We start from the raw sequence: 288,358 nt of genomic DNA, 5'->3' as shown, positions 1-288,358 counted from the left end.
CTATGCTAAGCTATGCTAAAAGTGGTACCGCCAGACCCGGAGATCGGCTGAATGGATTCGAAAACGGTAAAACTCAACTGTGTAACTCTAGGGGAGTTGGAAAATGAGCCTATTTTCAGAAAAAGTGGAGTGTTCCTTTAAGGACTACAACAAACGGCTGGTAGGGACTACAACGAGCTTCTTCCCAGGCTAGTGACATCACAAACCCAAAAATGTACATAAACCCTGTCCCCGAGAACACGCAACAAAGGGGGCGAAGCCATGTTGGGCTGCTTTAAAGAGGAAGAGTTGTTGTAGTAGAGTGTTGTTACCATGCCGTCATTTTACGACTGCTTCACAAACGAGGGTCAATTCAATACTGGATTCACACAAAAGATTAACATGACGGCACATGCTAGTCGATGAGTTGAATCAACTCCACAGTAAATACATAAATTTATCCACTTACAATTCAGAAACATCCAGATGCATTCTAAATGTTGTAACTTCTTCCTGAGTCTCTCCATCAGTGCCCGACTCTGGGTTTGAACAGTGTAAGGCTGAACACCGTTACTGACAATCGTTATTTTGGCTGCCTGGGATTATTCAGCTTTGTTGTTGTGGAGCAACTGAAGCACAAGCTGTTAAAGCTCCGCCCTCTTCTGGAAAGGGGGCCAGGAGCAGCCACTCATTTGTATTTAAAGGGGCACACAAATAGGGGCAAATTTGACAAGTTATAATAAATGATCTGTGGGGTATTTTGATCAGAAACTTCACAGACACATTCTGGGGACACCAGAGACTTGACTATAATTATTTTCTTAGAAGATGTCAATAGTTCAGCCACTGTTTACCCAACAGCACACAATATTTCACCAATTAAATCCCAGTTAAAAACTCCTCAAAGTGTTCTTAAAACATATCTCCATCAATACGTATAGCGTTGAATCACCTCAAGGTTTGACGTGAAAAAATTCATTTCTGTCTGTGTCTAATCCTTTGACTAAACTCACTGTATTATATGACGGCAGGGAGGATTTTGTCTCAAAATCCCACCCGGATTAATTAAGTCAGCAGCTTCTTTTAGAGCAGAAAAACTCTGAAGACATTTATACAGAGCAGTATTTGTGCTGAGTTGGCTAGTTTCCCATGCTGCTCCACAGACAGAGCTGCCAGCGAGCTTTAAATACACCAGCGGTTTGTTGGGTACAAGTCACACTTCTGCACAAATCCTGGACCAATTTCCCATGTGATTGTCTTAACCTTGGCAGTTACAGGAGAGAATATTAAGCAGCCCCAAATAGCAAGTAAAAAGGAAGAAGCTTGATAAAACTGCAGCTCTGGTTGTCAGTAAGCAGTGAGGGTGACACAAGCGTGAGAAGGGCAGCTTCTGTAAACCTAAAATGGACAGGGACATAGAGCTTCATTGTTTAAAATATGTTAAGCTTCACAAATGCAGACTTGTGAATGCACTTGGGTCATGTGAATATTAACACATCTTACAGCATTTACACTGCAAGTCGTAATGCTCAGATCCGATCTTTTGACCATATCCGATTTTTTTGGACGACGTGCTTACATTTCTTTTAAAAGTGACCTATATCGGATGTCTCCTTTTTACACTGCACTTGGCGAAACGTACCAAAAATAGCCTATATGACGTCACAGATCAATTTCAATGGTACATTGAGCTTAATTTATTGACATGAATTCATATAGAAACCCTTTTAATGCAATAGTTACATCCCTACATAAAAATAATACAAATTCTTCACGACAGTATACGTAGCCTACGCAGCTCCGCTGGAAGCGTGTGAGTTGAATAATACTCGGGTACGGGTAGATATTCACAGCTTCATGGGCTCGAATCCGCCATCCTATACAATTGTTTTTTGTTTTGTTTTTTGTCATTAAAACAAATGCATTCATCAGTGATTGTATATCAAGGGCAGTTGCAAGTTTGTGTGCTTTTTATTTTGTGGTTTCAATGGAACGAATAGGGACTGAAGCGCGCGTCTGTGCACGAGCCGTCGTCACTGACAACAGCGGCAACGAGCACAGTGTGATTTCAAGAGCAACACATTTCAACGTCGGATCGCCTTTTATTTAACACAAACAAATTAAATTAATAATCTGCCAGTCAACTAGAGATGTTCCGTTTGTTATAGCTATGTCTGTACCGCAAAATGTTAAAAAACCCTCACTTTTCAATGACGCAGGAGTCGCATTTACAGGGGAACATCCGATCTGTCCGCTTACACTGCAGGCGCAAACGCACGTATCCGATTCATATCTGATTTATAACCACATATGAATGAGGCCTGAAACCGATCTGTGAAAATCGGAATCCATGCGCTTTTTTCCTGCTTACACGGTCGTGACTCATATCCGATCTGTGCCACATGGGAGGAAAAAATCGGAATTGGGTCACTTGAACCGTGCAGTGTAAATGGGGCCTTGTGAAATGTGGTCTGTGTGGCCTTCTGTAAAATGAACAAAAAGATCCAATGACAAGGGATTGACTGAGAGCAGAGAAAGAGAGAAGCTTTTCAAGCTATCCTTAACCCAGGATTAACGTCTTTTGTAACTCTGGGTTAAGGTCATTTTTAACCCTGGGTAATGAAATGTTTCACACTTATCCAGATCAGAGCAAACCCAATGTCCGCTGTTCTGAATGTGCATAATGATTGACAGACAGAGAGTGTTTCTGATTGGCAGGTCCACACTTGTTTGTGGACACAGAAACAACAGATGTGATTTCTCAGAGCACCATATGTTTGTGAAATATATCAGACAGATAGGATCAGGGGCGTTTCCTCTGTGGAGGAAAAGGAGGCAGTGCCTCCTAAAAAAATGATTGGACATGATTGTTTTGTGCGATAAATCCTGCCTCTTGTTTTTGTGCGTGTTCTGCACTCGTGATAGTGCTGTCAAATGATTAATCACATTCAAAATAAAAGTGTGTGTTTACATAATATAAGTGTATATATATATATATATATATATATATTATTTTTTTTTTTTATATATATTTTATATTAAATACAGTACAGTCCAAAAGTTTGGAACCACTAAGATTTTTAATGTTTTTAAAAGAAGTTTCGTCTGCTCACCAAGGCTACATTTATTTAATTAAAAATACAGTAAAAAACAGTAATATTGTGAAATATTATTACAATTTAAAATAACTGTGTACTATTTAAATATATTTGACAAAGTAATTTATTCCTGTGATGGCAAAGATGAATTTTCAGCATCATTACTCCAGTCTTCAGTGTCACATGATCCTTCAGAAATCATTCTAATATGCTGATCTGCTGCTCAATAAACATTTAATGATGTATTTTCAATTGTTGAAAACATTTGTGTACAATATTTTTTTTCAGGATTCCTTGATGAATAGAAAGTTCAAAAGAACAGCATTTATCTGAAATACAAATCTTTTGTAAGCATTATAAATGTCTTTACTGCCACTTTTGATTGATTTAATGCATCCTTGCTGAATAAAAGTATTCATTTTTTATTTCTTTTCAAAAAAAATAAAAATAAAAATTCTTACTGACCCCAAACTTTTGAACGGTAGTGTATAATGTTACAAAAGATTAGATTTCAGATAAATACTGTTCTTTTGAACTTTCTATTCATCAAATAATCCTGAAAAAAATATTGTACACAAATATTTTCAACAATTGAAAATAATCATAAATGTTTCTTGAGCAGCAGATCAGCATATTAGAATGATTTCTGAAGGATCATGTGACACTGAAGACTGGAGTAATGATGCTGAAAATTCAGCTTTGCATCACAGGAATAAATTACTTTGTCAAATATATTCAAATAGAAAACAGTTATTTTAAATTGTAATAATTTTCACAATTATTACTGTTTTTTACTGTATTTTTAATTAAATAAATGTAGCCTTGGTGAGCAGACGAAACTTCTTTTAAAAACATTAAAAAATCTTAGTGGTTCCTAAACTTTTGGACTGTACTGTACATTACATGCACGTGTGTATTTATATAAATAAATATAACTACTCGTTAAATATAAATATGAAATATATATATATATATATATATATATATATATATATATATATATATATATATATATATATATATATAAATATAAATATATATAAATCTAATTATAAAATAATTAATTGCGATTAATCATTTGACAGTACTACTCGTGAATCAGTCTGAATGAACAAAATGGTTGCGTTTAATGGGAAGACTAATTAAAAAGTAAGTATACAGCTCTCCCACTTAGATATCTCTGCTTTATGTCAAGTCAAAATCAAACTCGAAATGTCCTGAAAACATGCTGACTGTGGGGGTTTTAGTGAGCAATCAGCTTGCTGAAATTAAAGATACATCTTCGTGTCCGTGTCTGTGACCAATGTTTACCAAGCTTGATGACTGATGATCCGAAAATAAGTTGACTACTAAAAAGAACAGCATTAGTTCACAAATAAAATATATTGTTTTAAATTGTTACTGCCTTTAGTTATTATTTTGGAATAAATGTAAAAATGCTTAAGTCCCCCTGTGGTGGAAATCAAGTTTTTAATGTTGTTTATATGTCTATGTGGTGTTTTTAATATGCTTTAAGTCAACAAGATTGCTGAGTATTTTCTCCTTAAAACTGACAGTTTCAGAAACACAGTTTGAAATCGCTGGTGTTTGTGACGTCACAAACTACCTCGTAACCAATCACGTCAACGTGCCGGCAGGCTTTAGCATATCATTAACCATGACCGCTCTGAAGCAGGGGAGTCTCAAGAGAATATATCCCAGTATATTTTTATGTTGATATGAAAAAAACGGGTGGATATAGCAATATAGTGGGTTTATGATGTATATTATGATGTTATGATGAACTATATCCCTTTCTCCACTGACGTTCTGAGTTGTTCAAAGCATTTCTAAGGATACAGATTGCAGCTGTCTGACTCTGATGGCGAACGGGAACATGGTTTGTAACATTAGCAACACATTATTAGCAGCTGTTTGATAATGTAGGCCTAGTCAAGCAAAAGGCTAATCATATTAATTACTGTCATGTGTCCGACGTTGTAAAAAGCGATACCATTGAGCAGTGTTTACCTCAGTAAGTTGACCGAGTGGATCTCTGAGCTCGTGCGAGCGAGTGGAGGCGGGGCTTATTAGCATATTTATAGATCCGAGTATATGAAATAAAGCAAGGGGTGTAGAGTTACATTCAGGCTATATTTTAAGAATGAAGCATGAAGATTTTTTTTTTTTTTTTTTTTTCACAGAAAAAAAAAATGTCACTTTGGTGATCATAGAGGGGGACTTTAAAAACACTAATTTGATGAGATTTATACTTGGTTTTCAATAAATTAAAGAACATTAAAAGGGATAGTTCACCCAAAAATGAAAAATCTGATATTTACTCACCCTTATATTGTTCCAAACCTGTATGAGTTTCCTTCTTGTTGAACACAAAAGAAGTTATTTTGAAGAATGTTGGTAACCAGGCAGTTGACTAGATCAGTTGACTGATTCTTCAAAATATCTTCTTTTGTGTTCAACAGAAACTCAAACAGGTTTGGAACAACATAAGGGTGAGTAAATAATGACAGATTTTTCATTTTTGTGTTACATTAAAGGATTAGTTCACTTTCAAATAAACTTTTCCTGATAATTTACTCACCCCCATGTCATCCAAGATTCTTTCTTCAGTCGAAAAGAAATTAAGGTTCTTATAGTGGACTTCAATGGCCTTCAAACAGTTGAAGGTCAAAATAACAGTTTCAGTGCAGCTTCAAAGGGCTTTAAACGATACCAGACGAGGAAAAAGGGTCTTATCTAGAGAAACGATCGGTCATTTTCGGGAAAAAAAAATACAACTGTATATGCTTTATAAACATAAATGATCACCTTACGAGTGCTTCCACCAAAACCACACTTTCGTATTCTTCAAAAAGCTTACGCTGTATGTCCTACGCCTTCCGTATTCTACTTACGGAACGAACACAGCGCCAGTTACAGCTTTCTGAAGAATACAAAAGTGCAGTTTTGGAGGAAGCACTTGTGAGGCGATCATTTGGTTATATAAAGCATATACAGTTGTATTTTTTTTTTTTTTTTTTATGACCGATCGTGTCGCTGGATAAGACCCTTATTCCTCGTCTGGTATCGTTTAAAGCCCTTTGAAGCTGCACTGAAACTGTTATTTTGACCTTCAACCGTTTGGAGGCCATTGAAGTCCACTATAAGGAGAATAATCCTGAAATGTTTTCATCAAAAACCTAAGATGAAAGAAAGACATGAACATCTTGAATGACATGGGGCTGAGTAAATTATCAGGAAAATTTTATTTGAAAGTGAACTAATCCTTTAAGACATTAAAAAACTGTGAGGACTTGACCTCCTCATTTCAGAACACAACTGAAATATAATTGTGCTGTAATACTGAATATTTTACCGAGATAACATATTTCCTTCAGTAGCCCTTCCTGCGCTGCTCAGCTATTTCCTGAAGACCAGCAATATTCCAGAAAAGGAGGAAGAACGGAGTCTACTAACTGCCACCTCCTATAATGTGCCTAAAAACCTGACCTCCAGCATACTTGTGTTGTGTAAGAAGTTACTTTCGGGCACTGTCACTAACAGCTGGAAATAATGAGGGATGAAATTTACCAACAACCACCAGCAGAGTCCATATGAGATAGATGCCACTGTTGAAATGTGTGGCGTACTGACGAAACAGACACATGAGGATTGGAGGCAAGACGAAAAACAGCACGTTGCTGATCTGAAAAGAGACAGAAACATGTTTGAAAATCTTATTTGATGTGAGCAGAGCACAGGCAAAGCAGTCCTAAAGTTTATAGACTTCACACATGCATATGTGCATGACACAATATGGCACAAAACAAAGAGAGTGCCGACCGACGTACCGTGTTGTAAAATTCCGCTATTCCAGGATAAATGAGATAATTTCCTTCACACCAATCCACCTCCGAGCTGCCAGCCTGGAGATGATCCCACAGATGCGCGTCCATCTCTGCGCGTGAACTATATGCGACTGAATGTCTTTACACAAAGCGCTGTCGACAGCTGTAACGTACAAATGCGGCGACAGTTTGTTTTAATCAGTGACTCGAGTGTAGTCTTCTTATCTGAGCATGTCATCCTGCCATCCAGTCCGAGTCTAATCCAGCTCGCCTGTGTGCGCGTGTGCCGCTTTCTGCCCTTCACTGACTGTACGGCACTGGCAATAACAACAGAGCAACATGTGATTCGCGCATGCGCAGAGCGGTCTGCACTCCTGCGCTCAAGAGTCACAGCTCCTTTTAGCAAGGAGTCAGGACAGTTTAATATATACAATATATCTCCGTCACATTTTGACCAGTTGCTCAGGTAAATTTGTGGTCTACAAGGGTATTCACTATATTATGGAAACCAAAAATAAATTGAATAAATCTATAAACTAAATAGGCATACATTTATTTGATAGATAAATAAATAAATGTAAATAAATCAATGTATACATTGATGAAAAATAAATGTCCTGAAGGACCCATAAAACAAAATCGGCTCATAGAGAGCAACAGTGCCTGCCCAATTTTTCAGCTGTTCTGGAAGTATTTTTTTCCATTCGTTTTTACCATAGAAATTTTAAACAGTCTTTGTTAAAGCGTTATATGCCACGAACCAAGCCAGTCAGCAACGAGGTGAATCACAACACAACAAACTTTGATTTGAAGCAAAGAAGTACTATTTGAAAATCTGGCAAAAATACAAAGATGAAAGACTGTGTACTTAACGGCTTGAAAGAACTACAATCCCATGAAGCATTGCGAAAAGCAGAACTGAATTAAAAACAATAGAGAAATATAAAACTGCTCATTTAAAAATTTTAATTATATTAAGTTTATTACAAAATATGCACATTTACAAATATTTAAGTCGATTACGTCATTTGCATTGCTTCATCGCTCTCTGATTGGTGGAATTTTCTGTACAGCATCATGAGTAATGTAGTTTTTCACCACAAATGCATCTGTTAAAAAAGATTATTTTACGAATAAATTAAAATAATGCTGGTTGATGGCTTCAGCAGAGGCAAATACCATCAGTTAACAACCTCATAGCTCATGGTAGGTCTGTCTTTAAAGGTTATCATTAAAAATCAATTTCCCTATGAAGAAAATTAATTAAGTTTGACTTTCAGAACCTGGCTGTTGCAATCTATTGCAAGCTATGTAACATTCAATAAGTTAGTTGACTTGTCCGGTATTTTGCCATATCCTCAGACATACTGACATTTTTATTTTTATGGGAATATCTCATATGTCAAAACATAATATTACATACTAATTATTTCACAAATATGACATAGGCTATGCTATAGGCCTATTTTATCTCAAGAACCACTAGGGGTCCATGGGCACGAGGTTGAAAAACAGAACTGAGAGTGGGGAATGTAAGCAGTAAATTACCGTAATTACGAGATTCCAACTTGTAAAAAGCATTCACGTCCTTGTAGAACTATTAATTACAACTTGTAAACTGGGAATATTCTGAGAGCTCTGACCTGTACACTGTACCACCTGACTGCTGCAGATTAATTTAGGCGTTGATAGTGTTACCATAGAAACGTATAATTCCAAGGAACAGCTCCGAGTTGAACGTCACGTGTTGTCATCTTGAAATTACGGTTACGACCATGGCCCTGTCCCAAATGGCACACTTCATAGCTCTTTCTGTCTTTTGGACTTACAATGGCTGCTATGTGTCCGTTAAGTCCATGAGACCGTAGGGTGTCTCATTTGTCAATTTTAGGTCTCAGAAGGGTGCTCTCGAGCGCCCCCTTTGCGGTCGATATGTGTCCTTGATGCGCACTAGTGCAGGCTCCGCAGCAGAAGTCTTCCTGACAGTCAAAACGGCATTATGTCACAAAAGTGCAGACTTGTAGTAAGGCCGTGAGTGTTTAGGTTGCCATTTGGGACAGGGCCCAAGTTATAGGCTGTTACCCTATTAGATGGCATAAACCCCGCCTTCTCCATATAATCGAATCTGACCTGAGACAAACAAAACAATCATATTACACTTCAAATAAATTTTTTCCAAAATTTGGAAAATCCGTTTTTTTAAATAAGTTTGAGTTTAGTTAGTTGATGCTATAAAAACGAGGGTTTGACATCATGATTGACTGCTGAGATCGACAGCTTCTCTGAGCAAAAGACTTTTTTCGGGAGGAGATTGGAGCTTCAACTTTATTTTCTACATTTCCATAACTGTTTATTTCGCACCGACTTATTGCAGTAAACTGTACTAACCAATTCTGCAGGAGTGTGGGCGGGGCCTTGATATCACGGCTCCACTTCATACTCACTACTGCGCAGACTCGGGCTCCAAGATGTCAGCGCCATACTTTCACTTTTCTACATTGGTAGAGAGTGAAGGTGCATCATATATCTTTTTTACAGTCTATATATGGTTACAACATGGCGTTAGCGCAGCAAAAGACTTACCAAAGAAAGAATGCAAAACAAAGTGAGACATTGTCATGATTGAATTTGAGGGTAAAATACCAAAATATCAAAATTATGCTTGATTATGCTTCTGTCCGGTCAAGAAATAGCTGGGGCACGTATCCATGACCTGAAATGAGAGAAAGTGGAGAAAGCTTAAACATATTGAAAAAAAGTGTAAATATGTGCAAAAACGAATAAAATTGGTTTTGAATGGAGTCTATACTGAATATAGTCTACTGCATTGATGAGATCTATGATTATGGACGTATGATATATGGAGCTGCAGTCAAATCAAGAGAAATTAGATGGCATGCAACACACACCGCAGAAGCTGTAATGACACTGCATGTTTTTACAGTGGGTGGAGGAAGTTAAACCAGTCAGAGTGGTGATTTATTCCTATTCAGCAGCTGCATTAATACAAGTAAAACAACATCCCAGCAAACACTCCCCTAACGTTAGTATTTGGTTCTTGTTTGGTTTAATTTTTTTTGTTAACCAAATACTAACTTTAGGTGAACATTCTTTTTAGGTTTTAATTTTTTTGTAACCATAAAATAACGTTCCCAGAACATTGCAATAACTTATACAGAATGTTAGAGAAATTAGATGGAATGCAACACACACCGCAGAAGTTGCAATGCCACTGCATGGTTTTTACAGTGGGTGGAAGAATTTAAACCAGTCAGAGTGGTGATTTATTCCTATTCAGCAGCTGCATTAAAAACAACATGATGTTTTAATAGAAACATACACGTTACTTCTGAATTTAGAAAAAAAATGATTGAATGTTAAATTCTGCTGGATACCAGATCATAGGAATTCAAGGAAATTAAAAAATGTAGGCTAAATTAGTTAATAATCTATCAATGAAAAGTAGGCTACTTCTACTACACTTATCTTAGTTAATAATAATCTAATCTCACATTTTTTTCTGAACCTGTTAAAATTAGTTAAAGGGTTAGTTCACCCAAAAAATAATTAAAATAATGTCATTTATTACTCACCCTCATGTCGTTCCACACCCATAAGTTGATCTTCGGAAAACAAATTAAGATATTTTTGTTGAAATCCGATGGCTCAGTGAGGCCATCAGCAATGACATTTCCTCTCTCAAGCTCCATTAATGTACTAAAAACATATTTAAATCAGTTCATGTGAGTACAGTGGTTCAATATTAATATTATAAAGCACCGAGAATATTTTTGGTGCGCCAAAAAACCCAAAATAACGACTTATATAGTGATGGCCGATTTCAAGACACTGCTTCATTAAGCTTCGGAGCGTTATGAATCAGCTTGTCGAATCATGATTCGCATCGCGTGTCAAACCGCCAAACTGCTCAAATCATGTGACTTTGGTGCTCCAAACCGCTGATTTGACACGCTGATTCATAATTCTCCAAAGCTTCCTGAAGCAGTGTTTTGAAATTGGCCATCACTAAATAAGTGTTTTTTTTTTTTTTTTGGCACACCAAAAATATTCTCGTCGCTTTATAATATTAATATTGAACCACTGTACTCACATGAACTGATTTAAATATGTTTTTAGTAGTACATTAATCGATCTTGAGAGAGGAAATGTCATTGCTGGCTATGCAGGGCTCACTGAACCATCGGATTTCAACAAAAATATCTTAATTTGTGTTCCGAAGATTAACAAAGGTCTTATGGGTGTGGAATGACATGAGGGTGAGTAATAAATGACAGAATTTTAATTTTTGGGTGAAATAACCCTTTAACATTAACATTAAGAAAGGTTAATAAATGTAGTAAAAACAGGCTATTGTTAGTTCATGATGTATAGAGAGAAAGAAAAGAACTTAAATAATGTATTAACATAACTGAAAGGAAATGGGATATTAATGATGTACAAGAAATAATCAGTAGGGAATTGTAAGGGCATTAGTCAAATTTTTCCATGTCTTATTAGGAGAAAATAAGCAGAGATCAATGAAGCCTTGATTTTACACACTCCAGTATCGTAGGTGGCAGTGTGCAGCTTTTAGGATGGTCTGCAAAACCGCCAAAAATGAACAAAAGAAGAATATCGCGGGAAAATATAAATGTGGATTTTTGCGCGCTACAGGATTTGCCTGCAATAGTTCTATCGTTGAGTTTGATCTTAAACTGAAGAAAATGCCCAACGCCGCTGAGCAAATGACAAATGGCCATTGTACTGAAGTAGAAAACAAGACAGAAGGTGCAGGCGGAGGAAAAAAAGACTTTTCTCTGTTTTGTGACGAGCGCGGTTACTTGAACCTAGTCGAGTACATTCTGCAGCACGGAGCGAGCAAAGGCGACAGGACAGGGACCGGAGTGATCTCTGTGTTCGGGACACAGGCCAGATACAGTCTCAGAGGTGAGACAAATATGCAGACAACAGTTTCTTCAACGGTTCATGGCAATTAACTTCATGACAAATGATTAGAAATGCAAGTTTACCAGGAAAACAGAGAACAATGTGAAAATAAATGACTTCTGTTTTGTGTTAGAGAGCCTAGGTATAAAACCATCAACAAATGCCATGAGTTTCTTAAGTTATGATTATCTGACTGAGATGGTGAACAAATACACTTCTGTGAACAGACTTTGTGTTACAACAGGGTAAAGAACCAAGCCTAAACATAACATTTCGGAGCCTAAATATAATATGAAATAAAATATATTTAAAAAAAAAAAAATAATAATAATAAAATGGAACCGTTATTGATCATTTAGACCAAACATATTTAAAATAATCTTTCTAAAAAGTTTGCTTATGTGTTTTTTGAGTATCATATTGATACATCAGTCTTTTATGGCTCATATAGTATGATATTATGAGAATATGGAGCTCATACTCAAGGAAAAAAAACACCTCAATTTTATACAGAAACCCAAACTGAGCAAAAATATGCTTTTTTTTTTTGTGTGTGCAGTTGCTGATATTTATATGATCAAAAATATGTGACCCAGGACCACAAAACCAGTCATAAGGGTCAATTTTTTTTAAAATTGATACATCATCTGAAAAGTTGAATAAATTAGCTTTCCATTGATGTATGGTTTGGATAGGACAATATGTGGCCGAGATACAACTATTTGAATATCTGGAATCTGAAAATATTAAGAAAGTTGTCCAAATGAAGTTCTTAGCAATGCATATCCACTCACAAAAATAAATTTTTGATATATTTACAGTAGGAAATTTACAAAATTCATCTTCATGGAACATGATCTTTACTTTATCCTAATGATTTTTGGCATAAAAGAAAAAAACTTAAATTTTTACCCATACAATGCATTGTTGGCTATTGTTACAAAATATACCCTTGTGACTTTGAATTATGACTTTGTGGTCCAGGGTCACAAATATGAGATTCTGATAAATCGATGAGATTTGTAATGGTATAGCAGACTGCTCATATAAATATCAGTTGTCACTGTATATCTCCCAACAATATGTCTCAGTATGATATTTAAATGCATAGTTTTATGATTAAAGCTAAAACATACAATGCGATAATAAAGAGATGAACAAATAAACGCTCCTCAAAAACCTGATCATATATGATACATTTTAACAGGCTTTTTACAAAAAATGTTGATCAAATAAACCTTCCTTAGTTGCTTCAGTCCAATAAGTGTTCATCTTGAAATATTAACAATATATAATTTTTTTCTTATGTTTGCTTTCTAAAAATCAGTAAAGATTTCACAAAAAGACCTGTATCATCTTTATCTGGATTAACGGATCAACTACTGTTGAAATGTTACTAAAATAAAATTAAAAAATCGGTTTCATCCTGCACCTCGCAGATCAGTTTCCTTTGCTGACGACCAAAAGGTTTTCTGGAAAGGCATATTGCAGGAGCTGCTATGGTTTATCAAGGTACAGTAGAAAAATATCCCAAACTTCTGTATCTTATTTCTGTATATATCTTTTTTATTTTGCATTTTGCATTTTTAATGAATTAGATTTTTAATCTTACAATTTAGGGTTCAACAAATGCTAAAGAGCTGTCAGAAAAGGGTGTGAGAATCTGGGATGCTAATGGCTCCAGGGATTTTCTGGATAAAAATGGCTTTACTGATCGTGAGGAAGGAGACCTGGGCCCAGTGTATGGCTTTCAGTGGAGGCATTTTGGAGCTGAATACAAAGACATGCACACTGGTAACTGCCAATCTTTTTATATATGCAGTTGACATACCATAGCAGCGATGTATACTGTATTCCCAGCGTCTTCTCAACATGTCAACAACACAAACCAAACTCTTCCAGGCCTCAGCTAGAACTACAGTGTTTGAGGGTGGGTCAAATAGATGTTGTTCGCGGGCAGCCGGTGAAGACCGTAGGTGCGCATTATGCAAATTTGTTACAAACCTACGTAGGTTCACACAGGAAGTAAGCCTGGAATTACTGATGACTTGTTTCAGGCAGTTTAGGATCGTTTTTTTCTTTGGGGAGACAGTAACTCCATTTATCTGCACTTTGACCTTTTACATTCACAAACCACTATATTTCACATTGCATGAAAGGTCATATCTGAAAAAGCATAATAGGGGTACTTTAAAATTGTTATAATTGTCATCAGGGCAGGTCAAGCCATTAGGTTACATAGTGTAGGTGACTGTAGGCACTGATTATTATTCATGCAGTATTTAAGACCTCATTAGTAGAGAGAGAGAATACTTGGGATATTTGTGAAATTGAAAAAGCTTTTTAAAACACTTTTCTTTTAATGTGTATATATTAGTAAGAATTTGTTTCTAAGCTAGACTATTTCATCTCTTCATGAAGATTACTCTGGGCAAGGTGTTGACCAGTTACAGAAGGTGATTGACACTATCAAGTCAAATCCAGAAGACAGGAGGATCATCATGTGTGCTTGGAATCCCAAAGGTCTCAATCAACTTTATCACCATCCACCAGTGTTTTTTAGTATCATTTATATACTACTGTGGTATCTTAATATTTTGAATGAGCTTTTATTTATATATTTTCAGTTTTCATTTAACTTGGGTTTTAATTTTGTGTGCTTTTATCATTTTATTAGTTTTTGGGTTTTTTTCTATTTAGCTTTCATTTTTTTTAAAAGTTTGTTTTATTTACGTTTTAGTAATTTTAGTACTTTTTCAGTTAGTTGCAAATGTGACATTTCTAACTTTTGTTTTTTCAAAAGTTAGAAATAATGAAATGATAATAAATGATTTGCAATAGTTTGTTTTAAAGGTGCCATCGAATTGAAAATTGAATTTACCTCAGCATAGTTGAATAACAAGAGTTCAGTACATGGAAATGACATACAGTGAGTCTCAAACTCCATTGTTTCCTCCTTCTTATATAAATCTCATTTGTTTAAAAGACCTCCGAAGAACAGGTGAATCTCAACATAACACCGACAGTTACGTAACAGTCGGGATCGTTAATATGTACGCCCCCAATATTTGCATATGCCAGCCCATGTTCAAGGCATTACACAAGGGCAGGCAGTATTAACGTCTGGATCTGTGCACAGCTGAATCATCAGACTAGGTAAGCAAGCAAGGACAATAGTGAAAAATGGCAGATGGAGCAATAATAACTGACATGATCCATGATAACATGATATTTTTAGTGATATTTGTAAATTGTCTTTCTAAATGTTTCGTTAGCATGTTGCTAATGTACTGTTAAATGTGGTTAAAGTTACCATCATTTCTTACTGTATTCACGGAGACAAGATTGTCGTTATTTTCATTTTTTTAAACACTTGCAGTCTGTATAATTCATAAACACAACTTCATTCTTTATAAATCTTTCCAACAGTGTAGCATTAGCCATTGGCCACGGAGCATAGCCTCAAACTCATTCAAAATCAATGTAAACATCAAAATAAACACTGTACTTACGCGATTAGACATGCTGCATGACGAACACTTTGAAAAGATCCATTTTGAGGGTTATATTAGCTGTGTGAACTTTGTTTATGCAATGATAGAGTCGAGAGCTCGGGAGGGGGCGCAGAGCGCGCGATTTAAAGGGGCCGGAGCCTGAATCGGTGCATTTCTAATGATGCCTCAAAATAGGCAGTTAAAAAAATTAATTAAAAAAAATCTATGGGGTATTTTGCAACTTCACAGACACATTCAGGGGACACCTTAGACTTATATTACATCTTGTAAAAAAACGTTCGATGGCACCTTTAATTTTTCAATATCAATAAACTTGTTTTTTTTTTTTTTTTTTTTTTTAAAGCAATTATAGTACTTAAACTTATTTCAGTTAGTTGCCTTTTGAGTTTAAGTTGGTCAAATATTCAAGTTTAAGGTTTTTTTTTGTTTAAATGTTACTTTTTTAATGTAAGTTTTTCATCTAATATTGTTTTATTTGACATGTATGCATGATGACAAAACAATCCATTTTATTGATAGATCTTCCTATGATGGCATTGCCCCCCTGCCATGCGTTATGCCAGTTTTACGTGTCAGATGGTGAGTTGTCGTGCCAGCTGTACCAGCGCTCTGGTGATATTCGGTCTGGGTGTGCCCTTCAACATTGCCAGCTATGCACTTCTCACCTACATGATTGCCCACATCACTGGACTCAAGGTGAACATATCTCAAAATCTGATGATCTGTGAAAGTACATCTTCCTGCATAATGTAAATATAAGGGATAATGTACAGTCATCTGGTGATCACAATCCATGATTATGCATGATCTGATGCAGCATAAAACTATTTACATAGCTATTCTTGTCAGTTAAGCAAATGGAAATTTAAAAGGTTATTTCACCCAAAAATGAAAATTGTCATCATTTTCTTACCCTCATGTCTTTCCAAACCCCTAAGACTTTAGTTCATCTTCGGATCACAAATGAATTCATTTTAATGAAATCTGAGAGATTCCCTCCATTGACAGTCCACGCAACTACCACTTTGACGCTTCAAAAATTCATAAAGAGATCGTAAAACTAATCCATATGAATTGAGCGGTTTAGTCCAAATTTTCTGAAAAGACTCGATCGCTTTATATGATGAACAGATTGAATTTAGGCTTTTATTCACATATACTATGATTTTAATTAAATTAAAAGTTTAAATGCAATTTAAATGCAGTTAGCTGAACTTTAGCATGACAAGCAGTTATTTGTAATTATACATTTGCAATGAAGTTGCAATTTAGTAAAAGAATTAAAAAAAAGAAGAAAAAAAAAGAACTGTATTTGAAGTTCACTACAAATGCACATCCACTTCACAAAGGAAGTAAAAATTGTATTTAACATGTGTGCCTTAGGGTTTCATACATGTATCAAAGCTTGTGAAATCTGCATCCATGCTATTTTATGGACATACTAACCAAACTTGAACTCGCTGAATATATTTTGCACTCATTATTCTTCTTATTTTTTCCTAGCCTGGAGATTTTGTGCATACAATAGGTGATGCCCACATCTATACCAATCACATTGAGCCTTTGAAAGAGCAGGTATGTTGCATAAATTCCATAAAACTAGTTTATCTTCTTTAATCTACAGTGATGTGTGAAAGACAAAGTGCACCATAAAAAAGTGTATTGTGTGTTTTCTTCTTTCATTTCTCAAAATATTGCATATAGATATGGAAAAGGAGAAAAATTCCATATGTTAAACTGATGATAAAATAGTCTGTAGGAAGTTATTTCTGGGGATGAAGGTGAAGGTGATCTAATTTAATCAAACAATGTAAGTTTTATTCAAAAATACCAACGGAAATTCAAATGTCTATAAAGTGTGAAATTTGATTTCTGTTGGTATTTTTGAATAAAACTTTCATTGTTTGATTAAATTGATCACCTTCACCCATCAATAACTAAAAAAATACAGTATAAATTTCTAAATTTTGTACGGTGCGCAGGAAAGAGGAGAGGCGAGGATTGTTTGCAACAATGTTTTTAAACAAACAAATAAAACAAACAGGCATGATGACAACAAAAATCCAAACAGGGAAGATGGTGATGATATCCAAATAGGGAACAGAAACGCAACAGCTATATAAACATATATGTAAAGACAATGGCCAACAAAAGACAACTGAGACACAGGGATATATATATAAAATATATATATATATATATATATATATATATATATATATATATATATATATATATATATATATATATATATATATATATATATATATATATATATATATATATACACACACACACACACACAGTTGTGCTCAAAAGTTTACATACCCCTTGCAGAATCTGCAAAATGTTAATTATTTTAACAAAATAAGAGGATAATGCAAAATAAGTGTTCTTTTTTTATTTAGTACTGTCCTGAATAAGATATTTTGCATAAAAGATGTTTACATATTAGGGCTGACCGATATATCTCATGCGATTGTCACGCGCATTTCGTCAGTAAAGCCGGTTCCTTGATTACCGTGAAATCGGCATCACCTGCTTTCAAATGGAGCGGCATTTAATAGACAGAACCATAGTTCACTGACAAGCCACGCAATATCGCGTTCATTATCGAAGGCGATTCACATGCGCGTGACAATCGCATGCGATATAGCGGTCAGCCCTATTACATATACTCAAAAAGTAGCTGAATTTATAAAAATGACCCATTCAAAAATTTACATACCCTTGATTCTTAATACTGTGTGTGATTACCTGGATGATCCACGACTGTTTTTATGTTTTGTGATGGTTGTTCATGAGTCTCTTGTTTGTTCTGAACAGTTAAACTGCCCAATATTCTTTAGAAAAATCCTTCAGGTCCTTCAGGTCACACTAAGGATGACTGAGGGACTCAAACACAACTATTCAAAAAGGTTCAAACATTCATTGATGCTCCAGAAGGAAACACGATGCATTAAGAGCCGCCCTCAGTCGTCCTCGGTGTGAAAAGATGGATCTCAAAATCACACAGTCACTGATGGAAAGGGTTCAAATATGCAGAAGATGCTGGAAAACTGAAGAATTTTCAGGATCTGAAGGATTTTTCTGAAGAATGTTGGGCAGTTTAACTGTTCAGGACAAACAAGAGACTCATGAACAACCACCACAAAAATCAAAACATAAAAACAGTCGTGGATCATCCAGGTAATCGCACACAGTATTAAGAATCAAGGGTATGTAAATTTTTGAACGGGTCATCTTTTATGCAAAATATCTTATTCAGCACAGTGCTAAATAAAAAAGAACACACATTTTGCATGATTCCTCTTATTTTGTTAAAATAATTACCCCTTGCAGAATCTGCAAATTATGTAAACTTTTGAGCACAACTGTCTGTATGTATGTAAATTATAATATATGTAAATTATAATATAATATATAATATATGTATTATAATATAATACAATATAATATACTGGGTAACAATAGACTAACAAGGAACATGTGTGGGTAAAAAATTTCCATGGAAACAAAACAAACAAGGGTAACTATAGAAACAAAGGCAAACAGGAACAAACAACAGGAAAGTGAACAAAGGGAAACAATGGAAAGAGAAAATACACTTCAAAATAAAAGTTCGTAGAACACAAGATGGGAAATCATGACATACAGGTGCTGGTCATATAATTAGAATATCGTGAAAAAGTTTCATATATTCTAGATTCCCTACATGTAAAGTAAAACATTTCAAGTTTTTTTTTTTTTTTTTTGAAATTGTGATGATTAGATCATACAGCTCATGAAAGTCCAAAATCCAGTATCTCAAAATATTAGAATATTTACATTTGAGTTTCATTAAATGACCATCCCTACAGTATAAATTTCGGGTATCTCTTGTTCTTTGAAACCACACTAATGGGGAAGACTGCTGACTTGGCAATGGTCCAGGAGACAATCATTGACACCCTCCACAAAGAGAGTAAGTCACAGATGGTCATTACTGAATGTGGTGGCTGTTTACAGAATGATGTATCAAAGCATATTAAATGCAAAGTTGACTAGAAGGAAGAAATTGGGTAGGCAAAGGTGCACAAGCAACAGGGATGACCACAAGCTTGAGAATACCGTCAAGTAAAGCAGATTCAAACACTTGGGAGAGCTTCACAATGAGTCAAATGAAGCCGGAGTCAGCGCATCAAGAGTCACCACACTCGGACATCTTCAGGAAAAGGACTACCAAGCCACTTCTGAAACAGAAACAATGTCAGAACCATCTTACCTGGGCTAAGGAGAAAAAGAACTGGACAGTGAACAGCAGTCGAAAGTCCTCTTTTCAGATAAAAGTAAATTTTGCATTTCATGTTGAATTCATGGTCCCAGAGTCTGAAGGAAGACTTGGGAGGAAGAATCCAACTGCTTGAGTCTAGTGGGAAGTTTCTGAAGTTAGTAATGATTTGGGGGGCCGTGACGTCTGCTGGTGTTGGTCCATTGTGTTTTATCAAGTGCAAAGTCAATGCAGCCATCTTCCAGGAGATTTTGGAGCACTTTATGCTTCCATCTGCTGACAAGCTTTATGGAGATGCTGTTTTCCTTTTCCAGCAGGACTTTAGCACCTGCCCACAGTGCAAAAACCACTTCCAAGTGGTTTGCTGACCATGATATTACTGTGCTTTATTGGCCAGCCAACATGCCTGACCCCTGAATGTGCTTTATTGGCCAGCCAACATGCCTGACCCCTGAATCTATGGGATATTTTCAAGAGAAAGATGAGAAACAGTCGATCCAACAATATACAGATGATCTGAAGGCTCAATAGTGCCTCAGCAGTGCCACAGGCTGATCACTTTCATGCCACACTTCACTGATGCTGTAATTTGTGCTAGGAGCAAGTCATTTGCTGTAATATGTGCTGCCGACCAAGTATTGAGTGTACAAATGAACATACTTTAAAGAACTTGAACTTTACTGTTTTGAAAATCCATTTTTTGATTGATCTTAGGAAATATTCTAATATTTTGAGATACTGGATTTCGGACTTTCATGAGTTGTACGCTCTAATCATCAAAATTAAAAAAAAAAAAAAAACTTTTGAAATGTTTTACTTTACATGTAGGGAATCTAGAATATATGAAAGTTTCATTTTTAAAAATAATTTACAATAAAAAAATGAACTTTTTCACGATATTCTAATTATATGACCAGCACCTGTAAGGGTGTATGCTTATCTACAGTGTTCAAAGTGTGTTTCTAACATGTCCTGTACCCACAGATTCAGCGAGAGCCACGTCCATTCCCCAAACTCAAGATCAAACGCAAAGTTGAACAAATTGATGATTTCTCTGCAGAGGATTTTGAGATCTATGACTATGACCCCCATCCTGCAATCAAAATGCAAATGGCTGTTTAGACCTTTAAACATTTTTTTAAAAAAAGATGGTTATAGAGTTTAAATAAAAGAATTTGTTATTTTTCCTTTTTTGGAATGTTCCAATACAAGGTGAAAATTTCTGTTTTAAAATGCATGATAAAATTTAAATTTAAAATGCATGTACTTGAGTTTGAGATTTCATGTGTAATATGTGTAAATGTTCCCGCCATACATGCAGATTGGAATTTAATTGCAATATAACATTTTTAACACAAATAAAGTGGTTATATTGTAAATGTAAATTTAACATATACAATTTAATTTTTTATTTTTTTTTATTTTTTATAATATTTAAACATTTTGTCCCCCCAAATTTTTGTCTGTGGTGTTATAACGGATGTTAATTTGGACTATTTTCTTTGTAAAGGTTATTATATTGGTTGTAGTTAATTTTTTATTAATTTTTTTCAAACATTTTGCTAAATTTTCCAATTTAAAAACCATTTAATGTGTCACGCATAAGTTTTTTGCCTAAGTTTATTGCCTAAAATGATTTAAAAACAAACTTACTGAATATAGAATTTTAAACAAAAATATTGCTTTGCAATGGCACTGACGGATAACAAAGAACAAAACGGAGTTCAATTACAGTTGCGTCATAATGTGACAAAATTAGAAATGTGTTTTCAAAGCCTGGTTTCAATAAAAGCTGTTTTTAGACTAACAAGGAAGTTTTGTGTTCTGAAACTTAAAAGATGTTATGATAGTACAACAACCACTTACATGAAACTCTGCAAGCTTGGTTACTCAAGAAACTGCTTCATTAAAATCCCATCATTGGACAGATCAGAGGTCTTGTAAACCCCCGGCCAAATGCAGCCATGTTATTAAGGTGCAATGTTTTGATCAATATTGCCGGGCAATTTTGCTGAGTGATGTTGCTTGGGCACGTTGCCATTAAGAATGGGCAACAAATTTCTATCTAAAGTATCCAGATAGAAATTTGTTGCCCATTCTCAATGGGAAAGTGCCCAAGCAACATCACTCTGCAAAATTGCCTGGTAACATTGCTCAAAAAGTTTCCCCAAGTATCACCTTTAGGACCAAATTAATGTTTTAATTGAAGTGAAATCCAATGTGTTTGAAAAATCTACATTTTCACATTTGACTTATTAGTCAATACCATTTGACTCAGAAACACCAAGGTGTTGCATCTACAAATGTCATTTTGCAAATCAGCCTCGACTTTCACTTTCAATCTAGTTCATCCTTGGGCAAGAGCTTCAGAGCAGAGGCAAAACATGCTTAGCAAATGATCTTGGTTAATGTCTGAGTATCATTATAATAGAACCAAACACATACCAGCCAAAAGCACAGTCAGTTGTTTTCTGTGTTCACACTCACTTTTCACTCTTTATGCTCTTAGACAGTATTTGGGCTGTTTTGGTTTAAAATATATGTTAAGCAATCATTAAAAGAGTTCTAAATTTTTTTTTTATCAATGTACTTTTGCAAGGGGACAATATAAATTTACTGAACACTGTATTATTAGCATTGTTTTAACTATTATGATTTTTTTTATTCTACTTTGCTGCCCCCTTTTGGCCATTACCAATATATTTAAAAGAGAAATTATGCATTATTTGAATGTAATATCTTTCATATACTGTCCACAAAAGTAAACATAATGCTAAACTTTCAACACATTTAAATGCTCATCTACAACACTGATTACAGATACTTCAGTACTTTCAAGACATTGAAATGAATGAACTTACTGATAGATTGGCCCAGAAAAAGGAGTCAGTACCAAAATACTGGCTGACAAGATTATTCCCAGACTCCATTGCACAAAAAAGAACTTTTCCATTGCACAAAATGTCCTTTATAGTGGAAAAGCGTTCTTCAGATTATTAAAATGTTCTTCACACTAAGAAAAAAATGTTTCTTTTAAGAACTGTTTACTTAAAGGTTCTTTTGGTAACCCAAAATGGCACCTTTAAGTGTGTATGGCACCTTTAAGAGTATTATGTACTATGTATTAAGTATATGTCATGACTTTCAATTAACTTTTCAGTTAAACAGGTAGGTGACCAAAATCTGAAATCCTGTTGTTTATCATTTAACAGTGATAGTGGTCATTTAGCTTGTCAGTACACCAAATTGTTATTGTACAAAAGTGTTATTGTAACCTTACAGATTTCATAATCCTCCATATCACAACATATACATATTAATAACCCCAACTTGCAACTACAAGTATATTGAGTTTCATCTGCATACAGTACACTCAAATAATCACACAAAATAAATACTATACAGCAAAGTAAACTGCTTGATTGTTTATATCGTCATCAAATATAAACTATCACCCAGCTCTAAACCACTAAATGTTCACACTAGGTTTAAGGTTAATTAATCTCTGCACAACTGATTTTTTTTAATATATATATATATATATATATATATATATATATATATACATACATATGCTGGTCATATAATTAGAATATCATCAAAAAGTTGATTTATTTCACTAATTTCATTCAAAAAGTGAAACTTGTATATTATATTCATTCATTACACACAGACTGATATATTTCAAATGTTTATTCCTTTTAATTTTGATGATTATAACTGACAACTAAGGAAAATCCCAAATTCAGTATCTCAGAAAATTAGAATATTACTTAAGACCAATAAAAAGAAAGGATTTTTAGAAATCTTGGCCAATTGAAAAGTATGAACATGAAAAGTATGAGCATGTACAGCACTCAATACTTAGTTGGGGCTCCTTTTGCCTGAATTACTGCAGCAATGCGGCGTGGCATGGAGTCGATCAGTCTGTGGCACTGCTCAGGTGTTATGAGAGCCCAGGTTGCTCTGATAGTGGCCTTCAGCTCTTCTGCATTGTTGGGTCTGGCATATCGCATCTTCCTCTTCACAATACCCCATAGATTTTCTGTGGGGTTAAGGTCAGGCGAGTTTGCTGGCCAATTAAGTACAGGGATACCATGGTCCTTAAACCAGGTACTGGTAGCTTTGGCACTGTGTGCTGGTGCCAAGTCCTGTTGGAAAATGAAATCTGCATCTCCATAAAGTTGGTCAGCAGCAGGAAGCATGAAGTGCTCTAAAACTTCCTGGTATACGGCTGCGTTGACCTTGGACCTCAGAAAACACAGTGGACCAACACCAGCAGATGACATGGCACCCCAAACCATCACTGACTGTGGAAACTTTACATGGACCTCAAGCAACGTGGATTGTGTGCCTCTCCTCTCTTCCTCCAGACTCTGGGACCCTGATTTCCAAAGGAAATGCAAAATTTACTTTCATCAGAGAACGTAACTTTGGACCACTCAGCAGCAGTCCAGTCCTTTTTGTCTTTAGCCCAGGCAAGACGCTTCTGACGCTGTCTGTTGTTCAAGAGTGGCTTGACACAAGGAATGCGACAGCTGAAACCCATGTTTTGTCTGTGCGTAGTGGTTCTTGAAGCACTGACTCCAGCTGCAGTCCACTCTGTGAATCTCCCCCACATTTTTGAATGGGTTTTGTTTCACAATCCTCTCCAGGGTGCGGTTATCCCTATTGCTTGTACACTTTTTTTCTACCACCTCTTTTCCTTCCCTTCGCCTCTCTATTAATGTGCTTGGACACAGAGCTCTGTGAACAGCCAGCCTCTTTTTCAATGACCTTTTGTGTCTTGCCCTCCTTGTGCAAGGTGTCAGTGGTCGTCTTTTGGACAACTGTCAAGTCAGCAGTCTTCCCCATGATTGTGTAGCCTACAGAACTAGACTGGGAGACCATTTAAAGGTCTTTGCAGGTGTTTTGAGTTAATTAGCTGATTAGAGTGTGGCACCAGGTGTCTTCAATATTGAACCTTTTCACAATATTCTACTTTTCTGAGATAGTGAATTTGGGATTTTCCTTAGTTGTCAGTTATAATCATCAAAATTAAAAGAAATAAACATTTGAAATATATCAGTGTGTAATGAATGAATATAATATACAAGTTTCACTTTTTGAATGGAATTAGTGAAATAAATCAACTTTTTGATGATATTCTAATTATATGACCAGCACCTGTATATATGGGCCATTCTACAGAATTTGTGCAAAGTCAGAATTGGAAACGTCTTTTTCCACAAATTTTGTATGTATGCAAATTGTATAATATCCAAGGTACATATTTCTAGTAATTGTACAGTTAATTCTCATATTGTATTTTCAGAAAATTTTGGAATATTTTTCCTCTCCCCAAATTTGTCACTACCTATACTAATAATAAATAATTTATTAAGAAGGGCTACATTGACCTATTAAGATTTTGTTTATGTCTACCTTGTAAATATATTTTTTGTTATTTTTTGGAAAAGTTTCACAGGTAAATCAATAACAATTACAACTTTAGCAATATTTCAAATGTAATTTATGAGATTTGTTGTATTTTGAATCCAATCTTTCTTTGTAAAAGGCATAAAGTTCATCATACTGATTTCAGAGTTAAGGATTCATTAGTTTGATTATACATTGAACCAAACACTATAATAACATCTTAGTTGATAATTCAATATACTTTATTTTTAACAAAACATCCCATGTTTCGGTCGTGACTGCACATTTTCGGCAGTGATAGTAATGTGTTGGTAGTGACCACATCGCATTACAGAATTTTAACTAACATACTAAAACTAATGATTTGCATAATAAAACATAATAAAATTCGAATGATTAGCATAACAGTACTAAAATTGTTTATTTCCCCCAAATAAGCAATTATATGTTCCCTTTTGTCACTACCAAAACAATGATGTCACTACCGAAACAGTCACGACCGAAACGTGGTGAAGTTTACTTTTTTTAATACTTTTTTTAAAATACTTTTGAGCCTAGTTCAAAGATGATGATCAGCACATGGTTAGCTAACACAGTTCTGAACAGTTGTACACACACACAAAAAAAAAAAAAATTTACTGAATAACCCCCAAAAAACAATGATGTTGTTTCGGTTGTGACAATTTTAGATGCTTTTGAGCTAGCTCAAAGATGCTAATCAGCACATGGTTAGAAAAAGAGAGTTTAATGGTTTATTGAGCATGTAAAATCCAAATATCCTTTTAATTTGAACAATGATATTACCCCACTATTTGCTTAAACAAGTTGCACTCAGGTTGAGTACGTTATGCACACTTCCTCAAGGATAAAATAAATGTCAAATTTACCTCATAAAGAACAGACACAAGCATATTTTACTAATTAAGGCAAACAGAGACATATGTTCAAATGAGTCATAAAAGCAAACAGGTTATTGCACAGGACAAAACTGAATAGGTTATGACTGACTCTACTTGACACAGTATACCAATCAACTCTAATTAAATATAAATTAGTGTGTGTGTTTAGAGCTGACTTTAGAGGTTTATTGAGCATAAACATAATTCTTTTAGGGGATTTCTCTGCAGTTTCCAGAATCTACTGTACCTTTGCCAGACATTTGATTTCCCTTTCCCCTTTTCTATAGACCTGACATTCTTACAAAGATATTAAAACCACAATTACTTTTAACAATATGCAACTATTGCATATCGACATGAAACATCACTCAAAAACGACAACGCTTATTATAGCTGCATATTATTTATAGCTGAGTATGCTTTGACACGCTATCACAGTACATGATTAGGACCATCTGACAATTCTAGTTGTCCAAGTTTTAATTAAAATGACTTTTAAAGGGGTCATGAATTTAGAAATCAAATTTTCCTTGATCTTGTGACATGTAAGAGGTGGTTGTACTATCATAACATCCTTTAGGTTAGTTCACCCAAGAATGAAATTTCTGTCATTATGTATTCACCTTCATGTCGTCCCAAACCCGTAAGACATTTGTTTGTCTTCGGAACACAAATTTTGTCCGAAGATGTTTTTGATGAAATCTGAGGGTTTCTGATCCACACATAGGCAGCAACGAGCACCTTTTGAGGTCCAGAAAGGTATTAAAGACATAAAATAGTCCATGTGACTACAGTGGTTCAACCTTAATGTTATGAAGCAACGGGAATACTTTTTGCGCACAAAAACAATGACTTTATTCAAAGTCGTTATTTTTACGTTGCAGAGCTTCAGTGTTTATGACTGAATGGCAGCTCAGTATTGGCATTCAGCTCACATTCAGACATAAAAGCTGAAGCTCTATGAAAATAGCATAGCAGTCGGCTCCAGGATTTCTTTCTTGGGGATGCTAAGCTTCAAAGGGCTTTAAACGATACCAGATGAGGAATAAGGGTCTTATCTAGAGAAACGATCAGTCATTTTCTAAAAAAAATACAACTGTATGTGCATTATAAACACTAATGATCGCCTTGCATGTGCTTCTGCTTTCCGTATTCTTCAAAAAGCTTACGCTGTTTGTCCTACGCCTTCCCTATTCTACTTACGGAAAAAAACAGAACTGGGGCCGTGTTCGTTCCGTAAGTAGAAAAGGGAAGGTGTAGGACATACAGCGTAAGCTTTTTGAAGAATACGGAAAGCAGAAGCATGTGCAAGGCAAGGCATCCTTGGGGGATGCTGGTGCTAAGCACATTTCAGGTTGGGCTATAGCCCCAGCAAACCCCGGCCTAGCGCCGCCATGGGGACAGACAAATTTGTTGAATAACTAATTGTTATATACTATTGAACTAGCATATTGCATATAAAAATTAGTTCAAACTTTGACCTGTGGAGGGCAGTAATACACTTAGCAGCGTCTACACTGCTGGAATTCAAATAGAGGAGAAGAAGAAGAGAACTAGTTCAAGATGAGCATTTCTGGTTAAAACTTATATAATTTTCAATTTTTTTCAGAAAATGATTGATGGTTTCACTAGATAAAACCCTTATTTCTCATCTGGGATCGTGTTGAACAATTTGAAGCTGCAGTGAAACGAATTATGACCTTCAACTGTTTGGTGCCCATTGAAGTCTACTATAAGGAGAAAAATCCTGGAATGTTTTCATCAAAAACTTTAATTTCTTTTCGACTGAAGAAAGAAAGGCATGGACATCTTGGATGACATGGGGGTGAGTAAATTATCAGGAAAAGTTTATTTAAAAGTGAACTAATCCTTTAATCATGCATCAAAAGTGTGTCTCTCCTCTGGGTTCATGAAAATGGGAGGGAAACATAAGTCTGTCTTATTGATCTCACCAGCTCTGGCCTCGAATCTGAAGTGACGGTGTTTCAGCTCTTTCTAAAAAAAAAAGAAAGAAAAAAGAAGTTCAAAATAAACCTAAATATGTCAGAATGCTTACCCGCAACTGCCTACGACTGCAATTTCCAAAAGCCTTGTTAGCTTTAAGTCACCATGCACTGTCAGAAAAAAAGGTACGCCACTGTCACTGGGGCAGGACCCTAAGGTACAAAAGTGAAAAGGTACATCTTTGTACCTCACTTACCCCTAAATGGTACATATTAGTACCTTAAAGGTGCCCTAGATTCAAAAATTGAATTTACCTCGGCATAGTTAAATAACAAGAGTTCAGTACATGGAAATGACATACAGTGAGTCTCAAACTCCATTGTTTCCTCCTTCTTATATAAATCTCATTTGTTTAAAAGACCTCCGAAGAACAGGCGAATCTCAACATAACACCGACTGTTACGTAACAGTCGGGGTGTACGCCCCCAATATTTGAATATGCCAGCCCATGTTCCCAACATTATGAAAGGCATTAGACAAGGGCAGAACGTCTGGATCTGTGCAGAGCTGAATCAACAGACTAGGTAAGCAAGCAAGGACAATAGCAAAAAATGGCAGATGGAGTAATAATAACTGACATGATCCATGATAGCATGATATTTTTAGTGATATTTGTAAATTGTCTTTCTAAATGTTTCGTTAGCATGTTGCTAATGTACTGTTAAATGTGGTTAAAGTTACCATCGTTTCTTACTGTATTCACGGAGACAAGAGCCGGTTGCTATTTTCATTTTTAAACACTTGCAGTCTGTATAATTGCATAAACACAACTTCATTCTTTATAAATCTCTCCAACAGTGTAGCATTAGCCAGTTAGCCACGGAGCATAGCCTCAAACTCATTCAGAATCAATGTAAACATCAAAATAAACACTGTACTTACGGCGATTAGACATGCTGCATGACGAACACTTTGTAAAGATCCATTTTGAGGGTTATATTAGCTGTTTGAACTTTTTTTATGTTGTTTAAGGCAAGCGCGAGCTCTTGGGGCGTGGAGCACTGGATTTAAAGGGCCACACACCCTGAATCGGCTCATTTCTAATTATGCCCCAAAATAGGCAGTTAAAAAAAATGAATTAAAAAAAATCTATGGGGTATTTTGAGCTGAAACTTCACAGACACATTCAGGGGACACCTTAGACTTATATTACATCTTTTAAAAAAAAGTTCTAGGGCACCTTTAAAGGTACACATTAGTACTTAAAGGCCCGGTTTCACAGACAGGGCTTAGACTAAGCCAGGATTAGGCCTTAGTACAATTAGAGCATTTAAGTAGCTTTTATAAACATGCCCTAGGAAAAAACATTACTGGTGTGCATCTTCAGACAAAACAATGGCACTGACATATTTTAAGATATGTAAGAGTAAGTTGCTTTCAGTTAAAACAGCTATAATATGCATTTTAGTCTGGGACTAGCTTAAGCTTTGTCTGTGAAACCAGGTGTAAAAGTGCATATTAGTACCTTAAAGGTACATAAACATATATAGTACTTTAAAAGTACATATTAGTACCTTTTCCCTTTCGTATCTTACGGTACTGCCCCAGTGACAAGCACCGTACCTTTTTTTTCTGACAGTGTGAAATAACTTAAGAAGTACATTTCATTACGATGTAGCCTACTTCGAACCCTACTTCTTAAATTAAAATGCTTTTGGGAAACAGCCTGTAATTCTAAGATGATTCTACGATCTAAAGTCGGCATGAAACAGAAGTTGCGATAGTCTTTTCTTCCCTATTGTGATGTACATCAAAAACGGCTTCACAAACAAGAAAAAATGTAGGATGGGATTTGATGTTGTCTATGGGGAACTGATTGGATGGTTGTGGTTTGCTATTGGTCGATCTCATGTGAGTGACAAGTTGTCCCACCCTTGTGCTAGTAAAGAGAAGAGATGTCACTGCAAGAGCTAGACAGACCTTCTTCTCAAATATTATAAACAGAAACTTAAACAACACCCGCACTCTTTTTGCTACAGTAGAGAGACTAACAAACCCCCCAAGTCAGATTCCCAGTGAAATGCTCTCAGACAGCAAATGTTGTGAGTTTGCTTCCTTCTTCTCTGAGAAAATTAATAATATCAGAAAGGCGATCAGCACATCCTTGAGCTGCACTGGGGTAAAACAGATCAGATCACAACCTCAGAAAGTAGCTATTATGTCTGATTTCGAAGCAATTGATGGTAAATTTTTGGAAGAAACAGTACAGCACCTTAAAACATCAACCTGCACCCTTGACACACTTCCCACATCTTTTTTCAAAAGTGTGTTTAACTGTTTAGAAGCAGATCTCCTAGAAGTGGTAAATGCCTCACTTCTCTCTGGGACTTTTCCAAAATCCCTGAAAACTGCAGTTGTTAAGCCCCTCCTGAAAAAGAGTAATCTGGATAACACCATATTGAGCAACTACAGGCCAATCTCAAATCTTCCTTTCATAGGCAAGATCATTGAAAAAGTTGTTTTCAATCAGCTGAACAAGTTCTTAAGCTTGAATGGATACTTTGATAACTTTCAATCTGGTTTCCAACAGCATCACAGCATAGAGACAGCACTCATAAAGATAATAAATGATATTCGCCTAAACACAGATTCAGGTAAATTATCAGTGCTGGTTCTACTTGACCTCAGTGCTGCGTTTGACACTGTCGATCACAACATTCTTCTTGACAGGCTCGAAAATTGGGTTGGGCTTTCTGGGATGGTCCTTAAATGGTTCAGGTCATACTTAGAAGGGAGAGGTTATTATGTGAGTATCGGTGACCATAAGTCTGAGTGGACATCCATGACATGCGGAGTCCCTCAAGGTTCAATACTTGCACCCCTCCTGTTCAACCTATATATGCTGCCACTGAGCCAAATAATGAGAAAGAACCAAATTGCATATCACAGCTATGCAGATGACACCCAGATTTACCTAGCCCTCTCACCTAACGACTACAGCCCCATTGACTCCCTGTGCCAATGCATTGATGAAATTAAAAATTGGATGTGCCTAAACTTCCTTCAGTTAAACAAAGACAAAACTGAAGTCATTGCGTTTGGAAACAAAGATGAAGTTCTCAAAGTGAACATGTACCTTCACTCTAGGGGTCAAACAACTAAAAATCAAGTCAGGAATCTTGGTGTAATTTTGGAGTCAGACCTGAGTTTCAGTAGCCATGTAAAGACAATAACTAAATCAGCATATTATCATCTCAAAAATATTGCAAGAATTAGATGCTTTGTCTCCAGTCAAGACTTAGAGAAACTTGTTCATGCTTTCATCACCAGCAGGGTGGATTATTGTAATGGGCTCCTCACTGGTCTTCCCAAAAAGACCATAAGACAGCTGCAGCTCGTACAGAATGCTGCTGCCAGGATTCTGAGCAGAACCCGAAAACATGAACACATCACACCAGTCCTCAGGTCCTTGCACTGGCTTCCAGTTGCATTTAGAATTGATTTTAAAGTTCTGTTACTTGTTTATAAATCACTCAATGGCCTAGGACCTCAATACATTGCAGATATGCTCATAGAATATAAACCTAACAGATCACTCAGATCATCAGGATCAACTCACTTAGAAATACCAAGGGTTCACTCAAAGCAGGGAGAGTCTGCTTTTAGCTGTTATGCCAGCCGCAGCTGGAACCAGCTTCCAGAAGAGATCAGGTGTGCTCCTACAGTAGCCACATTCAAATCCAGACTCAAAACACATCTTTTTACCTATGCATTTGTTGATTGAGCACTGTGCTACGTCCGAACTGTTTGCATCCTATTTTATACATATTATCTTTTTATTCTTTAATTTTTTTTTCCTGTTTTTATTTCATTTTTAATGTATTTTATATCTTTTATGTATCATCACTGTTATTTGTATTCATGTTCTATTTTTATTCTTCTTCTTTATGTAAAGCACTTTGAATTACCATTGTGTATGAAATGTGCTATACAAATAAAATTGCCTTGCCTTGCCTTGCCTTGCCAAGAGGAAAGGGAAGTTATTTTGATTAAAAATAATTACTTTTTCATGGTTTCATGGTGACTTTAAATCATGTATATGATTTTTAACACCTTTTGAATGATACATTTAATGTGCACTGAAATGGAAAATTTAGTTGAAATTAAAACTAAATGGAATTAAAAATAAACCATAAATGTTTGAAGATTATAAAATTACTGCAATTTTTTGAAGAAATTATTTTTAAGCACTATGTCGCATTAAAATGCTAATAAAAAAAGCTAAAACTACAACCTAACCTATTTACTATTTACAATCAAGAAAATAGGCTACTTATTTAATATATTTTTATAATTTCATAAAATATTAGGCACTATATGTATAGATCACTGTACTTTCCCTTCCTCCATATATGGAGGAAGGAAAAGTACAGTGATCTTTCCATCTCTCCCTAGTAAGGGAGGATGACGTCGACGAGATCTCTAAAGTGGGGAGTGAAAAAGGTCCAGAAGGAAGGGCTGGAGGAATAAAACTCGCGATAATATAATGAGAGATGAAGACAAATGATAACTCGTTTCATATCCGTTCGACTGTCATTATACGGGGATCTGAGGGGGAAAAATAGGATCTACGCTGTGCTCATAAGGATAACAAAGTGACGCGTAGAAAAGTTTAAAGAGCAGCCTTGGAGAGAGTCTTAGAGCGAGCGTGAGATTTTCATCTCATTCTTGTGGTTGCAGCCTCCACTGGATCAGCAGCCGTAGGTATGTGGACCACTTCTGGAAGGAACGGGAATTTGTGGGAATCGGTATTAGTTGTGAAATAATTCAGTTTGAGATAAAAGTGTCTTGACCATAATTTTTGCAAATTAGTCAGACAGTTATAGTGTCATCTCTGATACTGTAACAAATTATAACAGTTTAGAGCATCAAAGACTGAAAGTTTTAAAGACCTCTCTGTGTGCGGTTAGACATGATGGTTCCAATGTCTCCTACTAATTTATGTCTTTATTCTACAGAATGATGACGAGCAGCAAAACGACTCTTGCCTTCCTCATCTACGGGCTCCTGGTACAATGCAACGTGTGTTCGCCTCTGAGCCATCCGAACATCAGGTACGGAAACCGCACATCCATCTCACCGAACTCGCGGAGTGGATTTCGATTTTGCGCAGTGTAGTTGGACGGCGAAACAAGATTTGGTCATTAAGACTGTTGGATCAATAAAAAATGTACGACGATTTAATGACAAGTGTCTCAAATTTTCAACAGACCTTGTTTTGTTGGCTGTAACTCTCTTAAAAATAAAGGTTCTTTATTGGACATTGTTGGTTCCATGAAGAACTTTTAACATCAATGGAACCCCTTCAAAGCACAAAAGGTTCTTTATAGTCGAAAAAGGGTCTTCAGATTATTAAAATGTTCTTCATAACAAGGAAAATATGAAATGAAAAGAAAGGCTCTTTGGGGAACCCAAAGGCATCACTGTGGAAACGCGATTTGGAACCATTATTTTTAAGAGTGTACCAAATATGAAATTATTACGAACACATTTAAATAATACGCTTCTACGAGTTTCATTATTTACACGTGCATTCTTTTTTTTTCGCGTAGAATCGAGTTGAAAGAAAAGGCACAAGTGTGAACGCGCTTTGAATGTATTAGGCTACGCTATTTTTTTCTTTTAGTGATTTAATTTTTATGATTGTAAATAATTCTACAAGACTATATTCCTTTGATTTTCTTTTCTGACATAAATAAAATGTAATAGGCCTATAAAATATTTTTGACGGTTTTTGCAAAAACAAGAAAAAAGCCTAGTAATATTAGCTTTTTAAGCAATTTTACAGAAATATCCCCTATAGGCTATTTTGTTATTATAGGTTATATTAATATATTATGCATTTTATATACTTAAATATTTAGAGCACTTATATGAATCAGGCTAAGTGTTGCCCTTACTTCAGAATGGGAATGAAATGACTTCATGTGTTGTTTCAGAATGGAGACTGCAGGATTCGACGAGGAGGGCAAGGCATTAACGGATCTAACCTTTGACAGCGACCAGATCACCATTCGAAGCTCTCCATCAGATCCTGAAGACGCATACACGTTATATAGTCCTCCCTCGAAAAGGTGATAACAGTTTTTCCCTCACCCGGTCTCCAATTCTTTTTCTAAACATTCCCAAAATGGCACAGGCTAGTCTATATTTGTTTATTACTGTGATTGTTCTGGTTACATTCTGTGTTGTTTAAGACATTTCGAGGCATGTGCTTGTTTGAGTTGAGTTTTGCGATATAGCGAGTGTTTCTGGACCGGTCTGAAGATGTTATAAGAGGCTATTACAATAATTAGGGAACATTGCGTAGCTAAGACTGACCTCTTTTGTAGACATCCACTGATACATCGTTGTACAATCTGTTTGGCATTTTGTCACGCAGATTGGAAAGGCATGCTGACGGGATGTTTAATAAAGCCTACAGGAAAGCGCTTGGTCAGTTATCAGCGCGGAAATACCTGCATACACTGATGGCAAAACGCGTGGGGTAAGAACAGTATCCCTTTCTCTCCACCTCTATCTTGCTCTCTCGAAAAATAAATATCGCCAATTTCACTTCCAACTGTTTGTCCGAGCTTCTCAACATTCATTAGCCTATCTGAGGAAGAATAAGGGCGTGTTCACACAGGACACCGCTCTATGGAGCGCGCTGCGTTTTTTTTAATGTGAAACTAACGTTCTGGAAAAGGTTCTCTGTTATGAACAAACGTTCTTCTAGTAACGTTAATAGAACGTTTGTTCGAAGTTTTAATAATGTTCTCAAAACATTAGCACTAAAACATTATTCATACACATGAAATATTTTAGCTGGATATTCGTGTAAAAGTTTTTTAAATGTTAGTACTAAATGTTTCAGAATGTTCAGAGAACATTCAAAAGTACTACATGTTTGCAGAATGATCAAATTTAAAGACTGCATAGCCACAGAAGAAAAAAAAAAAGATTTTACAACATTTAAAAATCGAAAATAGAAATAACGTTTTCATAACTTAATGGTAACATTATCAAAACATTCTTAGAACATTTTTGTTAGCTGGGATAATGCACCCTGTGTGAACAACCCATTGTCACTTTTTACAAAACTTACTCTAATTTATAGGCCTATATGCCATAAGGGTCTTTTTTTCTTTTTTTTTTTTTTTTGAATTTGGGATTTATACATCATCTGAAAGTTTAATAATTAGCTTTCCATTGATGTATGGTTTGTTAGGATAGGACAGATTTGGCCGAGATACAGCTATTTGAAAATCTGGAATCTGAGGGTGCAAAAAAATCTAAATATTGAGAAAATCACCTTTAAAGCTGTCCAAATGAAGTCCTTAGCAACGCAAATCCACTCACAAAAATATAATTTTTATATATTTACGGTAGGAAATATACAAAATATCTTCATGGAACATGACCTTTACTTAATATCCTAATGATTTTTGGCATAAAGGAAAAATCAATCATTTTGACCCATACAATGTATAGTTGGCTATTGCTACAAACATACCAGTGCTACTTATGACTGGTTTTGTGGTCCAGGGTCACATATCATAAAATGTATTTATATACAACTAGGCCAACATAGTAGCTTATACAACATAACTTATTTACTAAATGAAACTAAGAGCTAAAACTTTTTGTGACAAATAGATTATGATTTAATATTTGCACTCCTAAGTTCAAACAAATGTAAGTTTTTTTTCTCTAAGTTCTATGTTCCTGGGTTCTAGAATGCTTTGTTCTTTTTCTCCAATACAGAGGAAACACAATAGATGACGACAATGAGCCGCTCTCAAAGCGTCACTCGGACGGGGTTTTCACGGACAGCTACAGCCGCTACCGGAAGCAAATGGCCGTAAAGAAGTATCTGGCCACGGTCCTGGGCAAAAGGTATAGACAGAGATATAGAAGCAAAGGACGGCGGCTCGCCAATTTGTAGCCTTTTTCAAATTAGTCTCTATAATTATCATGTACATGTACAGCTCTTGTAGCAAGTTAGTCACTACTAAGACTATGATGATCATTTGATCGCACCTGTGTCCTTTATAAACATGTATTTATGTATGAAGTAAAGACATTAAAACGAATATTTTGATAATAATATTGTTTTTCTTTTGTACTGAAGCACCTGATAATGCAACGATATGCCTTGTGGTCGAACAAAATAACAATTTGTTTGTTTGTTTATTAATTCATGCTTGCTTGAATACTTTGTCTATTAGTCTGAATATGAGTAAATAAATAGTCTCAAAGACAATCATTACATTGAATGATACCTTCCTTCTTTCACTCATGAAATTAAGAACAAAGTTTTTTTATTTACAACAGCCCTGACGACTTAGATTTGCACCAATTTCTACAAGACATAGACTTTGGTGTGCTCCCGGATGGGGATGATATTGAGGCATTTTTGTTGGATTGGCTGAGACAGTTTCCTCCTGAATTCCCGGTGAGTTTCAACGGCTCGGCGCAATAGTGCTTTTCTGAGGGATGTCTCTCGTCCCTTCCACGCTCTTTTACTCACGTCAAGTTCTTCCCACTGTCATCTATGGCTAAAATCTCACAAGCGTTCAACACGTTTTCCTTTCTTGCACATACCTTAACTTCTATATACTGTATGTATTTGAAAAAAATTAGCCCTTTCCTGTGCATATGAACTTAAATTAAATCTACATCTTCAAACGCTCTTTTTGAAACACTGTCCAGTCCTTCCTGCTTTTCACTGAGCATGCATTTGTTCTCTTCTGAAATCTCACAAAAGAAATTGAAGTCCCTGTCTATGAATGATTGTGATTACAGTGGTTCAGACCTTCAAAAGTCTGCGGTCGGTAAGATTTGTTAATGCCTATTATGCTCACAAAGGCTGCATTTATTTGATCAAAAATACAGAAAAAACGGTAATATTGTGAAATATTATTACAATTTAATATTACTGTTTTATAAGTGTATATATTTTAAAATGTAATTTATTCCTGTGATGCAAATCTGTATTTTTAGCATCATTACTCCACTCTTCAGTGTCACATGAGCCTTCAGAAATCATTCTAATATGCTGATTTGCTGCTTAAGAAACATCTCTTATTATTATCCATGTTGAAATCAATGGTGTTGCTGCATATTTTTGAGGAATCCTCTTTGATAGATAGCATTTATTTGAAATAGAACTCTTTTGTGACATTATAAATGTCTTTACTATTACTTTTGATCAATTGAATGGGTCCTTGCTGTATAAAAGTATTAATTTCTTTAAAAAAAAAAAAAACCTACTGACCCCAAACCTTTGAACGGTATTGTATATGGTATTTAAATAATTCATCGAATTTCACTTTTTCCTTTGTTCTGTTTTCTCAGTTTTCTATCATTCTCATATTGCACTTTTCTCATATCAATGTCAAATGTCTGTTATTTGTCCACAAAGCTGTTAATCAATGAAGACGTGTCTCTGCATCTTGAAGTTCAGAGTTACCATTTTTATCTATGTGGTTATAAATATCAGTAATTTCACAGCTGTATAGGAGCTTGTTGGGTATGACATATATGTAATGATCCATCTATGCATGCAAGACAAAGAATATTCCCAAAGGTCAAATGAAAGGTAATACGTTTTGAGGTAATGTTTTTGACAACGTTATATATGCTTAAACTTGTCAGTGATATGTACATGTTTGTTTGCATATGCCTATGTTAGTATGTGCAAACATGTGAAATCAATCTGTTTAATTCTGCATTCTCCTGCAGGCTTTGTGACACAGGAGACAGCTAAGCGGCTTGGGTGCCTTTGCTTCATCTTTATTATGGCCACCAATTTCAGATGGCACATTAGTGGCCCTCCAAATGCTGCAATCACCTGCTCACACACCTCCAATTTCTCACATAACATAATTTGTTAAAATGCCACCTGGCCCTGCCTTTCCGGTTATTCGATTGAACTTCTTTATGCATAGTGTGTTGTAGCTATCTGTACAGCATTCATTAAACATTCTCAACCTTGAAATGCATTTTCTGTGCAGAGACTGATAGTGCCCAAAGCCTTACTTGAACGTTAAGATAAATCTCTGTCTTGTGTTGATCATTAGTGCAGTATAACACATGGGAGCCACACAAGGTCACCATTATATATGTAAGAAACAAAACAAAACAAAACCAAAAAAAAAAAAAAACTGTGTTGTAAGATTTGTATGAATAAATTTTTGTAAACAATACAATTTTGTCTAATCTTTGAAACTCTTCCTAAGTTATGGGGAATGCAATGTCCTCAATAAACACCCTTCAAACCTTGGAGTGGAACATAATGTACAGTAAATATAACACACTTGCAAGATCTCACATCTTCACAATCAAAATGTAATAGGTCATCAACAAAAGTCCAGAAAATATGATGTGTCAGATAATAAAAAAAGCATAAATATTATAAGATTAGCAAAAATAAAGTTAAAAGTGACACTAACCATATAAGCAGGAATGTTTCTACATTTATTTCTATATTTCTTTTGATGAAAAATCTAAATGAGGGTTTCTAATAAAAGAAATATTTAATTGTTTACCAACCTTAGAAGAAAAGGTTCTATATTGAACCTTAAAGGACTGTTTTTATGGGATCATTTTATCAATTTAGTTTTAATTAATTAATTTTGTTTTAATGTTAACAGTTTTAGTTCACCCAGAAATGAAAATTTCTGTCATTAATTACTCACCCTCATGTCATTCCAAACCCTCAAGACCTTCGTTCATCTTTGGAACACAAATGAAGATATTTTTATGGAAATCTGAGAGCTTTCTGCCCCTCCATTGACAGCCTACGCAACTACCACTTTCAACCCCCAGAACGATAGTAAAGACATCATTAAAGTAATCCATGTGATTCCAGTTGTTTAACCTCAATATTATGAAGTGACTTGAGTGGTTTCTTTCCGCAATAAAACATAATTTACCACTTTATTTACAAAATATCATCACGCTTGCATCGTAGTGCTCTTGTGAACACGCATGCATGTGTGTTGTGTTGACGTGACGTGCAAGTCTGCTCTCGTGAATGTTCATAAAAAACCAGACTTCATTGTTTTGGAGCACACTAGCTTATAGATAGCAGTAAAGCTAACATATTTATACTAAAATCCCAAAAACTTTGGAACGACATGAGGGTGAGTAAATGATGACAGAATTTTCATTTTTGGGTGAACTAACCTTTTAATTATATTTTATGAATTAAACAGCTCGTAAACATTCTTCATCAATAGAAAAATTTTTAAATAACCCATTAAAGTGTCATTTAAGACATTTCTCCTAATATAGAACCTTTTTGGCATAAAGGGTTCTTTAATATCAAGAACCCTATATAGAAACCCACTGAACCTTTTTTTCTAAGAGTGGGAGCCGAAAGTATAGCTGACAAAGAAAGGCGAAGGAGAAAGTACACTTTTCTACTGTATGTGTATTTGTGTGTATTCTCAGGCTGTGACTGGTGTTATACAGTGCAGAGACACCAGGATAAGGAGAACCTTTTAGTTCCCGTCAGAACAGATCAGAGCTAATAATCTCACATTGGACCCCTACATGGTTGTAGCACAGCAGGCAAAAACACTGACCTTTACAATCTCTATTACATGTCCGTTTAGCTATTGACTGATCGCATGTAAACATACATTGCACACAATGTCAGAATTTTGTAATGTGGGTTAAACAGGATGATTAGTATTAAAAAAATTACCACCGGTTTCACAGACAAGGCTTAAGATTAGTCCCAGACTACAATTCATTTTTGAATACAATCCGAATTCCAGAAATGTTTTTTAAATTTGATTAAAATGAAAACGAAAAGACTTTCAAATCACTTGAGCCAATATTTTATTCACAATAGAGCATAGATAACATAACATATGTTTAAACTGAGAAATTTTACAATTTTATGCACAAAATGAGCTCATTTCAAATTTGATGCCTGCTACAGGGGGCATGTTAACTATGGTGTAGCATCTCCTTTTCAAAACAGTGTGAAGACGTCTGGGCATCGAGGTTATGAGTTTCTGGAGTTTTGGAGTTGAAATTTTGTCCCATTCTTGCCTGATATAGGTTTCCAGCTGCTGAAGAGTTTGTGGTCGTCTTTGACTTATTTTTCTCTATAGGTGAAAGATGTGGACTGCAGACAGGCCAATTCAGCACCCGGACTCTTCTACGACGAAGCCATGCTGTTGTATTAGCTGCAGTATGTGGTTTTGCATTGTCCTGCTGAAATACACAAGGCATTCCCTGAAATAGACGTCGTCTGGAGGGGAGCATGTTGCTCTAAAACCTTTATACACCTTTCAGCTTTCAGTGCCTTCCAAAACATGCAAGCTGCCCATACCGTATGCACTTATGCATCCCCATACCATCAGAGATGCTGGCTTTTGAATTTAATGCTGATGATACGCTGGAAGGTCTCCCTCCTATTTACCCTGGAGGACACGGCGTCCATGATTTCCAACAAGAATGTCAAATTTGGACTTGTCTGACCATAGAACACTTTTTCACTTTGAAGCAGTCCATTTTAAATGAGCCTTGGCCCACAGGACACAGTGGCGCTTCTGGACCATGTCCATATATGGCTTCCTTTTTGCATGATATAGCTTTAGTTGGCATCTGCAGATGGCACGGCGGATTGTGTTTACCGACAGTGGTTTCTGGAAGTATTCAAGGGCCCATTTTGTAATGTCATTGACACAATCATGCCGATGAATGATGCAGTGTCGTCTGAGGGCCCGAAGGCCACGGGCATCCAATAAAGGTCTTTGGCCTTGTCCCTTACACACAGAGATTTCTCCGGTTTCTCTGAATCTTTTGTTGATGTTATGCACTGTAGATGATGCGATTTGCAAAGCCTTTGCAATTTGATGTTGAGGAACATTGTTTTTTAAGGATTCCACAATATTTTGCGCATCTTTCACAGCTCTGCCCATCTTTACTTCTGAGAGACTCTGCCTCTCTAAGACATCCCTTTTATAGCTAATCATGTTACATGACTGATATCAATTAACTTACTTAGTTGCTAGATGTTCTCCCAGCTGAATCTTTTCAAAATTTCTTGCTTTTTCAGCCATTTGTTGCCCCCATGCCAACTTTTTTGATACCTGTAGCAGGCATCAAATTTGAAATGAGCTCATTTAATGGATAAAAGTGGAACATTTCTCAGTTTAAACATTTATGTTATCTATGTTCTATTGTGAGTAAAATATTGGCTCATGTGATTTAAAAAGTCTTTTAGTTTTCATTTTATTCAAATTTAAAAAACGTCCCAACATTTCTGGAATTCGGGTTGCATATCAGTGCCATTGTTTTGTCTCAAGATGCACATCATTCATGAGTTCACATTTACATAAAATTAGATAGAATAAAGATTATGCATATTTGGCGGGTTGTTCAGGGCGAAGGCTCCGAGCTTGGAATTTTGGTCCGAACTCAGAGTACTCCCCCCATTTGTGGGAAGAGATGGGGTGGTGGAGGGATGCTAATAAACTGTCAAACGAACAGAGGTAAGTCTGCTGTATATATACCTCTTGTCGTTAATTGAGTTGATTAACTGAATGCTCTCCACTTGTGTTACTTAGGTTAATTATCTGAACATGCTCCTCCCGAACTTTGTTAATAAAACATCATGTAATGTTTTTATTTTCTAAGGCACATTTATAAAAGGTACTTAAATGCCCTAATTGAACTTAGGCATAATCCTGGCTTAAGCCCTGTCTGTGAAACCAGGCTAATATTTGTAAGTCTGTAATTTTTTTAAAAGGTTCATAATCACAGCTAGGTTCTATTTTTATGTTGTTTTTTTTTTGTGAGGCCAACTTAAAATGTTGGATTTTCTTGTATTTGGCTAAGCAATTGTTTGGGTGGCTCGCCAGTGTGATTGAAGTCTTCTAAACACTCTTCTAAACGTATTTACGATAATTCTGAGAGCACATGGAGGCAGCATTATTGCATTCCATTTAAACCTGTAGTGGGCACGAGTGCAACGTAAGCATAACGAGATGGAGGGAATTTAGCAAGTGAAGGGCATAAAAATTTGGAGTGGAGCGCTAGTAATGCTTCATATCTTGGCTGCCACGTCATCAAGCACCGCCGAAGGCTAAGGATCCATAGAAGGCTGCCTTTGTTTCGCGTTTTTCATTCAGCTCATTTTGACGTATGCATCAAGTGTGTCCTTTGGGGCCTTTAATCACCCACAATCCTTTACACAAATTCCAATTTTCACACACACACACACACACAAAAAAACAAAAAACATGAAAAATGAGTCAGGGAGACCACAGAGGGTTCACTGAAGTTTTAATAGTATTATCATGCCATGACTGTGTCGGGAACATGTGTGACGTAGCAATGCACACTTACTAGACCGTCTCATAGTGTTTAATGCTGAGGAGTACTCAGAAGCCTCCGAAGGACTGGTCTAGGAAGGACACAACCTCATTAGGATGCAGCCTTCCATTTGAGAATCACCCATTAACATTTTATTACGTTGGTTTTTGTACGTTTCACTGCAGTTCAGAAATTAAATGTCTGTGTGACGCTAAGTTAATGCTTTATCACGTTTGAAAATAACATACTACTGTGACGAGCAGGGCGGGCGAGAGACGTGAGGGAACGGCGCGAGGCCGGTGACGCAAGTGATAACGAGCATCACCTGTGAGGCACACCAGCCTTGAGTCTCTCACGGAGGAGCTCCGGGAGCATAAAAGGAGGAGTGACGACAGTGAAGGACGAGAGAGGACCAGGCCTGGACTTTATTTTATGTTTTTTATGTTTGTGTGACGTCCGTGAGGGTCTGCCGGCATTACTTTCGTTTTGTATTTATTTATTTTGAATTAAAGTTTTGTTGAATGTTCACCGGTTCTCGCCTACTTCTTCCCATATTTACGAACTGTGTTACAACTACCTTAAACTAAAACTTAATGATAGTGTTTATAAAAGCAAATGTGAGATAAAAACACATTAACCATGCCATTTTAGCTTGCTTTTACAATTCTTTGAACTCTCTTATAGTGACTTCACGTGTTTCACGGGACTCGTAGGCCTACTTGAGCGCTCTGCCACCCAAGTGTAATGCTGTACCTAAAATTCATATAGAGCTGGTTATGTGATGCAAACATCAATATATATATATATATTGATGCTCCGAGCCCTCCCCTCGGACATCACGCCAAATACACATACATTTTATTCTATGATTATTAAGTGTGAACTCATGAAGTCTTTATTAATCAATAATGTGCCCCTGTAATCATTTGTTTGAAAATGAATAAAAGTTGGTGTTTTACTGCTACTAGTGTTCGTCAGCTGGAAACTGCAATAAATTGAAGTATGTTTTTTTTAGTTTTGCAGAAATGTAGCCAGAGTCACATAGATGTGTGTGTATGCTAGAATTATGTATCTTCCCTGAAAAGTGGTTGATTATAAAGTGAAGCAGAGTACTATAGTGGTTACTAAAAAAAAATTGGTCCAGGCACCATTTCCAAATCTTAAATAATAAATAAAGATGGTTCCACAAAAATTAGGCTCTTTCTGAAAACAAAAGTGCATGTGATTGACTTAAAGTGTCCTAAGGGAAAACAAGCTCTTTCTACTGCCTTTCTCCTTCCTTCTTCCCCTCTTCAAACACTGGCTGTTCAAGTAAATAAACCAGCCTACCGGAACAAATATATGTATTTATTGGGATATATGGGTGGGATATATTAGGCAGCAAGTGAACATTTTGTCCTCAAAGTTGATGTGTTAGAAGCAGAAAAAATGGGCAAGCATAAGGATTTGAGTGAGTTTGACAAGGGTTAAATTGTGATGGCTAGACGAGTCAGAGCATCTCCAAAACTGCAGCTCTTGTGGGTTGTTCCCAGTCTGCAGTGGTCAGTATCTATCAAAAGTGGTCCAAAGAAGGAGCAGTGGTGAACCGGCGACAGGGTCATGGGCGTGCACCAAGGCTCATTGATGCACGTGGGGAGCGAAGGCTGGCCTGTGTGGTCCGATCCAACAGACAAGCTTCTGTAGCTCAAATTGCTCAAGAAGTTAATGCTGGTTCGGATAGAAAGGTGTCAGAATACACAGTGCATCGCAGTTTGTTGCGAATGGGGCTGCATAGCCGCAGACCAGTCAGGGTGCCCATGCTGACCCCTGTCCACCACCAAAAGAGCCAACAGTGGGTACATGAGCATCAGAACTGGACCACGGAGCAATGGAAGAAGGTGGCCTGGTCTGATGAAACATTTTTTTTTTACATCACGTGGATGGCCGGGTGCGTGTGGATCGCTCACCTGGGGAACACATGGTACCAGGATGCACTATGGGAAGAAGGCAAGCCGGAGGAGGCAGTGTGATGCTTTGGACAATGTTCTGTTGGGAAACCTTGGGTCCTGCCATCCATGTGGATGTTACTTTGACACGTAGGCTACCACCTACCTAAACATTGTTGTAGACCATGTACACCCTTTCATGGAAACAGTATTCCCTGGTTGCTGTGGCCTCTTTCAGCAGGACAATGCACCCTGCCACAAAGTAAAAATGGTTCAGGAATGGTTTGAGGAGCACAACAACGAGTTTGAGGTGTTGACTTGGCCTCCAAATTCCCCAGATCTCAATCAGTTGAGCATCTATGGGATGTGTTGAACAAACAAGTCAGATCCATGGAGGCCCCACCTCACAACTTACAGGACTTAAAGGATCTGCTGCTAACATCTTGGTGCAGATACCACAGCACACCTTCAGAGGTCAAATGGAGTCCATGCCTTGACGGGTCAGGGCTGTTCTGGCAGCAAAAAGGGGACCAACACAATATTAGGAAGGTGGTCACAATGTTATGCCTGATTGGTGTATATCTGAGTGAAACAGCTTCTTGAACAAAAAAAAATGTAGGGCAGGACGTGATTTTGTCCATGGGAATTGATTTGATGGTTGTGGTTTGCTATTGGTCGATCTCATGAAAGTGAAAGGTTGTCCCACCCTCGCGCCAGTACACACGTCATTATAGAGATGTCGCAGCAAGAGGGAGGGGAAATTATTTTGATTAAAAATTACAAGGCACATACATTTTTTGTCCCTGTCCACAGATTAATAATTTATTATAAATACAGCAATATTCCATTACAAACAAGAATCGCCAAATTTGATTTCATGGTGACTTTAATATGGCACAAAAGAGCTCACCTCACAACCACAGCAACCCAGCTGAAATGCTACTATGGACAATGTAAACATTATAAATGGAAAGACATTTAGAGATAGTTTTAATTTTGAAGACCAGGAGACTAAAGTATATCGTCAGCAGGATTCTTTATTTAGAAACACATTATGGTTTCACTATAGAGTACCTCAGAGATGATGTGTTTTTGTAGGCCAACCCGGAAGTTAGCTGTGCACGGGTTCCCTCGATCAAAAGCCTATGCATTTTTCCCATAGACTTTTGGAAAATTGCAAAAAATTAGCTAAGGGTTATGACACTTATACGTTTTATCTATCAAGATAATCTTTACAATTTAACACAACATTTATACATTTTGAAGCCTAAATAAAGTCGTCAGATATAAAAAGCTAACAGTAGGCTATAAACGGACTACAGCACACCATGGTCGCGGATCAACGTCGTCACCACCACCAAGCTTCCTCAAACATTATTTACAAAACAACTTTATTTAAAAACATGCTCTCTGATTATGATCTGTGCTGTTATGAATACTTATCCACTTTTTCATGAGAAATACTGTCCAAATGTCCCGTTTGTCATGATGACGTCAAAAGTCCCGCCAAAGGAAGTAGTCCCTTTTAGCAACTTGTTAGCAACCGCCGTTTTTAAGACACAATAAAGGTTTAAAAAATCACAAGCGGGTTATAACAGGTGTGTTTTATGTCATAGATCAAATCGTGAAAATATTTAGAGGCTTTGTTTACCACAGACTTTATTTCAGGCGATTTAGCAAAAACCCATTTAAAAAACCCATAGACTTTAGGGCGATGGAACCGGAAGTCATAAAATTCTAACTCGCTTCCGGGTTTTGCGAAAACACGTCATCTCTGAGGTACTCTATATCACTACCAGCCTATCTGAGAGGTTACCTTATAAAATGTTTTTCATTTCCTTGTCCCAGTTACTGTACAAACATTTTGCTGAGACACCTGACAGTTTTATCAGAACCCTCACATTATAGGGTTTTTTTGTTTTGTTTTGTTTTGTTTTTTAGATAAAGACGGACAGCATCCCTTTTCTTTTTTCCTCTCTTCCTTTGTCTCTTTCTTATCCTCCACTTCTTCTTTTCCTGCTCTCCCATTCCATTATCTCTACTCTTTTAAATCACCAGCATAATGAGCATTTTAATTATTAATATCCACAGACAGTGTGTGTGTGTGTTTGTGGGCTGTGCAAATGCAGCTAAGTGGGTGGATTTGAGTTGGGCTCAGTGCTATAATATTGATCAGTGGGGTAAATGCATGAGGTGTCACTGTCAAACTCTTCAATTTTTATTTACAAGAGTTGGCACATCCTTATGAAATATTCATATGAGGGCATCCTCTCTACACTCATCTCATTTAATATCTCTCTTGCTTTAGAGCTACCTGTGGCTCTTCAATGTGATCTCACTTTTCACTGCACTTGTCCAGCAGGACCAATTAGCTACAGTTATTTCCAGCTGAAATGAACACTAGTGGCAGTAAAACACCAATAACACATTTTGATTACAAGGGCAGATGATCGATTAATTAAGACTCTTTCTGCATAGCTCTTTGCATAATAATTGATAATGACCTCAAAACATTTTGAACTAATACAGTTTGACGTTTGGATGACATTACCAGCTCTATATGTATGGCATTTCTGATGTAGTAAAGCTCATCAGGAACAGCATTGCTCCAAGGACATGTTATGAGTGTACAAGCCAATTACATGAAGTCAAAAATTAAAAAAAAAAACATTGCAAAATGTGAGTCAAATATTTGAGTTTCCTGGGAGAGACCACCCGCTAAAAGAGTTAAATGATGTCGTTAGACCTTCGTTCATCTTCGGAACACAAATTAAGATATTTTTGATAAAATCCAAAGGCTCAGTGAAGCCTGCATTGCCAGCAATTAACACTTTCAATGCCCAGAAAGCTACTAAAGACGTATTTAAAACAGGTCATGTGACTACGGTGTTTCAACCTTAATGTTATAAAGTGATGAGAATACTTATTGTGCACCAAAAAAACAAAATAACGACTTTATTCAACAATACCTAGTGATTGGCGATTCCAAAACACTGCTTCATGAAGCTTCGAAGCTTTACGAATCTTTTGTTTCGAATCAGTGGTTTGGAGTGCGTATCAATTTGCCAAAGTGACGTGATTTCAGTCAAAGAGGCTTCGTTACGTCATAAGTGTTTCGAAATATCAATGGTTCACCACTGGGGGGCGTGACATTGGCAGTTTGATACACACTCCGAACCACTGATTCGAAACAAAAGATTCGTAAAGCTTCGAAGTTTCATGAAGCAGTGTTTTGAAATCACCCATCGCTAGATATTAAAGTCGTTATTTTGTTTTTTTGGCACACAAAAAGTATTCTCATCACTTCATAACATTAAGGTTGAAACACTGTAGTCACAATAACTGTTTAAAATACGTCTTTAATAGCTTTCTGGGCAATGAAAGTGTTAATTGTCTTGCTGGCAATGCGGCAATGCAGGCCTCACTGAGCCATCTGATTTTATCAAAAGTCTTTAGTCTTTAGTAGCTTTCTGTGCATTAAAAGTGTTTATTGATTTGCTGGCAATGCAGGCCTCACTGAGCTATTGGGTTTTATCAAAAATATCTTAATTTGTGTTCAGAAGATGAATGAAGGTCTTACGGGTGTGAAACGATATGAGGGTGAGTAATTAATGACAGAATTTTCATTTTTGGGTGAACTAACCCTTTAACCCAGTAAACTGCATTTCAGGTAAAATTGTTGTTTAGCCTATTTGAATCTAAGCGAAATATTTTCTAATGCTTCCGTATTTTCTGATAAATTTGCTCTCACTGGTTTGCTTCAGGAATAAATATGCATACACAGCTGATGGACTTTGTCTATAGAAACAAGATTCTGTAAAGACAATTCAACTTATCTCATCTAATTAGCTAGACCTGTATCTCTTTCTGTATATCTATCTCTCTTTGTTTCTGTTTCTCTTATACACTCACATCTCTGTTAAAATATCTGCTTGATTTCAGATATAAAAACAAGACCCCTGTGTGTGAGAATGAGTGTGTGAATCTCATATTAAAAATAACAGAGTATTTTAATCTACTGACGTAGTTCCGCATCACATCAGTTGGTCATGCCGCTTGTGTGTAAAAGTGTGTGGGTGTGCATTAACCTTCATGCGTATAGAGATTTCTAATTCTATTATAGAAAGGTTGTGATTGACGCAAGATTCTAAAAGATTACTTCACCAAAGGCTATTACGATTAACATGGGCAGCATTTAACAATAAAACCATAATTGTGGGTCAGGACTGAAGGAGCTTTGTTTGGTATTTACATTTACAATACAGTATTACAATACTGCAATACTAAGTTTTCAATAAACACTTTATAGCATCTGTGATTGGCTATACATATTTACTCAGCAAAGTTACATTAAATCTAGTGTACACACAACTACAAAACCATTTTTGAATATATCTAAATGTAATATCCTGTTACGGTAGAGACAATATTTTTATGGCCACAGAAAGTCCACTTCAATAAATCTTTGCAGTGATACAATAAAACGACTCCCAATGAAAAGCAAACAAACTTATATCAGTGTGCATAAACAAAGAAAAAAAAAACTCTTTGAAAAGTTTATACTTTTCAGTATCAGTGTTTACATGGTGATATGAGAAGCAATATGCTTCTCAGTTGATTTTTTATATAACCTATCAGACAGTAATTTGCTTTTAGACTTAAATAACTTTAAAGGTTTGCTGTCAGCAAAGCTTTGTTATAAAAAGATAGCTGATTCAGGACAGTAAAGGGGGAGGATTTGAGATTTAACAGGATAATTAACCTTTAGGAGGTCATTATAGAGGAGTAAAAGACTCATTTTGCTGGAAATGTCAATGGTATAACATTTGCAGGAGAGAAACAAGCCCTAATGACCGAGACCTTATCCAAAGAGAAGTGATCTTTCTTCTGTAACACTTTCACTCCGTCTAATTGTCAGCCCCTTAACTTCTTTTTTCCTTCTGATTTTTCACCATGATTTACTTTTTCTCACTGAGGTTTTGTTTTAGCATACGGCCGCATCTCAGGTTCTTCTTTTTGATTCTTTTCCTCTCCTTGTGTCAGTGACTTTGACATGAAATGTAATGGGCTGGCCTACTTGATGTCCAATGTAAAAGCCAGTTGAGAACAACTATTTTATTTTATGGAATAATAAAATGAAACTGAAAATATGTGGTTTCTTAGGACCACATCAATGCTTATTCTTTCAAATGAACAGTCACCGCATAGCACCATGCAATAATTATGCACCATTTATTTCTATATGGAATACAATATTAGAAATATTATATTTCTTCCCTGTTGTGATATATCCCTGAGCAGTGTTGGGAAAAGTTACTTTTAAACGAAATGCATTACAATATTGCGTTACTCCTCTAAAAAAGTAACTAATTGCATTACTTAGTTACTTTTTATAGAAAGTAATGTGTTACATTACTTTTGTGTTACTTTTTCTCATCTGAGCTGGGCTGTTTGTTTGTTTGTTTTTATAAAAAAACATCTATTTTTATAAAAAATCTATTTTTGGCAAATGTTAAGGCCCTTTCACACCAAAAGTGAAATGAATAAGCCTCAGGCTGAAGGAAATGCATATTTACACCTCTACAGTAGAGGGCGCAGCTCAAACAAACCTTTCAGCTGTGCTGCCTATTCTGGAATACGAATAGGTCGCAGAAAGTAAAATGAGTAAATGCTCATTTAGTCTAGAGCTACAATAGAGTACCTCAGAGATGACGTGTTTTTGCAAAACCCGGAAGCAAGTTAGCATTTTAGGGCTTCCGGTTCCATCGCCCTAAAGTCTATGGGTTTTTTTAATGGGGTTTTTGCTAAATCGCCTGAAATAAAGTCTGTGGTTAACAAAGCCTCTAAATATTTTCACGTTTTGATCATAAAACACACCAGTTATAACCCGCTTGTGATTTTTTAAACCTTTATTGTGTCTTAAAAACGGCGGTTGCTAACAAGTTGCTAAAAGGGACTACTTCCTTTGGCGGGGACTTTAGACGTCATCATGACAAACAGGACGTTTGGACAGCATTTCTCATGAAAAAGTGGATAAGTATTCATTCACAGCGCAGATCATAATCAGAGAGCATGTTTTTAAATAAAGTTGATTTTTAAATAAAGTTTGAGGAAGCTTGGTGGTGACGACGTTGATCCGCGACCATGGTGTGCTGTAGCCTTTTTATATCTGACGACTTTATTTAGGCTTCAAAATGTATAAATGTTGTGTTAACTTGTAAAGATTATCTTGATAGACAAATTGTGTAAGAGTCATAACCCTTAGTTAAACACAGAGATTATTTTTTGCGATTTTCCAAAAGTCTATGGGAAAAATGCATAGGCTTTCGATCGAGGGAACCCGTGCGCCGCTAACTTCTGGGTTGGCCTACAAAAACACGTCATCTCTGAGGTACTCTATAACCATCATGTTTCCACAACGCCTCCCGATTTCTCTCAAGATGGAGAGGTGAGGTGTCAGTCAATGAATGGGAAAATAAAGTAACTTGTGTTACTTATTTGAAAAAGTTACTCAGATATTTTGTAAATTTAAAAGTAATGCGTTACGTTAGTAACTTGAAAAAAGTAATCTGATTACATAAATTGTGATACTTGTAATGCATGTTCACGAACAAGAAAAAATAGGAAAGGGGTTGATTTTGTCCATGGGGAATTTATTGGATGGTTGGAAGATTGTGGTTTCCTATTGGTGGATCTCATGTGATTGACAGGTTGCTCCGCCCTCGCACCAGTAAACACATCATCAAAGAAGAGAAGAGATGTTGCTGCAAGAGGGAGGGGAATTATATTGATTAAAGATAACATGAATTTTAAAAAATGCACGCATGTATCACGTATAAGAAATACTGCAATATTCAATTAAAAATAAGAATTGTCTATATTTTTTTTCATGGCGAGTTTAAACCCTCATACTGTGTTTGTGTGACAGTTCAGCCTATAGGAGGCTAATTGGCTAATGGCATTTAACACACTGTTCAGAATGAGCTGATGAATTCACTGTGGGATACTGGAACACAAAAATAGGATCAGCAGTTGCATGCTGGGAGTAACACTTATTGGTCTGCCTTACACACTACCACCATCAGGACATCTTCATGTTATACCAATTAACCAGGTATACGTAATAGTTCCCTTGTAACTTTCCTTTTTTGAGAGATGTTCTTACTGTATATAACTTATTTTTAAAACATATTATTATAAATTATGGATAAAGTATAAATAAGAAAGACTTTCTGCAGAATGACAGCTGCACCATTCATTTAGTGCTGCAGGGATGATGCATTTCTGTAGGCCAAAAGCCAGAAACGAGTTAGCATTTTAGCACTTCCGGTTTCATCGTCCTGGGTTTTCTGAATGGTTTTTGATTTTATATGCTTGAGGTTTGTGGTGAACACAAGCTCAATATATTTTCATGTTTTATTCTACAACATAAAATACATCAGTAATACCCCCTTGTGATTTTTTAAATCTTTTATGTGTATTGTAAAAGGCATTTACGTATCAAGATTCATAAAAGTTGTGTTCATTTGTGAAGATTAACATAATGAACAAAACATGTAAGAATCATAAACCTATTGCTGTTAAATCCCTCCATCATCTTGTCATCTTGTGTCATCTTGTAGGAAGAACTGGAACATATTCATAATTTACTCAAAAGGCATGGTTGGCACTAAAACAAAGACACTTCCTCTTTTACAGGATCCTAGAGGTGTTGTGATGGCTTGCATAGAGGGCTTTTCACATGGAAGTATATGTAAGTAAGTTACATGTAGTTCAGTTTTATAAGATGCCTATCCTTTCTTATTCATGCATTGAGCAACACTTGAGCACAAGAACAAGTCCTACTTGTCAGGCTCCCAATTATTCTTAAGCTGCAGTTGAACCTTACATGTACATGAACCTTCTTTGCACAAGCTGCCCTGGTGAAAAAAAAAGTGTGCTTGTATTGTATTTCATGTGAAACTTGCAAAAGTGAACTTGCAGATAATATAATATTTATGAAATAAACTAATACTTAAAGAGCACACATTTATGACTTAACCCCTGGTTTCAAAGGTGAGAACATTCATCGACACACATCAGTTATGGTAAACGGAAGCTCAAGCATGTTTGCTTGACGCATTTTCTTGTGTTACGCAACACGTTTGAGATTCTGCAAGGGGTTTGTTCTTCGCGCATCACAAGCAGGTTCAGCTGAGCTTCTGTTTATGTTCGCTGATCAAGGTTTATATGTGCATAAAAGCCTAAATTCAATCTCTTCAACATATAAAGTGATCGAGTCTCTACAGAAAATTTGGACTAAATCGCTTGATTCATATGGATTAGTTTTATGATCTCTTCATGAACTTTTTGAAGCTTTAAAGTGTCAGTTGCGTAGCTGTCAATGGAGGGACCAGAAAGCTCAAATTTCATCAAAAAGATCTTAATTTGTGTTCCAAAGATAAACGAAAGTCTTACAGGTTTGGAACGACATGAGGGTGAGTAATTTAATGACAGAATTTTTGAGTGAACTAATCCTTTAAATCCTACTTAAAGGTGCCCTAGAACCAGTTTTTACAAGATGTAAAATAAATCTAAGGTGTCCCCTGAATGTGTCTGTGAAGTTTCAGTTCAAAATACCCCATAGATTTTTTTTAATAGATTTTTTTAACTGCCTATTTTGGGGCATCATTAACTATGCACCAGATTCAGCGTGCGGCCCCTTTAAATCGTGCGCTCTTCCTTTTTATTCTAGGGCACCTTTAAGCGGGTCCAAAAAAGAATTTTAATTTCATTGCTATTTAACACAATTAAGTCTGAAAACATTACATTCAGTTTTCACTTGTGTATATTCTTTTAAAGAATATAATTTCTTTAAGTACTCTTTTTTTGTGCTAAAGTTTGTTGCTTTTTCACCATGGTGTGCGTGTACATCAGTGGAAGTGAATGGATTGTGAAGTCTAGTGTGACCATGATATAGAAAGGGATATAGTTCACCAAAATCAAAAGTTCTGTCATCATTGACAGACCCCCATTTTTTTTTTTCCAAATTCATAACTTTAATTCATCTTTGGAATGAAAATAAAGATATTTTTAATATTCTCCCATTATTTTTGTCCATCCTATTTAAAAGAGTCCATACAACTCAAATTTTCAGGCTTCAAAAAGTGCAAAAAGCCATTGTAAAATTAATCCACATGAATTGAGTGGTTTAGTGTTCTAAAGAGATACAATGGTTTTATATGATACACAGATTTAAAGGTGCAATATGTAATATTTTCTGTCCACTAGAGGCTCCCTAGAGGCCTTATTCAAAACAAAGGCGTAGCTTGATGACGGCAAGTTTGAGCACAGAATCTTGGGACATGTGGTCTTCACATCACAATCGGTGGAAATAATCGGGATAGGACTCAGGAAGAAATCATGTTCATGGATGTGATTATTAACGTTACTGTAGTATGAAGCAGAGCAGGAGCGAGTGTTGAGGGAGCTGAACGAGGAGCTGGAGCGATTGTGCAACACACGCCTCACGAGCAGAGGAACTTTTATTATGACACAGTCACCGGCGCCGCTTCCGCTTTTCCGGTCATGAGTATGAGGTAACACAAGCTCTGTTTATCATATTAGATACATTTGAGAGTGTTGAAAATGATGTTCTAACGTTACTCTATGCGTTCGCTCGGACGGCTGCTGTGAGACACTTGTTTGTTTCACACTGCAGTAAGCTAGATTGGTATTAGAATATCATAATAATAAATGCTGGAATGGCTTGTGTTGATAAATGGCATGCAATTAATTTTAAAACGTATTGTATGACGGAGAAAATTCTGTATTACTGTTACTAAAAATAAAGCTGCTTAGTTACAATAAGACTAAACGTGTTGAGCTATATAACAATAATTCGGTTTCTGTCTATAAATATATCAAAACAGTTGTTCCCTTGTCTATTAAAACATGTAATATATTAAAGCGTCTTTTGTGTTTCCATGGTTTCTACAAAATAAAACCGGAAACCGAGGGTAACGCGGGTATGACGCAATTGACAGGCGACTCCTCGCGTGTCCCAGAGCCTTGGTTAAAAATAAGCAATTTTCCCACGATTTACAAAATTGTATTTATTTACATTTATACACTGATCCACAGACATACAAAGAGCACATCAAATATGGTAAACACTCCTTAGAAACTCCTTTTGCTCTTCACAGACATCATTTTTTTGTATCCAATCACGCTCTTGCACATAAATGACCTATAGACAAATATCCGCAAAACTGGTTATACCAGGAATACAACTACTGTATAGAAAATAATATGACTTTCAAAGCTTGCTTTGAAATGATGTGTATTGTGAACAGACTTGATTCTATGTGCATTTATATGTACTTGAGCATGAACTTTCTCTGTATTTCTTTCATAATATGTCTTTCCGCAATATGTGAATTAAAACAGGCAAGAAACATTAAACATTAAGAACAAATCCTGGCATATATTTATGCATCTACGCAAATCTTTTGGCATACAGATGCAGATAAAATATTGACTGCTTTCCTCACTCTGAGGCGTCCGGGACTCCAGTGGGAAGCACACGTCCTGATCAACACGCATAACCACAAGATTTGCTGTGTTTTGTCACTGAATTATTGAATTGGAGTTGGAACGTAATATCAAAGCACATTTTTTTCTTCTCTGTGTGTGCTTGAAATTGTATTTGATGTGAGTTTTATGAGTCATTTTTATTAGGACTTTATGGTTTTGAACGATATTAACAAGCTGCCAACAACTTTTACATTATGATCTGGACTACAACATGTATGGCCAGAAAGGATATTGGTTGAAAATGTTCTTTATATTTGTGTTCTTTTACTCTGTTTGAACACATTTCATTTACACATTATTTTGTGTATTGTTTTATTTTATTTGAAATATTCAAGGCTATTTTTAAAAAGATACTAAACTTGTTATTAAGAGACAACCTTGTGAAAAAGAGGTGCGCTTAACTGTATTAAATGTGCACTTGTAGTGTACTTCCAGTCTTAAATTATTTTTTTAAACTGTACTTTGCAGATAATATAATATAAAACTTACAGGTACACTTTTCATGACTGTTTAACACTTAATTGCACTTTGTAATAATGTCAAATTAAAAATTTTAAATGTTTTAATCTTTTGTTGTGCATTCAATAAGTACACTTATTGTGTTGACTAACATACTAAAATGATTAACATTCTTAAAAGACTGAATATTACATTTGTTAAAGTTAATATATCTTAAATAAATACATTAAAGCATATTTTAGTTTGCCATAAATGTTTGTCAGTACATTTGGCAGTGCACTTTAACCATATTTCACCATAGAAGAATAGATCTAGAAATAAATCTGAAATTACATATAGACCCCCCCCCCCAAAAAAAAAACAAAAAACAAAAAAAACAACAACAACATGCAATTAAGGGATAGTCCACCCAAAAATGAAAATTATCCCATGATTTACTCACCATCAAACCATCCTAGGTGTATATGACTATCTTCTTTCAGATTAACACAATTAGAGATATATTTAAAAAATAGTGAAGTGGGGCCAGATTTTGAAACCCCAAAAAAATGTATCCATCCATCAAAAAAATAGTCCATACGGCTCCAGGGGGTTAATAAAGACCTTTTAAAGCGAAGCAATGCATTTTTGTAATAAAAATATCCATATTTAAAACTTTATAAATTCAAATAACTAGCTTCCGGCGGATTACCGTACTTGTGGAGTAGTAAATCATGGGATAATTTTCATTTTGGGGTGAACCGTCCCTTTAAGGGTGCGTTCACACTTGTAGTTCGGTTTGTTTGGTTCATTTGGTCCGGATCAAAGAAGAAAAAAAAAACATTCAGTCCTGGTCTGATTAGCGTTCAGATTGGCAATTTTATCACCGAACCAAAAGATACCGAACCTTAAGGCATAGTGATACATTCACAACATGATTGGTCGAATTTTATGACGTATTGCCTATTTTGAGACGGAACTTACCGAACGTAAATATAAGTTTATGAGATTTGTAAATTATTGCATTCCTTTTTTATTCACAGTTTGTACAGTGTCCCAACTTTTTTGGAATCGGGTTTGTAAATTCTCCCATGATTTACTCACCCTCAAACCATCCTAGGTGTATATGACTATCTTCTTTCAGATGACTTGAATTAGAGATATATTTAAAAAATAGTGAAGTGGGGACAGATTTTGAAACCCCAAAAAATGTATCCATCCATCAAAAAATAGTCCATACGGCTTCAGAGGGTTAATAAAGACCTTTTAAAGCGAAGCGATGCATTTTTGTAAGAAAAATATCTATATCTATATAATATATTTAAAACTTTATAAATTCAAATAACTAGCTTCCGGTGGATTACCGTATGTAAATTATGGGATAATTTTCATTTTTGGGTGAACCATCCCTTTAAGTGTCCGAAAACATTACATTCAGTTTTCACTGAAATATATTCTAGTATATTATTTCTATAATAAGTACTCTTTTTAAAAGTATAAAGTGCACTTCTTTTCACAAGGGACCACTAAAGTTTGTTTATCTTTTCAATAGGGCTGGGACAATACATTGATGCATCGCGAATTGAGAAATTATTTTGTATCGTAATTCTCTCTTGAATCGATTCTGGGCTTGGTTTTCAACAGCAGATGATACTGCGTGCTTTAGAAACAGCTGTACTCTGCTTCCTTCCAATTCCTTACACACATCACTTGAAACCTCTATAAAATAATCATTCATAAAGTTTGAAAAAGAATTGAATTACAAAGGTGTTTGCAGTGGGCTGTTTACATTAATCTCGTGTCATAAAAGCAAATACATTCTCAGACTCAGCCAAATGCACGAGCTCTCTTCTTCGTGAGCATTTGAGCATGCGGTTAAAAAATGGCCTAAAGCGCCATCTGCTGTTAAAAACTAAGCTCAGAATCAATTTGCGATGCATTTGGAAAATATCAGAATCGATCCATGAATTGCGGTGCATCAATATATTGTCCCAGTCCTACTTTTCAACCTGTTTTTGTAATGTAAATCAATATTGTGTAACTGATATTATTTCTCTCTAGCGATTATTTCTCTCAAACGATTACTTTTTTTTTTAAACTTTGTGTGTCATGTATTCTCGTCATGTGCTCACTGCAAGTGTTTTGCTTCAAAGTGACTGAGCATTCTGAGAGAAAATGTATCCTTGACCTCCATAGGGGCACGTCAAATTGTGTTTGGAACCAAGAGGCGTCTGATGTGTTGGATTTTGTCAGCAGAAAGAGCTCCATGGGGTTGGAGGTCAACAGGAGTGACAAGCCTGTCTCGCTGAGAGGCATTCTGGGACATTTGCCCTTCTGCACAGTGAGAAAGAACCCCTGTTGCCGCTGTGGGTAGATACACACTCACAAGTCACACACATCTCAGTCACAACACAAATTTAATAAAGGTCCTTGTCATTCTTCATTTCTCCCAAAACTGCACATATATAGATGATGTACACATCATTTCTGTGACACTCCACCCAATGCGGTATTTGGTCTGAAAGGGATTTAAAACATTTACAGTTTACACCCTCTAGAATCTGCAAAATATTAATAATTTAAAAGAAGAGGGAACATAAAAATGTAATATTGTTTTTTATTTAGTACTTCCCTGAACAGTTTAACATATAGTCCACAAGACCAAGAATAACTGAATGCACAAAAATGTAAAAATGTTTTAATCTGGACTACCTATGTGAGAAAAACCTATATGGTTCATATATAGCAACCATATATCTTTCTTACTCAAATCAGACAGAATTACCTTCTGTGTTTCATTTAAGTTCAATACATGTTATTTACAAAATCAGACTGATTATGGCCACTTTCATACTAAAAAGCTCATACAACTTGTATGGGATTTTTAGGTCATATATGAATATTGTAAAAGTATTATATGAGTTTTACATGACAACAGTATGCAATTGTGTATGGTTTTAGTAAAAAATAAATGATATTCATATACAAATCATTTAAAGTTCTTAGATTGAATCATATGCTAGTCATATAGGATTTGTTTAATTTTTGCATCATTTGTTTATATGAATTTAATACAGATTTTATATGTTTTTAATGTGGAAATTGTGTGCCTGTTCTTTAAGCTTTATGTTTCCACCTAATTCCTCATATTACAACTATAATATTATTATATCTCTACATATAATTATCATACATGATATCAGTCAATATTACTGCATATACAAATCATATATGATTTTAGTCAATGACTTGCACAAATTTGCATTCAGAAATACTTTTTTTCCATGCAAGCCGACTTCGAAATCATTGATGCATGACTGACATCGATTGCTTGACACTTCCACCTAAAATAACCCTGATTAATGAGAACAGGCTTTTTTGTATTCTGCTGCCCTTTTTCATTAAAATAATTGAACTTTTTTTTTACATTTTAGTGTCAGTTAAAGTTGTAAGATAAGCAACAATATTAAAAAAAAAGATATGGAAAGTCACGACTATTCCTTGTAGTTATGTAGTTAGCTTTCTCTTTATATTTGTTATTTTCCAGCTGGCTTGCATGCATGACATTTGCAATCTAATATGTATATTTTAATTGCAATTAACTGTTCTGATAATTGGTATGCTGGTGGACAGAAGGTATAAATACTTGAATAAGTTTACTTGATTACTATATTATTTTAAAGCAATAAGCCCCAAGAAGCCGTGGTTTACAGTGAATTTAAGGGGCGTTGTTAGGCACAATGTGGAGAAGAGTGCCTAAAACTCCCTTAGCTGTTATAAATTCACTGTAAACCACGGCTTCACGGGCCTTATTACTTTTATAAAACGGTAACCACACAATACAAATACTAAAGCCAAAAAAATATGTATCAATGCAACTTTCATGAAGTAAAATAACTAAAAGCCTTCCTTCCGCTGGAAAAAGTAGTCCCTGACCGTGAACAGCAACAGAGATTACATTTATTACGCCATTAGATGGCGGCAAAGACACTCAGTCTCAAAGACTTTTATATTGAAACTTGATGTGAACAAGGAACGGTCAAGACTCAAATGACAAATGCTTTGACCAGCGCTGTCAGTGTCAGCAGGGCACGGGAAAACCCATTAAATGTTAAAAGGACAAGATCGCAGCGGACATTCAATCTGATTTTTTATTATGAACATTGAACTGACCTGAAGGAAAATGCTAAATCTGAATGCAGGTAATACACTCGGTCACTCGATATCTCTCTCACAATACTCTTCTACATAACACAGTAAGCTTTAATGAACAAAATAAATTGAGAACAAACATATGTTTATGTTGCTAAGTGTGTTTGCTAAGACAGAAACAGCAACATACACTCTCAGTGGTAGTTATGTAATGCGGTCAGTATAGTGAACAATATACAATATTGTTCACTATACAATAGGATAGTTGTGTTCTTTTGCTCATTAGTCATTTTGTTTACATATTTATATTGTATATTGTTTTATTGTATTTAAATGTTCAAGGTTGTTTGAAAAAAGTTTTAAAACTTGTTATTAAGAGACAACCCCTGTGAAAGACACCCTGAAAAACTCACTTGCCCATGGATTGCTGTAGTGTGGGCCAATGATATGCCTATAAGTGATAGAAAAACAAGACCAGCGATCATAGAGTGAAGACGTACAAATCCACTATTATGAAACGGATAGTTCCGGCCCTGATTCTGATTGGTTGAGCCGCGTTCAAAGCCGTTGTAAAATTCCTGAAAACATACAGCTGACCGCATTACATAAGTATCGCTGCGCCACTGAGAGCGTATGTTGCTGTGTCTGTCTTAGCAAACACACTTAGCAACGTAAACATATGTTTGTTCTCAATTTATTTTGTTCATTAAAGCTTACTGTGTTATGTAGAAGAGTATTGTGAGAGAGATATCGAGTGACCGAGTGTATTACCTGCATTCAGATTTAGCATTTTCCTTCAGGTCAGTTCAATGTTCATAATAAAAAATCAGATTGAATGTCCGCTGCGATCTTGTCCTTTTAACATTTAATGGGTTTTCCCGTGCCCTGCTGACACTGACAGCACTAGTCAAAGCATTTATCATTTGAGTCTTGACCATAGACTGTAAAAAAATATGGACGTAGTGTCCGTGACGTCACCCATAGAGTTCTGAATAGCAGTTTTGACGCGTAAATGAGGCCGCGGCCATCTTAGCTGCACGTGACCGCACGTCACTCACGGATAACTGAAAATGGGCAAAGAGGCGGGACGAAGTTGGAGCCCATGCGACTTGTTGCTGAAACCACGCCCGCCCTAGCTATCTATCTTAGATACTATCTAAAATATTAATAAAGATAGCAATATCATTAGAAAGTACTAAAGGATTACTGTCAATCTACGGCGATTTTTTACGATAACGTTATAGATGCTCCAACACCAATAGGCTAATTATTTGTGTGGGGTGTGCAAATAACACAAATCAAATGGGATTTCATACCTTTATAATGAAATAGAGATCGCGAGATGAATCCAATCCGTGGCACTTGGGTAAAAAATATATATATGTACCAGATGTATATCTCTCAAATGTTCTCTCAAACTAATGAGCACGTATCCAAAGTATAATTTTTCAAAATAGTGCAGCAGTTTTAGTTATATCCAAGCAGTGCTGTCGGAGTTGTATATCCTCCTGGTATTGTCATTGTAGTAAATCTCAGGAACAAAACTTTTAGCCAATGCCACGACGATCCAACAACGTGTGTTCCGCATGCGAGCACATGTACACAGACTGACATCTGTCTCGAGTATGCAGCAAGCCATATATTGTATAAAATAATACAGAAAAAAGCACAAATACGACAGAGATGCCAAATTCAGCGGCTGAAATGCGCTGCTGAGGTAACATACGGCTCACAGACAGCAGCGGCATACCTGTCACTCAAGTGACCACGCCCTTAATTATGCAGAACTTTAAGGCTTAATATAATTTAAACAGATGAGCTATAAAAAAAATTCACCCCCCTCAGAGTTGTCACGAAGGGCAAAATTCGCAGTATAGACCAAAATCACAATATGAACCAGACTGTAAACATGTTTTTTTCTGCTGTAAACTTGGCTAATTTAACATGATGGTCAATGAGATTCTGCTCACTTCTGCAGCCTGTCCCTAGCGGCCAGTCGATGAATTGCAGTTTAATTCACTTCCGTATTGGCTTCACGAGAAACAGGGGGAGGTTGCCGCTTGGTCTTGACCTATGGTCTTGACCGTTCCTTGTTCACAACACATTTCAATATAAAAGTCTTTGTGACTGAGTGACTCGCTTTGCCGTTTTGCCGCCATCTAATGGCGTAATAAATGTAATCTCTGTTGCTGTTCACGGTCAGGGACTACTTTTTCCAGCGGAAGGAAGGCTTTTAGTTATTTTACTTCATGAAAGTTGCATTGATACATATTTTTTTGGCTTTAATATTTGTATTGTGTGGTAACCGTTTTATAAAAGTAATAAGGCCCGTGAAGCCGTGGTTTACAGTGAATTTATAACAGCTAAGGGAGTTTTAGGCACTCTTCTCCACATTGTGCCTAACAACGCCCCTTAAATTCACTGTAAACCACGGCTTCTTGGGGCTTATTGCTTTAAAATAATATAGTAATCAAGTAAACTTATTCAAGTATTTATACCTTCTGTCCACCAGCATACCAATTATCAAAACAGTTAATTGCAATTAAAATATACATATTAGATTGCAAATGTCATGCATGCAAGCCAGCTGGAAAATAACAAATATAAAGGGAAAGCTAACTACATTTAGTCTTAACAATTCAAAAGAAGCCTAAAGTTATGCTTATTAGAGTATGTTTCACTGAAAGGAATAGTCATGACTTTCCATATCTTTTTTTTTTTAATATTGTTGCTTATCTTACAACCCTAAATGACGCTAAAATGTAAAAAAAAAAAAGTTCAATTATTTTAATGAAAATGGGCAGCAGAATACAAAAAAAGCCTGTTCTCATTAATCAGGGTTATTTTTGGTGGAAGTGTCAAGCAATGGATGTCAGTCATGCATCAATGATTGTGAAGTCGGCTTGTATTTTCCTCTTCTGTCGATCATGTCGACAGCATATTTATTTATTTTGTTTATTTGAATTAAACTTGCAATTCCATGTCCACCGGTCTCCACATCATTTGACAGAATGTCAGGTCCCATACAAACACAAACATTTACCTTTCACTTGCGATCGTTTTGTTTATTGTTTTTGAGAATAAGGGAATAATGGCATTTGCCAACTTATAGTATCCTGCCCTAAAACAAAAATTCCACACTACTGGATCTATTTAGAATCATTGAAATGAGGAAATGTATAATGACTAGATAAAATTAAGTTAAGAATAAGTTGTTAAGAGTCATGAATTTCTGAAGATAATTTAATAAGATTTTAACAATGGAAGAAATGTTTGTTAAATATCGTCATGCACTGCTCACAGGAATGTGGATGAATTTTATTATTGTGCTATGGTCACAAATAAAAAAATAATTCAAAAATGCCCAAAAACAAAATAGGAAAGAATAGGATGACAAACTTGTAACTTACTAAAAAAAAAAAAAAAAAAATCAAGAAACGTCATCATTTTATAATATGAAATAAACTGTATGGATTTTGCACATTTAAAAAACATGACAACAGAAAAAAAAAACTTGTATCCTTCATTATGTATTATTTCTATGATATTTTCAGTTGTACGGTTCTTTAATTGTTTTATTTTCTGGAGATAATAAGGACTGAGCTTTCATACAAGGATACGGAAGAGGATTAGGGCCAAGCAATAATAAAAAAATAAAACCATCTCGAGATTAAAGTTGTTAAATTTCGAGAAAAAAGTCGAGATAAAATGTTGAGAATAAAGTCATTAAATTACGAGAAAAAAGTCGCTAAATTATGAGAACAAATTCGTAAAATTATGAATTTGTTCTCATAATTTAACGACTTTGTTCTCGTAATTTAATGACTTTATTCTCATAATTTAACAAGTTTATTCTCAACATTTTATCTCGACTTTTTTCTTGAAATTGAACTAGTTTTTTCTCATAATTTAATGACTTTATTCTCAACATTTTATCTTGACTTTTTTTCTCGAAATTTAACGATTTTTTTTCTCATAATTTAACAAATTTGTTCTCATAATCTAACGACCTTTTTCTCGTAATTTAATGAGTTTATTCTCAACATTTTATCTCGACTTTTTTCTTGAAATTTAACTACTTTTTTCTCGTAATTTAACGAGTTTATTCTCAACATTTTATCTCGACTTTTTTCTTGAAATTTAACTACTTTTTTCTCGTAATTTAATGAGTTTATTCTCAACATTTTATCTCGACTTTTTTCTCGAAATTTAACAACTTTAATCTCGAGATGGTTTTATTTTTTTTTATTATTGCTTGGCCCTAATCCTCTTCCGTACTAGGAAAAGGCCTTTCATATTTTCTGCTCCTTTTTTGGAACACTTCAATAAAAATTTTGACTTGTGTTAGTGTATGTGTACTTAGTAAATTTACCCAGATTATTTCATTCTCAAGTTCAGGTTGCTCTTTTTACATTTGGCCATTTGTTTTATGCCTATTTTTGAAATATTTAATGTAATTTATTTAGGCTATGTTAAAAAATATAATCTCAATTAATGTTGTCAAAAAAATCGATATGTATCAGCTCTGAAGCGGTTTCAATAGGCTACTCCTTTTCTGCAGTATCAATACACTGCTAGCAGCTGCGTGTTCTCGCTCTCTTCTCTCTGACGGTGAATTGACACACACCTGCCTCCTCTCACTCACTCGTCTCATTTGCTCACGGTTGAATAGTTTTTGTATTGCACATAATTTTAGTCATTCTCGCAGGTTTCACGATCACACCAAAAGCGCACGCACAAAGCTGCCTCTCAAACAGCTTGTGAGTGCCAAATTTACCTTTTTAGTGCACTTAAACGGTCAAATAAAAAGTTGTCAAAATGCCCATCTTGCCCAGTATTCAGGCAAATACAGTCAGTTTTGGAACAAAAAGTTGAGAGAAAAAGCATGTTGTGCAACAGTATACTGGATCTGTGCATAAACTCTTAAAGTGACAGCAGCCTAATATTCCTGCTGCTGTCTGTCCTGTTAATCAAGGAAGAAAAGACAGAGAAAATCACTTGCTGCTTTAGACTGAATAACTTTCTTTAATTGTAAGCATTAATCTGTATTTCATTTTTACAATGAAGTGTTATTTTACATTTGATTACTTTAATTTCTGTAATATTTCTTACCCATGTTTATTTCATTTTTCTGTTTATTCTATTGTGTTATCTCATTTGCAATTTGTTTATTTGTTCTTATTTTATTACTGTTTACTTACTTTTTTGTTGTTGTTGTAAATTTAGATCAACGATTCAAATAAAACCTCCCTGTGCCATGTGTAAGCTATTGCAACAAAATCCTCCAATTTAAAAAAAAAAAAAAAATCTGGATGGCGGTATACAGTATATGACAGTTTTCCCCATGGTATCAAAAATGGTATGGAATATCGAAGTTGGAAATTTCAGTATCACGACACCACTAATCTCAAGGAATCTGGTAAAATAAAATTATATTAATATATCAAAAATATTTATACTTCAATCAAAGTTAAGGCATCCTTTCTGCATACCGTAAAATGTACCATAAACTGTTTATGAGCCTTAACCAAGACTGGTGTAATGACACATTTTAAGTATACAATCAGAATGATAAAACACAAAATTAATAGAACTAAATAGTGGAAACTATATTAAAGAAACTACAGCATAATACAGCTATTAAGATCTTTAAAGTTTAATGGCAAATTTCATTATATATCCCATGTAAAAGAGACTGTACAGTTAACATTTTGATGCATCATTTCTGCAACCAACACGAGACAATGGAAGTCAAACAGTTAGTGCCCAAAGTGCAGATCCATTGGTTATAAACTCAAAAATGTGGTGAAAACACAATTTTTATTTAATAAAAATAACATTTCTGACACACATACTAAAAAATATTTCTAAAACCAGACAAATTTTCGGAATGCCAAGTACAAATCCCAATTGATAGTATTCTTTGCATACATTTTTTAATACAAAAATATTGTTGTTTCTGTTTGGTTTAAAATACACTATTCAGATGAAAAAAACAAAATTGTGAAGCATTTTACATGCAGTCAACTGAAAGCTGATATCCATGTATATAATACAAACTCAAAACTTACACTAGAAATTGTTGGGCTTCCACTTGTAAAAAAGTCCAGGAGCTACTGTGTAAGCGCAGTCTCTGATGTTCTGGCCGGATCCTCGGCCCTCTCTCTGGTAAAATAGCTGCTGTGCTGGAACTTGATGACTTCGTTTCCCCAGCTGGTCCAGTCACACTGAAGACTTCGGGCAAACAACTCTAAACACTTGGGCTTGTGACTTATGTAAGGCTTTAGCACAGCTGTAGTACAAAAGAGAAAGAATTAGCATAAAAGCCATAAATCAGGGACTCTCCAAGTTTTTTTTACACAGCAGATCCTTCAACATCAGCAGGACAAAACAGACAACTCCACTGATAACAACAATAACAAAACATCTGGGTGTTTTCCATGCAGAAGATACGCTTGTGAAAAAAGCGTGCAGTTAATGATATTGAATGTGCAATGGTACTTCAAATCTCAAAAGAATATTGTTAAATGACTGTACTTGCAGATAATATAATATTAATGAAATAAAATGCCACTTGTGTATTTTAGGAGTAAAGTGTGTTATTCAATGTTACAGTTAAAGTTAATATATTTTCAATGTCCTCAAATGCACGTTCATTGCAAATGTGTAATTACAAATATATTTAAAAACATGACATGTATTTGTACATTCAGCAGTATATATTTCAATAATAGAAGTAATTATAAAATTACATGTAAAAATGTCCTACTTAAGTTGGTCAAAAAGCATTCCGAGGTTCAGATAATTGCATTTAATATAAATTTAAAATGTAATTAATTACCATTAACATGCAGATTAAGTTAATTGAGTGTCTGAAAACATTAATAAGCATATTCTTTTAAAACATATTATTGTTGTAATATGTACTCTTTTTTTTTTTTAAAGTATGACCTTTTCTGATATATGAACCACAAATGATCAAATAAAAAAGTAGCTGCTTATACTGCAGAAGCACAGATCTGTATTAAGCGTGTGCACCTGACAACAAAGGCTTATGAGAGTGCAGTACTGAGGGGACGCTGATCAGAAGCCGTTGCTCTGGAAGCTCATCCACTGCTGAAGACCTGTAACACACAATGAGCTTTGGAGTTTACAATATAAAAAGAAGGAAGAAAAGAAGACACCAATGCGAAACATATACACACTACCTGACTGCGTGATCAATGCTAGAGCGATACTTGCCAAGCACCAGCACTTCATAGGGCTTCTTGTGTTGCGAATCCAGAGGAAACACAAACTCCCCTGTTCGGGTCACCTGGAGATTCAGACAAACTGTGAGCACAAGCTAAGCAGTGTTGGTGACTTTTACTTTCAAAAGTAACGTTACATTATTGCAGTCCTCCTTAAAGGCCCGTTCACACCAAAAACGATAACTATAATGACGATAACTATATTTGCGTCCACACCAACTAACGATAACAGTCTGTTTATTCTAAGCATGCGCTGCGGTTTCAAAGTGTGTACAACATGTTTTTGCTATTCGTTGCCTTTGCATGGCTTTAACCAGCAGGTGTCCTCAGCATGCTGTGTTTCGAGTGAATAGCTAGTGTAATCGATCTAATCTAACAGTGAATTTAGCTGACAAAGTCAATATAGTGGAATAAAAACAATGCCTAGTCTTTTTCACTGCAACTTCAAAGGAAGCAAGACAACATGTTGTCGAAACTAGCACTGGATACCTGAGGTAATTTTATGTTACGCTGTTTACCACCCTGGAATGATGATCTCATCGTTAATACTTCTCACCATTTATATGGAGGGTATGACAGATTGTTTTCCATATATCCATTTTCTTTAAAATGTTCTTGAAAAGGGGGTTTGACTTGTCAAACAGTGTTGGCTTTTTCTGGAGCTTCTCCGCAATGTCGTCTGCCATTTTAAATGCGCGAGCCCTTAAATTAGAATGGATTCTGATTGGCTGTCAGAGTTTTATCGTTAAACAGTTGGAAAAAAAATTGTACTGAAAGTGATCCCAAATATATAGTTTCTCTATATCGTTATTGTTATAGCTGTGCTATTCTTTTATATTTAGAACAATTTTTAGAACTATATTTTTATCGTTATCTTTATAGTTATCATACTTGGTGTGAATGGGTCTTTAAAAAAGTAATTAAGTTTTATTACTTTATGAAAACCCATGAGTTATTCCAAAAGACTCAGATTAAACCGCTCAATCACTTTATGAACTTTCTGACGAGTCAATGTTTTGAATGAACTTTCAATCGAAGGATAGAAATCTCTCAGGCTTCAATAAAAATATCCTGATTTGTGTTTTGAAGATGAACGAATGTCATACAGGTTTAAAGGTGCCCTAGAACTTTTTTTTAAAAGATGTAATATAAGTCTAAGGTGTCCCCTGAATGTGTCTGTGAAGTTTCAGCTCAAAATACCCCATAGATTTTTTTAATTCATTTTTTTAACTGCCTATTTTGGGGCATAATTAGAAATGAGCCGATTCAGGGTGTGTGGCCCTTTAAATCTCGTGCTCCACGCCCCAAGAGCTCGCGCTTGCCTTAAACAACATAAAAAAAGTTCAAACAGCTAATATAACCCTCAAAATGGATCTTTACAAAGTGTTCGTCATGCAGCATGTCTAATCGTGCAAGTACAGTGTTTATTTTGATGTTTACATTGATTCTGAATGAGTTTGAGGCTATGCTCCGTGGCTAACGGCTAATGCTACACTGTTGGAGAGATTTATAAAGAATGAAGTTGTGTTTAATAATGAAAATAACGACGGCTCTTGTCTCCGTGAATACAGTAAGAAACGATGGTAACTTTAACCACATTTAACAGTACATTAGCAACATGCTAACAAAACATTTAGATAGACAATTTACAAATATCACTAAAAATATCATGCTATCATGGATCATGTCAGTTATTATTGCTCCATCTGCCATTTTTTGCTATTGTCCTTGCTTGCTTACCTAGTCTGTTGATTCAGCTGTGCACATCCAGATGTTCTGCCTCTAATGCCTTTCATAATGTTGGGAACATGGGCTGGCATATTCAAATATTGGGGGCGTACACCCCGACTGTTACGTAACAGTCGGTGTTATGTTGAGATTCGCCTGTTCTTCGGAGGTCTTTTAAACAAATGAGATTTTTTTATAAGAAGGAGGAAACAATGGAGTTTGAGACTCACTGTATGTCATTTTCATGTACTGAACTCTTGTTATTCAACTATGCCAAAGTAAATTCGATTTTTTAATCTAGGGCACTTTTAAAACAACATGAGGACATGTAAATGATGACAGTATTTTAATTTTTGTGTAAACTATGCCTTTAACCCTCTGGTGGTCTTCGGTCATGTTAGACCAAAAAATTTTTTTTGGTTTATTTTAAATTTTTTTACTTCATCAGAATTGTTTGAAACTTGGTGACTTACTATATTGCTATATAAAATACAGAGCAATTTTTGGGGTACAATCTACAAATTATTAATGATGAAGTAGTCTTACAATTAAAGTCTAAATATATATCCAAATGTAAAACCTAATAAAAAAGTAATTATGTCTGAAAATACTCTTACAAGCAACTAGGGAATACACAGCCCTATATTCTGGTATGTGCATAGGCTGTCAATAGAGGGACAAAGAGCTCTCAGATTTTATTAAAAAGATCTTCATTTGTGTTCCGAAGATAATTTCCAGAATTTTCATTTTTGGGTGAACTATCCCTTTAAACACTGAACTAATTGAAAATACTGCAAAACAAATAAACGTATTTATAGAAATAAATGGTGCATCATTTAGGGGTGAATATTGTCTAGTTAGTACAACAAAATCACCTCATAACACAAAATAATTAAAGAATAAATATTAATAAAACATTCATTTAATTAAAAAAAATATATATATATACTTATTGTCATCAGTCTATTCTGACCTCAGCATATTATAAAGCTCAAAGTATAATTCACTTTTTACGTGTACGTGATGGTCAGCGTTCAGTGTGTGTGACATGAATTTCGCCATCTGAAGAGTACGCGCGTACCGCCGGATTTTTGTAACCGCGTGTACTTTATACACACAGGTCAGATATGCGTATTGAATTTTTTTTTTGCATTAATCAAGTTTTTCCACAAAGTGCCAACTGTGCCCTGGGGCCGTCGATTCACAAGGTAATTGAAGAAAAACTGCGTAAACAGACTGGAACGCACGCAATAGACGATAGATTGTGTGAAGATGCTTTTTTTGTGTGTGGTTATAATGAACCGTTCTGTTTTTGCTGTAAATCTTGAAATTAAACCATTAAAAAACAACTGCTCATGCAACGTGCGTAGCATCTTTGTTTGGACTGTGATTAAAAAGCAGTGGTTCCCTCTAATTTGAAATGGCTATGTATTTTTGTTTATTATAATAATATTAATAATAAATATTGCAACCAGTATCAGAATCGGCCAATTTGCTTGTAAAAATAAATAAATAAATCAGAATCTACATTGTCCACGAAAAAAATCTAAATAGGCCTACAATCTGGGCTTTCTTTTTCTATCAAGTAGATCTTGTCTTTCAAAAAGGTCGAGGTCAGGGATCTTGGGCTTAAAAAGGTTGGTGACCACTGGTCTAAAGCGTGTGTACGCGTTTGAGTCAAATCAAGTATTATTTGCAAGGCTGCGCGTTCGACTTAAGTGTGACCCCTAAGTAAGCAATACCAGAGGGTTAATGGTGTTTTTTCCTCCTAATTAATGTTTTAGGGTACTTTTCCTCTTCTTGTGCAGTTGTGCTCTGTGTTTACCTTGACCCAGAGCCACTCAGCTACGACTTCAACTGCCCAGTATGGGTAGAGCTCTTCTTTGACGAAACGCAGGTGCTTTGCCCGGTTAGTTACCCAAGTAACCACCAAACATTCTGGAGCAGCCAGAGCTGGCACAGGAAGCTGCTTGAGCTGAGAGGATGGCAGAGAACTGTATCTGTCAATCATACCATGATATGACTTCAGTCCAGAGCAGTTGCTTTGAAAATGAATAATTTCATAGCCACATGAACACGTATGCATGCATGTCTACGTGGAGTCACTTTACCTGTTGCTTCTTTTGACAGATTTGTTTTCCCATGGCGGATCAAGGACTATAAGGTCGAATTTGTCTCCACCTGTAGTCAAAACGTTGCAATATGCAAAACTCACAGATCAACAGTCACACAGAGGAAAATTAAGCTGTGCTGCTGAGAAATCTGACCCATAAGGAGCATATAAATTAAAATATTCACAATGTCGAAAAGAACTCTAGAAAAAAAAATGATTAAGATAAACAAATTCTTTTATTGACCCCATTAGGATTATTTCCAAATTATGACATTATTATGAAATTCCAGTAAGAATCCTGTTTCTTTACATTTTGTTGTCTTGGGTTATTGTATGAAATATTTAAAGCATAAAACAAAGTTTTAATTGATCTGATTTGAATTAAATAAAAATTGATCTGTTTTAGCATGGATTATTACTGTATATAAAATATAATGAACCTGTATGGTCAATAAACAAAATAATGCAAAATTGGAAGCATCTAAAGTAGCATAACAAAATGACTAAAACCTAAACTAAAATCGGTAACACTTTGCAATAAGTTCTCAATAGTTAACTTTGGTTAATGCATTAACTAAAATTTGTTACAGTATTTATTAATCTTAGTTTATAAAAATACAACTGTTTGTTAGTTCATGTTAGCTCAGATCTATTAAATAATATTAACATCTACTAATTTAATATTACCTATGATTAATAAATGCTTCTGAAGTATTTTTCATTGTTAGCTCACGATAAGTAATGTTAACAAATAGAACCTTATCGTTACCCTAAAATTATTCAAATTAAACCTGCAAATATAAAAATAAAAGCCAATTCAAAATATTAATAAATAGTATATAAATAATACTAAAATAGCACTGCTCTTGAAAGCTTTAAGCCATTTAGCTCAGCATAAAACAAAATACTCTAATATGCAATAGAATAGTAAATTAAAACTCACTGTTGACAAGTGGATGCATACGTGTGATGTCAGACAACAGGAATCGGCTGCGGGGGGGCAACAGATACTTCTCCCTCATCAGCGTGACCTCACAAGCAGAGTCAAATGGGTTTTCAGTGACGTATGAGAATATATCAAGCGGTGGATCCAGACCATCTCCGTTCAGCGTTTGCACTGGTGCCACCTCAGACTCGTCCGTTAATGGGAGCTGTTTGGCCATGTCACATAAGGCAGCTAACTGGCACTCATGTGTTGTCAGGGATTCAGAGGGTGGTGTGGTCAGAGCTTTGGTCAAGTATCCACACTGACGGGCAGCTTCCAGAAGAGCCTGAGAGCCCTCCAGAACCACTGACCTGATCTGAGGAAATAAATCAAAACAAGGCATGCACAGAAAGAGAGTGTGTGAGAGGAAATTTGTATGCTAGAATAGCAAGTAGAAACCAAATCCTGATGGAATTCTATTGGAATTTCTATCATAATTTTGAATCATTCCATTTTAGTATGCACAGAGCACAAGAAAGATCTACAACATTTAATAAATAATGATTTATTTTTATATATCCTTATGACTGAGGAAGGAACTGAAAACAAGCAATATGACGAAGGATAAAAAAATGAGGACCTGATGAGGTGGTTAATATGGGCTTCAAAAATGAGCAAGGAAACAAATGTCACTCAAATATTTGTTTCAAAAATTCTAATTTTCAGACCATTAATGCAGTTGGTTATGAAAGTGAGGTAGAAGGAAATTTAAGTCACATCGCTGAATAATCTTTAATTAGAAAGAGAAGTGGTCCGAGTACCGAACCTTGAAGAACACCTATAGGAATGGAAATGTTTTTTTTTTTTTTGATGCACATTTGTTACAAACGTTGGTTCCGTGTTTACATCCGTATGCCGGCTCAGTATTGGCCGAAGCTATTCTTATTCCAGAAAGCTAGGTTAACTTACCGTCACATATCCTGAACTCTCAGTTGATTAACCCAAAACTTGCTTACTCAAGGAGGTACGCAGGTCCAAAACCACAGTCTGGTGTAAGTTCAGTCAAACCGGAGTATGAAACTCAGAGTTAATGGTGACCACACAAAAACATTGTAAACTGAGCGCTGAATCCAGGAGTCATCTTAGTCAAAAAAATGAAGGCTAAGAAGAAGTGCACCATACTTATTTTCTTTTGTTTATGGCGATTTACATTCTTATTGCATATCACCAACTACCGGGCAGTAAAAGCATTATTTTTTAAATCTTATCTTTTAATCTATAATCAGTTATTATCAGTATAATCAGTAATTTTTTATTACTGTGAACAATAATTATAAGGCTATATTGTTTGATGCAAATTATTTAAAAAGTTAAGTAAAATTAAAAAAGAAAGATTAAGTAAAAAAACAGTCTGTGCTTGCAAAGATAACATGAGTTTATTTTTTGTATTTTATATTGTTTTATTTTTGCTTCCACACTTCTTGTAAAGTGAGATGTATTACATATGTATTTCTATTAAAGAAATACATTATATAATTATAATATATCATTGCTTTATGTTATAATCGGAGCAGGTTATGTTAAGTATAAGTTGCTATGGCTACTTACCCTAAAAGTACTCTCAGGTTTTGGAACAAAATGTTGAGGTTATCCGCTTACTCTGGGTAAACTTAAAGGGTTAGTTCACCCAAAAATGAAAATTCTGTCATTAATTACTCACCTTCATGTTGTTCCAAACCCATAAGACCTTTGATCATCTTCACAAATTAAGATATTTTTGATAAAATTTGATAAAAACCTTTTTCAATGCACAGAAAGCTACGAAGACATATTTAAAACAGTTCATGTGACTACAGTGGTTCAACCTTAAAGTTATGAAGCAACGAGAATACTGTGCGCCAAAAAAACAAAATAGCAACTTTATTCCACAATATCTAGTGAAGAGCGATTTCAAAACACTGCTTCATGAAGCTTCGAAGATTTACGAATCATTTGTTTTGAATCAGTGGATCGGAGCGCCAAAATCACATGATTTCAGTAGACGAAGCTTCGTTACGTCATAAGTGTTTTGAAACTTCAATAGTTCACACGACTTTTGCAGTTTGATACGCGCTCCGAACTACTGATTCGAAACAAAAGATTCGTAAAGCTTCGAAGCTTCATGAAGCAGTGTTTTGAAATCGCCCATCACTAGATATTGTTGAATAAAGTTGCTTTTTTGTTATTTTTGGTGCACAAAAAGTATTCTCGTCACTTTATAATATTATGGTTGAACCACTGTAGTCACATGAACTGTTTTAAATATAACTTTAGTAGATTTCTGGGCATTGAAAAAGGGAGTGTTATTGCTGGCGATGCAGCCTTACTGAACCATCGAATTTAATCAAAAGTATCTTAATTCGTGTTCTGAAGATGAACGAAGGTCTTACGGGTGTAGAACGACATGAGGGTGAGTAATTAAGATTAATTTTTGGGTGTACTAACCCTTTAAACCTAGCCTGGTAATACCAGACTCTGCTACTTCACTTTGTTTCGTAGACAGAGTCTGGAATGGCATAATAGAGAAGTGTTTTCTCTCTCGCTAGGGGGCGCTTGTCTGAAGTTTAAAATCATTGGTTACCCGTAAGCCAATCAGATACGTTTAGTTATGACGTATGTTATGCGCCTGTACAGCCGCATCGAAGCACAGACATCATGCATCGAACTCAAATCTGTTTAAAGATTTAAAGACTTAAAATGTTTATCAAACACTCTTCTTGTTCTGGCTTCAGTTTGAAAAAGAGTTGAATGTTCTCCATAACAGAGCGAATTGCATCCCGTGTCTCGTTTCCCATTTCCGCGGTCGTTTCGGTTTTCGATTTCTCTAACCTACAATGTAAAACTCGGCGCTTAGCATCTACGTCACGGCTCTCAGCCCGCCCTCTGTTCGTTGATTGGCCCGGCTGTTTCCAGACCGGTGGCAAACAGAAAGCTCTGACGCTGTATCAGACTGAGTACAGAAGCGAAATGAAATTGAGCGGAAGTAGGAAGTCTGACGTAGTCAGGCTACTTTAAACCAGGTAAGTCACATAACCTGCTTTCTGCAATATCCCCCAGTAAGGCTCTGACAAACATTAGACAATATCCAAAAGAACTCTTGAAAAAAAAAAAAAAATTAAAAAATTAAAATAAAATGATAATAATAAATCAATATTGCCAAATTGGATCATTGTTCCGGTTAGGATTATTCCAAATGATGACACTGTTATGAAATTCCAATAGAATTCAATCTGTACAGATTAATTTACGTTTTGTTTAATTTTAGAAATGAATAAAGCATTGTCACCTTGCCATGATAAATATGGGCATCTAACTCCCCTGTATTGAGATCACGCTGCTTTCTCTTTCGTTTCTGCAAATAAAAACACACTGTAAAGTATCATGTAGCAATCTCCAGAGACCTTAATAAAGCACAGTATATCAATTATAATAATAACAGCAACAATAAATATGTGGCTGTCTTGCTCTGTGTCGCTTTGCATACCTTTCGTGTTTGAAGATCAGTCTTTGCATGTTCACCATTGCTATGTTTTGCCGTGTAGCTGGTCAAGATATCTGTGTTTTGTTGAATTTGACCGTGGGGCTTCAAAGTATTAAAATATTCCCTCTTGAAACAGTATTTGAAGTATGTCGGCTTTTCAAGCCCAGCACTTTGACAAACACAGCGCTGCAAACCCTCATCTATGTGAGTGCAGGAGTCCAACAGCCAGCCCCAAGAGTTTCCACACACAATAGACATTTACAATACCAGTAAAATGGCCGTCGAAATTATTCTGTTTCATCCATAAACTGAAAGAAAGAAAAAGGTTTCATCATCTCATCATAAATATAAAATGCTGCTGCTGCTGCAGTAGTAGTGCTGCTTCTTCTGTAAATGTTTAATTTCGGTTGGCAAGTTTGCTTTTGGCGCATTACCGCCACCGACTGGACTAGTGTGGAGCATCAACGTCGAGCCCATTTCCGCCGCATAGGGAGAAATCACGCTTTGGTAAATCTTAACAAACATTAGTTAATTAAACATATAACTCACATTGCTAGAAATAAGAGATGACGTGCTTGTTAATCATTAGGCTATGTAATGATTAACAGATCATTATTTGTAAATTGCGTTTTTTTTAAAAAAATCTGCAAATGATTTTAACAGAAATTAGACAATGATTACAAGTTTATCATTATTACTAACTAACTTATTTTCACAATGTTAGCGCTGGACAGTAAATACTGATTATAAATTAATCAAACATGTGTGTGTGTGTATATATATATATATATATATATATATATATATATATATATATATATATATATACAGGGCTGGAAATGGCTGAGATTCACTGGGGGGACTATATGGGAAGGATTTTTTTTTTTTTTTTTTTTAACTTTCAATGACTTTTCAGATATATTTAAATATAAAATATTATACAATTATATAATATGCTAACATTAAACAGGCCTATTTCATGTTTCCTCCAAACAATATTTTCTTAATTATCAAGCAAGCACATTGAAAGGTCAACGAACAACATTTATGAATTGTGTGTGGCACAAACATGTTAATTCAACAGAATCTTTGCTTGGAGAAAATAACCTGTTTGATTTTGGCCAAATTAAAGATACATTGTCTAGGAATTTGCATATGTGGTGCAGACTGAATTGAACAGGTCACAAACATTTTAAATACATTTGTCCTCAGGTTAAAAACTGAATGTTTTGGATGGCTACCGCTCAGTTTAGTATACTTTGAAAATCAACAATTACACATTTAAAAGGGAATCCAGTTTTAATGCAAAAGGAAGCTGATGTGCATTCTAAAAAGCAAAATAATTTGGATAATAATGTAAATATACTAATATTCACTCATCCCTTTTCTTAAACATGGTTAAAAGGGTTTAAATTTTATGTTTATCATTTTATAAAACTTTTTGAGGATGTTACCATAGACAAAAAAAAAACATTGCTACCTGAACATGCAGTTTTATTCTAATATTCGCTGAAATAATTTCAACTGCTGATTTTTACTCAATAAGCTGCAAGATTCTGGAAATTGAGAATCATTTCCATTTTTTTTAAAAATAGTGTTCACAATTCTCCCATGATTCCGAATTTAAAAAAAAAATAAATAAAAAATAAATGTAATTTACTGATCAATTTACTGATTCTGACATCATGTTAGTTGCTGCAGTCTATTTACAAAAAAACATTACTTATTTTGAATGAATTATCTTATAAAAATCGGTTTGAATAAATGATTCAATGACTCAATTATAAAGATGTCACTTGTTTCATAGATGAATCAACGTTTTTGAACAATTCTTTGTAATGAATGATTCAATGACGAATACATTTTTAACAATCATTTGTCGCCACCTACTGGTGTAATGATGTAATTGATGCAATCTTTATTTGAAGTATCAAGTTACTTTCAAAGGGTAATTTACTCTATTTTGTTCACTTCCTATTGGGATGGGGGACTGGTTGTCTTCCTTGGTTGCAAGGAGTTTGGGTTTGCTCCCTCGTGAGGTTTATTTATTTGTTTGTTGCTTTATTTTTGCAAAATGGCCCACACATGCAAAGTTGGTTGATAACACAACTGCAATAAAGTAACAGCCTATAGTTAACAATTATGTTTACAAAGTACCATGGGAAGTCAAACTATCTACTTAAAAAGTTCTTATACCAAACTTGTTGATTCTTGGAATACAGCCAGGTTTTTCCTAATGGGCATATCTGTCATATTAGCAGAACACATTTTTACACATGAGGAAAACTAAAGTTTAGTCAATAATTCAAGAAGATCCATGATTCTAACTTGTACTTGGCCTTATGAAAAAGTAGTTCTTGTAATTGTTACAATAAGGATATAATTACAGCTAGACCATTGATGGCTCCTCATTGCATGCTTAGGGCAATGTTAACTTTTTTCTCTTTTTTAAATCTATTGCCTTAATAGATTATATATTTTAAATTCTTCAAGCAAGTTAGTTAAAATGTACCACAATAAATACAATAGAACGTGATAAATTCTAGTAAAGGTGGTCATAAGAAGTTTAAAAAGCTTGCAAGATCATCATCATGTTTTCCCCTCTTTTTACTGGCTGTTTTTAGATCATGATGACTTTTCCATAAAGTTTTACTACATTCTGAATAGAATTCAAATGAAACCCATTTGAATTCTATTGAGAACGTTCTATTTTATCATAGGAACGGCTCGCGCAAATCTTATCACACTTTTGGAGCGCGCTGGTGAACGCGCCTGCGGTGATTCGTGTGCGGTGCGCCGCTCATGCTTATAAAAGCTCCGAACGCACGATATATACAATTAATTAAGAGCCTGATTCTATGTTTCTGTGTGGTGGTTAGATCGAGTACCGGCAACATGTGAGAAGTGCCGGTATGCAAGACAAAGCGTGGGTACGCTACAGATTAAAGTGCCGGTGCGTACCGGCCCACTTCGAGCACTGAGTAAGATCGCGTGGGTGTTTGAATTCAGATTGCGATCTTTTTTATGAATAATCATGCAATTTTATTGCGCTATGTTTTTGCGCTGAATCGGTTTCGTTTTCGTAGGCTATTGAGTGAATAAATACAGAAATCCCTTCATTTCTATAAAAAAAAAGAAACGAACCAATTTGAACTGGAACGCCGTCCCCCCTTGAAATTCACTCCGGGGACGCCGTCCCCCCGCGTTACCCCCCATTTCCACCCCTGTATATATATATATATATATATATATATATATATATATATATATATATGTTTTTTTTTTTTTTTTTTTTTTGAAGAGTTTGGTTCTAAAACGCTATAAATCCATTTTGATTAATTTGAGTAAAAATGTGTTTTCTTTACCAAGATTCACATAGCATCTTTTGGTTATAAAAACATTAAACATTCAAATCTAGATTTTGATTTTCAAAGGTTTATTATAAAAACGACCCCCCCCCCCCCCCCCCCAAAAAAAAAAAATTAAAACAAAAAAATTGCAGTAAATCCATGACAAGTTTTTTTTTTTTCAAAATGCAATTAATCAATTAATCAATATTAATATAAATGTTATTTTTTTATATTGGAAATTCACAACAAAGAAAGTTGATTCACATATATGACAGCCTCTGAACTTTGTCAATACTAATCTTATATACAGGCACTGGACTAAAAATACATTCAGTCGTCGCGCCCAAAATGAGTTCAACGAGTCATCTTATAAATTAATTATGTCTCCGTTTGTCATTACCGATTAAAGAGTATCTGGCGCCACAGCACGGTTAAAATAAACACATTAACAGAGTACATTGATATTAAAAACGGCTTTTAAAATCTGTTTTGGGGACCGTGACAGAAGTTTGATGCTGTCGTGGAACAAGCAACAGCTTGACCGAGTGCCTCATCTTCTTAATCTCCTCACGTAAATTACTACATTTCGATCACTTACGTTTCTTCCCCACCGCAGAAACCACCACAGGTTCATCAATGCTGTCAAAATTATTCATTTTTCTGTTTTTGCTGAGCACAAAGTACAAAGTAGATAAGGAAAACTAGGATGCCGGGTGTATTCAGAGCGCCGCCATTACTGTTTACAGTGCGTGGAATGGTGCGCTGTGATTGGTTGAGCGGATGTGTCGCGTTCTGCAGAGAAGAGAGACTGGCGTTTGTCGCGTTTTAGAAAGAAAACATGACAGAGTAACACGACGCATTTTGCGCTAAATTAATAAATGACTTTTCAATACTGACCAGATACAACGATTTTGGCGGAAACTCCTTTTTTTTTTTCTTTTTTTTTTTTCAAAAGGCGTTTAGGAACCAAACTCATATATATGTTTTAGCTAATGTATGTGATATTTATTTATTTTTTATGAATGTTGTAACTGGGTACTTAGACTGCTGTGTTTTCACAAGATAGATCAGCCTAATGTTGTCCATCTCAAAACTTTCCCATGACAGTGTTGTGAAACAAGGTCAGACTATCTCTGTGCTAGTCACATGAAGTCAGAAGGACCACAGACAATGCAAGATTTTTTGAGTAATGAATAAAGTCATTTCTCTGATGAAAGAGAGTTTAATGAGACCTAATTAAAGTGAACTGGACCTGAACCTGGACCGAGGATTGGCATAGCAGACTTGGATCTCTCACACTGTGGAATGGGGAGATATAAAAAAGGCACAAAAGTTGCAAGATCAAATCTATGGGAAAAGGTAGGCGGGACCGATTCTATAATAAACAAGCTGCAGAAAGCTGATATTTTGAATAGAAACACTGAATATTCCTCAGAAATATGGTCCCAGCTTGCCATAGATTTGTTTAATAATGACACACTAAAAAACCGTCATTGGGTTTGGACCATATGGACCAGCAACCGCAGAGGCCTGAGAGAAAGACTGGCTGCAGAAGCAGGTGTGGAATGTGGACACCATCAAAGTGGGACAGAAGAAAAGAAGCCAGGAGGTGAAGGTAAAAGATTTAAATCATAATTCTAAAAGAAATAAAAAGTTTTTACAGTGGGCTTAGTAGTTATTTATTGAAATATTTTGTATTATTTGTTTAAGATAAAACAGCTAAATGTTCAAATTACAAATTTAATATTTAAAGGGATAGTTCCCTTTAAAGGGATAGTTTAAAGGGATAGTTTAATATTTAAAGGGAAAATTCTGTCATCATTTACTCCCCCTATTTGAAACCTTTAATTTGTTCTGCTGGACGCATTTTTGGCGTGCTGGTCTGAAAACGAGATGTTCAGGTGCATTGTTGACGTGTTGCTATTTTGAGGCAACTGAAATAGACTGCGTCACTGACCAACTGAAACCTGGATTAGTCAATGGCACAATATTTTTTTTGTTGTTGTTATTTAAAGAGCATTAGTAATATGTGCCTATATGCGGGTGCACAACACGCATTCACTCTGCTTATTGCACACACAGCAGCACACAAACATGCCAAATATTACAAATAAAATTATTACAATGTAAAAGATTATTATTGTGTGCATTAAGATAAAAATGCTTTGGTGGAATCCGGCTTGTCTCGTAGATGGTCTGCTTGCATGCTTTAACCTTGCGCACGAGCGGATCCATTTCCTCACTAGAGAAGCTTTCAGTTTTTCAGCTTGCAAATTCCACCATCTAAATAGCGAATCCACCATGGCGTGAATGCAACTGGCTTTTAAAGGGAATGGGAGAAGAGACTGATTAGTTTATAGCACGTTATGCCCAAAACACACCCATGGCTCATTAAGAGAATAGGGACAACCCTTTTAGACCATGCGCCGGGCGCACTGACCATTTTTCCCGTCATTAAACTAAGGCTGAATCTTTCTGACTTGTGCTGAATTTATTTGCAAATTCATAAGTGTTACAGAGTTTACAAAAAGCCTTTTCACATTTTGATCAGTGAGAGCATATCTGCGGTAAGCTTATTTTTTGGACAAAAACATTAAATAAATAAATTTAAAACACAATTTCTATTCTGTTTTAACCTTTTCCTGATGTATCTCTGGCATGATATTGGCAATTTATCATTAAAAATTCATAAAATATAATTTATGGCTTATTGAGAGTATTTTCTTTATTTTACTATGAAGGCCTATTTTTGATCATTTTCAGGCTAAAATATATTTATATAATGATGATAATATAAGTATTTGAAAATAATAGGCTAGTTATGCTCAGTTGTTTTCATACATTGTTTTCAAATGCAATCTGGAACTAGAGCTTGAATGGTGTGAGAGTTATTTTTGTTTTTGTTAGGAAAAAATTCCAAGCAGTCATGATAATCAGCAGGTTCTCATGGTTTCTGTGGGAACTCAATTCAGAGAGCTCAGCAATTAAATATACAAATAAAATATATAAAAATAAAAAGGTTATGTTTGGTCCTAATATTTTTAATATTTTTCTCTAGTTCATGTTGGCCACAATTATTGGCACCCAATTATTGCAATGTCCTTTTCCCAAGATAACAGCTCAGAGTCTTCTTCTATAATGCCTGATGAGTTTGGAGAACACCTGAGGAGAGATCAGAGACCATTCCTTCATGCAGAATCTCTCCTGATCCTTCAGATTCCCAGCTCCATGTTGGTGCTTCTTCTCTTCAGTTCACTCCACTCACGATCCAACGATCCAACCACAGCCCATTATTGGATTTCTAGCAGAAGCAGTCAGGTTTTGATTTTTTTATCTGTTAGTATTTGATAGAATCCATGATGCCATGTATCTGAACAAGATGTCCAGGACCTCCAGCAGAAAAATAGGCCCACAACATTAAAGATCCAGCAGTATATTTAACCGTGGGCATGGGGTACTTTTTATCCATGTGTTCACCAAACCCATCTGGTGGGTTTGCTGCCAAAAAGCTCTTTTTTTAGTTTCATCTGACCACAGAAGCCGGTCCAGTTTGAAGTTCCAGTCTTGTCTGACAACTGAATATGCTGGAGATTGTTTTTGGATGAGCAAAGAAGGATTTTTCTTGAAACCCTCCTGAACAACTTGTGGGGATGTAGGTGCTGTTTGGTCATTTATTTTAGACTTTCTGAGACTCAAGACTCAACTAATTTCGATTTAGACACAAGTCCTCTTCCAGGCAGATTTGTAACATCTTTAGTTGATTATTTCCCTGATGGGGGAAATGGGGATTTTCAATGTTAGCTTTTTTCTTATACCCATTTTCTATTTTGTGAAGCTCACCGATCTTTTGCTGCACATCAGAACTATATTCTTTGGTTTTTCTCATTGTGATGAATGATAACGGGAATTTGGCCTTTGTGTTTCCTCATGTTTATTCTCCTGTGGAACAGGAAGTCATGGCTGGACAATTTCATGTTCATGATCACCCTGGTGTGCTAAAAAATGTAAATGTGAATGGGAATATACTTCAGAGATATTTTACTCAGAAGAATTTCTAGGGATACCAATAATAGTGGCAAACATGTATTGGAGAAAGACATTTATTTCATAATGAGTTTTTTCCACCCATTTTCAATTCTTTTCCTTCAATGAAAGGTTAGAATTTTGTGAATTTTTTGAATGAAAGATCAAAAAGATAAACAATGCAGATTTATTTTCACAGCTGCCTTTGCTCATATTTACTAAGGGTGCCAATAATTGTGGAGAATAGATGCCACGTATCTGAACAAGATGTCCAGGACCTCCAGCAGAAAAATAGGCTGACAGCATTAAAGATCCAGCAGCATATTTAACTGTGGGCATGGGGTACTTTTTATCATGCGTGCACCAAGCTAATATATATATATTCTAATATATATATATTAGAAAAGGAAAACATATTTTTCAGTCCATTTATTAAAATGTGGGGTCGATATGACACCACACACTGAAATGATTGGTAAAATTTGTACATAACAGGAGGGTGAATGTAAATGTTTTGGAAAATGTATTAATTGATTACCTGATCTACCACAGCTACACAAATGGCAGACAAGGAAACCCAGTATGAGATTTTGGAAAGAGAGACAGACTTCGACTCACTTCCTATATACCAGGAGCCAGACACCGACTCAGAGGGTCTAAGAAGTACAGCTGAGGCCATGAGGGTACAGGAGGCAGAGCCTGGAGTAAATGTTTGGAGACAACATCCAGAGGTGAAAAAAACATTTTTTTTTTTATCTCTATGGTAAGAAAATTGTGGGATAGGATGAGGCTATAAAAAGGGTCCTCAAAATTAAAGGGTTAATTCACCCAAAAATGAAATTTCTGTCATTAATTACTCACCCTCATGTCGTTCCAAACCCGTAAGACCGTTCATCTTCAAATTAAGATTTTTTGATATTTTTAATCCTCCACTGAAAGCAATGAAATTACCACATTCAGTGTCCAGAAAAGTAGTGAAAACATGGTTAAAATAGTGCAGGTGACAGTGGTTCAACCTTAATGTTATAAAGCGGCGAGAATACGTTTTGTGCGCAAAAACAAAACAAAATTAACTTTATTCAACAAATTTGTTCAAGAAGGGCAGCAAAGAAGCCACTTCTCTCTAAGAAAAGCATCAAGGACAGACTGAAGGAAGTAGAAGGATTGGCTAGAAGACTGGCACAAAGTTATTTTCTCTGATGAAGCTCCTTACTGACTGTTTGGTTCATCTGAAAAATCGCTTGTCTGGAGAAGAAAATGTGAACGCTACCATGTGAGAAATATTCTTTCTTATGTGTATTCAATCAATGTTGTTGCTTATACATGATTCATTTTGTTAATCTTACATGAGTTATAGATTTCCTTACATGATAACCTTTAAATCATGAGAAAAAATGTAATTTATAGTTGACATAGCATATGTAACCATTGCATGTATTGAAATCTTTTCCATCCTTTTCCATCTTTCTTTGACATTGCAATGCTAAGTTTCTGTGAGAAGCAACTTGAGAATAATGATTCTTTCTGCCGTCAAGGTCAGTTAGCTGGGAAGAAATTTAGGGAGTTAGATAAGATAAAAATTATTTATGTCAGGTGGACACAACTGTTATGGAATATTGGTGATTATTATGGGATGTCGATGAACCGGAACATGTACTTATAAGATAAAGGGATGTAAGATGGCCTTAAAATGCTGTTCTAACTAAAAGAGGTGTTTACGATGATTTTTTAAAAACATGGAATTCAAAGTCTTCTGAAGAATAAACTTAAGAAAAAAGATTCTTGAGAATCTTAAGAAGAGTCTTAAGAAATTAATTTTACAAAATATTATTATTAAAGTTATTATAAAATTTAATTAATTATGATTAAATTATTATATTAAAGTAAGTTCACCCAAAATTGAAATTTCTGATGGCTACTCATTTCATTCCAAACCTGTAAGACCTTTGTTCATCTTGGGACACAAATTAAGATATATTTGATGAAATCCAAGTTTTTTCATTCATAACATTAAAGGTGCCATCGAACGTTTTAGATGTAATATAAGTCTAAGGTGTCCCCTGAATGTGTCTGTGAAGTTTCAGCTCAAAATACCCCATAGATTTTTTTAAATTAATTTTTTTAACTGCCTATTTTGGGGCATCACTAACTATGCACCGATTCAGGGCTGCTGGCCCTTTAAATCTCGTGCTCCACGCCCATCGAACTCACGACTCTATAATACAGTGCATTTACAAAGTTCACACAGCTAATATAACCCTCAAATGGATCTTTACAAGATGTTCATCATGTATGCTGCATGCATGCTTCGGGTCATGTGAGTATAGTATTTATTTGGGTGTTTACATTTGATTCTGAATGAGTTTGAGGCTGTGCTTCGTGGCTAAAGTTAACATTACACACTGTTGGAGAGATTTATAAAGAATGAAGTTGTGTTTATGAATTATACAGACTGCAAGTGTTTAAAAATGAAAATAGCGACGGCTCTTGTCTCCGTGAATACAGTAAGAAACAATGGTAACTTTAACCAACAGTAGCCTACATTAGCAACATGCTAACGAAACATTTAGAAAGACAATTTACAAATATCACTAAAAATATCATGATATCATGGATCATGTCAGTTATTATTGCTCCATCTGCCATTTTTCGCTGTTGTTATTGCTTGCTTATCTAGTCTGATGATTCAGCTGTGCACAGATCCAGACGTTACTGACTGCCCTTGTCAAATGCCTTTCATAATGTTGGGAATATGGGCTGGCATATGCAAATATTGGGGGCGTACACCCCGACTGTTATGTAACAGTCGGTGTTATGTTGAGATTCGCCTGTTCTTCGGAGGTCTTTTAAACAAATGAGATTTATATAAGAAGGAGGAAACAATGGAGTTTGAGACTCACTGTATGTCATTTCCATGTACTGAACTCTTGTTATTTAACTATGCCAAGATAAATTCAATTTTTAATTCTAGGGCACCTTTAAGGTTGAACCACTGTAGTCACGTTGACTATTTTAACGATGCCTTTGTAATTACGTTGCTTTCTATTGGGGGATAAAAAAAACCTCTTGGATTTCACCAAAAATATCTTAATTTCTATTCTGAAAGATGAACGAGGGTCTTACGGGTTTGGAAGATTTTCTGTCCACTAGAGGTCACTAGAGGTCTATTCAAAACAAAGGCATAACTTGATGATGCCAAGTTTGAGCGTGGAATCTTCACATCACAGCCAGTGGAAAATAATCGGACTCGGGAAGAAATCATGTTCATGGAATGTTACTGTAGCATGAGGCAGAGCAGGTTGAGTGTTGTGGGAGCTGAACGAGGCCGCTGGAGCGATTGTGCAACACACACCTCACGAGCAGCTGAACTTTTATTAGTCGCCGGCGCCGCTTCCGCTTTTCCGGTCATGAGTATGAGGTAACACAGCTCTGTTTATCATATTAGATACATTTGAGAGTGCTGAGCTTTTTGCTAACCGCCATAAAATGTTAAAGAAGAAGTAACGAATTTATTTGCAAATTCATAAATGTGTTACAGAGTTTACAAAAAGCCTTTTCACATTTTGACCAGTGATAGCATATCTGCAGTGATAGCATATTAATTTATTTATTTAATGACAAAAACATTCAATGAATAAATTAAAACAGAATTTTATGTTCTGTTTTAACCTTTTCCTGATGAATCTCTGGCACAATGTTGGCAATTTATCATTAAAAATAATAAAATATAATTTATGGCTTATTGGCCAAAGAGTATTTTCTTTATTTTTTGATAAATTTAAGGCTTTCATATATCTATGGTTCATGTAAATGTATTTACAAGCACAATACACACATTTTTACAATCATGGACAAATATAAAATGGCTAGCAATGAAATATATTTATATATTGATGATAATATAAGTATTTGAAAATAATAGGCTAGTTATGCTCAGTTATTTTCATACATTGTTTTCAAATGCCTTCTGGAACTATTGCTTGAATGGTGTGAGAGTTATTTTTGTTTTTGTTAGGAAAAAATTCCAAGCAGTCATGATAATCAGCATGTTTCTCATGGTTTCTGTCGGAACTCAATTTAGAGAGCTCAGCAATTAAATATACAAATAAAATATATAAAAATAAAAAGGGTATGTTTGGTCCTAATATTTTATTTATTTATAATAAATAAATAATAAAATAAAAATTGCAATTTTCTAACTATTTAAAAATGGAAACATTTGCGATATTGTAAGTAGGCTACTCAAGTGAACAAAATATATAACACTGGCCTAGTGGTTTTTGGATATTTTACTGCAAAATTCTTACATATTGCACCTTTAAATTCTTCTTCTCTTCACTCCATCCCGGTAGGAGGCAGTAGTGCATCATAAACTTGTTGCTAATAAAATGTTAAAGAAGAAGTAACGATGCTGCGGTGAGAAGGGAATTTTGGCTGATGTTCCTGGCGCGAAATCTTTAAATGTTCACTCTCCATGAAAATAACAAGTTACACATGATTATTAGACTAAATATATTAGCCTGGTGAACGACAGAGCAAATCTAAATTTCAAGATAAACATGTCAGCGGTGGAAGCGGTGAGTTCGGATATGTTTTAATGAGTATCTATCACAGGTCGCTGGCTACGCAGTAATGTGCGACGAAACGAACATGACCGAGGCCGGAGCGGAGAGAGACCGGTCGAAAAAGCCATCGAAATCGGTGTGTGTGTATGACTGCCGACCGGACAGCAGCGATGCGCTGGCGCGGACACTAGACATCGCGAACGTCGATTACTGTGGCTTTCTACAGGCTCTGAAACAGGTAACACGGCTGCTCTGTTACCGCACCCAGAAGCATAACATATCCTGTCAGAAACCTTGTTAATAACAGTTAAATCCAGCAGTGACAGGGGGTTCTTTTCATTTTAGTTGTTTTCACTGTCGACAAACGAGACTTTCGTTATAAGCACGACGGACCGAAGAGAGATTGACGAAGAACTTTACAGTAAGTACTCTAAAAGCTATTACATATTATATTAAATTACTTACCTGATTTCATTTTATTGGTTGAAGTTTTTAAATATAATTTTTTTTATTGTATTTCAAAACTAAAAAAGTAAATGGAATATTTGAAGTGTATTTACATATGTAAAAAGAGCGCTCAGTTTTTTTAAAGAAATAATTATTTTTTACTTATTTTCATTTTCATATAATTACTTCATTTCAAAACATTGTTGTCTACAGTTTTATATATGAAAATGTAAAAATAGTTGGCTTTAAGAATTTTAGGTTTTCACCTTTTTTACATTAAACTAATATATATATGTGTGTATATATATATATATATACACACACACACACACACACACACACACACACACACACACACACACACTACCCTCCAAAAGTTTGGAAACACCCCTGGCAAAGTGTGATTTTGGACGATATCAGCATAAATCCTTATCTTTTTTTGGTGCAAATACATTAAAGTAACTTGACATTATCTTTGAAGACCAGCAATAATAATTTAAATTTTGATTACATAATAATGGCAATATATATATATATATATATATATATATATGTCAAAATCAGACATGCCTCTTTGCCAGCTGTGATGCCTGGTTACTGGTTTAAACTTGGCCCAGGTTTGTAAAAATGTTTTGGGTCAGCACACCTTAATAGCTTCAACAATTGATTGCCAATTAAGTTTAGAATACAGTGAACCAATCAGAACCCAGTTTAGGTCAGATAGCTGCTAATAGTGGATATTTTGAGGAATCAAAAATTTAATTTTTTTCTATGTATAAACTGTTTATGTAATAAAATATGTTTTTGTAGTTTGTGTTGTCCCTTATCAGTGCACAATTGTCACAAATTAAAAAGGATTCATGCAAATATTGTCCAAAATCCCACTTTTCTAGGGCAGTGTATATATATTGTTTACAGTTTTTATTTTATCTAAAAACTGTAAAATTACCAAATAAGGACAATCAGCTGAAATGGAGAGTAGAGCTCCAAGAGAGTTATTGCACAGAATATTACAGATATGGGGTGGTTTCTTTGTAATGTTTGTAAGATTTGTATTGTCTGTGTATTTTTTTTTTTTGTTGTATACCTGTAATATTCTTTTCCACATATGTTAACTGCCATACTGTCTTGGAACTCTGCTCTTCTTGATAATTGAATTCAGCTGATTGTCCCTATATTGGTAATCTACAACAAAATTGGTAATCTACATTATTTTTATTGTAATAGGAGCACTGAAGAAAGCAATGTGCTGAAACTTCTGCTCATGCCTGTCTAGCTTGTAATTCACATGCACGTTTTGCACCAGGCAGTTTATATTTTTTGGCTAGACTTTTTTAGTCTGGATTGAACTCAGTGTGCGGTTAGAAATATTCGTGCTTGTTTGTAATCACTCTTTTGGCTTTTACGCACCTGAAGCAAAATGATTTTTTTTATCATTTGGAGCGCAACATTTTTTTTAGTTTAGAATTTCGAAAATGTATTGCTAAACTGAAACTTACATTTTATTTCAAAATGTAAACTTTAAAAAGTAAATAATTATTTAAAAAAATATTATTGACGTTCATTTAGTTTTACAAAAATTTAAAAATAATCTGTTTTTAAAAATGACTTTCATATACTGATATGGATTTGTATGTGTTTTGATGAAACAGAGGAGCTGGTCGATGGGAAAACCTTGCACCTTTTGAAGTCTGTCAATCAGGAGCTGTCTGTGGCGACTCAAGAGCGGATTGAGTATTTGCCGCACTACCATACTCTAGTGCAATGTGGCATGTATGAGTACTACGCTAGTGAAGGACAGAAGGCATTGCGTAAGTGTGCACACTCACCTCTGTCACGCTGGCATACATGTACACACATGCATGTACAATTGGGCAATATTCCTCATTGTCAAATCGTTTTATTGTCGGTGTGTGAAATCGCCGATACACAATATTATCTTGGGGGGGCTGGGAGTGGGAAGCAATGTGCATACTCTGTGTGAGAGTTATGGCGGTAAAGATTTCTCACACCACAGTCAATTATTCATTACCGAAAGTGAAAGTAAAAAAATGTTTGGCATCTGACACAGCGCATATTCTCTTAAAGACAGCAAGAGATGAATCTACTTAAAGTCCCCCTTTAGTCAATAATTTTATCCCTTAAAACTCTTCTTTGATCACTAAGTTTATATATTTAAACATTTTTTCCTGTGAAAAAAAATTCCTTATGCCTTAAAATAGCTTGAATGTAACTCTACACCCTTTACTCATTTAATATACGCAGTAGGGCTGGGCGATATGGCAAAAAATAAAATCTTGATTTTCTCAGAACGATTGACCAATTGACAGATTGACCGATTCACAATTTAATTTGTCAGCTTAATAACTTAACTACAATATGATTTAAGTAACATTCTCTTTATTAACAATCTAGTTAAAAAAAAGTTCCATTCCAAGTGCACCACACATGAAGTGATCAACATGGTGTAAATGTAAAACAATTTGTTAAATATCTTTGCAGAAATATGCCTGAAATATGAAGGCAAATGTTGTACAACTTATCTTAAACACATCCTATATACTCAGGAATAGGGCTGTTCAACGATAATAGTGATTATCATGTACAAAATAAGAGTCTGTGTTTACGTAATATATGTGTTTGTTTTGTGTATAATTATTATGTAAATATAATTATACATTCATGTATATATTTAAGAAAAATATCTTGTTTCTACAAAAAAAATGTACATTTATATGTAATATATAAAAAAATAAATATATAAATATATTTATACATGCATATATTTCTTAAATATATACATGTATGTTTATATATATATATATATATATATATAATTCTTATACACAGAACAAATGCATATTACGTAAACACAGACTCTTATTTTGTACATGATAATCACAATTATCGTTGAACAGCCCTACTCAGAAATAACATAAAATAAGAAAATGCTAAATATTTCTTAGCCAAAAAGTAATAGCATTAAATAACACCAATAATAGGCTATTATTAACAGCAAATGCTTTGTAAAAACAGAAAACAACAGCAGCTTTCAGCCTGTCACCATCATGCAAACATGAATATCAAACAGGTTTACAGGTTTTTGCATTCCATTGTGCTATTTGTCCTATTGTTCTTATGTTTATGCACTTGTCACACATCTTTTGTAGCATCTCACCCATGAAACGGCATTCTAAAATCACGGCGGTCAAGTTAAAAATAACTTTCATTTAATAATTTTGCCTTTTTTTCCTCATTCCACTGCCTGCGTCTCATTTTTATAACGCAATAACGCATTTCTGAATGAGCAGCCGCTTAAGACTAGTGATGTGTTCTACGTTTATAGAACGTCACATGAGAGCAGTTAATCGGGTGCGCCGGTACCATCATGAGGTCAGATCATTTTCTTCTCCTATTGTGGTTTTCATTGCTGTATTGTCAACGTCTAATTGTAACGCTTGCTAACGTTTTTATTCAAAATCGCGATTTCTCGATTTAAAAAAAAAATAAAATCGAGGCAAAAGGATTAGAATTAATCGAAAAAATCCAGCCCTAATACGTGGAACAATGAATTTGCAAATTAGCCCCGCCTCCACTCGCTCATGCCAGCTCAGAGATCCACTTGGTCAACTTACTGAGGTAAACACTGCACAGTGGTATCGCTCTTTGCAACATTGGACACATAACGGAAATTAATATGATTAGCCTTGACTTGACTGTTATCAAACAGCTAAAAATGTGTTGCTGATGTTACACAAACCATGTTCCCGTTCACCATGTCAGAGCCAGACAGCTGCCTTCTAACAATCAGTATCCTTAGAAACGCTTTGAACAACTCAGAACATCAGTGGAGAAAGGCATATAGTTCATCATAACATCGTAACATACATCATACACCCGCCATATTGCTAAATCTACACGATTTTTCATATCAACAGAAAAATATACCGTTTCTCTTGAGACTCCCCTGCTGGTTCACTGTTAATGATATGCTAAAGCCCGCCGGCACATTGACGTGATTGGTTACAAGGTAGTTTGTGACGTCACAGACACCAGTGATTTGAAACCGCAGGTTCGAGACTTTTTTTCACTGCAGTTTTAAATAGAAAATACTCAGCAATGGTGTTGACATATGAATTTGTACATAGTTTGTTTTAAAGCATATTAAAAACACCACATAGTCATTTAAAGTAGGGCTGCACGATATATCGCATGAGATTGTCACGCGCATTTCGTCAGTAAAGCCGGTTCCCTGATTACCGCTAAATCGCCATCACCTGCTTTCAAATGGAGCGGCATTTAATAGACAGAGCCGTAGATCACTGAAAAGCCACGCAATATCGCGTTCATTATCGAAGGTGATTCATCTGCGATATGAACGCGATATTGCGTGGCTTTTCAGTGATCTACGGTTCTGTCTATTAAATGCCGCTCCATTTGATAGCAGGTGATGGCGATTTAGCGGTAATCAGGGAACCGGCTTTACTGACGAAATGCGCGTGACAAGTCTCATGCGATATATCGTGCAGCCCTAATTTAAACAACATTAAAACCTTGATTTTCACCACAGGGGGTCTTTAAACTTATGCTAATAACAGTATATGACAGTCTTAATATATTTTGTTAATATTTCTTTTGTGGCCCATACATTGCAGGGACCTATTTTTTATATAATTAATTGTATAATCGTATAGAAAACCCAAGACCAAACTTTCAAACGATCTCTCCAAGAGGCAACATATATATGCTAAACAGAATGGGCCCTAACACAGACCCCTGTGGGACACCCTGCTGTACCAATGTTGGTTCAGGTGTATTTTTCCCCAAACATACATCCTGGAAACGATTAGTGAGATAGGATTTAAACCAAACAAACACAACACCAGAGATGCCTAACCAACCACCCACACATCCTTTCAAGTAGGATGGAATGACATACAGTGTCAAAAACAGTGCTAATGTCTAACAAAACAAAAATGCTAAATCTAAATCCAGACTGAAATGGTTCTGATAGATTATTTGTGGACAGATATTTCTGTAACTGACCAACAACAACCTAGTTGAGGACCTTAGCTAGAAAAGGTAGATTCGTTATATGCACATAGTTGGATAAGTCTTCAGCATCCCACCCAGGCTTTTAGGAACTGGTGTGATAGCTACTGTCTTAAGGGCCAATGGATCCTGCCCAGTCATTAGAGAATTATTGATAATTGCAGTAATAGAAGGGCCAAAAATAGAAAATAGAAATGTTTTTATTATCCTTGCAGAGTGTAAGTTATGCAGTGATGTGCTATGAAATCATGACGGGGCAAAATGAATTTAAATATTAATTTAATAATAGTAACAGTAGCCTGATGATAATAATTTAATACATTAACTGGAAATGCCAAATCCTCTTGATATTGTTGATAGCTAATGCATTTGATGCTATCTCTAGCTATTGTTGACACACAATATCATTGTCTATCGACACAACCCTAATGTACACAGTGCCAGTTTGATGTGTATTGTTTTTCTCTTTTTGTTGTGTTGCAGCCTATGCTTTTGCTGAGCTTATTGATAATGCGCTGTCAGCCACAGCAAAAAACACTGGAATCAGGAGAATTGAAATCAGATTGGTGAGAAGTTCAACACTGACCCTCTGTCTTTATTACAAACCCATAGTGAATAGTCTCAGTGGCATACGTTCTAAAGGTGTGACCAGAAGTAATTAATTTTCAGTAGCTACTTTTACATGGACACTTTTTGTTTCAATCTGAACATAGTGTTTACATGAATGCTAAATAAAGTGATTGGGTTGATGTGCACGTTTATGTCACAAGCTTACAATTGGATTTGATTTTTTTGACATGCGCACACTGCATGATTATACAGAGTTTCCTGCTGTTAAAAAAAAATATTAGATATTACACATTTTATCTGAGGAAAATAGCATGCAGTGATTTATGGTTAAACAGTACTTTTTGTGAGACTTGTTGCACATTGACCTACTATTAGTCTTCATGATCCAGATGTTTTGTTCTTTCTATGTGTTTTTCAGCTGTTCGATGAGTCTCAGGGAGGACCTGCTGTTGTGGTGATGGATAATGGATGTGGAATGACTTCTAAACAGCTGAACAACTGGGCCGTTTACCGTCTGTCGAAGTTTATAAGAGAAAATGACATGTTTCATAGGTGTGCTTTTCATAAAACATGCACTTTTTCTTATTTTATTATGATAAGTGAGCTACTCCAAAATGCCCTCTTCATAATATTTGAAATAATATCCTGCTGAGCTATGCTCATTGTATGATGCCTGTTAGTTCGTCAAAATAATATCTTTTAAAAGCGACTTATATTCAATATCCATTTACACCATACACTTGGCGAAACAACCCAATGTAGATGTACTGACCTGGAAAAGCTTAGGCCGAAAAAGGAAGTAAAAATGGTGCGATTTGCAATGGACGCAGATGAAATGATAATGCAAGCTTTTGCTTTCCGCACCATCTTTAAAGGTCGGCAAAACATTGGTCATTGGTCATTGGTAATTTTCATTTTTTGAACTAACCAGTTCACCCAAAAATGAAAATTACCCCATGATTTACTCAACTTCAAGCCATCCTAGGTGTATATGAATTTCCTCTTTCAGACGAATACAGTCGGAGTTATATTAAACAGTCCCTCCAGGATTTCGCAATATTTTTTTGTGATTTTTGCGATCAAAATGACTGATTTTGTGGTGGTAATTTCCAGAAATTTGCGAAAAATTTGCGATGTTTTTTTTATTAGAAAACAACATTTACCATGTATTATGTTAGATGCACAGTAGTCATACATGGCAATAGAACAAATAAAATGGACAAATCTTGTTTATTGTTGTGTCTTGCCAAAAAAGGCTAGTCCAGTGCTGTACTATCTGGCTTTAATAACATGATCACTTGCGGTGGGAAATGTGACCCAAATCTTACAGGTAAGCCACAGCAATAAGCAAATGCCTAATTACTGAATAGTTCTCAAGTAATGCAAGAATCAAGTAAACAGTCAGCAATAAAATAAGAATAAACAAATTACAATAGGACAAATAAATACAATATAAAGATACAGATACAAACAGTGCTTTAAGTTTAAGTACTGTTTGTTTTTCCCCTGTTGTTGTCGTTAATATTAATTAATAAAACAACAACAAAGACAGGAACGGGTATATATTAGGTTGCTTTCACTTTAAGACCTACTGTAATGAGCGGATCCAACACTGACACACGCCCCAAATATGTTCACTCAAGACATAACTGTGTAATTGACCGTTCAAGGCCAATAAGCCTAGAAATATAACACATTTCGGTATGCACGCACGAGTGCTGACAGGCGGCATACACATGCACAGAATCCGCAGGCAGTCGGTCAGTGTGTCAGAGCCGAATTGAGTTTGTGTAGCCTATACAGCGCTTTTATCAACACTTTTTTTTTTTTTTTTTTTTTTTTTTTTTTTTTTTTTTAGTGCTATCAGGCATATCATACTTTTTATTTTTCCATTCATCCACGTCGCATAATCGCTTCACCCGTTCCTGGCACGGATGCGAGACGACAGAGAAATATTTGCTTTCGCTTTCACAGATTATGCACAGACCACATGGCCTACTGTGCATGCACATTGCATGACAGTCTGTAGGCTATCCTTGTGAAAATAATGCATTGCAGCTTTTAATGATTAGGAATTAGGGATAATTCAATTAGATAATATTATTTATTTTTGTGAATAAAATGATTTTTTGTGATTTATTTTGCGGTGAAATGACGAATTAAGCAGGATCGCAAAAAATTGCGACATTGTGTTGATTTTGCGTTGTATTCGGCGATCGCGGAATCGCGTGAAAAACTGGAGGGACTGATTAAATAATGTTCTGGCTCGTCCAAGCTTTATAATGGCAGTGAATGGAGGATAAGATTTTTGAAGCCCAAAAAAGTGTATCTGTCCATCATAAAATATATCCACACAGCTCAGGGGGCAATGATTGCTGCTCTAACTGCTGGGGTTTGAGTCCGTCTGAGCTGACATCGTTCATCTTACATGCCAGACGTAAATGCATGTATCCGATCCATATCAGATTTATTTCCACATATGAATGAGGACTGAAACCATGTGCTTTTTTTCCTGCTTGCATGTTCATGGGTCATATCCGATCTGTGCCACATGGGAGGAAAAAATCAGAATTGGGTCACTTGAACCATGTAATGTAAATGCATCACTGATTATCTTGATAACCATCAGCTTTTTTTCTTCTTCTTTGTTGTGGATGTAGCGAAAAACCCGGTTATGAGAGACCAAGTCCAGTTCCACGCAGTCTGAACAGTGACATCTCATATTTTGGAGTCGGAGGCAAACAGGCTGTGTTTTACATCGGCCAGTCTGTCAGAGTATGTTTGCATGCATTTGTTCACATTTATTCAACAAGTATCATACTTGCAGATTAATACAGTAGATTTGTTACATCACTTTTCAATAAAGCAGAAAAGATATGTCCATTGAGAAATGGCAATTTATAGATTTTAAAAACTGTCCCTAAACCAGGTTGGTTTAAGCAGTGTGATCCACAGGTTTCATGTTTCACTTCTCTTCTTTGTGCTAAAAATGAGCTGAATAAATGAGCTGAATAGATATCCTTTGCATGTTTTGTTCAGCTCGAGCTCACTGACTGTCCATGCATGAGTTTTACATTATTGTTAATGCTTCAGTTAAAATCAACCAGGCAAAGTTAGTGTAAATCAGAGTTTTATTTTGTAGTGTAGATGCAAAGCTTTATAAATTGTTTTTGAGATTCAGTCAGTAAACTCACGCTGAACTTGAACAAACCATGGGTGTGTAAAACAGGATCTAGTGATCTTACAAATGATTGGTTAATTTTTTTTTTTTTTTTTTTTTTTACATTGTGTATTTAAAGAATAGTTGACCTCATTATTTACTCGCCCTCATGTTTGTCTTATGCTTTTTTCTGAAAGAATTTCTATGCATCTCTTTACATACAATAATAGTTCAAAGTGCCTCCTATGGCTTTCAACCTTCAAAAAGAGGATAAACACCAAAAAAGGGCACAATAAAAGTTGCATAGTAGTTTTAAGTAGATTCCTACTTTGATTTCTAGGTCTCCTGAAACCATACAATGGCTTAGTGGCAGAGATGAAGATTTTGAGTTAATAACTTTGGTTACATGTTAAAATAATAATTTTCGGTGAACTATTCTTGTATTGTGATGTGTGTTTCAGATGATCAGCAAACCTGCAGGCTCTCCAGATGTTCATGAATTTGTCATGTCTAAAGAAGACTTTGAGCGCAAGGAGTTAAACAGGGAAGACATTTACTCTGGCTTCATTAGAAACAGGAAGGTGAGGGAAATACAAGTCGTCTCATGCAATTGTTGGCCCCTGGATTTTGTTTTTTATTTTGTGTTTTATTTTGCAGCCTGGGGATTTCTCGCATGTGAATGTCATTGAGGAGCAGTTTTTGCGGTCTATTGTGATTGAAGAAGATGGAAAGGAGAGTTTCACTGCAGTTGTAATCACTGGAATCCAGCCAGAACACGTCGTCTACCTCAAACAGTATTTCTCTCTGTGGACCAGAGAATTGGCGTACGTCCCAAAAACACATACACAAACTCCTCCCGTTTTCAACACCATTTTCAACTTAAAACTGGGAACTTTTTATCCATTCTGGGCGTTCATTTACACAACAGTGATATTTTGGGGGCCTGAAAATGCACACTTTTGAGGACGGGTTTCAAAGTGCAAAAGTTGAAAATGACTCCATTATCGTCTCTGTTCAAACTATAAAAATATGAATTTGTGGAAATGGTGACTACATACATATTGTGTGATCATTCTCCATGCGTGTAGCGTTTCTTTACAAAGTGATGTTGCCAACTACTGGCCTGGCAGCATAATACTGCGTTTTAGTCATTTTCGACCATTACATGTTAATGGGGATCGTTTTGACAATGTTGTCATCTGTTCGCGATCCACACCCAGATCCTAACCCTATAGTAAGTACATGTAGTTAATTAATATTACTCAGTACTTAAATGTATAATTAAACTGTAACATGGACACCTTAAAATAAAGTGTAACAGAAATCTAACTTTTTAGACGTTTTATCTTATTCAGGGTATCCACGGGGCATTAAAAAGCATTAAAAGTCATTAAATTGATTTTGTGAAAATTAAGGCCTTGAATGGCATTAAAAAGCATTACATTTAATTTCTACAGGCATTAAATTTTTTTAGATAGTTTTGAAGAAAAATAATAATACCAGTTTATTTTGAATAAAGCCTAAATAATTAATAACTTTGATTTGCTGTCGCAAAATGTACTTTGGTGTGATACCCACACGGAACCAGTTTGATAATTGCCTCCGGCCAGTGCAAAATTGCCATAACGCCGTTTTGGACAGCGGCGCACTGGGACCTGGAGACGGAAGGCTGCATCAATGTTACCAACTTGGCGCCTTTTCAGGCCCCCTTTGCGATTTTTTTTTTTTTTTTTTTTTTTTTTTTTTTTTTTTTTTTTTTTTTTTTTTTTTTTTTTTCCCTAAGAGAGTGCGTTGTGACAAATATAGCGACTTGTCAACCTGATTCCGAGACCCCCTGGTACTGCAGCACGAGCGCGAGATCTTGCTTTCCTGACGCAGGAGCACCTCTCTGGTTCAGCAGCGGATTCAGTTTAAGCTGTGCGCTGTCAGAGAACAAATAAAATAGATACTATTGCTTCTAACCTGAGTGATCATTTTACGTGTACATACAGTATAGCCAAAATCACACCAAATGTCTTTATCTTATGTGTATGGTGATTTTTGTCATACAACATCTCGAATATAAATCAGGATTTTATTGCTGGTTTAACATGTCAGGGCTCGAACTTTACTTTCCTGACCGGACAAGGACCTGATTTAAAATGTCAATACCAAAAAAAAACAAAACAAACAAACAAAAAAAACCTCCAACTTGGGAATCGCCAAAACGCAAGTATGACTGATTTTATTACATTTAGTGTAAGTGGCGATCGATAGTGGATGATAATAGGCTGTATAATGTACTGACGATAACAAGGTTGCACTGTTGAGGCTCGCGCACCAGCTCGAGGAGAAATGGAAACATGAGCGAAGCGCACACAAAAAGAAACTCAGTTAAACATACTGTGGTAAAAATTCAAAATGTGGAGTTTTTATAACTTGATACAGTTAAGCAAAATCACATGACCAAGAATGCTGTTTTCCTAAACAGGCTACCATCACGATTAAAAACGTGACACTGATTTCATATAACAGTTCAATTAAAAAGTAGTTAATATCAAGCCACTTAAATTTAATAAGGAACATTGACTGTTTTTGTTGTATTTTAGCAGCAAAAATAGTTTCAAATAAAGATCACAGCAGAATCAAAGCGCAACACTCAGCCTTGTTTTTATTACTGAATCATTCAGCGTTTTGAACATAATCTGTTGAGTCAAAGATTAAATGACCTATTCATAAACAACTGCTTCATTCTTGAATGAATCAGCCATTGGAATGTATCGTTTGAATGAATGAATCAATGACCCACTCATTAAGACGGTTACTTGCCACCACCTACTGGTGGTTTAGTTTCATTTTTAAAAGTATCATTTCCTCCCAACATATATATATATATATATATATATATATATATATATATATATATATATATATATATAAAAAAAAAAAATCAGGGTTTCTACAGGTTTCATCAAATCTAATTTAATGCTTTTTAATGCCTTTTTAATGCCATATATATGTCGCTAAATGTCAATAGATGTCATATATATATTGACGCTTCGTTCAAAGCCACAGATTCGTTCACAAAACAGCTTGTGTGCTGCAGTTCTGCTGTGGCTTTTGTTGAAAAATAGAGCAAAAATACTGACAATACTGTTTAAAATGTTTGTTGAACTGTTGTATAAAATAAATATTCGGGAAATTATTATATTATATTCGGGCAATTGCTGGTATAATATGATCAACATTAAAAACAGTAACTCGCAGAAGGGTATGTTTTTTTTTTTTGTATCAAAGAGAGATTTAATCTTAAATCTACATTTTACCTCCTAGAAATACATGTTCAGTTTTAATGTTATTTTAAGGTGTAGTAGAATAAAATGAACGGCACTTTTCACGTAACATAACATCAGTTTGAGAAACACTGCTGGATATCAGCCTGCACTTTGGTCCCAGATTTGGTCATAAACGAGCCGCGCAATATAGACACTTTAATTTAAGTAGAAAATCTCAAATGAAGAGCGATGAACTCCAGCTTCCTTGTCTGTTTTCAGATCATCCGCGCTTCTTCCTCCGTGTAGAGAGGGCTCGTGGTTGCCAGATAGCAAAGATTAAGTAAAACGTGTTCTTTTAACAGAGAAGCTCTGATAGGGGGGTTTAAATTTCTGGAAATCTGGCAACCGTAAGCGTGACCGCTCGTAATAAGATTCGACAAAAACAAAAAGTGATTTCAAAAGTGATTTGGTCTTTTAGCCACATTTCAGTCTTCGTCTTTTTTTCGTCAAAGATATTGCACGTGTAGTCACGTTATCGTTAAATGAAATTGGTGTCGTCTCTCATCGTCTCGTCTTAGTCATGGAAAAAAAGGTCGTCAACGAACATTTTTCGTCATAGTTTTCGTTAACGAAATTAACACTGGTACACAGTCATCTGCAAATGGCAATGCAACAATAAACAGCTGTTTATTGTTAGTTCATGTTTATTAGTTCATGTTAGCACAGATTTAATATACTGTCACACATCTGTTTTATTTCTCAACTGTTTACATTCACTTAAGGCATAACCAACTATGTTTACAAGGATACTTGCAAATGCATGCATTTTGACATTATTTTGTGTGAATATGACTGTTCAAGTGCAACAAGACTCGAAAGAACTTGCGTCTTCTTGCGCTTGGAAAAACACGTGCAAATGATAAACTTTCGTGACGGTGCAGCACTGGCCCGATTGGACAAGTGACCGTTCTGTCTACTGTTCTGAGTCTTGTTTATGCTGGCCACGGGACATCAGGCAGTCATTATTGTCGAGCCCTGATAAAAGCTACAATTTATTACTTGAAGGCAAGCCATGGGACATTTAATGCTGTTTGTTTTATTTCAGGCATACTTACCATTATTATATACATGGAATTGATGGAAACGACAAGAGAAAAATGAGAAAAACTGACCATTTCTCCAACATTGACATTCAGGTATAGATGCATATGTAGTTGTGGCTTTTATGCATCAGAATGACCCTGTTTTTTTTCTGAAGATCTCTCTCTGTTTTCTCAGATCAGTTTGTTTGAACGTTCCCCTCGAATCCCCTCTGTGGTGAATCTGAGGGATGTGGATAATGACATGCAGACTCTGTATATCAGCTCCAGTGCTTCTACTTTTGAATTTAAAGCCACCGGCGCTAGAGATTCCTTAGTGGAAGGATTGATCCGTTATCACCCGTTCCTCTACGATCGAGAAACATATCCAGTGGATCCATATGCTGCCTCAGCAGGTATTGTGAATCAGTGACATGAATTACATTTAAAAAGGACCTTTTATTTTTAAATCTTAATTTTTCTTTAGTGTGTAACGTTGCTGTTTGAGCATGAAGAAAGGTCTGCAAATTTACAAAGCACAAAGTACACTCCCTGAAACACCTCGATTGTAGTCTTGAGTTTTCTTCCGGGAACATACACGTCACGGTATTCCTCATTTAAATAATTCCCATCCAAGGCATGCACCAAAAAAGTGGCAGCACCTGGTTGAGGTTCCGTTAGTAGTGTGTTGAAACTCATGGTTACGGTAAGGGGTGTGACATTTTCTAAATGCACTCGAAGAGGTTGACCAATCACAACACACTGGTCCAGCCGACTGATCAGAGCAAACTGTGCTTTTCGAAGGAGAGGCTTCATAGAGACAGGAACGACATTCCGGCCACTTTCCGTGTGACATAATTTTCGACATCATCAGGAGGGTCCACGGACGTCCGTATGCAGCACAGTTTTTGTGTCCGGATTGTGTGCATACAACAGCACATGCACAAGGTGAATGTTGAGACAGAAGAGTCCACCAGGTGGCAATACACATTTGTGATTTATTGTGTAGTAGTCAAAGTGTGCGAAAAGAGCGATACAAAAACAACACGCTGTTCCAAGAACAGTAAACAAAACAAAGCGATTTGCCATTGTTTTTGGTTTTGGTTCTGGTTCTTGTTCTAAACTTTGCATGCAGTGGCAGATCCGCTACTTTTTTCTTCTGTCCTTCTGAGCGAATGTTGTAGAGCATAGAAAAGCAATTTTACTGTGCATGTGTGAAACTCATTCATACTTTAAAAAGCTGCATGGACACAAATGTGTGCAAGATGGAGCGGGAAAATAAAGTATATCTGGGTCTAAACAGAGCATTACTGACAGACTGGGAAGAGAGGTGCTGCAACAAAGTATGTGAAATATTATTATTATTTTTTTTTTTATAAATGTTCAAGCATGAAAACCTGTTCTAATAGATCCCAAAAACAAAATCAAGACTTTATAAAAGAGCATAATATGGCCTCTGTAAGTGTTTTCTGGTTATTTGGGATAGTTTGTTTTCATTTACACTTAAATCTGCTGTCGCTTTTATGCTGTGGCATAAAAGTTTTGTCTTTGTTTTTTCATCCATTTCATCATCTTCGGGTGTAAATTGTAATTCCTGTTGTTTCAAAAAGCATTAGCACACCGCTTCAATAAACATTTTGCTGGTGTTCATATATAGACTTACTTGGTAATGCTTGCCATAGAAAAATTCCAATAATAATAATGCAGTAATGAATAATAAATTGTCCATTCTGCACTAATGGCAGTGATGAAAGAGCTGATATAATAGTAGCTGATTGCAGTTTGACTGCTGAGATGGTGTGAATGCCAAGATATTTTTTTCCAAATAGGTCTGTGTGGTTGTATTTTAGGTCCTTTAGAGGATGAAGATGAAGATTGTGTAGTTTTGAATTCTGAAGGCCGTGGCAAACAACCGATATTTGAGTGCTTCTGGAATGGGCGGCTCATTCCCTATACCTCTGTCTCAGAGTAAGTTTTTTTTCTTTTTTTTTTCTTCTTCTCATTCTTAAGTAAATGGTCACATTTTAACTGTTAAATCCTCCTTGTGGGTGTTTCATAATTTTTGTGTCAGTTTAATCTCTCTCTTGTTTTTGTTCCCATTTTACTTGTAGAAAAAACCTAATGATTATGCACATGTGAATATAGGGCATTTTTCACCTCTGTTTGGAATTGGTAAAATGTGCATTGAAAAAATAAAATAAAATCTAAGGATCATGTAATGCTGAAGACTGGGGTAATGACGTGGAAAATTTAGCTTTGCATGACAGGAATAAATTTCATTTTAAAATATATTAAAATAGAAGTCATTTTAAATCGTAATAATATTTCACAATGTTAGTGTTTTTACTGTGGTTTTGATCACATAAATGCAGCTTTGGTGAGCGGGTGAGCGGAAAAGACTCTTTATTTATTTATTTATTTATTTATTTATTTTTCCCCTTTCCCCTCTATTTTTACTCAAAAAACTGGATATAACTTCACACAGAAAAGGTTACCAAAGGGATGTATCACACTTAAATAATGTTAACACGCATATTATTTATGCATTGTGGTTATACTATTGAAACAGCTCCAGTCACTTCCAAATTCTTTATACATAGAGACCAATAATTTTTTTAATTTAAAAATAGTGCTGAAGGCAAACAAGAACACATTCTTTGCAGAAATATCTATGATATCGAAATGCTTAAAAAAAAAAAAAAAAAAAAAAGAGAATGCAGTGTTTTGAAAAATTATCCTTTTTTTTTTTTATGTTCACTTTCATTTAATATGAATGATAAATTGTATGTGTGTTAGGTTTGAGTGGTGTAAAAGGCCTAAGAAACCAGGTGCTGTGCCGTCTGAGTGCTATAACCGGATTTCAGGAGTTCTCTTTGCCAATGACCGGTTCCAAGTCAGCACCAACAAACTCACCTTTATGGACCTGGAACTTCAGCTCCGTGACAAAGAGACCATTTTTACCAGAGTGCACAATGGCCAGGTATAGAAACACACTCCTGAACTCTGAGAGACACATGTTCTAACACTGCTTACATGCACCTGATTAAAGCCCAGTATACACATTCTGTTCTGTTTTATCCAGGAGCAGCGAGTGAAGATTGAGAGGGAGTTTACTAACTGGTTAAAAGATTGTCATGAGCGATTTGATAAGCAGGTATGTGTCTGCTAGTGTGAGGCCAAGTATGCAAAGAAAAACGTAACTGCTTGATCAGTGCGTTATGTCTGGTTCCTATGAACATGCTTAACATGTGCTTTTGCATTACTGTTACACGTATAAATATTTGTTGAGAAAATCCCCCAAATCAAAGGCATTATATTTATTGTGATAGATGAAAGCATTAAATACTAGACATTTAAAAAAAAAAAAAAAAAGTAACTTTAGAAGTCATGTAATATTGTTCTTTGTTATTGTATCATATTGAACATAAGCATATGTTCTCAGTAAATACAAATACAAAAATGGTGAAATTTCCATAGTTGTAACAAAAATGAATTATATTCACTTACTCCTTTAAAGGATTAGTTCACTTTAAAATGAAAATTACCCCAAGCTTTACTCATCCTCAAGCCATCCTTGGTGTAAATGACTTTCTTCTTTCCGATGAACACAATCGGAGAAATATTAATAAATATCCTGACGCATCCAAGCTTCTAACGCAATATCCTGACGCATCCAATGGCAGTGAACGCGACCCACAAGTATGAAGCTTGAGAAAGTGCATCCATCCATCATAAACGTGTACTCCACATGGCTCCAGAGGGTTGATAAAGGCCTTCTGAAGCGAAGCGATGCATTTGTGTAAAAAAAAAAAAAAATCCATATTTAACAAGTTATGAAGTAAAATATCTAGCTTCCGCCAGACTGCCTTCTCTATTCAACTTACGGAAAAAGCTTAACTGACACAACGCCAGTGCCATTTTTTTCGTATTTTGAATACAGAAGGCGGTCTGGCGGAAGCTAGATATTTTTCTTCAAAACTTGTTAAATAAGGATATTTTTTTCGCACAAACACATCGCTTCACTTCAGAAGCACTTTATTAACCCCCCCAGAGCCGTGTGGAGCACACGTTTATGATGGATGTATGAGGATGGAGGCACTTTCTTCAGCTCATACTCGTTGGTCCCGCTCACTGCCCATATAAAGCTTGGATGCGTCAGGATATTTATTAATTTAACTCTGATTGTGTTCATCAGAAAGAAGAAAGTCATATACATCTAGGATTTCTTGAGGGTGAGTAAAGCTTGGGGTAATTTTCATTTGAAAGTGAACTAATCCTTTAATATATATCAACAAATATTTATACAAAATATCAAATTTTAGTACAAATACAACTAATACAGTTTGTGTTGCTACTATATAATATAGTTTTAAACTAGTTTAATTGCTCAGACGTTCTGGATTTTTAACAGTCCCATGACTCCCAAGAGTGTTTTGAATGGAAGAGGATTAGGGCCAAGCAATAATAAAAAAAAATAAAAAAACATCTCGAGATTAAAGTCATTAAAATGCAAGATTAAATTTACTTGTTAAATTTTGAGAAGAAAAATGTCAAAATACAATGTTGAGAATAAAATCATTAAATTTCGAGAATAAAGTCATGTTTCAAGAAAAAATCTTGGAAAAAAAAGTTGAAATAAAATGTTGAGAATAAACTCATTGCTTTTTTGCTTTTTTTTTTCTCGAAGAATAACGACTTTATTCTCAATTTAATGTTTATTCTGAACATTTTTTTTAATACTTTTTTTTTCTCAACATTGTATTTCGACTTTTTTTCTCAATGTAATCTTTTCTCAAGTTTAATCTTGCATTATAATGACATTAATCTCAATGGTTTTATTTTTTTATTATTGCTAGGCCCTAATCCTTCTCCGTAGTTTCGGTCTTAAAGGTTTAGTTCACCCAAAAATGAAAATTCTGTCATTAATTACTCATGTTGTTCCACACCCGTAAGACCTTCGTTCATCTTCGGAACACAAATTAAGACATTTTTGATGAAATCAGAGGGTTTCTGATCCACACAGGCAGCAATGTCATTGCACCTTTTGACGTCCAGAAATGTAGTTGAAAACATAGTTAAAACAGTCTACGTGACCTACAGTGGTTCAACCTTAATGTTATGAAGCGACGAGAATACTTTTTGTCTGCAAAAACAAAACAAGAATAAAAACTTTATTCAAGCGACTTAAACCATTGTTGTACGTAGTGAACTCAGTGCAGGCTTCCTTCGTTTACGTCTGAATGCAGACTCAGTATTGGCCGAAGCTGAACACGTGACAGCACAACACATGCATGTGATGCTGACACAGGATCTGGCCAATAATGAGCTGGCATTCGGACGTAAACAAGGAAGCCTGCTATTTTTGTTTTGTTTTTGCACACAAAAAGTATTCTCGTCGCTTCATAACAAGGTTGAACCACTATAGTCACATTGACTATTTTAACCATGTTTTTAACTACCTTTCTGGACGTCAAATGGTGCAATGGACATTGCTGCCAGTGTGTGGAGCAGATATCCTCGGATTTCATCAAAGAAATATTAATTTGTGTTCCGAAGATGAACGAAGGTCTTACGGGTGTGAAACGACATGAGGGTGAGTAATTAGTGACAGAAATTTATTTTTTGGGTGAACTAACACTTTAAGAGATAGTTTGCAAAAAAAAAAAAAAAATTGTCACTGTATTGTTTTATCGTCACATTTAGATGGCAACAATTGATTGTCTCTGTGTGTGTGTTTGTTTGTAGGTGATGTTTCAGGGATTTCAGGGTGTGATGACACGTGAAGATGTGCCCAAACGGCTTCAATCACCCTGGGCTAAATTCCAAGCCATTAAGTGGGACGGCAAGACTTACAAGAAAGGACAATTTGTGAGATCTAGTAGTTTTCACATTTTCACACAGTCATAGACGACACCAGTGTAGGGAAGTGTTACTTTTAAAAAGTAATATGTTACACTCTTACATTACTCCTTAAAAATGATGATACGTTATGTTACTTTTAGGGGTGAAAATAATTGATTTCACCCCTAAGTAAAAAAAAAAAAAAATCCATATTATTTAAAACTTTATTATCTATAATAACTAGCTTCCGGCAGACGGCCGTAATATGCATCGATATGTGGCGGAAGCGCAACCTCTGACCCAATGCATGACATAATGACGAATGTGGAAGTGCAGAGGATAGAGCAAAACAACACTGGTCACAAATTAGAAGTCAAAAATTAGAAAAGAGAAATGTCAGAGGATTTCGATATTGAGAAGTGGAGCTTGAGTTTGTTGCACAGCCCTGTTTGTTTAAACTGCAAGAGGCGTCTAAGCTTACGATACTCCTACATCCTACTATGGTTGGGTACCGTTCACATTTTAACCGGTACTGGTACTGGTATCGGTACCTGAAATTCGGTGCTGGTACCCAACGGTACCTTTTTTCGGTACTTTACTCTCTGTGTAATAACAAAAAACATTTCCAAACCTCTCAATTTCTTCAGTTTTTAAATTTATTTAGAAATTTTACACACTAAACAAAATAAACTGTTGTGTGTGTGCTGTAGTATGCATGAGATCGCATTACAGTGCAAAATACAAATGTCACAAAAAGACTGTTACGTTTCTCGTTTCTTCTGAGTGTATGTTTCCTTAGCACAGTAGCACAAAAGTGTTTTCATTTTCCCCCACAATGCTGTCAGAGCTGGAGTTTGACTAACAACACATGGAAAATACGACTTTGACGATATTTAGAATGTAACACATGTGGAGCATGCATGAGAGCGATTTCTGCGTGTAACGCAGCGATGAGATTAAAGGTGCAATATGTAAAATTTCTGTCCACTAGAGGTCGCTAGAGGCCTATTCAAAACAAAGGCGAGCTTGGCCAAGTTTAGCGTGGAATCTTGGAAAACAAAGCGGTGGAATAATCGGGATAGGTCGGGAAGCTTCATGGATGCGATTATTAACGTTACTGTAGTATGAAGCAGAGCAGGACTGAGTGTTGTTGAAGCTGAATGAGGCCGCTGGAGCGATTGCGCAACACACGCCTCACGAGCAGAGGAACTTTTATTATGCCACAGTCGCCGGCGCCGGCTTTTCCGGTATGAGTATGAGGTAACGCAGCTCTGTTTATCATATTAGATACATATGAGTGTGTTGAAAATGATGTTGTAACGTTACTCTGTGCGTTCACTCGGCGGCTGCTGTGAGACACATGTTTGAGACACACTGGAGTAAGATTTTAGAATATCATATTAAATACTGGATGGCTTATGTTGATAAATGGCATGCAATTAATTTTAAAACGTATTGTATGATGGAGAAAATTCTGTTGCATCTGAAAAGCTGCATCTGATTATGCTATGTTAGCTACTTGACAAAATAGTGTTTTTCTCTGAGGCATGGTAAAGCATGATACTCGCAAAAAAAATCAAGAAAATTAGATTTAAACAATAAGACTAAACGTGTTGAGCTATATAATAATTAGTTTTCTGTCTATAAAACATAACCAAACAGTTGTTCCCTTGCCTATTAAAACATGTAATATGTTAAAGCGTCTTTGGTGTTTCCATGGTTTCTACAAAATAAAACCAGAAACCGAGAGTAACGCGGTTATGACGCCATTGACAGGCGTCACGGAGCCTTGTTAAAATTGCAATTTTGTCACCATTTACAAATAGTTGCAAACATTTGGGATATTGTAAGTACTCAAGTGAACAAAATACATAACACTGGCCTAGTGGTTTTTGGATATTTTACTGCAAAAAGCTTACATATTGCACCTTTAACAACGCTTGCAATGCGGATCATAAATCATATACAGGCTGGAGTAAGTGCGTTTCAAGATTTTATGGACATATTGCAAATAGCGTTGTCTCAGTCTGCATCTAGTTTTGTGAAATGTAAACACACTTCAGAAAGTTTATCCATTGCCCTGTGTGTTGAGTTTGAACAAGTTGCAGGGGTGATGTCACATGGTCTCTCTCTTTCTCTAATGTACCTTACTCTCACCTTACTACTCATCACCCAGATTTCAGTTGTTTATTTGCTATGAAGTAAAAAAGCTGGATGATCATCCTAGTGTCAGAAGTTGTAAGACTTCATACTATGTGTATAAGTGTGTAATTAGTATCACTTTGTCAGTAAACCATTATTAACCTGAAAAATATGTATAAGAGTCAGATCATTACATTTTATGAAGCAGAGGTTGTATTTCTAGTGTTCTCAAATGTCTTTCACATTTTCAGGTGAAGTCAGTGAAAACTCAGCCCATCTTATTTGGCTCTGTAGTTCAGTTCTTGCTTTACGGAGACTTTGAAGATGATGTGTACGCCACAGGAGGACATGTCCTAATTGCACTGGTGAGGAAATTAATTCATTGTCTTTTAGGAATATTTTGTCCAGTCATCTATTCACCCTCATGCCCCTCCAAACCTGTATTTTTTCCCTTCTTCCTTAGACCACAAAAGCAAATGTTAGGCAGAATCTCTAATCTGTAAAGGAGAATTGTAACCCCAACAGTAACAAACTACCATTTATTAATCCTCAGGAGTGAATTGAGTAAAACAGATTTCATAGGGCCATCATTTTGTTTTGTTTGTCCAATGGATGTCTTATTCAGAACTTAAAAGTCCCTGTAAAGTCAATTCTGAGAATTCTTTCTAAACACTTTATAAATGTTACAAATGTATTGCTGAAACACATTACAAAGACTGTGAATTGTGTAATGCTTAATTGTGAAGTTAGAGCATTAAACAGTTTTTCACCAAGTCTCTGCTCAGGATTTTTTGGGCGGAGCTAAAACGGGGGTCTGATGACGCACTTGGACCCCCGAGCATAGCCCCTCCCCTAACACTATATAATTGTCGATGACGCACCGAGCGTGGCGCCGCCTCTAACCCTACAGCGGTTCTCTCGCTCAATCTCGAGTGTCATTACAGTTATACAGCCCTTTGCACATTTAGCTAGTAATGCCTTCGTCACACAAATGCATATTACATGGTTGTTATAATATACAATATGCTCGGTCTCCTCATTTAAATTTCCTAAAACGATGATATGAAGGATTCTAAAGTGATCGTTCTACACCGGATAATTTTACAAACTTTCATCAGTCTGCTGGGATTCACTGATAATCCGCTGTTTTTGGTGAATGGGGCTGAACAGACCTCGGCCCCCCTCCCGTCTCGGCCTTCCTACCGTCCCACCGATAACCGTTGATATATGGGGCCGGACAGAGTCTCTCCCGTCCCGGCCTTCATCCTCCCATCTCGCGGCACCGTCATTTGTCGACTGGACAACAGTCGGCAGTAGGCTACTTGCCCACCAATGACTGTAAGTTGCCGAGTTTGCTTATGTTATAATTAGTAGGTAGTCCACAGTAACTCTACTAAAATTTGCAACCCTCTAAATGATTCTCTTTATATGCATCAGTATGATTGACTCATTATTAGACTCAAGTCAGTTGAGACGGCAGCTCTCGCGAGTGGGTGTGGTTTCAGCGCCGACAGCGGACACGCCCCCAGCGTTTGAGAGCAGAGAGCGCTGCCTATTTTTTCGAGATTTTGATAACTTATTTCATTTACTTGCAGATTTTTTTAATCATTCAAATTTGGCTGGGTGGTTAATAACACATTATTCTGCGGTGTGACAAACTCAGAACACATACTTTAAAATGACTTTACAGGGACTTTAACTGGCTTGGAACGGACACAGGAAGATCAAGTAATTTGGAGATGGTCTTGTAAATGGTTGACAATGCTTTGTTAACCTTCATTCTTAGATCCTTCGATCAGTGTTTCAATAAAAAGATTTTGTAGTAAAAAGACAACCTAAATTGGCCTGGCCAATATTATTGCAATTCTTGTCAATTTTTTTTTTTCTTCCCCCAAATCAGATCAAATAGAGATGCATGAATGTATGACAAAAGAGTTAAAGTCATGACTAAACTCTGCAAGATGGAGTTGCTCACATCAGGGCTCTACGCTAACATTTTTCTTTAGGAGCACTTGTGAACCGTTTACACTTGTGCTCCTAATAAAAAGAAATTGAGGAGCACAGTCAAAAATTTAGGAGCACTTTCTGATCAATAACAGACACTAACTTTCCCTTGCACGCAGTTATTTTCAGGTGCAAATGTGGGTGAAATGCTTGCACTAGTGTTGTCACGGTACCAAAATTCCAGTAGTCGGTACCGATACCATGAAAATTTTACGGTTCTCGGTACCAATTTCGGTACCACAGCAAAATCTGTTGGAACTATTTTACTATTTTATATAGCCTATTTTAAAAACATTAAATATGACTTGGAGCATGTGTGTATGTTTGTGTGTGTATGTATAGGCTACCTCAATGAAATCAGTTTTGAAATATAAAAAAAATGAAAATAAATAAATGCTCAAATATCCATCTTGTACTGTTGAAAAAAAAAACAGCATATGCTGGTAAGGTAGGTTTTGAAGCTGGTATGCTGGTTTGAGCTGGTTTATGCTGGTCATGTGCTGGTATGCTGGTCCTATGCTGGTTGACCAGCTAAACCAGCTCAAACCAGTACCTGTTTTGCATATGGTTTTTTTTCAACAGAGGTAACAGCTGGTTTATGCTGGTGACACACTACAGCCTATAAAACTATGAAATAAATATCGGTAAATAATGGTAACCTAAATAATAAGAAAGTTAATTTTTATTTATATTTTTTTATTTCCACACAAAGATGCGTCATATAGCCAAAGTCCCGTTATTAGAGTCTTTGATATAGCCTACCGCTCTGCACTTTGAGAGGTCTGTGGGACACGAGCAGGAAAGAGACCATTTCTCTTTAATAATATCTTCATGTTTTCTCCTGATGTTACGAGCAACTGATACTTGTTGTAAAGGTCTGAAGAGCGAGTTTTATCCTCCACAGGGGCAAGACATTTGGCTATTTGCACTGCCAGAGAAAACGAAAGCAAAAAATCACTAGCGTGTGTGAAATGCGCTATACAAATAAACTTAACGTGCCTTATAAAGTCTAATAACAAGCACAAACTGTGTTAAATAGAAATTGATGTGCAAGCAAAAAGGTTTCTGTCCTACAGTGTTTTTTCTACTTTACCACAGTAAAGAATGTGAATGGCCTAAATGCGAACGAAAGAAACGTTTATAATCCCCTGCGTGAGTGAAGATTTGAGAAAAGAAACAGAGATTCCATGTTCAGTGGAATAACTAATAGAATATTGCTAAATTCTCTGATAATCAGTTGACCATGATCACGATTGGCAAAGCAGAATATAAAGCTTAAATGTATGGACTCACCTATACCTCTCATTCGGCATGAACCAAAATGTTTCCATGGCTGCGATGTCACCTTTAATTGCTAACCTTTTATTTCTTTTGTAAACAAAGCTTTGTGCTTCACTCGTGTCATATTCACGTAAATACTGCCACAGCCCTATCAGTGGGTACTGGGTAACGAATATACCCGGATTCTCGGTACTACCGGTACTACAGAAATGCGGGTATCGTCACATTTTCAAAATTTCAGTACCGACTTGGTGCCGAAGTACCGGTACTTTTGACAGCACTAGCTTGCACTGTAGAGCCCTGCACATTTGGTGTATACTGTTTGGATGTGTTTTTCCAGTTGGTCAGTTATTCAAAGCTGCTTATAACAGCAAAGTTTAAATCCTTGTTTTAGCACAGTGGTTAATTGACAGGTGAGTAGGTGCTGCTGTTCGAACTCATCCGTCCACATGAATGTTTGTACTATATGTTTTGTACTTGTGGGCAAACTCAGAACATTTTAGATCTTTTATGGCTTTTTGCTGTGGTATAAGTCTCTGTGATGTGTTTCTGTAGGAACCGAAGGATTTGTATGATGAGCAAAGAATCATTCCCATCTTTAAGATCGACAGACAAGCCACAGCCAAAGCCATTAAGGAACACATTGAGAATGAGCTTGCAAAGTAAGACCTATTTGCGCTATTATATAATGCCCCAAAAAAGCATGTCTTAACCCATTTTGCACTTGACGTTGCAATAGTCAGATAATAGTTATCCGAACATATCTTTTGCTAAGCCACATCATTTTTAATTTGCTGCACCTTTGTTGTTTGCAGATCACCCGCAAATGATTATCAGCGGCTCTGCTAATTTGCGCTGCTCTTGGTAGATTGCCCTGTTTAGTAATTCTGGCCCTTTGTGTGTGATTTAATTTTTCTTCTCATCAGACTTCCAGAACGGTTGAAGGTTACGTGGCCTAAGGGAAACGATTGGGCTGAGAAAGATGCTCGTCCAGCTGGGACACCCTTTGGTAAAGAAACTCACACACATACACTTTGCTAAATTAGCTAAATGTGTTAAATTAGCTAAAGGCAGTAAGTCACACCTTTACTTTAGAAACCTCAAAATATACTCTCACAAGCCCATGCCCTTATCTTTTACCAACAGCACTAAGTTTTTAATATAAATCTGTTCTTGTCCAGGTCCGATTAAGGTGGATATATTGAACAAAAATGGAGAGACGATGTCTCGACTGCCTGTGGGCGGCAATTCTAAGAAACTGTCGGTTGACCTGAAAATCATCTGGCACTGTAAGTCACATTTATTATTTTTTATTGTTTGTTATCAGTACATTACAGGGCTCGACGATAAGGACTGCCCGATGGCCCGGGGCCAGTGTGAATGACACTTGGGACAGTAGACAGAATGGTCACTTGCCCCATTGGGCCAGTGCTGTAGGGTGTGCGTTATATATTGTCTATGATATTGTAATTGTTGATTTTAATGATCTGAAATTATCGAAAATGTCCCTCACTTTACAAAAAAATAAACAAAAACACCCATTGAGTGCACGCATATGTGACGTAGTCTAGTAGGTTAGACTAGTGCGTGTGCATATTTAGAGTGTACGCTTTCACTGCGTGATATAGTCTATTAAAATGCCTTTAGAAAGCCCCCAGAATCAAAGGGGCAAAAATGCCCCTGTATATCATTTAATATAGTTAACCAATATTACACAGATCACTGTTTTTCTCCAAATATCAGCGTGATTACAAATGTGATATTGATTTTATACAGCTTACAGTTTAATGAACAAGAACTTAATATCAAGTGACTTGCATTTAAGACACCAAATCGCCTGTTTCACCAAGGAAAACAGTTCCAAACAAAGTCCACAGAATTGTTTGCGTCTCTGAGCAACACTTCCTGAATGAAGCAACCGTTTGAATGAATCAGTTCAATCTCAATGACTCGCTCATTAACAGTGATTCACTGCCACCTATTGGCAGGTTTAATTTCACGTTTAAAGTGTCTTTACATTTTATAAATAATTTCAAATAACATTATTTAACATTTTATATTTTCAGCATTTCAAAACATTATTTATGCACCTGTAACTGCTCTTGACTGATTACCTTTAATAAAGTTTAATCTGTAGTTATAGCTATACATTAGATTTCTGTACCTGAAAATCTCCTGTTTAAACCTACATGAAAAAATTGAAAAGCACTGTTTATTTCATTTATATGTTTGTTCTGTTGTATTTATTTGTGCTATTACTTGTAATTTGATTTTTGAATGGATGTCAATGGATGAGAGGCTTCACTATACTGATTAAACGGCTTTTGTGGGGAAATAGCTATTCATTTAATTAATGGACAGCCTGTTTGCTAATCTTCAGCATGTTTTACACTAAATAATACTTTCGTTGGGAACTATATGTAGAATTTAGCTTGATAAAAATGTTTTTTGAAAAAAGAGAAGGCAGACTAGGGAATGTTAGGGAATGTTGCGACTGACTGTTATGCTTTCTCCAATGGTAAGAGATACAGACCCTCTTATCTCCCTATTATATACAATCTCTGTTTCTAGTATACCTAATAAGACCTTGATGAGCTGTTTCAGGTGTGTTTAAATGGGGTTGGAGCTAAACTCTGCAGGATAGTGGCCCTCCAGGAGCAGGATTGGACACCTCTTTCATTGAGTCTTATAGCGCGCCTACAGAAGGCCGCTTAATTTATCACATAAAAGCACATGAAATAATATACATTTTTAAAGGCTGCATCATTATCGTATATAACTATTAAATCCAATTGTTATTACAATGTGATGTTCGTGTAGAATATGCTACTGCCATAGAGTATTTTAATGGGCTTGCATCCTTTTCTTCCTTCAGCTCCTAAAGGAGATGTCCAGATTAACTCCTTCATTGGTGTGCATTCAGCCAAATGGGAATACTGGTTCAAGGCCATGGGTAAAAATGAATGAATCATAACATATTTCTTATATTCTTCTGTTTCAGTCACATGACTTTTCCACTCTGCTGCCATATTTATGACCATCAGCAGGGAAAAGTAATGCTGGTGAATACAAAAGCACATGAACTGAAATGCATAGAAAAAAGTTGAATAGTGGATTTGATCCACAAATAAAATTCACAGACCCTACCAAATCAGATTGATTGACAGATTGAAGATGAATTATATTTAATTTATACTGTGAAGACCATTCAGTGTTGTTTTACATTTGATTATTCATTTTCTATACCTGAATACTGTTAGACTTACCTGAAAAATTCACTTTTTTCCTTTGTATCTTTATTCTATGCTTGTAATTTATTATTTTCTATTTCCTACAAAATCACCCCAATCATTCTAGAATGATTAATTCTTTCTGAATATAGCTGTTCAAGTCATCTGGTGAAATTGTTTTCATATCGCAATATTAAAATATCGCAATGTCGGTTTTTCACGAATTTCCAATATCGTACAACCCTATATTTAATACACAATCCATCTCCACATATAGCGCCATACAGATATGGATTGTGGATAAAATTCACTGCCTTTACTTTAGCCCACTGATGGTCATAAATATGGCATGTATGTACATGTCATTGTATGGAGAAAGATGAATAAATATGGCAACAAATGTATATAATTATTGTTAGTTAATATTAGTTAATGCATTAAGTGTATGTTTTCTCTTCCAGAGAATCTCACTAAGCTTGGGATGTACACGCTGCATCTGCAGGCTGTTCTGAGTGATAGCCACTCCAGTGAATGGGCTGGAAAAAGGCTACCCTATTACACCCTCAATTTCTCGATTAAAGGTAAAACACACATTGGCCCTCTTTACACCTGGTTTTAAGATACGAGTGATCTGTCAGCAGTGTTCTATTTCCTTTCGCTCCAGACCACCAGAGGCACTGCTGAAGGCACTAGTGGAAAATCCCTTGCATTTGTTCTTGACTTAGAATTGAATAACAAAGTTGTTACATGAAAGTTTGAATGTCTCATTAAAGACATTCACTCAGAACCCCTGGATGCCTTGGCTTGAGAGCGTGTGAGTGTTCATTGCTGTGCGGATATCAAGGACTTGTGAGTCATGACGGTTTTTATTGTCCTTTTGGATTTGAGGTGAGTATTAGTTCGTCATGGATGCACATAGATGCTCTATAATGCTGCTCGATGCACAGCGAGGTGCATGCAGAGGTACTGCACTTTCTAAACAGACTGGTGCCCTGAGTGACGCAGGTAATTTCTCATCTGTGGGGCAGTCTCTGCTCTCGCCTACTCACTGTCATTGTACACCTGCCTGCTTTAGCAACATCTTGGGCAGTGTTCGGAGGAGTATCACTTGGAAATTTGTGAAGCAGCAACTTGGGGTTCTGCCTGCACATTTTCACATTACTACAGATTGAATGTGACTCCCTTGTCAGCAGGGTGCGCTGCAGTGCTTTTTGCCTGCCCGGATGTTTTGCAAAGGGATTTCTGATGACTGCATAGGTATTTCGTCTTCCACTAGTGCTTTCAGCACTGCCTCTGGCAGTCTGGAGCGAAAGGAAATAGAACGCTGGTTACGAACTTAACTGTAGTTCTATGACTATGTGGAAGACAGCCAGAGTCTCTGGTGACTTGGTATAGTGAGAATGATCTAGAGATCGATTTGACGTGTTAATGGGTTGTAATAGCTAAAGACGTGTCATGAGTCACAAGATGACAAGTTTATTCGATTCTCGGACAAGCGCGAAGGATTTTCCACTAGTGCTTTCAGCACTGCCTCTAGTGGTCTTCGATTTAGTCATAGAACCACAGCTCATCATAATGATGTGAGTAAATAAATGAATTTTTATTTTGAACTATTAATTTAAATTGCTAAATTATAAACTCTTCTGTGATACGAGTAAATCAGGGTTATTATAGTTAACTAAAATGTTAAACAATGAAATGTTTTTGTTTCTAGGAATAAAGTAAACTAACTGAAATAAATAAAATGTAAAAAAAAGCAACATTTCTCATTTCCATTTTAACTTGATGTACTAAAATAGCTAAAACTAAAACTGAAGGAAAAATTAATAAAAACTGTATAGACATGTTTAAAAAAGAAAACAAATGACAAAAACACTAACAAATTAAAATTAAAATGTAAAATATAAAAATTAAAAATTTGAATAAAAACTACAATAGTATCCAAATTATACAAAAATAAATCTGGAGTGAAGTAAACAATTCCCTGTCTGATTCCAAGTTTAATTCTCTCTATTTGTCTCTTGTCTCTGTGTTTCTCCAACAGAAGGTGAAGCAGTATCTTTTATGCTAGACATAATTTCTGCTCCTGTCCATGTGGGAGTTCCCTTCAATATTCCTCTAAACTTTAGGGATGAGTTTGAATATCCCACCCAGCCACCCTGTGACATTAAACCCCAGCTGGAATGTAGGTAGGTCAAAATAGATACGCACAAGCTCTGTAGAGATCCAAGTACATGCTTTAGAAATGTCCTTGTAATAATCCCCTGGAAGCCATGTCATGCCTAATAATGCCCCTTAGCTGAATTCACTGTAAACCAAGGCTTCATGGGGTTTATTGCTTTTATAAAACAGTTACCACACAATACATATATTAAAGGCAAAATATATGTATTAATATTTTTTTTTTGAAGGGGAAAGTGATTTTTTATTTTTTTTTTCTTGCCTGACCAAGCAAGTAGCCTGATTAAAACTTAAGTGATAAAAAACAGCTATGAAGGTATCTAAACGTGAGAATGATTCTGATTTTATTTAATTCAGAGTAAACGGCGATTGATAATGGATAGTGTATTTCTGGTAACAAGATCATGCTTTTGAGGCCAACCTTGCTTGTCTCTTTGTGAGAGACTTTCGTGGAGATATCAAAAACATTAGTGTAATGGCACACATACACACAAGAAACTCACAGTAGAAACATACTGAGATAAATATTTAAAATGTTGAGTTTTTTTATTTATAACATATGATATAGTTAACCTTAACGAGAGGTATCACAACATGACCAAGGGAGCTATTTTGTCAAATATTATCACGACTGCAAATGTTACATTGATTTTATAGTTCAATAAACAAGTAGTTAATATTAAGTTACTTACATTTTAGACACAATATTGACTCTTCTGTTTCACCAACGAAAATAGTTCCAAACAAAGATCTCAGCAGAACTAATGCGCATTGTGAATTGGTTGAATGAAGGACTCACTCATTAAGTGCCTTGCCGCCACCAATTGGCGGTTTAATTTCATGATTAAGAGTATCATTGCATTTTTTTCCCCAACATTTCTTATTTAAAAAAATTTATTTAAAACATTAATCTCATAACATTTATTTATTGCAGTTGTAATTTTGCAGTGTAAAGTATTTAATTTGATTGGTAACAAACAACCCTATAGTGTCTTACCACAGGGATTCCCAAAGTGTGGTACGTGCACCCCCAGGGGTACGCGAGCTGCCACCAGGGGGTGCGCGAGAGGAAAAATGTAATGGCGGTCTGTTTTTTTAAGTGGGATTTTTCCATACAATAAAAAAACATGAACAATAAACATTTCCTTTGTAATCGCTTTTATTTTAAATAAAAAAACTATAATTTATTAGTTTTTGATAGAAACCTAGAAGAAGACAGCTGCTGTCTTCTTCTACGCACTGCTCTTCTTTTATGCACTGCAGGCTAGGCTATATGCGTGCCAACTCGTTTCATTCATTCCCTATATATATTATAAATATGCTTAACTGGCTGAAATCAGGGAAACTGTCAAGTGGGATGTCTTATGATAAAGTTGTTAGTCACAAAGGAAGAGAGGGACCAAGAGAGAGTGAGGATTTGGAGGCAACCGAGACGGAGAGAATAGAGAAAATGAGCGGGAGTCAGAAGATGTGCCGGACGAAACCGAAGAGGAGGGAAGGAGATGGCAAAAAAGAGGAGATGAGGGTGAACACTAGACGGGGAAAAAAAAGAAGGAAATATAGCCTATTGCTGCAATGTTTCTTTTACGCGGCTGAAAATAACCGTGCTTTCTGTTACTGAGCCTGTGTCTGTCACTCGTCCTCTTAAAAGTGGACGCTTGTGCGTAGCTTTGTTGCATTATATTGAAATTTTGTTGATGTTGTTATTGCCATGCGTGTTCTGGTTATTTGCGCATGATTAAACATGAGGATTTATATGGCGATAAAACAAAGCTTTGTTTTTTTTTTTTTTTGGTTTTTTTGAAGTGGGGATTGGGGGTGTGCCAACCCGGTTGGGACATAAAAGGGGGTGCGTGGGAAAAAAAGTTTGGGAACCACTGTCTTACCATAACTGAATTTGATCAAATATAAGAATTTAACATGAAACTTAAATTAAATAAGGTTAAACATCAATGTTTTAAACTGCATGAGAGGAGTTTCTTTGATGGGGAAGGGCATGGTCTCAAAATTACAGGTGAACGACGCAAACATAATGCCAGCAGAAGTCACTCATACTTCATTAAATAAATAACAAACAGTTCATTTAGCTGAAATACACACACTGAAAGGTGTGTGTTTGTAGAGTAATTTACAACAGCTTTGAACACGGCTCAACCAGTCAGTATCAAGGACCGGAATTATCCTTTTCATAAATATACATACTGTATACATGCGTGTAAATGTGTGTTTGTTGATGGCTACAGATAATTTTGGACAAAAAAATCAATAACAGATTTTCTGATGGAAAAATGTCTCTCTCTTTAGTTCACTAAAGTTGAGTTATGAAGGGATCGTGTTCGGGACCACTTCTGTCATCAGAAATGTGAAGGTCATGGGAAAGATCAGTTTTCAAAGCAAGGTTAGTAGTGTTTTATCATTCTGGGCAGAGTTTACTCTGTTTGAGAATTACAACCAATTCGGAATTGTAACATTGACTCAACCAAGGTTATCTGTTTTTATGGAGTGTTTTGGCCACGATTATGGGGAAATGCAGTCAACACTTTTGTGTTTGCACATACAGTACAGTCCAAAAGTTTGGAACCACTAAGATTTTTAATGTTTTTAAAAGAAGTTTCGTCTGCTCACCAAGGCTACATTTATTTAATTAAAAATACAGTAAAAAACAGTAATATTGTGAAATATTATTACAATTTAAAATAACTGTTTTCTATTTGAATATATTTCACAAAGTAATTTATTCCTGTGATGGCAAAGATGAATTTTCAGCATCATTACTCCAGTCTTCAGTGTCACATGATCCTTCAGAAATCATTCTAATATGCTGATCTGCTGCTCAAGAAACATTTAATGTGTACAATTGTACAAAATATTTGTGTACAATATTTTTTTTCAGGATTATTTGATGAATAGAAAGTTCAAAAGAACAGTGTTTATCTGAAATCTAATCTTTTGTAACATTATAAATGTCTTTACTGCCACTTTTGATTGATTTAATGCATCCTTGCTGAATAAAAGTATTCATTTCTTTAATTTCTTTTCAAAAAAATAAAAATAAAAATTCTTACTGACCCCAAACTTTTGAACGGTAGTGTATAATGCTACAGAAGCTTTGTATTTCAGATAAATGCTGTTCTTTTGAACTTTCTATTCATCAAGGAATCCTGAAAAAAAAAAAAGTACACAACTGTTTTCAACATTGAAAATAATCATAGATGTTTATTGAGCAGCAAATCAGCATATTAGAATGATTTCTGAAGGATCATGTGACACTGAAGACTGGAGTAACGATGCTGAAAATTCAGCTTTGCATCACAGGAATAAATTACTTTGTCAAATATATTTAAATAGTACACAGTTTTTTTTAAATTGTAATAATATTTCACAATGTTACTGTTTTTTACTGTATTTTTAATTAAATAAATGTAGCCTTGGTGAGCAGACGAAACTTCTTTTAAAAACATTAAAAATCTTAGTGGTTCCAAACTTTTGGACTGTACTGTAGGAACAAACACTTATGATCCATGTCATACAACAATGAGGGAAGACAAAAGTGATACTGTCTCATGCATAATGTCTCTATTATATCGTATGCATACTACAGTGCAGTGATTGGGTTGAATGAGCTCCTGGTCTATAATATAATATAATATTTTATATATTTATCTTTAGTTGAGGGCAGCCCTACTGTGATACTGCACATTATGATATCGATGTTAAAATGATATATCATGCAGCCATAGCTGAGGCCTCTTGTTCCACCTAATATAAACAGACTGGGGCTTCTGTGGAATGTTTTTATTAATCAGAATATAAATTAATCAAGCATAGTTAATGTGAAGTTGTTCCAGAAATGTATGAATTTGTTTCTTCTGCTGAACACAAAAGAAGATATTTTGAAGAATATGGCTGACCAAACAGTTGATGGGCCCCATTGGCTTCCATATTATGGGGGGGGAAAATACTATGGAAGTCAACAGGGAGCCAGGGCTTTCAATGGGTCAGGCTGGGCTAATAGCCCCGGACCTGTATCACCAAGCCCAAAACCACTCTGCGTTTCCACCGTTGGGCTAGAAGCTCCACAGCGCTTTACTAAAACTCGCCCGTAACATGCTTCTCTGGAACAACATCACACAAACCCATCATTTAACCAACAAGTTTTATCAGAAAAAACTGATTCATGACAAAAACCGTTTCATGACACAAAGATGATGGAGGAGTGTTTGGAAAACCTCTTTAATGACAGTAATAAATTTTGCAGTGACATTATTAGCACAGAACTTGGATTTGCATGTGATATTTGTGTGTGTGTGTGTGTGTGTGTGTGTGTGTGTGTTGTTAACAGATGTACACATTGAAGGTGCTCATCCCAGGGCTGAAGCAGAACAACCAATCTCTTCAAATTTTTCTGCAACCCGGTATGACAAAAGACACAGAAAAAGCAACAGATGATCTGTAAATCAGAATGTAAAATACAAATGCAATTTATCTTCCAGGCCCGCCGCACACTCTGCTAGTGTTTCCGGATAAAGATGTACACTCTGTTGAGAATGGGACTCCAGCAAACTTTAGAGTGGAGGTTCATGACGAATACCAAAATATCACCACTCATCCTAAACTCACAGTCCGCTGCCAGGTAGTACTTGTGGACAAACGCACACAACTTAAGTACTTAATTTTAGTGATTCAGCATTCTTTTCAAATGGTCTGCATGCATCCATACACACACATTTGCTTAGTACACATTAGTGTTGTAGTCAAGACCTAAAATATGTCTAAAATCGAAGTCACTTAACTCTTTCCCGCCAGCATTTAAAAAAAAAAAAAAAAAAGTCACCAGTCAGCGGTAGCATTTTTGATCATTTTCACAAAACTTTCACGGCCCCCAAAATATTGTTGTATGAATATCTGAACATGCAGTATATCAAAAGAAAGAACAAAACAGATAATATTAGTCCAACAGACAGCGTTGTTAAGCATTTCAGTTGCATGTTTCATCTGTGCCTGACTTAATTTAACCTTTGTCAAATGAATTGTAATTAAGACATTACATTGTATCAGACTTAACTTGGCACAGGATTAAAGTTCATCATCTGGTTGGTGCATTGTGTGTTTGTAGTTGCTGGGAGCCCCTGATCTGCCCGTGGATGTTGTGGACTGCAGTAACACTGGCTCTGGACTCATGTTGACTAAACCACTATTGCTGAAGACTGTAAACCCTGAACAAATCTTTACTGCTAAGTTCAACATTCCAGTAAGCTGTAATTTCTAATATTAATTTTGTAACCACCTTGGTAGTTTATTTGTCTTGTGCTCTGGAATTTTCAGCTTTTAATATTCAGAAGCATATTGAATTAAAAATGTATATTTAATAGGGATGCCCAATATATGTTATTTATCATTTGCTGTCAGTGTTTTGTCAGTATTGTCTGATGTGGATGATATTGGAACAAGATAAGAGCAGGTCTTTTACATTTATTTTTTCATTTATTTTTTTGACTGCCAACTATCAAAAATATATTTTCTACTTTACATCAAAATATTACAATTTTTACAATAAGGTTCATTAGTTAACATTAGTTAACTAGTTAACATGCACTGTGTGCACTGTGAACTAACATGAACAAACAATGAACAACTGTATTTTCATTAACTAACATTAACAAAGATTAGTAAATACGGTAACAAATGTATTGCTCGTGGTTAGTTTGTTAGCTAATACATTAACTAATGTTTAACTAATGAACATTATTGTAAAGTGTTACCAAAATTTCAGTGTCTTTTTTGTAGTGATGGACTGGATTTTTTTTTTTGTTTTGTTTTTTCTTCTTCCAGCTACATTTGGACATTTAAATTTTGAGCTGCTCGGTTAAATCATGATTATTTTGGTGAATATAGTAATCTCAGTATAAGTGGGATAATGACCAAACCTTATACGAGTACATTTTTTTTTTTTTAACAATTAATCAAGTATATATTTTCTTGAAATGAAGTTGCTGTGACATCTAAAATTTAGACACCAGCAAAATTTCACAATTCTTGATGCCAATTTCAATAACTCGGCAGAATACTAGGCTAACTAATGTATGGGAAAAAAGTCTTCAAATTATTGAAAATAAGTGAACAGTAATACAATAAAAAAAAGTACAAACAATAGGACAAAACAGTAGAAAAACTATATGAATGAAACAAACAGTGCTTTAAGTTTTTCATGCAAGTTTATAAGTATTCAGCTAACAGCCTACTAATTGAATAATAAAATGTAAGATAAAACAGCATAGTCTTCACTGTAAGAATTAAACTTGCTCTGATTCTTATTAAAGCTACTAAAGTCATTCAGTCAAGAGCAGTGAGTGATTTTCTTGTTTTCTTTTGTTGTTTAATTAACATTAAGGACAAAGACGGCAGCAGGTTTATTAGGCTGCTGTCACTTTAAAGGGTTATTTCACCCAAAAAAATTAAATTTCTGTCATTAATTACTCGCCCTCATGTCATTCCAAAACCGTAAGACCTTCGTTCATCTTCGGCACACAAATTAAGATATTTTTGATGAAATCCAAGAGGTTTTTTTATCCCCCATAGAAAGCAACATAATTACAGGAAAGTAGTAAAGACATAGTTAAAATAGTCACTGTGACCACAGTGGTTCAACCTTAATGTTATGAAGCGATGAGAATGCTTGTTGTGTACAAAACAAAACAAAAATTACGACTTTATTGAACAAATTAATCTCTCCCCTGTCATTCTCTTATGCTGTTTATGTTCAGCACTTCCAGGTTCTACGTCAGAAAGCTGACTCAGAACACCAACTCAGGCTACGTCCACACGAAGCCGGAGCTTACCCTAAACCGATCTTTTTTTTTTTTTTTTTTTTTTTTCCTCGTCTCAAAAAATGTCTGTGTCCACACGAAACCACTGAAATGTCTAAAAATGATGTAGTATACATGCCAGACCATTATCTGGCGCTGTAATTCTGTCACAGAAATGCACTTAAAGCAGCGAAGAAGACTTGGAGCATGCGCATAAACCTTGCGCGCTGAATACAAACTATAGTAAAGCTTAGAAATAACACTTTATTTTGACTCGGTATCATCTGCAGCATGAACACAAGCATGTAGAGTCTGCTATTGCTGTTGTTGGTGCTGTTTTGTGGTGTTAGCGCGTCTGACTAGGGTCGACACGTGGGGTGATGACATCATCGTTTCAGAAAATATACGGATTGCCCCGTCCACACGAAAACGCAAAGACGGCGTTTTCAAATTTATCCACTCTGGGACCCGGTTTCAAAAAATAGCGGTTTCACCTTTCGAAAACGCCGGATCCGTGTGGACGAAACGCCTATCCGATAAAAAAATGTGTGCGTATTCACAGAAACGCGTCTCCGTGTGGACGGGGCCTCAGTCCTAAAGTGAAATGAAAATCCGCCCTATCTATTTTTTTTAAATGCATCTTATTGATCTTATGGTAAACGATTCTTTGTTCCATTGCTCAGAGTTAAGATGTAAATGAATCTTTCATAATACAATAGTAAAGTATAGTATATAGTAAAGTATATAAACTGTTTGATGGTTTAATAATTTAACTGTTTAATATAAAACTGTTAAATGGTAAAGAATATCAACAGTTTAATCAGATTAAAACGTTTAACTTGATATCCACATGATTATTTTTATGTGCACATAGAACAACAGAACAGTGGCGTGTGTGGAACGTCAGCTGCGCATCTTGCCCAGCTCACGAATATCCCGTTTAGAGGTCTACAGACAGGAAGAGGGCTCTGATGATGTCATGGTGATACAAAATTCAGAGCGCATTGATTGGACGGCAGGAGACACACTAGGAAGCCTTCACTTCAGACTGTACGATGAGGGCAATAGGCTGGTTTCCCTTCAGCCTAAACTTACCAGTAAGATTAAGGTGTGAGTTTGTTTCTCTGTGATTTGTTTTTGCATATTGTTTTATTTCAGGTTCTGTGAGTCACATTTCTAGTGACTGCATCCGCTTGCACTAACATACTATTGTAGCCAGTTGTGCGATGATGTGTGTGTGTTTGTGCTTGTCTTGCAGGTGAATTGGACAGCAGAGTTAAACGCAGAAGAGCTTTCTCAGGGAAAACTGCCACATTTATGTGTCCCATCTCTAGCACAGAGAGAGCATTTCTGCAATGTCTCTTTCCACGACCAGCACACAGTCAACATGTCGTTCATTATTGTGTAAGCTACATGCATGTCCTGTGTATGTTTGTTTTTCATTATATAACTAAATATTCTTGCAGAAGCATATCTCTATATGTGTGTGTTTCTAAAGGCCTCGTCCAGATGAGCCTGAGCGTTTGCGGGTCAACCTCAGTGAATCGACTGTGAAAATGGGCGAAATTCTGTCAGGAAACATATGTAAGTACCATCTTTAGGTTCGTCATAATAATAATAATTTGCTTTGTATTGACCGCTGCTTGGACAGGCCTTTTGTTTCTCCATCTCCGGGTAGAAACATGTAATGTGATTCCAAATGTTAGCCAGATTTCTGAAATATATGTCTTGATATTATTAGAAGTGTTAATGTCCAATTGGTGAAATAATTCATTTTTAGGGCCCGATCAACAATGGTGTGAGGACCCTATTGTAATTGCTCAGTCAATTCTTCTTCTCCGAAATGAATAGCATTTTTGAGGGCCTAAACATGCTCGAAAACTCATAAAACTTTGCACACGTGTCAGAAGTGGTGAAAATTTGTCAGAAGTGGTCCGATATGGGTTTCAGAATTAGGTGTGCCAAAAACCTACAAAATTTCAAGTAAGCGCCTTTTTATGTACAAATATAAAATTCAGTACACACATGTAACAGCCCAATACCTACAAAAAAGTCCATGGGTGAAAAATCTGAAAACCCAACAGGAAGTGAGTTATTTTGAATTTTCTCTGCAAAATTTTTGCATTTTTTGCCATTTCCAGATGTTGTACTTCAACATCTCCTCTTATAGCTTTAATCAGATCAACATCATATTTGGTCAGTTTAATCTTAAGGCCTTAGCGATGTTAAATTGCAAAGATCTTGAGTTTTCGTTGAAGGGTGTGTCCGTGGTGCCCTGACAAATTCTGATGTTTCGTCATGAAACAGGAAGCTTTTGTAAGTCGGGCATACAGTGTCCGATCTTCCCCAGACTTCACATGTTTGAGTCCTGGCCGGAAGACGTCTATATGCCAATATTCAGTTAGTCATAGCGCCACCTGCTGGAAACAGGAAATGGCAATCTTTACACTGTAATTCACTCCCTGAAACACATTTCAATATGCCATGAAGTTCCAAACATGCTAGAAACACGTTAAATCATGCAACACTTGGCTAAGTGCTGATGTACAGTGGCATTAAAAAGTATGTGAAAAGTCATCCTCAGTATGAAAACACAGATCTCAAAATCCTACAGTCACTGCTGGAAAGGGTTCAAATATGCAAAAATGCTTGAAAACTGATGAATCTGCAGGACCTGGAGGAATTTTCTGAAGAACAGAGCTCAGTTTAACTGCTCAGGACAAACAAGGGACTCATGAACAACCATCACAAAACATAAAAACAGTCGTAGACTGTTGCTTTTGCAGCCAAAAGCTGCAAAAGCAACCTACTATTCAAACTTAATACTGCTTAATCAGTCAAGACCTAAAATCTTGTTTTCTGTTATCAATTCTGTTGTCAATCCCCCGGTCAATACTATGTCTGTTGCCTCTGTTGCTCTTTGTGAAAGCTTCTCGAGGTTTTTTAAGGAAAAAGTAATTAAACTAGGGCTGGTAACTGATATTACTCCTATTGAGCTGCCTCTCCCCCCGGAGTTGTCTGTATCTTGGGACGATTTTGAACTCGTCTCCTTTCAGTCACTCTCAGACATTATTGTCAAGTTGAAACCATCCTTTTCTTCATTTGACGTTATCCACCCTAAATTTTTAAAGCATATTGTTGATTCGGTTGGACCAGGTCTAGTGTCCTTCTTAAATAAATGTCTTTCATCTGGGGTGGTTCCTGCTCATCTGAAAGTGGCTACTGTCACACCACTCCTCAAGAAGCCTTCACTCGGTCAGTCTGTGTTAAAAAATTATCGGCCTATTTCTGTTTTACCATTTATTTCCAAGGTTTTGGAAAAGATTGTATTTTTCCAACTTCAGTCTTTTCTAGCTGTAAATAATCTGTTTGAGCACTTTCAATCTGGTTTTAAGGCTGCCCACAGTACTGAATCTGCTCTTTTGAGAGTGTTAAACGACATCTTTTTAGCCACTGATACGGGTGACTCTGTGGTCCTCGTGCTTTTAGATTTATCAGCGGCTTTCGACACTATTAACCATTCTGTATTAATAAATAGACTGAAATCTTGGGTGGGTCTCTCTGGGACAGTGCTAAAGTGGTTCCAGTCATTTTTATCTGACAGGAAATATGTGGTTAGGCTAGGAGAATTTTTATCTTCCACTGCCTCTCTCCCCTGTGGCCTTCCTCAAGGCTCTATTTTGGCCCCCTCCCTATTTTCATTATATATGTTACCTCTTGGATCTATTTTTAGGAAACATGGAGTGTCATTTCACTTTTATGCCGATGATACTCAAATCTATTTACCTTTTAGGAAAAATTATCCACTTGCCATGACTGATCTTTTATCCTGTCTAGAGGAGGTTAAATCCTGGTTATCTCAAACATTTTTATCCCTAAATGAGGATAAAACAGAAGTAATTGTTTTTGGCCCTTCAGAAAATACGAAAGCATGTAATTTTGACCTGGGATCCCTATCGGCTTTTAGGTCTTCACATGTACGTAATCTGGGTGTTATTTTAGATGACTCACTAAAATTCGATAAACAAATTTCCACTGTGATCGGGTCCAGTTTTTATCAACTCCGTATACTTGCAAAAATTAAACATTTCCTCACTGTTAAGACCCTAGAGATGGCGGTGCATGCTTTTATTATGTCACGTCTCGATTATTGTAACTCATTATATTGTGGCATCTCCAAAGCTCAAATTGCCCGTCTTCAACTGGTCCAGAATGCTGCCTCTAGATTTCTTTTAAAAAAGAAAAAAAGGGATCACGCTACTCCACTATTAAAGGCCCTTCATTGGTTGCCCGTTGAATTTAGAATACATTTTAAAATATTATTGTTTGTTTTTAAATCATTACACAATCAAGCACCTGGCTACCTATCTGAACTACTGCATCAGTACATCCCCTCGAGAAGCCTAAGATCTGGTGACCAGAACCTTCTTTTAATCCCTCACTCCAGACTTAAGCGTAGAGGTGACCGTGCCTTCTCTGTAATAGGTCCTCGCCTCTGGAATGACCTGCCAGTGGAGATCCGAATGGCCCCTAGCTTGACCGCTTTTAAGTCTCTTCTAAAAACCCATCTGTTTTCATTGGCCTACTAGGTTCTATACTCCTGCTTATTATATTTTCTATTGTGTTTTATTTCTCTTTTTTGGTTATTTGTCTTGTTATACCATGTTTTATGTGATTTACTATTCTTATGATGCTGTTTCTTTTGTGAAGCACTTTGGTCAGTCTTGTGGCTGTTTTAAATGTGCTATATAAATAAAGTAAACTTGAAACTTGAAACTTGTAGATCATCAGGTAACCACACACAGTATTGAGAATCAATGGTTCACATACTTATGAATGGGGTTATTTTAATAAATTCAGCTATTGTTTTGTCTTGTGAACTAAATGCAAACATCTTTTATGTAAAATATCTTACTCAGGACAGTACTAAACAAAAAATAACATGCATTTTTTATTATCCCTCTTATTTTATTAAAATAATTCTCATTTTCACAGATTCTGCAAGGGGTTCACATACTTTTTCATGCCACTGTATGCGATTAATGCCACGAAACAGGAAGTTGTTGTAACTCAGGCAATGTCCAATCTGCCTCAAACTTCACATGTTTGATAAGTGCTCTGGTCTGAAGACATCTACACCCCAAAATTTAGTTATAGTCAATGCGTCACCAGTTGGTAGCAGGAAGTGTGGCAAATACAAATGACTGACATTATCCTACTATATTTACATACTTAAATGTATATTTCCCGCCTTGCTTTTTTTTCCCGCCAGGTGGCGGTGGCAGAGGTGCGAGGGACCCTTTCATCGCTGCTTGCAGCTTAAATTTTTTATTGTAATTTTTCAGCAAATTGGTTGATAAATTATTCCAAAAAAAGTTATTTTAATCTTTTTTTGAATTAATGATGTGGTCACACCAGATTACAACCAATTTGAGGTGAAGATTATCAGTGAATAATTTAAATTTACACTTCCAGTCTAAAGTATGGGGTCAGTAGGATTTTTTTTTTTATAATTAAATAATTAATACTTTTATTCAGCATGTGGAATCCTTTCGAATACTTTCACCACATTTTTACAATTACAGCTGTTGAGATTAATGAATCGTGAAAAGTGTTGTTTATTGCATTATATTTTTGATACTGTTCCTATCACATGGAAGGTTGCAGTGATGAGCAATGAGCAGATGACAGTCTGTTGATCATGTGAATGCCGTGATCTCATCATTGCAATGCAATTTCTGCTCTCTCACGAAATGCTTTCTCCATAACTAACAATGCAAACAGGATTTAAATACATTAAGAGATTCATTGTGTAGTGTAAGTGTCCAGATGAACTCGCGTTGCGTGATCGACAGCTTTATAAAGAGAGCGTTCTTTGAAGTAAAAATACAAGGATTGTTCATTGTGAATTTAACTGCCATTACCAGTTTAAAAAGGAAATACGTTATTTACAGTTTGCGGATTCTTAGCTGATTCCAGAACAGTTGATTCTTGATCTGTGATCCACAGATGAAAAAAAAAAAAAAATCATCTGTTTGGAAAGAATAAGTATTATGGTAGAATAAAGTATTCTTTAATGTCATTTCTATTGAAACTGAACGCGTGTCGCTTCACAGACAGTCCATGTGAAGATCACTCAGCAGTTCTGTGTTAAAAAAATAGTTGTTAAACTTATATTTCTCTCTCAGATGTGGAAGTGATTGATCAGTACGGGAATAAAACAGACTGTCTAAATGCTGAAAGTGTGAAGACTTTGAGTGTGTCTGCGGATGACCTGGATAAAGAAGTTCTGGCCATAGAATGGAAGGTATACACAACCACATGCCCCAACAAATGAACATTTTTATTACTAAAATAACATTAAAACATATCAGACTATTGCAAATGCAAAATATTTATTTGTAAAAATTTGTAAAATTATTTCTTGATATATCTTTTCTATGTTCTTGATATGCAATCTGCCAGCCAATCACTTTTTGTACTACATGACAGTATGATACATTTTTAAAATAGTTCTATGCATTTCAATAGATTACCAACTTTTGTGATAATACATTTTTATTCAATCATAAATCTAGAAAAAAAATCAAACACAACAGAATAAAAAAAAAAATCAAACATTTCATAGGGCCCCGTTATTGTAAAAAATGTAATAAATTGTTAAAGTTTTAAGAATTCAGTTGATTAGAAATACTTTTTGAATATTGAAATTAAAAATTAAAATTGAATTAAATCATTAAAACGGAATCCAGAAATATTAAAACGGAAAACACAGAATTTGGTATAAAAAAAAAAAGAAATGAAATTTGGGGGAAAAAAATATATATAATTTTATGAAATGTAAATGAAATGTATTTTTTTGTTAAACTTGAAATAAATTGTATAACTTTTATGATTTCAGTTAAGTAGACATGCTTTTTGATTACTGAAATGTAATTTAACCATTCAAATGGAATCCAGAAAAAACAGTCCCTCAAGGAAAGTCTGTTCACTCTTCTGCCTTATTTGCAATGCCTCTGGGCAACTATTTTGGGCACCCAAGATCTATCTACTGGATAGAATTCAGGGGGAAATAAGATGGAACTTTTGAAAAATAAAACAGATTTCATAGGGCCGTAGCTATAGTTGTCAGCTTGTAGATAACACAAAAATAATAATTGTATAAATTGAATGGTTTATACCAGGGCTCTAAACCGGTTCAGGGATCGAAAACGAAAACTGGAAACTAACGAAATTTTGACCGGAATGTAACCAGAAACGGAAACTAAATGAAATTTAATCGTTCTGAACAAAAACGCTAATTTGAAATGGCCATTAACCAGTTAATAACGTTCTTTTTTTGTTCTATTTAATATTTTGATTTGGCAGTAAACCAATCGCGAATCCAAATCGTACAGCCAGTGCAAATGTGACGCTGACGCATCCAAAGTGTGTGAAATGCCCGCGCTCACGCTCTAAAGTGAGATGCCCACGCTGACGCGCTCATGCTCAGCTGTCAAGTTATCATAGGTTAGGGAAGTCACAATGGCCATGCCCTGGCGTTAGTTTTTCCTAATGCTTTCCAAGCATTAGGCCTACATTTAAGTGAAAATGAATGTCAAGTAGGCTAGCTTGTTGCAGCTTGTTGTGCACTTTGAAACCAGCGAAAATTGCAGGATATGTAGAACATAAGTTCACACAACGTCACATCACGCACATGCAGCGCTTCTGTGAATGGAGAAAACAGAATAAAACTATAGGCCTACATAACACATATACAATATAAGGGAATATTTAGGCCTATAGGCTACGTGATATTTCACTATATAATTAGGTCTACAGATTAACAAAACGAAAGTGGTTCATTGTGGCGTACTCCAAAGACATAGGAAAGGAAACGGACATTCTGCTTGTTTTCTTTATTTAAGTTTTTTTTGTAAATGTATGAATTGTCTTGCTTTTGCCTGTATGACCATAAATTACGCAGTACAGTTTACTTAGAAGGAAAAAAAAATTCAGCGGTCGCGCCGGCGCCTCACACGCACGGCATTGCTTAGGCCTACTTGATATCGCAGCCTGTTAAATAATTAAAATAAAATACAATCAACCAAACATATAAAACATTACACTGCTCAATTCAATTCTGTAATACAATCTGCCGTTTACCACCTGTGACCACCGCCTCACTATGCTGTTATGTGAAGGATGTCGATAATGCGAGTGAAGTACAAAGCTTTCATAATAAATAATAGTTTAGCATTCGTCTCGAAAATGGAAACAGTGCCGAATGAGAAAGGTAGGCTTCAGATTCACTTTAAATTAATTCGTTTATCATCTTATTTAGTTTTATTTCTAATAAATAAACCTGTTTCTTGCCTTGAATATAGCAATGGAATGGCGTTAAAAAAGAAAAGAGATTTTTTTTTTTTTTTTAATTCATTTTGGCTTGATGTTTATTCAGCCTGAATAGGCTGTTAACTTTAGAGGTTTTGTGGTAAAATAAAATAGGGCAGTTTTGTTCATAATTTATGTTTACAAACATTATAATTATATATAGGCTAGGCTATTTGTAAACATTTTATTTTTATTTACCGATAACTTACATTAGGCCATTTCTGAATGTAATAATAAAATGCGACGTATACACGACATAGGCTATCTTTCTTTGCTGGTATTTTTAACCATGCAGAAAACATTTTAAAATATCTTGAAAAAATACTTTATAACCAGTTGATGGATTTTCCTTTTCGTTTCATAGGTTTACATTTGGACAGAATCTTGTTATAAAAGATCATTTTAGGCCTATTGGCTTAGACGGCAAATACTTTTTTTAATAAATAAAATTCTGTACTTATTATTATTATTATCATTATTATTATTATTATTATTATTATTATTAAGAAGGCTACATGCAACATAAAAAAAGTTAAAAAAAAAAAATAAATAAATAAAAAAAACATTATTAATAACCATTATTTTTTCTAAACAAACCGGTTTTGGAACGTTAATAATAAAGAAGGAACGCTGGAACAGAACAGTTAAAATACCGATTCTGCTTGAAGTGAAACAATTAAATTTTTTATTTTTTTTTTTTAAGCCCTGGTTTATACCGTCATAGCATATTCTACTAGCAAAAATGTACCTCTTCATTTTCATTTTAGTGTGTTCATATTATTTAATTGTATGCCTTTTTGCAGGCCACTATTGGAAGATTGTCTGTATCTGGTGTCCGGTTCAAGGCAGGATCTCTTGGCCCAAAAGAGCTGTGCTTTAAGTATCTGGACATGAAGGAATTTGTGCGAATTGAAGTTACTGCTGGACCTCCAGCAAAGATAATTCTACTGGATAAGCCAGAGATAGTATGTCACGCATTCGAAACATGATAAAAGAAATTCATGGGTAAGAATATTTAGAATAAAACTCGTTTCTTTAGCCTTTCCAGGTCATCAATGGCCATGGCTTGGACACACCATTGGTCATGCAGTTGTGTGATGAATGGGGAAATCCTTCACCAGACCAGCGTGTTGAGATTGGAATGAAGAATCTGTCCTCACAGATTAAGGTATACTTGAAGGAAGGGAGGCTGGTGGATTTGTGTGGACAAATGTTTATTTTTGACTGTTCTTGGGAAGTACATTTTTTTTCTTAAACCCCAGTGCAATATCACTAAAATGCCAAAAGATACAAAATTATGTCACCTCTGTTGACAACTAGAGTATTTTCTCTATTAAATAATCAAAAAGACTGTTGAAAAATGAAAAATGATTATTTTAATTTTTTGTTATTATATAATTATTATTTGTTATTTTACTTTATTTATTTTATTTCCCAACTAATGACTCATCCGGGCTTTCCAATAGATTGCACGTGAGGGGGGAAAAACGTAGCTTCCTTCCACTTAAGAAGAGTTGTGCACTTTTTATTTTAATATATCTCTTTACATAAATACTATTTTCTACTTAAAACCTATAATTTCGTTATTTTACTTAATTACTTTATTTTATTTCCTACAAATAAAGACTCATCCGGGCTTTCCAATAAGTTGCACGTAAGGGAAAAAAGTAGCTTCCTTCCACTTAAGAAGAGTTGTGCACTTTTTATTTTAATATATTTATTTACATAAATACTATTTTCTACTTGGCCAAGGAAAATTGTCTTTAAAGGTATTTATTAACCAGACGATGATATCATCCATCGGCACAACCCTAAAGTAGAGGTACCGAAAAGTAATGACTCAAGTAAGAGTAAATAAGTAGTTTGCTGAAAAACTACTGAAGTTTTCATTTACAAAGTACTTTAGTATTATTTTTCTATTTTTACCTAAAACGAGGCGATGTTAGCAATATGGAGCGTTAAACACTATCATGTATTTTCTGTTTCATTCATACTGGAAGCCAAAAAGTCCACAAGTGCGATTCATAGATGTATTAATCTTATGACGTTCCAGGAAATCCCTTATATGGACATCAGATATTGCTATAGCTGAATAACATGCAGAGACGTTTTGACTGATGAAACATGAAGACAATAAACATAAGAATTTTCATTTTCAATGTATTTTCATAAGAATGATGTATAAATTTAGTTAGTCGTGTGACCTTTTATAGTACACCTTTTAAACCTAAGATTATTCGGGTCAGGTAAGGTCAAGTACTTACCCGCCTGCAGGTTGAAATTCTTTCAGGAATGATGTAGAAAACTACTTTGTGATTTTTCTTCATTGAGGCTCAGTTTGTAGTTATAATTAAAGTCTCACAGAAAGCAATCGTAACAATAAAATATCTCTTTTATTGGTTACAATACAAAGCAGTTAATGCAAAATAAAACAAAATAAAACTTAAATCAGCTAAAGCTAAAAAGCTCTATAACCTAACTTTATCCAGCAATATTGGAGATGCTGTTAAGCGCCCTTCGTTAGGGTATCAGGTGTCCTTCTACGCTTAATGCAGGCAGCATCTGGGGAGGCCTTTTACTCCAAATATCTAAAAATACTTAAATCAAGAAGCATTGTCTAGACAAGTAAAAAATGTCTTGTTTTCTGAAAAAATTAAGTGAGTTTTCGGTTTGAAATAAGATTATTTTGCTTACCCTATTGGCAGATTAAGTGCAGTTTGAATGCCCAGCCCCTCAGCTGAACTGGAAGATTTGATTGGTTTTGCTCCCAAATCAGACATGTCTGTTATTGGCTGAAGCAGTAGTTTGAAAAGTGCACGTCAAATGCCAGCTTACCCTGTTGCTCCGTCGGCACCTTTGTAAAAAATAAATAAATAAATAAATAAATGTAGCGAAGTTGAATACTTTAGTTTTATTCAACTTAAATAAAAGTACCACAATTTAATTATACTCAAAAAAGTAGAAATGTTTTTAGTACTGTAACGAAATTATTTGTAATTAATTACTTTCCATCTCTGCAATTTTGAATCTTTTATTTTTCTCTTTTAGGTAAAGTCTTCAGTGATGTCTCAGCCTGTAGATTCAGAAGGAAAAGCTTGCTTCATATTAGAAAGAATAATTGGTGCAAAGTAAGTACATATTTAACCCTATGAAGCCTACTTTACAAATTTCTACAGTATCTAAATTATCAACATGATAGGACTGCCCTCGACTTAAGATTTTTCTTAAGCACACACATAAAGCTGGCCACAGTGCACCGGCAGAGGTAATGATTATGAATGCTCTGGGGGAAAACAGCAAGGAGGTTGCTTTAACATTTTAATAATTAATTGATAAACTAGTGTTTTCTGTATTTTCGGCTGCAGTGATGAAGTTGACAATGCTGACTCGTCATCTCTGCAGTTGTGGACGTGCCTATATGCACGTTTCATATGGATTACATAACCTGAGAATATTTGTTTTCCATTTGAATTGGTTTATTTAAAAGTAGACATTTCACTTTCTAAAGATATATTTTTCATGTCTGTGAGGCAAGTTTAAATGGAGTTATTTTTTACATTTTTTTTTTTTTGCACGCTCAAGTTTACAGAGAGAGATGGCAGAAAGCGCACCCTGTTTACTTTCATTGTTTTACAAAAACACTGTTTTGTTGTTATTGTGAATGCACATAAATAAAAGTAGACACTTCACAGATTCAAAAGATGTATTACTCTTATCTGTATGACCAAAAATGTCGGAGTATGCTCATTTTTAAATGCTCATTTAAAAAAAAAAAAAAAAAAAAAATATATATATATATATATATATATATATATATATATATATATATATATATATATATATGTGTATATGTTTTTTTTTTTTTATGAGCATCGGATATGATGCATCAGGCTTTTGAGGACCGTATATTTATCTCTCAAACATCGTTTTGCATTGCATTATATGTTTCAAATCTACAGTTTTGATCAAGTAAGCATTTAAATATCTTCTTACTAAGACATTATTGGGAGATATACCCTCGGTTTCACAGACAAGGCTTAAGCTAGTCTTAGACTAAAATGCATGTTTGAGTTGTTTCAGCTTAAAATACCCCATAGATTTTTTTTTTTTATTCAGTTTTTTAACTGCCTATATTGGGGCATCATTATGAATGCGCCGATTCAGAATCAGAAAGAGCTTTATTGCCAGGTATGTTGTTTACACATACTAGGAATTTGTTTTAGTGACAGAAGCTCCACAGTGTAACAGAGTAACAGCGACAAGACAAGACACATAATAAAAAGAATAAAATAATAATATACAAATTTACAAGATAGACAAAGTGCAAAAAAAGCAAAAGACAATATATATTATAGACAATTGTATGTACAATTATGTGTGCAAATTGAGATATAAATAAGTGTTTTAAGTAAATAATGTGTAATAGTGTTATGTGTTCCGTGTTTGTCAAGTGTTCATGAGATGGATTGCTTGAGGGAAGAAACTGTTCCTGTGTCTGGTCGTTCTGGTGCTCAGGGCTCTGTAGCGTCGACCGGATGGCAACAGTTCAAAGAGGGAGTGTGCTGGATGTGAGGGGTCCAGAGTGATCTTCTTTGCCCTTTTTCTCACTCTGGATAAGTACAGTTCTTGGAGAGTGGGGAGGGTTGTACCAATGATTCGCTCAGCAGACCGGACTACCCTCTGTAGTCTTCTGAGGTCAGATTTGGTAGCTGAGCTGAACCAGACGGTAATTTGAAGTGCAGAGGATGGATTCGATGATGGCAGAGTAGAACTGTTTCAGCAGCTCCTGTGGCAGGTTGAACTTCCTCAGCTGGCGAAGGAAGTACAACCTCTGCTGGGCCTTTTTCACAATGGACTCGATGTGGTTGTCCCACTTCAGGTCCTGGGAGATGGTGGTGCCCAGGAACCTGAATGACTCCACTGCTGCCACAGTGCTGTTCATGATGGTGAGTGGGGGAAGAGCAGGGGGGTTTCTCCTGAAGTCCACGGTCATCTCCACTGTCTTGAGCGTGTTGAGCTCCAGGTTGTTAAGACTGCACCAGACAGCCAGCTGTTCAACCTCCAGTCTGTAAGCAGACTCGTCACCGTCCTGGATGAGGCCGATCAGTGTGGTGACATCCTGCAAACTTCAGGCAGCTTGACAGAGGGGTCTTTAGAGGTGCAGTCGTTTGGTGTAGAGGGAGAAGAGCAGTGGGGAGAGGACACAGCCCTGAGGGGCGCCGGTGCTGATGGTGAGGGTGCTGGATGAGAATTTTCCCAGCCTCACTAGCTGCTGCCTGTCTGTCAGGAAGCTGGCTGATCCACTGACAGACAGAGGTGGGCACGGAGAGCTCAGTTAGTTTAGGCTGGAGGAGTGATGGGACGATGGTGTTAAAAGCAGAGCTGAAGTCCACAAACAGGATCCTCACATAAGTCCCTGGTCTGTCCAGATGCTGGAGAACATAATGCAGTCCCATATTGACTGCATCATCCACAGACCTGTTTGCTCGGTAAGCAAACTGCAGGGGGTTCAGTAAGGGTCCAGTGATGTCCTTCAGATAAGCCAGAACCAGTCTTTCAAATGACTTCATGGCCACAGACGTTAGAGCCACAGGTTTGTAGTCATTTAGTCCAGTAATTTTGGGTTTCTTTGGGACGGGGATGATGGTGGAGCGTTTGAAGCATGAGGGGACTTCGCACAGCTCCAGTGATCTGTTGAAGATCTGTGTGAAGATGGGGGCCAGCTGGTCAGCGCAGGTTTTCAGACAGGCTGGTGAAAACGCTGTCTGGGCCTGGTGCCTTTCTTCTCTTGTTCTTTCTGAAGACCTGGCGCACGTCATCTTCACTGAACTGAATTGCAGGTGTGGGGGAGAGGGGGGTTGATGGAGGTGTGAATGGTGATTTTTCAAACCTGCAATAAAACCCATTCAGATTCGTCTGCCAGTTGTTGATTCTCCACAGAGCTGGGGGATGGTGTCTTGTAGTTGGTAATGTCTTTCAGACCTTTCCACACTGAAGCCGTGTCATTAGAAGAGAACTGATTCCGAAGTTTATCAGAATAATTCCTCTTTGCCACTTTGATCTCCTTTTCCAGTGTGTATTTGGCCTGTTTGTACAAGACTCTGTCCCCTTTTCTGCGAGCACCTTCTTTGGCCTGACGGAGCTGGCTGAGTTTTGCAGTGAACCAGGGTTTGTCATTGTTGTAAGATAAATGAGTCTTTGTAGGAATGCACAGATCCTCACAGAAACTGATATATGATGTAACAGTCTCTGTGAGCTCGTCCAGATCGGTGGCAGCAGCTTCAAAAACACTCCAATCAGTCCATTCGAAACAGGCTTGTAAAGCCCGCTCTGTTTCGGTGGTCCATCTCTTTACAGTCTTTCCTACAGGTTTAGCTGATTTCAGTTTCTGCCTGTAGGTTGGTATGAGATGAACTAAACAGTGATCAGAGAGCCCCAAAGCTGCCCGTGGGACAGAGTGATATGCATCCTTTATTGCTGTGTAACAATGGTCGAGTATATTATTGTCTCTGGTGGGACAGGTAACATGCTGTCTGTATTTGGGCAGTTCACGTGAGAGAATCGCTTTATTAAAGTCCCCGAGAATGATAAGAACAGAGTCCGGGTGTTGTTGCTCGCTCTCTGTGATCATATCAGCGAGTATCTGTAAAGCCGAGCTCACGTGCGCTTGCGGAGGAATGTAGACGCTCACCAGAATGAACGAGCAAAACTCCCGCGGCGAATAGAACGGTTTGCAGTTAATGAAGAGTGTTTCAAGATCTGGACAGCACATCTTCTTTAACACCGTTACACCTGAACACCACCTTTCGTTGATGTAAAAGCACGTCCCGCTGCCGCGCGATTTCCCCGTTGATTCTGCATCGCGATCTGATCTAAACAGCTGAAAGCCCGGCAGACTTAACACGCTGTCCGGAATGGCGTCGTTCAGCCAGGTTTCCGTGAAGCACAGAGCAGCCGAGTTCGAGAAATCCTTATTTGTCCGGGAGAGCAGAAGGAGTTTGTCCGTTTTGTTGGGCAGAGAGCGGAGATTCGGCAGATGGATGCTAGGCAGCAGCGTTCTTAATCCGCGCTGTCTGAGCTTCACGAGGGCGCCGGCGCGCTTTCCCCGTCTGCGCGTCCTGAAGCGTCTAAACAGCGCTGCCGCTCCGCCGACTACAACATTCAACAAAACGTCTGAATAATCGAAATCCGGTAAAAGATTTTGTGGTGTGTACTGCCGAATGTTCAGCAGTTCATCCCTGGTAAAACTGATGGTGTTTGAAAAACAGAAAACAGGAAAAACTAACAAAAACAGAACAAACACTGAAGAGCTAAGCACTGTGGCTGCCATGCACGGCGCCATCTTGATCTTATATTCAGCGCGTTCCCTTTAAATGCTCGCGCTCCCTGCCCCCAAGCTCGCAACTCTATAATACATTACATAAACAAAGTTCACGCAGCTAATGTAACCCTCAAAATGGATCTTGACAAAGTGTTCGTCATGCAGCATCAGATCATGTAAGTATAGTATTTATTTGGATTTATTTGTTTACATTTGATTCTGAATGAGTTTGATAGTGCTCCGTGCCTAAGGCTAACGTTACACACTGTTGGAGACATTTATAAAAAATGAAGTTGTGTTTTATGAATTATACAGACTGCAAGTGTTTAATAATGAAAATAACGACGGCTCTTGTCTCTGTGAATACAGTAAGAAACAATGGTAACTTTAACCACATTTAACAGTGCATTAGCAACATGGTAACGAAACATTTAGAAAGACAGTTTACAAATATCACTAAAAATATCATGATATCATGGATCATGTCAGTTATTATTGCTCCATCTGCCATTTTTCGCTATTGTCTTTGCTTGCTTACCTGCATAAAGTCTGATTATTTGGCTCTGTGCTGCTCCAGGACGTTAAAGGCTCCAGTATACTTCAAACGAACTTCTTTTTCGTTCTTCGTTTAGGGGTAAAACGAAGTTCGAAATGCATGACCAGCGATATACTGTAAACGAACATCTGACATATGACGTATCTCACTGTATGTCATTTCCATGTACAGAACTCTAATTATTTAACTATGCCGAGATGATAAATTCAATTTTCAATTCTAGGGCACCTTTAATAAAACATGGAAACTGCTCCTGTTGAATTGAATGAACATCATACCTGCATGCAAATCCTTCCCAGCTAACACACGACATACGTAATTTATTGGTATTTTTGATCATTTCACGAATTAGTAATTAACAATGTAGCTACGATGTTGCATGCTTGTAATTGTTGCTCTTTATATATAGTGAAGCCATATACTATTTACTTAAACTGCATTTGACTGAAGAGTCAACAGCTTTCATGCACGTCTTTCAAAATAAGTCTCACATCAGTAAAACATTTACACCCTGGTGTGATAAAAAATTGTATGTATGAAGGGGAATATACTTAAGATATATTTTACTCATAAGAATTTCTAGGGGTACCAATAATTGTGGCCAATGTGTATTAGAGAAAAACACTTTGTTGTTGTTGTTGTTGTTGTTTGTTGTTGTTGTTGTTGTTGTTGTTTGTTGTTGTTGTTGTTGTTTGTTTCTTTGACTACACACTCCACAACCCACACAAAATGGCCCACGTTTGGGTTGCGACCAACCGGTTGAGAAACATTGTCCTATATCGTACTGTTTGAGCCATAAAAGCCTGATGTATCATATATGATACTCAACAAAAAACGCATGCAAACTTTAATTTAGTTTTTTTACATTTTGTCTAAAGGTTCAATAAACTGTTCCATTTTATTTATTTTTAAAAATCTGACTATTTTAACATGATTAATTACTGTAGAGAATGCATACTGTAGAAACAGATATGGCAAATGATAAAAAAAATACATTGTTGTCCTCTCTTTCACTGTCTCTGTTTCTTTCTCTCACTCACTCTATTCTTCTTTTATAGAGGGGAGCATCATTTGGAATTCTTGGGATCTTTTAGCAGGAATGGTATTCCTGGGCCAATAATAAGACTAAACGTGATCCCTGATCCCAACAAACCTGTTAAACTCTGTATTGAATATGACAGCGCTGCCACTTTATGTGCAGGAGGCGTCTTCCCAGGTGTGTGTTGGATGCACAGTAAAGCCAATATTATATTGTAAAATTAGCAGAGAATACTATGCAAATCACATTTTTCTGCTGTCTGAAGTATTTACAGTGGTTGTGATGTCTGAAGAGGGTGGGCCGGTGAGAAACATCAGCCCAGCAAATCTATCAATGCTGCTCTGGAAAAGCACAGCATCAGGGTCCTGTCCACCTGCTGAAGTGAGTGACTCGGTTTTATGCTTAGAAGTTATACAATCGAATATATACATTTTATAATTGTTTTGTCATGGTTGGGTATCTTAATCATTTTGAAGTGTCATTTTTGCAGTAGTGCAGTACAACATCTGTAATAGTGTGTAAATCTTCTCCACTCTGGATGTTTTATAGACTCTTTCATTCTTATGTGTGTTCATCATTGTGGCTTATATATATATATATATATATATATATATATATATATATTTTATTCAGCACACATTAAACCCTCTGGAGTCTGAGGATTTTTGGGGCCCTGGAGAAGTTTTGACATGCCCTGACATTTGTGCTTTTTTTCAGTTGCTTATAAACATATTAATGGCGCAAGTGTCATTACACTGTATTCAGCATGAACTAGGCTACCATAATATGTGAGCTACATGTATGTACATGTTTGTATTTTTGAGAGAATAACCTTTATGCGTGGTTATTGAAAAAACAAAAAAACTGAAATGCAGCCACAAAACAAATACTAAATATGTGTTCACAAGACTTCTGGGTATTGGAGGTTGTAGACTAGAATTTTTGCTTCAAAATGATCTGCCTACTCGTACATATAAAACCATATATTGATTTAAATTTTATAAGAAACTTTTTGTCAAGAAGGACAGTATGTGGGCGGCGTGAATCTTCATGAATAATGCTGTGATTCACACCTAAGAAGACAAAGACCCGCATAATAACCTGCATAATGACCTGCATAATGAGCCCTTTCAGTTAGGTAGGCTATGTGAGAAGAAACTAAAAAAATCAAAGTACAAAGTATTTTTTTTTTTTTGGTAGTTCAGAATATAGGTAACAATATAAAGGAGACACATTTTGAATAAATGAGGGCACATTTTGAGTATAGAGTTTTACCTGGAAATAAATCCTGTTCAAAGATATAAGTAAACATTACTTAAGTGGCATTCCAAGGTGTTTGGTGTTTCTGCACTGGAGAAAAAAGAAAAAAAAAAAACTTTCCTGCAGTGATCTCACCATTATATTCATTCAGAATGTCCAGTGTGTGCCAATATCTGGTCACTATGATTCTCAAATCTGTGAGATAAAAAAAAAAACCCTCATTGAGCATGCTGATAACAGGATCATCAGCTGTTGTATTAACATTAATATAATGTCCATTCTTAACAGAAAACATGATTTTTGTGATGTTATGCATGCATGTATTTTTGCACATCATGTGAAGAAAATTTTGTATAGGCATACATTTAAAATAACAGTACCAGTCAAAAGAATGGACACATTACTATTTATAATGTTTTTGAACGAAGTTATTTGATCAAAAATACAGAAAAAACAGCAATACTGTGAAATATTATTACAAAAATACAGAAAAAAACAATACTGAGACACATTATTACAATTTAAAATAATGTTTTTCTGTTTTAATATACTTTAATAAATAATGTATTTCTGTGATGCAAAGTGTCTAAACGTTCATATTACCTCTATGGTATTTTATATATTATATATAGAGCCTAAATGTTAATGTGCAGTTTATTACATTGCTAACACATTTTATTTCCATATTTATTACGTATTTCAGTCGATTCCAGTCATCTCAGTATAGCAATGTAGTTTGGGAATAGCCAATATGGCAATTTACTAATGTAAGTTGTTTGTTGTAAAGGAATCTGCACGTTGATCTGCCCCATTAATTCACACTGAGACACACAAAACTTGCAGGATTCATATTTAAACAGGTTTTTTGAGGTTTAATATTCACAGACACTATATTGCGATTAGAATAAAGAACTTAAGAATAAAAAACAACTTACCTTTCACAATCATCGGCTCAATCTAGTTGATCCTCGAAATAAAAGTGAAACCAGTCTATTCTTCTCTAATACACATTGGCCCCAATTAATGACACCCTTTTATTCAATACTTTTTTTTGGAATTAAAGATCGAAAGGATAAACAGTTCAGATTTATTTTTATTGCTTTCTTTGATCATATTTAATTCTGACCAAGACTTTGTTTGTTCAGATTTCAAATTTGAAAGGTTACCTCCTCTCCATCCCCTTGCAAACTACACCCCCAGGTTACATTATATTTGGTCAAATATACGAACTATATTAAATATACTATTTTCAGCATTGATTTGGCTAATTTTGGGGGGTACAGCAATTTTCGGTTTTGTGCCGAAATGGTTTTGAATGGCCCAAATCAATGACGAAATAGTGTCGTTTAATAGCACTTCTCCGATGGTGCATTTTGACTTTATCACCATCTATGTAGTTAAATAGATGAAAAACTACAACAGTTAAACATGTCAGTGGTGTCGACTGGGCTGTCAATAATGATTTCTCGATTTTAATCAATACTGATTAATCAAGAAATTCAAACAAATATCGTTTTGGCAGTCTTTAATACGGCGTGACAGATCACTGGCTGCATCAGTCCAAGGGGTGCACAGATCAAGCACATCTCTTCTTATTTCTTTGCTACTAGTTATGGAATTAATAAACACAAATAAACATCAGAAAGTGTTAAAAAATACAGAACAACTTACTGAAATGGATAATGTCTCGTGTAATCTCTCAATCAGTGTTTCAAATGCGGAAAGACGTCAGTAAAACCTCTTGTAAACACTGTCCTGTAACATTACATTTATCTCAGGAAAGCTATTCAATGTCCACGAGCTCATTAGTTAGCTAGAAACTAGTATTTCACCAACAAATTGAAGTATAAACATAATTATATTATTAAAAAGTTACTATAATGTTACTATAATTGTTGTATAAATTTATAAGTTTATTTGGCTATTTATATATATATATATATCTGTTAATGTAAATTGGATATATGTTTTCTTTTTCCTCCATTGTGTTATAAAGAACATTTCCCCCTTTTTTCCCCCTTTTTTTTCTTTCTTATTTGGTTTAATTTGGTATGTTTATGGTTTGTGTGTAGTGCTGGGTGTTCTTGATGTTTACAATAAAATAAAAAAAAAAAATAAAAATAAAAAAAAAGTTACTATAAAAACTGCCTTACGTGCAATTAAAAATTTTGTACACCTCAGTTTTAAGTGTGGATGATCAAATAAATTTGATTAATTAATTGATTACTGAAACTTTATATTCGCTTTCCAAATATAATATTTCGGAGTTTAGGTAAAGTTAATGAAATTGTTTAAGTCTAATAATAATACAAATACAAAGAATATATTAGTTATTCATTTTCAGTGCATCCTGCATTTTTGGTTTCGGCCCAGAATTTTCATTTTGGTGCGTCACTAGTACAAACAATATACAATTTTGATGAGACTTGAATTTTGAAAGGAAGTGACAAACATACCAATTTGTAATAGCATGCCTAGGAGAATGCATAATAAGAAATGAGATTTTGAAAGTATAAGTAAATCGGAGTATGTTTTATCTTAGGCCACTACTCTGAAGTGTAGTAAACGCAAGGACACTGAAAAGGACGAGTGCTTCTGCTTCAGGTAATAGATACAACTGAGCACTTTACATTGGATGGATGGATTGTTTAATGTACATAAAATGTACATAATGTGTACCATGTGTTTTTATTTCCATCTTTTTCAGGGAGAAGCAGATTCCAGAGCTTGCAGGAAAGTATGTAGTCCAGTTTGTTTTGGCTTTGGACAAAACCAAATGTCTGTGGAGCAAACAGGTGGGAACATACAATTTATTTTATCCAGTTTGTTGTATATGCCGCTTTATTTACTGTTTCTTACTGTAGGATTTTAATTTGTGTTTCTATCTTAGATTGCACTAAACGTTGTTCCCAATAAAGCAATGAAATTAGCCCCTGAGACTCCACCTTCAACTCCTGTTGTCTCCAATAGTAACATTCGGGCTAATCGCACACTGCTGGACAGCTTGAATCTGAAGATCATGGTGAGTTTCAGTCAATCTAGAGCTGAAAACAGATTATTTTAAAAACAGCTATTTTAAATTGTAGTAATATTTCACAATATTGCTGTATTTTGGATCAAATAAATGCAGCCTTACATTTGAGCCCCTGAGAAACTCTCGGCACATCCCTGTATACATTGGATTAATTTTAATAACTTTAATGTACTTGAAGTGTGCACCAAGCACTATTAAAATACAAGTATTGGGTCGGAACTCTTTATTGGCAGATACTCAATATTGAGTGACTTGGATCGGATCAGGGGCAAAAAAACTTGATCAGGACATCCCTAAAATGCGCAACATGCCTGCATTTGTGTGTTTGCTTCTTTCTTTTCAGGACCAGTACGATAACGCTGCTGGTGAAGGTATAGATGGGAAAGTGGTGGTTACAGTTGAAGGCCCAGGAGACATCGTGGTTCCTTTGTTTGAGAATGGAGATAAAAGTTTGTCATATAGCCTTACCAACGGGGAGACTCTTATTACTGTGAGTGTTTGTTTGTATACACTTTACTGAATTAGCTTTTTTATTTTATACAATAGTTTTACAATATTTTTTGTTTTGTATGCAATTTTTGTTATTTCATTTAGTTGCCGGGGCAGTTTTTTTTTTTTTTTTTTAATGTTTTTATCAAAAAGCCTTTTTATCAAAAGTCCAGAAGTCCAATCCTCCTTTTTCTTAATGCAGCCTAAAGATGTTTGTGAACATGAACTCCAGTTTAAAAGAAAAACCTGTCCTGTTCACTGGTCCTTGTTGGTAAATGGTTGTTATTGTTTGTGACCTGTAGGATTTGGTTCTTTTGGAGAACAGTCCTGGTGTGGATGGAGCTGAGTACAGACTCCAGTTTCTTCCTGAAATTCAGCAGACCAGCGTTACCATCGCTCCATACAGCCTGCCTTTCAGATTCTGCAATGGTTAGTCAGCAGACAAAGAAGCCAGTATATTAGTTACATTACTAATAAGTATGACTGTTAAGAGCTAGACATTATAATTGTAAAATGTTGCTCTAACTGGTCAAATTCAGTCTATATCATAATAAAATTATAATAAAATCAATATTCATAAATGCAAACTCCTCACCTTTCAGTGAGAACTCACCATTTTGAGATCAAAATAGGCCACCTGTGGGATTTGCATAGATCCAAAGAGAAAGTTTTTATGTTGGTGTGATGGGGGTATAGACATACACATTATGTCTATAATGGGTAATATTTTATGTATTTGACGTCTGAGATGTGGCAAACAGTATTGCCATCTAATCAGCAAATATTGTCTTAAATATCCTGCATAGTACTCTTTTATAACATGAAATTTTAACCAAATGTTGATTTTGGTCAAATGTTGCAACAATATGTTAATTTTTTTCGTGACAAATTACAGTTTTGGACATATGGGGTAATACAAATGTTTTTTTTTTAATTCCCTTAAAGTAACTACAAATGAGCATGTAAAGCAAATAACTTTAAAAAGTTATTTGTTATAAAATTTTTTTTATTTATTTTTTTTTTTTTAAATTCCGCACACAGCATGCCCCCGCACTCTGCAATGTTCTGACCTTTTTTCCCCCCTTACCCTTTTGCATCCCTGAATATTAAATGAATGATAAAACGTATAAATCTAATCAAATGTAATGTGACAGGATTCCCACGACAGGCGATATTTTAGTTTATTATGTAGCTGTGTCGAATAATATATATATATTATTATATTTTTATATATATATATATATATATATATATATATATATATATATATATATATATATATATATATATATATATATATATATATATATATATTATATATTTATATTATACAGCAGGGGTGTCTAATCCTGCTCCTGGAGGGCCACTGTCCTGCAGAGTTTAGCTCCAACCCCAGTTAAACACACCTGAACCAGCTTATCAAGGTCTTAGGCATACTAGAAACTTCTAGGCAGGTGTGTTGAGGCAAGTTGGAGCTAAACTCTGCAGGACAGTGGCCCTCCAGGAGCAGGTTTGGAAACCCCTACTATAAAGCAAATCTCAACTGCTTGATTGTTTATATCATCGCAAAATGTGAACTATATAATTAGCAGCTCTAATCTGCTAAATGTGACTAAAAGGCAGGTAGATCTTACGATTTTTTAAACACAAACATGATTTTTTTGTAAAGCTGCTTTGAAACAATATATACAAATAAACCTGACTTGAATTTTGTACCAATGAGATGTTACTGTGAGTGATGTATCCCATTATGATGTAACGTTTTGTTGGAGTGATTGTATTTATGAGTTGAACAACTATGAATGGCACCATAAAGTCAGAATTTTGGGAAACTACAACTGTTAAACTGTTAAATTATTTTTTTGAACTATTCCAGATGCAGAATATCAGAAAGTCGTTGCGAGTCTCAGTAAGAAGAAAGATAGCCTTTCCAGAACCATTTTGATGTACAAGGAATTCTTTGAGACCAATGAAGAACTGAAATCTGAACTTCAACGTAGGCACTTCATACATTTATCTTATTCATTCATTTATTTATGCATTTATTTATGCTTTTATTTAGGCTCAAGATCAGTTGCAACTCTTATATATTAGATTTTTTTTTTCTACAGGTCAGGTGCAAGATGCAACCCACAAACAAAATGAGCTCAAACCAGAGCTCATGAAAAGTGGCCTAGACATCTCAGAACTAACCACTGTGAGTCTGAACATGCACACACATTCACACTAACATAACTACTGTTTTGTTGTTTGGTCTTTGTAGAATCATGCATTTTATTCCAATCATCATAGATGCTCGTTTGTCTCTTTGTTTATGAATCTGTTCAGGAATCAGCAATAGAGAAAGTAATAAATGGCAAGAAAGCAATTTTGACCAAGATGGAGGTTCAGCCTAGACGAAAATGCAGCATTCCTGACCCTTTCAAAGGCAGTCCGCATGTTCTGGGAAAGGTGTGCATTTGATTTTTGTATCATGTGATCCAATCACATGTACACATCCAGGAATTGGCAGGGTAAAATGAGTCTTGGAAAAGTTTCAAGCTTTTTGAAACATAATTTTCAGTAAGTAACGATTAGCCAGAGTGTTTTTCTCTGGCTCATCATTACTGGTGATAATTCTCTATTTATTTATAATGTGTGTTCTTGATTTTTAATCAGTGCACAAATTGTAAATTACAGATTAACACTATCTGTTGCTAAATTCTGATTGGGTGGGCAAGGCAGACGGGACAGTCCACCCCATTCATCCAGAAAGGTTGACAACCACTGGATCACTTTATCAGAGACATTTTAGTTTAGTTTTGACGATGTTTGTGTGTGTAATGATTTGTAGGTAGCTCATCTGGCACAGGTGGAGGATGATGATGCTGCAAAGGTTATCTCTTGGCATATGCTGGGTGACATGGACTGTGTGGTTACTGAAACAACATCTGCTGCCAAGAAAATCTATGATGATACACAAGGACGACAACAAGTCATACCCCTCGAGACGGTCTTCTGGAGACCAAATGACAGGTACACATACATGCAGTCTCAAATATCCATATTTTTCTAGTAGGGCTGCAACAAATGATTATTTTGATAATCGATTAATCTATCGATTATTAGAACGATTAATCGACTAATCATCGATTATTGCACTGATTAATCAGTAAGCTTTGTTTGATTATTCTACTTTAGCAATTAGTTAAAATATTGAGTTATACTGTACTTTAACTAGTAAATAAAACAAGGAAATCACTTCAGCTTTTAAAAGTGTATTTTTAATAATTTTCAAGCCAACTGAATAGACCAATATCCTTCAGGTTAAAAAAATATAATGTAATTATGTGGGGTTTTTTTGAAAAATGAAACAACAACATACATACACACATATTATATATCATACATACATATACATATATATATATATATATATATATATATATATATATATATATATATATATATATATATATATATATATATATATATATATATATACACACACACATACACACACACATACACACACACATACACACACACATACACACACACACACACACACACACACACAAACTATCGAGTTTATGGTCATGAATGGCTTTCCTGAGGTAAATGTTACATTTTGTGTGATATATTTGTTTGCAAGTTTTATTGACTTCTTTCTGCGGTTAAACTCCGATTAAGTGATTACAATAGAGATTGATTCATTTCAGTAAGTACTTTTTGATGTTCATTCATGTTTATTTCGCGCTGTAATAGAGAGGAATAGGTTCACATGCCGCTTGAACCGAGGTGTTACAGCGATCTGCCACACAACGTTAAACAGCGTCACACCACAAGTATTGTTTGAATTCCGTAGTAATATTGACTGCATTTTTTTAGTTTTATATCAAAAGTAACCTGATCTGTCGGTGCGTTGTCTGTGTCCTCTTTGCTCTGCGATGCATCTTTCACTGTGTGAGAAAATGAACGTGTGGCGTGAGAACAGTGAGTCTGAATGAGAGTTGGTGGCCCTGCATGACAGTATTCTGTAGTTATGCTAAACGTTATGTTTGTTATGTTTATGCTTTGTTAATCTCCCACATTTCACGGGTTCGACTTCGTTTGCACTATGCTCTCCAAAGGGCTGACTTCTTTTATTGGGTTGGATCCGGGAGGGCTGCATTACAGTATTGCGCTACAGCGCCCCACTGGTTACACCGCGTTATTGCAGGCCCTTCAAATATGAGATCAAGAGACTATTCCATAACAAAAATATTTGTCGACAATTTTTTATTGTCGACGTTGTCGATAATGTCGACTAATCGTTTCAGCCCTATTTTCTAGATACTTTGTTTTGAGTAGGGCTTCCCCCGACTAAATATTTTTCTAGTCGACTAGTAGTTGCTGATTTAAGCCATTAATCGACTAATCGGATGTTTATGATATTAATTTAAAGAGGACCTATTATGCCCCTTTTTACAAGATGTATATAAAAAAAGGGATATATGACCGCACACTCAACTTGCGAATAATTTATTAGCCAACGTTTTGGCAAAAGCCTTTGTCAAGGTATGTAAAATAATTATTTGATGTCCCCAGAGTGTCTGTGTGAAGTTTTAGTTTAAAATACCCCACATATTTTTTATAGCATGTTCAAATTGCCACTTTTTGGGGGTGATCAAAAACGCACAGTTTTTGTGTGTCCCTTTAAATGCAAATGAGCTTGTGCTCCCAGCCCCCTTTCAAGAAGAGGGCAGAGCTTTAAGAGCTCATGCAACAACAAAACAGGACAATCTCACACACCGAAAATGTCAGAAACTTTAAGTAGCAGTGTTCAGTTTGAATCGGAGTCGGACAATGATGCCTACAGAGCCAGAGAATATATGCTGCATGGAGATATAGAACAGGTATAGTTTAGTTTAATTACGGTTATAAATTATGTTGTCATCTTGCTTTTATCCACTATTAGTACAAGCCTGTTGTAGCGGACCCTGTCTGAATAATAGCCAAAACATTACTGATGAGTTTTATGAAGTTATTCACCACCATTCGTCCACCGGAAGCTTGTTATTTGAATTTATAAAGTTTTAAATATGGATATTTTTCTTAAAAAAACTAATCGCTTCAGAAGACATTTATTAACCCCCTGGAGTCGTATGTATTACTTTTTTTTTTTTTTTTTTTTTGGATGAATGCATGGATGAATGCATTATTTTTGTCTTCAAAACGCGGCCCCAGATTCACATTATAAACCTTGGAGGACTAAGGATTTTTTAAAATATATCTCTGATTGTGTTTGTCTGAAAGAATATAGTCATATACACCTAGGATGGCTTGAGGGTGCATAAATCATAAGATAATGAATTAATAAAATATAGATAATACATTTTTGGGTGAACTTGGGTGAATCCCTTTAAGGCCCAATATACTTCAAACGAAATCGAAGACTGAACTTATGATGTCATTTTGAACAAAATCAGACCAAAATAAAGTTCATTTGGAGTTCGTTTTTGAAGCTCGAAACAGCTTGCCAAAGCGAACTTTACAGAAAAGTTACAGCTGTGGACGATAACTTAATAGGTAGGTGTGCATGCTCTGAAGCTCCACCTTCTTTGGTGTGGAAATCTTCTCTGGTTCATTTCTTCTGTTCTGTCTAAGATCATCCTTAAAATAAAAACATGAACACACTGGAGAGCTGCCTTATAGTAGAAAATGAAGTTGTACTGAAATGAGATGCTGACAGCTGGTTGCTTTTAAGCAATATATTATATAAATATAATAATATAATAAAAGTAATTAATACTTTTATTCATCAAGGATGAGTTAAACTGATCAAAAGTTACAGTAAAGACAATTATAATGTTAGAAAATATTCTATTTTAAATAAATGCTGTTCTTATGAACTTTCTATTCATTGAAGAATTTTGGAAAAAAATTGTACACAACTGTTTTCAACATTGATGATAATAATAATAATAATAATAATAATAATGAATGTTTCTTGAGCATCAAATCATCATATTAGATTGATTTCTGAAGGATCATGTGACACTGAAGACTGAAGTAATGATGCTGAAAATTCAGCTTTGATCACAGGAATAAATTACACTTTACTGTATATTGACATAGAAAACAGCTGTTTTAAATTGGAATAATATTTCACAATATTACTGTTTTTGTTTGTATTTTTAATCAAATAAATGCAGGCTTGGTGAGCAGAAGATACTTCTTTTAAAACATTAAAAACTCTTACTGACCCAAACTTTTGAACGTTAGTGTATTTATTTACTTATTTTATTAAATTTATTTTCAGTTTTCATCTATATGAATCCTATCATTTTAGTTTCATTGTTTTTGGTAAAAAAAAAAAAAAAAAAAAAAAATTGGTGGATCACAATTGCAAAGTCATTGCAATGCTATGACAATAAAATAAAAGGTCTGTGTTGTGATAGATCTGCTTTTAACTTTGTTATAAGAGTCTTTTTTTTTTTTTTTTTTCTAGTAATCTTGTTTCCATAGAAATGTCTGTATTGTGCTAGTCAGATATTAACATGAACTACTGAATTGCTCTTTTCTACTAGTGAGGATAAAAGTATCAAACAAGTCTTACAAATTGCGTTCATTTTTTTCTCGGCTATATGCTTTTTTTCATGGCTTCTTTTTCTTGTGTCTTAGGCCACTGCCTCACATCAGGAATGGCTCACCTCTCTTCCATCCACCTGGTAATCCTGTGTTTGTCAAAGATCTGCTCATTTTTCCTGAGCATGCAGAAAGCTGCAATAAAGGCAAGTCATTCACACTCACTCAGAACAGCATACGGGCATGTACAGTAGACCCAGAGTCAAAAATGAACTTTCTGTTCCTGTCAGATTCAGACATGAAATGGCAGATTATATACAGCTGCAGATATATGAATGAATAAAAAAATAACAAAGTCAAGTACCTTTTGATTCTACAAAAAAGCAGTTGGTTTAAAAAAACAAAAAAACAAAATGCCTATAAAAATGACACATAAAAAAATTGCACAATGGCTTTGATCCCTTTTGAGTTTATTTACCTAAGTTTAATTCTCTGAATGTCTCTGGAATATTCCAGACAAAGCAATGAAAATGCACTGATTTACTCGCCCTAATGTTGTTCCAAAGCCATATGACCTTCTTTCTTTTTCAAAGCACAAAAAACATTTAAAAAAAAAATGCCCTGCTTGTGCTCGTCTATTTAAAGGGTTAGTTCACCCAAACATTTAAATTCTGCCATTAATTACTCTCCCTCATGTCGTTCTAAACTCGTAAGACTTCCTTTTTGTCTTCGGAACACAAATGAAGATCTTTTTAATGAAATCTTTCTGTCCCTCCATTGACAACCTACGCAACTACCACTTTCAAGGCCCAGAAAGGTAGACATCATTAAAATAATCCATGTGACTCCAGTGATTTAACCTCAATTAACCTCAAAATATTAATCTCCAACACGTGTTTACAAGAGCATCACGACGCAGTCTTCATTTGTGTCCCTAAGATGAAAAGTTTTACAGATTTTTGACGACATGAGGGTAATTAATGACAGAATTTTCATTTTTGGGTAAACTAACCCTTTAATGGCAGCAAATGATGACCTTCAAGCTTTAAAATAGAATGCCATAAAATTATCTCATGCAAGAATATGGCAAATGTTTTGAAGGTACGCTGTAGGGTTTCATGAGAAACAAACCATAAAGTATTGTTTAGCAAATATCTTGACCTTGACCACTGCTCTTCTGTGTACATTCATGTAGAGTTCATGATTACAGCAGTGTGTGGCATCAAGAGCTCAAAAAGCACACATGCACACCAGAGAAAATAAGATTAATAAACACACAACACGAAACACAAGGCCTATAAATTCCCCAGAAAGTATTTGTGTACTTAATATCTGTGTTGTGCTCCGGTTGTTAGTTGACAACCAGAATGACAGTTCACACGTAAACAAATTATTAATAGTTGTTATAGTCTATTTAACTCAGTATATTGTTCTTTTTTTCTTCTGTTAATAATTAATATGATTTAATTCACAACTAATGTAATAATTTAAAACTCAATTCTATTTTTTATGATGAATATTTTTGCATTTACCAGGCAACCAAAGTATGGCAACTGTAATAGCCTGACACCCCTGCTCCACTTCCAAAACAGTTCAATCCATTTCATTTACTAACCAAAGCCAATTGTCACACCCATTTAGTGCTTGCTGAGTATTAACTTTGGATCCTTATACTGCTGAAAAATGGCATGATGAATTTCTCAAGACAGGGATGCAAAACAGATTTTCCAGAAAATAACCCATGATTAACAAATTAATAGATTCATTCCCATTTGAGGGAAAATAATCAAAGCATGAATGACTTGTTTGAATGGGTATTTGGAGTTTGAGAGCAACACTCGATAAGTAGCTTTACATGCATTGTGTAATAAAATGTTGCATGTTGGGAGAGGGAGGTTTTGAGTATGTTTTGCAGTCTATTTTGTGTCATAACTTTGTATAGTTTGGTATGCATGAACATTGCACTTTCAACTTTAAGTTTTTCCAGAATACTGCCATATTAATGCATCATGGAATGATGTAATGGAATTTTCTTATTTGCAATCTTTCATCACCGCTAAGTGTCTTGGCATAGATGCTATATTGGCAGTATTGCAGTATCAAATGAGCTGTGCGTGCGTGTGTGTGTGTGGATTGAAAAATCATATTTGCCTAAAGCATTTGGCAGCCTGTAAATGTTGGCATGCTTTATTTTTTAAAACTTGTGAGTATGATCAGGGCAAACATAATCAAATAGTGAAGCTATTGATGTGTTCTGACTCTTTTCAGTTTTTGCAACCCTTCTTGGAGACACCATACTTATTGATGACTTGGATTCTGCTAATGATTATCGTCGAGAGGTAAGAGACTGAGTATGTGTGTTTGTTTTGAAGAATCTTCAAATATTCGCAACAACATGTATAAACGTGAATATTTGGTAGGTGGTTCAGAATAAAATGCAGTGCCCCACGCTCCTAACGCGTCAAGGGGAGCGGATACGCAGCAACGGGAAGTTTGGTGGTCTGCAGAACAAAGCGCCGTCCATTGAAAAACTTCGAGGACAAGTGTTTGGAGCACCATTACCCAAAGAGTACCACCATATATACCATCAGATAGGTAACAAACATACTTTCTCTCTCGGTGCAGTAGAAGATAGACGTCTCTTTCTCATTTTAAATGTAACTGAATGAAATTTCTGTCATTAAAGGGATAGTTCACCCAAAAATGAAAATTTGATGTTTATCTGCTTACCCCCCAGCGCATCCAAGATGTAGGTGATTTTGTTTGTTCAGTAGTATACAAATGATGATTTTTAACTCCAACCGTTGCCGTCTGTCAGTCAAATAATGGGAGTGAATGGGAACAATAAGAGTCGAAAAAAACTTTCATAGACCAAATCCAAATTAAACCCTGCGGGTCGTGACGACATATTGATGTCCTAAGACACGAACCGATCGGTTTGTGCGAGAAATCGAACAGTATTTATATCATTTTTTACCTCTAATACACCACTATGTCCAACTGCGTTCAGCATTCGCTTAGTGAGGTCTGATCGCTCTCTGACAACGAAAGTAATGTCTAGCACTTATTGAAGTATATGCGCGAGACATCACTGCCGTTGTCAGTATCATCATTTGTGTTCTTCTGAAGAAACAAAGTCACCTACGTCTTGGATGCGCTGGGGGTAAGCAGATAAACATCAAATTTTCATTTTTGGGTGAACTATCCCTTTAATTCCTCACCCTCATGTTGTTCCAAACCTGCAAGACCTTCGTTAATCTTCGGAACATAAATTAAGATATTTTTGATGAAATCCGAGAGTTTTTTTTTCCCCTATAGAAAGCAACGAAATTAGCACATTCAAGTTCCAGAGAGGTAGTAAAGACATTGTTAAAATAGTCAATGTGACTACAGTGGTTCAACCTTAATGTTATGAAGAGAAGAGAATATTTTTTGTGTGCAAAAACAAAACAAAATGTACAACTTTATTCAATGATTTTTTTTTTCTCTTCCCTGTCAGTCTCCTACGCAGTGAATGCAGTGCAGTGCTTCAGTGTTCTACGTCAGAATGCTGACTCATTATTGACCAGGGCTGTGACGGTAGGCATGACAACTGCGCCACCGCGGTCGTGGAGTGTCACCAGCAGTAGTGTGACATTTATATATATATATATATATATATATATATATATATATATATATATATATATATATATATATATAATATCAGAGGTCGCGTTAACTGAAAATTTTCTGTCATTGATGGATTTTTTTTCCCGCGGTAACGGAAAAAAATCTGCAGGTCATCCGTCATTTTGACATATTATGTAGCTTGTAACTGTAATTCCCACCCCTCTCCAGTAGGTGGTGACTGCACTCTAGTGTGGCAGCAGAGCGCGAGTTCAGTCTCCAGAACAAAATGAAAACGATGCGCTTGATTACACACAGACGAGCACCCAGATTAAGTCTTTAATTTTATAATAATAAAGTTAATTATGCTTACTTACATAATTGTTTTGTTATTTTTCTTGCTGACTATAAGTTCATGGTCAACGAATGGCTTTTCTGAGGTATAATGTTACGTGACATTGTTTGCAACACTGATTGAACTGACGTGATGCAGATTTCGGTAAGATAGTATCTTTCAACTTATTTTTTTGATTTTCATTCATTTTTATTTCGTTTTGTACAGTAGTAAAGAGGAAAGGATGATCGCATTCACTCACAATCTGTGACGTGTTCAAGATGAAAACTGAAAGTGACGCAGTCTTTGATCAACTTTCTTTTCATAATATAAATAAATGCATAACTAGGCCCATTTGCTCATCATGTAAGTTCGTGAATAAAAATGAAAATGTGGACGAAATCAGAAGCTATTAAATGACTTATCAAAATATAAAAATTCAAATGACGGGTAATTTATTTTGATGGATTTTTTTTTTACGATCCTGTCCATCAAAATGACGGCGAAACGCAAGTCTAACGCAACCTCTGATATATAAAATACAACCAAACCCCGCCCCCCCTTTGGACCCCACCACCACAACACCAGCTTGGTGATTTACCACCGCGGTAGTAAAAATTTGCCACTGTCACAGCCCTATTATTGACAGGCTCTTGCATCATCACGCACATACGATGCTCACGTGAACGGCGTCTGCCAATACTGAGTCTGTGTTCTGACGTAGAACACGTAAGCTCTGCACTGCATTCACTTTGTATTCCGAATTAATTTGTGTTCCAAAGATGAACGAAGGTCTTGAGGGTTTGGAACGACATGCGGGTGAGTAATTAATGACAGAAATTAATTTTTTGGGTGAGCTAACCCTTCAAGGTGTCCATGTTAGTGTAATTATACATTTAAGTACTGAGTAATAATAATTAACTACATGTAGTTACTGTAGGATTAGGATTAGGGTTTGGTTTAGGGCTAATTGCATATAATTATGTATAATTTATAGTTATTACTACAGTAACTACATGTAGCATGTGTAACAAGGACTCTGTAAAATAAAGCATTAAAAGAAGTTGTGCTAAAAAAGTTAATAGCTATTGAATGGCTTCAGAATAATGTTAGAATGCATAGATTACTCTTATGGTACTTCAGGCTGGACACTACAGGCAAACTGGTCAGTTCTGAGATTTTGGGCTTTTTTGCTTCCATAACATCTTATTTCAGACTTGTGGGAAGAAAACATTCAAAATACATTACAATACATATCTTTAAAGGCTATTTTCAAAGTCAGTGAGATTTTTTTTCCTGCTGCACTGAACCAGAAATATTCACTTCAGTAGCACTTACATGCATTTATTTATTTATTTTGACGTTTATCAGTGTTTACATGATCAATGTACAATGTGCCTTCCCGAGGAAAAATAGAAATGCAGTAATTTAACAGAACATCTTCAATATATTGTGACATGAGTTTTGCTTCAAATAAACTACAGAAACAACTCCAAAGCAAAAAGAGTAGCGTATAAATGATAACATACATGCGTAAATGTATTCAAAATAAATAATAAATATATAAAGGGACTAGAGTAGCAATAATAATCATAACAATTAGGGGTGTGCCCGAAGCCGAATACCTTATTTGGAAAGGCACTGATAATGGCTTCACAACGAATAACGAATAATTCGGACCCACTTTATATTAAGTGGCCTTAACTACTATGTATTTACATTTAAATTAATCATTTAATACAATGTACTTATTGTGTACATACATGTTATTACATTGTACTTATATTTTAAAAACACCTGCATGTAATTACATCTGTAATTAATTTCTGTAATTACATTTATAATTACACTGTTGACCCATCCCTTACACCTTAACCCTACCCTTAAGCCTACCCATACCAGCAAAGCTTTTCCTAACCTTACCCATATCCCACCCCAAAAGCTGCAAAAGTGTTTTGCAATTCAATATGAACCTTACTGTACATTGTACTTATTTTTTGATGTTAGTACATAGTAGTTAAGGCCACTTAATATAAAGTGGGACCAATAATTCTGCCAAATAATATTCGACTGAGACTGAAACTAGCTAAACGTTATTTATTTATTTATTTTTTCTATCTGTAATTTTATTTTTCTGGCTGTATTTTCTGATATATGGTTTGATAAAAAGAGATATCCAAAATCCCCTCTGTGAAAACCTTTAATGTTATGTAAACAAAATGAAAAGAATGTTGAAGCTGGCTTTATTCAATGTTCAGATTTCTGTTCTGGAAATGTATACAAATTACTGCATATTTAATTAGATAATGCACCATTTACATATTTAAATATAACATTTCAGCAAATTATAATGCCTTATTTACCTGTGGTGTCTTGAAATAAATGCTTATGTGAGAGATGATGTGTCTCCTCATATTAATAGATGGAAACCGTCTGTAATCTGTCTCATATATTTGAATCTTCATGTACAGGTTTACTGCAGCAGTACTGTGTTGCAATGAAGAAGGCCTCAGATGTCCGGTCTGAGTATAATAGTCATGTGGAGAACCTGCAGAGTCCTCAGATGAAACAGAAACGACATGAGCTCAACCAGCAAAGAGAAGAGTTAAAAGAACTTGAGAAAACCCTCGGTATGTGTTTTTGTTATTGTAGATTTTTATTTGTCATGCACAGCATGCTTGTTATGCAGTAGTGTATACTTCAGTATTGAGAAGCAACTAGAGCCGTATTACAACAATCTATTATTATATGATATCATTTAATTCAGGCCCTGTCCACACGGAGACGAGTTTAGCTGTATATGCAAAAATTTTGTATTGTATAGGCGTTTCGTCCAGAAGGATCCAGCGTTTTCAGAAGGTGAAACCACTATTTTTTTTTTTGAAACCGGGTCCCAGAGTGGATAAATCTGAAAACGACGCCCTTGCATTTTCGTGTGTACAGCCAATCCGTATATATCCGTATATATCCGTACATGTCGACCCTAGTCAGACACCGCTAACAGCACAAAACAGCAACAACAACTACTTGCTACAAGCTTGTGTTCATGCTGCAGAAGCTACCGAGGCTAAAGCTTTATTAAAATAAAGCTTATTTCTAAAGCTTTACTAAAGTTTGTATACAGCGTGCAAGGTTTATGCGAATGCTCCTAGTCTTATTCTTTTTTTAGCGTATCTCTATTGCAGAATTACAGCGCCACATACTGATCTGGCATGTATACTACATTCGTTTTGAGTCATTTCAGTGGTTTCGTGTATACGCAGATATTTCTTGAGATGAGGAAAAAAAAAAAGATCGGATAGGGAAAGCTCTGGCTTTCGTGTGGATGTAGCCTCAGATTTAAGGAAAAGTCTGTTTATTGCCCAAGGTCACAGTGATTAACTTGACATTTCTCCTTTTGTTGTTTAGAAAATGCATTCAGACTTTGAATCAAAATACAGTGCATTCAGAAAGTATTCAGATGCCTTCCTTTTTTGCATTTTACTATGTTGTATTTTTAGCATAAGGCTGCAACATATCAAAATGTGTAACAAACGAAGGGATCTGAATACTTTTCTGAACGTGAAACCAGACTTTTGATGATTGGCATAAAGTTATCATAAATCTGCTTTTTGTTTTGTCATTATGGGCTATAGAGTAGATTAAAAACTGAGAATAACTTCTTAACATAATTCTTACAAACAATTTAGAATTTTGTCTTTAGAAATATCTTAGCTTCTTAAGAAGATTTTTGTGAATCCTGTCAGTTTCTAATGTAGGTCAACTGTCATGCAGTTTGAATACAATTTTTCTAGGCAAGTTAAAGTTAGTTAAACTGTTCTTAAGCTACAGTGTATTTCCATTTGCATTTTTGGGGAAAAAAAAAGGTTTTGTGCCTTCTCAATGGCAATACATATTCCTTCAAATGGGTATAGGAATGATAGTAAATTCCCTAACCTTCTACACACTCAATCATTGCTATATTTGGTGAATGCTGACAAATGTAGACTGAAATGTGTATATGTGTTTGCAGCCAGAACTCCTGAAAAAATGTTGTATGCTGCAAGAGTGAAGCGGAGCCTTGAGCCTGAAACGCCTGAGCCCTCAGTCCCTCCTAAACGGATCCGTCGCAAAAGTTGCAAACTCGGTAAATCAATAGTCATCTGAAGTGTTTGCTCTGTAACTCCTGTTTCACACATGATGTGTTTTTGCAGCACTATGTGGTGCAGAAGAAGCATGCTCATTGTGCTTTCACATAAGATGCGTTTTCAGTGTGCAGCAGTTGATCTGTGGCATCTGTATAAAATTGTTTTTTTTCCTCTTTTTTTCCTCTTGAAAAAAAAAAAGTGAACTACAATACATGCGGGGAAGCATCTCCGGCATTCACATGACTGGCTGGTGGTTAGAGAACTACATTATGACTTAAGTGCATGAAAACAAAGTCCACTAGTGACAAACGCATATTTCCGCGCTCACTGCCTAAGAAGTATACTTTGAAAGGCGTAGAAAATTCATTGGCTTTGTCTTCGTACTTTGGCTCAATGACAATAAATTGAATTTAATTGAATTGAAAATGAAGTATACCTGGGCCTTTTAGACCAGTGGTTCTCAAACTGGAGTACGCATACCCCTGGGGGTACGTGAGGTGACAAAAGGGGGTACGTGAACAAAATGCAGTGTAATTAATTTAACTCTACCATACCTTAAAATAATATTAAAACCGAGCATGTATTTCTAACTAGCAATCAAATCTAGCATTTAATCAAATTACCTCATGTTTTGCAGTCTAAAATGACTGCATCCACAGAAGCAGCATGCATAAGATAAATTGCGTGCAGTCTGCTGTCTTAAAGGAACACTCCACTTTTTTTGAAAATAGGCTCATTTTCCAACTCCCCTAGAGTTAAACAGTTGAGTTTTACCATTTTCAAAGCCATTCAGCCGATCTTCGGGTCTGGCGGTACCACTTTTAGCATAGCTTAGCATAGTTCATTGAATCTGATTAGACCGTTAGCATCTCGCTCAAAAATTACTAAAGAGTTTTGATATTTTTCCTATTTATATTTCCTATTTATATTTATATTTCCTATTTTCTAGGCCGATATGGCTAGGAACTATACTCTCATTCCGGCGTAATAATCAAGGAACTTTGCTGCCGTACCATGGGTGCAGCAGGCGCAACGATGTTACACAGCGGCTGTGACCCCGGAACGCTGGAATGAGAGTATAGTTCCTAGCCATATCGGCCTAGAAAATGAAACTTTTCATTTTCCGTCGGTCTTAGTACACAATGTAACTACAGAAGAGTCAAGTTTTAAATAGGAAAAATATCAAAACTCTTTAGTAATTTTTGAGCGAGATGTTAACGGTCTAATCAGATTCAATGAACTATGCTAAGCTATGCTAAAAGTGGTACCGCCAGACCCGGAGATCGGCTGAATGGATTCGAAAATGGTAAAACTCAACTGTTTAACTCTAGGGGAGTTGGAAAATGAGCCTATTTTCAAAAAAAGTGGAGTGTTCCTTTAAATCGCGCTAAATTACTGCCGTTCTCGACAGTGCACCTTTGTAAAAGTGGGGGTTTAGCACTTACTCGCATGAAGAACAAATATAGACACAGATAGTGGATTGATATCGATTTAAGACTCAAACTTTCATCAATACAAAAACATACCTTGTTCTTGTATTTAATATTGATAACGAGCAAGAATGCAATTGTACCCAAATATCCACATGACTGCAAACGTGCATTATTATACAAGAAGTCAAAAAACAGAACATACATTTTAAACACAGTACTGTCAGTATTTACTCTATTTTGCAATGAAATAATATTTCTAACGAAAACCAGAGCAGAACTACAACACACAAATTCGGCTTTGAACGAATCGCGAGAGTCAATGATTCAGTGATTCATTCACAGCCACTTGCTTCATTACTGAATGACTTGACTTAACTCACTCATAAAAACAGTGACTTGCTGCCACCTACTGGTGATTTTAGTTTAATATTTAAAAGTATCACTTCGTTTTACCATCATTGCATATTTCTCTATTGAACATTTTGTATTTAAAACACACATGTGGTAGCACTTTCTCTCTCTCTTCCATCTCATCCAGCCTCAGAAGGATTTAGGAGGTAATTGTGATTATAGGATGCATACTGCAGTGACCACAGACACAGCATTCAGTGCTCAACAGTACTCTCCATCTGGATGGTAAAATGCCAAAGGTACACTCGACAACCATCTTGATCAAAAATTTCATCTCCTTTGTGGGTCACTTTAGTTTACGGTCCAATTCTCACTATTAACTAACTATTAACTATGACTTTTGCCTCAATAAACCCCTAATTACTGCTTATTAATAGTTAGTAAGGTAGTTAAGTTTAGGTATGGGTAGGATTCGTGAAATATAGAATATGGTCATGCAGAAGAAGGCATTAATATCTGCTAATAAATAGTAGTAAATAATAAGAATAATATCTGCTAAAGTACTAATAAACAGCCAATATCCTAGTCATATGCATGCTAATAAGTAACTAGATGATAATGAGAATTGGATCCTAAACTAAAGTGTTACTGGACAAAGGAACAAATTCACAATGCTAGGTTTCTTTGCATTTATTTTGAACAGACAGTAGTGCAAATCACAGTTTGTTCCACCTAGCGGCATTCAGTCCCCTAGTTGGTACGGTACAGCTTTTTTTTTTTTTTTTTCTTTTTTTTTGCAGGGCTGATAAAAAAACAAAAGGTATTTGGTCACAATCAGCTACAAAACTGAAAAGCATCTTGTGTTATAAAAGTACAAAATAAATAGAATAAAATTAGGAGTGTCACAATTTGCTCCATTTAAAATATATTTAAACATTCAACATTCAAACATTCATTCGTGTTTCGCTACGTTTCTTGCACAGTTGAGTGTGCGAGCCTTTCAAAGTATTCTCCTTTGTCCGTGAGTGCAGAAAGACTCATCCGACGCATGCACACTGCCTAGTTGACTTTGTTTTCAAGTGCTCAAGTCATTCGCGTATGCGCTGTTCTTCTGCTCTTTTTCCCTTTTGTGGCGGTTAGCAAACATTGTTGTATTACCACACACGCCCACTTCTGGATTGGAATGTGGATCACCTATATATACTGATAAACCACTGAACATGAGTATGACTCGGGAGGATGTGGAACCAGAATCATGCCAACTATGTAGACCATACAGTCCCCTTACTGCTATACAGAGGCCTGCAACACCAACACCAGAAGGTCAAATATCTTCTCTTCTTCCCCCACACCACTTCTGGGCACCTCCATTATCAGCACAAATAGCAGATACCCCTGTCAAACATCCCAGAGTGCAGGCACTAATGACTGAAGGTTTACAGAGACAGAAAAGGAGGTGAGTCATATAACAAAGTCTAGCAGAACAACATCTATTATAACCCAACACACAACCACAGATTCATCACATGTACCATTACAGGACAATGACAACATACTATTTTGCCCTCATTTTAGTGCCTAAAGTTAACAGGCTTAATCCTAGGAACCAGAACTGGGCACAACTTTATATCCTCTGCTACCTTTTCATATCTGGAGTTAGAAGGTTAAAAATCAACCACATCAAGCCACACGTACCCAGCCCCCGTAAACAACAGGATTTTAGGCATTCCACCCCATCACCTCCTGCCTTGAAGTCCAGACCCATCAACTTCACCATAAATAACACCTCTTCATAACTATATCCTACCATCAGCATGGATCAGAACAAGATTCCTCTCCTGTGTACCACCAGTTACCATAGTTTTACATGGTTCTAGAACAATAAATGTTAATTTATTTGTCAAGTAATTTTTTAATAGTTTTTTTTTTCCTTTGTTGTAAATAGGTTAGTAGTTTAAAGTTATTCTGTAGGGCTAAAGTTATTCTTTTATCTTAAAGGTGCCCTCGAATGAAAAATTGAATTTATCTTGGCATAGTTAAATAACAAGAGTTCAGTACATGGAAATGACATACAGTGAGTCTCAAACTCCATTGTTTCCTCCTTCTTATATAAATCTCATTTGTTTAAAAGACCTCCGAAGAACAGGCGAATCTCAACATAACACCGACTGTTACGTAACAGTCGGGGTGTACGCCCCCAATATTTGCATATGCCAGCCCACGTTTCCAACATTATAAAAGGCATTAGACAAGGGCAGCCAGTATTAACGTCTGCACAACCAAATCATCAGATGTGCACAACCAAATCATCAGACTAGGTAAGCAAGCTGTTAAATGTGGTTAAAGAACACTGTATTCACGGAGACAAGAGAGCGAAAAATGACAGATGGAGCAATAATAACTGACATGATCCATTGACGAACATAACATGATATTTTTAGTAATATTTGTAAACTGTCTTTCTAAGAAAAGGGGACACCTTAGACTTATACTACATCTTTTAAAAACATAATCTAGGGCACCTTTAACCCCTTAAGCCCGAAGTGTACCATCGGTGGAACCCTCCCTCCCACTCCCGAAAAAAATCATAATCAAATTACTAAGCAACCACTGATAGGAATAACATAAAATATGTATCATTTTATTCTCCCGATTGAAATGAGTCCAAAATCAACATAATCCCTTGCGTCGATTACGAGATATTCCTTGTAAAGGAATGATTTTTAAAAAGGCCCATTAGGGGGCGCCAAGGGCTAAACAAAAAGGCTACCTTGGTTCCAAATGCTGTAATTTTTGATTGCTTTATGCTATCACCACACAATTTTAATCAGATGCAGCTCACCCCCTACCTTATTTCCTTAATGTGATATTGCATGTCAAATTAGAAAGATATGTAAAAATTTCCCTTGAGCAGACTTTTTTGCCTTTTATTAGAAGTTTCTCAGCATGAGAATGTCCAAATTTATTATTATTAGTATTATTATTAATATTTAATTAAAAAGTTTTCTTTCAAATGATACCAGCCTTTTGGCTCTCCTTGCTAGAGTTCTGGAGTTACAAGTCTTTACTTTTTTGTATGTCACTCAGAAAAAACAACTCTGAAAATGCCTTCTGGGCTTAAGGGGTTAATATGGCTTTTTACATTGCGCTTAACTCCGGATTATCAATCGTTCTAAACACCGCTTTTAACCCAGGGTTAAGGAACGTTTCACACTTGTAATTTAGAAGTGGGGTTAGCACTGCTTTTTACCCAGGGTTATGAAACCCTGCTCTGGAGTTAGAACTGCTTTTGCGATAGTACAGTCTGCAATACGAGGTTGCACAATGCTAGAGCTATGTAAACAGGTCACGTGTTGCGTTTATCCAATCAATGATACCGCAAATATACAAATAAGAATGTTAACTCAGGGTTTAGGAATGTACAATGTGAAACGTCTGCTTATGAATACCCAGGATTAATTGTTAACCTCGGGTAAATTATGAGCAGTGTGAAACGTGAAGCAAGATAACCCAGGATTCTGTTTACCCGCGGTTTAGAATGACCCAGGGTTAACTATTTCAAGTGTGAAAAGCCATAATGTCAGCTACATCTTATACTTAGTCCCACCTTTTATTATTAGTTGTCTTTAAGTACTATTATGTTAAAAAAAATATATATATATATACACACACACACAATGTTTTTACTACTTCTCTGGACCTTGACTGTGGTAATTTCATTGCTTTCTATTGAGGATTAAAAAAAAAAACCTTTTGGATTTCATCAAAAAATATCTTAATTTGTGTTCCGAAGATGAACAAAGATCAACACAATGGAACTTTGAAGGTTTTTACTAGCCGGAGTGAACTTTTCCACAAAGTTTTGCTTTGTCAAGCTATTTCTAAGTCCAAGTCAAATTCAGTTTGGCCTGATTTTGTTAGAAATTGTCACAATAGATTGTTCATTCAATTTCGCTTGTAAGTATATCACAGCCTTTAAAGTTAGGGACTGGTTTGGTTTGGTTCAAAGGATGGTTAGGTTCAAAGTTAGGTTAGAATTTAGGGGTCAACAGTGTAATTATAGATGTAACTACAGAAATCAGAACAAGATTGATGAGAGGAATCTTGAAATTACAGATGTAATTACATGCAGGTATTATTTAAAGATAAGTCCAATGCAAAAAAAAACATTTGTACATGAAATTACTAATTTAAATGTCAGTACATAGTAAAGACACTTAATATAAAGTGAGTTCTTATACTGTTGTGTTACATAGTTCAACCATCTATGTATGACTCAGTTGGAATGTTTATTGTTCTTAATAAATGTTTAAATTTTTTGTTGATTAAAAGCTACAGATCAATTACACACTGCAAACGCATCTTGTGTGAAAGCACAATGGCTACTTGCTGCTTCTGCACCGTGTATGTGAAATAGGTGTAATAGTTTTTTTCTGTCTTGCCTGTTGCTTTTTCACTGAAGTTAATAGTTTGTTGTTGTTGTTGTTTTGCAGATTCGTGATGCAATGTGAACTGACAGCTGAGGCAATGCTTTTTGAGATTATTCAAAGATTGTTTCAAGTTTTGATCTTTGCAAAAGTTTTTTTTTTTTTTACTTTTCACTGTTTACACATTGTTTTAAATTTTTTGATCTAAGCAGAAAGCAAAAAAGGTTAATATATTTTGTATCTTTCTTTGAGAAAAAAAAGTTTTTTTACAGTAACATCATGTCCTGTCATCCTTTTTTGTTTGTTTTATTCAACAAACCTTCCAGAAATCGCATTTTCACTAAAGCCATTCAGATGGGATTTGTTTTCCTGATCTTATCTCATGTCTGTAGTTTGGTTTTTGCACACACACGCACGCACACACAGCATACACTCTAGCATTTCAACACATACTCCATTTAATGCCTATAGAGTTCTGCACTGATGACATTTTTGTAGGCCAACCCGGAAGTTAGCATCACCCATGTTCCCTTGACAAAAACCCTTCTATTGGCTTTTTGATCAACTAAAGTTTATGATTCTCAAACTACACAGCGGTCGCATGACTTCAACATCACCACCATTACGCTTCCGACAACTTGTTCTGTCTTTAAAAAACATTTTCCCTGGAAGTTTGAGTTAAATTATATCATAAACACAATGAGGCTGTGAAAGTGAACTAGATGAGTTTACTTGTTCAGCATGATGATGTTTAATGTCACGACAATCTCTTTAGTCCCATTTAGGCACTTGTTAGCAACCGCCTTATTCAGAGCAAGTAAAAGTGGATTGATGCTGCATCTGAACATGCCTTACTTCCGTACTATATATTATGCGAAGAGCAGTATGTGAGTCTGTATGTATTCTTTTTGTAATGCATATTATAATGTATTATAATAGTTGTCTATATGTTGTACCTTTTTAAAGAGTGTTAGAGCCTACATAAATACACTTGATTCACACCAAAATGTGGGGTAACTTATTGCCACTTAAATATGAAATGGTCATGTGGTGTCAAATTAACTTATAAAGTTACTTATTACAGTATTTCAATTAATGTAATTTATATATACAGGTGCATCTCAATAAATTAGAATGTCGTGGAAAAGTTTATTACAGTAATTCAACTCAAATTGTGGAACTTGTGTATTAAATAAATTCAATGCACACGGACTGAAGTACTTTAAGCCTTTGGTTCTTTTAATTGTGATGATTTTGGCTCACATTTAACAAAAACCCACCAATTCACTCTCTCAAAAAATTTGAATACTTCATAACATCAATTAAAAAAAAAGGATATTTTAAACAGAAATGTCAGGCTTCTGAAAAGTATGTTCATTTCTATGCACTCAATACTTGGTTGGTGCTCCTTTTGCATGAATTACTGCATCAATGCGGCATGGCATGAAGGCGATCAGCCTGTGGCACTGCTCAGGTATAATGGAAGCCCAGGTTGCTTTGATAGCGGCCTTCAGGTCATCTGCATTGTTGGGTCTGGTGTCTCTAATCTTCCTCTTGACAATACCCCATAGATTCTCTATGTTGTTCAGGTCATGCGAGTTTGCTGGCCAATCAAGCACAGTAACACCATGGTCACTGAACCAGCTTTTGGTACCTTTGGCAGTGTGGGCAGGTGCCAAATCCTGCTGAAAAATAAAATCAGCATCTCCCTAAAGCTTGTCAGCAGAAGGAAGCATGAAGTGCTCTAAAAGTTTCTGGTAGATATCTGCGTTGACTGTGGACTTCAGAAAACACAGTGGACCAACACCAGCAGATGACATGGCAGCCCAAATCATCACTGACTGTGGAAACTTCACACTGGACTTCAAGCAACATGGTTTCTGTGCCTCTCCACTCATCCTCCAGACTCTGGGACCTTGATTTCCAAATGAAATGCAAAATTTACTTTCTTCTGAAAAGAGGACTTTGGACCGCTGAGCAACAGTACAGTTCTTTTTCTTCTTAGCCCAGGTAAGACGCTTCTGACGTTGTCTTTGGTTCAGAAGTGGCTTGTTACGTGGAATGTGACAGTTGTAGCCCTGAAGACGTCTGTGTGTGGTGGCTCTTGATGCACTGACTCCAGCTTCAGTCCACTCCTCCTGAAGCTCTCCTAAGTTCTTAAATCGGCTTCGCCTGACAATCTTCTCAAGCCTGCGGTCATTCCTTTCACTTGTACACCTTTTCCTACCACACTTTTTCCTTCCAGTCAACTTTCCATGAACAGCATTCTGCGAACAGCCAGCTCTTTCAGCAATGACCCTCTGTGGCTTACCCTCAATGTAGAGGGTCTTGATGATCGTCTTCTGGACAACTGTCAAGTCAGCAGACTTCCCCATGACTGCTGTTGGGATTACTGACCTAAACCCAGTATTTATACCCTGAGAATGGTAATTTAATAGAACTTGAAATTAAATATACTAATAATTTGAGATACTGATTTTTAATTTTGATGAGCAGCAAGCTGTAATCATCAAAATGAAAACAAAAAAAAAGTCTGGAAATATTTTACTTTGTCTAATATATAGCATAGAATATATTTAAGTTTTACTTTTTGAATTAAATTACAAAAAAAAAAAAAAACTTTTCCATGATATTCTAATTTATTGAGATGCACATGTAGTATATCATGTCAGCAACCCAAAATCACCTTGTTGAACTTTTTTTAAACCTTGCGCACTGCTAATTCAGCGCAGTCCTAAGATTTTTTGAGATACGTTTTAAAGAAATGGCATAACCACGTATAAAGCAGCGCCTAATCAGTTTGCCATGCAAATTTTATTGGGAGAACACTAATAAAGTTGGGAACCTGATACCGCTCTGTAGCATCCAGTAGAAAGCTGCGCGCGCTCTGCGGGGCGGGAGCTCGAGCGAACTTGCAACATTGTCACATTTCACTGCCATCATTCTGTCAAGAAACTTTAAAAACGTTTTTAGTTGAACTTATTTTAAATACTTGAATAAGGTGGATGCTGACTCCGGTTGGGTGATTTGAAATGAAGTGCGTCCTTGGATGTTACGTGCACTTCTGTGCAGGGGTTATTATTAGTCTTATTACCTTTCCTTTGGCTCATGGGACCCCGTCGAGGTATAGTCTGTTCCAGGGCAGTCCTTATTCCAGCTCTGTTTCGAGACAACGAAACAAGTAAGTATCTTTCTGTAATCGAGCATGTCAGATGGCATTAGGAAAAAAACCGGGATTTCAGTTTTCTCAGATGAAATGTGTTTGAGAATAAATATACATGCGATTAAATAGGATCTGGTCATTCAACTGACACCTTGGTTGGGATATTTATGCTATATTTGATGGTTCTGCTGAGGAAACAAAATTATGCGCTATACAAACACATGTTCACAAACACATTAATCAATAAATGCAGGAACAAATGAGTAACGGTATTACCATAATATTAACTAATAAGATTCTATGATGAACGGGCATTGTTGGGTAAGCTACTCAAAAAAAGTAATTATTACTAGCTACTAATTATATCTTTAACAGTGTAATTAGATTACTAAATACTCTCTAAAAAGTATTGAATTACTTATTAACAATTACTTTCTCCCACAGCAACCTTGAACAATACAAGGATAGACATGAAACTGCTTTTTAATTCTTTCAAATAAACAGTATACAATTGAACTGACCAACGTGTGTAAATGGAGGAGGTTACATTAAAAACTTTATATTTTGATGTTAAATCCACTATTGTTTTATATAGAGTTGTTTTATAGTTTATACAGTATTTAATGCAATTTTATCAGAGGTAACTAATTAAATTACAGAAAAAATAAGAGTAATTCCTTACTTTACTTTTTCAAGGGAAATGTAATTAGATTAATTAGTAACTAGATGAGTAAAGTCTGTAGACAAACTTTAAGTTGGCTTGAAAAAGCCTAGCCAGAAAGATTGAAGTAGTTTTAAAAGCTTTAAGTTTGAATGTGTGAAAGAAGTTGTAAGATAGATAGATTAGAAATATAAATAGTATATATAGATAGTTAAACGTATATGCTATAGTGATAGACATCTGAAATACACTATAAGATTTAGTTTACAAAAGTTTTGACCCCCTTAATGTAAGTTTATTGGATTTTTATGATATTTAATTGTCATTTTTAGGAAAACCATAAGCCGGATCATTTTGAAAAGATATAGCAACCCGAGTCAGAACAGTCTGAAGGTCTGACCCAAGTTTGGTGGTTGTAGCTTTAAAGCTCAATAGGAGGAGATAGTCTAAATTTTGGCTCAGAAGAAGTTTATGTAGTAGATCAGTAAGTTGGCTAACCAACTTAATTACTCCCAACACTGTTAACCAATATATAGGCTATACAGTTTCATAATTAATGCGAAACTAGTTAATTGCAGGACAAATGACTAGCACAACATTAATATTTTAACCTGTTAATGAATAGCTTACACAAGACTGTTTAAATGAATAGGTAACAGCAGACAATTGATTTGGGTGGAATGGTAATATTGTATAAAACTATCCACTAATTCTGGATAATTCTAAAATGTTTTTTTTTTTTAATTGAATTTCATCCTTATTTGTTGGCCTATCCATTTCCACCCTCACATTATTATTCGGCTGCTTCTTAAAAAGAATTAAGCTTGGGTCAATTTCTCACTTAATCAGCAGTCATGGAAACTTTACTGTACATTTCGAGTCCTCATCCATAACCCTAAATGCCAAAAACTTTAACCTATGCAGTGATTTATGATTTAATATACCTCACAAAAATATGGTTTCTTCAGTCTTGCTTCTGCCATGCTTTTTGCTTTACTACTGTTCCAAATATTTAATAATTCCTTCTGAAGGATTTGGTAATGGGTTCTGCCCAGCTAACAAAATATGTTCTAAGAACATTCTATTAACATTCACATTAAGTTATGAAAAGTTTTTTTCTGAATGTTATCTGAACGTTCAAAACGTCATCATTGTGCGAATATTATGGGAATGTTACTGTCCTCTGAATGCTCTGAAACATGTATGTTCTGTAACATTTTTAAAAAGTTAGATATCCAACTAAAAAAAGTGGAACAATGTAAATTTGTTGCTTACATTTTGAAAACATAACTAAATGGATAGTTTACCAAAAATGAAAATTCTGTTATCATTTACTCTCAAGTTGTTCCAAACCTGTATTAATTTCTTTCTTCTGTTGAACACAAAAGAAGATATTTTGAAGAATACAGTTGACGGTAGCCATTGACTGTCCTCGTATATATATATTTTTTCTTCTTCTATACTATGGAAGTCAATGGCTACCGTCAACTGTATTCTTCAAAATATCTTCTTTTGTGTTCAACAAGGTTTGGAACAACTTGAGGGTGAGTAAATGATGATGGAATTTTCATATTTGGGTAAACTATCCCTTTTAAAAACCAGGTAATTGAACAAATGTTCTATTAGTGTTTGTTCATAACCTTGAGAGAACCTTTTGCCAGAAAGTTCTGAGAATGTTCCCCGTTAGCTGGATATTTTCTTGGGTGTACAGTATAAATTAATTTTTATTGTTCTTCACTCTTTTGCAGAAACTGGTGTGCATTTGTAGTGCACAAGAACGTGACATGCGCTGTGCTTGCGGGAAACGAAAACGTCATGGAGCCGCAGCTCCTGCCCTGTCCGCCTCATCATCCTGACTGCACACAACGGGTGATGTAAGTGTCTCTGGAGAGTGTGCAGCGGGCGGGGGGTTTGCATAGACACTTTTATTGGTGGAAGTGACCAGAGATCAGATTAGATGAGATCAGAATGGATTGAAGCGGAATTGCTCCTAGTCGTACAAGCAATGCAGTTATATTGGACCCATTGACTGGCAGGTCATTATGGTTTTATCAGTATCCAAATTATTTATGACCGCTGAAGTGCCAGGGGCCGCACTAAACGGTTTTAGCTTGTGTAAAGTTTCCGGAGAACCTTTAAGAAATGGTGTAATTAGAATGTCCCGCATGTTCATGCACATCTTGCTTTTAAAGCTGCACTCCAGATGTGTGTCACTGTTGGAGTAAAACATAATAAATGATGTGTGTAATTCTGCACTTTGTTGTTTATGTTTGCATGGCTCATGAAAAAAAGGAATGCCTTCTTTTGTGGACAGAATGGTTAGACCAAGCGAATTAGTACGATTTTTTAAATCTCACCGGACATATGTTGTCACTTTGCTCCCTCTGAAACATACAGCTCACATTCAGGATATGTGCTGCTTAGTAGTCGGTCACTATAACTTGTGATAGTTAAAGGTACTTTCTCCATCCCCAGTTTAAAGTGCAGGACAACTATAATGAGACATATAGGCCCGGTTTCACAGACAAGGCTTAGATTAAAGGTCCCGTTCTTCGTGATCCCATGTTTCAAACTTTAGTTAGTGTGTAATGTTGTTGTTAGAGTATAAATAAAATCTGTAAAATTTTAAAGCTCAAAGTTCAATGCCAAGCGAGATATTTTATTTAACAGAAGTTGCCTACATCGAACTGCCAGTTTGGACTACATCCCTCTACTTCCTTCTTTAATGACGTCACTAAAACAGTTTTTTGACTAACCTCCGCCCACAGGAATACACAAGAGTTGCGTTTGTAGAGTGTGTTTGTCGCCATATCGTCGAAACGATGTTATTTTCATCCCGCAGTCCAATCACCGGGTCTGATTCCGGCTCAAATTGATAGGGTAAAATTAAAGACATGTTTACAATAACACTGAGCACATGCATCTCCACGTTATGGTAAGAGGCGTGACTTTTCCGGGCAAGATGCGCTCTCTCTATGGCTCTGGGTGCGCTCAGAGCTGTCGAATCACAACACAGGAACCGCTGGCACAATCAGATCTCGTTACGTATTTCTGAAGGAGGGACTTCATAGAACAAGGAAGTCATCAGCCCGTTTTTATGACAGTGGAAACAGCGGTATACAGATAAGTAAATTATGTGAAAAATACTGTGTTTTTTTTACACGCGAAACATGAACACATGTTATATTGCACACTATAAACACAATCAAAGCTTCAAAAAACCACGAAAAACGGGACCTTTAAGCCAGGATTAGGCCTTAGTAGCTTTTATAAACATGCCTTAGAAAAAAACATTACTGGTGTGCATCTTGAGACAAAACAATGGCACTGACTTATTTTAATATTTGTCAGTGGCAGTGCAAGTTGATTTCAGTTAAAACAGCTCAAACATGCATTTTAGTCTGGGACTAGGCTTAAGTCTTTTAATAGGCAAAATCCTGTGAAACCGGGGCTTAGTTCTGATCATTTTACATTTTTATGAACTAAGGCAAATTTATTTCAGGTTAAATGTCATTTTGTTGAAAAATCTATATAAAACGTTCACAAAATGATTAAAATATGTACACTCACTCACTGTATTGAAGATGTACACTCATGTATTCAATAGCAATATGTCATTACTTGATCATTACACCACATGACATGAGTCATTAAATTAAAAAACATTCCTTGAAAATTGTATAAAGATGTTTCAAAACAATAAGAGACCAATATGACCCTTGTGAAGAAGCACAACTTAGCACACTTAAAGATGGTACTTATTATGGAAATAAATAATATACTTGGGTTAGTTCACCCAAAAATTTCTGTCATTTATTACTCACCCTCATGTCGTTCCACACCCGTAAGACCTTCGTTCATCTTCGGAACACAAATTAAAATATTTTTGATGAAATCCGATGGCTCAGTGAGGCCTCTAGTGCCAGCAAGATAATTAACACTTTCAGATGCCCAGAAAGCTTCTAAAGACGTATTTAAAACAGTTCATGTGACTACAGTGGTTCAACCTTAATGTTATGAAGTGACAAGAATACTTTTTATGCACCAAAAAAACAAAATAGCGACTTTATTCAACAATATCTAGTGATGGGCGATTTCAAAACACCTCTTTATGAGGCTTCGAAGCTTTACGAGTCTTTTGTTTCGAATCAGTGGTTCGGAGTGTGTATCAAACTGCAAAAGTCAGGCCCCCCCCAGTGGTGAACCATTGAAATTTCAAAACACTTATGATGTAACGAAGCCTCATTTACTGAAATCACTTGACTTTCACACTCCGAACCACTGATTCAAAACAAAAGATTCGTAAAGCTTCGAAGCTTCATAAGGCAGTGTTTTGAAATCGCCCATCACTAGATATTGTTGAGTCGTTATTTCGTTTTTTTGGCACATAAAAAGTATTCTTGTCTCTTCATAACATTAAGGTTGAATCACTGTAGTCACATGAACTGTTTTAAATACATCCTTTAGTAGCTTCCTGGGCATCTGAAAGTGTTAATTATCTTGCTGGCAATGGAGGTCTCACTAAGCCATCTGATTTTATCAATCTTTTAATATCTTATCAATCAATTACTATCTTAATTTGTGTTCCGAAGATGAATGAAGGTCTTACGGGTGTAAAACGACATGAGGGTAAGTAATTAATGACATTATTTTCATTTTTGGGTGAACTAACCCTTTAAGTGTGAACTGAATGTAATGTTTTCAATGTTTCAGACACTTAATTGCATGTTAATTGCAATTAAATGAAAATGTTATAGTTTATAATTTATGTAAAATGAAATTAGCTGAACTTTAGGGTATTTTTGACAAACTTAAGTACGTCCTTATATGCACTTTCATAATTTCTTCTATTGAAGTGTTAAAGTTTATTGCCAAATATACTGACAAGCATTGATGGTAAACAAAAATATATATAATATGTAATATCTATTGAAACTGGTATGTTAGTACATTTTGAATATTAACCTTAAATGTAATATTGAATAACACACTACAGTTAGAATTATAATCAAATATTTGTAATTTAGTATGTTAGTCAACATCAAAATAAGTGTACTTCTTTTAAAGTATGACAAATGATTGTTAAAACATAATGATTTAAAATGTACTTTAAAGTAAACATTTTAATTGGACAATATTTCAAAGTGCACTTTGAAAAGTGTGTTGTTAACAATCATGAAAGTGTATCGTCTTAAAGTACATTTAAGTGGCCTTTTATTTCATTAAAGGTGACCTATTATGCCCCTCTTTACAAGATGTAATATAAGTCTCTATATGTCCACAAGTACATTTTTAAAAATATAGGCATATTTTTAAGATTTGAAGTACACAAGTGCACATTCAATACAATTAAGTACACTTCTTTTTCACAAGGAGAATACAAAAAGTCAATTTCTTTGAAGTTGACACGTTTAACTAGATTTTTAAAAGATTCTTTTCTCAACCTGGACACTCTTATATGTCAATCTATGGCATGACTTTAGGATAGAACTAGTGTCCCTAAATGTGGTAAATGTGCCCAGTTGGTATCAAAGTGTGTATCTGTGTATCTCTTGATGTTACTGTAGTTACAGAAAAGTGGCTTGGAATCTGAGGTCAAAACAGTGTATTGCATTACAGATACCTGTGAAGTGCATACTTTTAGTTAATAGTTCAAATTGAATCTTGATGTTTGTTCATATCTGCCTTTGACATCATAATTCATAACTGTCTTTCTAGGTATCATACTCACCTGAGGCCCATGTACAAAATAGGCTACAAACAAGTGACTGAACTGGAATGGAGGTGTTGCCCAGGCTACCAAGGTCATGACTGTACAGAGGTGAAAGTTACCCCACAGAAACCCAATGTTGTTGAGGAACCACGTCCAGATGCCCCTTCCACCAACAGTCAACAACAGAGTATACTGGGTACATGTTTTTTGGATTTGGAAAAATTGAAATGAGCAATATTACTATATTAGTACACTCATAAAAAGTAATTGAGGTGACCTATTACCACAACTTCAATAAATCCATGGTTACAAGTTAAAATTTCTTTTATAGATTTAATTAAACCTTAAGTTTTAAACATTATTTTGATGAGTTCTGTTGACCTAATGTTGACATCAACATATTGTGTGTCATTTAAACTGAAATTTCTGTGCTAGTTGATTAAAAATAATAATAACTGAATGGAATTGTCTTGATAACTTTGAAAATTGGGCCAATGATTTCTATTTCCCCAAAAAAAGGGTAATAATTCGCAATATATCACAACATGTTATTGCATGTGGCTTAAGTATCGTGATAATATCATATCATGGGGCCTTGGGCGATTCCCACACCTGATAAGTACATGTAATTTTGGTTCTAGGACCAGAAGTGTTCTCCGAGACACATCCATGGTCTCAACCCGGGCAGAAAGGGGATCGCAACATTCAACAGGTAGATTATGGAGATCGCCAACATGAGAGTTACCGAGTTCAGGTATTAGAAGAAGAAGTGGAGCGTCTTACTCAAACAGTACTCGACCTGCAAGCCGTGACTTCAGCTAATGCAAACTTACGGTTAGATATCCAGGAAGATGTTACCAAATTCATTCTAAACACATTGGGGAATTTGCAACAGCCACAGGATGTCAAGACGGGTGGAATTGAGACCATTGTGTTCCCATCAGACCTCCGTTTATCATCAGGTGCTGATGAACTGCAAAACCACATTACCCAGCTCTCCAACACGATCAGTTCCAATACTAATAGCATCCAAGATCTGCAGAACAGGATCCAGAACATCGATGGACAGATGCATCGACTAACAGAATTGACCAATACTGGACCACTTCAACCCTCCTCAACCACTGCAACCAACGAGTGTCCATGTCAGACATACATCGATGAGAAGCTTTCTGCCCTTCGTGAGGAGCTTCTTCAAGGAATAGACATTAAATTAGCAGACATGAAGAATGCATGTGAATACAAAGTACTGTCTGTTCAGGAGCAGTGTGAGGAACAAGAAACCTCTTACTTGAGTTTGGCTGAGCTCCTTGACTCTAAAGAGGCTGAACTCCGCAAAGAGATCCAAGACTTGCGTCTCCAACTTCCCATTGGAAAAGCCCCGGGGCTGGACAGCGATGAGGTCCAGAAGCTCAAGGACACCCAGCAGATACTGAAAGATGCCATTAGGCAGCAGAATGCCACCCTTGCACAGATTGATGCACAAGGGCATATTCTGGAGGCAAGAGTTAGTCTTGCAGAAAAGAGTGCAGAGGTACACTGCCTCAATCTTGAGGAGAAACTAAGAAGGGAAACACTTAAGGAAAAGGAAGATCAAAGCATAGCCTTGGAGGAGAAAATCAATGCTGTTCAACATGAAAACAGCACTTCACAGCTACTGACCACATTCTTAGGTCATGATCAGCGCCTAGATGTCTTGGAGAAACATACACAGCAACTGCAGGAAATTATACTGAAACGGGTGGAAAATTTGGAAGCTGATTTTGGGAAAAGCCAAGAGCAAGTGAAGACAATGAATGGCTTGCTTAATGGTCTTGATGGACGGGTGGCTAGCATTGAAGGCATTTGCGGTCGGTTTGAGCCAATGTCCGACAGTCTCAAACGAATTAAAGAGGGACTGAACAAACACGTTAACGGCTTGTGGACTTGTGTCCGTCAACTGAACAACACAGTTCTCACACATACAAGAGACATTAACGTGTTTAAAGCAAATTCACACCTTTCAAAAGACGGACAGGATGGGATCACTAATGCACCTACAGGTAAGCAATGCTTCTCTGGGGACATCATTTATATTTTACATTTATACATTTGGCAGATGATTTTATCGAAAGTGATAGAGCTGCACGATTTATTGCGATTAAACCGCACTTGGTGAAGCCTGCAATTATTTTATGCGCAGCTTGTCAGAGCTGTATGGCTCTGTGATCAGTAGTAAATGCTTCTTCATCTGAAAGCCAGAGGGTGCTCTTGCGCAGTAACTCTAAATATGCACTGCTGCAGAAGTAGATAACATGCATCATATCGCTGTAGCTGAATAAACAGAAGATTTAAATGCTTTGATTGATTAAACATGACTAATAAACACACGACTGCCTTATTCTGTGTAAGAAGCCACATCATATCACAGAAGGATGCTCAACTGTCTATGAAGTGAGTTTGGAGTGAAAACATGTTATTAAATGTTGTCTTTTGTTGGACAAGATGTTAATAAATGCTTCTCATGTCTGGAAAGATGTTTGACTTTTTCAAATGTACGTTATAAGTGACTCGCAGTGCTTTCAGATGGATTAGCATTTGGAGCCATACTTCATTGACTTTATAAAAAATAATCGCAGCCTTTGCAATTTCATAATCGCACTGAGAATCGTGTGAAAACGATAATTAAGTTCAGTGTTATTTTTCGTATCGTGTGATAAATCGTGCAGTCCTAGAAAGTGACTTAAATTGCATTTTAAGGCACCCATTTAATCAGTTCTTGCTTTCCCTGGGAATTGAACCCATGACCTTGGCATTGGTAGCGCAGTACTCTGCTTAATGAGCTACAGGAAGAAAATTACAAAATTTTAATTTTGCTGACTAGATTATTCAAAGAAACAGTGCAGCATTTGCAAGGACAATCGTGCTGGAGTTTTATGAGCCTATTTCTGTTGGAAAATTGATAGCGGGTGTTTATTTAAAATGAGACAAAGACTTCAGTAGAGACTTGAGATTGTCCTTCGCCACCATAATATGCAAGACTGAAGGGCTGAACAACTAGTTTGCATGAGCAATTCAGATGCAGCAGTTCACAAGACAATTTAACGTAGACCGTATAAAAATTTATTGAAAAAGGCTTCAGGTGGTAAAAAGAAAGTTTCTTAATGATTACAAAAAAAGGCAGTACAAAAAGCCACACAAAGCATTTGTGTGACATAAGGTATTTTTAACATTTACAGGGGCAAGTCTGTGATTTTATTGCCGTCTGAATCCAGAATGTCAGTGTTTTTCTCCCACCCATAGGGCTGTGTATCGCCAAGAATCTGGTGATACGATACATATCGCGATACAGGGGTTACAATACGATATTGGGATATATTGCGATACTGTAAGAAAGGTGATATATTGCAATATTTTTTTTAGAACGTTTTTTTTAGCAGTTCTGTTTGTAATTGTTTTTTTTGTTTTTTTTGTCATGTGACAACCCATTTTCTTGTATTTGTTTCCCCCATGTTTCTTTGTTGAATATTAAAGTTTGTTACGGTGTTCCATGTTCCACATGCCAGGTCATAGTTTATCGAATTTTTGTAACATTTACAAATTAAACCAATCATTTTTTAATTTTAAATGAAGAGAGAACTGTTTTTATGTACCATTTCCAGTTAGTTGCAACTTTTTTTGAAAAAGTATTTTTCTGATAGCATTTTAACTGCCCCATTTTAACTTCATTTGGTCTTTCAGAGCTGTGGTGCAGTGCATTGCATATTTGCTTTTGACATGCTACATTTTTGACAAGCTGATTTTACTCATTAAATTATGGTAAAATACTGTGAAATTTCCAGATCGCCTTTATCGGAAACTATACCATATCTACTGTTCACGCAAGCAACAGCATTCTGCCTTTTTGCAGTTAAGATCTCATTCATAATCATCAGCACCAAAATATCTGTAAACTCGGAAATGAACTTTAAACACACTGTGCTTTTTCTTCATCCACACAAATAAGAGCTTTTGTTTCATTATCTGTCCAATTTAACAACTTTTTTTTACTTCTGAGTGACAGATGTTACTGTAAACAGTGTAGAGTAATCACATCATCTCCATCAGATCTTTATGACTGGCCCAAGCAGACTTGTTATACACCAATGCGTCTTGACCTCATACTTGCTCATATTGGTAATCTTATGTTTTGTTCACAAATAGCATCAAAATGTTAATTTACCTGTAATTTTACAACTTCTCATCCCTGAAAATTGCCCCACTATCCAATAAAGTAAAAATTGTTTTTTTATTTAGACTGGTCATAATTCATAAAACTTGGTCTATGTTGATTTTTCCCTTGGATAACTGCTAGTTGTTCAGACTAGTTCTCAAGACAGTCTAAAAAAAGTAGCTATGTTTATGCAACTGGCCCTTTGACTAGTCAGTACTACTAGTCAAAACTATCTATTCTGCTGGTCTTCTTTTGGGTCTTTGGAAGCTTGTATGAACTCTACACTGCAAATGTAGGCAACAGTGTACATACGGTAGTGTTTTGAGAGGGATTTCCTTTAAATGCAGGAGAATGTTTGTGTATTGTGAGCAGGTAACTCCCAGGGGAAGTAGTATTTCCCCTTTACGCTTTAATTGTACACACATGTTACAACTGGGCAGGCTTCAGAGTTGTGCAATGTCTTGACTTTTATGGGATTATATTGTGTGTCTGTGCGTGTGTGAGCATGCATGTGGGCATCTGCTTCTCATTTGGTGATTTTTGTGTTCTGGGCACATTAGTCATCTTACAGTTTTACCTATTAGCGTTCAGAGTAATGCTGAAAAATCCAAATGGCATAAGACAGTCACTGAGTGATTTTTAAACCTAGCTTTGTTTGAAGTAAATGCAAAGGACTCAAGAGCTCTATAAAGAAATCCAATGCATCATGAACTGGATTATAAGAAAATTTGTAGTACACTGTTTACAAGTATCAAAATATGAAATCTGATCATTAAAAAGAAGTACAAAAAACTACTGCCGACATACAACTAAAACAGATTTTTTTTTATTATCTTATGTTTACTTCAGCTGTGTGAACAGAATAAACCACACTAAATGAACATGTTAAATCGACTGTGTGTTTGTGTGTGCTTGTTTTTTGATTTATGAGGACACAATTTTCCAGACGACCCCACAAAGTACAAAAGATACGGAATCTTTGACTATGTGGGGTCCTTTACTTGATGATAGAATTACGACTTTTAAGACTAAGATTTTGTCAAACATACTTGTATGTGATGTTTAAGGTGTTGTCTTTGTGGGGTCCAACTGAACGTCATAAATTCCTGATCTTACTATCTTAGTGGGGTCATTTGGACCGCACAAAGTAGTATAATAGTAGCATGTGTGTGTGGAACACCCTAGATACATGTGAGTGCATTTTATATTGTGTGAGCAGCTGTGTTTATTGTAGTAATGCACTCTTCCTTTTCAGTCGCTTATTCTTCTACATTTGACCTGTGAGATGATCTTTTCCTTTGAACATGTCTCACACATGTATTTATATGGATTTTATCTGGAGGTCTATTTGTGGGAAGTGGATATAACCACTGCATCATTATTTGGTGTCCCATAATGTTTTTCATTCTCTCTCTCTGTATTTTTTTCCTTTTTGTTGATGATTTTTACTGCATTTTTAATATCAAAAGAGATGTTTGGACGTTTTTTAATATTTAAAATGTAATAAAAAGGGAGTTTGAAAGTCAAAAATCTTTCTTTCCCTTTCTCTCAATTTTCAATTTAAATTCAAATGATTCATTGGCATGACAGTTGTTACAATTTATTGCCAAAGCATTTCTAATTTCAGCATTTCATTTCAGTCAGTTCTGTGAATATCTGCTAGTCAGAGTCTGTATATCACGTTGTTCTTCTGAATTTACAGTCTTTCAATGTACTCCGATACTTTGCTGTTGTATAATCTCTATTTAGGACCAAATAACATTGAAGTTTACTTTGTTTTTCTGTTTTTCATTCTAATAACTTTACGTTGTTCTTTTTGTACTCTTATAAATTAGTTGGGCCAAATTTTATGAATGTGTTGGTGTCCAGACGCTGGCTGGTGTTAGTTTTTGCAGCTTCAGGAACATCTGAATCAGGGGACTTCTTTCAGTGCTCATTTCATGGTTTTTAAGGGCTTTAAAATGATAGATGTTTCCAAAATTTGATGGCTTGTTTCTCAATGCGTATCAGAGGATATTGGCCTACATGCGTTGTTCGGTGTGTTTCTCTGTACTCTGAGGATACTCTTACAGAACTCAGCATGTAGGGCTTCAGTTGGGTTTTTGTCCCATTTGTCAAATTTATGGATCAGGAGAGGACCCCACACTTCACTGCCATATTGTAACGTGCTCTCTGTTTCATTGTGTTTTTGGTTCTGTCATGTTTGCCCATCGTTTGACCTTGTTTTCCTGAGTTGTCTTAATAGTCATTATATTCACCGGTGTCTTGTTTATTAACTCAAAAGCGGCTCGTGAACCGATCATCTCTTCCTACTAGTTAGCATCAAATAAACATGAATGAACATGAGAAGGAATGTTGTTTATTGTTTCAAAAGCAGAAAAACGTAAATACACATCAAAATGGCGGATTTGGCGTTCTGATTGGTTAGATCGCTTGCCAATCAAACTTCCGGCGAAGGGTCAATTAGTATTATTTTATTTTATTTAAATTTTTTGGGGGGATAGATTTTTTTGATGCCATACAAGGCCCTTCTTACTTACTGTGGACCTTTTCAGTCTTATTAAAGTACCAAACTACAATAATACAGTAACTAGCATATTTTTTGTACTCTTTATTTCTTGTTACTGGTTTTTGTCAACTCACAGAAGTTGATTTTGATTTGGATGTGAGTGAGCGTGTTGATGTCAAATAGATAAGTTGTTTATTTTGCAATTAGCCTGTCCATTTCTACTAGTTTGGCCCATTCATACAGTAACATGTAGAGACATACAAAACTATGTTTTATAAAAAATGCAAAAAGTTTTCTGTGAGGGTTATGTTCAGGGGTGTTGTTAAGGGACAGAAAATATGATTAGCTCAGTATAAAAACCATTACGCATATGGAAACTCCTTGTAATAAAAGCAGTACCAACATGTGTGTGTGTTTTAGCACAGAGGGTTTTTTATGTATAAGTCACTGCTGTGTAGTTCTGCGGCAGAGATCTGTCACTCGATGAGATCATGTGAGCAAACGGGTGTGACATGTAAAGCTGCTCCCTCTGTATTTCTCTAATTGTTAGGGAGCAACTAACTGGAAGTAGTGAATAGCTTTACACTGCAACTTCTTGGAAACAACAGCTTGGAAGTGTGGCATAAAAAAATGACACTTTTAAAATCACACTTCGTTATGTACAAGCGAGCTTCTTCAAGGCAGCGCTTCAGTGGTTAAAAAAAACATACTTTCCAAAGTAGCTGTCCACATGTGCTGTTGTAAAATAACCAAACATGACAACAGGAATAACATTTCAATTGCAGCGTGCGTACAAATTTAATTCATAGTAATTCACAGTATCAGTGCTCTCAGCTCTCAGCTGAACTTTTTTTCTGGGCATCTTACAACCTTAAAGGTGCAATATAAGAATTTTGCAGTAAAATATCCAAAAACACTAGGCCAGTGTTATATATTTTGTTCACTTGAGTACTTACAATATCCCAAATGTTTGCAACTATTTGTAAATCGTGAGAAAATTGCAATTTAATCAAGGCTCTGGGACGTGTGAGGAGTCGCCTGTCAATTGCGTCATACCTGCGTTACCCTTGGTTTCTGGTTTTATTTTGTAGAAACCATGGAAACACCAAAGACGCTTTAATATACATGTTTTAATAGACAAGGGAACAACTGTTTTGATATTTTTATAGACAGAAAACTAATTATTGTTATATAGCTCAACACGTTTAGTCTTATCATTTAAATCTAATTTTCTTGATTTTTTTTTTTTTTTTTTTTTGCGAGTACTATGCTTTACCATGCCTCAGAGAAAAACACTATTTTGTGAAGTAGCTAACATAGCATAATCAGATGCAGATGTAACAGTAATACAGCATTTTCTCCATCATACAATATGTTTTAAAATTAACTGTATGCCATTTATCAACACAAGCCATCCAGCATTTATTATGATATTCTAATACAAATCTAGCTTACTGCAGTGTGTAACAAGTGTCTTACAGCAGCCGGCGAGCGAACGCACAAAGTAACGTTATAACATCATTTTCAACACACTCAAATGTATCTAATATGATAAACAGAGCTGCGTTACCTCATAATCATGACCGGAAAAGCGGAAGCGGCGGCGGTGACTGTGTCATAATAAAAGTTCCGCTGCTTGCGTTGTGTGTTGCGCAATCGCTCCAGCGGCCTCCCACAACACTCGGTCCTGCTCTGCTTCATACTACAGTAACGTTAATAATCACATCCATGAACATGATTTCTTCCTGAGTCCTATCCCGATTATTATCCACTGGCTGTGATATGAAGACCACATGTCCCAATATTTGGCACTCAAACTTGGCGTCATCAAGCTACGCCTTTGTTTTGAATAGGCCTCTAACGACCTCTAGCGGACAGAAAATATTACATATTGCACCTTTAAGTCTAAATAACAATGTAGTATAGTGGCCGAAAGGTGACACTAGTTCATTCTCAGCCAAAAGCTAAAAGCTTGTTTTGTATGTTGCCATTTCCAGCACCCTATCTATGAAAAGGTTTCTCATTAGAAAAAAGACCCCTTTTTTAATCATGCCCTTTTGGGCTTTTCTATGTTGAACATCTGTGTGCAAAAAACATACACAAGCAGTAGCTAAAGAGACCTTAATTAGACACACTGAGCACAATGTTGGACTACTAATTACTGTTCATTGAGCATAAAATATTTGGTGAGAAATAAACAAGCATTCCTAAAACCACCTGGACTCTTAAACCAGTTAAACCAAAGTATCTTTAAGGTAAATCAGTTTACTTGACAGCTCTCTTGGTAACACCTCCGTGCAGCTGTTTTTAAAGTAAATAACAGACATTAAATGCATACAGCTCCTATCTACTTAAATGGGGAAAGACATAAATCTCCAAAAGTATTTGTCAGAATTATAATTCAATAGGACCTTTCAAAAAAGTGTTGTCAAAGATTGCTTCTTTCACTCAAATCAAATATTAATAATAATGAGCAGTTCCCACCACCATATAAACCACCATATACACTGAACTTTTTTATTCTCCTATTGTTAAGATTACACAGAACTTTTAAGTTTGTGAAGATGTAAATCTTTTTTAAATGGGTAGAAGCATTTTTGATTGATATATGACAGTGTCACACCTGCTAATTGTTATTCTTTACTTATTATTCTGTCCTCCCATTAGCATTCTTCTATCTTTCTCCAGGTGTTCATAAGATTTTTTTTAAAGTTCACAATATGACCATATCTGGTCTTCAGGTTTCAAGTTTAACTTTGACTTTAATTTACTTATGTCAAAGGGACAATGTACTTATTATGTTGAATATACTATTGAAAACCCCTTGTGCTTCTATTGAGGTGGGATACAGATGAGGTTAAGGACAGGTTTTGTGGTATGGTTAGGTTTGAGGGTGGTTTAAGGGGTAAGGGAAGGGTCAACAGAGTAATTATAGATGTAATTACTGAAATCAATTACAGCTGTAATTATATGCAGGTATTTTTAAATCAGGGGTCTGCAACCTATATGGCATGTGAGGAGGTATAATCACTGGCACGTGACAATGGCTAAAGAGGTGTATGTATGAACTTGCATATCAATGCACGTTTTGAGGTAATCATTCCTCATAGTATTTGTCACACAGCCTGTTTTAACTTAGGTGCTATAAATGCTATTAAAGTGTGAGATTTTAACCTGATCCAGCAATCCATTGGCATGAATGGAGGTGCGCACTTTTGTGATTATTCAATTTAAGATTTCTCTGATGCAGCATTTAATTTGAACAGAACAAAATCCACAGAGCCGCCTCTGATATTAGATTATTATTGCTGCTTATTCTGTTTCTTTTGGCTGATATTTTAGTAAGGCTTTTATCCAAATCTTACACAGAATTTAGCAACAAACCACTTTTACTTGCCTAGTTAATTTGTCTTTACACAGTTGAGAATCATTTTGGAATCAGATTGTGTCACTGTTATTGAATTTAAAAAAAATTCTAAAGAGAACCAGATGGATTGAACCTGTTGATTACACTGGTCTACAGCCAAATGCTTCTGAAATAAATGTCACTGAGAACAAAAATGATGCTTAAAATTGTTGATTGGCTCTAGTTTTCATGATATGCTATTGGTTAGTATATACGACCCTTGACAAGTGAGTAATAAAGGCAAGGGATCTCTATTTAAACCAGAAATGGCTAAAATACACCTTTGACTGGATCTATGAATAAATCTCTGGGTTTGGACAGTACTTGCTTGGACAGTACTGGCAAAAAAATGAATGATGCAATCTGAAGCTGGTATTGCATCATACATGATATGAATTGCATCATGTTATTCTAGAAGTCATGGATAATGCAATCATAATGAAGCTTACATCACTCTGCTGGAAAAATTGCCCTTTATCTGCTCTAGAAACCATACAGCAGAGGTGTAAAACTCAATTCCTGGTGGACTTGATGAACTGGATCAGGTGTGTTTAATTAGGGTTGAAGCTAAACTCTCCAGAGCTGTGGCCAGAGATCTGCTGCATCCGAAAACTGAATCAGCTGACTTGGTGCCTCACTGCCTTATCAGGCAATGACTTTGTAGGCAGCGTTTGTGCTTGAAGGTACCTCACGAAACTGATTTTGGACAGACTTCTGAGGCAGCGTAACAGTTTAATGATCTAGCAACATAGAGCAAGCTTTGGTGATAACTAAGCGAATGTATATGTACTACAGTAGAAATTTCTCGCTAGAAATGAGATCAAAAGTGGAAAATGTTGGTCAAAAACATAAATTTTACACAAACTGACTACCAACCGCAACTCTCAGATGCCATCTTTATTTTTTTAGCTCAACTGTCACAGAATGGAAAGCACAGGATTGTGGGATATCAAAGGCAGTGAAGGATACATCTATGCTGCCTTTAAAAATGGATCAGATGAAGTTATCTCAGGATACAGGAAGTGAAGCTAACATTAGATTCGGATGTGCCTCGATGCCTTCCTACCTAGGAATGCATCCTCCAAGGGCAACATTTTTAAGTTTTTGGATGCAGCCATGGTCTTATTATTGGGAGATATGAGGCTCTACCATTGGAGAAAGTATAACGGCTAACTTGGATCACGTGTGGCTTGATAACCAATCACATTACAGCCTTGATGTCATTAACTTTCAATTTTAGTTGTGCGACAGTCAATCACTGTTTACGTGTAGGATACCATAGACATGAATGAGAATTGCAGGCTTTACACTATTTATTTGCTAACCTTGCAGGCTTGCCTTCAAGTGGCTTTGCTGTGGCCCTTCAGGAACTGAGTTTTGCACCCCTGTCATACAGTAGTGTCATGCCCCCTCATTTGTCAGTGTTTGATTTTGGGCAGAGATGCTTCTTACTTGTGTGAACAGTGCAGATACCTTCAAATGGAGTAAATGGTCTTCAATGGATTATACTTAAAAATGGCATCAGTGCTTGCAGACTATTGCTGAACAATGACAAGAGATTCTCCATTTAATGAATACAAGAGTCAAGCCAAGAAGTGCAGAGTAGACACTGAATAGGATGTACATAATAGTTTTTTGCCTTTTGTTTCATAATAAATTTGATTTATACAATATAACTCTTTTGTTGTGTTACATAAACAGGACTGGTGACGTGTACTATCTACACAAAAAACGCAGACATAAAATGTAAAAACGTAAATATCTTGGAAACAGCCAATCAGTTGTTTTAATTGTCATATTTGGATTCAGCACATCAAAATACATAATAAATGGCACATGTAGCGGCCAGATTTACTAACAGCTTGCGCCAATGCGAACCCTCTTGTGGAGTTAAAAAAAAAAAACTACTGTCAGGATTTAAAGACATGCAGAGAAAAATTTGCGATGAAAAGGCGTAGACAGTTATTTTTTTAGCTGACCTTATTGCATATGCATTTGTATATGAGTTTCCCTTTCAGATGCAACATTTTTGGGAGGAGAGTATTTAAATGAATCATACAAGGTGATTTACTAAGGTTTGTGCTAGTCAATTTACTGGTACTGCATGTCTTAAACCAGACGCTAATTTGTGCTGCTCTTGGTAGATTGCGTTGGTCATTATGGAAATGATCCGGCTGCGTCTGTGATCTTTTTTTGCGCATCTTCAGTAGATCACGTGCATAACTTCCACTTCCATCGGCACTTGTATGAAATTGCACTCTAACTCTAATTTGCCCTGTTTGGTAAATCTGGTCCATAATCTTCTAAAAAAAACAAAAACAAAAAAAAAACAAATAGCAAAGTCACACCTGTTAACTGTCAGGCATTCTTTATTCCATCACTCTTTTACCTCTCTCCAGGTGTTCTTGAAGGTACAACGGCTGTAAAAGTTTCCATAGAGGGAGGTCAACCACTCCCATCACTGTCTGCCACGGCGTCTGCAGCAGGGCCTCGAGTGACCAAAATCTCATCTCACACCCCTCAGGGGATCAATGGGAGCGGGACATCCATTACCGGCTATGCAGGAGCACCAGGTAAGTGTGTTCAGTATATGTATGTTTATGTATTGCAAATGTGTGAATTCTATTACAAAGCTGTTTACAGAAATCTCACAGTATTTGTTGTATTGTTCTTGACAGGTTATCCTCTGACTCCTGCTGCTGCCCTCAGTCCTGATTCTGTTTCTGGTATTCAACACTCTATTGTAGCTGACACTTTTTTGGGGAATTACAAAATAAACTAAACTAAATTAAAAAACCGCAATTGCCTATTATCAGAGCTTGAGCTTTTTGATATAGCTGATACATGGGTAACACTTTACAAAAGGATTCATTTATTATCATTAGTTAACTACATTAGTAAACTAACAATGAACAAACTTCAGATGTTAATTTCTACATTTGCTAATACATTTTGAATTAAAAGTTATGTTAACATTAGTTAATTGCACTCTGAAATAACATATAGAAACAAAGGACTTGTTTTTAGTTCTTGTTAGCTAATGTATTAACTAATGCTAACAAACAAGACCTTGTTGCGCAAGTGTATCAGACATACAACTTTTTTTTTCTTTTAAATGGCAAAAAAAAAAAAAAAATCCTCACAGAAATGGATACATTTGATTTTGTGGAAATGGCAACATGATATGATCAAAAAGTCAGCCAATTGGATTATACTTTAAAAATTAAGGCAGCAAATTAAGTTGAAGTATGTGGACTTATTTATGTATGTTCCACTGATCCTTAAGCTCATGAAATCACCAGATCCAGGGTGATTCCATGTTTGTGGACAGTTATTGGGGTGTGTATTACTGGTTGTTCAATGCTATCACCCTAAATGAGATTATTGAAAACAGTTATTGTTTTTGAGCCAGAAAAAGGCCTCTAAAATTTTAATAAATTATAACATTTTATCATCAGATTTTTTTATATTGAAAAATTTCTCATCTCCACTTTTTCTTACTACATTTTGTTAGCAGCTTACCATAGAGATTCATTATATTGCCAAAAGTTTTGAGATCGCCTGCCTTTACGTGCACATGAACTTTAATGACATCCCATTCTTAATCCGTAGGGTTTAATATGGAGTTGGCCCACCCTATAACAGCTTCAACTCTTCTGGGAAGGCTTTCCACAGGGTTTAGGAGTGTGTTTATGGGAAGTTTTGACCATTCTTCTAGAAGCACATTTGTGAGATCAGGCAGTGATGTTGGCGAGAAGGCCTGGCTCACAGTCTCCACTCTAATTCATCCCAAAGGTGTTCCATTGGGTTGAGGTCAGGACTCTGTGCAGGCCAGTCAAGTTCCTCCCCACCAAACTCACTCATTCATGTCTTTATGGACCTTGCTTTGTGCACTGGTGTGCAGTCATGTTGGAACAGGAGGGGGCTGTGCTTTACACCACTGCATCCAATGCTTTGCATTGCACTTGGTGATGAAAGGCTTGGATGCAGCTGCTCGGCCATGGAAACCCATTCCATGAAGCTCTCTACGCACTGTTCTTGAGCTAATCTGAAGGCCACATGAAGTTTAGAGGTCTGTAGCTATTGACTCTGCAGAAAGTTGGAGACTTCTGCGCACTGTGCGCCTCAGCATGCGCTGACACCGCTCTGTGATTTTACGCGTCCTACCACTTTGTGGCTGAGTTGCTGTTGTTCTCAATTGCTTCCACTTTATGATACCCACTAACAGTTGACAGTGGAATATTAAGTAGTGAGGAAATTTCACAAATGGACTTATTGCACAGGTAGCAACCTATCACGGTACCACGCTTGAATTCACTGAGCTCCTGAGAGCGACCCATTTTATCCACCTGTGGCCATGGAAGTGATTGGAACACCTGAATTCAGTGATTTGGAGGGGTGTCCCAATACTTTTGGCAATATATTGTATATACATAGCAATATGTAAGCTGTCCACCATATTGGAACTGTCAAAGCCGGTCCGTGAACACAACTGTACTTGGACACATGTATGAATATCTGTATCAGCAATATCTATATCTTATCCGCTGGATGTACATTTCAAAATATGTTGTTATAAATCTTAAATTTTTACAGGATATTTACAGTATGTCATATTTCCATATCTACAGCACAGATTCCACTGAAGACAATTCAAATGGCTGCAGGTACTGTAACTAAACTTTCCATATATTTTACGGAGCTGTATTGTCAGTGAGTGATGGTAAAGTGAGTATGTGTGTGTATTTATGCAGGAGAAGGGCGAGTAATGACCTATGTGTCATTTTCGGCTGGTCTGACACTTGTGCCATTCCCTGGAGAAATCGGTATCATCCGATTCAACAATGTTCTGTTAAATGATGGAAGACACTACGATCCACAAACAGGTATGCGTTTTTTGCCTTTTTATCATGCATTTATGGTGTTTGCTAAAGTTACCCTTGTGAAAAAGAAGTGCACTTAATTGTACTGAATGTGCACTTGTAATGTACTTCAAATCTTAAAAACTGTACATGCACGTAATATGAGGTAAAAGGCCACTTAAGTGTTCTTAAACTTAAGAAAGTACACTTTCATGACACACGTAAGTACACTTTTAAAAGTGCATTGTGTAATGCCAAATCAAAATTGTTGTGCTTTGAAGTCCACTTATTTTGATGTGTTGACTAACATACTAAAGCACAAGTACTTCATTGTAATTTGTACATCAAAAGGTAATATATTTTAAATGTACTAAATTGACACTTCATCTTTATAAATCTGTAATTACAAATATATTTAAAAATTCATGACATGCAAGTTTTAATAGAAATGGCATGATAAAGTATATTTTAGTTTACAATAAATGCTTGTCAGTACATTTAGCAGTAATTATGAAATTACATTTAAAGATGTACTTAAAATCCTACTTAAGTGGGTTAAAAAGCACTCTAAGGTTCAGCTAGCTGCATGTAAAATCATTTAAACTATTTATACTTTTTCATTTAATTCAGTGAATGAAAACATTACATTCAATTTACACTTAAGTTTATTTTAAAGTGTATTATTTCTCAAGTACTCTTCTTAAAAGTATGCTAATATGTACTTGTCTTTAGAAAATGTACAAATGTTGATTGACTTCACACACAACAACAGCAGCATCATTCTACATACAGTATGCATTTGTTGCAATTTAAATCTTTTTTTTTTTTTTTACAGGTGTGTTCACTGCGCCCATGGACGGACGGTACCTTCTCAGCGCTGTCTTAACTGCTCAAGCTGGAGAAAGAGTCGAGGCCTTTCTCTCAGTAGCCAATCGCAACATCCAGAAGCTTTACACTGCTGGGACGGGGAGCAGAGGCTCTGAGGACTGTGTCTGTGGTGGATCAGTCTCTGCAAGTCTAGCTCTTCATTTGAAGCGGGGGCAGAGGACAGGACTTGTGCTTACATCAGGGAAGCTGGCGATTTCTGCATCCAGTGAAATTCTGTCTTCATTCAGTGGATTCCTGCTTTACCCAACAGTAGCCAAGCGATAGCTGACAGCCAACGGCAAACATTAAGGTTAGGGTTGATTTCAGTTCTTGTAATAAGCTGCTCAAAGATAATCTGGTTACTCTATACTTGAAGCCTTTACGTTAATGCATTATACAAGAATCCATAATGTACGTTGCAGTGCATTATATATTTTCATAAATAATTGTAAACAAAGTTATAATGCATTAATATTTGTAGATTCCTTTTTACACATGAAATTGGTTATTCATCATGTTTTAATGCATTATACTTTCTAAATGAAGCATTATAATGTTTTTTAACTTTGGTTGCAATTACATTGAGATCATTATAATGTGCAGTACAAGGCGTAATTAATGCATTAAGAATACTTTTATAAAGCATTATATACAGGCTTCAAGTGTTACAGAGAATTGTTTGACACGAAAAAGCAGAGGAACAAAATGAGGATCCATTTAAAAACAAAAACTGACTACAACAGTTAAAAGCTTCATATTCATTGTTAATTGAAAAACAAACAGTAGTGATTTTGCAAGGGAGTTCATCTGGTAGGGTGATAGGAAATCTATTGAGCTGATTTTATAGAGGTCACCAATTAGTGCACCACAAATCCAACCAAGATTTCTTCCAATTGGACCGTGAATCTTTTCTCTTAGAAATTAATATAAGTATGGCATTTTTATTTTACACACTGAACAACCATCTTTGAAGCATGTTTAAATGATTAAAATAATGATAAAGCTGTGTTTTTGATTTTCACAAAATGATTTACTGTCTCACTGTAAAAGAATTGTTGGTTTAACTTAAAAAAGGAAGTTACCTGGTTGCCTTAAAATTTTGAGTTCATTGAAATAAAAAATTTGAGTTAATGCAATGAAGGCGATTGGCTTAATCAACAGAAACTCAAAATATTACGTTATCTGAACCACATGAATTATCCTAAGTTGATTTGACAAGAAAAAATGTTGTGATAACAAATCATGAAAATAGTTTTTACAGTGGGTGGAATCAAGCTTAGATCCAGATGTGCAACACAGTCCACTAATTAGGGGCTTATGTTGTAAAAGGTCAGTGCAAAATGTGTTAATGCCAGAAAAAAAAAAATCTGCAATTTTTTTTGATAAATTTAGGAAAACTGCACAAAGATATGTAATTATATATATTTAGTTTATTGTAGCAACCTTGCCCCACAACAGCTCAATGTTTTTCATTAAACATACACATGACTTCAACAGTAACATTATTCACCACTTTTCAATAACATCACCAGGCTTAAAAAGAATCTGTCTCACCCAATGACTGAATTTTAAACTTTCTCATAACTCACTGTTGTTAGCTTTTGCCCAAATCCACACCCTTTACACCCACAGTTTTTAATCCAAGACATTCAGTTCCAAGAAGATAATTTATCTACATTTAAACCTTTTTTTTTGTAATGTATAAAGACATTTTTTTTTATGGAAGATGTTTTTGTGTGAAAAACATGTTGGATATTTTATCAATGGCACAATCATTTATGATTGAAATGTGTGCAAAATACCTACTGTTATCATCAAAATCACTGCTCCATATGTTATTTTTATTTAGATCAACTGTAATATTTTGTAAACTACCTGAATATGTGTATCTTATCTAACAATTTATGGAAGTGTTATTTTAAATGTCAAGTTCACTGTCATTTCATGTACAGGATCATTATTGCTACAATCTTCATATCTGTTGTGCAGAATTTCTAGAGAAACAGATACAGTATAAAAATCAGGACCAGAATGTCAGAACTGTTGGTTTTCATCTGCAGAAGTATATGTGCAAATAAATGGCTGCTAAAAATAAATTGTTTCATAGTCTTGTTTTTGTGTTTGAAAATTAACTTGAAAAGTTAACGCCTGATGAGTAAATTGAGTTTCTTTTAGTAGCTTGACTTTTCACAACTGTCCATATATCTAATATCAACCAGAGTTGTTTGTACATGTGCATATTTTAATGTTCAGTTAAAGTTTTGAAAAAGGTGTTTTGTGACCCAAAATTCTGATTAATATAAATGTGAGCAGCAGGTGGAGAATATGATTATATTTCTTGGTTCTACTAAGAACTCTAGCTGCTCCATTTTAAAGCAGTCAAAGCTTATTTAATAACCCAGGACCCAAGAAATAGAAAGTATATGCTTAAAATCTGGAGCAGTATTATTAAGTGAAAAACATGGTGAAACAATAACAATAACTGAGTTGAACAGTATTTCTGATTGTCAGTAATATACTTATCACTCAAGTGTTCGGATGTACATTTTATTTAATCACAAATATAAACATGCATATTACATATTAAAACATTTTCCTGTGAAATTAAATTCAGTGATATTTGATAAATCTTGTGCTGTATTCTAGACCTCTGTTAAATGTTAAGGTAGCGCTACTTGCATAATATAACCAGGAACATGTACTTTTTTTCTTTCATGTTGACATCAAAGCATTACGATGCCACTTAGGGGACAATGCAATGGAAAAAATGAGATGGGATAAGAAATGATTTTGCATTCTCCCACAAAAGTATTGTTCCCCTGAGAAACTGCATTCTCTTGTGAAACTATTACATAAGTTTATGTTTACCCAAGAAACTTTTAATTCTGTCACAAAATTATTGCATTCCCCAAAAAACTTTGCATTCTCTCGCAAAATTATTGCTTTTCTTGCAAAAGTATTGCTTTCACCCTATAAACTGTGCATTCTTTTGTAATACTATTGAGTTCACCAGAGAAACATCTTGGTTACCCAGCATGGTTTAGTGGGTATTGATTTCCCAATAGCATCTTTAGCAGAACCCTGGTTCCCTGAGAAGGGGAACAAGACACTGCATCTGCTAAAGACGCTTTGCAGAACGCCATAGCGTGACCGGTGTCTGAAGCATGTGTGCCAAAAATGCCAATTTATTGGCTGTCCATAACATCACAAGCGGAGCGCCCGTAGTATAAAAGAGTGCCTTTAATACATGTCATCAACTCTTTTGTCTGAAGGAGATGTGCAGGCAAGCCCTAGGCATGGCAACGAGACTCAGTGACTTGTTCCCCCTCTCAGACAACCAGGGTCACATATACGTAACCTAGACATTCCCTTTTGAAGTGAAACTTCAACGCCGTGTCTGCTAAAGATCCTATGGGGAAATCAATACTCACTAAGCCTTGCTAGGTGAATGTTTGCCTCACTAAGCTGTGAATATGCACAAACATGGTGTGCATAGCATGATTGTCTCTACAGATACTTAATCGGAGTCAGAGCATGTCAACCACTAGGTGATGCAGATGACTTACATATACTGTATAATGGCATTACTCCCTAGGCCAGTATCTTTAGTAGGACAATATACCTGTGTTTCTATGCCCTATAGCAAGGGAAGTCCAAGCCTTTGCAACTTTCCTCCCTCCCTCACAGAACAGGGATAGCCACCGAGAGCAAAGCTTTAGGAATAATGGCTAAGCTTGTCAGCAGCTTCTATATAGATAAAGCTCTTAGGGAGAAATGAACAAAGGGTTATCAACTTGACCTTTGCAACCCTAATTTTAATCCATAAGGAGGGGTGTAAATACGAGAGGCCAAAAAATTCTCGCTATCTTAACCCACTAGGGAAACCTCAGGGGAGCTTCAGCTCTACTTAAATACCCAGCTAGAACAATAAGAGATTGCGATGCCCTGCTCGCAATCTCCAGGATCGATTAAAGACTCCATTCACTCATATAAACTATAGAATTTATCATTTATAGCCAACAAAGGGGAGAAATGTCTCAAACCTTCAGAATTGCCACTGTTGTAAAAGGAGGGAAGCTAATACTATTTCACTTCCATTTGAAAAAAGGAAGCAATGAGAGCAGGATGAATGCTAGCATGGTTCAAACTTCTTGTCTCCCAGGCTCCATCATCTTATAGTGTTTCCCTACTTAAATACCCAATAACAGTTGGGGAGGGATAATGAAAAAGTTGGCTTAATCATCAAGCATTATACTGGACTTTTCTCCATTTTTCAACTTTCGACAGACCAGGAGCCTCAGGGGTTTTAGGGAAAAAAATGGACGTATGTATTTGTATAGGATGTATTTTCTGAACGCAGCTGATTGCGCCTTCACCTCTCTAAACCTTCCAACCATTGTCTCAATGGACGTGCCAAAGAATTCAGAGAGCGAGACCAGGGCATCGAGAAGAAAATTCTTCTCTTTCTCCCTGATGTCGGTCAAATGCCTCTCTGTAAATACCGTTGCCAACAACGAACGGCCAATAGTGGCAGCTGATAGTTTGATAGCTCAGAGGGCCAGGTTTGTGGTGTGGTGCAATTCAGCGACTGCTTCAGAAGATAATCCCTGCCCCTGATCCAAGTCTCATAGCAGATCAGCCTGGTAGGTTTGCAACACAGTCATTGTGTGAAAAGCAACACCAGCCTGACCAGCTGCCACATACGCCTTGCCAGTCAAGTGCAAGGTGGTCTGTAGTGGCTTGGATGGCAGGACAGGAGCCTTCAGAGAAGAGGACTCGCCCTGTGAGAGATAGCTAGTTAGCTCCTCTTCAAGAGGAGTCATCTTTACTTATCCACACTTGGGTAAACTTTCCACATTTGCACAATTGGAATGGAAAAATGCAAGCTGAATACGATTTCTTCCAGGATTTGTTTACTTCCACATGGAGCTTTGGAAGAAATGGAAGGCTAATGGGGGAGGGACAATTATGACCTGACAGAAACAGTCTGTTGAGTCTCCCCTTAAGTGACTTCCTGTTTCTCATGCCTCCGGGCCATAACATCCAAAAGCTCCCCGTATGCGAAGCTTGCAGAAGGAGAAGGCTCAGTACAAACACTATCTTCGCCTTCATCCACCTCAGCATGGCTGGATGGTGCCAGCATCATGCTCTCCACTCGATCAGAGGACACCAAAGACGGTGCATCCTGATCAAACAGATCACTCAAGCCTGTGAAAGAGGAATGAGAAAGATCAATCCCTCTCTCAAATTCCTCTGCCAGCTCAACCTGCGAACCCCATGACTTTAACTGTTCGCTGTGCCTGCACCACATGGACTAGAGCCACGTGGTGCAGATGCTTTTTCTGATTTCTCGAGGGACGAGCGGAACGTGCATGCTCCTCTCCCTCAGGTGTCAGAAACCTAGCACACAGAGGCACACACTTCCTGAAGCATTGCTTGGTTCCATTGTTTCGTTCGCCTTCACCATGTGATGATGTGTATTAAAGGTGCCATCGAATGTTTTTTTACAAGATGTAATATAAGTCTAAGCTGTCTCCTGAATGTGTTTGTGAAGTTTCAGCTCAAAATACCCCATCGATTTTTTTTTAATTTTTTTATAATTTTTTTTATCTGCCGGGGCATAATTAGAAATGCGCCGATTCAGGCTGCGGCCCCTTTAATTGCTCGCGCTCTCCGCCCCCTCCCAAGCTCTCAACTCTATCATTGTATAAACAAAGTTCACACAGCTAATATAACCCTCAAAAGGGATCTTTACAAAGAGTTAGTCATGCATACATCGGATTACATGAGTATTGTATTTATTTGGATGTTTACATTTGATTCTGAATGAGTTTGAGGCTATGCTCCATGGCTAACGGCTAATGCTACACTGTTGGAGAGATTTATAAAGAATGAAGTTGTGTTTATGAATTATACAGACTGCAAGTGTTTAATAATGAAAATAACGACGGCTCTTGTCTCCGCGAATACAGTAGGAAATGATGCTAACTTTAACCACATTTAACAGTACATTAGCAACATGCTAATGAAACATTTAGAAAGACAGTTTACAAATATCATAATATCATGGATCATGTCAGTTATTATTGCTCCATCTGCCATTTTTCGCTATTATTCTTGCTTGCTTATCTAGTCTGATGATTCAGCTGTGCACAGATCCAGACGTTAATACTGGCTGCCCTTGTCTAATGCCTTGAACATGAGCTGGCATATGCAAATATTGGGGGCGTACATATTATTGATCCCGACTGTTATGTAACAGTCAGTGTTATGTTGAGATTCGCCTGTTCTTCAGAGGTCTTTTAAACAAATGAAACAATGGTGTTTGAGACTCACTGTATGTCATTTCCATGTACCGAACTCTTGTTATTTAACTATGCCAAGATAAATTCAATTTTTAATTCTAGGGCACCTTTAAAGGCACCCTTTTATACCTGCGGGCACTCCGCTTGTGAGGTAATGGATTGTCGTCAGCCAATAAATTGGTGAGTTTGTCACACATGCTTCAGACACCGGTCACCCTGATGCTGTTCCCCATAACTTCTTAAACAGACACAGTGTCCAAGTTCCACTTCGAAAGGAAACTTTGCATTCTGTTATAAAACTTTTTTCCGAGAAACTTTACATTCTTTCGTAAAACTATTGCATTCCCACAAGAAACTTTTCATTCACTCAGAAAAGCACTGACATATAGTTTTTTCTCTAATCTCATATTATTTCCATCACAAATTTTTTTAGAGTGAATGCAAAGTTTGTCTGGGAACACAATAGTTTTGTGAGAGAACGTAAAAGCATTGAAATATTTTTTTTCACTGATGAACTGATAGTTAAAATGCTAAAGCAGGTATTTGAAAAGAAACACTCATAAAATAAACCTCTAAAACAACTAACATGGTTCCAATCCCTATACCTAGTACTCAAACATAAATATAGTTAAACAATGTCATGTCATCAAGGACTTTTAAACACTTTTCATTTCACACACATTTTCAGTCCTCATTTGCAGTTTCAAGAGCTGGTGGTGTTTCCTCTCGTTTGGGCTCTGTTTCTGATGAAGATGTGGTTTCCGGTGCAGGTGTAGAAACCGGTACATCACCATGGTCTGTGTGATTAATGGGTTCAACCGCCTCTGCCTCTAAAGCAGATAATCCCACATTTACATTGTCTGTATGAAACAAAACCTGTAAATTACAGCTGCCCCAACAAACACTCACTTTCACACATAAAACCACACATATTGTTTAACAGAATGTATGTGATAGGTTTATGTCTGCGTATTTCTGCAACCTGTCTCACCTTCCAGCATTGCTGTTATCTTCTTATCATCCATTGAGTTATTTGCAGATTTCTCACCTGGTGTGGGAGTGAAGGGTTGAGGAGTGGATGTATTTGAGATTGAGGAAGTCGGATTAGCTGGGTGTTGAAGAATAGGGGTATCTGAGGTTTGATTTTGAGGAGTCGGGGTACCTGGAGATTGATTTTCTGGGATTTTAGTTGGTGGGGTTGGTGTACTTGGGGTTTGACTTTCAGGAGTCGGGGTAGCTGTAGTTTTATTTTGGGGGGTTGGATTAGTAGGGGTTGGTGTTTGAGTTGGAGTGACTGTGGTGGGTGTTGTGGGAGTTGATTTGGTTGAAGGCTTTGTGGAACGACAAGAGGGCACAGGAGTCGCAGGTCCAATGTTCACGTTTCCATCTGCATCAGCCAGATATGACACCACACCAAAATCACCCATGCTTTCGATCGTTTTCAACTGGCAAGAGCAAGAGGCACAAATTACACGGATGTACATATGCAATCAATCTTGATTAAATACTATAAATAAATGATCAATCCAAGTTACCATAAAAAAAGTGTCAATTATAGTGAAGACCCAGTATATATGTATGTGTGTGTGTGTGTGTGTGATCTAACTAATATCACTGATAAATATAAAAAGTTGAGAAAATTAGTTACATTACATACACACTTGTTCCTACTTCTGTGTTGTTATGTAGTGTCAATAACTTATTGGCAGTTGTGTGAATATGTACCGAACCGAATCGAACCAAAAACTATACTGTTAGGTGCAAATAATTTACACTAGTACTATAACTCTTACTAAACGCTGAAAAAAAAAAACTGCATGACTTCAGCCCAGATTTTTGTCTTGAATTAGTTTAGAGTCAATGCCATTTGCCACAAGTCAGAGCCAGTCTTTATTGCATGATTTCACTAAAAATTGTGTAGTGTATGATGGGCACAGATTTTTTATTTTTTTTGCCTAAGATTATAATTCCATCCAGTAAGAGGAAATCAAACGTGTTTAATTGTTACTTTGAGCCAATTTTATCACACATTTTCATTTGTCATGCATCTCCTAGCAATGTGAGGTTGTTGAAAATAACTTGAAAGTAAGTATTGTGTGATCACTTGTTTAGTGTAGTGTATGATGATTTTCTCTTAAAACCATTTACAAAGTTGCCAAGTGTATGCCTAGTGTTACATTTAGTAGTGTTCCTATGCTGTATTACAAGGTAGCAAGGTATTTACCCTCAACTTCATTCTGAACATTTTGATTAGACTATGAAAACAAAAACAGTATTTGTAAACCCTGTTTTTGTGAGAGTGTGCACTGTGCAGGTTAGGTCCGCACACTCTGCAGTTGAGGGTAAAGTTAGTGACGGTGTTCAGGTTGGACCAGGTGTTCAGACGAAGAGACAACATCGGCATCTCAGATGCAGGATTCGGGAAGGAAGGGATGTGAATGATGAGGACAGTGTGGAGAAGAAAACAAGGGACACACTGAAATCACACAGAGAGGGAGTTGAGAGAATATGTGCTCCGTTTATTGGAAATAACACAGAGGAAGTCATATCATTATCTGTGAGGTAAAACAGGAGGTGAAGTCATAACTGCTATGCACAATGGGATCATACGTGCAGTGATTTATTAGGAGTGTGAAGCATTATAGAGGATCCATAGAAACCTTGCAGCAGAGTCATTTAAACAACGTTAAAGTTGTCTTTTTTGTTAAAGCCCCTGCTTTTCAGGACAGAATAATGATAAACTATACAGAAATGGAGCGTCCATTTGTCCCTCAATTCAAAACTGTTCATTCTTAATGCACATCAGTGCATCTGTTTCTTCTTACAGTAAAACTACAATAAGGAAAGCCACTCACAATACAACCTGCAGTCAAAACTGTATTTGTTATCTAATCTGGGCTTAAAACTATTTTACTAATACCACAATGGAGAAAATGGTCAAGTAAATTATGCGAGTACTATTATATAGCTAGATCTATACAGACAAAGATTTGATAAAATAACAGTTTGTTTCCGATTAAAGCATTATTTTGAAAATGTGAGTACTGGTGGATTAAAACTTGGACCAACACTTTTCAATCTGCAACCAAGATATTAGCACCATTTTGTTACTCTCCACTAAGGATATGAAACATGCTCAAAAGTTTGGAATAATTCAATTTTTTTTTTAATCTTTTTTGAATTTCTCTTATGCTCCTCTTAAGGTTGTATTGTGTGATACTGTAAAAATTATTTTAAATATTAGAAAGATTTTTGAGGGGTCATGTGACACTGAAGACTGGAGTGATGATGCTGAAAATTAAGCTTTACCATCACAGGAATAAATTACTTTTTATAATACTGTATATTCAAACAGAAAACTGTTCTTTTAAATTGTAATACTATTTAACAGTTTCACTGTTTTTACTGTATCTTCAATCAAATAAATGCAGGTAAGCAGAAGAGACTTCTATCAAAAACATCTTAATTATTCCAAACATTTGGCTGATAGTGTACCTTCAGATATTCAATATAATAGGGCATTATTGTCAAAACTAATCTTTTCAAATCTTTAATTGATCTTATTGGTTTTCTTTATTTTTTCTTGCCAGGTTCCTCGTCTGGCATGAAGACACTTACGGTGAAATCGCCGCTCTCCGTACCGTACTTGTTCTTTACCAGGATGCTGTACTTGCCAGAGTCAGACGTATTGACGCTGGTGATGGTGAAACTGGCAAACTTGCCTGACTCAAACTTCAGAATATAGTGATCGTCCGAAACCATCTCACGTTCATTCTTTAGCCAAGTGACTTCTGGTACAGGGTCACCCTGAGATATTGCAGGTCAGGTTCAAAGCCTATGAGAGAGAAGGGAAGAGATAGATGTTTTGTCAATTTTGTGGGAAAAATTATCTGTGGAACAGTGCAAAAATGTTCTTTTCAAACCATACGGAGAACCATGTACACTACCTTGCCCTCTTGGATGGTCACAACATCAGGCAGACCACCTGCCACACGAGCACGATCTGAGGAAAACACAAAGATTACGAACTTCCAGTACACTCATACCACCTTTCAAACGACACAGTTAAAGTGATGCGTTAAATGCATGTATTTCTGCCTTCATCTACTCACTTCTTTCTGCAATAGCAGCAGCCCTAAGAAAAAAATTGAAGATGGGAAAAGAAAATATTTTTATTAGTTATTCAATCAGCTGAATAGTATCTATCACAAAGCATTTTCAGCTTAAAGGTACTTACTTGAGTCTTTGAAATTCAGCATATGCATCGTCAAATGCTGAAAATATAAAAAAAAAAAAGTCAATGTAAATGCATCATTTATTATGAACATTTTCTCAAAAAAAATTTAAAAATTGTACACCTACAGAAATGAGAAATTTTATAGTACTTATAAAAATCATGTACTCTCATAGCCTTAAACTAGTTTTTATTTACATGGAGCTGGGCGGCCTCATTGGAGCCACAACTTTGAGGTCAAATATACTGATCTCAGTAATACCCCTATTATCAGACACTTTTGCAACATCTTGAGAGTACAGTTTGCTTTAAATCTGCTGTTTGCTACATTTATCGTGAACAGTGTTACAGAAAAATAGACTGACTCTTGTGAAAAAGAACACTTTAGCGAATTTTTAAAAAGAGTAATTACGGAAATAATATACTGAATGTAGTTTTCGCATGTTATTGCATGTTAATTGATGAAAATGTATTCGTCTAAATTTATAAAATGTTTGTTTGTTTGTTTATGATTTAACGCCATGCGAGCTACCTCGGCTATATTAATGGTGAGAACAAGATATTTAGGTTTTTAAATTTGATTTTAGATAAAAATTCTAAAACTAAATCAGGCCTTACTTCATTAAAAATCTTTTCATAAAAGTCAACAGAAAAATAAAGAGTTCTAACAGATTTCAAACTAACACAATCCATCAAAATATGCTTCAATGATAATGGTTTCTGGCTCAAGGTGCATAAAGGAGGATCTTCACCCATTAACAGAAACTTGATAAACAGTAAACAGTAATTGATTACATGTAATCTGGATTACGTAATCATATTCCAAAAATTAAGTACTTGTTATTAGATTTTATTACGTAATACATGTGAGAATTGTTATGCTCACATTGCCAGTAAATTATTTATAATTCATTGTTTCTCCATACTACTTATATCTTTTAAATTTTCCTTTCTAAAAAGCCTACTGCTTCCAGAAGGTCTTCCAGGTTTGTGGAATTGCACAAAAAAACATAATATTTTTACCATATCACCCACCCCTACACTTATAAAATGGGTTGTTTCAACCCAAATTTGAGTCAAATATGAACCTGTTGGGTTAAAAATTTAATTTAAAAAATTAACCCAATGGCTGAGTTTGTCCATATTTAACCAAAATTTGGGTTGAAACAACCAATTTTTTAAGAGTGTAGTAGACAGCAAAGCAGGCGACTAGTTTTGGCACAGAGCTATTATGTGTGTGTGTGTGAGTGAGCATATGTTTCCTCACCTTGTCCAGCCAGTTCCACAGTTCTGCGCAAACCTCCTTTCCCATCGAAGAACTCAATGGCGTATTTGCCTTTATCTTTCTCGGTGGGCTCAGAGATCTGCAGCCACAGCTGCTCACCCACCACACCACTCTTAATGCGCTCGGTGAAATGCGATTGCAGCATCCCTTTAATAAAGCACACACACACAATTATACTCTGCTGTCCAACTACAATGAACACAAGCTGTAACTTTTCATGTCTTGAGAACCTCTGAGAAACTACTGAGAAAGTAATATTGATGTTGGCTTTAGAAAGCTAACATACTAATGTTGAATTTAAAGGTGCCCTAGATTCAAAAATTGAATTTACCTCGGCATAGTTAAATAACAAGAGTTCAGTACATGGAAATGACATACAGTGAGTCTCAAACTCCATTGTTTCCTCCTTCTTATATAAATCTCATTTGTTTAAAAGACCTCCGAAGAACAGGCGAATCTCAACATAACACCGACTGTTACGTAACAGTCGGGGTGTACGCCCCCAATATTTGCATATGCCAGCCCATGTTCCCAACATTATGAAAGGCTTTACACAAGGGCAGAACGTCTGGATCTGTGCACAGCTGAATCAACAGACTAGGTAAGCAAGCAAGGATAATAGCAAAAAATGGCAGATGGAGCAATAATAACTGACATGATTCCATGATAACATGATATTTTTAGTGATATTTTGTAAATTGTCTTTCTAAATGTTTCGTTAGCATGTTGCTAATGTACTGTTAAATGTGGTTAAAGTTACCATCGTTTCTTACTGTATTCACGGAGACAAGAGCCGGTCACTATTTTCATTATTAAACACTTGCAGTCTGTATAATGCATAAACACAACTTCATTCTTTATAAATCTCTCTAACAGTGTAGCATTAGCCGTTAGCCACGGAGCATAGCCTCAAACTCATTCAGAATCAATGTAAACATCAAAATAAACACTGTACTTACGCGGTTAGACATGCTGCATGACGAACACTTTGTAAAGATCCATTTTGAGGGTTATATTAGCTGTTTGAACTTTTTTTATGTTGTTTAAGGCAGGTGCGAGCTCTTGGGGTGTGGAGCACGAGATTTAAAGGGCCACACACCATTTCTAATTATGCCCCAAAATAGGCAGATAAAAAAATGAATTAAAAAAATCTATGGGGTATTTTCAGCTGAAACTTCACAGACACATTCAGGGGACACCTTAGACTTATATTATATCTTTTTAAAAAAAGTTCTAGGGCACCTTTAAACTATTTTTCTTCAGGGAAAAATATGTAAATACATAAAAGCCTCCACAAAAATTCAGTCACTGCTAAAACAATATAATGTAATATAATATAATAGTATAATTTGCTCTCAGTGTGGACAGATACATTTGTCGATGCTAGAAACATGTGTCAGTGTTTCACTTAAACTCATTCATGCATGACACATGTTCTTACTTGTGATGCCAGGTGACGTGCAGCTCGTCGTTGTAGTAGCTGACGAAGCTGTAGAGCCTGATTCCCTCCTCTGTGCTCTGGATCTTCAGCGGAGTGGACGAGTTCGCTGGACAAAACAAAAGTCAACATTTGTCCTGCATTGCTACAAGTTTAAATGTAAAGATGGACTGTAAAGATTTAAAAGACATATTAAATTGTGTTTACTATGTCCTCATAAAAATAATTTTTGCTTGAAAATGACATTGTAAATCTTACCAATAACACTGAAAACTTGATTCATCAGGTCTTTGAATCCTGGAAAACAGAAGTTAGACATTTATTGACAAAAGATCAGTTATGATCAGCATCTTTAACAGACAGATAATATCAGGAAGAAATAAGACAAAAGGTAGGTCCAAATGGAAACTTTTTTTTTCTTCCCCACACATTTTATGCACCAATTGTGGGGGGGAATTCTGAGGTATAGATTTAAATAGGATAAAATGTTTTGGTAAAAATGTATTTTACAGTGTCCATGTTTCACATCTTACATGTACTTACTGGAGGAAGTAAATTAGTGAAAAAAAAGGTAACACTTCATTTTAAGGTGACTTATTACACTTTACTATATGTACTTACTATGTAATAACAGTAAATTATGCATAATTACAGGTAAATAACCCTAAACCAAACCCTAACCCTAACTGTAACTCTATAGTAAGTACAAGTAGTTAATTAATATTACTCAGTACTTATTTAAGGAAGTACAATGTAACTATGTCACCTTAAAATAAAGTGTAACCAAAAAAATCAATGTAATAATTTATTGATAATTATACAGTAACAATGGCACCCAAAATAAACTAAATGTTTAACCAGAGCTGAGAGTTGAGGGACAATTTGTATGTAAAATTTATATGATGACATTAAAATCACAGCACAAATTACAGTAAGTAGAGAATACTGTAGAGTAGTGAGTTTTATAATAGTAAAAGTACTTTTAAAGCATATTTCTGCTGTTACCTTGGTCAGTAAGGTTGAGGGTGGAGGTGTCTTTGCCTCTGTCATCCTTCAGAACTACTTCATATATACCAGCATCCTTTTTCGATATCTGTCATTGACACATAACAACACAAAATTCATCAAAACAATTACATGTCTTTGTCTTCTCGTACCGTATTGATAATCACCTCATTATACAGTATCTCAGTTTTGCTCATTGTCATTTCTGTTTGTGCTTTGGTAGTAATATGTTAAGTAATATGTGGCAACGAATTAACAATAAACGAGTTAATTAATAAAACATGCTTGTAACCTATGGGAATAATATGATATATATAGTCAAATTTAAGTCAAACTAAATTTCTAATTGAATCATTAAATAAATACTTTAGATACATATTAACATTAATTTTGTGAATTTATGAAAAGTAATATCTGGGTCACCCACTGTAAAAATATTTTTTTCGAAGTTGTAAGTAAAACTATGATTACTGGAGTATTCTTTACAAGAAAATACTATGACAGTTTTTCAACTTCAAAATTTTGTTATTTGCCGTTTCTTTTGGAATTTACAAACAATTTCTGAGTAAAAGTCATTTCTATACCAATTTTTTTTCTCTGCATGAGTGAAATGCTGCTCACCTGGGTGATCTCCAAAGTTAATACTCCTTCAGAGAAATCCAGTTTCTCATTGACCTTGACCTCTCGTCCATCCTTATACCACAGGGCCACAGAGTCTTTCTTCATATTACCAACCTAGATCACAGGTTAATATGTCAGTAATAAAGAAACAGGCAGCACCCTACAGATGAGTAGATGTGGTTCATATGAGAGAAGGCTCACCTTGCACTTCAGTCTTACACAGCACTCAGGTGTGACTTCATAACCAAGATACTCCACAAAGTGTGGACCTTTGAGTGCATAAATAGCAGTGAATAATGTACAAATATTCAATTGTTTAGTTAACGACAATTACTAGGGCATAGGGGTGTGATGAGACAGTTAGCTCACATGACGAGACGAAACACGAGAACGAGACTTTTTACACAGTATTTTTAAGAAATCCTCAATGACGAAATACATGATTAGAAAAATAGTATGCAGGTGCATTTGAAATGTTTTAACTGGCTAAATAAAAATACCAAGTAACAGTTTTTTTATTAGTCTTATTAATTGCAAACAATAAGTGCAACCATAATTACAGTCATCAAATAGAGACCAAATTTTTCTTCAAGCATGATACAGAGCTAAGACTAAGATAGCTTTCATATTGGGAGATATTTGCATGTATCAGGGAGCCACTTTCATAATGCAGGGTATTGAAATCACATTTGAATGTGTGCTCGCATTTTACTTTCGCTTTCGATTTAGAGATTGCGCATACTCTGTGAATAGAGAGCGGCAGTGCTGAGTGCACAGCAAAATCCCCACAGTTAAATCAACTCTGCTTAGAGAACATATGGTCCCTCTCTACATAGAGTTAAAATAACACTCAAGCAGAGTTGCTTTTTGTAGAGCTGTTTATTCAGATCTTGAGAGATTTAATGTCTTTTCTCTTCAGTTGATTTCATCTAAGGCTGTGGCTGGAAGTCATTTGTAGTTATTGTGTTTCTCTTCAGTGATTCTGCTTGTTAACAGCAGGTGTTCATCACTAATGCTAAATCATAACTTAATCACTTAATTATCTAATTAACTTTAACTCTGCTTCAGTGTTACTTTAACACTATATAGAGAGGGACCATATGTAATCTGAGCAGAGTTGATTTAACTCTGGAGATTTTGCTGTGTGCACATTCTACAAGATAAGACATTTGTCAGACGCTTAGACTCTGTTGTGCATTGAATCCTCCGCCATGGTCATGCAGTCATCTTGTCATGTGATCCGTGAACTCTAATTCCTGCTGCACTACGTACGACTCTGCAGCTCGTGTTGGAAGGAATTGAAGCGACCGTTATCCAACTGAATTAAATGGTTTTTATGTCTATAAAAAGCAAAACGATAGTGGAGGTGGCATATTCTATCCTAATTTCCTCCTCACACTCCATCATGGAAATAAGACAGTTTTTCACCTCGATTTTTAATCACATGTTGTCACATTTTAATCTCGCGGCATGAGATCTCATCACACCCCTACTAGGGCATTGCTAACTTTCTCAAGCCAACATAAAGTTTGACATTGCATACTATATACTTGTTCACATGAATTTTTAAAAATAATATTCCAGTGGATATATAGTACTGCACATATACTCGTACCTTGCTTTCTATGCCACTCTTTTCTCTGGAACTCTGATTCCTTCTGTAACTGCTTGAACACTGAAGGAAATGAGATGCTGTCATTAGTACACACTCTATAATTGAGATGCATATATGTACGTGCATATGGACTTTTAGATGTACCATCTCCAATTAGCACTAGACTGGACTGGTTAGTGGCTTTGCCATCTTGAAGCTGGAAAGTGAATGTTCCCTCGTCCTCTTTGCCCAGAGTCTCCATGAACATCTCAATAATGCCAGTATTTTTATCAAAGTTCATCTTGTATTTCTACAAGACACAAAAACTCTTAATGCAGAAGCATACCAAATGATTATTTACAATCAATTTCATGTGTAATATTTCATGTACTGTGTCTGTTTCTGTATTCGTCTCACCTCTCCCTGGGAGATCATGTTGTCATTGAACACGTATTCAACTTTTCCATTGGCAGAGATTTTTTCAGCCTGCAACCAGAAGCGAACTCTACCCTTCTCCAGCAGCTCTACGGCCAGCTCTGTTTTCAGAGGGATGACTGGAGAAGAGGGATGAAAGTGGATAATAAAAACAGATGATTGAGAACAATAGAACAAAACATGAAATCAGTCCTGAATAATGTTCATTATATTGGAGGCCTATGGTGGAATGGAAACCTTGATCCTTATGCTCTGTTTTGTGCAATAAAGTGACAAGTGATGTATCTTTCATATTAAACCTAACCAGATGTCCTAACCAAAGAATAAATGTCACATGACAGGGAATTTTGCCACTCGTAAGGGTTTCTCTGTCTATCTCATTTGAAAAATCCTACATCACATAGCTGTATTTAAAAAAATCATACTGTATGTTTTGATGAGCACTTCATGCAGTAATTTGCTTTTGTTTATAGGTCAGAACAAAAACTGTTTAGGACACTTGGAATTATTTTATTATTTCCACTTTTTTATTATGGAAGCTTGTTTCCGCCACTAAATAAAAGAAAATTAAAAAGGTAATAGCGATTTTTTACCTTGCAATTCTCACTTTTCTCAGAATTGTGAGATATAAACTCACAATTACAAGAAATAAAGTTAGAATTGTGAGTTATAATCTTGCAATTCTGACTTCTTTTCTCAGAATTGTGACATATAAACTCTCAATTGTGAGTTAGCATATAAAATCCAATTCTGTGAAAAAAATTTTTTTTCTCAGAATTGCGGGTTTATATCTCACAATTCTGACTTTGTAAATTCTGAGATGTAAACTCGCAATTGTGAGAAAAAAAACTCAGAACTGTGAGATATAAAGTCACAATTATCTTTTTTATTTTTTATTCAGTGGCGGAAACAAGTTTCCATGGTGTTATAGAACTACCCTTGTGAAAAAGTGTGAAAGTGTGTTTGTGTAAATCTTAAAAGTATATATTTAAAAAAAGAGAGTCCTTGAAGACATTAACATGTTCATGATTGTTTCTTAACACTCAAGTACACTTTTAATAATGCAAAGTAGTTTTACTTATTTTAAATCATTATGTTTTAATAATCTTTTGTCATGCTTTAAAGTACACTTAATTTGATGTGTTAACATACTTTCATGATAATGTAACTTAACACACTTAAGTGCACTTTTATTGTCAAATTAAAAGTTTTGCTTATTTTAAATAATTATGTTTTAATAATCTTTTGCTTTGAAGAAGTACATTTATTTTAATGTGTTGTCTAACATACTAAAGCACATGTAAAGTATTTGAATACAATTTTAATTGTACTGTTATTTGATATTACATTTAAATGAATATATTTTAAATGTAGGCCTACTAAATTGCAACTTCATTATTAGAAATATATCTGAATACATAACTTACAAGTTGCAATAGAAATAGCATTAAAGTATATTTCAACAAAAACACTCTAAGTTCAGCTAATAACATCCAATATAAATTTAAACTATAATACATTTTCATTTAATGACAATTAACAAGCAATTGTGTGCAAAAGTGTCAGAAAATGTTACATTCAGTTCACACATAACTGTTCTTTTACAGTCTGTTATTTCCATAATAGTACTTTTAAAAGTATGCTAAATTGGACAGGATAGAGCAAGTGTACACACCTACAAAATAAAACGTTGATAGTGTGAAACCTTACAACTGAGCATGTGATGTGTACTCACTGGGGAATTTGTGGTCATGGCTGACCTTCAGGAGTTCTTTTAGAGCTGTTAGGAACAGGACAGTGAAATCAATGTCAGAATCAATAACAAGGTTTACTTGCTACATTTAAACATACACAAATGAAAAAAGGAGATAAACTCACCTTCTTCAGAGAGCGTGTAGCTGGCAGAAGCTCCATCAGTGTGTGTCACAAAGCAAGAGTAGATGCCCAGGTCATCTTCTGAAGGTGTATTAAATATGGCTTTGGACCTACAGACCAATATTGAAGAGTTACTACAAAATGATGCCATGCTAATCTACACCTAGAAAGGTGATGGAATTGTTTATTACATTTAATAAATAATATGTTTCTGTAAACGGTCAAAGATTTATAAATATGATTGATCAGAAGGTACACAAGCTATAGTTTGAAGGGATATAATTCACATTAAAAAAAAAACCCAACCCATAAAACTTTTCATTTTCAGAACAAAAGAAGATATTTTCAATATTCATTTGATGAGCAATATTGTTCCGTAGACTTGGATTAAACTGCTCGATTCATATGGATTACTTTTATGATGTCGTTATGTACTTTTATTGTACTTTTCCAATGGATGCACAAAATGGTTTTTTAAAAATGTCTTCATTTATGTTCAGAAAATGAATATCAATAGTCAATCAATAGTCTTATGGGTTTAGGATGAGATGAGGGTAAGTAAATGATGACAGATTTAAGCCATTATTTTAAAGACCCCTGTGGCGAAAAAGTTTTTAATGTTGTTTATGTGTTGTTTTTAATATGCTTTAAGACAAACCATGTGCAAATTCATCAGTCAACACAATTGCTGAGTATTTGCTCCTGCAGTATACCAAAAGACAGTCTCAGAAATGCAGTTTGAAACTGCCCCTAATTCCTACCGTCACAAACATGTAACCAATCCTGTCACTGTGTAGGGCGGGGCTTTTATTATGCTTAATTCTAGTGATGGTGATTTTTTAATGCAGCTGTCTGACTCTGAGATGGTGAATGGGAACATGGTTTGGGTAACATTAGCAACACATTATTAGCTGTTTAAAAACGTAGATATATATAATAATATCATTAACTGTTATGTGTCGACTTTTATTCAAATCTGAATGGATTATATATAGCTTAGAAAGTCTGCTCACTTTAAAATCACTAAAAAGCTGTCACTGATCTCAATAAATTTGTCTACACTGCACAAATCTCTTACTTACTTTGACTCTACACTTTAGTAAATCTAAGGATTTGAGAGCATGAAGAACTCCACGCTGAACAAAAACTCTGGTGTTTTGAACGGTGAGTGGATTCTGACTACATTAAACACCCCTGATTGGCCACTGTGTTCAAGAGATCAACAAACATGTCTGTGATTGGCTACATTGCTCACTGTTGCAAAAACACGTTCTCCAGAGTGTAAACATAATTACGCACTGGGCCTTAAAAAATCTGTTTAGTCAATATGATATTATTATAATATCAACTGAGGGTGCTCTTGCTTAGTAGTCCGAGCTGATGTGATTGAGTGGAGGCGGCGACTAATCCGCGTATTCTAAATGAAGCAAGGGTGTAGAGTTTCATTCAAACTATTTTAAGGCAAGCTATTTTTTCACATGAAAAAACATTAAATATGTCATAGTGATTATCAAAGATGAGATTTAATGGATACAATTATTGACTGCAGGAGGACTTCATTATCACATAAATCATTAGCACATAAATACTTACTTGCTACCCTTGGTCTCTAAGGTCATGCGTTCAGGTTCTGTCATTTCCACATAGTTCTTGGACCAGACAAATTTGGAGTCAGCATTGAGGTTAGAGCACTCAAAATTCAGTGAAATGACACCATCGTCGTCAACATTCACAACTATCTCGGCAGTACCTGAGAGAAAGAAATAGTTTTTTTAAGTTTTGTTTATTTTGGTTTGTTTTAAGCTTAGCCTGGATTTAAAAAGCACTTTAGTAAACAGATTCCTCAATAGCATACAGTTTATTACAGATTATTACGTGTTTGTGTTTTGTCCATTCCTGTTTACTCTGATATACCCACATATGGTTTTGTTCAACACCTAATCTGAATCAAGTTCAGCATGGACTGCTTTATCTTAAAGTCAACATTATTCACAATCCATTTCACCACTGTAATAACTAGGGGTGCAACGGTACATGTATTGGTACGGACGTCAGGGTTCGGTGCATACAGTCAGAAGACGAATACAATCAGTCACAGGCGATCCACAATCCAATCCAGAAAGGGGTGCACGCGGTAATGCAATGCTGTTTGCTAACCGCCACTACAGGAAAAAGTGCAGAAGAGGAAAACATACGATCTATGCATAGATATGTTTACGTGTAATCTCTCAATCAGTGTTTCAACCGTGGAAAGACATCAATAAAACAGCTTGAGAATAATATCTCACATAGCATTACATTTACCTCAGGCAAGTCATTTAGTGTCCACAGCATGTTAGTTTACTGAAGAAATGAACTCTAGAAGGGAGCATTTCACTAAATATATGCACTATATTAGCTTATATATTCATTAAATTTACTTTACCTGTTAGTAATGTCTTAATTATTTTATATATGTTTAAATTAATTTGGCATGAAAAGCAAGTTATGACAGCAACTATGTACTGGAGTAGAAAAATAATTGAAAAAATAGTTTTAAAAAGTTAATGAAAAACGTGACTTATGTGTAATTTGCATGTTTTTTTTTGTTTTTTTTTAAATATTTTAGTTATTTGAGTGTTGAATATTATATCTAAAAAAAAATAAAATAAATAGAAACCGAATTTAATAGCTTGGCTCTTAACCTTTAATATTATAGTAATGTGCAAGAAAGGGCTCCCTGTATAGTTTACAGCATTTGCTGAGATAGATTTTTTTATCCTTAAAATGTTAATTATAATTGAATTTATTTAAAGAGAGAGACACAATTTGTTCAATAAACCACTGTTTAATAAAAAAGAAGAAAAAAGAATCAATTTTATGTTTAGTTTTCTCCCCCCTGCTGTACCGAACCCGTACCAAACCGTGACTTCAATATCGAGGTACATACTGAACCATCATGTTTGTGTACCGTTACACCCCTAGTAATAACTCGTAATTTCTCTGAGTTTTTCATGATTGGGTCATGAAAAGAGTTTGGAGGATATGGAAGAAAAATAAGAAGGAACGGTGGCGTCATCCAAAAAAGAAATCATTTCAGAGTCAGATCAAGTTATTACATTTTGAAGAAGATCATGAGAAAAGTATGACTAGTACACAACAGAACCTGGAACATGCTTTTAAGAAATCTGAAATAGCTATTTTGCAGTACAATAAAATGTTATTTGACAAATTCTTGTTTAACTTCATTTATTCCAGTTTAGTACCTGGTTTAGTCACTGCCTCCACTGGTTCTGTAGGCTCTGATGCTTTTCCTACACCAGCCTTGTTCTGAGCGCGTACACGGAAAACATATGACTCCCCCTCCTTTAGATCCTTGATCTAGAACAATAAAGATGAACAACATTATACCATAAACCTACCTATTCTTGTGAAAAAAGGGTGCTTGTATTGAATATGACCTTGCTACTTTAAATCTTAAAAGTACATTTATAAAAAACTGTACTTGCTGATGATATTAATAAAAGACCACTCAAGTGTACTTCAAGAGAGTACATTTTCATGACATTTTTTCTGAATACACTTTAGTACACTTTTAAAAAGTGCAGTTTGTAATAATGGCAACTAAAAATCACGTTTTGACAAGCATTAATGAAGTACACTTATTTTGATGTATTGAACATACTAAAGCATATTTAACGTACTAGATTATAATTTTAACTGTAGTGTTATTTGTGATTACATTTAAAGTTAATATATTTTCAGTGTACGAAAATTGCTTACTAATCATTATTACAAATGTGTAATTATAAATATATTTAAATACATGACATACTGTACAAGTTTCAATAGAAATGACACTTTTTGTTTAGCATGAATTCTTGTCAGTAATTTTGACAGTACACTTTAACCATATTTCAAACAGTAATTATGAAATAATTACAGATAAATGTGTACTTAAGTTCTACTTAAGTGGATCAAAAAAAGCACTCTAAAGTTCAGCTAATTGCATTTAATATAAATTTAAACTATAATACATTTTCATTTCATTGCAATTGCAGAAAACATTACATTAAGTTCACACTTAAGTATATTCTTTTCAAGTATATTATTTCTGTAATAAGTATTATTTTAAAAAAGTATGATAAAGTGGATTTCTTTTTCACAAGGGTATGTCACAACCTTAACAAGCCAACTCCACTGCCCCACAGCTTCCACATACATACAAACCTTCATGAATGTCTTGTTAGTAGCTTTCTCATTGACCCCTCTCCACATTTCAAAGTCTGCTTCAGCCTCCTTGATGTCAATGTAGTATCCATTGACAACATCACGACCCTGGTAGACGGGTGGTTTCCAGAGCAAGACCAAAGAGTTTTTACGCACCTCCTGTACTTGGAGGTCATGGGGTGGTCCTGAAAAATGTTTGTAGCATAGTTTACAAGCGTATCAGTCAGAGCTGATGTAATGAACAAGAAAATGTTCTGTACTTTGTCATCAAAAACATGCTGTAGAGTCTAGAATTCTGAAGGATGTGCTTTAGATCTACAAGTAAGTGTATTTTATTCTATTGGAATGATAATGGTCCTATTGGGAATTATACATTTTAAAAGATCTAGTTTTTGTTTTGTGTTTCTGGAATCTGTAGGATCCTTAAGTATTGGTTACAACTTAAGTATCGTATCGGTGGATTTTATGGTTTTAATAGGACGTGTGCTTAATTGTATTGAATGTGCACATGTAGTGTACTTCAAATCTTAAAAGCATATTTAAAAAAAAAAAAAAACTGTACTTGCAGATAATAATAATGAAATAAAGGCCACTTAAGTGTACTTAATGAGAGTATATTTTACAAATATATTTAAATACATGACAAATTTCAATAGAAATGACTTTAAAGTATATTTTAGTTTCCGTAAATTCTTGTCAGTGTATTGGGCAGTACACTTAAACCATATTTCAAAAGACTACAGAAGTTATAAATATGAAATTACATATAAAGATGTCCTACTTAAGTGGGTCCAAAAAACACTCTAAAGTTCAGCTAATTTCATCGAATATAAATTTTAACTAAAATGCCTTTTCACTTAATTCTGTGCAATTAACTTAATTATTTCACAATTAATGTGCAATTAAGTGTTGGAGAACATTACATTCAGTGCACACTTAAGCATATTCACACTTAAGTTAAAAATATGATAAACTGTACTTCTTTTTCATAAGGGTCACCCCTTATGAAAAAGAAGTAATGCTAGGGTCTCCCTAGCATTACAGCTCTGATAAGTAAAAATAAATATTTATTATTCATATTAGTTTGTGCATACCCGGTACAGCAATAGTCCACTCCTCACACTTGAACGTCTCACTGGGAAGAGACGGGATGCCCACACCAGCCATGTTGGCAGCACGTACCTGGAATTGGTACAGCATGTTTTCCTTCAGTTCTGAAACCTGGACAGAAAGAAGGTTGGAGATCAAAAATTGCCCATCTCATGGTCCATTATTTTGATTGTTATTACACAAATGTGCTACTTACTCTATAAGCTCTCTCACTGACAGACTTAATGTTCGCCTCATGCCATTTTCCCGGGACTCCACCGATGACCTCACGGTAATCAACAAAGTAACCAGTGATGTCAGCACCACCGATGAAAGTGGGTTGTTTCCAGGCTAGTACCATCGAGTCCCGTACACATTCCAACACATTGATGCCATAGGGTGGAGCGGGTGAAGCTGGCATAACAAAACACTACAGTTAGCAGTGAAGCACATTAACAGTATAAAGGAAACTAATCATAGACTGAGCGTGTACCAGCATACGTGAAGCAAAATATCCAAACCAGGCACAGAATTGTAAAAATACAGACTGGCACTATGACATTGAAAGTTGGTGAGCCCAAGGAGTATATTGTGTAGTAGGGAGGGTGTCCAGCATATTGCCAGTTGTGGCTGGTGGCATAAAAGAAGCCAAAAAGGATCCCTGGTTGTATTTGTGAGAATAGTGTTGTTATTTAAGGGCTTAAAAAGGCTGTAGTTGAGAAGACTTACCATATATAAAAGTTCTCTGAGAAGATACCCCATTAGAAAAATCAGATTGTACCAGCAAGAAACTGGTTTTAGCTGGATTTTCCAATGGGGTCAACTGACCAGTCAACTGTTGCAGTTTTTCCTGCGTGTTTATATTCTGTATAACCACAGCGTGACTACAAGGACGTTAAAACAACTGCAATATGCTAATTTAATGAGAAAGGTCTTATATCCCCTTGTGAAAAAGAAGTTTGCTTAATTGTATTGAATGTGCACTTGTAGTGTACTTTAAATCTTAAAAGTATATTTAAAAAAAAAACGTACTTGCAGATAATAGCCTATAATATTCTTGAAATAAAAGGCCACTTATAAGTACACTTTTAAAAGGTGCACTTTCTCATAATGTGAAAAGGTTTACTTTAAAGTACATTTTAAATCATTGTTTTCATTTTTGTCATGCTTTAAATATGTACACTTATTTTTATGTTGACTAACAAACTAAAGTAATTGATTATAATTTAAATTGCAGTGTCTTATTCAATATTACATTTAAAGGTAATATATTTTAAATGTACTAAATTGGAAATTCATCATTACAATTGTGTGATTACAAATATATTTTTAAAATACATAACATACAAATTTCAATAGAAATGACATGAAATTTAGTTTACCATAAAAGTTTTTTTTAACACATTCGGCAGTTCACTTTAACCATATTTGTATTAAGTCCTACTTAAGTGGGTAAAAAAACTCTAAAGTTCAGCTAAATGCATTTAATACAGATTTAAACTATAATGTATCGCCATTTAATTGCAATTAACATGCCATTAAGTGTCTAAAAACATTACATTCATTTCACACTTAAGTATATTCTTTAAAAAAAAAAAAAATGAAAAAAAAAAGTATATTGTTTTTAAAATAAGTGCTCTTTTTAAAAGTATGCTAAAGTGTACTTCTTTCACAAGGGTCAATATGACAAATTGAAAATAATAGGCACATAAATGATTAATGAGTAAACTTTATCAATTGCAATAAACTAATTAAGTGTTTAAAAAAGATAAAGAGTGAAAAATTCAAGATGCAAAAATTCAATTAAAGAAATGAATTAAAAATGAGTAAAAAAAAACAAAAAACAGGAAAGGTGAAAATGGAGACAGGCCAACACTGAGGAGGGATGCTGATGGACGACGTTCCAGAGAGTTGGCTTTTACTCTCTTCTCACCTGAGCCTTTTCGTCCTCTCTCTGGCTCTCCTGCTTTCTCTTGTTCCGGAGAAGAGCTTACTGACGACTTACGATTTTCTGGCAATTCTGTTGCCGACTCCTTTTGGATGCAGTTGGGCATTAACAATTCATTGCTAGAGTTTGCAACCTGTTTAGACATTTCGGTATCCTGCCCACGAGCAGGTTCTGCTGCCCCCTGACTGGCCCTTTTGCCCTGTTTTCCTTCATTTAATGCAATTGGATGCCCTTTGTGGCCAGCGTTTTGACCCCCTCCCTCAACCCTTTCACTAACATTAGCTAGGCATGTTAGAGGCGTGTCAGCAGAGGAGTGAGGCGCCACATGCCTGCCCACTCCACAAGTGCTGTGCTGGGTTAGTCCGACCCCATTACCCCCTGACTCCAGACACACACCATGAAGAATACCGCCCCCTAAAGGAGTTAGCAGAAAAAACAGCAAGAGAAAGCAGACAAAAATGAAATTCAAACACTATCACATTCAAAATGCTTCACATTTATTTCCTTTAATCTAACTGTTCAGTAGAAAACTTAAGCAGAAATATGTATGCATGCAAGAGGAAATAAACTTTTTTATTGTAAAGAGGCAATGAAAACAAGCAACAAAGTTTTATTTAGAATCAATGAGCAAGGACAAATGAAGGTAAAGCATAGAAAGATCATTTGGGAGAGAGGATGCAGTTATTTAGTGTAGTTTATGTATTGAATGTTACAGAGGGGATTTGTGCTGACTTTGTGTTGAACCTTTATGAAAAAAGACACAACATCACACTAGTGTTACATCAAGGCATATGAAACTCTGTGAAAGACACAAGATGCTACAAACATGTTTGCATGCTGACCAGTTGACCAGCAACCAAATGTCTATTATCTAGTGAGTATCTATATTTTTATACATTTTTTTTTAGCATTAATATTTAATATTAATTTTAAGTAATTACAGTATTAACTAAAGTAGGGAAGAGCAGCACACAACCTAACACTTTCTGTTTTTGTCTATTTGTGTAAATGCATTTGGGGTTCTCTATCTATTTTATCTGATATTATTAAAAAAATCATGCAAGACAAAATAAAATATTGTGTAAAAAATTAGATATATGCATGTTATATGTCAATATGAATATATACTACTACCACTGCTTATAATAATTGCTATTTGTATTATTCAAAATATTTTATTTTATTATTATTTAAATTGTAAAAACTAAACAAAATGAAATAAAACAAATAAATATATTACAATTGCAATAATACGGTTGTAGTGTAAAATTAAAAAGTAAAAAACATTTATTGTTGTATTTAGTGTACATTTATCTGTAATTTTGTGCCATAAAATACTGTTTTGATTTTAGAAAAAGGTGTGCATAATAAATATATGTTTCATAAAGGATAAGTGAACATGACTCTCAACACAAAGTCTTGTGGTTATTAAGGTGCCTGAAATTAGAAAATGTGAAAGACATGCAGAAGGGACAGTTGTGAAAAGACTGAGGGAGTGGGCAGGGGTGTACGAGGGTGAGCTGGTTTGTAGTCACCACTACGTTGGATCAGATGTGACCCAAATTAGAGGAGGTCTACAAGTCCTGACCCCGTCTGCTGGGAGAAATGCAGGGAACGGAGCTGGAGTTTGGTGGTTGTGGCCTTGACACTGAAGTGCCATTTAGGACGTGTGAAATGCGTAAGTCAAGTGCAGTGGTCAGAATTTAAAGTGAAAGTTGGAATTTTAAGTGGAATCATATTTCATCTTAATAATATCCAAGTCATATCAGTAGGAGTTCACAGATGACTCACCAATAGCAGCTTTAACTTCAATGGCTTCTGATTCTTGTGAGAATTCACTGATTCCCGCAGCATTGACTGCTCTCACTCTGAAAACGTAACTCTCGCCTGTGGTCAAGCCATGACAGACAAACCTGCAAAAAACACATATGGACAAATATTAATATATTATAACAATTAAAATCTCACACAAACAATTATGGCATTTATTAGTGGGGCTCACTAAGACAAACAAAATAGTACTGTTGTTCATATTTTAGTTGATTTAACAAACCCTAATAGCATTTTCACTCCAAATATGAGCATTTGTCATGAAAAAAAAAAATCAGCCAGATTTAAGCTTTTCTTGGTTCATTCCATGTTTTATAGGTAACCTGAGTTGTGCTAATTCAGGTTAGCACAATTGGTTTTAAATTAATCTTGTTTATTTTTGTCCAGGATTTTAGTTCCATAGTCCAGGTGTTAGTAATCTGTGCTTAATCTGTGTTTCGGAAAGCCATTTTTAAAGTCATGATTAACTATTCTATATTAACCCTCTGGAGTCTGAGGCTGAGGCTGATTTGGGGCCTAGAGAAGTTTTAACATGCCCTGACATTTGTTCTTTTTTCAGTTGTTCATAAACATATTAATGGAAAAAGTGTCATTACACTGTATTCAGCACAAACTAGGCTACCATAATAGGTGAGAAACATGTATGTTTGTGTTTTTGAAGGAATAACGTTTATGCGTGGTTATTGAAAAAACAAAAAAACTTAAGTCACTGAAATAAGGCCAAAAAAAAATTATATTATATATGTGTTCACAAGACTTTTGGGTATTGGAGATTGTAGACTAGAGTTTTTGCTTCAAAATTATGTAAAAATTATCCTGCCTACTTGTTCATATAAAAAAATAGAGAGATTTAAATTTTGTAAGACACTTTTTGTCAAGAAACACAGTAGGCGTGGAGGCGTGAATCATCATGAATAATCTGAACCGAATAAATGAACCTCTCTTTCAGACAGGTAGGCTGTGAAAAAACCCTCTGTGATCATGTCTCAAGCTCATCATGGTGTATATCAAACATACAGAAAAAACAAATATTATTACAATTTAAAATAATGGTATTCTATTATATACTTTAAAATATAATGTATTTCTGTGATGCAAAGTGTCTGAACAATTATGTTACCTCTATGGCATTTCATATAGGCTTTTAGCTTAAAAGCATGCACATTTGGAGAAATATTGATGGATTCTCATATGTTTATGTCAATTTTCTATACAGAGGAGTAATATTTATTCAATATTTGTTGTCATTACTATGAGCGCTGGATACTGTTTTCAATTCATACTTGCAGCCGGAGGGCGCTCTGTGCACATTTAGTCCACAAATTCCTCCTAAAGAAGAAAAGGCTATGTGACATTCGAGGAACTAATAGAAGCGTCCAGAGATCGTTAACTATAGCTATGCAAAACACTTTTGAAGACAATAAATACACGATTGAGACGATATATACATGTATTGCCTCAGAATTTGCGTCTGAATAGTGCTGGCTCCATGGGCATGGCCGCATTAGTGGATATGAGCTGAATCACGGACTTCTGACATGGCTCTTTTTTCATACAGATTACATAAACAGAGAATATTTGTTTTTGATTTGACTTACACAATTTAAAACCTGACATTTCAACGCTTCTTTAGACATAAGTCTAATTTTTTTGTGATTAGTATTCACTAAGTTAGTCATTTTCTGAGAACTATCAGATTGGACTTCGTTCAGAGGGAAATGACAGATCATGCATCATGTTAGTTTTCTTTTTTTACAAAAAGCACAACATTTTGTTTTTACAGTTTTTTGTTTTTTGAGTCTACACAAATAAAAGAAGATATGCAACAGTTAAAATGGTGTATAACTCTTAATTGTAAGTGTAACATTGACAGAGTATTTTGAATCTCTTTTACACTGGTAAGAAAAAAACAGAGGTGGTATCGCCGGCGATACCTCAGACTCCAGAGTGTTAAGGCCTACTCCTGTCTTAATTTAAACCCTGTCCGGGAAACTGCCCCTATAAGCTGTAATTAAAGCTCATTCAGGGGCTCAACAGAAATAAGAAATTAGCAGTGAATCCCACCGCTTATGAGGAAACCATAACGTATCGCAGCAGAAGCTGCCATTCAGAGTCCACTGTCACAGAGCGTGTACGGGGCAAGGCAACTGCGAAAGGGAAGTGTTCCCCATAGTTGGTTCGCTCCGAGCCAAGGCTGAAAGGGTTATAATAACCTTGGCTCTGAATGGAGTTGAGAGCACCTTAGGAACATAATTTTTCCTGGTCTGAGGACAACTCTACAGTCATCAGGGCCAAAATCCATGCAGGACTTGCTGACTGAAAGAGCATGTATGTTGCACACTCGTTTAACTGATACGAGTGCAAGGAAAAGCGTCGTCTTGAAATAGAGCTCTTTTAGCGAAGCCGACTGGAGCAGAATGGTGAACACATCAGGGCTTCCAAAGTGGGAATTGTGGGGCGAGAAGGGTTTAGCCATCTCAAGCCATGTAAAGATTTGACCACTAGGTCATTCCTGTCAACTGGCCGACCATCAATTCTGCTATGAAAAGCTGACATAGTGGCAATGTATACTTTGAGAATATAAGGCGCACGGCCTATGTCTAAGAGCTCCCACAAAAAGGACACAACTAGAATCAGACAATTCACAGGGTCCTCGTTCCACAAGCTAGACAAGCTCTCAAAGACTTTCAATTTATGAGCATAGAGATGCCTGGTAAAAGGGGCTCTTGCTTCAGTACTCATCTTTAACACACGCTGTGGCAGTGTAACTGATGATCGTGAGCTGATGCCAGCGGCCAGACATGCAGATTCCATAATTCTGGATTGTGATGCCAGATTGAGCACCCTGCCTGAGAGAGAAGGTTGCTCCTCAGCAGAATGGACCAGGGGATATAAATATGATGGTGACAAGATAAGCAATTATAGAAAATGCCTGTGATGAGGGGCTATCTGAACATGAGAGTAGACATACTGTATTTCAGGTCCACTGATATAATCCAGTCCCTTGGTCAAGATGAAAGAGGGTCTGTTTCAGGACGCTTATTTGAATGAGCGCTTTGACTACGTGATTCAGCGGTCCCAAATCCAAGATGGAGCAGGAACTGCCATCTTTGTTGGGGCCCAGACAGTTGCCTGTCAATCTTCTGCACAGCAAGACAGAAGCTGAAGCATTTTGTACTTAAAACACGGCAAGGCAGGGAGGTGCATATACTATGAGTGTGAGGAAGAGCTGGAGGAAGAGCCCTGATACTAATGCACTTTGTATGTGAATATATATATATATACACCGATCAGGCATAACATTATGACTACTGACAGGTGAAGTGAATAACACTGATATCTGTTAGTGGGAGGAATATATTAGGCAGCAAGTGAACTTTTTGTCCTCAAAGTTTATGTGTTAGAAGCAAGTAAAATGGGCAAGCATAAGGATTTGAGCGAGTTTGACAAGAGCCAAATTGTGATGGCTAGATGACTGGGTCAGAGCATCTCCAAAACTGCAGCTCTTGTGGGGTGTTCCCGGTCTGCAGTGGTCAGTTTCTATCAAAATTGGTCCAAGGAAGGAACAGTGGTGAACCAGTGACATGGTCATGGGGAGTGAAGGCTGTCCCATGTGGTCCGATCCAACAGACGAGCTACTGTAGCTTAAATTGCTCAAGAAGTAAATGCTGGTTCTGATAGAAAGGTGTCAAGGTGCCAAAATACACAGTGCATCGCAGTTTGTTGCGCATGGGGCTGCATAGCCACGGACCAGTGAGGGTGCCCATGCTGACCCCTGTCCACCGCCGAAAGCACTAACAGTGGGCATGTGAGCATCAGAACTGGACCATGGAGTAATGGAAGAAGGTGGCCTGGTCTGATGAATCATGTTTTCTTTTACATCACATGGATGGCCGGGTGCGTGTGCATCACTTACCTGGGGAACACATGGCACAAGGATACACTATGGGAAGAAGGCAAGCCGGCGGAGGCAGTGTGATGCTTTTGGCAATGTTCTGCTGGGAAACCTTGGTCCTGCCATCCATGTGGATGTTACTTTGACACGTACCATCTACCTAAGCATTGTTGCAGACCGTGTACACCCTTTCATAGAATCGGTATTCCCTGGTGGCTGTGGCCTCTTTCAGCAGGATAATGTGGCCTGCCACAAAGCAAAAACGGTTCAGGAATGGTTTGAGGACCACAACAACGAGTTTGAGGTGTTGACTTGGCCTCTAAATTCCCTAGATCTCAATCCAATCAACCATTCATGGGATATGCTGAACAAAGAAGTCAGATCCAGGATGGCCCCACCTCGCAACTTACAGGACTTAAAGGATCTGCTGCTAACATCTTGGTGCCAGATAGGGCACCAAAGTGTGCTGTGGTGTCCATGCCTCGGGTCAAGGCTGTTTTGGCAGCAAAAGGGGCACCAAAACAATATTATGAAGGTGGTCATAATGTTATGCCTGATCGGTGTATATGTGTGTATATATATATGGCAAGCAGGACAAGCAGGACGGAGGAGTGATTGATAATGAGTGTCATGCAGGACGGTGGCGTGATTGATAATGAGTGTCACCTGCATGCCACACCGGTTTCGTATCTCATGGAGGAGCTTCAGGAGCATAAAAGGGTGGAGCGACAACAGTGAAGAACAGCAGAGGACCAGGCCTGGGATGTTTACTTTATAATTTGTTTATGTGTGTGCAGCAGTCGTCCGTGAGGGGCTGTCAAAAAGCCCTTGTTGCTGAGAGGGATCACGGTGCTGAGGAGGTCGGGCAGCACGAAGGAGCGGTGACAACCAGTGACTGCCTGAGGCAGTGGTGCTGGAGTGAGGGAAGACCAGGTGGGATGGAGAGTTCACTGCCATGCTCCTGGATCGAGGTGGGATGGCTGCCGTCAGTAGACGGAGAAGTTGCCGCCATTCTCCGGAGGCCAGGCCTGCTGCTGTCTGCCATGATGGAGAGGAGCAGGCAGCCCGAGGGAAACGGGGAGCTTTCTGCCAGGCCGCCGTAGTGGAGGAGCCATCACAGGGCGCCAGGAGGCAGAGGGGTGTTGAGCCATCCACCGAAGAGTGTCCAGTACCATCGCATGGCACCACAAGTGAGAGCCTCTCGGCTGGGTGAGGACCAAGTGGCAGTAGTAGAGGTGCTATTGCTTACATCACAGCAACGATGAAGTACCGGACCTAGTTGAACACCACGGCTTGATGAGAGCACCATTCGCACACTCCACGAATGTACACACTCACTGTAGAGACTAAAAGTGGTACGCTGTGCCCAAGAAGCAATCTCAGAAACACCCGTGATGAGGGCTATCTAAATATAGAAGTAGGCACTCTCCATATGTAGTGAGATAATTAGACCTCCAACCATAGAAAGGCAATGAATAGTGGCAGCACCGGAATATATAGCTGTTAGTGTAAGCAACAAGACACATAAAAAGGCAACGAGTGGCTGCAACTCCAGCCTATACATAGTAGTCAGTGTAAGCAACACTAGTTTGTTTGTTTAATGAAACCCCTTGCATTTAGCTCTGCTTGTGCCTGCTTCTCCTCCATTCCTGCTTCTCCTCCATTCCTGCCTCATATTACAATAGTTTATCTGTGCCATTATCGTTATCGTTGTGGTGTGGACTCTGCTATTCTTTTTCATTTAGAATGATATTGTTATAGTTATCGTTTTTTGTCTTCTTTTGGAAATATTAATTACTTATTTATAGAACTGTTGTATAACAGCAATATTGCTTTTGCAATTATGCTGTTGTAGTGAATATTAGGCTCTGATTACCTGTGTGTCTGTAGCCAAATTACAGCTGTGATATTTAGTACAACAAGACTCTGTGTGTGATTTGATGAATTATTAAATATACAGTATGTGCCGTTTTACCTTGTGCCTTTAACTGGTTTGTTGTTGCATGGCTCCCAAGAATTGCTCCCCACAATACTGTCCTCAATGTAGTAGCCCACCAGCTCTTTAGCTTCACGTGATCCTTCCCATGAAACCACCACAGATGTGTCTGTATTGCGGGTAGGCACCACACGGCCAGGGGCTGATGGGATATCTGGTGGCAGGTAACAAAAAAGTTGATTACACCATTACACATTATTTATGCTATAATAGAATTTATATTATAATCAAGTTCAACCAACCTTTATCTGCATGCTGTAATTACTTTGATAATATAATATAATATAATATAATATAATATAATATAATATAATATAATATAATATAATATAATATAATAATGGTTTTTTTTTCTTAGTGTGAAAAAACTTGAATGGAAATATACTATGCATGTTAAAGGTTCTTCATGGACCCATAAATGCCAATAAAGAACCTTTATTTTTTAAAAGTGTACTCATAAAAAACATCACATTTTCCTTGATCTTTTGCTTTTGTTGTGAGTCTGTTGTTGAATATTTCATACCCAGTTTGTCCCCAACCGTGGTGGCTTCGGTTGGATCTGATGGTTCTCCAACACCAGCTGAGTTGCAGCAACGAACACGGAAGCAGTAAGACTTGCCCTCAGCCAGATCAAAAAGAGCAAAACGTGGAGATTTCACAGGGATTTCAGTGTTCACTCGCTGCCAGCTGTCTGTGCCAGACACACACTACACACACACACACACACACACACAGATATTATTGCTAAACCAAACAAAATATATAACATACTGTATCATTTATGGCATATTACCATAAAAATCATTAAAGCTTTATCAAATGCCACTGTAAGTGTCTATGCAGTTAGATTCAGTTTTGTACACTGACCTTCTCCACGTAATACATAACCCCTTCATGGCCCTTATCGCCTGGGGGCTTCCAGCTCAACACCACATAGTTTTTGGTGGCTTCAATGACTGTGAGGTCACGAGGTCTGCCAGGAACCACTCCCTCTAATTGTATTGAAGATAAAATATATCATATTATATTGGTACTGTAGGTTAATTGATCTGTTTTAGGTAATAAACTGTGGGATGGTCAAGGAAAGTACAACGAATATGCCAAGGACATGTCAAAAATACAGGTATAGTATTTGACCAACACACATTTCCAGTTGTTTGTGATCACTGTATAAGGATTTCTAAAAATAATTTTACAGAGATTCCATATGGAAGCCTGTTTCCACCACAACTGAATAAAAGAAAGATTCCGTAAGCCATAATACTGACGTAACGTATAATAATGAGATAATGACTAAACATATTATAATAATGAGAGATTTTCTTGTAATAATGACAAACTTTGTCATAAAGTATTAACATCTCAATGAGAAACATTATAATAACTTTCTCGTTATTACGAGATCTATATTATTATGAGAAGTGTTTGTTTGCCACCAAGGGCCCCATCATACACCCGATGCAATGCGACACCAGGAGCGACGCAAGTGTTTTTTGCTAGTTTCAGCCCAATGCGGTTATCATTTTCACATCCAGCACCCATGTTGTTTAAATAGCAAATGCACTCACGCCCATCTGTTGGCCCATGGGCATGCTGGTCTGAAAACGAGGTGTGTTCAGGTGTGTGGTCATTGCTTGTATCAGAATTACCTATATGCAGTAATGCCGAATGAAATTGGCAAATTATTTGACCAACCTTGGCAATAACACATGTATTTAAACTGACTTGTCAGGTTGAGGGTGTCTATATTCCGCCATGTAAATAGCAATCCACCATGGTGCAAGTGCACCTGGCTTTTAAAGGGAATGGGAGATGACACTCTGATTGTTACGCCCAAAACACACCCATGACTCATTAAGAGACTAGGTACAACTTCATGGTCTTTTTGGACCATGAGCCTGGCACGCCAACCATTTTTTGCATCATGCACTTCAGAGCATTCGCTTAGATCGTTAAAAGAGGGCCCCAGATGTTAGTTTTTCTATGTCTTGAAACTTTTAGTTTTACAAATGGGGACATTCTTTGGAGGATGAACAAATAATGTTTTGGCCATCATATTAAAAATGAATAAATTGGATATTTAGAGCTTTGAAGTGCTTTGTATGAACCCTGAAATTAATAATGTAAAAATGTGACTATTTCTGCCATAATACAATGGTTCCTGTTTTCCACGTCAGCGCTGTTTGAGCTTATATCTATGGTTCATAACAGACAGTTCTGCATTGAATTTGAATGTTCACACTGTCAGTTTTTGGGATTGACAACTGCATTTACTGAAAGTCTCAAAATGTCCCGTTCAAACAGCAATTTACAGTTGTGTTTCGAATACTGTCTATATGAACATGCAACGGGGAAAGAGAAAGAGAACTCAATGCAGTACTCACGCGCACCTGAAGCGTGCACACAGAAAGTAACCAGACAGCACGCCAGTACTGAATTGAGCTCTCTTTTGCATCTTCTTGAGCAAATGCACACAAAATTATGTCAAAGTGCCTGTGTTGAGGAGTATCCATGTATCCAAACACAGTCGGTTACGTCTTAAGTGAACTTAAACAGTTAAAATATCGGATGTGTGTCAAATGGACCCGTTCATTTGGTCTTAAAAGTAATGAGCTGATAAATGGTCTGTGCAGCTCAAATAAGTAGCGCGGTTTCATTTCACTATCGTTTATTTTTGCTGTTTGCTGTTTCTCAAATGCAACAGAAATGGCAGCTATTACTAGTTGGGCAACGTGGTGGTGGCACCAGTGCGATCTCTAACTTATTTTAGTCGCACCAGCAGGAAAAAAGGACGCAAAAATTAGATTTTTTTTACATAACATATTAGCTCATAATTATTAGAATGTTTCTCATTATTACAAGATACTAAGTCATTATGAGAAGGTTTCTCATTACTGAGAAAGATGTTAAGTGTATATACTGTAGATGTTGTTTTTAAAAAAAAATGTTTTCCTCTAAATATTATAATATATTAATCATAATGTTTCTCATTATTATGAGATACTAAGCCATAATCATATGAAAGTTTCTCACTATTATGATATACGGAGCCATTATGAGAAATGTTCTCTATAATGATATAGCTAGTTACTTAGTCGTAAAAGCTAAACTGTGGTGGAAACCAACTTCAATAGGATTACCTAAAATTTAAATATTTTTAATGATAGTGAGAACTCTAAAAAATAAGATAACTTTAATTTGAAGTTTCTCACCCACAGGCTCCTCCTCAGTTACAATTATTTGTCCAGTCCAAGGAGCAGAGGCACCTAGAGAAATAAAAGTATAATGTACTGCTAGTTTTGTTTTCATTTTGTTTTTGTGTATTTGCCGAGCCAGTCTGGTTACCTTTTCTTGTGCGGTCTGCAGGGTCCATAGCGGCTACTGGTTCAGATACACGGGATGGATGGCTCATACCAGCCTTATTCACGGCACGCACACGGAACACATAGCTTCGCCCTTCCACAAGACCGGTTACAGGGAAACGTGCAAACTTAACAGGAGTGTCGTTACATTGTGCCCAGTGTGTAGTTCCAACTTCACACCTGCAGAGGAGAAAAGTCATAGGAAATAAAATTTAACGCATGAAGAAATATAATCTGATGTTACAAAAATATCAGAGGGCAGGGCTGTTTGTGAACAAGCAATAACAAAACAGTAAAGAAATGGTCTAGATCCCATGGAAGCATAGTAATAACTTTAACTTGAACGACACTCCTATTACATTTGAACAAGTTCAAAATCATCATTCTGCTAGAGAATCCAGCTAAAATTCCATGTTTGCTGATTTTAGCTGGATTTTCCAGTGATATGTGGTTTAGGGTATGTTTATATTTTTTGTGTACAGACAACAACGTTGTCAAGATGATCCCTGTTTACACGGATCCGCAAAAACAACTAAAAACGTATTATACTGTATTATACATGCCAGGCCAGTAGCTGGCGATGTCACTTTGTAAAGAAACGCTGCACGTCTACAGACTGAACAGATAATATGCCTGTGCATGACGTCGCCGTTTTCACAAATTCATGTTTTTTTAGTTTACACGGAGACAATGAAGGAAAACGGTGTTGTGTAAACGGGCCCTTAGTCTTTGGTTCTGGCCTATATGATGTTTATTAAATCAGAGGTTCTCAACTCTGGCCCTTGTGATCCACTTTCCAGAGTTTAGCTCCAACCTTGATCAAACTCACCTGCCTGTAACTTTATAGTTATCCTGAAGACTTTAATTAGGTTGTTCAGGTGTGTTTGATTAGGGTTGGAACTAAGGTGTGTTCACCCTATGTTGAAATTACCGTAATTACAAGATTTCAACTTGTAAAAAGCTTTCACATCCTCATAGAACTTGTAATTACAGCTTGAAGGTGGACATTTTCTTAGAGTTCCTACTTGTACCATGTATCCGCTGTGTCACCTGACTGCTGCAGATTCATTTAGGCGTTGATAGTGGAGCCATAGAAACACATAATTCCGTCTGAGGACTTGAATAGAATGTCGCGTGGTGAGTAGAATCTCGAGACTACTAATTATAACATGGCATGGACACAGAATTAACTCTGCAGGAAATTGGACCTCAAGTGCGAACCCCTGATTTACATTATAAATAAGACATTTTTCATGGGTATCATCTTCATTTTGTCAACTTTAGAGTTTTTTATATGATTTTGTGTGATGTTTTTATACAGTGAAGTGACCTATCAACAAAGTAGCCCAAAATGGCACTTCCGCCATCCACAGCAGGCTGTTTCCAGGTAACGATGACATAATCCTTATTGGCATCCTGACAGTGTACATCTAAAGGAGCACCAGGAGCACCCGCAACCTCAGCATCAGTATCTAGCAAACATACAAATAAAATAAAGTTTGAATGAATTGTTTAAACATTTTCTATTAGTTCACATTCACAATGTCACATCATGCAATCTCTTGTGAAAAAGAAGTGTACTTAATTGTATTGAATGTGTACTTGTAGTGTACTTCAAGTCTTAAAAGTATATTTTCAAAAAACTGTACTTGCAGATAATAAGAGGCCACTTGAGTGTACATAAAGAGAGTACACTTTCATGACTGTTTCTTATCACACTTTATTACAATTTTTTTTTTTTTTAAAAAGGGCTCTTTGTAATAATGTTAAATTAAAAGTTTTACTTTAAAGTATATTTTACATCATTGTGTTTTAATAATCTGTTGTTATGCTTTAAAGAAGTACACTTATTTTGATGTTTTGACTAACACACTAAAGCGCTTGATTATAATTTAACTATAATGAGTTATTCAATATTACATTTAGAGTTAATATGTACTAAATTGCAACTTCATATATATATTTAATGACATACAGTTTCAATAGAAATGACAGTAATTATTTAATTGCATATACATTTGTACTTAAGTTATACTTAAGTGGGTCAAAAAAAGTTCTAAAATGCAATTCAAGTTTTAAAAAGTGTATTGCAATGTTTTAACTACTGTTAACACTACTGGGAGTGTTGAGAACTTCATTTGATCAGACAGTCTCACAGCTACTTCATTTGAATGTCATGACAGCATAGACACGGGACGACAAGGATAAATTTAGAATGAAACATGAGCTGTGAAGGGAGGCTCAGAGAGACATGCAAAACTCACACATAGTACAAGCCAAAAGAGTTTGTCTAAAGCTCTTTTTCTTGTAAAACAATTAGCACGAAACTAAATATGTTACAGTAATCTGTAATCATTTAGAATATTTTGAAACAGTCCAACCACAAAAACAACTAAATCCCAGATAGTCAGGTTGGTAAAATATTAAAAAAGAATATAAAAGAAAAGTACAAAATCTGCAAAATAATATAATAAAATTTATAAAACGGTTAGTTCCTGTCCTTGATTCTGATTGGTCAATAGCTGTCTTTTATTCACAATAAAACACGGCTATGACCGCTTCACCCAACGGTTCTGTGTATCACTACACAACACCCTTGGCAACCACTCTTAGCAACGTAAACTGAATTAAAGCATACTGTATTATGTAGAACTAGAAGAGTATTGTGGGAAGTGAGCGAATTTATTACCTCCATTCAGATTTCCCTTCAGGTCAGTCAGGTTCATAATAAAAAACCTGATTAAAAGTCCACTGCAATATCTTGTCCTTTTAACAGTTAAGGGGTTTTCCCGTGACTGACAGCACTAGTCAAAGCATTTATCAGTTGCGTCTTGTTCCGTGTTCACAACAATTCAGTCTTTTCAATGTAAAAGTCTTTGCTACTGACTGACACACTCATAAAGACAGTATTTGCCGCCATCTAAAGGCGTAATAATGTAACTTCTGTTGCTGGTCACGGTCAGGGACTATTTTTTCCAGCGGAAGGAAGGCTTTTAGTGAAAGTTTACTTCATGAAAGTTGCATTGATACATATTTTTGGCTTTAATATTTGTATTGTGTGGTAACCGTTTTATAAAAGCAATAAGGTACTCGAGGCTTGAGGCAAAAAGGTACTCGAGGCTTCGCTTCGTGCCTAACAATGCCCTTCAGCCGAGACTTAGTCAAGATACAGCACAGTCTCTCGTACCTTATTGCTTACATATTTTTAAATAATTTTGAGAAGAATCAAATCAAAAATGAATAAAGGATTTCTATAATACCAGTAAATGTTTCCAATAATTCAAGGGTGAAATTTGCACTTGTTTTCTTACTTGTAACTTTCCCAAGTTCATACCATTATATAACAAAGTAGAACCTAAGTTTCCATTATGTTTGTGTGTGTGCGTGTGTGTGTCTATACCCAGTATCCCTGCCAAAACAGCACATTTTAATATTTACATATTCTATTTGTACTAACAGAGTTTTTAGTGTACCCTATAATGCTCTTAATTTATCACACAGTTACTATATTACCAGCATGAATAATTTGGCTTGTAATAATGTAGCAGGCTGAATTAGAAAGAGTTCACTGTATTTGTCCTCACCTCTGACAAAGACATAAGCAGAATGTGTCTCAAAGCCAGACTTGGTTATGACACGAAGTGTGTACAGCCCCTCATCCTCCTTGTTGAGGTGTGTGAGAGTGAGTGTAGCTCTGTCGCCGCTCCAGTGTGTTTGAACCCATTTTGATGGCACCAGCAGTTTATCTAACACACACACAAACACATCCATGCATTATATTAGAATTTATGAAAGATCATGTGATACTGAGGACTGGTGTAATGATACTGAAAATTCAGCTTTGCATCACAGGAATACATTACATTTTAAAAATATAATTAAATAGAAAACACTTCTTTTAAACTGTAATAATATTTTACAGTATTGCTGTTTTAATTCTATTTTATATCAAATAAATGAAGCTTTGGTGAGAATAAGAGACTTCTTTTAAAAAAAATCCTAATTATTTCAAACTTTTGACTGGTATGTGTATACACCAAATTGCAAGAAGTAAAGATTAGATATGCAATGATAAATTTACATCAGGATCAGCCAATACTAGCAATATTATCTGATTACATCAATTTCTTATCATGGCTTATTATTATTTTCTCACAGACGTACCATCTCTGTACCACTCTATCTCAGGCTGGAAGCGTTGCAGTGAAGGGTAGATGATAACAGAGCATCCCAAACTCAACGTCTCACCCTCACGTCCAAAAGACACACCAAACTTCTCCACAATGTGCGTCTCGAATGTCACACCATACTCCAGACAAGGTGCTGCAGTACACACACATATAAAATTCAGGTTTATTTTAAGAAAATGCAATGTTGATGGATAAGATTGACTCCAGGATTCAGCAAATATACAAATACACACATTTGTTAAAAGAAACACACAAACAATGCATATTGTACAATGTGTACAATGATTTATTACTCTGGGAAGAGTCTGAAAAGTTTTCACATGAATTATCAATACCAAATTCATAAAATACACAGGACACAACAAGAGAAGATTGAATGTTAATGAGTATAGGAAGATATTTACATTAACAATGCTGAGACAAATGAAGAAAACAGAGACAATTCCATGAAGTCATATACAAACACACACACACACACACACAGAAACTGGAAAAGGAAAGAATAAACACAAGATGTTTAAAGATATTGTATGTTCTCACTGACATACACATTATTTGCATTGAAGGAATATGTTAAATATAGTAAACAAAAACATCTTTACAGTAATGCACTTATAATGAAAGTCTAAGTATATGATTGCCTCTAGGTTTACATGTGCATTACAGTAAACATGCTTTTGTTTTTTGTTTGCTTGTTTTTTTATGGGATTATTTTCTGTGATTATCATAAGCAAGTTGCATTTAATATTTCATTGATATTTTTGTTTTTTTGTGCACTTGGTCTATCAAGTAATGTAATGTTGGCCTTGTAAATTTGAATGTTGAAAGATAATGTAAAAAATTGTTTTTAAATTTGCTTTTTTAAGAATAGAAACAAACATTTAAAGGGGTCATGAACGGCACCAACAATCTGTGCAGTATCTGAAATGAAAAGCAAAAAGTAAGAAAAAAATGATGATATACAAAACCATCTTTTCCTACAATCTGTCAATACAGTAGTTACTTAAAATAATTGCTACATATAAAAAATAAATAAATAAATAAATAAATCATTATTCTTGTGGTTCGACAAGAAAATAAAAACTGGTTCCTACATTTTCTCGAATTTTGTAGAGTTCCTGAAAATCTCCCGAAAAACTGCTTTAAAACAAAAACGTATTATGTTCTTAGAGGTTCACTTATAATGTTAGCAAGATTTTTACATAAAAACAATTTAGAATTGATTTAATGTATTTACTTAATTTGCACTTTAAAAAAATTAGTAATCATTATTTATATATATTCCCTATGGATTTGTGAGGTAGTCTTTTGTGAGTCTTTTGTGAGGTATTTTATTACATTACATTAGTGTTGAAATAAAGATGCTACAGAAAGCATTTATCTCATTACATTTGCTAAACATTCATGTGTATTACAGTACATATGCTTTATAAGTCTTGGCTGTGGCAAATAAAGTTTAAGTAGAGTTACAACAGTTATAGTTACATTCATTGTTCATCATTTTCAGTAAAGTGAAAGTAAAGTGAGTATTTTACTTCTACATGACATGCGCAAATCAGTGGGTGGCGCTAAAGAGGCAATGATGTAGACGTAGGCGTTGATCTTCAGCAGACGTGGTTTTTCATTGCATTTTATGTCACACTGAAAAACCGAAACAAGTTGTTTTGGGAGCTTGGTTTCAATAAAAGCTGTTTTTGGACTAACAAGAAAGATTTTGAGTTCTGAAACTTACAGGATATTTTTATAGTACAATGACCTCTTATAGGTCAAAAGATCAGGGAAAATTTGATTTCTCAATTCATGACCATTTAAGATTTGGATATTTGGATCAATTCATTTTCCAAACAGGTTGCTAATTCCAGCACGTTGAGTCTAACTCATCAAAGCAATCCTGAATGTTTTCAATTCAATCTGTAAACATGTTCATCAAATAAACAAAGATGAAAAAGTAAAACAATGAGAAGGGACGATCATGCACTTAAGATGATCAGGGAAACCAGACGAAACTAAAACATCACAAGAAAATTACAGAAAAACCTTCACCAAGGTTACCTTCAAAGCCGAACTTTCTGCTTTCTGCACCCAGCAAATTGGAGACAAAATAGCCATTAGCCAGCTAGCATTAAAAACTTTAGTCTCATGCTCACAGCTTTACACACTTAAGCAAAGCACATTTGATTAACTGTGACAAGAGAAATCAGCTTGTATCAGATTTTATTCTGAAATACTTACGGAGTCTGGGAGATGGCAGAGACTCATCAAATTCTCCTTTGAATCCTAAACATCATATCACAAAAAAATATTTTTCTGTTTTATCATATAACTGGGAATGATCAATTTGAAATATTTAGCAAACTGCCTTCCCACCAAGCACATTTTACAATTTGGAATGTGCTATGCTAGCTGTTAATTTGAAATTAAATAGAGAAGATCAACAGGTTTCAGGGCATTTAAGTAAATTATACTTAAGTTAGTTGGAACAACTTAATTGTTAAACTTTCAGATTTGTGTTTATGCAACAAATTATTAAGTTCCTCTAACTTAATGTAGCTTGAACATAATTTCATTAGAAGTTATCATAACCATAACTCCTGGAGGTAACCACTGGATGTAGTTGCAATCACTGTTTAGTGTTCTCTAGGACGGTATTAGGATGATTTATTTCAGACCTACTTTTGACGACAACAGAAGCAAAAGCAGAGTTCTCGCCCTTGCTGTTCATGGCTGACACTCGATATTGTGCAGTGTCATCAAAATCACACCTGGAATTAGAGACAGATGTGTTACATACACAACCATTGCAAATCACTTTGACTGCACACTTTGAAGTCCATGTGTGATCACCTGTTAATCTCCAGGGAGTGGACATTATAGCTGCTCTCCAATTTGTACTTCCCTGGCTTGGACATAGGATCAATACTAACATTGTTCTTGTACCTAAGGGAGGAGAAGGATAGATTGAAATACAGCAGGATAATGTAGTGCATCAGAGCTTTTTGACTGGAAAGTGGAGCCTGAAGGCCAAGCTCACTTTCACTGATCTGTTCATATGAAAAAAAAAAAAAGAAAATAAAATGCAATTAACCATACTATTATGCATAGCTGGAATAGAATGGAATGGAATACTTTTCATATTTTGTTGACATCAAAGGCAGTTTGTCACACTATGAAATTATTCAGATGCCAACTGTGGCATGTCCCATTCATTCAAAGTAAAAGAAAATGGGCCAGATATACTAACAGCATTTATCTGCAATGCCAAAAGAAGATCACATCATATCAGCTGTGTCCGAAAGCTTAAAAATGCTGCCTTTGGAGGCTGAATTCAAAGGTAGGAAAGCATTGAGGCTCGTCTGAATCCAATGTTAGCTTCACTTTCTGTCTCCTGCGATACCTTCTTTTTCAATACCGGCAGGAAATGAGGAGGTGCTGAGGTGCCCTTGAGCAAAGCACCTAATCCCCAATTGCTCCCCAGATTCCACAGCAAAATGGCTGCCCTGAGTGTGTCTATGGTTTGGGGTGTGTGTGTGTGAGTGTGTTCACTACTCACTGTGTGTGTGTGTGCACTTACTTGAATGGGTTAAATGCAGAGGACAAATTCTGAGTATGGGTTACCATACTTGGCCATACTTCACTTTACTTCTAGCAAGAAATTTCTACTGTAGTATTAAATATACGCTTAGTTATCACAAAAAATCTCTCTATTTTACTGTAGATAATTAAACCGTTATACTGCCTTAGAAGTCAGAAATCAGCTTTCGTGAGGTACCTTCATGTACAAAGGCTGCTTGCAAGCCATTGCCTGACATGGCAGTGAGTCCACAAGTTTTCAAGTTTTCGTACACAGCCAATGTTTGCTAAGTCACATTATTTGTAATTTGCTGCATCTGTGTTGTTAGTTGATCACCCGCACATAATTATCATCAACTCTGCTTGTTTGCGACCGTATGCTAATTTGCTCTGCTCTTGGTAGATTGCGTTGGTCATTATGGAAATGATCTGGCTGCATCTGTGTTCTTTAATTTGCACATTGTCAGTAGATCACACAGAACTTTCCACTCCCATCAGAAGTTTTATGGGATTGCGGTCTCACACTAGCCACTGGCCTAAGTGACATCCGATAAAAAGTAAAGACATTTAAGTGGTAGATCATGTTAATTTTTGTTTGTTTGCTTGTTTTTTGGAATAATGTGCACAACAGGGCTGTGTATTAAGAAAGTAAATAGCATCAGTTTTAATTTCATGTTGAAGTCAAAAAGGAGCAGTAAATTAAGTACAAACAAAGTCTTTTTAAGACAAGTCATTTCACTCTGTGGCCATCTTTGAAACACCACTTGGGCATGCAAGTGCAGCTCCTCTCTCTTTGAATGGGGAAACATCAAATTCCAATTTGCCAAGCTTTCGATTAAATTTCATATTTAAAATAACCAATGAAATCTGACAACTGTCTCATAAATTTAGTTTCTAAACGCTCGAATCATGACAAAAAATGCCATTTTTCAGGCTGGATCAAGCTAATGCGCATGCGCAGTCTCAAGTGTGTGTCTCTATAGGAAGCACGCAACTGTTTCTACAGGAACCGGAGCTTCTAATGGCTGCTGCAGTGATGCAATGACTTTACCAATCGGCGATTGGCTCTTATTTTGAAGGCGGGACTTATTCCACCATATTGCGCATGGCACTTTTTCCCATTAAAAACAATACAAGTGACGCGTCTTGTGTTATTCTATAGTCTTTGGTACAAATGGAGGAGAAGAGAGAGTTTGTCACTTGTCTCCAGGGTTATTACATACATCTAAACTGAGGGTACGTTTACACAAAAAAACGATGTACTAAAAAAAAGGAAAAGTTTTTCCTTTGCGTTTTTCACGTACAGGCGACAACATTATTCAAAACAATCCCATTCACAGAGATCTGTGAGAACGACTAAAAATGCTGTATTATGCCTGCCAGGCCAGTAGATGGCAATGTCACTTTGTAAAGAAAAATTACACGCCTATAGACTGAACATGTAACACACATGCACATGACAACCCCGTTTCACAAATTCACATTTTTGTAGCTTACATGGAAACAATAACGGTATCGTTTTCAAAAGTTAGCATTTTCAGGCCACCAAAATACAGTTATCGTGTAAATTAACGGCCGAAATGCATCCTGTTGAAAGTTTCCTGTTTTAGTTGAAAATTGTGTCGCGTAAATGGCCCCTGAATCTAAAACCATAAAAACAATTTTGTTACCTGAAATTAAAAAAAACACTAACTGAAATAAAAACAATGACAAATACACATACTACACTAACAAAATTTTTAATTTGATATTAAAAACTAAAAGTATCTCAATTATACTAAAATAACACTGTTTGTCACATATTATTCTTGACATAATGCATTAGTAGTATGCACATATGTGCACACATGTGTCTGTAAGCATGTGTGTTTGTGTAATGTGCATGCTTGTTTGTGCACACTAACTCACCACACGACACGTGGTTCAGGCCATCCTGAGATGGTACAGTGCAGCCTCACACACTGTTTCTCCCAAACAGTGTGCGAACGTGGCTTGGTCACAAACTCGGGCGTGTGCATCAGGCTGTCCTCGTTCAGACGCTTATGGTACTCTTCGTTTTCATGGATCTGCATGCAGCCATTCATATATTGTTTAGAAAATGGTAACATTCTTTGATCATAAATGCATTATGAGGATGCTGAAAAAAACGTAATGCATTTATGACCAAACACATTATAAATTGTATACAGTAATTCACTGATGGAAATCTAAAAGGCAAGGCATTGCAATGGAATAAACATTAAAATACACTGTTTGGAAAATACAACCACGAGAATTAAACATCATTCATTACATGTGATTAGTTACAATTGTTACTAAACTTGTTTGTGCAAAGTTTGTGCACTTCTTTTTCAAAAGGGGTGTTTAGCTGGTTTACCAGAAAAGAATTGTTTACAAAAAGAACATCCACCAAGAGAAACTACATTAGTAATGAATAGTAAACAGAAATTCATCTGCATGTCAAGTAGTACCACTACTAAAAAAAAAACTTCAAGGTTGACATTTATGTCCTTAAACCCTCCAGAATGCCTTTTCCCAAAATGTGACTTTTCTTTTTTTTTTACAAACTGAGGGATGAGTTTACAGTTATTGTGAGTGGTAACCTTTTCCTTGCCACAAATTCTGTCAGAACAAAGAGCTTGGAATCTTTCTAATGAGGCATCTTTCATTCATAACAGGTTCACAAAATATTTAGGCCTGCACAAAATGTATGGAGCATATATAATATGTTCATCAAGACTCAGACTGTTTAACAGAACGGGCATTAGCATCAAAAGCCTCCTTGCGGTCAATGGTTCTATTTGTCCATTCATGTCAGTGAAATCATAATCTCCTTGAGGCTTCCCTCAGCTATCAGCACATCACTTGTCGACAACAGTTGTTTCATAGTCACTTTAACACACACCACAGATTAACGCACACCACCACACATCCACATAAAACATTACAACCTTGAAATCTGGCACCACGGTGGCATGATTTCTTGGCATCAGGATCAGGACTAAATAAAGTTTGTGTCTTGATACTTTCTTGAACTTTTTCCTATCTAAAAATAGTATACAGGAGTTTAATAGTGTTCCTCAAAGCCTACAATTAAAGCTAACCCTAATGCATATCTCCTGTTGCACAATTGCTTTAAAAATTAAAATTTACACCTTTTTGTTGAGTGTGTAATTTTAACTTCATGTTTAGTATCATGGGCAAAATCAGTTTGCAAATGTAAGAGTTTGTTGTTGAACACATTTAAAAACATAAAATGTTGCAGTGCCACTAAAAATTGGGGGTGTAACGATACACAAAACTGACGGATCGGTTCGTATACCTCGGTTTTGAAGTTTGGTACGGTTCGTTACAACAGGGGGAGAAAACTATACGTGAAATTGCTTTTTTTTTTTTTAATTAAACAGTAGTTTACTGAACAAAATGTGTCTCTGTCTTTAAATGAATTCAATTATAATTGAACATTTCTTAAGGATAAAAAAAATATCTCTGTTAGTGCTTTAAACTAGATAAGAAGCTCTAAACTTCCACTTTACTATAATATTAAAGGTTCAGAGCCCAAACTATTAGCATAAATTTAGTTGCTATTTATTTTTAGACATAATAAACACTCAAATAACAAATTGTACGCAAACTGTATGCAGTTTTTGCATTATATAATTATAAAATTATGTTTTTACTCCAATTCGTTGTTGAAATATAATCATTTACACAGTGGCTGTCATTTTCATGACAGATTTTTTTAAAACATACATTAAATAATCAAGGCATAACAAGTTAAGTAAAATATAATTAATATATAGCATATATTTAGTTCATTTCTCTGGCAAACTAACAAGCTGTGGACTTGCCTGAGGTAAATGCAATGTGACAGCGTTTACAAGCTGTTTTATTGACGTCTTTCCTCCGTTGAAACACTGATTGAGGGATTACACGAGATATTGTACGTTTTCGTAAGTTTTTAATGTATCTTTCAACATACCTTCAGATGTTCATGTATGTTTATTCTGTAACTATTATTGAAGCGGAAGAGATGATCGCGTTCACTCGCGCTCTGCGCTGCCACTTGAAATGAGGTGCCTGTACAGTGATCTGTCATGCCACATCAAAGAGAGTAAAAATGGAATTTGAAAGATGGTACTTTGTTTCTTATGGAAAGTTACAAAATGCGGAGCTTATACATAGGATGTAATGCTGTATTCGTCGTGTAGATCCAATGGGCCAGGGCTAGGCGGAGCAGCAGGGGGTGGGTTTTCCGGTTCAGTTTGAATATTGTTACACCCCAACTAAACATAATGATAAAGTAAATTTTTATGTTTTCTGAATAAAATGATTGGTGCTTGCTTTACATTTGCTATGCAGTACCTAGGGTTGCTGCTTACTGGCAGTAAAAAGAGCCCACCTCACAGTCTATGCTATTCTGGTTGCTATATAACATTTCCAGTCTGTCAGTATTAGATGTTTTTGAATGTTTTGTCATTTGTTAGATGTACAATTTGAGTTAACATTGCAAGTCCATGGCACAAACTGTGCAGAACGAATTATAGACTAGTAATGTTTACATGGGTTAGGGGATTGTTCAAATAGTGATGTTTGCTTACCCTTGTGAAAAAGAAGTTGCTTAATTGTATGCTACTTGTAGTGTATTTTAGAAGTATATTTAAAAGAATGGTACTTGCAGATAATATATTACTGAAATGAAGGCAATTTAAGTGTACTTAAAGAGAGTATACTTTCTGTTTCTTAACATACTTAAGTACAATTTTAAATCACTGTATTTTAATAATCTTTTGTTGTGCTTTAAAAAAGTGCACTTATTTTGATGTGTTGACTAACATTGATTAGAATTTTAACTGCAGTGTGTTATTCAATATTATAAAGTTAATATATTATTTTAAATGTAACAAATTGCAACTTTATTATTACAAATGTGTAATAAAATATATTTAAATGCATGATACAAGTGTCAATAGAAATGATATTAAAGTATATTTTAATTTATCATAAAGGCAGTACATTTTAATTATATTTAAAAATAATGATGGAATTACATATAAAGACATACTTAAGACCTACTTTATGTGGGTCAAAAAATCACTCTAAATTTAAATTATTCGCATTTAATATAACTTTAAACTAATAGATTTTCATGCAATTTACATGCACATTAAATATGCACTTAAATATATTCTTTAAAGCATATTACTCCTGTAATAAGTTAAAAAAAAATGTTAAAAGTATGCTAAAGTGTATTTCTTTTTCATAAGGGATCTAAGCAAGGGAGCTGTCAGATCTGTGGTGCAGCTCAGTTCAACAATTTGTATTTGTTAAAAATTTAAGTGAGAAGTGTTAGGCCTACTTGACAATAGTCATTCATTTAGTATGGTTATCAAGAGAATTTTTTTTTTAATTTCTAATCACAATGATAATCATGAGTTATGTGTTTAGGAACAGGACTAGGATCTCCACTGACCCTCTTGCTAAGGGAGATGCGCTCGGCAGACTCCCTCATGACGGTTCTGCGGGACTTGTGTTCGATGCGTTCCGACTCCACGCCGCTAGTGAAGAGGTCACGCCGTGCCAGATAGCCAGCACTCTCTTTAGCACGTGCTTCCTCAGTGTCTGATAGGCCACTTTCAAACTCACGACTGAAGGGTAAATCACGTAGCATTACATTCACACACCTCTTGAATTAAACAAAGCAATACAGCACAATACAACACATATTCTGTCACATATATACACAAGGGTTTTTGAACAAAACAATTGAATGCCACGTCACATCTGTGTTCTTTAGGAGAATTTCCAATATCTTCCAATATACACTCATAAAGGTTCTTTGAAACAACTTTTCTTGCCAAGAACCATTTTGTCTTAAGTTTGCTGAATGGTTCTCTGCTCAAAAAGGTTTTCCCTTGTGAAAAAGATGTGCTCTTAATTTTACTGAATGTGCACTTGTAGTGTTTCAAACCTTAAAAATCTTTTTTTATACATTTTTAATAATACATCTTTATTTAATTGCTATTAAAATGCAATTAAATGTACAAAAAAGATAACGATAAACGATACCTATATTTGCGCCCACACCAATGAACGATGACAGTATGTTTATTCTAAGATCACGCGCTGCGGTTTCAAAGTGTGTACAACTTGTTTTTTGCTGTTCTTGTTGCATTTACACGGCTTTAACCAGCAGGTGTCCTCAGCATGCTGTGTTTCGAGTGAATAGCTAGTGTAATCGATCTAATCTAACAGTGAATTTAGCTGACAAAGTCAATATAGTGGAATAAAAACAATGCCCAGTCTTTTTCACTGCAACTTCAGTGGAAGCAAGACAACATGTTGTCGAAACTAGCGTCGGATACCTGAGGTAATTTTATGTTACGCTGTTTACCAGCCTGGTATAATGATCTCACCATTTATATGGAGGGTATGACAGATTGTTTTCCATATATCCATTTTCTTTAAAGTATTCTTGAAAAGGGTGTTTGACTTGTCAAACAGCAGTGGCTTTATCTGGACCTCGGCGATTAACTTCTCCGTAATGCCGTCCGCCATGTTAAATGCAAGAGCCCTTAAATTAAAATTAATTCTGATTGGCTGTCAGTGTTTTATCGCTCAACAGCTAGAAAAAAAATGTTTTGAAAGTGATTCCAACTATATTGTTTCTCTATACCGTTTATTATAGCTGTGTAGACAGTGCATTTATATTTAGAACGATTTTTAGAACTATATCGTTATCGTTATCTTTAATTATTGTTCTTGGTGTGAATGGGCCTTTAAAGTATATTATTTCCACCATTCACAAGTTCGTTTCCTCATAAAATCTTTAAGCTAATAAGGTTAAGCATATTTGGCTTGCTATCCGCTATGGAGGGGCTCGAGGAAGCAGCTTCAACTCGAGCTTGGATATACCCCCCAGGGACTACTAGTGCCTGGAAGAGGAGTACGATAGATGAGATGCCTAAATTATGTGGTGGAGTTGGGGAGGTGGAGGGATATCGAAACAACTGATGCCAGAGCAGGGTGAGTAGCTGCTTATATGCTCTGGATGTAATTGAAAGATTAGGGTTCCCTCCTCTTGAGATTATGTTTGAGTTTCACTAATTGAAAGATTAGATGGGTTCACTCCTCCCGAAATTACGTTGTGAACTTCACTAAGTAACTACTCTTATAAAAAGTATGCTAAAGTGTACTTCTTTTTCACAAGGGTTAAACATTTCTTCGATGCGATCTAACTGTAAAGTCCTACGTGGAGCCTTTTTGTGAATGTTGGTAAATAGGACTTGTTTGAAGGCATGTGCATATTATTGCAGTGCCTGCTATTAACCACAATGGATGCTAACAACAGAAAACATGGAGTACAGAACAGCTGCATCATGTGTTTGTTCTAACACTAATAAAACCCAAATTGTTTCTTTACCTGCCCCTGAAGATGGGCACCACATAACCGATGATCTGGTTCTCCTTGTCCATGGCAAGATAGGTTGGCTTGGCCCTCTTGGGCAGAGGGCTAATCCCCCCCTCTTCTAGAGACGTGTATGTGGCAGCTCTAATGCTACAGTAATGTAGAAATGGCAACATACACATATATCGTGAGTATCCAGCACTTCTTTCACACACTATTATTATTTTTGGAAGGGGTGTGGTGTCAAGAAGAAAGACTGTTAGGCTGAAAAAAGGTTTAAGATTGAAGAATGTTAAGAAAGTAAGTGGGAAGGAGGTTAATCGCCTCAGTGGTCCTACAACAGGACCTGAAATGCATTAAAGCACAAAAAATAAATAAATAAATAACTTGATCAACGGTGTAAAGAATATAAAGTAGCAGAACCCCCTAACACTCACTCTTACAAGTCTATGAACTTTCACATTTACTGTCTTTCAATGGTGGAATGCTTTTCAGTGGTCCAATCTCCACTAAATATCTGAGGAATATACTTTTCTACTCTCTACTAAAAGATTCAACATGAAACAACATTTGTGACCCATTTTACTTAAATAATGTGACATATTCCAGGATATAGTTACAGGAAATGCAAAAAAAAAAAAAAAAAGGTGTACTTAATTTTATTGAAAGTACACTTGTAGTGAAATTAAAATCTTTAAAGTATTTTTTTAAATGCTACTTGCAGATCATGTAATATTAGTTAAATAAAAGGCCACTTAAAGAGAGTCCGCTTTCACGACTACGTTTCTTAACACTCTTATTCACGTTTTCACAGAAAAGGCCTAAGCCTAGTCCCAGAATAAAATGCATGTTTGAGCTGTCTTAAAGCTGAACTAAGTAACTTTTTTACCTTCATAAATAGTTTTCTAAGTCCTTACAATGGTTAATTGACTTGTAGTGGTGTGTTTGAGGCGTGCACTAACCCCCTCTGGCACGTCTACGCCAGAAAACAGCACTTGCAAGTTGAGCTGCGCCGACCCGACACAATCTCGCCTCATGTTCACGTTCACACGAGAGTGACAAAATGCTTTACGGTAATTCAAAAACAATGTATATATTATGACTTTATAAGACAGTTTCGAAAATTACCCACCTCCATCGAGATTTCTTGTACTGTATTTGCAAAACTACTGCGCTGGTGAGCGTTGTAGTCGTTGTAGTCCAGAGCTGCGCTTGGAGTATTTACGACAGTGTGATTCACTGAAGGAACCTGTAGGGGGAGCTTCGCAAATCTTACTGAGTTCCTGCTTTAATTTTATTGAAAGTACACTTGTAGTGAAATTAAAAAAATTTTTAAATGCTACTTGCAGATCATGTAATATTAGTCAAATAAAAGGCCACTTAAATAGAGTACACTTTCACGACTACGTTTCTTAACACTCTTATTCACGGTTTCACAGACAAGGCCTAAGCCTAGTCCCAGAATAAAATGCATGTTTGAGCTGTCTTAACTTAAAGCAATTTACACTGATACATCTTAAAAAAATATGTCAGTGGCATTGTTTTGTCTAAAGATGCACTCCAGTAATGTTTTTTCTAAGGCATGTTTATAAATGTCCTAATTGAATAAGGCCTAATCCTGGGTTAATCTAAGCCCTGTCTGTGAAACCGAGCCTTAAGTACGCTTTTAAAAAGTGGACTTTGTAATAATGTCAAATTTAAAGTTTTTATTTTAAGTATGTTTTAAATCACTGTGTTTTAATCTTTGACTAACATACCAAAGCACATGTAGAGTACTTATATAATATACGTATATTATATGTTATAATAGTCCTCATTTGTATGGTAAGTTGGTATGGATATAGGCATCTGCTAAATGAAAATGTTAATTAAATTTCTGACCTGTGTGTATTCTATTCTGTATAATAGCATACACAAAAAAGTGTTCATAAGTGAAAAAGCATATCCATTGACACACCCACAGCAATCCCTGAAGCTCACCACCAGAGGTCCTAAACACCTGAGTATTGACTGTCTTATGCTTTTTAGTACACCTGCTTTCATTTGTTACTTTATCCCTTGGGTATTTAAACACTGGCTTATCCTCAGTTGTCTCTGAAACCTCGTTTTCCCAATTTTGAGCATTGACACACTGTCCACGACTCCACAACCATATGTAAAGGTCCCCTCTCACTCACTATTTCTACCCAATAAAATATTTGAGAGCTTGGCATAACTAGAAAGATGTATATTTGTTATAATAAGGAATATCTTGGTTTTTAGTTTTGGTATTATTTTAAATAATTTTAAAGGATTAGTTCACTTTAAAATGAAAAATATGGATAAGCAAAAGCATCGCTTCGCTTCAGAAGGTCTTTATTAACCCCCCGGAGCCGTGTGGAATATGTTTATAATGGATGGATGCACTTTCTTGAGCTTCATACTCGTCCCGTTCACTGCCATTATAAAGCTTGGATGCACCAGGATATAACTCCGATTGTGTTCATAAGAAAGAAGAAAGTCATATACACCTAGGATAGCTTGAGTAAATCTTGGGCTAATTTTCATTTTAAAGTGAACTAATCCTTTAAGTCATCTCAAGGCCCCCTTGGAAGTATGCTGAAGCACCCTAGTGGTCCCCAGCCCCCTGGTTGAGAACCACTGCTTTAGATGACATATACCATTCCTATACCCTCCACATATCACTATCTTATCCATGCCTCTCATGAGTGTGTGTATATAAATAGACATTCAAGGGTTCAGAAGAGACTGAGTGGGGGGGAACTTAGGACAGCTAAAGTGATCCACAAAAACTATATCTCCCAGCATGGAAAAGATTTTAGTTTGCTACATTTAGCAAAGCCAATTGGGAGCATGTATACATTTGATAGCATGATAAATGGGGTTGAAACAGAGGCCTAAGAGCATCTGTGCCAACCTGCCATCCTGTGACACCGCAAATCCTGCTTAAAATCCTCTTTCAGCACAGCTCATAAAAAAGGGATCTAGGCTAAAAACATATGTTTCAACAAGGTATGTGTGCTTATCCTTTGTGAAAAATAGTAATAATAATAATAATAAAAAATAATAATAGAATATCCTTAAATGTGAAATGAATATGGTTTCGGACACTAATTTGCATGAGATTTACAATTAAATGAAAATGTATTTTAAATTCATATTAAATTACTTGAAGTTAACGTTTGACACACTTGAGTAGAACATCTTTATATGTCATTTAATAATGCCTAATGTACTGACAAGCATTTATGATAAACTAAAAGTAATTTTACTGAAACTTGTATGCCATGTATTTAAACATATATATGTAATAAAACATTTGTAATGATGACATTTTTTTTTGTACACATCTTTTTCAGCACACCATTCAGAGTATTTGTCCAAATCGGAACACAAACTGATAACAACAGATATGTCTATATCCTGGTTGTCCAACACTCTCAATGATTGGCCTTTGGGATAGAGGAATGTTTGATGGATTTGGAAAGCAGTGACACAACCTATCCATTTATTCATTTGGCAGAAGCTTTTAGGCTATTCAAAGTGACTTACAAATGAGAAATATAATGAGGGATTCATCCGGAGCAGCTTGAGAAGTGCTAATATACAAACTTTTAAATTTGTTCAGAGTATTAGCTAAGTCTGGAATAGTGAGAAAAGATAATAAATAAACAAATAAAAACATAAATTTGTTTCCTGTGTTAAACTTTTCAATAATAAATTATCTATTTATTTTAATTAATTAAAATGTAATTATCTTTATTTATTTATCTTATCTTATTATTTAAGTTGGTCGAATTATGAAATTAAGATTCTAGTATTCTATATTCTGTTCCCAATTTGCAAGCAGACACACTAAATTGAAGGCTACCTGTAATGAACAATATGGATAAAACTGATTTTTATTTTGACTGTTTTTATAAAATAGATGGTTTCTTTTGCATTATTAATTATTTGTAATCCTTTGGATAGAATCAATTGACAGTTTTATAGATACCATATAGTGGAAAAGACATCTTAAAATATAAAATTGTGCATTGTTGGCCAACAGGCTCCTTTTCTCTGGGTGTAAATAAAAAAATAAAATAAATAAATAAATAATTATAACAACATCTACTTCTGTAACCTCTATAAATACACCATGACGTCAAGAAAACCACATGAAGTGCCAAGTTATGTTATGAATGTTATTTATATTAGGGCATGAAACCGAGATCAAGACACCAAGAACTCAACAAAATCATGAATGAGCCTTAAAAGATTTCAATTTGTGCAAATTGCTGTACGATTCTTGAAGGTAGAGTTACATTAGTCCCCAACAAGACAGAAGATAACCTTACATTCTGACATTCAGAGTGACCCAGTAAGCAACTGCCTAGACAAAAACAAGCCAAGTCACCTGAGTAAATCAAACAAAAATATATAGGCATGGATCCAAACCACAGAAAGGACTAAAAAGACTCACAGCAAGTTTTGAATCAAGAAGCGCTCTATCTAGGAACTAAAGTTAAGTCTTAGATAAATGTTACAGTCCATCATTAAAACTCAGCTAAAATTAGGATTGTGATTTTTTTTTTTTTTTTTTTGCACTAGCACAGCAGAACCTACACCAATGGCACTATTCTGTAAAGAATTACTAACATAGTAGTCTACACCTCCTTGAATAAGTCAAACGAAGAAAATTATAAGTGTCAGCAACAGGCACACTGCATGCAGAATACATTTGCACGGTTTAAGGATGTTTTAGGTTGAGTGGGAAATAGCAATTAGCACAGATTACACTAAACAAGAGGGGCAACAGTAGTGGGTAATTTTGGTCTTCATGTGAAGGATGAAGCTGCGGTCACATTAGCGATATTGCGGTGAAATTTTCGTGGGCAAAAAGGTATATTATCAATAGCGAATCTAGCAATGCATGAACAGTTCACACAAAAGTCACTTTCAAGATAGCACACATACATCTTGGAGACGTCTATTTGATGTCTGCATTTACATCTGCAAGATGTATTTTTTAGAGTGTTTGCTCATCTGCAATATGTCTCTGCGACGTTTCCAGTCAGACGTCACATAGGCATTTAGAAGATGTCTTTAAGATGTTTATGATTTAGAAGGTATGTAAAACTGACATTTATCAGAAGTTTTTACATAGCAGATGTTTTCCAGATCTTTAGCAGATGTCTTACAGATGTACCTGTGCTATCTGAGGCAGCTTTCTGTTGGTCAACTCCACGAATTTGCATAAGCAACTTGAACACAAACAAAATCTGCGAGGGGAACTTTTTTACGTTGATCTGGATTTCACCCGCAAATTTTTGCCGAACAATGCTAAACGTGACCGCACCTTAAGACAAGTATTATAAGGGAATAATGAAGAGCTGGCTGCTAGAATGAGTTAAAGTTATGGGACTGGGAAGGATTTACTGTTGATGTGATAGATCTTGCCATGCTCTCTTACCCCTTGGTGCTTTTGCTGCTTTGGGAAGAATAACTACTAGAGTTCTGCTGGTATTGGCTGATAGCAGACTCCGTCTCCCGGCTACGATAGCCACGATCATAATGGCGGTGGTGTTTCTGGTAGAACGGTATCGATCCCGACATTGTGTCCTCTTTAGCTCAGATACTGTCTTCAAATATGAAGCTCTTTTAGTCAGAAGATTCATAACTTTCTACCAACACATTAAATATGAATATTACACCCAGTGATTTATCAGTACTCATTTCAAGGGAAAGATGTGTCAGTGCTTTAACTTCACAGTCAATTTTTACAAAATTTGGTTTAGGCTAATGGCAATTTGTAGATTACTGTTTTTTCCAAGCACTTCTTGTTTATTAGCAATTTGCATAGTTACGTTCATATTTATTTTGAAACTTCATTAACCTTATATATATATAAGATCTGTCTCTATAATTGGATGGATTTTTCGTTTGTCTGTTTTTTGACGACAATAAGAGCTGACTTTACCATCATAGACAGTGAATTTAAAAATAGGCCTATACTTCACATTTCATAACTCTTCACTTCATAAATCACAATTTACACTTCACAAATCATTTCTAAACCATAAAGAACTAGGCTATTAAACATCAACCTCATTTACAATGAGTGAAATGATAATTTTTTTTTGTTTGTTTGTTTGTTTAGTGAATACAATAAAACCACACAGCAAGTAAGTCAGCTATATAATGAAATAGTGACTGCAAGGTTACTGTTCTCAGGACATGGGTATTTTAATGTCACATAGCCTATTGATATTTCAGTGTAATACAATTGAGCTGTTTTATTGTTTAAATATCGTTTTAAAAAAAACACGGTCTGCAGGCAACCTCATTCTAAATCGATATATGTTGTGGTAGATGTTTTTTTTTTCTTTAGTTATTAGCACTTAATATTTCAAACAATTCAAGAAAGCATCCGGTTCCCAATCCCACCATGCCGTGTGACAACATGCCCCACAAAAGGTCAGCCTGTGTTAAATAAATCTTCGATAGCGTTTTTTTTTTTTTTTTTTTTTTTTAACAGCTAACCTCAGCCTTCCCTATACAGTACTAGTAGGGATTTAGTATAAATTGTATAGTTCACAAGAACAAAAACTCCTGACAAATCTCATGCGTTCATGCGGCGGATCATCTCACCTTGCCAAAGGTCTGCAAACAGCTCAGAGCCGGATCGGAGAGCAGCGCGTCAGGAATACTCAACCAAGATCCAAATCCAAGCAAAGACGCAAACTGGCAGGGCGCTGTGAACGGGAGCTGCTGTCCACACAACAAAAATAATATTGGCAATGGCAGGAATGTCCAGGCGACTCTCACGACCTTTTATGGCGACAGGGGCTGTTAAATATAGCCATAGTGCACAGGAGTACCGGCGCATTTTACGCTCATGGACGTTCTGTACCTCATAACGTTGACGACTTTTGACGAGTTATATCGTTAGTTTATATACGACTGCCACATATTATAGCTAACACTTAAAAATGTGTGAAGGTATTTACATTAGATAACACATAACCAAGTGAGTATATTTAAGGAATTGACGGCACAACTCCCTTTTAAAACAACACATGTCAACACTACACCTGTGGTTTCTTGAATATGTCCACTAAAGCTTTGAAATGCTTAAACAGAAATGCCTATTTTCACATTGTATGGAAAAAGCTAGTACACACAAACATTTTTAATAAAGTGCCTACAATTTGAATCAAGGGACATGCTACACCTTAGAAAACCTCAATAAAGTTTGGTTTGTTCAAAAGCAGAGAATTTGTCCAGTAAAAGAATTGTACTGTCAAACAAAATCAAAAGAGCTGCCCGAGTCTCTAAAGGCAGGAACACACCAAGCCGACAGTCGGCCGTCGGGCAGTTTTTCTTTGTCGGCCGACAAAGTTTTCTCAGTGTGTTCCTACACCGTCAACTGAAGTTGGTCCATCATCAGCTTTTTTTCGGAAGATTCGAAATGTTGAATTCGGCGTCAGAGCTCGTCGGTCCGTCGGGCCATCTGATCATTCTGTTTGGCTGTTCAGAGACTGCCACCTGCTAGTACGGAAAGGTCATTTCATCTTGCGCAGGCGCAGAACTGACGTGCTAATTAGGCTGTCAGCTGTTTAGCGTTAGTTTGGTGTGTCAAGGCCGGAACACACCAAGTCGACGCCAACGAACTAGTGGCGACGAAAGCAGACTGCAGGGTTGGCTCACGTCAGCAGCGTCTGTGTCCATAGTTGCCCTGACACACCAAACCAACGCTAGACAGCCGACGGCCAAGTAGCACGTCAGTTCTGCGCCTGCGTGAGATGAAAAGCCTTTCCTAACCAGCAGGTGGCAGTATCTGAACAGCCAATCAGAATGATCAGATGGCCCGATGGACCGATGAGCTCCGACGGCGATTCAACATTTCGAATAGGCCGAAAAAAAGCCAACAAGGACCAACTTCAGCCGACGGTGTAGAAAACGTAGTCGGCCGAAGAACAAAAACTGCCCAAAGGCCGACCGTTGGCTTGGTGTGTTCCTGCTTTCAGGCCAACTTTGGACACAGAAACAGCCAACGTGAGCCAAACCCGCAGTCTGCTTTTGTCGCCACTAGTTCGTCGGCGTCGGCTTGGTGTGTTCCGGCCTTGACACACCAAACCAACGCTAAACAGCCGACGGCCAAGTAGCACATCCGTTCTGCACCTGTGCAAGATGAAATGCCTTTCTGTACCAGCAGGTGGCAGCATCAGAACAGCCAATCAGAATGATGAGATGGCCCGACGGACCGACGAGCTCCGACGCCAATTCAACATTTCGAATCGGCCGAAAAAAGCAGACAAGGACCAACTTCAGCCGACGGTGTGGAACACACTGAGAAAACTTAGTCGGCCGAAGAACAAACAACTGCCCGACAGCCGACCGTAGGCTTTGTGTGTTCCTGCCTTCAGGCCAACTTTGGACACAGACACCGCCAACGTGAGCCAACCCCGCAGTCTGCTTTCATCGCCACTAGTTTCGTCGGCGTCGGCTTGGTGTGTTCTGGCCTTAAGAAGGAAGGATCTTCAACACTATAACTATAATTTCTTCTGAATGAATGAATGAATTAATGAAAGTCTATGGCAGCCCATAGAACCATTTGGTAAGAAGTTGTGAAAATTGGAATAGAGATAGAGGAGGGTTTGGAGCTTCAACCTGAAAAAAATGTCGGTCTTTAAACCTCCCAAGCACCACCAATGGGCCAAAGATGCAATGATGGTTACGCAAATGACTTTAAAACCATAAGGCCTAGAAACAAAATTCCTTTCCTCTTATTTCTGGGCTCATGCCGAGTCGAATGCACATCATGCATTTCCAATTTCCCCTTTTAAGTTTCCAGCCAGGCCAGCCAATGCAATATTCTCTGTTGGGAGACCACAGAACCTCTGGTGCTACCAACAAAGCATGAAAAAACTGATCAGACTTGCGCCATTGACTTGCATATAGGCCTTCAAACCCTGACCGGACAGAGATTATGCAACCGTATGTAACTGTAACTGTTCCTCTGACTCAAACGGGGGAGGAGAGACTGTAAAGTAATAACTTGATACTTGAATAAGTCCTGGAGCAAAGTCCATGCAGGTCACCAACTCTCTTAAATGAAACCAGAGCCAAAAGCTGGGCCAATTAAAGAGATAAATATCAGCGAGCACTTCTAAAACCAGTGACAGAGCCCAAGAATGTGATTTGACTGAAAATGCTGAAGCCTGTGCCCTCCACACATAAAATGAGAGACAAAAGATTGTTACCCACAGGCACGTTCCTCCGTGACTACATAAACTTTGGATGTTGAAAAACTCGCTCCTGTCTCAAAATGCAGCTGCAGGTAATCCATCATGGGCGTCATTTTAGCGCCATCATCCAGTGAGTTAGCATCAATCTATATGGATTCAGACCTCGTAATCACTGATGTGTTCCCATTACATTAGCAATCTTGTTTCCCCTTTGAATTGTTTATTTTTCTTACCCTATTGTCAGATGTTTTTTCTTGTTTTAGGCATAAACTCTTAATTTAATTTAATTTTGAAACAAGACATAATTTTGAGAAAACAAGACATAATTTTGTATCTCATATAAATGGATCTTGATTTAAGAATGTTTAGACATTTGTACTGGAAAACATACTGAGTAAGACAATCATTTTTTGCATTGTACTCATGTCGTATCAAACCCATAAGACCTTTGTTCATCTTTGAAACACAAATGAAGATAGCCTATTTTTTTTTTTAAGTTATATTTATGGGCCTTTTGTGCCTTTATTCAGAGAGGACAGTAGAGAGCAGAGAGAGGGGGGCAGAATCGGCAGAGGACCTTGAGATGGGAATCGAACTCAGGTTGCTGTGAACACATTTGCACCATGTCGGCGCACTAACCACTAGGCTATCGGCGCCAACAAGATAGCCTATTTTTAATGAAACCTGAGAGAATTATATGCCTCCAATGAAAGTCCACGCAATCAAAATTTTGATGCTTTAAAAAGTTCATATTTCCATATGAATCAAAACAGTTTGTCTTTGGGTTTAGTTTCATCTGGAATGTGTTTCAGGCTACATTCAGACTATCAATCCAAATCCGATTTTTGTGCATATCCAATTGAAATTCAGTCAGATTTAGCAAGTGTGAACGGCAAAAAAATCACATGAAAATGCGATTTTTACAATTGGAATCTGATCTGTCACATAACCACGTGAAATACAATCAAAGCAGACAGATTTCCAGAAATGAGACTTGAATAGGATTTTAAACCACATATGAAAGTAGCTCGAAACGGATTTCTTGTGATTTTTTTTTTGCCATTCACACTTGCTAAATCTGACTGGATTTCAATCGGATATGCACAAAAATCAGATTTGGAACTGACAGTCTGAACATAACCCCTTGACATGACGACAAGTGTGTGTGTGGTGCGCCCAAAGATGAATCACATATAGCTTTGATCATAACCCAGATTAACCCAATTGATATTTATTTGTATAGTGCTTTTCAACAATAGATATTGTTTCAATATATTAGAAGGTTATAGACCACTATTATAAGAATGAAGGACTTTTCAAGGACTTCAAAGTACTTCACACAACTTTTTCTAGCACTTAAAAGCTCAAAAGTCTGAATAAGATCCAATTTAAAAAAAAAAAACATTTTATGTTATGACCAAAAACATCTTTTGTTCATCCTTCAAAGATTGTCCATTTTCCACATTTGTAAAACTAAAAGTTTAACAAAGTAGGAAAACTAACACTTGGTGAAATACAAACACTTTTATTTTCACATTTAAAAAAAGGCATGAAATTACCACTATAACCAGTAGATGGCTCATCAGCCATTTCCACTCCCCAACAGTTTTTTCACACATTTTCCTGTTCTTTTCTTTTTTCAAACATATTTTTCTCATTTTTGTCTATTTGTGTCACTTTTTGTACTTAGGTGTGAATAATATATTTGTAGGAAAGGTGACAAATATGGAGTCAAATTAATGCCTTAATGTTTTGCACAAAAATAAAGTTTTGCAAAACAAAAAAAAGAATTGAGCAATAAAAAAATGTTTTGCAAACAAAAATAAAGAATTGCAAAGGGAAAATAAAGTATTGAGCAGAAAAAAAAAAGTTTTGCAAACAAAAATAATAAATTGCGAAATAAAATAACGTAGTGCAAAAATAAAAATATAATCAATTACAAAAATCAATGACAGCTGTAATCCTATTTTATCTTTGCCACATATTTTTCATGCTCAAACCTACTAAATCTTTTGCAACGCTCATTTTATTCTGCGTTTCAGTCAAGCGTTCGCTCACGATACCGGTTTTCCTTTGCGCTGCACTTTTCAGTGCGGATCTCTTTATGGCACTGGTTTGACGCGGGGGTGGAGTCAAGAAACGGGGGCACGCCCCCGCGAAACACGTCATCGGCAGGAGACGCAGATCGCAACAGAATAGATCAAGCATAGAGACAGAGCGCATTGACTTTGTATTGCGTGAGGCTGACATATTACAAAAAAACAGAACAATGCCTAAAAGGTGCTGTGTGACAAGGTGTACAGCTAACAAGCTAAAAAACCCAGAAATAAGTTTTTATAAGCTGTCGACCCCAAAAAACAAATGTTTAAGGACACAAAAGTGGATACAGGCAGTGAAACAGAGCGCAACGGGTCATATTACTACAAGAAATGCATTGGATGGGGTCGTAATCGGCGACAACATATGCTAAACAAACCAACAAAAACAAACCATTCATTATTTTTAACCATGTCAAAGAATTATTTCACCTGTCGCCGATTACGTTCCCCTCCAATGCATTTCGCGGGGCGTGCCCCCGTTTCTTGACTCCACCCCCACATCAAACCAGTGCCATAAAGAGATCCGCACAGAAAAGTGCAGCGCAAAAGAAAACCGGTATCGTTAGCGCACACTTGACTGAAATGCATAATAAAATGAGCGTTGCAAAAGATTTAGTAGGTTTGAGCATGAAAAATATGTGGCAAAGATAAAATAGGATTACAGCTGTCATTGATTTTTATAATTGATTATATTTTTATTTTTGCACTACTTTATTTTATTTTGCAATTTATTATTTTTGTTTGCAAAACTTGTTTTTTCTGCTCAATACTTTATTTTCCCTTTGCAATTCTTTATTTTTGTTTGCAAAACATTTTTTTATTGCTCAATTCTTTTTTTTGTTTTGCAAAACTTTATTTTTGTGCAAAACATTAAGGCATTAATTTGACTCCATAGACAAAGTCTCATGAAAAACAAACAAAACTTGTGCATGTGTTAACTATAACTCATTCAGCGTTTTGAACGATACTGAGTTGATTCTTACTATCGGTAACTAAAACACATCTGATTGGTCATTATATTCAACAGAAAGGTCTGTGATTGGCTACAATACTCGACACTGCAAAATCACATTGTAAATAGGCATATTTGCAGCGCCGTTGAACTGTGACACAAATATAACAACCAGATCACCTTAATTTACTTGCTTTTATTTGCAATATTAAACAATTGCAAATTATATATTACATGTAGTAATATAACTCCGTTAATCCTGCAATAAAAATATTACTTTGCATTGACCTGACCAGGCAGCCAAGGTCTGGCAGCTGCCATATACTTGCCATATGCAATTGACACCCTGCTTTTCAAGATCAGATAGCTATCCGATTAGAGAAAACGCATTAAGTGACCAGGCACATAGGTTCTTTAGGCTTTTAATATCATTTAAATATTGATCAACCGACGTACAGCACATCAAATATGATAATCTGAAGCTCAACCGTGTTTGCTTGAAGTGTGAGAACCAATGAGGTTTGTTCTTGAGTGTCAGGCAAATACTGAGCTCAGAGACCAGCAGGCAAAGGTGGAGGGGAGAGGAAATGAACTCAAAGTTTTGGACCAAGCAATCAAAAGAAATTCAAAGTTTAAGCAAGCAGAAGTGGCAGATTTTTATTTTGTACTCATACATTTGAATCGTTCTTAACTTGAAATGTTAAGTACATTAATTCATACATTTAACTTAAAATTAACCTCAATGTAAACATTTTCATTAGTGTAAACTTAGCTAGCTATAACAAGCTAATTCATGAAATGCTAACTTTCTAATTTGCTAACATGTTGACAATAGCATGGCATAGTATTTGCTGAATGAGTGCAGCAATATAAAGCATTTAAAGGGTTAGTTCACCCAAAAATGAAATTTCTGTCATTAAGTACTCACCCTTATGTTGTTCCATACCTGTAAGACCTTCATTCATCTTTGGGGCACAAATTAAGATATTTTTGATGAAATCTGAGGGTTTCTGATTCACACATAGGCAGCAACATCATTGCACCTTTTAACATCCAGAAAGGTAGTTGAAAACATGGTTAAAATAATCCACGTGACTACAGTGGATCAACCTTATTGTTATGAAGCTACAAGAAGACAAAAATAACGACTTTATTCAACAATTTGAACCATTGTCATACGTAGTGAACTCAGTACAGGCTTCAGTATTGGCCGAAGCTGAACACGTGAGCAGCACGACGCATGCATGTGATTCTGACACAGGATCTGGCCAATAATGAGCCGGCATTTGGACGTAAACAAGAAACCCGGTACTGAGTTCACTACATATGACAACGGTTCAAATTGTTGAATAAAGTCATTATTTTTGTTATATTTTGCACACAAAAAGTATTCTCTTCGCTTCATAACATTAAGGTTGAACCACTGTAGTCACATTGACTATTTTAACCATGTTTTTAACTACCTTTCTGGACGTCAAAAGGTGTGCAGTGACGTTGCTGCCTATGTGTGGATCAGAAACCCTCGGATTTCATCAAAAATATTTGAATTTGTGCTCCAAAGATGAATGAAGATCTTACGGGTGTGGAGTGAAATGAGGGTGAGTAAATTTCATTTTTGAATGAGCTAACCCTTTAACAAACTTGCTCCCAAACCAAGCTGTATGCACCACTTGTCACCATGATGGTAACTCTTCAAAAACCCACATTAACAGAAACTCTTCTAAATTAGCATAACAAAACATTAATCACTACTAAATCACTGGGAAATAGAAATCCCAACCCAGTTTCAGTTAAGCTTAAGTTCATCTAAATTAAAAGAAATAAATTCATAAAACAATGAAACAGTTCAGTTTACTTAAAATATATCAGTTCTGTTGAAACTTGAAAGAAAAAGAAAGTGCTAAAATACTCATAAAAGTTGGTCTGACTGACCTAATTTGTTTAATTTAAATTTGTCCTACTCAAACCAATTAATTATTTTGAGAGTTAGGGTGTACCCCAGATAAAAATGTTATTTTAGCTTCCTGCCAATTATTTATATCAAAATTTATAGTAGTTGGTGTTTATGGAACACTAGAATTGTAGCGTTACATAAACAAATCAGTGTTACAACACTAGCAACAGTACGTAGAAACACTACGTTATTACAGGCAGGTAATGTGAAAAGAAAATGCCATCAAAACTTTCCCGGCTAAAATGTGAGTTCACATGTATGATATAAACACTATAAATTAAACAAAGTATTCATTATTCATCAGCAGATCAAAACAATCACCTGGCATAAACGTGGGCTATTCTGGGAACCTGCTCTGAAACAGTAGCCTATGTAGAACTCACAAAAGGCACCACCTTTTCACTTGGAAACATGCCATGCTCACATTTATTTAATTAAAACATATATGCCTTTTGAAGTTTATTTATCACAAGCAATGTTGTGATTCATGTTTTTCTGTCCCCTCCTGAAATTGACTGGCTCTGAAACCAATTGGCTTCAGATGACACAGATTATATCCATGTTTTGTAAGTTACTGAACCCGTCTTCAGCCTAGAGCGGCTCTCTCACACTGTATGACGTTATAGCTACAGTAGTTGTCCAGTCTGGTTGCGTTCACAGCAGGGCTTCGCCGAAAATGCGGTTGCGAGTTCTGAACATTTAAGGGTTGTGTGAGTTTGTTTTTAGAATGCTGTTGTCACCGCTATAAACTACCATACAAATAATTATTTGAAAAATATAATTTTCGTGCAGCCAGTAGGCCCCTCCCCAGTGTAAGCCCCTGCTTATTGGGCCCACTGTATGTATTCATATTACACAAGCAAACTAGATTTTTCCGGTATGGAATTTTAGAAATGGTTAGATTATCTTCCTAAGCCTCTGACCTTATAGTTCTCTTCCTTTCAAAGGCCTTCATCTCAGCTGTGGTTTGCGCTAACAATAGCCATGCTATTGTTATCCTCCGTCACATGCAACACATACCAACAATGTGTGTGTGTGTGTGTGTGTGTGTAAAATAGAGAGATAGGTACATATAAATAAATAGAAAGAGAGGGAGGGGACCCAGTGTGTCATGCAGGTCTAACAGATATGCATAAATGGTGCCAGACTACAGAAAAAAAAAAACAAAAAAAAACATAGACATAGACATGACACACACACACACACACACACACACACAGGTTGGGTTTTCATGTTTTATGGGGACTTTCCATAGACTGTACACTTTCCATAGACTTTATACTGTATAAACGGTATATTCTGTCCCCTTACTCTACCCCTACCCTTAAACACAACGCTCACAGAAAACTTTGCACACTTTGCACCACACAACTTTTGCATTTCTACATTTTCAAAAAACACAATTAAGTGATTTATAAGCTGTTTTCCTTGTGGGGACTAAAATAATGTGACCAAAAGGCCAAACATTTCTGGTATTACTATCTTTGTGGGGACATTTGGTCCCCAGAGAGTACCAGGATCACACACACACACACACATTTCTTAGCTATCTAAATGACATTACATTGCATTCTATTGTTATTATACAGCTATAGTCATAAATACTAAAACCTAACCTTTACATACAACACCCTAACCCTAACAGTACTTTATTTTTATATTTTATGAATGAGGATTTCCCAAAAAGAAGGATTTTTTGGAGGTTTTGTCAAGTAGCTTACTTCTGGGAACAAATTTGTCCCCAAAATATGGCCGATACACACATACTTAATGGTGCAAAGTCAGTATTAGCAAGTATACTCTACAAACTATAGTATGACATAATGAATGACTGAATGTTACCTGAATGAAAAAAAGAACATAGGCCTATTTAAAGACCAGATAACTTTGAGTGAATGGAAGAATGTAGTTCAAAACTTTGAGAGAACCTTGCCAGAATATTATTGTTCTGAGAAAGTTCCCTGTTAGATATAGGAATGCTTGAAGTTCCAGTTATATATACGCCAATCAAACCAAAAGAGAATACTCGTCCTGGAAAAGTGTGTGCATGTTCAGGCCAGCTGCCTGTTTATGAGACTCTGTTGTTGTCATGAATATGCTTGTGTATTTTCGTCCCTCACCAAAGAAGCTTTGTAATAGTATTTGGAAGAACACACGCTTGGCTGACCCTGGGATTGTAGCATGGGTTTCAACACAGCTGCTGCACTGCGTCTTCTGCTGAATATATGCAGTGAAACTAAGCCTTTCAACATGATGTCATACTTTGCCTTTGTCACAATAAATCACTCTATATATTCCATTGTTATAATGCTCAGTCTTGTGTTGCAGTATAGCCTATTCAAAAAGGGATATTTTTCATAAGTCATAATTTTGTATGCCTCCTTACATGTAATACCTAATGTGCGACTACTGGAAAATAACGTTTGGCCGTAAAATACATCATAATGACTCAAAAATGTGGCACAGAGAGAGTAAATGTGCTAATACTATAGCACAGGGATGGGCAACTCCGGTCCTGGAGGGCCAGTGTCCTGCAGAGTTTATCTCCATCCCTGATAAAAACTCACTTGCCTATAACTTTCTACTAATCCTAAAGACCTTGATTAGCTGGTTCAGGTGTGTTTGATTTAGGGTTGGAGCTAAACTCTGCTGGGCAGTGGCCCTCCAGGACTGAAGTTGTCCATCCCTGCTATAGCACATGTACGCTCTCTTGTGGCCATACAGTAGAATACAAAGCTGCATAGTTATCCTGATGATAAATGGCAGTGCATAACATTAACCAGCGTCCTGCCCTTGAGCATGTGCCTACTCAGATCTGGTGATTTGTAAGTGAATTTTGGATGTAACGTCCAAATATATATATATTCATATCACACTCCCAGGTCTGAATTTACTTCATCCAGTTGAGTCTCGCCTTCCACTGGCATCATCTTCTCTTCTTCTTCCCTCCAAACTCGCATGACTTTTTCCTGTTTAACACAAAAATTATTATTATCAAAATGTTTAGTGGTAAATATTGTTACAAAAAAGAGCACTCTGCACTTGTATGATGCATGCTTAATAGTTTAGCCTTAAAAACAAAGATATTTTAATCTGATCCTACCCTTCAGCCTAACCTTAAAGGGATAGTTCACCCAAAAATGAAAATTAACCCATGATTTACTCACCCTCAAGCCAACCTATGTGTAGCCTATAGACGGGTTACTTGTATACAAACAATACGTAAAACCGCTAACAGGTGTTATGCCGAGTTCTGCATGCACCTCACGGTAGTTATTTTAGTTTTTAAAGTTTTAAATATGGATTTTTTTTCTCAGACAAATGCATCACTTCACTTCAGAAGGTCTTTATTAACCCCCCGGAGTCGTGTGGATATGTTTTATGATGGACGGTTGCACTTTTTTAGCAAACAAAACTTTTCAATTCGCAAAACTTTTCAACTTCAAAATCTAATAAAGATTAGAGGTGTCAGGAGGACATTATTTAATATAACTCTGATTGGGCAAAGAGGCGGGACGTATTCTTCTGAAAAAAGATAGTCATATACATCTAGGTTGGCTTGAGGGTAAATCATGGGATAATTCTAATTTTTGTCCATTTCAAAACATAAAACATCGGTAAAACTCTATAACTTACGTGACTATACCCTTTAAGGTTAGGGTGAAGGGTAGGGCTTTTTTTTTTAGGTTTTTTTTTTTAACTATCAGATTAAAATATATGTTTTTAAAGGGTTTGTTCACCCAAAAATGAAAATAATGTCATTTATTACTCACCCTCATGTCATTCTACACTTGTGAGACCTTCGTTAATCTTCGGAACACAAATTAAGATATTTTTGTTGAAATCCAATGGCTCAGTGAGGCCTGCATAGCCAGCAATGACATTTCCTCTCTCAAGATCCATAAAGGTACTAAAAGACATATTTAAATCAGTTCACGTGAGTACAGTGGTTCAATATTAATATTATAAAGCGATGAGAATATTTTTGTACGTCAAAAAAACAAACAAAATAACGACTTTTTGACAATATCTAGTGATGGCCAATTTCATTACACTGCATCTTGAAGCTTCAGAGCTTTACGAATCAAATCAGTGGATCGGAGCACCAAAGTCACGTGATTACAGCAGTTGTGATTACAGCAGTTGTGATTACAGCGGTTTGATACGCGATCCGAATCACTGATTCGACTCAAAAGATTCATAACGCTCTGAAGCAGTGTTTTGAAATCGGCCATCACTAGATATTGTTAAAAAATGTTGTTGTTGTTTTTTTTTTGTTGGTGCACAAAAAATATTCTCATCTCATCGCTTTATAATATTAATATTGAACCACTGTACTCACATGAACTGATTTAAATATGTCTTTATGGATCTTTATGGACCTTTAGCCTATGGATCTTGAGAGAGGAAGTACCAGTGCTTCATTTTTGGGTGAACTAACAACTTTAAGTACAACCTACAATAATAGGCTATGGTGTGCCGTTTTTTTTTCAATAAAGTTTTAAGTCACCATGAAATGAAATTGTCAATTCTCATTTTTTACGGAATATTGCAGTATTTATTATAAACGATTTATCCATGCACATCCATCCAAACTTTTACACAGACTTTTACCCTTTTTTTTCTTTTTTGTAAATCACCATTAGATTTTTCAGGTGGTGATAACACATTAGACCAAAAAACAAATTAGCATAACAGTGCAATAAATATTACGTTTGCTCTCGCTGAACAGGAAAAAAAATGATTTCAGACCGTATATGGTCATGTTTAAGAGCGATTACGTGTCTGTGGGCGTGTCTGGAGAAACTAACGGCTGAAGCAGAACGGGGACCGCATGTTGTTTAAGATATTTCATTAAAGATTTTAGCTTCATGATAAAAGTCTAGATATTGTGTAGAAAGATTTAAATTAACTTCCTTGAGGTTTAGTGCATGCTACTGCAGACTTTGCGAGTCTTTGTCTTTCATCCGTGACACCCTTACAGTGTTGTGTTGGTCTGGTCGAATCTTGCGGAAGCAACACTGAAATCCGGAAGTTTGGGTGTTGGTTGGACGCAGCTGTCGATCTCGGGTGTTCGGTAAGACGATTATTTTTCTTTCTTTTAAATTCTTTGATCTGAAGTGACCTCTCGCATGGATTGTTTACTTTATAAGATTTCATTTTTTTTAAATTCTGTGTATTTCCATAATGTTCATTTAAACCTGTATGCGGGCAGGGAGATTAAACGAGCCACGATGTGTCCTGATTGCTGACGGTTCTGATTAAAAATCTCTATACATATTACCTAAAAAATGTTATCCACTTGCAGTATAACCGGGTTTAACATTGGAAAATATGTAAGCTAATGCCAAAGTGCTTTTACTTCCTTCCTGTCTCATTTTATGGTTAGTTTAACCTTGTCGTTCGAAATTATGCTAAAATTATTTTGATCATTACTGTTAATAGATCCATCCCCGGTAAGTAAATGTGCTATAAATAAATCAAATGGGTCACAAATGTAGGCTATAGGGATGATGCGGAAGACGCCCGGCCTCCTTTCGCAGTCTTTATTGCGACGCATCAGTTCTTTGTTGTCCTTTGAAATAAAAATGAGCAGCTATTGTAAGTTACCTGTTTTGTTTTTACAATTTTTTTAAAGTTTAGCTTAAGGTCCCAGTATACGCAAAGTCTAAAATGGATTATGTAATGCAGTGGACTTGCCTCAGCACGCCAAACAAATATGTAGGCATTTTAGAAGATACCATCTGGTTTTCATCTTTCCAATAGGCATATGCAAGGCATATTGCTTTTAGAGTTGCTCAATTATTAGTAAAAGCCATGTTTGTTTTTACAGAGCCACTAAAACATTGCATTGCATCACATTGTAGATGTCTTTTAGTTTAGCTTGGTGCTTGTACTTTTTTTTGAATGCACAATTCTTTTTGCATCCCTTGGTGTTTTTGGGGTGTGTATGTGTGATATGTTTTTTTTTCTTCTTTTTTTAAGCTTGTAGGTAAAGCCAAAAAAAACAGCCAAAATGTCGAGCAAACGTGCCAAGGCAAAGATAACCAAGAAGCGCCCTCAGCGTGCGACGTCCAATGTCTTTGCTATGTTCGATCAGTCACAGATTCAGGAATTTAAGGAAGCATTCAACATGATCGACCAGAACCGTGACGGTTTTGTCGATAAGGAGGATCTTCATGACATGCTTGCTTCTCTTGGTAAGATTTTACTAGCATTGAAGATCACTATCTGTGCTCTTTAAACTCTCCTGATGGTTTATATTCTTGCTTTTGTTTTGCATTTCATTAACCATTTTATTGTTTTCAGTTTTATCATATATTCTCCAGAATGCAGATGTGAGAGGAACTGATGACATTTGGAAAATAAAATATGTCTGAGATAGTTCTTCTTCTTTTTTTAATGACTGTTGTTGGACTGATCCAGATTACAGGACATCTTAAATGAATAATTTTCCTCAAAAAAATTAAATTTAGCCCATGATTTACTCACCCTCAAGCCTTCCTTGGTGTATATGACTTTCTTCTTTCAACTGAACACAATCAGTTATATTAAATAATATCCTGGCTCTTCACAATTTATAATGGCATTGAGTAGTGTCCAAGGTTTTGAAGCTCCAAAAAGTGCATCCATCCATAAAAGTAATCCATACGAAAGCACGTACAGCCGTTGCTACTGGGAAGAGACAGGATGTTATTTAATATAACTCTGAGTGTGTTTCGACTGAAAGTAGTAAGTCAAATACACCTAGGATGGCTTGAGGGTGAGTAAATTATGGGATGATTTTTGGGACAAATATTCCTTTAAAGGGATTGTTCACCCAAAAATGAAAATTCAGTCATCACTTTAATCACCCCCAGGTTGTTCCGAACCTGTATAATATTCTTTGTTCTGTTGAACATAAAGGAAGATATTTTGAAGAATGTGGGAAACTGAACAGTTCTGGAGCACCATTGACTTCCATAGTATTTTATTTTCCTACTATGGAAGTCAACGGTGCCCCAAAGCAGTCTGGTTACAAACTTTCTTCAAAATATATTCCTTTGTGAGCAATTTAGCTTTCATCAGTATGACATTTCCATCATGTTGTGTACATGCAACCATATCTTGTCTTGTGATGACACTAATATTTCACCAATGCCAGTAGAAATGTTTGATGCCAAGTCCAATACCACAGTGGAAAATGTGCTATTAATAATTTATGTTTATGTAAATAATACATTTAAACAACAGCATCTACCTTTCAAGCAAGTAAAGGTTTTTATCTAGTAATTACTCAGTCAATAGAAAAAATAAAGGTTAAAGAAACAAATGATAGGGAACTGAAGAAATAAAAACAAAGTACCATTTACTATTTCATTTGTTATTTATTTGAGTTTTTCAGGCATCAAATAGCAGTATCTAATAGTAGTATTCAAGTAAATATTCAGAAAATGGTTTAAAAAGCCAATATAAAAAAAGATACTTGATGGTAAATTACAAACTGCTCATAGGGCTGGGCAATATGAACAAAAATCATATCATAATGAATAATTTTGTATCACAGTACTGATATACAGTGGATTCAGAGCCCTAATTTTTTTCATATCATATGTGTGTGTGTGTGTGTGTGTGTGTATATATATATATATATATATATATATATATATATATATATATATATATATATATAAGAGCAAATTGACCTGGCCAACAAAAATGTATCTAAAGTAAGTGACATTATGTAGACTGTGTAGTTTCACAGCATAGTGGGATTAATCTGTTTTTCACTGTTTCAGGCAAGAACCCAACAGATGATTATTTGGAGGCGATGATGACAGAAGCTCCCGGGCCTATTAACTTCACGATGTTCCTCACTATGTTTGGAGAGAAGCTTAACGGCACAGACCCAGAGGAAGTCATTCGTAATGCGTTTGCCTGCTTTGACGAGGAAGGAACAGGTGAAAAGATTGTCTCTTATTACTGTGCTCGGCACCGCTGAATCCCTTTAAAATTATTTGCTAAATATTACAGCTGGCTTCTGCACAAAAAAAAAAATGTAGGCCTATATTCAAGATGCATACATTTAATTTGCATATAAAATATCCATGAATTTGGATTTTGCAGTTTTAATATGAACTAATAAACTTAATGTAATGCATATTTGTCAGTCATAAATAAATGAAATGGGTTTCTGGAATTAAAAAAAAACAAAAAAGATGAAAAAACAAAGTTTATTAACAACTATTTTTACATCTATTTGATTTTAAATCACAAAATCATATTTTCAAAATGCATTCAAGAATCAACATAAGTCTGATAATTGTAAAATTGTAAAATACTTGATATTGAAACAAATTGGATTTATTGTTGGCTAAATATATAAGCCTGGGTTGGTGTGCATTTAAAACACATTGGGCCTCATTCATGAAACACGAGCAGAACAAATGTTTGTGTAAATCATTCATAAAGCCATTCTGATGTAAATTTTCGCATTGCACATATGGCGCATAAAACATTTGAACGTTGTGAGTTCTTTTAGGCAAACTGATAACACTGCATTTTGACGCACTATGTAGCATAATATTTCATGAGTTTTTTTTTTTTTTTTTTTTTTGCCCTGTCCCTTTTTTTTTTTCTTTGTACCTAATAGTTGAAAACTGTTCAAGCTTTGGGTAAAATGCAGTGCTTGTCACTGTCACTCTTTACCCAGCTGTCCAATCACAGTGGAGGAGGGGCGGGACAAATACTACACTGACCAACTGCCTCATTCTGCTTGTACAACGACTGAATAACAATTAAGTTAATATTGCTGGTTACTGCATTTTTATATTCAGTAATATTCTTCAAAATGAGATGCTAGTAACCAGTGTTACCGTGGACAGGATCGCTGTCAGTCAGTAAATGTGAAAAATTAACTTGAGTTACTTATTTGAAAAAGTAACTTTGATGTTTTGTTGTAAATTGAAAACGTAATGTTACTTTACTAATTACTTGAAAAAGTAATCTGATTACCTAACTCAAGTTACTTGTAATGCATTACCCCCAACACTGCTAGTAACACATTACAAATCATAGCAACAAAAGCGTCTCAGCTGGAAAAACGCTGCGCCTCCAAAGCGCTCTCAAGCGCCACCGGCTGGCCATTTCCAGAGGAGAACCTGGCATTTTTACAGCTGGCTAAAAACGTTTTGGCGGACACACTTTAATTGAATATTTATTGTTTGGTGTATGACCTATTAGTCTCTTTTGCATTTATGCAATATAATGGAGCCAAACCTGAGAAAGGAGTCCAGAAGCTTCCACAGCATTCCTGGACACGTAATTTGCATAGTTGTAATTGATAGGCAGGGATAATGCTACTTGTGAATGAGCACGCCCTATTTACGAATGATTGGAATTCATGAACATACACACACTATCAAATATGATGTTTACGAAGCATTTGTGAATCCAGAGTCGAGTTTTACTTGCAAATTACTCATATATTTACAAAGTTTAATGAATGAGGCCTCATTCAGTTTTATAAGTACTATTGTAGAAATCTTACCTTAATGTATGACTGACAAGTATGCGTCACATTAAGATTATTAGTTTGTTTGTTAACTGTACTCCAATTAAAATTTCTAGAAGTTTCAAATTTCAAATGCATATAAATCTTTTTGAGTGTAGAGTTGTACTCAGTTTCTCTTCATAACTGCATAACTAAAATATTAAAATAACTGAGAAAAGAAAATCGCACTTACAGACTTTCCTTTTAAGACGATCATTTGATTCTTTCTCCCCGTAGGCTTCATTCAGGAGGACTATCTGAGAGAACTTCTGACCACTATGGGCGATCGATTCACAGATGAAGAAGTCGACGAGCTCTTCAGAGAAGCGCCAATCGATAAAAAAGAGCAACTTCAACTACGTGGAGTTCACCCGTATTCTTAAACATGGAGCCAAAGACAAGGACGATTAAAAAACAAACAACCAAGAAAACACCCTGCATCCGTTTTAAAAATCCCTTTTTAGCCTAGTAAAATCCTGTGCTGTCCCGTTCATCTGGAGTCCCCCTGAGAACCCAACTTTAACTCTGTTCTTGCTGTATGTGTGTATGGAAATTAAGTGTTCACTCTACACAACTCACTAGACCTCATGTTTTGAATGGGTTATGATACAGTATCACAGATAATGTCATGCCACTCTAATACTTAAATCCTCATGGTTTGGGCTGTCAAAATCACTTTTTTTTTTTTTGAGGTTTAAATGTTTTTTTTCTAACATTAGTGTGCCAGTGTTTTGTTTTTTGCTGTATGCCAGTTGGAACAAATTCCACTTTATTCGTCACACCTTACAATTAATTGGTGAAAGTATTTTGTAAGTATAGGGCTCTCATGGATCATGTTTTCGTATATTTTGTCCATGTCTAAGGTTTTTATAACCAAGTGTAACTTTGCAGTTACATTTAGCTAGTCGCACACAGGTAAGTTATCTCAGACCTCTAAGACAGTCTTGTTTTTGTTTAATCAGACAGTAAAAAATGTGAACATGTTGATATATTTAGATGCATTTGATCTCATTTGATTTCATCGCCTAACTGAATTTTTACATCTGATGAATATTAAGTATTTTGAATAAATCTCTCTTAATAAATCATTTTGATGTGCAGTTTCTTGTTTTGTTTGTTTTGTTTTTATATAATTATGTCAGTGTTTTTGGATTTGATGTAATTATGACTACAGTCATAATTTTGCTTCTTTTTTTTTTATTTCAGCGCTGATACCTATTAATTCTGTTTAGACAGTTGGCTTAGGTTTATTCTGAAGAATAAATCATGAAAAATGTCACTGCTGAGTCAATTTTCATGTGCCGATGCTTGAAGAATTTTCACATTAACTGAGAACAAACTTTGACTTAAAGCAAGAAGTATTAAAAAAATCTGACAAAACACAAAGGTACAAGACTAACTTTAAGAAGCACTGCAAATGACAAAAGCAAATCATTATGTGTTGTGATTCCTCTCAGTTTTTCGTTTTCCATTTGCAAGCATGGTGCAGAAGTTTAGATGCATTCATCTACAGTAATCATGGAGTTAAACAAGTTTTATTGCTTCTCCAAGTCTAAGACTTTTGAATTTTAAAAATATCTTAGAATATATAGTAAAATATTTTTTTATATCAACATTATTTTAAATAATTATTGAATATAAATAATATAAAATATTTTATTCTGCCAAAATGTTTCAAATAATGAGTAGGGTTGTAACGATACCCTCATGTCACGATTTGATACATATCACAATACTGAACTCACAATACAATATTATTGCGATACTCCAAGAGTCAAGTCAAGTCACCTTTATTTATATAGCACTTTTTACAATGCAGATTGTGTCAAAGCAGCTTTACATTGATAACTGGTACATAATTTGGCTGCACAGCAGCTCTTAAATAATAGTGTCAATGCAGGCAGATCAAAGCACTGTTGAATAAATGTCAAGAATACTATTGAATATCAAATGTCAAGTGTCCCCAACTAAGCAAGCCAAAGGCGACAGCGGCAAGGAACCCAAACTCCATCAGGTGACATCAGGTGGCAAACAGGTGGCAAATAGGTGTTAAGATGGAGAAAAAAAAAACCTTGGGAGAAACCAGGCTTAGTCGGGGGGCCAGTTCTCCTCTGGCGAACAGTGCTTTGTTACAATCAGGTTGCTATCATAAGTCTGATAGGATCGCAGCAATCAAAGTATTTATTTAAGTTCCATCCAGTTGAGGATCGTATTCATCACGCCGGTATGGATGGTCCAAGACATGGTAAACGGTTAACAAAAAATGTACTTTTGATTAAAATGCTAAATTTGGTATTATATTGGGGGTGAAAATGAATAGGCTTGGTATTGGTAACCCAAGTGCACAGGATAATGGTGACACCAGAATAAAAATATTCATGATTCACTGACTAGATTCGGTATGTTTAAAGCAATGTAGGCCACTTTTTTACTAGTAACATAAGACATTTGGCATGCTGCATTAACAGGAGCCACAAATATTCCCCAATGCATTATTATACATTATATTCAACATTATAAATAGTAGTTTAATGCAGTACTGACACTAAAATTCTGTAAACTTGAATTTTTTCTTTCACAGTAATTTTCTTTTTGGGTGAACTATACATAATACATATTGTCACTATCCACTATACATATTGCTGCATTTTTGTATTGTGATATATTGTGACACTATATTGTTACACCCCTAATAATGAGACAAGAAAGAGAGCTGGTATCAGGGCATGTTAAGGTTATTCGATTTGCCTCTTTTTTGCAGATATATACAGTGCACAGCCTAAATGAGCACACCCCCTCTAAAACTTCTGAAAGTCAGCAATTACTCAATTACTTAGAAGACATGTTAGGGTTCTTTAGAGTAATACAATGTTTCAGCAAGTCTTGCTTAATAAATCACCAAAGAAGCATGTCAAAATAGTAGCCAGCAAAAGCTATGAAAAGATTGACTGTTTATCTCACAGAGTAAGATGCAGAAATGACATGCATGTTTTTGTTCTCACTGGAACTACCTACTGTAGCCAAAGCACAATAAATTCAGTTAACCATTTCCAAAGCCCATAATTACAAAATATAGATTCTGGGAATAAATACTTCTGAATCTCATGTAGACCAAATCAATCATTTTGGATCTAACCGCATCCAAAATGTTATGGTGTTGCTAGAGGAGGAGTACAAGTGAGAAGTGCCTGGTTCTCACAGTAAAGTTCAGTGGCAGTAAAGCTCTTATATAGGGATGTTATGAGTGCTGAATGGTGTGAGGGAGTTGTGCTTTATCAATGGTGTTATGAATTACCACAACACTGTGTAATTTAATACACAAACTTGAAACAGAAGATGTAACCCTTTCCTCATTCCCTACATCTGAACACTCTTGAGCATGCCTGTGGGGGATTCTGTAGAGACGAGTTGAGCAACATTCCCCATTATAGATCAGGGCATTTAAGGAGCTTATCATCCAGGAGTTAAACAGGACAGATGTGACAATTTGTCATGAACATGTACACTCCGTGCCAAGAAGGGTCAGAGCAGTATATTCAAAATTATGGAGGGAATACTAAGTGCTAGAATATTATACATTTGTTTAATTAAATCTAAGGTGTACTCATTTCTGCAATCCTTAATTTAAACAAAATTGGCTAATTTACTTATTTTATGGCAATTAATGACATATATTTCTCAGTTTTTATTATGTATATGTTTAATACATTTTAGTTTTGCCATCTTTCCATGAATTGTATTAGTGATCATAAAGAAAATATATCTTTTGTATTTGTTCAGAGGGAGTGTACTCATTTATGCTGTGCACTGTATGATAACGCACATGACTGGATCAATCGATAGGTGGCGGTATGTGCATAAGCTGCAAATGCGCCAAAATAAGAAGAAGAAGGAGAAGAAGAAGAACTAAAAAAAAAAAAATGTGTTTACTTCTGTTCTGATTAAAATTAGCCGGTTAGAGCTCAAAACGTATATGAGCTTATGTCCGTTTGTTTAAGAAACACAAAAATGGCTGAGTCAAAACACGTTTTTCATATGTTGCTCTGAAATACCGCTGAAATATCTCGCACGTGGTCTTTATTTACTGCTCGAGACCCTTGCTTCCTGTTGATTTCTATCTAGCTGTTTTTGAACAGGAGCGCGCATACTGTAAGTTTTTAATACATAGCAATGTGAAAGACTGTAGTTCTGACTGAGTTGTTTTACAACTAATACTAATGACTTTTTATGTTTCCCCACATGAGACACGATGTCAGTTTTCCCTCAGCTTTCCATGAAGCCAGAAGTGCGAGAACATCTTAGCAATTGTTTATAGAGGAAAACAGGTTGGCACTTTTGAGTCAAATCCATGTTAATTGACCTCTTAGGTCAAGCAATTTTATTTTTTTATTTTTTTTCAAATGAATTTTATGGAAATGATGGTTACACTTTATTTTAAGGTGAAGTTGTTACAGTGTAGTTACACAAACAAGTACTGAGTGATATTAATTAACTACTATACATGTACTTACTGTAGGGTTTAGGGTTTGATTTAGGGTTAGTTGCTTGTAATTATGCATAATTTACTATTATTAACTATAGTAAGTACATGTAACGTGTACATCACCTTAAAATAAAGTGTTATCAAAATGTTCTGTCTCGTGACACGGGCGAAGTTTACAATACATGCCATTTAAAAAACACAGTGGCATGTCTGTTCTCATATATTTTCTTGTGTGTTTGTTTTAGGTGGAGTCTGAATTTGATAAAGATGAGGTGTTTGAAGCTCTGCTGGTCCTGTCTGTCTCATCCACCCTTGTTCACCTGTCTGAGAGCCAGCACACACCTGCACCCACTACAGGAGATTCAGCATAGACTGGAGCAACATTTAGCACTGGTGTGTGTTTGTTTGTGCACATACACGTCGTCTTACTATGGAAGCTTGTTTCCGCCACGTAATAATTAAAAAAAAAGGTAATTGCGACTTTTTAAATCAATTCTGAGAAAAGAAGTCAGAAGTATGAGATATAAAGTCGCAATTACCCTTTTTTTTTTGTTATTTTGTGGTGAAAAAATAAACAAAAGAGAATTGCAAGATGTAAACTCAGAATTCGGAGGGAAAAAGTCAGAATTGTGAAGATATTGCAAGATATAAAGACAATTGTGGGGGAATCAGAATTGTGAGTTTATATCTTGCAATTCTTACTTTTTTCTTAGAATTGTGAGATATTGCAAATAAACAATTCTGTGAAAAAAAGAATTGTGAGATATAAATTCGCAATTTGTGAGAAAAAAAGTCAGAATGAGTTAAAAACGATTAAAATAAAACTTACTAATAAAGATTAAGTATTTTAATTACTTACCAGCATATCATGTGACCATTAACTGACATCAGAGAAGTATTTGAATATTAAACATCCACATATATCCATTTTTGGGGTCACTGTATGGTGCTCTGAATCAATCAGTGTATCTATAAGCATGAGTCTTGTGTGAGGGATTAAATAAATGTATATTTAAATATATTTGATTCTGAATGATTTTCAGGACCTTTTTTTAATGATCTCAATGTCATGTCTCTTTGCAGCAGAAAAGAGCTCCAGCTGTTTACACTCACCCACAGCTTCCAGATGTTCTACTGCTTCCAGTCCACGGCCCGAGGTATGCTGAGAATATAGTGAAATATTAGAAAATGCTTGTATTCTCTGTCTGTTTTTAAAATAGTAGTTGTATTTAAGGTCTATGATGATGATGATGATGATGAGCTGATCATTGGCATGACATATTTTCTCTCAAAAGCTTATAGGGCTATTCACACAGAACGTGTTTTTGCAGTTAAAAAGTTGAGATGCAGGTCAACGGAATGAAAAAAGCAAGGTCTAGAAACGCGTTTGAACTTACTTTAACTTGAGCACCCTGTTTTTAGAATGGCATGTCATGTGTGAGACACTGCAAAAGACTCAAGATGCCAGTGCAACAGTCAAACATGTCCATGTAGCTCGTGTTTACATAGAAAAACAATGGAAAAGTATTCTTAATAAACGCATTCTGTGTGAACAGCCCCTAACTTTGTATATAGTAGCTCTTCATTTGTGTGCATGCTTCTGTCAACCCTGTTCTGCAGGCATGTGGATTTGCTGGCCTCTGAAGTTATAGTTGGCGCTCAGTGTGGCAATGCTGTTCTTCGAGGTGCTCACGTATTCACGCCTGGCATCCTCAGCACGCCAAAGTGTGAGCAGCACATACACATGTCACTTTGCATCTTTATAATGTACTTGAAGTATTATTGGTAACACTTTACTCATTTGTTAACATAGATTTAATGCATTGACTAACATGAACTAACAATGAGCAATATATTTTTTTTACAGCATTTATTAACCTTTGTTAATGTTAGTTAATAAAAATGTTCATGTTAGTTCACAGTGCATTAGCTAATGTTAAAGGGTTAGTTCACCCAAAAATGAAATTTCTGTCATTAAGTACTCACCCTCATGTCGTTCCAAACCCGTAAGACCTTCGTTCATCTTCAGAACACAAATTAAGATATTTTGATGAAATCCGAGAGTTTTTTTTTATCCTCCATAGAAAGCAATGAAATTACCACATTCAAGGTCCAGAAAGGTACTAAAGACATTGTTAAAATAGTCAACGTGACTACAGTGGTTCAACCTTAATATTATGAAACGACGAGAATACTTTTTGTGTGCAAAAACAAAACAAAGTAAATAAATTCGTCTCTCCCCTGTCATTCTCCTACATTGTAGCCGGCTCCTGCGTCAACATCACATACATGCATCGTGCTGCTCACGTGAACAGCTTCGGCCAACACTGAGCCGGCATTCGGCCATAAACACTAAAGCGCTGGACATAAATAATGCTGGACCTTGAATGTGGTAATTTCGATGCTTTCTGTTGAGGATATAAAACTTCTTGAATTTCATCAAAAATATCAGAATTTGTGTTCCGAAGATGTTCTTACAGGTTTGGAACGACATGAGGGTGAGTAATTTTAATTTTTGGGTGAACTAACCCTTTAACAGAAATATCGGTAACACTTTACGGTAACACTTTATTTTAAGGTGACTTATTACACGTTACTACATGTACTTACTATGTAATAACAGTAAATTATGCATAATTACAGGTAACTAACCCTAAACCAAACCCTAACTGTAACTCTATAGTAAGTACATGTAGTTAATTAATAGTACTCAGTACTTATTTGAGTAAGTACAATGTAACTATGTCACCTTAAAATAAAGTGAAACCCACTTTACAATGTTCATTTGTTAACATTAATTAATATATTAACTAACATGAACTAACCCTTAGCAATACATTTGTTACAGTATTTGTTAATCTTTGATAAAGGTGCCCTAGAATTAAAAATTGAATTTACCTCGGCATAGTTAAATAGCAAGAGTTCAGTACATGGAAATGACATACAGTGAGTCTCAAACACCATTGTTTCCTCCTTCTTATATAAATCTCATTTGTTTAAAAGTTAAAGTTACCATCGTTTCTTACTGTATTCACGGAGACAAGACTGTCATTATTTTCATTTTTTAAACACTTGCACTCTGTATAATTCATAAATACAACTTCTTTATAAATCTCTCCAACAGTGTGTAATGTTAGCTTTAGCCACGGAGCACTATCAAACTCATTCAGAATCAAATGTAAACATCCAAATAAATACTGTACTTACTCGATTAGACATGTTGCATGACAAACACTTTGTAAAGATCCATTTTGAGGGTTATATTAGCTATGTGAACTTAGTTTATGCACTGTTTAAGGCAAGCGCGAGCTCCGTGGGCGGGGAGAGTGAGCATTTAAAGGGGCCGCAGCCTAAATCGGCTCATATTTAATGATGCCCCAAAATAGGCAGTTAAAAAAATTAATAAAAAAAAATCTATGGGGTATTTTGAGCTGAAACTTCACAGACACATTCAGGGGACACCTTAGAATTATATTAACATATGTTAACATATACAACTCCAATACAATTTTAATAATGTATTAGTAAAGGTTAAAAATGAACATTTAATTGATTAATAAATGAAATTAACAAAGATTAATAAATGCTGTAGAAGTGTCGTTCATTATTAGTTCATATTAACTAATATAGTTAACTAATGTTAACTAATGAACCTTATTGTAAAGTGTTACCGAAATATCTTTTGATCTTAAAAATGTATTAATAAATGTTAAGATTAACTAATTAAGATTAATAATGCTGTAGAAGTCTTGTTTATTGTTAGTTCATGTTAACTAATGTTGTGAACTTATGTAGACAAATTAAACCTGATTGTTACTGTATTATTTAAGACCAGTGTTTAATGAAGTTTGTCTGTTCCAGGGGTGATTCTTGAAAAGGTTTATTTTTAAAGACACTGAAAATGCATAGAACAACATATAGAAAAGAATATGATATGATAAATAATATATTATAATTAAATGGAATAATTAAATGATTATAATTTAGGGAGGATTATAGTATAATCAATCGAATAACAAAAACATCAAGAAAATAAAACGCTACACAAATGTTACACACACAAGTTGCTACAAAGAATCCTTAGATTCTTCAATAGAATATTTTCTATATTTTGAAAATAAACAACTTTCATCTTCGGAACACAAATTAAGATATTTTGTTGAAATCTGAGAGTTTTTATTTTTATCCTCCATAGAAAGCAATGAAATGACCACATTCAAGGTCCAGAAAGGTACTAAAGACATTGTTAAAATAGTCAACGTGACTACAGTGGTTCAACCTTAATGTTATGAAGCAACGAGAATATATGATATGATAAATAATATATTATGATTAAATGGAATAATTAAATGATTATAAATTAGGGAGGATTATAGTATAATCAATCGAATAACAAAAACGTCAAGAAAATAAAATGCTACACAAATGTTACACACAGGTTGCTACAAAGAATCCTTAGATTCTTCAATAGAATATTTTCTATATTTTGAAAATAAAGAACTTTTAAACCCAAAAAAAAATTAATGTTTTGCCCAAAAACAATGCTTTAAACAATGCATTCAGTTGGAGATACAAGAACATCGCCCATTTAGTAGGCAAGTTGCTTGGAAGCAATTATGCTTAATATTCTGAGGGCATTTGTTTGTGTGTGCTTTATTGTCCACACTGTCAGTTTTTGGGATTGACAACCGCATTTACTTGCATATGTGAGTCTCGACATGTCCCATTCAAACAGCAGCTCACAGTATCGTCTCGAATACTGTCTGTATGAACAAGCAACATGAATCAAGCCCATATTTTACCAGTAACCAGGTTTTCCGAGAATGTGGTTGTGAATCCTGAAAATTTACGGATGTGAGTTTGGTTATAGAATGCGGTTGTTACTCCTGTAAACTGTGTATGAAGGTAACCATATGAAGGACTCAAATACAGGACTGACAACCATATTCTGCTGCTGCATGAAGTATCAATACTTGCTTCTTTTGATAAATAATTAATAATCTAGTATGACCTTGCCGTTTATTCCCAATTTTTTTGGAGGGCCATATGATACTTTAGTTTGAGAACACCTGATTTAGATGAAATAAAATGTTAAATTTTCATTGTGTTTTCCTTGTTGCATCCATCTGTCTCAGACATGAAAGCAGGAGACATGGTGTCTGTGTTCTCTGATATTGAGGGGAAGTGCACACGTGGAGCCAAAGAGTTCAAGGGCAAGAAGGTATTTCTGGGTAATGGGATTTCTGAGGTGGATCGCTCAGAATTATTCTGCTCAGATGGACCTGTCAGGTGAGTCAAGTTCTCTTTTTTTTTTCCCTGTTGAAAGCCAGTTCACTTTAACGTGTACGAATGTGTGTCTCTGTCACTCAGGGGTGTTGCGATTAGAATGACAGAGCCTCTCTATCAAAGTCCTTCCTTTGATGGTGTTCTTACAGATGAGGTCTTTCTCCAGGTACCCTTCATGTTTCTGTGTCTCAGATAACTACCATTCCTAGTAGCCATTACCATTTTTAACAAATATTATATACTTGTTGGACAAAAGTATTGGGACACACCTTGAATTCAGGTTTTTCCAATCAGACCCATTGCCACAGGTGTATAAAATCAAGCATCTAGCCTTGCAGTCTGCATTTACAAACATTTGTGAAAAAAATGGGTCATTCTGAATAGCTCAGTGAATCCAAGCGTGGTACTGTGATAGGATGCCACTTTTGCAATAAGTCAGTTTGTGAAACTTAATCTCTGATAGATATTCCACGGTAAGCTGTAAGTAGTATTATTGGAAAGTGGAAGTGTTTAGGAACAGCAGCAACTCAGCCATGAAGTGGAAGACCACATAAACTCACAGAGCGGGGTCACCGAGTGCTGAGGTTCATGGTGTGTAAAACTCATCAACGCTCTGCTGATTCCATAGCTGGAGCTCCAAACTTCCACTGGCATTAATATCAGCACAAAAACTGTGCAGTGGGAGCTTCATGGAATGGGTTTCCATGGCCGAGCACGTCCCTAAGTACGTAAAACACGCTGCCACTGGTCTTTGGAGCAGTTGAAACGTGATCTGTGGAGTGACAAATCATGCTTCTCTGTTTGGCAATCTAATGGGTTTGCAGTCTGGGTTTGGCGGATCCCAGGAGAGCATTACCGGCCTGACTGCATTGTGCCATCTGTAAAATTTGGTAGAGGAGGAATAATGGTATTCGGTTATTAAGTCTGACGTCATGCTGCAGCACTTCTGGGTCCAAACGCTCCATCTCATACCACAAGAAAACAACAAATGGTGCTAATATACACACACGACGTGGTGTAATACTTCCAAAAAATTTTAATCATAACCTTCATCTCCATACCAAAATCTCAGATGGCTAGACAGTGATTCATCTCTTATAAATCGTTAAAATATTAATGTCTGTGACACTGTTGTGTAGACTGTAAGTATTGTAACTTTTTAAAATGTTAAATGGTTAATATGAATAAATAGCACTCATAAACGGACGTCGATGGCATTCTCAAGTGAAACGAGTCAAGGCTTGGACCCAGAAATGGCGTTCTTTATGTCATGACTTAACAAGCGGATAGTTTTTTTTTTTTCCGGGGGCTGGGCTTGGCCCCTCACTTCCAGTGAAGGGAAATACCAATGCTTCAGCATACCAAGACATTTTGTACAATGCTATGCATCCAACTTTGTAGGAACAGTTTAGGGAAGGCCCTTTTCTATTCCAGCATGACTGTGCCACAGTGCATAAAACAAGGCCCACAAAGACACAGTTAGATGAGTTCGGTGTGGAAGAACTTGACTGACCTGCACAGAGCCCTGACCTCAACCCCATCGAACACCTTTGTGTTGAACTGGAATGGAAATTGTAAGCCAGGCCTTCTCGTGCAACATCAGTGCTTGACCTCACAAATATTCTACTGGATAAATTGGCAAAAATTCCCACAGAAACACTCCAAAATCTTATGGAAAGCCATCCTAGAAGATTGGAAGCTGTTAAGGCTGCAAAGGGGGGGACCAACTCCATATAAATGACTATTTATTTAGAATGTGATATCAAGTAACTGTGGGTGTAATGGTCAGGGGTCCTGATACTTTTGTCCTTGCTAGATCTAGCATTCTGCCTGCTTTAAATCAGACAGAGATAAAGTATTGCGGTAAGATTACATTTATTTGAATGAATGAATTATAGTATTTATTTGAATTAATTATTGAGAGAGAGATCCTTGTGTGAATTACCTGCATCTTTGCAGCATCTTTCTACTAATAGTGAAGCTGCAAGTTACCAAAACCCTTCATTGCTAAGAAATATAATGTAGCACCAGTAGCGATTCACTAGTCTTTGTGAATTGATGTGTTGGCATTTTTTTCATACAGAACTTGCCGTCAGTGGTTGTGGGGCATGTTTTAGGACCTCGTCCTGGAGAGCGAATCCTTGACATGTGTGCCGCTCCTGGAGGAAAGACGACACACATTGCTTCTCTTATGGGAAACCAGGCAAGTGTGTTTTAGCAATTATGTAAGGACAGCTTGTGATAAGTGTCCTAGAAACAGTAATCTACAATAATTTGAACAAATACTACAACTCAATTAAAACATATAACTTGTTTTGTTACTTAAACTGTGATCATGACAACCTTTTTTTCCTGTAACCCTCATTTCATTATTACATTTTGGCAAGGAAAAGTTGCCTTAGATGAAAACAAACTTTACAATAAGGTTTCATTTGTTATCATTAGTTAAAGGGTTAGTTCACCCAAAAATGAAAATTATGTCATTAATTACTCACCCTCATGTCGTTCTACACCCGTAAGACCTTCGTTCATCTTCGGAACACAAATTAAGATATTTTTGATTAAATCCGATGGATCAGCGAGGCCTGCATAGACAGCAATGGTACTTCCTCTCTCAAGATCCATAAAGTTACTAAAAACATATTTAAATCAGTTCATGTGAGAACAGTGGTTCTACCTTAAAGGTTCTCTAAGCGATCCTGGGTGGAGTAACTTTCTGTTGACATTTGAAGTGTTGTCAAACAAAACAGAGGCTAGCTAGACCCTCCGTCCTCCTCCTCCTCCTCCCCCTCCCCTCCGTGCTTCCTGAAACAGTCGTGAACGCGCACTTAAAATCATTCTTGTCGGTTATTGGCTGGAGCATGTTTATTATGATTCGTGGTCCAGGCTGCACCAGTTTGTTTTTATTGCCGTTTTCGGAGCTTGTGGAGACTAAAGAGGCCGCGTTTTTTTACAGTGTGTTCAGGGGACAGGCAGCTAGCGGATAGTGAGGAGATGTTTGCTGTATGTGACAAAAAATGTTTTGGCCTAAAAACACGTGACATCGCTTAGAGCACCTTTAATATTATAAAGCGATGAGAATATTTTTTGTGCACCAAAAAAACAAAATAACTTTTTAACAATATCTAGTGATGGCCGATTTCATAACACTGCTTCATGAAGCTTCGGAGCTTTATGAATCGAATCAGTGAATCGGAGCACCAAAATCACATGATTCACAAGATTCACAACGCTCTGAAGCAGTATTTTGAAATCAGCCATCACTAGATATTGTTAAAAAAATTTTTTTTTTTTTTTTTGGCACACAGAAAATATTCTTGTCGCTTTATAATATTAAGATAGAACCACTGTACTCACATGAAATATGTTTTTAGTACCTTTATGGATCTTGAGAAAGGAAGTACCATTGCTGTCTATGCAGGCATCACTGAGCCATCGGATTTAATCAAAAATATCTTAATTTGTGTTCTGAAGATTAACGAAGGTCTTACGGGTGTGGAACAACATGAGAGTGAATAATTAATGACAGAATTTTCATTTTTGGGTGAACTAACCCTTTAACTATATTATAATTCATAATGCACTGTGAAATAACATGAACAAACAATAAACAATTAGATATTTACTAACTAACGTAAACAAAGATTAATAAATGCTTTAAAAATATATATTGTTCATTGTTAGTTCATGTTAGCTAATTCATTAACTCATGTTAACAAATGTAAATTGTTAGCGCAAACTCATATATCTTTGCTGTGTCTCCACAGGGTACTGTTGTGGCTTTGGAAAAAATCAGATCCAAAATGGAAAAGATAAATCAGAATGCAAAGATGCTGAAGTTGGACTGTATTAAAGCATATTGCTGTAACAGCATACATGCTGTGAGCTCCGACCCCGCTCAGGAATACAGTGCAGGTAAGCCTCCGTAGTCTAAAACCAGTGTTACAAACATAATATTCAGTAAGTTATATAGTCAGCTTTCTGCTTTTAATCTATCTTTCAAAGTGAAATCAATAGAATAAAATGTATATATATATATACACTGGTGGTCAAACGTTTTGAATAATTAAGTTCTTCAAAAATAAAAATGTTTTTGATGGAATCTCTTCTGCTCACCATTTGAATGTATTTTAAAATGTAATTTATACCTGTGATGCAAAGCTGAATTTTCAGCATCATTACTTTAGTCTTCACATGATCCTTCATCCTTCTAATATGCTGATTTAGTGATCAAGAAACACTTCTTAATATATTTTTAATCAAATAAACGCAGCATTGTTGAGCATAAGAGACTTCTTTCAAACATAAAAAAACTTAATCATGACAAACTTTTGACCATCAAGTGTATTATTCATAAAAAGGTTTATTTACAGATTAGATCAGATTTTCGGCTGAACATAACATGTATTTACTTTTTGTAGACTTACTAATTGCAATTTTTTGTATATTTGTTGATGGTCCCCCATATCCTGAGGAGAGTTTTGACCGGATATTATTAGACGCTCCCTGCAGTGGACTGGGTCAAAGGCCCAACATGACCTACAGCTGGAGTCTAAAAGAAGTCTGCTCCTACCAGCCTCTACAGAGAAAACTCCTCACTACGGTAATACAATAACACTCATCTACTGATCCTACTCATCCAGAATACAAATTTATGACATTTACAAAACATTGAGTTTTGAATGATGTCTTACTCTTATTTGTATGACCATAAATGGAGTATTTTAAGTTCTTTCCGCTGTTATACAGAATCCAAGCCTACTATTCTAGCATTGCTAACTTGACATTGCAATCTGTTTATTATCAAAATAAAATAGTCAACCAAACATATAAAAAGTTACACTGCTCAATTTGCTTGTGAAGAATGATATTTTACGTGGATATTAGAACACAAGTACAAAGTTCTAATAACCAAGTAAAAATAACAAAGCCTAGTTTACATAATAAATCATAGTTTAGCAACCAAATGTTACATCGCAAATATGGAAACATTTAAATTTCGTGCCGAATGAGAGGGTTATGTGAGCTGGTTTCAGTTTCGCTTTAAGTAAATTTTGGCTTGACTTTTTTGTTGTTTATAAGGAATTTGTTTCATTTTATAATTTAATATGTTATACTATAATTTTATAGCTACTTACATTTTTCATTCTTGCTCTGTTCTGAATACTTTTATTGTTGTGGAGTGAGGGGAACCAAAATAATCTAGGTTATAAGTTTATATTGTCTATAATATTTGTAAATAATTTGCTTTATTTACCGGTATTTTACATTATTTCTGAATGTAACAATAAAATGTGACTTATACACGACGTATAAAACCCAATTTTGACCGATATGTGTAGCGTGTTTCTTTAATTTACCTTTTTAACCATTTAACTGATAGTATTATTAATCAATCATAATTCTTACTGTCAGTTAACGGTTAACCAGTTAATTATGGTAATCCCTTATTGACAGTGAAAGAAAAAAGTCGTGCTACTTCTTGCCATTGCTTTGTCTTTATCACCGCCATAAATGAAGGTCTCTGAAGTTAAGTACAGTAGTATTATTATTTATATTCTAGTATAGTATTTATTAATATATATATTTCTCATTTTAGTTTGTAATTTTTTTTTTTTATATATTTTATAAATAGTGTCCACTATTTATAGTTTTTTAATATTTCTATTTAGCTTTAAATGATTTTTATTTCAGTTTTATTAATTTTAGTATTTCAACTTCAACTTTTTTTTATTACAGTTAGTTGCCAAAGCAACATTTCTAATTATTGTTTTAGTTTAAGTTCACATTTTACATCTAATATTTATATTTTCAGCTTTATTTATATTAACAAAACTGTTTTAGTTTTACACAACAGTGACACTGTTTGAAGCCATCGAGCTCATTTTATTTAACTATTGAAAATGTTTCTTAAAGTCAGTGAACAGAAGGTGGTGCTGTGTACCTATATGTTACAGTGCAAGTCTTTCATAGCTTATAGATTGTGTCTGTTGTTGATACATGTTTGTGTTACAGGCTGTACGTTTGTTAAAACGTGGAGGTGTTTTGGTGTATAGTACCTGTACTGTGACACTTGCGGAGAATGAAGAGCAGGTTGCCTGGGCTCTCAAGACATTCCCCTGTTTAACAATAGAACCACAGGTAAGGATGAAAGACATTGCTAAAAGAAACTTTTTTTTATAACCCAGAACTGTCAAAACAATTTAAGGAGTGAAAACTTTTGAGTCTAGATAAAACAGAACAAATATGATGCACTCAAAAACTGAAAGTAAACAATGATTTTTTTATTATCGGATCTTTAAATAAGGCAAAGGACATTAAATATGACAGTCACCTCAAGTGGCTAACAATGAATCTTTGAATCTTGAATCTGTCATAATCAACCTCGTTTTATTTTTTGAAAGTCGTGGAAATGGAGTAGTGGATTTTTTCTTTTACTGTTGGACAAAAAAAATTGGTGGTCCCCCATTCATATAGCAATTTACCTTACTATAGTGGGTCACAATTTATATTAAGTGTCTTTAACTACTATGTAGTTAAATCAGAAAATAAGTACAATTACTGTAGTTATTGTGTTCATATTGTATTGCAAAACACTTTATGCAGCTATTGAAATGGGATATCATATGGGTAAGATTAAGGACAGTGGTATTTAGTGGTATTTTTAGGTTTAAGGGTGGGTTAAGGTGTAAAGGAAGGAGTCAAGAAGTGTAATTAGAGATGTAGTTTTACAGAAATTAATTACAGCTGTAATTACATGTAGGTATTTTTTTAAGTTTAAATACAAGTAAAAACATGCATGTACACAATAAGTACATTGTATCAAATGATTAATTTAAATGTTAGTACACAGTAGTTAAATACAGCTATTATGAAGTGAGATGCTATAGTGTACTCTGCTAAAGTAAATTTATAATTACTGTAGTTTTGTAACGCACTGGTCGTGCAAACACACACGAAAATGAAGATGAGCATAAACAGGTAATCTTTAATAATCCAAACGGGTACGATCCAACAGAGAGGCAAACAGTCCAACACAACCAAAACCGAAATGACACATCAACTTAACTAAACTTAAATACACAGATGATTAACTTAAATGACAAACAGCTGTGATGATTAGTGCAGTGTCCATGGTGATGGATTGTGGTGGGAAAATAGAACAAAGGAACACATGCTAAAGGAAAACAAACTGAAAGTCCATGATAACTAAGGCAAACTCGAACGTGACTGTGACAAGTTTATTATAAATAGTTTCCCCACCCTTGAAAAGCACAGACTGCCACTGCTTGAAAATGCTGGAAAACCTCTTGAAAATCTAAACGCATACCCTGATATCATTATGAAAATGTCTAAACAAAGTTTCAATTTACATAAAATGGATAATATTATTGTACTGTAGCGTAATCACTTAGGAATTAGTCTAGAAATGTTCTACTGTATTTTAGACTCCTTTTTTCCCTCAATGTGATAAGTTCTGTTAAAGGATTACTCCACTTTTAAATAAACTTTTGCTGATAATTTACTCACCCCCATGTCATCCAAGATGTCTATGTCTTTCTTTCTTCAGTCGAAAAGAAATTAAGGTTTTTGATGTAAACATTCTAGGATTTTTCTCCATATCATTCATTTCAATGGGCACCAAACGGTTGAAGGTCCAAATGGCAGCTTCAGTGCAGCTTCAAAGGGCTTTAAACAACACCAGACGATACCAGACGATGAATAAGGGTCTTATCTAGCGAAACGATTGGTCATTTAAAAAAAAAAAAAAGTTTGTTTTATAAGCACAAATGCTGGCCTTGCTTTTCTCCGATGCGTGTTCGTGACGTCACGTAATACGCAATTACGTTGAAAAGGTCACGGTTGACGTAGGCGGAAGTATCGAGACAGTTTACATTACAAATGTGCAGAAGGAGGATCGTATACACATATTCAAATGTCTTTGTGTCAGTTTATTGTTTAACCCTTTGAGCGGTACGTTCCCACATATGGGATGTTTATTTCTGTGCCCCTGGGCGTATGGTTCCACATATGGGATTTAGAATGTTCAGCGACGTCACATAACTGCTAGATTCAAACTGTGCTTTCGCGCTCTGGCTGCGAGACGGACGCGCGCGCGCTCTCTTGTCATCACAGCTATGCAGTGTTTTCAGCCACATAATGTTTCTTTTAAGGTTTCAGACATTTAAATACGCATAAGCACCATTAAACAATACATTTGGAGTTTATAAGTTTATGGAAACCATGGAAACAATAAGGGCAAACGTTCTAAAATAAGGGTCGCCTTAAAAAAAAAACTCACTCTGGCGGTCAGTTAGAATATTTTAAACTCACGCTTGAAAGGTGTGCATATCCTGGGTGTTTTAATATTAGAAACTGGGTGTTTTAATATTAGAAAGCTAAAAGAAAATTTTTGTCAGGACAGAAATTTGTGACTTTTCATAGATTTCCTATACACAATCCTGAGCGAATGAAACTGTGGTTGCTACGTCAACCGTGACCTTTTCAACGTAATTGCGTATTACGTGACGTCACGAACGCGCATCGGAGAAAAGAGCAAAGCCAGCATTTGTGCTTATAAAACTTAAACTTTTTTTTTTTTTTTAAATGACCGATCGTTTCGCTAGATAAGACCCTTATTCATCGTCTGGTATCGTCTTTAAACGAGCCCTTTGAAGCTGCACTGAAGCTGCCATTTGGACCTTAAACCGTTTGGTGCCCATTGAAATGAATGATATGGAGAAAAATCCTAGAATGTTTACATCAAAAACCTTAATTTCTTTTCGACTGAAGAAAGAAAGACATGGACATCTTGGATGACATGGGGGTGAGTAAATTATCAGCAAAAGTTTATTTAAAAGTGAACTAATCCTTTAACCCAGCATATAAATGCTCTGTTTGTTGAAGATGGCTAGATTATAATATGGTTGAGCAAAGGCAGTTTGAGAGTGAGTGAAACCTTGTGTTTGTCACCTCTTCCAGGTGCCTCATTTAGGATCAGAGGGGATGCAAGGAGCAGGTCTGTCATGTGATCAACGACGGCTACTACAGAGATTTCGCCCAGAATTAGCATGGAGAGGAGCTCATTTTGCACATTCCCCTGAGAGCCTCCTACAAAACGCCAACACTGATACTATTGGTTTTTTTATTGCCAAGTTTATAAAAAATGGTGAGAAGTGCACACAAGCTTAATACAGAACAACAGGCAGGGTTTTAATATGCATTTATCATATCCATTTAATGTTTTGTTTCCAAGTATTGTTTTCATCTTTTTATGCAATATTGTACATATTAGTACATAAAATAAATTAGTTAATTTGTAAGACTGAAGAATTACTTGATTTTGTTTGTTTGTTTTTCTTCGTAATAGTAGTGATCGTCCAGTGTGAAAAACTGGATCTCAGCATCATGTAGTCACTGTTTAACTACCCCAGAAAAATCAGGGATTCATAGACAACCATCACTTAACATACAAATAGCCATTGATCATGAAGGAAGTTACAGAGCATAATAAGATCATAGGGGATGTCAGCTTTTTTGAACAGGATCATTTGTGCAAATTTAAATTTGTCTTGTGCAATATATGTTGTTAAAATAATAATAATAAAAAAACAACAACTTATGATCCTTTTTTAATCCATTTTTGAAATATCTAGAAGTTCCACAAACTTGTGAGCACAACTGCATAGAATCACATAATCAACTCACTTAAGTTTTTGTGTAGATGACTACACTCTTTACTCATTTTACTCACTCAACAGACTACAGAATCTGTATTTTTGATCAATTTAAATTGATGTCTGCCATTTTTCATCAGTTTTCAAATGACGGCCAGAAGTATCTAGACTGCAGGTGCTGTTCCTTCATTCTATGGGTCACAACAACAAATATAGCTGCAAGCAGCGATGACGGGCCCAAGACTCAGTGTCACCGCCACCCCAGTGGCTTCAGGGCAACGGTACACGGTGGGCAATGTGCATTTATAGAAATGTAAAAGAACTAAATCATAGTTGTTTGAATACACCACATTTACTGCAGCAAGCTGGTGCCACTATGACTGTGAACCACAACAGCCACATCCATGAGATCATTTAAATTTAGATGAATTTCATGTCATATAGGATGTAACTGGTCACTTTGAAATTAGTGCAAAGTTATCTTTTGCAGCTCAAAAATTTGAAAGTCCAGTATTTATTTTAAGGTCTTTTTTATATTTTTATTAACCTAATTATTAAACTAATTATATACAACTATATTGTCAGTGCCCCACAATTGAGCTGGTTCTATGCATTTATTGCCAAAGCACACTGCAATGAAAGGGTTAAACTCTAAATCATCAAAAGTGTCACTGAAAAATAATCCTCAGGA

The 288,358-nt window shown here is 35.8% G+C and overlaps 10 protein-coding genes and 1 long non-coding RNA gene across 19 annotated transcripts in view; 7 read left to right on the top strand and 4 right to left on the bottom strand.

Annotated features, from left to right (window-relative positions):
• Positions 1-7,267, bottom strand: part of acer2 (alkaline ceramidase 2) — an 18,969-nt gene extending 11,702 nt beyond the window's left edge. The window contains exons 1-2 of the mRNA XM_048185316.1: positions 6,908-7,267; positions 6,648-6,762 (exon numbers count right to left, since the gene is read on the bottom strand). Coding sequence (XP_048041273.1) covers positions 6,648-6,762; positions 6,908-7,012 — 220 coding nt within the window. The 5' untranslated portion in view covers positions 7,013-7,267. The remainder of the gene's footprint in view (positions 1-6,647; positions 6,763-6,907) is intronic.
• Positions 7,268-11,482: 4,215 nt separating this feature from the next.
• On the top strand, positions 11,483-21,443 carry tyms (thymidylate synthetase). The gene is given in 9 exon segments (XM_048185315.1): positions 11,483-11,851; positions 13,291-13,317; positions 13,320-13,363; positions 13,471-13,645; positions 14,273-14,374; positions 15,886-15,986; positions 15,988-16,062; positions 16,870-16,941; positions 20,621-21,443. Coding segments are annotated over 9 exon segments (1,086 nt in total). The 5' UTR covers positions 11,483-11,499; the 3' UTR covers positions 20,759-21,443.
• Positions 21,444-32,370: 10,927 nt separating this feature from the next.
• adcyap1a (adenylate cyclase activating polypeptide 1a) lies at positions 32,371-38,092 on the top strand. Its single transcript, XM_048185314.1, has 7 exons — positions 32,371-32,661; positions 32,916-33,011; positions 33,897-34,031; positions 34,340-34,444; positions 35,704-35,835; positions 36,274-36,394; positions 37,684-38,092. The coding sequence occupies exons 2-7, from the start codon at positions 32,917-32,919 to the stop codon at positions 37,690-37,692; spliced, it is 597 nt and encodes a 198-aa protein (XP_048041271.1). The 5' UTR covers positions 32,371-32,661; position 32,916; the 3' UTR covers positions 37,693-38,092.
• Positions 38,093-64,609: 26,517 nt separating this feature from the next.
• mettl4 (methyltransferase 4, N6-adenosine) lies at positions 64,610-79,003 on the bottom strand. 3 transcript variants are annotated; one of them, XM_048185313.1, is made up of 9 exons: positions 74,906-75,387; positions 74,708-74,773; positions 71,401-71,758; positions 70,456-70,525; positions 70,170-70,344; positions 66,575-66,681; positions 66,405-66,490; positions 65,438-65,658; positions 64,610-64,782 (listed from the first exon to the last, which is right to left on the bottom strand). In XM_048185313.1, exons 1-8 carry the CDS (start codon positions 75,158-75,160, stop codon positions 65,480-65,482), a joined length of 1,296 nt encoding a protein of 431 aa, XP_048041270.1. In that variant the 5' UTR covers positions 75,161-75,387; the 3' UTR covers positions 64,610-64,782; positions 65,438-65,479. The 3 variants fall into 3 exon arrangements, with proteins under 3 accessions (XP_048041270.1, XP_048041269.1, XP_048041268.1); XM_048185312.1 differs by lacking the exon at positions 64,610-64,782 and adding an exon at positions 78,851-79,003 and having other exon boundaries at positions 65,007-65,658; positions 74,906-75,210; XM_048185311.1 differs by lacking the exon at positions 64,610-64,782 and having other exon boundaries at positions 65,007-65,658.
• Positions 79,004-86,631: 7,628 nt separating this feature from the next.
• On the top strand, positions 86,632-167,942 carry smchd1 (structural maintenance of chromosomes flexible hinge domain containing 1). Of its 4 annotated transcripts, none has more exons than XM_048185305.1 (50): positions 86,632-86,691; positions 86,890-87,078; positions 87,186-87,261; positions 88,940-89,098; positions 92,823-92,905; positions 93,328-93,461; positions 95,570-95,684; positions 96,531-96,650; positions 96,727-96,893; positions 100,429-100,519; positions 100,602-100,818; positions 102,253-102,370; positions 103,199-103,382; positions 103,485-103,556; positions 106,148-106,270; positions 108,637-108,750; positions 112,226-112,332; positions 112,597-112,679; positions 112,852-112,959; positions 114,546-114,623; positions 115,362-115,481; positions 116,945-117,089; positions 119,386-119,479; positions 121,424-121,496; positions 121,575-121,714; positions 122,198-122,332; positions 124,762-124,995; positions 125,146-125,291; positions 125,386-125,471; positions 130,076-130,194; positions 133,064-133,225; positions 133,300-133,428; positions 135,309-135,388; positions 141,196-141,353; positions 141,442-141,557; positions 144,979-145,040; positions 145,144-145,231; positions 145,327-145,458; positions 145,814-145,960; positions 146,262-146,388; positions 147,836-147,955; positions 148,071-148,156; positions 148,288-148,410; positions 148,793-148,974; positions 152,605-152,714; positions 154,777-154,847; positions 154,929-155,103; positions 158,923-159,081; positions 160,464-160,577; positions 163,503-163,837. In XM_048185305.1, exons 2-50 carry the CDS (start codon positions 86,908-86,910, stop codon positions 163,820-163,822), a joined length of 6,273 nt encoding a protein of 2,090 aa, XP_048041262.1. In that variant the 5' UTR covers positions 86,632-86,691; positions 86,890-86,907; the 3' UTR covers positions 163,823-163,837. The 4 variants fall into 4 exon arrangements, with proteins under 4 accessions (XP_048041262.1, XP_048041261.1, XP_048041259.1 ...); XM_048185304.1 differs by having other exon boundaries at positions 86,664-86,738; XM_048185302.1 differs by having other exon boundaries at positions 86,667-87,078.
• A 1,450-nt stretch (positions 167,943-169,392) lies between these two features.
• On the top strand, positions 169,393-194,247 carry emilin2b (elastin microfibril interfacer 2b). Its single transcript, XM_048185308.1, has 9 exons — positions 169,393-169,970; positions 172,362-172,487; positions 176,332-176,522; positions 176,968-178,368; positions 188,833-189,006; positions 189,112-189,159; positions 191,065-191,100; positions 191,188-191,319; positions 192,131-194,247. The coding sequence occupies exons 1-9, from the start codon at positions 169,822-169,824 to the stop codon at positions 192,445-192,447; spliced, it is 2,574 nt and encodes an 857-aa protein (XP_048041265.1). The 5' UTR covers positions 169,393-169,821; the 3' UTR covers positions 192,448-194,247.
• A 4,243-nt stretch (positions 194,248-198,490) lies between these two features.
• LOC125265211 (cell wall protein DAN4-like) lies at positions 198,491-200,826 on the bottom strand. The gene is made up of 2 exons (XM_048185309.1): positions 199,459-200,826; positions 198,491-199,327 (listed from the first exon to the last, which is right to left on the bottom strand). The coding sequence occupies exons 1-2, from the start codon at positions 199,949-199,951 to the stop codon at positions 199,152-199,154; spliced, it is 669 nt and encodes a 222-aa protein (XP_048041266.1). The 5' UTR covers positions 199,952-200,826; the 3' UTR covers positions 198,491-199,151.
• A 139-nt stretch (positions 200,827-200,965) lies between these two features.
• On the bottom strand, positions 200,966-251,225 carry myom1b (myomesin 1b). The gene is given in 39 exon segments (XM_048185307.1): positions 200,966-202,277; positions 202,279-202,302; positions 202,415-202,470; positions 202,580-202,602; positions 202,705-202,741; positions 203,969-204,116; positions 204,118-204,133; positions 205,428-205,533; positions 205,683-205,721; positions 206,430-206,517; positions 207,051-207,164; positions 207,252-207,319; positions 208,666-208,725; positions 208,810-208,954; positions 209,062-209,198; positions 210,815-210,859; positions 210,958-211,064; positions 212,548-212,704; positions 214,200-214,314; positions 215,164-215,348; positions 216,258-216,384; positions 216,470-216,666; positions 219,992-220,113; positions 225,901-226,075; positions 226,445-226,628; positions 226,789-226,913; positions 229,134-229,187; positions 229,267-229,463; positions 230,614-230,755; positions 232,868-233,029; positions 233,448-233,606; positions 235,706-235,750; positions 236,147-236,235; positions 236,318-236,410; positions 238,952-239,109; positions 242,517-242,691; positions 244,467-244,601; positions 249,907-250,075; positions 251,085-251,225. Coding segments are annotated over 38 exon segments (4,389 nt in total). The 5' UTR covers positions 250,050-250,075; positions 251,085-251,225; the 3' UTR covers positions 200,966-202,040.
• Positions 242,567-248,970, top strand: LOC125265212. Of its 2 annotated transcripts, none has more exons than XR_007184228.1 (2): positions 242,567-242,698; positions 247,811-248,970. It is a non-coding gene; the product is annotated as an uncharacterized LOC125265212 (long non-coding RNA). The 2 variants fall into 2 exon arrangements; XR_007184227.1 differs by lacking the exon at positions 242,567-242,698 and adding an exon at positions 246,912-247,463.
• Positions 251,226-263,511: 12,286 nt separating the features above from the next.
• On the top strand, positions 263,512-269,309 carry myl12.1 (myosin, light chain 12, genome duplicate 1). Its single transcript, XM_048185301.1, is given in 5 exon segments — positions 263,512-263,766; positions 264,675-264,889; positions 266,468-266,629; positions 268,459-268,559; positions 268,561-269,309. Coding segments are annotated over 4 exon segments (519 nt in total). The 5' UTR covers positions 263,512-263,766; positions 264,675-264,705; the 3' UTR covers positions 268,633-269,309.
• A 2,774-nt stretch (positions 269,310-272,083) lies between these two features.
• On the top strand, positions 272,084-287,313 carry nsun6 (NOP2/Sun RNA methyltransferase 6). Of its 3 annotated transcripts, none has more exons than XM_048185300.1 (12): positions 272,084-272,370; positions 272,466-272,546; positions 272,950-273,097; positions 273,791-273,861; positions 274,325-274,431; positions 277,840-277,993; positions 278,075-278,156; positions 280,074-280,193; positions 281,758-281,905; positions 282,445-282,593; positions 284,006-284,131; positions 286,973-287,313. In XM_048185300.1, exons 3-12 carry the CDS (start codon positions 272,972-272,974, stop codon positions 287,180-287,182), a joined length of 1,293 nt encoding a protein of 430 aa, XP_048041257.1. In that variant the 5' UTR covers positions 272,084-272,370; positions 272,466-272,546; positions 272,950-272,971; the 3' UTR covers positions 287,183-287,313. The 3 variants fall into 3 exon arrangements, with proteins under 3 accessions (XP_048041257.1, XP_048041256.1, XP_048041255.1); XM_048185299.1 differs by having other exon boundaries at positions 273,788-273,861; positions 282,448-282,593; XM_048185298.1 differs by having other exon boundaries at positions 273,788-273,861.
• The last annotated feature ends 1,045 nt before the right edge of the window (positions 287,314-288,358 follow it).

Source organism: Megalobrama amblycephala, linkage group LG3 (genome assembly GCF_018812025.1).
Source record: "Megalobrama amblycephala isolate DHTTF-2021 linkage group LG3, ASM1881202v1, whole genome shotgun sequence".
Lineage (NCBI taxonomy): Eukaryota > Metazoa > Chordata > Actinopteri > Cypriniformes > Xenocyprididae > Megalobrama > Megalobrama amblycephala.
The sequence above is the reverse complement of the archived record's forward strand: the minus strand, read 5'-3'. Positions and strand labels throughout refer to the sequence as shown.

Bases quoted from the DNA above. Each gene is read 5' to 3' on its own strand.
- emilin2b (XM_048185308.1), top strand. From the start codon at position 169,822: ATGAAGTGCGTCCTTGGATGTTACGTGCACTTCTGTGCAGGGGTTATT. The intron at 172,488-176,331 runs GTAAGTGTCTCT...CTGTCTTTCTAG, and splicing joins GACTGCACACAACGGGTGAT to GTATCATACTCACCTGAGGC. The intron at 176,523-176,967 runs GTACATGTTTTT...TTTTGGTTCTAG, and splicing joins TCAACAACAGAGTATACTGG to GACCAGAAGTGTTCTCCGAG.
- adcyap1a (XM_048185314.1), top strand. From the start codon at position 32,917: ATGATGACGAGCAGCAAAACGACTCTTGCCTTCCTCATCTACGGGCTC. The intron at 33,012-33,896 runs GTACGGAAACCG...GTGTTGTTTCAG, and splicing joins CTGAGCCATCCGAACATCAG to AATGGAGACTGCAGGATTCG. The intron at 34,445-35,703 runs GTAAGAACAGTA...TCTCCAATACAG, and splicing joins CTGATGGCAAAACGCGTGGG to AGGAAACACAATAGATGACG.
- smchd1 (XM_048185305.1), top strand. From the start codon at position 86,908: ATGTGCGACGAAACGAACATGACCGAGGCCGGAGCGGAGAGAGACCGG. The intron at 119,480-121,423 runs GTTAGTAGTGTT...TGTTGTTAACAG, and splicing joins AGATCAGTTTTCAAAGCAAG to ATGTACACATTGAAGGTGCT. The intron at 145,459-145,813 runs GTGAGTTTCAGT...CTTTCTTTTCAG, and splicing joins GCTTGAATCTGAAGATCATG to GACCAGTACGATAACGCTGC.
- nsun6 (XM_048185298.1), top strand. From the start codon at position 272,972: ATGAGGTGTTTGAAGCTCTGCTGGTCCTGTCTGTCTCATCCACCCTTG. The intron at 273,862-274,324 runs GTATGCTGAGAA...CCTGTTCTGCAG, and splicing joins CTTCCAGTCCACGGCCCGAG to GCATGTGGATTTGCTGGCCT. The intron at 280,194-281,757 runs GCAAGTGTGTTT...GTGTCTCCACAG, and splicing joins CTTCTCTTATGGGAAACCAG to GGTACTGTTGTGGCTTTGGA.
- LOC125265211 (XM_048185309.1), bottom strand. From the start codon at position 199,951: ATGTACATCCGTGTAATTTGTGCCTCTTGCTCTTGCCAGTTGAAAACG. The intron at 199,328-199,458 runs GTGAGACAGGTT...TGTTTCATACAG, and splicing joins GATAACAGCAATGCTGGAAG to ACAATGTAAATGTGGGATTA.
- mettl4 (XM_048185312.1), bottom strand. From the start codon at position 75,160: ATGTCTATTGTGTGTGGAAACTCTTGGGGCTGGCTGTTGGACTCCTGC. The intron at 74,774-74,905 runs GTATGCAAAGCG...TTTTATTTGCAG, and splicing joins CTGATCTTCAAACACGAAAG to AAACGAAAGAGAAAGCAGCG. The intron at 66,682-70,169 runs GTAAACACAGAG...CTGAATCTCCAG, and splicing joins CTGAGTGGCTCTGGGTCAAG to GTGACCCGAACAGGGGAGTT.